Source organism: Ornithorhynchus anatinus, chromosome 2 (genome assembly GCF_004115215.2).
Source record: "Ornithorhynchus anatinus isolate Pmale09 chromosome 2, mOrnAna1.pri.v4, whole genome shotgun sequence".
Taxonomy (NCBI): domain Eukaryota; kingdom Metazoa; phylum Chordata; class Mammalia; order Monotremata; family Ornithorhynchidae; genus Ornithorhynchus; species Ornithorhynchus anatinus.
Genome location: NC_041729.1, coordinates 82,718,397 through 83,006,754, shown reverse-complemented (window position 1 = coordinate 83,006,754; position 288,358 = coordinate 82,718,397). Strand labels below are relative to the sequence as shown.

General features: G+C 42.4%; 1 protein-coding gene and 2 non-coding genes across 9 annotated transcripts; 1 reads left to right on the top strand and 2 right to left on the bottom strand.

Annotated features, from left to right (window-relative positions):
* The first annotated feature begins 74,757 nt into the window (after positions 1–74,757).
* Positions 74,758–286,777, top strand: PHACTR2 (phosphatase and actin regulator 2). 7 transcript variants are annotated; one of them, XM_039911158.1, is made up of 14 exons: positions 74,758–74,920; positions 197,441–197,608; positions 234,136–234,216; positions 241,737–241,895; positions 246,771–246,845; positions 247,868–248,104; positions 253,334–253,883; positions 260,191–260,390; positions 264,218–264,374; positions 265,882–265,937; positions 271,946–272,007; positions 273,592–273,729; positions 277,759–277,835; positions 283,569–286,777. In XM_039911158.1, the coding sequence occupies exons 1-14, from the start codon at positions 74,908–74,910 to the stop codon at positions 283,582–283,584; spliced, it is 1,989 nt and encodes a 662-aa protein (XP_039767092.1). In that variant the 5' UTR covers positions 74,758–74,907; the 3' UTR covers positions 283,585–286,777. The 7 variants fall into 7 exon arrangements, with proteins under 7 accessions (XP_039767092.1, XP_039767097.1, XP_039767091.1 ...); XM_039911163.1 differs by lacking the exon at positions 74,758–74,920 and adding an exon at positions 146,880–147,127; XM_039911157.1 differs by lacking the exon at positions 74,758–74,920 and adding an exon at positions 146,903–147,127 and having other exon boundaries at positions 260,200–260,390.
* LOC114809840 lies at positions 132,765–132,902 on the bottom strand. The gene has a single exon (XR_003757614.1). It is a non-coding gene; the product is annotated as a small nucleolar RNA SNORA7 (small nucleolar RNA).
* Positions 150,656–150,793, bottom strand: LOC114809698. Its single transcript, XR_003757475.1, has one exon. It is a non-coding gene; the product is annotated as a small nucleolar RNA SNORA7 (small nucleolar RNA).
* Positions 286,778–288,358: the final 1,581 nt, after the last annotated feature.

The following is a 288,358-nucleotide window of genomic DNA, read 5'->3' as shown; positions in this document are numbered from 1 at the left end:
ACTCAGAAGGAATAGGGAGATCAAGAAACAGCAAAATTAAACTCCAGGCAGAAGGTGGCTGGGCCAAAATGGTTGAAGAACGTTGTCTTATTCATTCAATCATATTTACTGAGGACTTACTTTGTGCAGAGCACTGTACTAAGCACCTGGGAGAGTACAATAAAACAATAGGAGACACATTCCATGTCCACAATGAGCTTGCAGTCTAGAGCTTATGGCAGGTGCCACCAATAGATTTCCCAGATCCTGGGGCTTCTCAGGGTTATTCATTCATTCAGTCGTTTTTATTGAGCACTTTCTGGGTGCAGGACACTGTACTAAGTGCTTGGGAAAGTACAATACAACATTAAACAGACATATTTCCTGTCTAGAATGAGCTTACAGTCTAGAAGGGGGAGACAATAATATAAAAAAATAAAGCACAAGTACTGTGGGGCTGGGATGGGGGAAGAACAGAGGGAGCAAGTCAGGACGACACAGAAGGGAGAAGGAGAAGAGGAAAAGCAGAGCTTAGTCACGAAAGGCCTCCTGGAGGAGATGTGCCTGTAATAAGACTTTGAAGTGGGGAAACTAACTGTCTGTCTGATTTAAGGAGGGTGTTCCAGGCCAGAGATGGGACATGGGTGAGGAGTCAGTGGGGAGATAGGCAAGATTGAGGCATAATGAGAAGGTTAGCATTATTCATTCATTCAGTCGAATTTGAGTGTTTATTGTGTGCAGAGCACTGTACTAAGTGCTTGGAAAGTACAATTCAGCAACAGAGACAATCCCTGCCCACAAAGGGTTCACAGTCTAGAAGGACTTGGAGGGGGGGAGGGCATTAGAACAGGTAAACAGGCATCAATAACATCAATATAAATAGAATTATATACATATATATATATATATATACATGCATCAGAATGAGTAAAACAAGGCATTAATATAAATAAATAGAATTATATATATGTATATATACACAAGTACTGTGGGGCGGGGAGCAGGGAAAGAGCAAAGGGAGCGAGTTGGGATGAGGTGGGGGGAGGGAGAGCTGAGGAAAAAGGGGGGCTTAGTCGGGGAAGGCCTCCTGGAGAAGGTGGGCCTTCAGCAGGGCTTTGTAGGGGGGGAAGTGTGATTGGCAGATATGAGGAGGGAGGACATTACATTAGAGCATTAGAGCATTCCATATCATTAGAGGAATGAAGGGTATGGGCTGGGTTCTAGTAGGAGAGTAGCGAAGTAGGAGGGGGCAAGGTGATGGAGTGCTTTAAAGTGAATGGTGAGGCATTTTTGTTTGATGTGGAGATGGATGGGCAACCACTGGAGGCTTTTGAGAAGTGGGGTGACATGTCCTGAACGTTTTTTTAGAAAAATGATCCAGGCAGCAAAGTGAAGTATGGACTGGAGTGGGAGAGGTCAGCAAAGATGCTGATGCAGTAATCCAGGTGGGATAGGATGAGTGATTATATTAACATGGTAGCAGTTTGGATGGAGCAGAAAGGGTGGATTTTAGCAATGTTGTGAAGGTGGGACCGACAGGGTTTTGTGATGGATTGAATATGTGGGTTGAATGAGAGAGAGGAGATAATGCCAAGATACATTAAGCAGAGGCTCACAGCAAGCTTAAAATAAATGCCATTAAAATTGATTGAATTCAGATTGTTTTTCATTCAGCAATTGAAGATTGCTGATAAAAAATTATTAAAAATAAAAAGATTAGCATTTATATCTTTTAGGTCCTTTTGTGTAGTCTCTAGATAAAGAGCAAAGGCAAGGAGTGTAGAATCTCTCAAATCTGCTTTTCTGATTTTCCTGGATTAAGTTCGGAAATTGAGAATTGACTTCTCAAATGAAATATTGTTTAAAAATGTAATACTAAGGCACTAAGGTACTTTTGTCATGCATATGAGGTAATGATTTGATTAGTGTCGTTGATTTGTCTTTTTAAAATAGTCATGCAAAAGCGCAAGTTTAGGAAGTAGTGCAGTACTACAGAAGACCTAGATGCCTAAAAGTCAGTATAGGTTATTTTCAGAACTGCGTTTGTCACTTGGTTCTTTTATTCTTCCGCCTTTTGAAAAAATATGAATTATACTGTAGTTAATTTAATCTTGAAACACAAAAATAGAGCCAATTGTTCCTTTCATTCTGTTTAATTTATTTGGATAAATGAGATTATGAGGCAGTGCCAAACCAAAATTCACATAATACCCAACCCCAAAACTTTGATGAAAAATTAATTCATTCGATTGTATTTATTATGCATTTTCTGTTTGCAAAGCACGGTACTAAGTGCTTGGGAGAGTACAGCAACAAACAGGCACATTCCTTGCCCACAATTAGCTCACAGTCTAGAGGGGGAGACAGACATTAATAGAAATGAATAAATTACAAATATATACATATGTGCTGTGGTGCTGGGAGGGAGGATGAGTGAAAGGAGCAAGTCAGCGCCACGCAGAAGAGAGTGGGAGAAGACGAGAAGAGGGTTTAGTCAGAGAAGAGTTTATAGAGGTGATGTGCCTTTAGTTTTGGTTAGAAGATTTCTCTAAAAGAAAATAATCATTTTTGTTAGGGCAAATTGGGCCCATGGGAAGCCTACCAGAAGTTTACCAGAGACATTCTTGTGTTTGTACAATTTTAGTTATTTCCATACTTAAACTTCCATACTTCCATACTTCCATGTGTTTAAACGAGGTGTTTTTATGTGTATTTCAAAGGCCTAATTTATGAAGAATGTACTCACAAACCTATTTCATGTCATATCACATCTCAAAATACCAGAACCAAAAAAAAAGAAACAGTTGTTTGCATTAGGCAGTAGTCATATGATCCATTATCTTAGACTGAATAGCTGAAGTTTGCACGAAGAAGTAGTTTGCACCAGCCCTTGCAGTACATTGCTGATATGTGCAATCGTGATGTGACCTACAAGCTAAGCCTGTTGACATTTACATCTTTCCTAGCAGTTCTTTTCTGCCCACACACAGCCTTGAAAAGTGTAGATGTGGCTTATTACTGATAACAGCGGGGACTCCATGATTCCAAAAACAAAACAAAACAACAAAAAAAAACCCTAAATATACAGGAGTGGTAGATCTGTATGGGTGTTTGCACAGTGAAGATGCAGGATGTTTATTTACAAATATAATTTCAAACACTGGGACTTGTTGGTTGTTGTCTGCTGTGTATTATTTCTCTCTTCTGGTAACTGGCATTTCTAACTCCTGCAAACTGTAGTTTCTACTACATAATCATTGAATGTATCTGATTTCTATGAAGTCATTACAGTTATTAAAAGAATCACTGTGGCAGAATTCTGTATCACATAACATTGCTGAGTTTCAGAGGATTACCAAATTTTACAATATATGTAAACTTTTCTTTAGTCATCATCAAATTGTGTGCCCTCATTCATCTGTACAGCAGAAAGCAAGTTAAATGAGATTCCCCCAAAAGAACCAGGCTAATGAATAAATAATTATGACATAATGAACAGAGTTGGGTATTTGTTGTTTCCGGAGGCTTTTGGCGTTTTTTTATGCCCAGAGATAAGGATCAATGCCTGCCTTCTATGGTTTATCAGGTAAGTGGAGAATAGAGGGGCCTACCTGGGTGGCTGGAGAGATCACCATCACATTTTTCTGCTTTCTGGACTACCTAATAGTGGCCACTGCTTTCACTGCCTCCACTCGTGCACGCTCAGATCCATCTCTGGCTCACTCTTTCAACTACCAGTTTCTCAACATTGAGGACTGTTGGAAAAGTGCAGTGTACACTAAAGGAGGGGAAAAAGCAGAGAAGATACCTAAAACAGAACTCCTCATTCCACCTCCCCTCCCTGCCACCTACACCCACTCCCAACTTTCCTATCTCTGCCAATAGGACTGCTAACCTTCCTGTCCCAGAAGCTCTCATCCTCAACTCCTTAAAGTTGAGTTGAGAAACTGGACTCCTCAGTTTCTTTTAACTTTCAACTCGATCTCTTGCCAATCCTACCAGTTCTTCCTTCTTAGCATCTCCAAGATTCACCCCTTCTTCTTCACCCATAGTATGCCCTGCTGCTACAAGCTTGGGTTATTTCATGTCTGAACTATTGCATCAGCCTCCTTGCTGGTCTCCAGCCTCTCTGCACTCCAGTCTATACTGAATGATGCTTCATCTTCTTGAAGCATCGCTTGACCCACATCTCTCCTCTCCTCAAAACTCTACTGGCTTCCTGTATCTCTCTGTATCAAACAAAAACTCCTCACCATTGGCTTCAAGGCTCTTCACCAACTAACCCCACTGAACATATCTACTCTTTTCACTAACAATTCCCCAACTTGCTCTCTATTTTCCTCCATGGTCAGCCTTGTAGCTGTATCTTGATCCTCGATTCTCATGCCTCCGTCTGTCACACATACTTCGTACTTCCCCCATTTACTAGATTTTACAGACGACTGATCTCCTTTCATTCATAGCCCAAGTGTTCCACCACCTCCAACAAGCCTTCTCCAATTAATTTCCAAGCATCTTAAGTTATATAAATCCATTATCCACCTCAATACCTACCTATTTTCCTTTCTGCTTAGACTAAGCCCCAGGTGAGACGGGGAGTCTGTCAGACCCAATTAACTTGTATCTACTCAGTGCTTGTAATACTCTGTCATCATTCTCAGCACTTTTGTATACATAAAGATATATGTGTAGATATATATATGTATATGTGTGTGTGTGTGTGTGTTTGTGTGTTTATTCACCTATACATTCAATTGTTTTATGTAAATTATTTTCACAAATACTTTTATACTGTACCCCATTAAAGTGTAAGTTCCTTGTTGGCAGAAGCATATCACTTCCTTATACTGTCTTTCTCAAGTTCCTAGTCTGTACAGTGTACTGCACCAAGTAGGAGCTCAATAAATGCTACTACTAAAGTGCTTACAGTTTAACTAGGAAGTCAAAACAAACTGAAGATACACACCTCAATCAATCAGTGGTATTTATTGAGCTCTTCCTAAACACCTGCGAGAGTACTCATTGAAGGCAGTGATCATATCTACAAGGAGTTTACAGTCTAGTGAGGGAGTCAGATAAAGTAAATTACTGGTGGCCTAAATAACAGGGTAAAGGTAAGTGCTGTTGGGGTGGGGAAAGGGGTGGGTACTTAAGTGCTTAGGGGTACTGACTCAAGGGCATTGGTGATGCAGTAAGGAGGGAGAATAGGGTGGGGAGATGGACTTTAGTTAGGGAAGGCTTTCTGGAGGAGATGGGATTTTACTATAGACAGGGATTTCCCTGACCCAAACCCTCAGAATTTATAGTAACCTCAAGGTTCTGTACCTTCCATATTCTTAGAGAAATGTTTCCTAGCTAGAGCATCATGAAATTACTGATGACTATTGCAGCCGCCATTCCATAGCTTACAAGTCAGAGCCCCTTCAAAAGTCATAGGAGTCATTCAGAATTCCTCTCTGGTTCTGTTCTGTTTTAGATCTAATAGCTGTGTATGGAGTAGTATGGTCCCGATTTAGATTTAGGTGCCCAGAATACAAAATTTTCTGGCTTTTTCCCACTAGAGAAAAGAGATAAATGATATTTTACTTAAATCATTGATAGTTAACAAAGTTGAATCCATACAAAATCAAAAAGTGAAAAGCCAACATTAGTCACAAATCTCATATCTCTCTCTGGGACTGAGGTGGCATCCAGGTTTCCATGCCTTTCTAAGATAGTAGTAGTAATAGTATCTAATAAACACTTACTCTGTGCAGAGCACTACATTATGTGCTGTGAAAGAGTACACAGATTGGAATGATTCATGCTCCCTGTCCCTAAGAAGACTCCCAATCTAAGGGGACAGGTGACAGATGCATAAGGAAAGATGAAGCAAAATACTAAGACTATATAAAGATATGGAGAAGCAGTGTGGGCTAGTGGATAGAGTGTGGGCCTGGGCATAAGAAGGCTCTAGGTTCTGGTACCGGCTCTGCCACTTGTCTGCTGTGTGACCTTGGGCAGTCACTTAACTTCCCTGGGCCTCAGTTACCTCATCTGTAAAATGGGGATTCGTGCTGTGAGCCCCATGTGGAACATGGACTGTGTCCAACCTGATTAGCATGTATCTCTCCCAGTTCTTGGAACAGTGCTTGACTCCTAGTAAGTGCTTAACAAATACTTTTGTTGTTATTATTATTATTTGGAAAATACACAAAATGAAAACAATGTTCAGTAGAATGCTGTGGTTCAAGGAGCAGATTTCAGGCTCCTCACAGCTCAGAGTTCATAGTCACAAAGGCAGACTCAGTGACCACTACAGTGGGAGCCACCACGGTCTTCCTGAAGTGTTGTAGGGGCGGCGTTATTCTATGGTTGTTTTTTCTCTCTCCTGCCGGGGTGTTGGAAGATAGGTTGGAAGACATGGAAGGAAGCTGGCCCAGGGAGGTAGTGTGGCAGTCCAGACGAGGAGGATGACGTTGAGAGACTTGGCTATCCTGATGGGGAGGTGGGGATTGCAATGGAAAGGCAGCATGTTCCAGCCGTCTGGCAGAGACCACAAGGTGGGCCACATCAGTTTAAATCCCCATGGCCTGGCATGCTCAGGGCATGTTGCGAGTAGGGGCCTTGGGAGACAAGGTGGACAGGTGGCAGGTTCCCGGTTATTTAACTGAGCCTATCTGTATATCCAAGATGGACATCTTTGGGAGTTCACTCTCTCAGCCCCCAGCCCAGGGGTAAGAAAAAAACAAAAAAACCTCTTCCCTCCAAAGTGGTGGTTTTATCCTTATCCTGTTTTTCTCTTTAGATCAGGCAGAGCTGAAATCCTGGAATATGCAAATGACCTCCCTCTGCCAGTCAGCCACCTGCTATCTTTACCAGATGATCCTGGGGTTCATAGGACAGTTGAGAAAGACAGTTCAGATCTTAGAGGTGAAACATAATATAGTAATCTTAGTGCACAGTCAGCAGCCTTTTTTTGCAGAACAGCAAAACAAAATGAGACTTTGGAGCAGTTGGTGCATGAAGAGCCAACCGCATAGTTTGTGTTACCCCATCCCTTTCCCCTCCCCATGGCATGTGATGTAGTCACGTTGTGTGATGCCAGGCACAAGTTGATGACACCATTGTGCCATGTGACTGCTTCATAGCAACAGCTGTTACTGCCAGCTGGGGTGGGAAAGGGAAAAGAAGGAGAAAAGGGGAAGGAAATAGGGGAAAAGCAGGTGACAAGAGAAAGAGCCAGGGAGAGAGCCAGGCTCTGTCAGGCCATCCGCGAAGGGTGCCAGCCTCTGGGAGATCCCAGACCCAGTCCCCTGCTGCAGGAGCCTGCAGAGAACCCCAGGGCCCAGAGTCGCACCTTTCTGACCAAAGAATCATTGCCATGATCTATCCAGGGAGGGATACTCTCCTCACATCAACTGGGAAGGTAGTCCCTACACCCCGGGGAAACTTCTGTGCTCTCAGCAGCTTTTCATCACCCCTTATCTGCTATGTGACCTTGGACAAGAGAGTTTACTTCTCTGGACCTCAGTTATCTCATATATTCCATATCTTATATGGAAAATAGGGGTTGAGACTGTGAAGCCCCCTATGAGACATGGACTCTGTCCAACATGATTTGCTTGTATCCATCCCAGCGCTTAGTACAGTGCCTAGCACATAAGAGCTTAACAAATTCCATAATAATAATTATTATTATTATCTGGCTCTTGCCCCTGCCCTGTGACACTTCCCTTTCCTCTGGCTCCATAAAGCAACTGAGCTGGAGGGAAGGAGACAGGCTGGAGAATGGGCTGGCGTATCATCTCTAGCATGTGTGCATGGGAGGGCCAATGCCAATTATGGATAATGACATCTGCAAATCTCTTATTCACAGCCACGATCCACAAAACTCTCATCAAAAAATATAGTTATACCTGTAAAAACTATGTAGATACTTCAGTTATCCATGAACTGTATAAACATGCACACATTAAAAATTGTTTATTTATATTAATATCTTCCACTACTTCTAGTCTGTGAGCTCATTGTGGACAAGAAAGGAGTCTACCAACTCTGTTGTGTGTAAGTTCATCATCTAGACTGCAAACTTGTCATCTAGACTGTAAGCTTGTTGTGGGCAGAGAATGTGTCTTTTTTGTTATATTGTACTCTCTTTAAGGGCTTAGTACAGTGGTCTGCGCACAGTAAGTGCTCAATACATATGATTGAATGAATACTCTCCCAAGTGCTTAGTAGAATGTTCTGCACACAGTAAAGGCTCAATAAATACCATGGATGATGACATAAACAGACACATTCACATACGTACACATATATCTTTGGAGTGTTAAGATGTTGACCATGACTACTACTTTTCAACGTGTCAGTTCTCTAAAACTATGTAAATTGCAACCTGTGGTGTCCTTGGCCTTAGCCATAGGGCAGTAGAGAAAAGGAAAGGGGTTCAGTTTTCCTCTTCAATCCAGGCAAAGGGAGGTTGAAGTGCAGAAGGAGGTGAGAGCAGTCAATATGGTAGAGATAGAAGGGAAAGGCAGGTATGGGCTGGTGCAAGACCCAAGGCACAGGATCTGACTTTTTTGCATGAGTAGAAAGACAATGGGGAGCCTCTGCAATTCTGAGGAGTGGTGTAATATGAGTAAAGCTTTGCTCAAAGAATGTAATTCTTTTGCTGTGACTAAGATAGATTGTGGAGGGGAAAGGCTGGATTCAGGGAGCTATTTTAGTAATCCAGGAGTAAGGAGAGCTTAGGACCTAGGTGAGGGAGGGCTGCAACATTCAGGAAATAAGGAAGATATTAAAGGATAGGTCGGTATTTGGGGTTGGGATAGTGAAGGAAGAAAACAACATTACCTTCAGGACTGGGAGAGAAGAGAGAATTGTAGAGGAATTTAAGTTGCTATAGGACACAGAGATGTGCTTTAATAAGGGCAAAATATGGCCTTGGAGAGCGTGGGGAAGAGACCACAATTAAGGAAAGATGTTTAAGTCATCTGGGAGCGGGCTGTGTTTGAAGCTTTACAAATGGACAAGTTTCACAGAAAGCAGACAAGTGAGAGAAGCAATATGGTCTTGTGGCTAAAGCATGGGCCTGGAAGTCAGAAGAACCCGGTTTCTCATACTGGCTCTGCCTCTTGTCTGCTGTGTGACCCTGGGCAAAACACTTTGCTTCTGTGTGCCTCAGTTCCCCTATCTGTAAAATGGCGATTAAGATTGTGAGCCCCGTGTGGGACATGAACTGAGTCCAATATCTACCTCAGTGCTTGGTACAGTACCTGGCACATAGTTTTTAACGAGTATCATTTTTTTTAAAGATGGGGGTGTGGAAGGGGGAAGAGCCCAAAAGGAGCATTTGGAAAGTAAGGTGAGAACAGAGACTTTGAAAAGGCAGTGAGACAGAATGGTCAGAACTGTGGAGCAGTCTGGAAAGATAAGAAAGAAGAGGTAGCCTGCAAATCTGCCAAGGAGAGAGCTAATGATCATATTATTAGTGCAATTTCAGTGGATTTGTGAAGCTGGAAGATCTCCATCTCAGAGTTGGTGAAGAAGAAATAAAGGTTATGGGTAGAGACAGAGTTTTCAAGAAATTTAATTGTGAATGGTAGAAAAGAGGTGGTAGCTTCTTTTAATTAAGATGTCATTACCAGCATTGCTTTACTTGATGAGACAAAAACTTTTGACCAAGCTGCTTTCAATAATCAGTATTTTAACATGGCATTTGGCAGGCTTAGTTGCAGGGATGCCAAATTGACAGAGGTAGGAGAGACCATAGCCCATGCAGAACTGATCCTGGGATGGGTGAAGCCAATAAATTTGCCCCTCCTCCTTGTTATGTAGAGCAGAGACCAGTTCTTTCCTAGCCCAACTCAGCCTTCCGTGGAATTGACAAGGTCTCCACTTGTTGGCTTTTTACAGGGTTTCTGGGGGCAAAATGGAGGACTTTCTCACTTCTGCTGGCCTGTGGAGCCAGGCAAGAGTCTGCCGCTGCTCCCACTTAAGTCCAAACCTGAACAAGAACTTCACGTCACCTCCACCTCCACAGTGGCTTTGCATACAGAGAAGCAGCATGGGCTCGTGGAAGGAGCACAGGGCTGGAAGTAAAAAGGATCTTGGTTCCTGTCCTGACTCTGCCAATTGCTTGCTATGTGACCTTGGGCAAGGTACTTAAGTCCTCTGTACTCCAGTTCTCCTGCCCTCCCTCCTATTTAGACTAGGATCCCCTACAGGACAGGGACTGTGTCCAACCAAATTAATTTGTATCTACCCTAGAGCTTATATATACTCCAGTGTTTGACACAGAGTAAAGGCTTAACAAATACCAGAAAAAAGTAAGCACTCAGTAGCTCGTTGTGGGTAGGGAATGTGTCTGTTTATTGTTTATTGTTATATTGTACTCTCCCGAGCACTTAATAGAGTGCTCTGCACAGAGTAAGCGCTCACTAAGTACTACTGACTGACTGATTGATTGATTGACTGATTACTTCACCGGGCTCCAGGACTAGGCTGGCCCTTTTTCTTGCCATGGCCCAACTCCAGAAGTTTTGGAAAGGTCACATCACAAAATGGGAGCCACAGAAATGGTATTAGACCCTGTGGTAGTATGTTGTTTCATGTCACTTGAAGAGGAGATTTGCCCCAGATTTGACAAAGGGGCTCATGCCGATGGCATATTGTCAAATCCAGGGAAAATCTCAGAATGCAAGGGATCAGTTTAGAGCAGAGGCGGGGCGGAGCAGGATACAATTGGGTGGCTTCACACTGACATTAGTAGGCTCAGGTACCAGTCCCAACCACTGAGCCAAATTTCAAATGTCTGCAGAGCCATCCTTCCCCAATCGGGACTGCCCTAGTCAAGAGGAAGACACCTGGATTTTTTCATCCTTGCTTTCTGGTCAGGAAATAGCTTTGGCTAATGCTTCCCAAAATGTCTTGGTAACCGGTGGCCAATATCCTAACCCTGAATGGATTTGTGCCCCCAAGAGGCATAGAAAGCTTTGGGAGGATTTACTGCTGACCTGCAGCCTGTTAGGAAAAAAAGTCAACTGCCTCAACTCCCTGCCCAGCACACTAGTGTGGACTCCCTGAGACAATGGACTCACAGACAGACTGCCAAAGAGAGATAGAATATTAAAGTCAGAAGCTTATGTCTCCCTCGGCTGATCGTAAATAATCTAATAGCAACAGTAAGTAAGCAGTAATGGTTTTAAACAAATCCTGGTTTAACTGAACAATAATCCTTGGCTGGAACCAATACTAGTATTAGTCCTTAATTTAATATGGCTTATCCCAAAGAAGCTAGCATCCACTTATCATTTCTCCTTCTAAATGCTTCATGGCATCTTTTGCAGCCCAGAGACCACGGCACTGAACTTCTGTTTAGGGCACTGGGAGCAAGAGAGGATCCTTCCCTCTGTATTTCTTTATTTTATCCCTTATTGGCCTCCTCTTTGTCCCAACCTCCCCTGAAATTGGTGGTCCATCTTCAGATGAAGTTACCAGGAGATCTGGCCCCTGAGAGAGTGATTGTCAGAATGTGTACATATTACCCTCCTAAAGCAGAGTGTGGAGACCATCATTTAATTCACTCATTCTCACATACCAAATGCAATAGAGCCATAAGGGGCAGTCTTTACATGCACACATTGGGGAAGATATTGTCAATCATGCCCAATGTGTTTATCAACCAAACACACACATTCTGATAAAAATCTCACCAGCTGTGGTTTCATCTTTGAACTCTGATGGCTAAGTATGTACATCTATTCTGGGGATGCTTATCTAGAGGGGACACACACACACACACACACTTTTGAAATATCTTACACTAAACTGCCTGAGAATTTTTTTTTGCCTTTACTAATGTAGGCATGCAATAAAAGATGCCTGGCAGCAAGGACAGCTGTCACCTATGGTCATGAAATAGACTGTTACCCTCTTAGCCATCGGCTTCTGTCACTCAGGAGGGCAATGGGCTGGAAATGGTGCCCTACTCTATTTTCATGGAAAAAACATGGTTGGAAAATTATCTTTCAGTTGTACTCCAACTTGCAGATACAATCTCGCCAGCAGTGGTGTAATCTGCAAATCTGGACAGTTCTAGTTGCACGAGAGGAGGGAAGATGGGGACGGGAGGGAATGGTAAACTTTGGTAATTAGGTTTCTTGAAGTTGTCTTCCTCTCCAGATTTATCTGGGGAAAATATTGGTTCCAGGGGCAGCACCACTTCAGGGAAGTCTAGGGTAAGGACATTTTAAGGAGCAGAATTACAGCAGTGGGTCATAATTTCATCCTTCAAGTCTTCTCCTAACTCAGCTCGAGACAGCAAATGCTAGCTTGCTTGGTGCCACCAATACCAGTCTGGTCAAAGTGAGGAAGAAAGAGGCAGGGAACTCTGCGGGTCATGGGGAGGCCTGAGGATGGGAAAAAGCAGACCCTTCTGATTGGTGGACCTTGAGTGACCTCCCGCTTTGCCCCCCCTGCAAAACTGATTTTGAAAGTAGCTGTGAACAACTGTCAAGATCTTGAATGGTGAGTTTGCAAAAGTAATGCTTCGCAACCCTGCCCTGCCCGAAGCAGTCTTTGTAACTCTAGTCCGTAAGCTCGTTGTAGTCAGGGACTGTGTCTGTTTATTATATTATTGTACTCTCCCAAGAGCTTAGTATAGTGCTCTGCACATAGTAAGTGCTCAATAAATATGAATGGATGATTGAATGAACTTCGTGGCCATGTAAATGCAGTTCCTTGAACTGAGCCAAAAAGTGTTAACAGCTTACACAAAGAGGGCATCTATTTCATTGCCCCACTCCTCCCAGATCGTGTGTCTTCTGCATCAGCATCACACTCATGTGGCCTATTGGACAGAGCAGGGACCTGGGACGCAGAAGAATCTGGGTTCTAATCCCAGCTGTACCACTTGTCTGCTGTGTGACCTTGGACAAGTCACTTAACTTCTCTGGGCTTCAGTTACCTTATTTGTAAAATGGAGATTAAAACTGTGAGCCCCATTTGGGACAGGGACTGTTTTCAACCTAATTAACTTGTATCTATTGCAGTACTTATAAGAGTGCTTGGCACATAGTAAATGCTCAAGTACCATAATTATTATTATTACTTATTATTATAGCCTCCAAAGCACCCTGGCTATTGCACACACCTCCATTATCAGCAGTCTTCTTCACATTTTGTATACTTTAGTGTTCATCATTAATTAGTGTTGCTTTTTTCTTTCTTTAGCATTCCCCAAACTCCAGAAATAGGCAATCGAAATTTATACTTCTTTCCCATTCTTCACAGAGATCAACCCTAAGGAGGACAGCTTATTACTGTTTGCCTGGGGTAATTTTTTTGTTGTTTTCATTTAGATAATGTCACCAAGGCAATAAAGAGCTGGAAGACTTGAGGAATTTGACATTTAGCAAAACTGTGTTTTCTTAAGCTATTTCATAGTTTGCAAATACAAGAAAATAAATAGTGATGGCTTCCACTCTGTTAGTAGTTCTTTTTGTACCATCTCCCAGAAAACCATACTGGAGGGATGGCAAAAGTTATGCTAAATATTGAACTTAAAAAATGTCAAGTCTCCTCCCAAGGGTAACTACATACTAAAGTCTATAGTTTGGGGTTTGTCTTAATCTTTTCTTTTGAAATTCTAACCTGTCGTGAGACCTATATACAGTACTGTCTCTAATACTATTTTCCTTTTTTTAAAACTTAGTTTTAAGAAACTTTACTTTTCATTATTAACCCATTATCATGGTTTTTACACTGGTTCAGCTCAAAATCTCCTTTAAAAAACTTTTTAATAGAAACAAATATTTTATTGATGCTCTTTGCTAATGAAACTCAGCTTTCTACCCTTATTTTTGGTAGATGACATGAGAAACTAATGTGCATTTTATAACAAGTCAATTCTGGCCCAGAGAGTTGAATCTGGGTAGTTGGATTTTGATTGTTTGAACACAAGGAAGAATGCTCTGTGACAGATTTGCACTTGAAAGTTAAGTGCTCTAATTATAGGCTTCCTCTGTGTTCAAACATAGGAGGTTATATTTAAACCTAGGTTGGTGAGGAGGAAAAAGGATTAGTAGTGATTATTTTCATCCTGACACGCTCAATTCCTTTTTAAAAGCATGTTCACAACAGATTGATCCTTATGGTCTAGTGAAATCTAATCAAAATTATTTATTTTGGTGAATATTTTCTGTGAAAGCTACATTTAACCTTGAAAGTAACAAAAAAATTACTGCATATTTTCTTTCAAGACTGGTGCCTAGGGACTAAATGAAATCAGACTTTTTTATTGATTACCTGAAATAAATTGCTATTTGCCTTGGGCTGTTGCAAGCTTTCACAGAGTTTATACCCAACTGGAATCAAAACATTAGAATTAACAGTGTCAGATTCCTGAGCACAACTAACTGACACCAAACCTAGAATTTACCACCCAGGGAGAAAAACAAAACCTTCAATATCACTTTCAAACATACGTCATTGGCAGTGTCGTCATCTAATAGAAAGAAAGCAATAAAGCAATACCGACTAAGAATGACCATATTTTATGAGTACAGTGTGAAGGGAGGCAGGACTTGAAAAGGTAAGAAAGAGGAAGATTGCCAGAAAGCAAAAAGCAGTCAGAGAGGCAGGCATGGAGCACAGAAGGAAAAAGGAGTAAAGATTAGGGCAGAGACCATTACCTTTCCACCTTCTCTTTCCATGCTAGATCTTCTATGCGATAGTCTCATTTGACATCTTAGGATAAATTCACCCACAAGTCATAATGAGAGTGGATGTGTTTGGTAGCAGGTTCATGATTGATGAACTTTTGAAATGTATTAAGTAAGGCTCAAAAGACAATAAAGTACTGATTTTGGACCAAGATGAAAACATGTCTTTTAATCATTCATACACTTTGTTAGAAAACCATAATTTAAAATGATTCAAAGGGCAACTCCTAATGTAATCACCTTCACCTATTGTTCTGGGTTTTGGATTTACTGAGTATTAGTATTGGGAAAGGTATATCCAATAGTGTGAGACCTTAAATGACTTGAAGAAATTCAAATTCCTTCCATTTGAAAACGGAAACAAGATAGGATGAGAACCCAAAAAGGATTGTGGTTTAAAAAACAGTTGGATCTCATCTGATTTGAAGTAAAAATGTTTTCACTATCTCTTAAAATTGTAAAATCAACAGCTTTTCTAAAGGTGGATTTTGAGCAAGCCAAATGATATTAGCCCTACATAGTACCAACTTTCCCTATTCAGGTGTGATGCTCTATTCGTTCATAGGCATGCTTTACCTTTGCCATGTTTTCTTAGGTGAATCACAAGAGAAAGTTATCACTGTCTACAGAAAGTTAAGCTAAGCTAAACCACACTCATATTAGCATATGGAATGTATTACCACAGGAAGTTGTGTAGGCAGGCAGAAAAGTTTATCAATAGGTTCAAAAAGGGTCTAGATCCATGAATAATAATTGACTTGTAGCGAATGTTTAAAAGGAGAAAAATTAGGATTTCAGAAGTAAATCCTTAGCTATCCTCCTTGACTTTCACTTTCCCCTTCTTTCTGAATACTTTTTCTCTCTTCCCTCAGCCTTTCATTCCAGCTTTGTGCTTTCCTCTTTCCTTTTCAGCTTTTTGGCCATGCACCTCTGCTGTTTTATTCCCCACCTCTTGTACTTTTGACTGCTCAGAGGACTCACCCAAGGAGAAACAAACATGGCTAGCGGGAAGTGAGTCACTGAATTTCCTGCTGGCTGATGAGTAACTGAGTCTTGCTCTTTCATTTGCATATTCTGGGTTTACTATAGTATCTTGGTGGTTACAGGATCTTCTTGATTGCTCAAATGGTTTTACTGAAAAATAGCAGGACATGTCAGCGACCATGATGGATAAAGCGCTTAGTACGGTGCTCTGCACACAGTAAGCACTCAGTAAATACGATAGAATGAATGAAATGAATGGGGCCACCTCCATCATCTCAGAGCTTCATGAGCGCCCCGGTAGAGACTGGTGAGTGGAAAGTTAACTTTCCCTTTTTTGGCCTTGTACTAGTTCTTCAGTATTTAGTTGACTCATCTGAGACATCTTCACTCTCATATATTCCTTCACCAACATCACAAAGTATTTTAGTAAGTGTGGCCTATCTGGCCCTCATTGATACCTCAGATATGGGTTGCTCTTTTAATGTAAGAGTTTAGTGAGTGTAACTAATGTTTGAAGTGATACAAAAATAATATACGGATAGCAGGTATCTGCAACAACTGAGTATTTCTTAGGAGCTAAAAGAAGCACACCAAATCTAATAATGATTTTACTGTCACCAAATCGGACTTTTCCTTGGTCAAATTGTCCGACTTCTGGTATGGTGCTCTAATCAAGAACCATAGCTCTAATCAAGAACCATACTTCCCTTTGAACCTGTATAAATGGGGCTAGTATGCAAATTAGGTGGTTCATTCAGTAAAATATCTGTCAATATTTGACCAGATTTTCTCCCTGCAGCAGTGGAGGTGCTGGGAGGATGAGGAAAAGCCAGGTATAGATTTTATTCAAGGGGATATGACTTTGTTTATACTAACAGGCATGACCAGTACACATTTATAAATGTCCTTCTTTCCCCTCCCCCCTAAAATGCAAACAGAGTGGCTTTGCTTCTTCAGGAAACCCAGCACCCAAGGCTCAGAAGGGCTGTGGATGTGGTGGGGATGTATGTATATCAGCAGTGAAGATAAAGATTGTGATCCTCGAATTCTCCAATCAATCAATTGTATTTATTGAGTGCTTACTGTGTGCAGGGCACACTGTACTAAGTGCCTGGAAGAGCACTTCAAAACGAGCTTACAGTCTAAGGACCCTGCAGAACAAAGGAAAGGGAAGGAGAGTAGAAAAGGCTCTTCTTACTACCATTACTGACAGCCATATTTCCCCCAGTGTCATGGGGGAAATCAAGTTAATTATTACTTACTCCTTACTTAGTAAATGTGCAAAATTTGGAAAATGTTCAAAATGATCCATTTGTATAAATACATTAAAATGATCTCTTATTTAAGATTGCAAACAGTTGACACTGTAAGCTCCCTTGAGACTGTAAGGTCTTATACCTGTTAAAGGTATGGTTTGAGTTCATTATATTGCATATGTAGTCTGTTCTATTCAGATCAAGACCTTGAAACTAGTGTCCCATACTCTGTACTCTGCCTATTGCCATCAGAATGAAGTTAGAATACTTTCTGCTCTTTGATTAGGTAAATGTAGCTAACGCAATAGACGGATATGTAATTATTGTGAAAGCACCCCATGAAGGTTCCAGATGTGGTTTTCAAGAAAACAAAACCTTTATTTTGAAGAAGGATTTCTGCTTTTTTAAACTTCTAAAAGTGATTCCGGTCAGAAATGTAGTAATTATGCTATTCACATAATGGCCAATTGGTGGCAGCTTGCATCTGAACTATATTCACAATGTAATACCATCTGAAGAGGCACCCTTTATTCCACTTTTTCTATATTATTTTATTCCTCTTTTCCACATTACTGTATTCCACATTTTAATTAACAGCAATATAAGCTTAAAATGGTTCTTCAAACAACGGCCTGGGTCAAATACCTTTTCCCTTTAAAAAATATGTACTGCTTCATTCATTCTTTCTGGTTTGTTTAGACAGTATTGGCAATGGACAGTTGTTTTATAAATTTTATGGATGGTATAAATATTGATCCACACATGTGAATTATGGTTGTGCTTAACTGGCGTGAACGTCTTAACTGAACTATAATTAGAAGACCAGATGGTTACTTTGCTTAAGGCTCACGAAGATGAAATTTCCATTAACGCCACCAGGCAACATTGTCATACTGGAAAAATTGGTGGAAGGAGCAATCTGGGAAATGTCCCTGGAAACTGCATAATTTTATGAACAGAAAATTGACATTGGGACTCACTCTCTAGGGCAGGGGTTCCAAAGGTGTAGCAAGACATCCTGGGGATTGTGGCAGGGAGAGCAATTTCCCTCTGTTTCCACCCTGCTTCTTTATTGAAACAGACACATGCCTGCCTCTGCTCCTTCTTCAGGCATGCAAGGGAATGGCATAATAACTCCCAGGATAGGATAAGGTATAACATCCTTGAACCCTGTACAAGAATGTAATTGTAAAATCTTTCCCCCTTCCCTTGAACCCTAACTGTGGGAGTCCCTCAGATTTCAGTTCTGGATCCCATTTTATTCTCCGTCTACTGCCATTCCCTTAGAGAACTCATTCACTCCCATGGCTTCAACTACCACCTCTATGCAAATGATTCCCAAATCTACATCTCCAGCCCTTATCTCTCTCCCTCTCTGCAGTCTTTCATCTCCTCCTGCCTTCAAGACATCTCTACTTGGATGTCCCACCAAAACCTCTAACTCAACATGTCCAAAACAGAACTCCTTATATTCTCACCCAAACTCTGTCCACCCCTTAACTTTCCCATCACTGTAGACACCACCACCATTCTCCCTGTCTCACAAGTCCATAACCTTGGAATAATCCTCAACTCATCTCTCTCATTCAACAAACGTATTCAATCTGTCTGTTCAACCTCCACATCAGTAAAATCTCCCCTTTCTTCTCCATTCAGACTGCTACCCCGTTAATCCAAGCACTTATCCTATCCCCCCTTGATTACTGTAACAGCCTCCTCCCTGACCTGCCTGCCTCCTGCCCCTCCCCACCCCAGTCCATACTTCATTCTGCTGCCTGGATCATTTTTCTGAAGAAAGCTTCAGGCCGTGTTTCCACATTCCTCAAGAACCTCCACTGGTTGCCCATCCACCTCCACATCAAACAAACTTTTTACTATTGGCTTTAAAGCACTCATTCATCTTGCCCCCTCCTTCCTCACCTCGCTACTCTCCTACTACAATCCAGCCCACACACTTCGGTCCTCTAATGCCAACCTTCTCACTGTACCTCCATCTTGTCTATCTTGCCGCTGACCTCTCACCTATATCCTGTCTCTGGCTTGGAATGCTCTCCCTCTTCATATCTGACAGACAATTGCACTCCCCAACTTCAAAGCCTTTTTGAAGGCATATCTCCTCCAAGAAGCCCTTCTGCATCACCCTGACTTGCTCCCCTATTCCTTTCCCTTCCCAGCCCCACAACACTTACACACCTGTCAATAATTTTATTTATTTATATTAATGTCTGTCTCCCTATCTAGACTATAAGCTCTTTGTGGGCTGGGAATGTGTCTGTTGTATTGTTATACTGTACTCTCCCAAGGGCTTAGTACAGTGCTTTGCACACAGTAAATGCTCAATAAATATGATTGACTGACTGACAGACCTGGATCTCATCTATCTCACTGTTGACCTCTTGCCCACATCCTGCCTCCAGCCTGGAATGCCCTCCCTCTTCATTAGCTGACAGATGATCACTTTTCTCATCTTCAAAGCCTTATTTAAAAATATACTTCCTCTAAGAGGTCTTTCCTGACTGACCCCTCATTTCTTCTTCCCTTACTCTCTTCCTTGCTGCCCTTATACTTGGATTTGCACCATTTATTCACCCCTCCCTCAGCCCCACAGCACTTACTTATATATGTATAATTTATTTACGTTAATGTCTGTCTATCCCTCCAGACTGTAAACCCATTTTGGGAAGGGGACCTGTCTTCCAACTCTGTTATATTGTACTTTCCCAAGCATTTAGTATAGTGTTCTGTACACAGTAGATGCTCAGTAAATACAATTGATTGATTCTTGCCAAATTACATATAGTTGTCTCCCACTAAGTACTAACTGATTGATCGAAGGATGTATATAGATGCCCAATGCCTGGGCATGCCCCAATTCCTGTATAAACCAATCATCTTTGCTTAAAATAACCTCACTGAACAAACTTTGGTTTGGTCTGCTTTAGGCAGTTAACTGCATAATGTAGGTTAAATAAACTTTGGCCTCAATTGCAAACCAAAAAAGTGTTTCATTATTTGTGTGTGTGGTTGTTTTTTTTTTAAGTTTTTCTGAATAGCTTGATAATACACTTGCCTTCTGCCCCCTTTTTCTTTCCCACAAAGCCCAACAGTTGCGTTCAATTGACGTTTCTTTTGAAACCATCCTTTATATTTCTTAGGCTTGAACAATTGAACAATGTTTACCAACATTTTTCTAAGAAAAAGGAAAGAGGAAGTGGTATTCAAAATTTTTTTAAAAAGATTTAGTTTATGGTTTCAGGAAATCAGAGACTTTCAGAAGCTATAATGAGTGATAAGGTTCTGACCTGGAAATTCTCAAGCTTACTAGAAATTTCCCAAAAGACAAGAAAGAAATTTAGAAATGGTGGGACAATTTTTCATTTTAGTCCCAATTCTTAAGAGCTTTGCAGTTCATTTGCCTTCTGCTCCTTATTCTCCTGACAGAAGTGTAAAACTTCCCAACTTTGGCAATGGCCAAAATTAACATTTTTGAGCCAGTGCTGCTGAAGATAGGAAGATTTTTCCCTTGGGCACTGTGAAAGTACTGGGAGATGACAGGCTGGATTTTCCAGGCTTCACCTACTTAATTGTAGTTAAGGGCCCATCTGAGCAAAGCTAAGTGCTGCGGTAGATAGAAGATAATCAGGATGCACACAGTATCTGTCCCACCTGGAGTTCACAGTCTTAATCCCCATTTTACAGACAAATGTGACTGAGGCACAGGGAAGGGAAGGGACTTGTCCAAGGTCCCACAGCAGACAAGTGGCAGAGCCAGGTTTAATACCAAGGACCATCTGACTCCCAGGCCTGAGCTCTGTTCACTAGGTCACACTGCTTCATTCCTTCATTGAATGTCTATTTCCTGCAGAACACTGTTCTAAGTGCTGGGGAAAGGTATAATAGAAAATAAACCAGGCACTTTCCCTGGGCCCAAGGAGCTCACAGTCTAAGAGTAAGAAAGACCACTGTTGATGAGGGATACATAGTAGTACGAGAAGACAAGGATAACAATAAGTGCAATAAGAACTGCAGAGCACTGAGGCTAATCACACTCAATAAATACAACTGATTGATTGATAGATTAACAAGTTTTAAAGACCTTATCTCTCAGGAAGGGCCATCCTGAATCCACCAGTTACGTCTCCTACAACCTTCCTAGCATTCCAAAAGTTTAGAATGCACCAGCTGCCCATCAGCTTCTCCCTAGCATGCTGGAGCGGGGAAGGACTATTTCTCCTGTCCGTATTATTGGATTTAACAGACCTGGAGAGGGGACCAAAGGTAAATGGGGCAAAAGAGACATAACATAGCCTAGAGGATAGAGCATGGGCCTGGAAATTGGAAAGATCTTGGTTGTAATCCCAGTTTTGCCACCTATCTACTCTAGCATTTAGAACAGTGCCTACACATAGTAAGAAGCAAGATAATCAGGTTGGACCTGGTCAGTGTCCCACAAGGGGCTCACAGTCTTAATTCCCATTTTAAAGATGAGGGAACTGAGGCCCTGAAAAGTGAAGTGTCTTGCCCAAGGTCACGCAGCAGACAAGTGGCAGAACCAAGATTGGAATCCAAGTCCTACTGACTTTCAGGCCTGTGCTACATCCACTAGGCCATGCTGCTTCTCTTCTATGTCCCATACAGCTCCATCACCATCTCTCCCTCTCTATCCTTGCATGATGGAATGTGCTGATAGTCTATCTGAGGGTCCCATCCATGAGTTAATTTGTGAGTATACACACAGTCAGAACTTTGTGTATCTTTGACACTTGTTTGTATATGTCTGAAGTTTGTGAGTACCTCAAAATTTGTGTGCATAAGGTGTATAGACATTTGGATCTAGTATAACTGCCCTTCTAATATCCCTGGCCAGTAAATTTGAGAATAAGTTCTGAATGTTTGAAGCCTGTTTAGAGGTAGCAGGAACTTTTCTCAGATTCCTCCTCCAGTAATCGTGATAGACCAGTTGTCACTAGATGGAATCATGATCTGACATTTTAAAGGAATCAGAAATCAATCAATCAATCTCTGGTACTTATTGAGTTTTTACTGTGTGCTAAGCACTTGGGAGAGTACAAGACAACAGAGTTGGTACTCATGCTCCCTGACCTCAAGGAACTTTCAGTATCAAGAGGGAGATGGACAGTAAAATAAATTATGGATATGTACAGAAGTGCTGCAGAGCTGAGGTCGGGGGGTGAATGTCAAGGGCTTAAAATCAGTCAATCAGTAATATTTCTTGAGCACTTACTGTGTGCAGAGCATTGTTAGTAAGTGCTTGGGAGAATACAACACAACAATATAACAGATATATTCCCTGTCCGCAATGAACGGGTACAAATCCAAGTGCAAAGGTGACACAGAAGGGAGAAGGAATAGGGCAGATGAGGGCTTAATCAGAGAAAGTCTCTTGGAGGAGATGTGATTTTAATAAGGCTTCGAAGGTGGGGAGAGTGATGTCCTGTCAGAAATGAAGGGGGAGGGAGTTCCAAGGCAGAGGGAGGACGTGAACAAGGGGCTGGTGATGAGACGGATAAGATGGAGGTACACTGAGTCAGGTTGGTGTTAGAGGAGTGAAGCGAGTGGGCTGGGTTGTAGTAGGAAATCAGTTAGGTAAGATAGGAGGCTCAAGGTGATTGATTGCTTTAAAGCCAATGGTAAGGAGTTTCTGTGTGATGCTGGGATAGATGGGCAACCACTCTGCCATAATGTGTGTTGTCACTATGTGTCGGGGCAAAAATGCTGTTAGAGAATTAGGGAGCTTTGTTCCAACAACATGAGCTTGGCATGGATGTAGCACAGTAGAAATGTCAGAAGACACAGTTGTGCTCATGAGAAGCAGCCTGTCTTAGTGGAAACAGCAGGGGCTTGGGAGTCAGAGGTCATGGGTTCTAATGCTGTCTCTGCCTCTTATCAGCTGTGTGACTTCTCTGTGCCTCAGTTCCCTCATCTGTAAAATGGGAATTAAGACTGTGAACCCCACGTGGGACAACCTGATTAACTTGTATCTACCCCAGTGCTTAGAACAGTGCTTGGCACATAGTAAGGGCTTAACAAATACCATTATCATTGTTATTATTATTATGTGCTGGTGTCTGATACCATTAGGAGTTGACCCTAATCCAGGGTTTTGCAAGAATTCCACTTTATTATTACAGGAGAACTGAGAGTGTTGAATGTGGCTAAAAGAAGTCTGGGAATAACAGTCAGTTTAGTTCCTTGGTTTTGAGTATCTCCTGATGCCTTGTTGACACCTCATGTTATCTGTATGAACAAATTAATTCAATTTCCAAACCATTGGTATGTAGTTTAAGGACACTGTGGTAATCCAGCACCCTTATCTCACACCAACCTCTTCCTCATTTCTCTATTTCTCCCAGTGAATAATGATCCAAACCTCTATGGAGAAGCAACACAGACTGTTGGAAAGAACACCAGTTTGGGAGTCAGGGCACCTGGGTTCTAGTCCCGGCTTTGCATCTTGCCTGCTGTGTGACCTAGATCAAGTCACTTAACTTCTCCGTGCCTCAGTTTCCTCATTTATAGTGTCTTAAACTGTAAGCCCTTTGATAGACAGGGACTGTGTCTGACCTGATTTTCATTTGAGAAGTAACGTGGCTTAGAGGATAGAGAACAGGCTTGGGAGTCAGATGGACCTTGGTTCTAATCCTGGCTCTGCCACGTCTGCTGTGACCTTGGGCAAGTCACTTCACTTCTCTGTGCTCAGTTACCTCATCTGTAAAATGGGGATAAGAGTGTGAGCCCCAGGTGGGACAGGGACTGTGTCCAACCTGATTAACCTCTATCTATCCCAGTGCTTAGTAAGGCACATAGTGCTTAACAAGTGCCATTATTATTATTAATATTATTATGTATCTACCTCAGAGCATAGTACAGTGCTCAACACATAGTAAGTACATAATGCTAACCAAGACCCCTCTTGACTCCCCCTCTAATCCCTTTCTCAAATAATGCAGGTGGAGGCAGCATGGTGTAGTGGATAGAGCCCGGGCTTGGGAGTCAGAAGGTCGTGGGTTCTAATTACCGGCTCTGCCACCTGTCTGCTGTGTGACCTTGGGCAAGTCACTTCACTTGTGCGTGCCTCAGTTATCTTATCTATAAAATGGGAATCGAGACTGGGAGCCCCATGTGGGACAGGGACTTTGTCCTCCCCTATTTGCTTGTATCCACCCCAGTGCTTAATACAGTTCCTGGCACACAGTAAGTGCTTAACAAATACCACAATTATTATTATTATTATTTGGTCATTGTCCCAGAGCAGCTCTAAGTTATCTGACAGCAAAAAACACCTATTATTATCATTATTATTATTTGAATCGAGTAGTTTACTGCCCGGGACCCTGAAAAGCACCTCTCTCTGCCCAAAAACCCGAGGTCCAAGAGGCCCAGGACCCCAATACCCAGTACCCAAATCTGGACACCAAAGAGCCCCCGTCACGTATTCACGTATTCGCACTTTCTCCTCGGCAGTTTGTGTGAGCACTGTCCAGAGGAGTGATAATAATAATTGCGTATTTGTTAAGTGCTTACTATGTTCCAGGTACTGTGCTAAGTTCTGGGTCGGATAAAAGCAAATCGGATTGGACACAGTCCCTGTCCCACATAAGGCTTACAGTCTCAATCTCCATTTTACGGATTAAGTACAGAACAGTGAAATGACTTGCCTAAGGTCACCCAGCAGACAAATGGAGGAGCCAGAACTAGAACCCAGGTCCTTCTGACTCTCACCATCCACTAGGTGATGTTGCTTTCCACATTTCTTTGCCCACCTATTCACTACTCTGGATTAGTATGCACTCTTCAATTGTATTTTTGAGTGCTTACTATGTGCAGAGCACTGTACTGAGCGCTTGCGAGAGTACAGTATAAAAGACACATTCCCTGTCCCCAACGAACTTGTGTTAGATGCCCTTGTCACATGTCTCTCAACACATGAAAATCTTCATCTTTGCCGTGTCTGATTGCCTTGGCCAGAGCACCTGTCAGCTCCCAATCAATCATATTTATTGAGCATTTACTGTGTGCAGAGCGCTATACTAAATGCTTGGGAGAGTACACTGTAAGCCCGTCGATTAGACTGTAAGCCAGTCAAAGGGCAGGGACTGTCTGTATCTGCTACCGATTTGTACATTCCAAGTGCTTAGTACAGTGGTCTGCACATAGTAAGCGCTCAATAAATACTATTGAATGAATGAATAAATAATTTGGTAGTGGTGTCCCCTGCCTACAAGGAGCTCCCAGTGGCTCAGCTCCACTTACCTCCCAGTGACATGCCTGGTCAATTTCTAATTTGTGTCTGCAAGTTTGTTTCTGTATTGTGTCAGCTATCCTCCCTCTGTGCACTCAATCCTGTGTTATCTGGCTGGGGGAGGGACCTGGTTCTCCTAGAAAATGCACCTCTTCCCTCCGCTCCCCATTGGGAACAGCTCAACATAATCTGACACTTAACAAAAACCACACGTGAAATATATATATCTGAATATTATAGGCCTATTTTATGCAAAATTTAAGTGTCATATAGTATTACAGTATGATACTGCCAATATAGTAATATTAATATATCAATTTTTTTCTTTTAAATTTAAAGAGAAGTACTTTCTCCCTGCCAGACTGGAGCATTGTATGACAAGGATTTTTTAAAAGAAAAACACTTTATGTAGTTATGGTGACTGTTGCTATCTGAATTTACCACACTAGATGGAGTAATGGTAATACTGATCTTCAAATGTATTCCTTATGTAGAAATCAGACGTCATTGCTGTCTTGAAAAGCCAGATGTCTTCATAATACACTTATTTGAATTTTTTTCATCATGCAAAAACTACAGTCCTTGTGAAGCTATATTAAACGAATTACAATTAGTTTTTCCTACTAAGGCTTTATTCCTCTTTCAGTGTAGCCATTACTGGACAGTTGTTAAACAAAAATTCTGTTTATCTGGAAATGCAAATTGTTTCAGACTGCAATTGATTTTTATATACATTAAGTCTTTGTAATGGACAATTGTTTTGAATTTTCAAAAGACAATTTTGCCTTCTGTATTCTGTGTTCCAATCTATAAACAAATGTTTTTAAACAAAAGTAATTATCCATCAGTGTTGCTCTTGTCAGCCAATGCAATATAATCAGAAGGATATTATCAGCATTGTTTGAAATCTCATGCTCTCTGGAGAATTGATTGTACTGTGTTTGGTTAGGACTTTGCCTTCTAAGTTGATTATTTCAAAGTAGATGGGTTCGAATTGCCTGCAGTTTTGGATTTTTCCCTATTCTAAGGCAAAACTGAGTTTTGATGTCCTTTAAGAGGAAAGGAGGCAGAATAATAATAATTATTATTATGGTACTTGTTAAGCACCTCCTATGTGCTAAGCACTGTTTTAAGCATTGGGGCAAATACAAGTTAATCAGGTTGGACAAAGTCCCTATCCCACATGGGGCTCACATTCTTATTCCCATTTTACAGTTAGGTAACTGAGGCACAGAGGAATAAAGTGACTTGAAATCTTGCAGAGCCAGGAGTAGAACCCAGGTCCCTCTGATTCCCAGCCCCATGCTCTATCCACTAAGCCACACAGAAGGGTAGAGTTGGAAGAATAGACAGGGCATCTTTTGCTGTGGCAGTTGTATTTATCGTCTCCCACTCTGTGCAATACACTGTACTGTACTGAGCTTGGGAGAGTCAAACAGAAGCAAAAGATATGTTCCCTCCGCATGAGAAACTTACAATGTGATGGGGGAAATCTACATGCAGAGTAATGACAAATAGCAGAAGCAGTAAGAATAGATAGTAGTAATAATAGTATTATTTATTGAATACCCATTTGGTACAATGCCTTGTCCTAGGCACTTGGAAAGAACAAAATAAGGAAGTGAAACATTCTGTGCCTTCGAGGAGCTTGCCCCCTTAACAGGAGAGACAGACATTAAAAAAATTACTACTAGAGTAGTCAAAATAATGCAATGTCCAATTGAATAAATCCATATATTTGAAAGGATGGGTTTGACTAAGTTCATAAGTGCTGGAGTTAACCTAGAGATTTATATGACTTGGGGTTCTGGGAAATTAAGCACTGTGGCTCAGTGGCAGGAGCATGGGCTTGGGAGTCAGACGTCATGGGTTCTAATCTCAGCTCTGCCACTTGTCTGCTGTGTGACCTTGGGCAAGTCACTTAACTCCTCTGTGCCTCAAATTACTTCATCTGTAAAACGGGGATTAAAAGTGTGAGCCCCACATGGGACAACATGATTACCCTGTATCTTCCTCAGTGCTTAGAAAAGTGCTTGGCACATAGTGAGTGCTTAACAAATACTATTATTATTATTGTCATTATTATTAATCAGGCAAGGCTGGTTGGAGGAGATGGTGAGGGTTTTAATGGGGTTTTAACTTCTCTGGGCCTCAGTTACCTCATCTGAAAAATGGGGATTGAGACTGTGAGCCCCACATAGGACAGGGACTGTGTCCAACCCAATTTGCTTGTTGGGTTTAGTACAATATTTAGTACAGTGTCTGGAACAGGGTTATTAATAATAATGATAAAGTAATATTATTGTTATTTTAGGAGAGTGTAGAGGTGAGGAGAGATGTGACTGAGTGATGTGTAAGGAAAATGATCTCTGTGGAGCACCATTCTATAGATTGAGGGGGAAAAAGCTGGAGGCTGAGAGACAGTGAGGAGGCTAATGCAAATCTAGCCACAGTGTGACCAGAGATTTTAGAGCTTGGTAGCAGTTTAGGTGGAGAGGATGGGGTGGACCCGGGAAGAACTGGCAGGATTTGGCAGCAGATTGAAAGTGAGAGTTGAAAGACGGCAAGGATCGAGGATTACACAGAGGTTGTGGGCTTCTGGGAAGTGTAGTGAGAGGAGTGGTGTTTAGGGGGAAGCACGAGTTCTGTTTTAGATATATTGAGTTGAGTTGCCAAGGGAACATCCAAGTGAAGACATTCCTCTAGACTGTAAGCTCTTTGGCAGGGAATGTGTCTGCTAAATTGTTCTATTCTACTCTCCCAAGCACTTACTACAAAGCTCTGCACACAGTAAGCGCTCAATAAATACAATTGATTGAGGCAGGAAGAGTTGCAGCAGTACAAGTCGGATAAAAAAATCAATGATTTGTGATTCATCCATGTAGAGATAGTAACTAAAGCCATGTGTGAAGGGATAGAAAGCTTAATAGAAAGTTCAGGAAGAGTTTGGATAGTCTGGTTCAGGTTGAATGGATTCAGGGTCTAGAGGTTAGAGTGGGATGTGAAGATAGATAAAAGGATGTGGATGAAATGGCAGGTTGTGGTAAGTTAATATCATCAATCAGTGGTATTTACTGAGCACTTACCATGTGCAGAGCACTGTAGTAAGTGCTTGGGAGAGTACAGTACAACAAAGTTGGCAGATACGTTCTCTGTCCACAATGAGCTCAGAGTCCAGAGGGGGAGACAGACATTTATGTAAACAATTTATAATATGGTTTATAGATATGAACGTAAGTGCTGTGAGCCTGAGGGTGGAGCGAATATCAAATGCCCAGAGGTCACAGTTAGTAGTAGGTCAGAATTAGTGGGGTAATAGATAGAACACACAGTAAGCACTCAATAAATATGATTGAATGAATGAATAAATGAATGAAAGGTTGATGATGAAGCGGTGTTTGCAAGAGTTCCTCAGGCCACAGTGTATTGGTTCTGGTGGAGGAACCTGGAGAATGGAATACTATCTCTATGGGTTCTGATATTTGAGAATCCAGCAGCAAACCTGTTGAGTGTAATTGAAAGTGAAGTTTTTTCCATGAATGGAAAAAAAGTCTCCTGTAATGTGGGCAGACCTTAATGAAATTGATTTGCCATTGAGATAAAGCCACTTGATCATCTCAGAATATTTACTTGGAGTCAGGGTTCGAAAGGTTTGTGTAGGTGGGAAATCTCTTGAGAGAGAGCTGATAGGGATGAGGAGAGTGGATGTTACAGTGAAAGACAACTGTGGAAGTGAGGGAATGATTTTGGGAAGCTCAAGTTGGATGGTTTCAATTTTGTTAATAAAGTAAATCTCAAAGTCATCAGGAGTGAGAAGAAAGTGGTGTGGGCACTGAGAGTTTCAGGAAGGAGTTAGAGCTCTGAAATAATTAGTTGATGGGGACAATGGGCATGGGAGTTGATGACAGAAGAGAAGTAGCATTGCTGAGCAGAAGAGAGAGCAAAGTTATAGCAAGTTAGGAAGTGAATTAGCCAAAATCTGCCGGGGGCCAGGATTTATGCCAAAAACCCTCTGTGGAATGAGTGCAGGAGCAGAGGAAGCATAGATGAGGAGGAAGTGATGCAGGAGATTTTGGTGTGGGTCTGATGAAGGGACAAGTGGGGCAAAGGAGTTGAGTTCAGTGGAAAGAGAAGATTTGAGGGCATAGATTTATGTATCAAGAAAAGAGAACTTGGATAAAGAGTTCAAATGGGGCATGATGGCCTGAGGTAAGCGGAGAGGGTCTTAAAATCAAAAGTCTGGCCCGGAGGGAGAAACTGTTTTGTGAGGAGATAGGGTGTGGGAGAAAAGGTGAGTTGGAAGGTTCTATTCAGAGAGTGGTAGAATTTCAGAATTAGTTAGATCAGAGATGGTCCATATTTTCGTTACCCTATTTATTTTGTTAATGAATTGTACATCGCCTTGATTCTATTTATTTGCCATTGTTTTTACGAGATGTTCTTCCCCTTGTCGCTGTTTAGTGCCATTGTTCTTGTCTGTCCGTCTCCCCCGATTAGACTGTAAGCCCGTCAAACGGCAGGGACTGTCTCTATCTGTTGCCGACTTGTTCATCCCAAGCGCTTAGTACAGTGCTCTGCACATAGTAAGCGCTCAATAAATACTATTGAATGAATGAATGAATGAATGATGATTAGTGATGATGAGCTCCAGTGTGCGTTGATGTCGGTGAGTTGGGATGCAGCAGTAGGTCGGTGGTTTTAAAGAGTGAGAAGAAGCAGGCAGTTGCAAGAAGGTCATTAGGAAATCCACATGGATGTTGAAGTCCCCAAGGATCAGTGCAAGGGAAAAGGAAAAAAGAAAAATGAAAAAGTCATCAAAATTGTTCAGGGAATTGGAGGTGAGCCTGGGTTGGGACATTAAATGGGAATGGGAAGTAGAGGTGGGCAACTTACATTTTCTGGGAAGAGAAATGAGGGACGGAAAGGGTAACATGGTACAAAAGCAGCATTTGAGATGCCAGGAGCAGGCTAACGCCTCTCCTTTTCCCTGTGAGTCATGGGAAGTGGAAGAAGATGAGCCCTGCTTTGAGAGAGTTCTCAGACAAAAGCTAGATCTCAGGGAGGAGGAAAAGGAAGAGGAGGAGGAGGGTGAGGAGAAGAAGAAGTGACTGAATCAGAAAGAAGTGAAGGATTAAGGGGAGTTGTAGATGGTATAGCAGGGGTGTTCATTCATTCATTCATTCATTCATTCAATAGTATTTATTGAGCGCTTACTATGTGCAGAGCACTGTACTAAGTGCTTGGAATGAACAAGTCGGCAACAGATAGAGACAGTCTCTGCCGTTTGACGGGCTTACAGTCTAATCGGGGGAGATGGACAGACGAGAACAATAGCAATAAATAGAGTCAAGGGGAAGAACATCTCGTAAAAACAATGGCAACTAAATAGAATCAAGGCGATGTACATTTCATTAACAAAATAAATAGGGTAATGAAAATATATACAGTTGAGCGGACGAGTACAGTGCTGAGGGGATGGGAAGGTAGAGGGGGAGGAGCAGAGGGAAATGGGGGGAAAAGAGGGTTAAGCTGCGGAGAGGTGAAGGGGGGATGGCAGAGGGAGTAGAGGGGGAAGAGGAGCTCAGTCTGGGAAGGCCTCTTGGAGGAGGTGAGTTTTAAGTAGGGTTTTGAAGAGGGGAAGAGAATTAGTTTGGCGGAGGTAAGGAGGGAGAGCATTCCAGGACCATGGGAGGATGTGGCCCAGGGGTCGACGGCGGGATAGGCGAGACTGAGGGATGGTGAGGAGGTGGGCAGCAGAGGAGTGGAGCGTGCGGGGTGGGCGGTAGAAAGAGAGAAGGGAGGAGAGGTAGGAAGGGGCAAGGTGATGGAGAGCTCGAAGCCTAGAGTGAGGAGTTTTTGTTTGGAGCGGAGGTTGATAGGCAACCACTGGAGGTGTTTAAGAAGAGGAGTGACATGCCCCGATTGTTTCTGCAGGAAGATGAGCCGGGCAGCGGAGTGAAGAATAGACTGGAGCGGGGCGAGAGAGGAGGAAGGGAGGTCAGAGAGAAGGCTGACACAGTAGTCTAGCCGGGATATAACGAGAGCCCGTAACAGTAAGGTAGCCGTTTGGGTGGAGAGGAAAGGGCGGATCTTGGCGATATTGTAAAGGTGAAACCGGCAGGTCTCGGTAACGGATAGGATGTGTGGGATGAATGAGAGAGACGAGTCAAGGATGACACCGAGATTGTGGATCTGAGAGACAGGAAGGATGGTCGTGCCATCCACGGTGATAGGGAAGTCTGGGAGAGGACCGGGCTTGGGAGGGAAGATGAGGAGCTCAGTCTTGCTCATGTTGAGTTTTAGGTGGCGGGCCGACATGCAGGTGGAGACATCCTGGAGGCAGGAGGAGATGCGAGCCTGAAGGGATGGGGAGAGGACAGGGGCAGAGATGTAGATCTGTGTGTCATCTGCGTAGAGATGGTAGTCAAAGCCATGAGAGCAAATGAGTTCACCAAGGGAGTGAGTGTAAATGGAGAACAGCAGAGGGCCAAGAACTGACCCTTGAGGAACTCCAACAGTTAAAGGATGGGAGGGGCTGCATTTAATACAGGGTTTTAGGGTATGGGAGGAGATGGTGCAAGATGTGGGGATGCGTTGGATGGGAGTGAGTTGACTTGTTGCTGGAGATGGGTGATGTGGTGTGCCAGTGAGGGAGGAGAACAGGGCTGTGGTCAACAGAAGGTGTGGGAGTCCCATACCCTCAAAGATGGCAGCGTCCCAGGCTCCGGTTCCGAGTGGCCGGGGCTCCCGGCCCCTGGTCCCAAGTGGCTGTGGCTTCATGATAGTCTGAAAGCCACAAAGGGAGACTCCAAGAAGGCGGTGAGTAGAGAGGCAAGGCACTTCTCAAAAGGCCCAGGAGGTCCTATGGAAGGAGGGGCTGTGTTCATTGGTGTGAGAGCAGACAGGGAGGTTTGGCCCAAGACAGCTGTGGTGGCATCTCATCACAGGGCTGGAGGCTGGGGAAGCCATGCCCACTGGCATGGAGGAAGGCAGTGAAGTTTGACCTGGGAGTAGTTGGAACACACTCCTTGCAGGGAAGGTCTTGATGTATCTAACCTAATGGTTATGGGGTTCCATCCAGTCCTTAACTTGTTCTTTCAATAATTTTAATCATCTTAAACCCTTTTGAGCTTTTTAATCTTCCAAATTTTTCCCTCTAAAATATATCTAATAATTAATTATAGTCCATGATTCGTCAAATTCCCCTTCAATGCACTGATATTTCCAGCTGGCACAGCTTCCCGTGCTAATGAACAGCTATGTTTACCATCCTCATGGAGGGAAAAAGCATTTTCCTCATACCCTTCAAGTTTCTCCTTCCTTCCGTTCCTAGAGGTGTGGTGCCTGGGATTTAAACTTGTTTCATTATTGTTTGTACTCCCCAGCTATATCTGCAGGGAGCAAAATTCCTGTTTATTTCCAGAAAGCCTAAGCCCTTATTTGTGCACACATGTCCTGTTCCTTTTTTGCTCCTGTCAATAAGTGCTAGTCAGTAAACAGCAGATTTTTGCTATAATAGTTCTGCAATTATTGGTCTGTGCAGTCATGGGCTTCTTGGCCCTGAAATCGCATCCTAGCAATTCTTTCTGGTTGGCTTGAGCAGCTGTGATCCGAGGCTGCTTTAAGACTCTGTGTTTTTTCCTTCTCCCTCCTGCTGGCTTATGTGGACTCTAGGGCTTTCCCAAGTGGCAGCATGATGGGAAAATGAGATTGGAGATAGGAAAAACCCAGGATTACAGTTTTCACCTCAAGGTTTCCCAGGTAGACTGTCAGACAGTTGGTATGGGGCTTCCAAAATGTCTTGTCTGTAGAATGCAAAACGTCTTATACTCATGCAAGTGGAGCAGAGCTGCCCCTTGTATATGCATATCACAAGAGGAATTTGTCTCTTGAAAAATTTTTAAATCAACAATTAATCAGCTCGACTTTTCCTCCTTTACCGTGTTGAACTCCAACTAAAACCCAACGCACACAGTTCGCTACTCCTAATGCCAACCTACTCTCTGTATCTCGATCTCATCAATCTCTGTGCCAACTCTTTGCTCCTGTCTTCCCTCCTGCCTGAAACTACCTCCCCCTCATATACGACAAATCATCATCTTCAAAGTCCTCAGAAAATTGCATCTTCTCCAAGAGGCCTTCCTCATGTACTCCATCTTATTTCTGTATTGCTTATGCAACCTTTAAATGTGTACCCTTTAAGCACTTGATATTTACCCCACTCTCAGCTCCATAGCACTTATGTATCTTAGGTACATATCCATAATTCATTTTAATGCCTTTCATTCCTTCTAGATTGTAAGCTCCAGCTCTGTTGCATTGTACTGTCCCAAGTGCTTAGTACAGTGCTTTGCCCACAGAGAGTGCTCAATAAGTACAATTCATTGATTTTCCCCAAACCCCCTCTGTCCTGTGAGATCATTTTAGGGACAAAAAGAGGCTTTCCCATCTTTACGCTCTCCCATCTCTAACTCTGTAAAAACCTGAAACTGTTTAGCTTCTTATTCCAAGTACAGCAGAAACCCATTCTGGACTCAGGCATCCCTTCATTTCCCTCCTTGAAATCTCTGCTCAAACACAAAGGAAAGCTTAGCAAAAACCATACACATACTTCAGTTCAGTGTATGGACATTTAAATCACTTCAAATATATTTGAAAATGGATCAGTACATCTATAGAAGCACATGGTAAAAAAAGGTTTTTCTACTTAAACCTTCAAAAATCAATAATTCAGTGAACAACCTGCCATTCCTAGAATCTCCATTTTCCATTTCTTAGATTGTCGTGCCTTCAGGATATCTCTACTTGGATAACAATTCTGTGCAGTTCATTCATTCATTCATTCGTTCAGTTGTATTTATTGAGTGCTTACTGTGTGCAGAGTGCTGTACTAAGCTCTTGGAAAGTAGAACTCAGCAGCAGAGATAATCCCTACCTAACAATGGGCTCACAGTCTAGAAGGAGAGAGACAGACTTCAAAACAATTCAAAATATAATTGCATTGTACTCTCCCAAGCATTTAGTACAGTGCTCTGCACACAGTAAGTGCTCAGTAAATGAAATGCCATTGATTGATTAATTCATTCATTCATCGTTTTTAATCTGATTGAATTGAACTGGATAACTGGTTTTATTGCTGTTTAATTTCAAATTAAATTAATCTGAGTCTCCAGATATCTCAGAAGTAAGCCATAAAAATGTAGATGTACAGAATGATTAATTCCCGGAAAGAGACATTCAGATCTATAGGGCCTTAAAAATGTGAGCATTTTAATAGTAGGGGTCACAATGTCCTGTTAAGTAGCTGCTCTGTTCTGTGCTAAAGGCTATTTCTTTGTATAGGAGGGTAAAATTAACCCTGTGGGTAATTCGTTCATATATTAATTTCCACTAGGTAGGGTGATACTCTGACCTCTAAGTGAACTGAAATTTCTTTCATTTTGAGAACTAAATGGATTAGGTTCTTACAGTTCCATTTCCTCTTTCAGAGTGACCAAATAAGAACTTTTTGAACCTACCTTATTTGTAGAGTATGATGATATGATTTTTGAGTTGCATAAAAGCTGCTGGTTTCAGTTTGCATGGGACTGTACACTTATGCCAATAAAGGTCTGGACCAGTTGAATCCTCTGCTTTAAAGTTTGCTTAATTTTACTTGTACTTTGGGAGAACTACTTAAACCCTTCTTTCCCAGAGCCAACTCTACTTTTCTACTTTCTGAAAAAATTTGAGTTCTTCTGTGATACCCTAAAACTGTGTAAGATGGTCTCGGGATTCATTACTGGATGCTCCAGAAAGTTCTGTTTATTTAGACACTTAGTGTCTTAGACAGGTCCAGGCTTGCAGTAGGGTTTGGTTTCAGATTAGGATCCCAAAGAAGCCCTTCCATCCCAAGGAATGATCCCGGCTTGGATAATCTGGTATCCTCAGCATGCAAGGGACCTTAAAGATGCCTCTGGATTGGAGCCAACGCCGAATGGCTTCCTGCTCCTGGGTGGCCAGCAATGACTCTCCAAAGAACCAGGTGCAGAACACACACACACACGCATAATCACACTTGCACTCTATCTCTATGCTATCACACAGCCTTGTTCAATTAATCAATCATGGCTGTCTATAGTAGAAGCCTGCTTGATTTGGCCAGAATAGAGTGCATTTCTTCAGGTTTCTGGGTTCCAAAGGCTTTATGTTCCTTTCCCAGAAATTTGGTGAGGCATCTGAGCCACGGAACTCAGCAGCAGGAATCATGGTGAAGGGGGACACCTTTCTTTTAATAGTATTTTGTTAAGTGTGTACTATGTGCAGGGTAATGTACCCAGCTCTGGGGTAGATACAAAATAAATGGGTTGGACACAGTTCCTGTCCCACATGGGGAACACAGTCTTAATCCCCATTTTATAGATGAGAGGTAATTGAGGCAAAGACAAGGGAAGTGATTTGCAAACAAGTGGCGAAGTCTGGGATTATAACCTAAAGTCTCCTGTACTCTTTCTACTAGGCCATGCTGCTCCTCTTGCCATTTAGTCCTTAAAAAAAAATTGGACTGAAAAGCATCTTTGGTACATATGGTACATATTGGAAATGGACAGGGAATTGGCCATCTGAAAACTGGACTGCTTGGTATAATCCTGGGTGACTGATCACCCTAAAACCAAGGCCATAGGCTGGTTAATGTGTCACTATCCCGCGCCACCTCCGACAGGGCCCATTGCCTGCATCTGACCAGTATAATGTCTCTTTGTGGATGCCTCATTAGCACTTTACCCTACAAAACTTTCCCATTCCTGCTTGCCTGATTTAGGTCTACCCAACCTGCTACTGTTAGATAGTTCCTTCCCTTCATCAAAACATTGTCCCATTTTGAGTTAATTACCCATACCAACCCTGTCTCGAATTAATTTAGTTGTAGTGCTAGAGATACAACATTTTGAATTATTTTAACTGTTCACATTAGAATTTAAAGTGCAACGTCACTCCTGTACTCTTAGCTTTGCATAATTCATTAATCCATCTAATGCAAGCAAAAAGAAGTCTTCCCCCTTCTCTTTTTAGTCTATTAAGCCTGTTGAGATTTTTCTACCAGGGACCAAACAGTGCTACTAGCCATAGGTAGTCCAGTCACATAGGTGGCAATTCTAGGCTTGGATACTCAGGGAAAGACTTAAATTTAGATCTGGTGAGACTTAAAATGCCACCAAGGGTGAAGTATATGTATGTAGGCAAGTGTGACTGAAATGGTCAATGCAGAGCTGACAGTCCCAAACCCATCATGTGAACCAAAGATTGGTGCTGACTGGTGCCCCCTCCATCTCCTAATCTTGTAGCTTCTGCTTGGAGAGCCATTCCTTTCTCAGTTGCAGCAAGAAAGAAATGAGGAAATGTGATTAAACAATAGCTCACTGGACCTAGGTGACAAATGAATCACTCACTCAATGGTATTCACTTCATCTGTCTGGGAAGGCCTTGATGTGTCTTTGCCTGAAGTCAGGAGGATGGTCCCTTCAAAGTTTGAGAATTCCAAGAGATCTCTTTGTTGTTGTTTCAGGTCTTGGGCACCTCGTTCAGGGAACATGACGCTGTTGGAAACACAAAAGGCAAATTCAACCTGATGATTTGTCAACTTTTGAACAGTTGTTCATGTTCAGTGTATTTTGACAATGCCGGATAGGATTAGAGAAGGAGCCGGGCCTAGGGAGGGATAAAGGCACTGGGTCCACCACTTGCCTGTTGTTTGACCATGGGCAAATAACTAAACTGCTCAGTGCCTCACTTTCATCATCTAAAAGATGGGGAAATTCATTCATTCATTCAATCTTATTTACTGAGCACTTACTGTGTGCAGAGCACTGTTCTGAACGCTTGGGAGAGTACAATACAACAATAAACAGAATGTTCCCTGCCCACTATGAGCTTACAGTCTGGAGGGAAATCGATACCTGAGCCCCTTGTGGGACAGGGGCTATGTCTGACCAGATTGTACATACCCCATTGCGTAGCGACACAAAATTTAGCAAATAGAGCTTAAAAATAACAAAATCATTATGATTATGTGAAAGTGAAAGGCAACCTAAGCCAATTAATCTCCTTGAAGAGAAGAGTCACTATGTAATAAAGTGATCAAAAAGATCAATTGAAATGCGATGGAGGAGGGTCTGAAGGGAGAAGAATAGAAGGGAAGAGGGGGAGGAACATAGTGAGAGGGAGAGAGAGAGAAAGAGAGAGAGAGAGAGAGAGATGGAAAAGAAGGGGAGAAGGAGAATGGGCAGGAGGGATGGAGCTAAGGTTGAAGTTAAGTTGTGGACTCCAGCCCATACTTCACTCTTCTGCCCGGACTGTTTTTCTAAAAAAATTCAGTCCATGTTTCCCCACTTCTCAAGAACCTCCAGTGGTTGCCCATCCACCTCTGCATCAAACAGAAACTCTTTACCATCCACTTTAAAGCACTGAATCACCTAGCCCCATCCTACCTCACGTCACTACTCTCCAACTACAACCCAGCCCACACACTTGGCTGCTCAGTCTTGTCTTTGTCACCACCAACCTCTTGCCCATGCATGTCATGCCTCTGGCCGGGAAAACCCTCCCTTTTCATATCCAACAGACAATTACTCTCTCCATCTTAAAAGCCTTATCCTCCAAGAGGCCTTTCTTGACTAAGCCCTCATTTCCTCTTTTCCCACTGTCTTCTGTGTCACCCTACCTTGTTTACTTTACTCACCTCTTCATTTATTCATTCACTCATTCAGTCGTATTTATTGAGCACTTACTCTGTGCAGAGCACTGTACTAAGCGCTTGGAATTTACAGTTTGGCAACAGAGACAATCCCTGCCCAACAATGGGCTCAAGGTCTAAAAGGGGGAGACAGACAACAAAACAAAACAAGTAATCAGGCAGCTCCACCCCCAGCCCCTCAGAATTTATGTATATATAATTTATTAATTTACATAAATGTCTGTCTTCCTCTCTAAACTATCAACTTGTTGTGAGCAGGGAATATGTCTGTAGTGCTTTTATATTGTGCTCTCCCAAGTACTTAGTACAGTGCTTTGCACAAAGTAAGTGCTCAATAAATATGACTGACTGTTTGATTGATTGATTGGATGAGCAAAGGAACCTGTCACTGCCTGATCCAAACCTTTCGGGCTGTGAGTAAGCCAGATTGCCGACATCACCATCGCCAATATCCAACTATCCTGCCCGAGCAGAATGAGAAGCAGCGTGACCTAGTGGAAAGAGGACAGGCCTGGGAATCAGAAGGACCTGGTTTCTAATCCCAGCTCCACCACTTGCCTGCCGTGTAATCTTGGGCAAGTCACTTCACTTCTCTGTGCCTCAGTTTTACCTCCTGTGTAAAATGGGGATTAAGACTGTGAGCCCCATGTGGGACATGGACTGTTTCCAACCTAATTAGCTTGTATCTACCCCGGTGCTTAGAACAGTGCCTGACACATAGTAAGTGCTTAACAAATACCATAAAAAAATTAAAATAAAGAGCTGTAGAGCTAAAGGGCCACAACATCACTGGACCCCAATAATGATGCCACTTCACCCAAAATTGGTCCATCTAGACCAAGAATAGTTGGCTATGAAACCAGATGACTTATTTCCAGCTCTGTTGGAAACGCATACTCTTGGCATGGAAAATTCCATTTGGCCTTGGCACAGTGGCGGTGACAGCAGCAACACTGATGGTGGCTGTGGTTTTCACCGCTTAAAAAGAGAAAGATTCCTTTTCTTCTTCTGAAGGAGCTACGACTCCCGAGTCAGCTGGGATTTCCACCCCTGCACCTAAGCAGGTGAAAAATAACCATGAAAACATGGTCACCGGCCTAGGATGGGCTGTCTGGTCATATTGAAGTGCTTAAGGGCCAATTTTTGCCCCTAGAGCTGGGGTTTTTTGTCCTTATAGATCTAAAGCAACACAGCTTTTAAATTGAATTGAAATTAAAGAATGAGTATCGGAACCCCATTTTTATCCATTCTGTAGATTTTAACAAAAGTGGGTCCGCTGTACTCCTTCTTCAATTCTGATCATTTTTTAAAAATGACACTAAACATGATTAAAAGTGACATTTTTAGAAGGATTAAAGAAGAAATCAGTCGCTTCTTTTTAAGTTTAGTATTTTTATTTTTAATTTGTGCTTGGGGGAATGTTGACTAATAGCAGTTTTTTTTAAAGTAGCCTCTTATTGGCCCCCTAGTTTTTGTCTGCAGAAATTATTCACTGCTTCATGGATTATTGAAGTGATAACTCATGTTGCTAAGTGCACCTTTATGTGTCTGATGGTGTGCCCAGTTAGAAATTGTGACTAATTATTTTTAAACATAGTTTTTAGGAAAAATTGGCACTGTTTAAGTAGTAAAAGCTCAAGAACTTAATTTTATCTTCATTAAAATTAATTGATTCATTTATTTCAATTAAGGCAGTTATTGGCTGCCTTTGAATTGTATCTATCTTATAAACACTGGGTTCATAATAGTCACTACTCTCAAACTCCATTTAAATTTTTAAATGAGCATTTTAGAGAATAGAATATTTGCAATTGTTATAGTGAAGTAGTAGGTTTTTGGTGTTCTGTGGGAAGGGGCAGATGCTCAGGTCAATCAATCAATCAGTCAATCAATTGTATTTATTGAGCACTTACTATGTGCAGAGCACTGTACTAAGTTTTTGGGAGAGTACAATACAACAGAATTAGCAGACAAGTTCCCTGCCCATAGCAAATTTACAGTTTAGAGAGTCTACAATCTCAGGTCTAATCATTTTGGGGAAAGTGAGTGATGTCATTACCATTACACAGTACACAATGTCATTGGGCTGCAGCAGCAACAGAGATAGAGAAAACTTCCCCAGAATTTGCAGGACCTCTGACCTCATCTTCTGAGAGATGGCATTGGGGCCCAGGAAGGGGAAGTATGTCCCTGAGAACATCCAGGCCCCGCTATAGCAGCACGCTTACTCTCTGGTGGTGTTCTCATCTGTGTATCTGGGCCAAGTGGCTGGGTCCTATGATGACAAGTCTGTTGGTGGGTGTTCATGGACTGCATGGCTGCCCAGAGAGCTTTAAGTAAGGCAGATTGTGGCTGGTTGGCTGGGGAGCTGAAGCTAAGGAGCTTTTTAGAAACTCTTTCTTTGAGCAAGTCGAAGTGATCCAGAGTCAGACTTTCACTAATCTTTCCAGTGGTCTTTTGGGTAGATAGAGGATAGTAAATAGCTTCATTTTATAAATGGGATATGAGGAGATTCCTTCAGTTCATTCTCTGGTGAGCAGGGACCTGACCATCATCTCTGGGCAGGGGGAACTCGAGGGAGAGGTGGGAATAACTTGTCTTTATTTTGGGGGCTTTTATAACTGTAAGTTAATTCTCTGGGGCCTGCCTAGAACAGTGCTCAAGTGCTTAGTACAGTGCTTTGCATGCAGTAATTGCTCCATAAATGTGATTGGATGAATGGATGAATGAATGCCACTCTAGGAAACATTTATGGAGAAAATTCCCAAGCAGCAAGTTTTACTATTTCAAAAACTAAAAGCAGAAAGCCACACCCCCTAGTTCCCCAGTTTGATATTGCCCTAGGAAAATGGAGGACAAATTGCTGCTCTCCAAGTGATGAATGGTCTCAGTCTCAAATGGAAACATAGCAGGGCAGTGCAGAAAGTAGTTCCTGATGGATTTAAAAAGGGGTTGAGATTTTCAGAATTCTTTCTAAAGCTAGTTGCCTTCTGGTAGGTCACAATACCTCCAGTGGATTCATCCTGATTTAATTTCTGTGAAGGTAGAGTTTAGGATTTAAACAACGGTATATGCTATTTCTTAGCCAAAAGCCTTGTGCTCTGAAATTTTCAGTGGCAGAATGGAAAATGAATCAGCTTAGCGAAAATGTCTTCGGTCAGATAAATGAACAGTTAAACCGGCAATTAAAAAGTAAATTTTATCTTTCAAAAATGTTAAGTATTAAGATTCTAAGATGTCATCTAGTGGAGCACAAATGCTTATAAAATTATTTTTACATTGACATTTTCTCCTTGTTACTATTTTCATCTTCACTGAAGGGCTTCATAGGAAGCAGATGAGTTTCAAGAACTTGCTAAGGTGAAGCAATGAAAGCACTAGCTTCATCTGAATACTCAACAATTTCTATAGTCAAAATGAGCTTTTTGTAGTATTTCTAAGGAAAGCAGCCATCTCTCTGGGTTGAAGTTATGTTGTTAGAGCAAATGTTGATCAGCATGTGACGGCTTGCATTTGTTATTTTTGGAAACTAAGGAAGAAGAGCTATCATTTTCCCTCGCCCATGTTATTGATGCTTTATTATAAAGTGGTATGTTTGAAAGCTAATTAAAGTATCCCAGATTGCACACCAAATAGGTCTTCACAACTGAAAGTGTGAAATCGTAAAAGAAAAAAATAAAACAACCTACCAGGCAAATTGCATTCTATTCACTTTTTATCCTTAATTATCCCTCCAGGAGAAGAGTGATGGCTTATTTTTCACTACAGGAATAATCTCTGCTGTCCTAAAAATGGATATCTATGTAAAGGGAATCCTAAAATAAAAAGATACATATTATCAATATTAACATATATGATGATTGCATTGATCCAGGCCATTACAAGGATTTCAGTAGTGCTTTATTTAGTTGCCACAAAATGTATCTTCAATATAACTTTAAATACTTAATTGGGATAGAAGCTTTCAGGAGAACAGAAAAAAAAAACCCAGCAGGAGCTTTGTCTTTAGTCTGAAAGCACAAAATATACATTCGAAATGTCAATGCATAACCACTTATGAATAATGAGGAAAATCGGTGATAAAACTACTTATGCTAAATCCCGATATTATTTACCATGTAAATTCAGAATATAAAGAGATCTCCAAATAGTTTAAAACTATAATTTTCCCAATATTATAGTCACAACTGTCCAGATGTAGTCTTGTTTTTTTTTCTGAGGGACCTTGAATTTTCCTCTTGGCAATAGCTGTCTTTCTAGAAGATCCATTTTTCTATTGTTCATTCATTCATTCATTCATTCATTCAATCGCAGTTATTGAGTGCTTACTGTGTGCAGAACATTGTACTAAGCACTTGGAAAGTACAATTTGGCAACAGAGGCAATCCTTACCCAACAACAGACTCACAGTCTAGAAAGGGGAGACAGACAACAAAACAAAGCAAGTAGACAGGCATCACTACCATCAAAATAGATAAATAGAACCATAGATAAATGCACATCATTAATAAAATAAATAGAGCAATAAATATGTACAAATATATACAAGTGCTGTGGTAAGGGGAAGGGGGAAGAGCAGAGGGAGGGAGGGAGATGGGGCAATGGGGAGGGGAGGAGGAGCAGATGGGCCAATGGGGAGGGGAAGAGGAGCAGAGGGAAAGGGAGGGCTCAGTCTGGGAAGGCCTCCTGGAGGAGGTGAGCTCTCAGTAGGGCTTTGAAGAGGGGAAGAGAGTTAGTTTGGTGGATGTGAAGAAGGAGGGCATTCCAGGTCAGAGGTAGGACGTGGGCCAGGGGACAACGGTGGGACAGGTGGAAACGAGGCAGTGAGGAGATTAGTGGCAGAGGAGTGAAGTGTATGGGGTGACCTGTATAACAAGACAAGGGAGGTGAGGTAGGAGGGGGCCAGGTGATGGAGAGCTTTGATGCCAAGAATGCAGAGTTTTTGCTTCATGCGAAGGTTGATAGGCAACCACTGGAGGTTTTTGAGAAGGGGAGTGACATGCCCAGAGCATTTCTGCAGAAAGATATTCCGGGCAGCAGAGTGAAGTACAGACTGAAGTGGAGAGAAGGGGAGAGACAGGAGGATGGAAGATCAGAAAGGAGGCTGATGTGGTAGTCCAGTCGGGATATTCGGGTGGAGAAGCAGCGTGGCTCAGTGGAAAGAGCATGGGCTTTGGAGTCAGGGCTCATGAGTTCGAATCCCAGCTCTGCCACTTGTCGGCTGTGTGACTGTGGGCAAGTCACTTAACTTCTCTGTGCCTCAGTTCCCTCATCTGTAAAATGGGGATTAAGACTGTGAGCCCCACGTGGGACAACCTGATTCCCCTATGTCTACCCCAGTGCTTAGAACAGTGCTCGGCACATAGTAAGCACTTAACAAATACCAACATTATTATTATTATTATTATTATTCTGAGAGATTGTACCAGCAAGGAAGCAATTTGGGTGAAGAGGAAAGGGCGGATCTTGGCGATGTTGTGTTGTGGTAAGGTTTATTAAATATAATTTGAAAGAGGCTATTCTATAAGGCAATAAAAAAAACATTGTATTTAGAATCAATTTAAGTATTTTCACAATCAGTAGCCCAGTTATTGAGTGAACAAATTACTGGCTTTGCCAAAAGGTTGGTGTGAATTTGACCTTTTACCTCTGCCTATGGGTGAGGAAAGTGGTGCCTCCATCCCTTACTGACTGAGGGAAATATAGCTGGGCTGGGTGGCCTCCATGAGTTAAGGTTAGTCCTTTGACAACCCTTTAGGCAGGACCTAAACCCACACATTTGTGCTAACTCTGCTGCAAGGTTCAGCTTTTGTTTGAGTGAGCTTATTGTTCACTCTGAGAGGGGAAGCTCTGAGAGGGAAAGCTCCTTCTCTTCCCTTTCTTCTTAAAGATGGTATTTATGGTGGTGTCTTTGGAGTGTTGCTCCATCTCTGCTTTGATCTATGTGTTGAGGAAAAGCTTTTGCATCTGTCTAATATTAATGACATGTATATATCTATAATTCTATTTATTCATTCTGATGGTAGTGATGCCTACTTGTTTTGTTTTGTTGTCTGTCCCCTTGTAGACTGTGAGCCCATTGTTGGGTAGGGATTGTCTCTATCTGTTGCTGAATTGTACTTTCCAAGCGCTTAGTACAGTGCTCTGCACACAGTAAGCGCTCAATAAATACTATTGAATGAATTGAATGAATACTATTCATTCATTCAATAGTATTTATTGAGCGCTTACTGTGTGCAGAGCACTGTACTAAGCGCTTGGAATGTACAAATCGGTGTACATTGAATGAATGAATGAACCCTTTACGAGTAGATTTCTGCAGGGGTGCCATCAGATCGATCCTCTGTTCCCTCTTTGTTTTACGGAACCAAGGTCCTGCCTTCACCTTTTCTTTCATTTTTCTGTTTCAAAGACCTTATTTTACTATTGGAAGGCTTGCTTAGGGATTCATTATGTTACCATCTAGCTAGGATTCCTTCTTTGTGTTGAGGGTTGTTCCATCTATAGCCTTTAGTGGGGCCAAAAGGTTGTACAGGGTAATATGAAATATGTACATGTAATATGTACTAAATCTTCTTTAGTTCCCAGTCCCTCTCCACCTTGGAACCTGTTCACTGTCATCCTCTAAAAGCACTTATGCCCACTCTTCTTCCCTTCCTGACTGCCATTTCAACTCCTCTCTCTCTCTGACAGCACCTTCTCCTCTGCCTTAAAACGTGCCCATAACTCCTGTAGCTCAGAAAAAAAAACCAACCTTCCCTGGACCCCATTCTACTCCAGCTATCATCTCTTTGCCCTCATTCCATTCTTTTTTTTCCTATTTTTTTATGGTATTAGTAAAGGGTTTACTATGTAACAGGCATTGTTCTAAAACACTGGGGTAGATGCAAGGTAATCAGATGGGACACAGTCCCTGCCCCATATGGGGCTCACAGTCTTAATCCTAATTTTACAGACGAGATAACTGAGGCACAGAGAAGCAAAGTGACTTACCAAAGATCACCCAGCAGACAAGTGGCAGAGTCAGGATTAGAACCCAGGTCCTTCTGACTCCCAGGCCTGTGCTCTAGCCATGCTGCTTCCAATAATACTTAAGCATTTACTGTACTTAACACAGTACTTAGCGTTTGGTTAGATATAAATAATCAGGTTGGACCTAGTCCCTGGTCATTCAATTCATTTAATAGTATTTATTGAGCGCTTACTATGTGCAGAACACTGTACTAAGCGCTTGGAATGAACAAGTCGGCAACAGATAGAGCCACATGGCAAAGGAGGGAGAACAGGTATTGCATTGCCATTTCAAACAAGAGGGAATTTAAGTAGCCCTGAACTCTCTCCTCTGCAATCTCAGATTTCCTGTAGCCCCCAAGACATATTGTTTCCTGGATGTCCCATCAGTTCATAAAGCTCAATATGTCCAAAATAGGATTCCTCATCTTCCCTCTAAATCTTAAAACTGTGAGCTCCCTCTATATGGTAAGATAGCTGTGGGCAGAGAATATGACTAACAACTCTGTTATGTTGTACTCTCCCAAGCCCTTAGTATTGTGCTCTGCACACAGTAAGCATTCAATAAATCTGATTGATTGATTATCCTCCACCTGATTTTCCCATCCCATTTGACAATGTCACCGTCCTTCCTGTCACTCAAGCTGGTAATCCTTTTCTGTTCCATCTTGCTCAACACCTGCATTAAGTCTGTTGCCAAGTCCTGTCAATTCTTCCTCCACAACCTTTCCAAGATCTTCCCTTTCCTCTCCATGCAGTGATTACCTTGCTGGTCTAGCCACTCTGTAGTATGTGTTTGGCTGACCTGAAAAATTCTCCATGTTCCTTAGGCTATTCCATGAATGAATGGTTGGTTCTGACCTTTTTAATTTTTTTTATATTTATGATATTTGTTAAGCACTTACTATGTGTCAAACACTGTTCTAAGTGCTGGGGTAGGTAGAAGACAGTAGGGCCAGATACAGTTCCTGTTCCAGATGGGGCTCATTTTCAAGTAGAAGGGTTACAGTTAGTAGGCCATAACTTTCCTGATCACCATCAGAATGAATAATAATTGTAGTGGTACTTGTTAAGCACTTACTATGTGCCAGACACTGTACTGTGGGGTGGATACAAGGAAATCGGGTTGGACACAGTCCTTGTCCTACATGGGGCTCACAGACTTAATCCCCATTTTACAGTTGAGGGAACTGAGGTATAGAGGAATGAAGTGACTTGATGAAGGTCACACAGCAGACCAGTGTCAGGGGTGGGATTAGAACCCAAATTATTCTGACTCCCAGGGCCATGCTGTGTCCACTAGGCCATGCTGCTTCTCATGCTGGGCTATGGGCCTGGCTCAATCCTGTTCCTGAGCCGCCAAGTTTGTGTACCAGCCTACACACAGACAGAGGTGAAAGTAAGCATCCAGAATGCTTTACGGGTAAAACATTAAATTGCCCTTTGGCTATTCTGGTGTAAATTAAAGTGGCTACTTTTTTTTTTCACTCCTCTACATCAAGACAGATGGGTGACCTGGAGTGCTGGCCCCTCTGACTGGGGGCTCTGGACCAAAACTGTAAGCTCACTGTAGGCAGGGATCTTATCTGTTTATTGTTCTATTGTACTCTCCTAAGCACTTAGTATAGTGCTCTGCACACAGTAAGCGCTCATTAAATACAACTCAATGGAATGGAATGGGATGCCTCTATGGGGTTGGGGTTTGAGGGCTTTCTTAAACTGTGTGTGGGAAGGAGTGGGCTTGGCTGTGATGTGTCCCCGGCCCCCAGCCAAAGTCTGTGGTGTGCGAGGCAGTTCCACCTGCGCCAGGCCTCTGGGCTTGGGATGGAGGCTGTGGGGCTGCTGGGCCGTGTTTCTTCCCCGTTTCTGCCCTTACAGCTCTTTTGGAGGCCAGAATGAGGTGTTTCCATGGTGGTGATGATGAGGATAGTATTTGTTAAGCGCTTACTATGGGCCAGACACTATACTAAGTGCTGGGGTAGATACAAGCAAATCGAGTTGAACACAGTTCCTGTCCCATGTGGGGCTCACAGTCTCAATCCTTGTTCCCAGACTGAGCCCCCGCCTTTCCCTCTGCTCCCTCTCCCCTGTTCTCCCCGCCCCATCAGATTTCCCTCTTCCCCTTTCCTCAGCACTGTGCTCATTTGATTATATTATTTATTACCCTATTTATTTTGTTAATGAGGTGTATATCTCCTCGATTCTATTTATCTTGATCATGTTGTCTTGTTCTTGTTTTGTTCTGTTTTACTTTGCTGTCTGTCTCCCCCATTTAGACTGTGAGCCCATCTTTGGGCAGGGATGGTCTCTATCTGTTGCCAAATTGTACATTCCAAGCGCTTAGTACAGTGCTCTGCACATAGTAAGCGCTCAATAAATACTACTGAATGAATGAACAGATGAGTAACTGAGGCCCAGAGACGAAAAGTGACTTGCCCAAAGTCACACAGCAGACAAGTGGGGGAGCCAGGAATAGACCCACGACCTTCTGACTCCCAGGTCGGTGCTCTATCCACTAGGCCATGCTGCTTCTCCCATCTTCATCACCCACAGGGCCATGTTAACACTTTCATTGCTTTAGGTTAATGGATTATGGATTTCGCAGAGAGAGGGGTGGAGGGGGGAATGCGGTGTCTACAGGAGAGGCCTGATGTCATTATATCAAGCTTTGTAGGCCAACTCTGGAGCCACCTCTTGGGTTGAACCGATTAAGACCTGCTCGGGGCCTTCCCCATCCCCACCCTACACTGCCCCCCCCCCCCCCCAACAACCCTCCCAGCCCAGCAGGGACCGATCCTTCCTAGATACATGCCCCAGGCTTTGCTCCCATTAACAACCACTAATCTCTTTGTTGGAGCTATTAACAATCGCTAATGGAGCTATTAGCATCTCAGCCTGAGTCAGCAGTGTTCTCCAGCTGCAGCTGGTGCTGCTCCACCTGGGTCAATTCCCTCGCAGCTCAGAGTCTTGTTTATTTTGTTACTATTATAATAATAATTATGGTATTTGTTAAGCGCTTAATATAATAATAATAATAATAATGGGATTTGCTAAGCGCTAACTATGTGCAAAGCACTGTTCTAAGTGCTGGGGAGATACCAGGTGATCAGGCGGGGCTCACACTCTTAATCCCCATTTTACAGATGAGGTAACTGAGGCACTGAGAAGTTAAGTGACTTGCCCAACGTCACACAGCTGACACGTGGCGGAGTCGGAATTAGAACCCACGACCTCTGACTCCCAAGCCCGTGCTCCTTCCACTAAACCATGCTAATATTTTTTTATTTATTAAGTGCTTTCAACGTGCTTTCAACAGCGCTACTGTACTAAATTCTGGGGAAGGTAATAGGGTTGGTCAAAATTGCTGTCCCACCTAGGGCTCTACAGTCTTAATCCCCATTTTACAGATGAGGTCACTGAGGCACAAAGAAGTGAAGCGCTTAGTACAGTGTTCTGCACACAGTAAGCACCCAATAAATATGATTGAATGAAGTGACTTGCCCAAGGTCACACGGCATTCATTCATTCAATAGTATTTATTGAGCGCTTACTATGTGCAGAGCACTGTACTAAGCGCTTGGAATGAACAAGTCGGCAGACAAGTGGCAGAGTGGGATTAGAGCCCAGGCCCTCCCAGGTCCTCCGACTCCCAGGTCCATGTCCTTTCCACTAGACCACCCTGCTTGTCAAACAAAGTGTTTCACTCCTCTAGTGAAAACCATCTCACTGTGCCTCCATCTCACCTGTCTGGTCTCCGATCGCTGGCCCACTTATTCCTGCCTCCTCAAATCCTACAATTAGACTCTCCCCCCTTAAAATCCTTACTGAAGGCCCATCTCCTCCTAGACACCTTCCCTGACTAAGCCCCACTTTTCCTCATTTCCTACTTCCTTCTGTGTTGCCCCGACTTGCTCTCTTTGCTCTCCCATCCCCTCTCAGACCCACAGCTCTTATTTGTATTGATGTCTGTCTCCCCTCCCCGCATCTGGACTGTGAGCTCATTGTGGGCAGGGAATGTCACTCTTCATTGTTGTATTATACTTTCCCACGCACTTAGTACAGTGCCCTGAAAACAAGAAGTGCTTAACAAGCCCACAAGGAGTTTACAGTCTAGAGGAGCTGCAGTCAGTGGAGCCTTATTTATATTAATGTCTGTCTCTCCCATCTAGTTTGTAAACTCATTGTGGGCAGGGAACGTGTTTACCACAGTACTCTGCACATAGTAAGTGCTCAATAAATATTATTGAATGAATGAATGAACTCTGTTATGTTGTAGAGAAGCAGCATGATTTAGTGGAAAGAGCCCGGGCTTGGGAGTCAGAGGTCGTGGATTCTAATACTGACTCTGCCACTTGTCAGCTGTGTATCTGGGCAAGTCACTTAACTTCTCTGTGCCGCAGTTATCTCATCTGTAAAATGGGGAGTAAGACTGTGAGCCCCGCATGGGACAATCTGATTACCTTGTATCTACCCTCGCTCTTAGAACAGTGCTTTGCACATAGTAAGGGCTTAACAAATACCATCATCATTATTATTACTCTCCCAAGTGCTTAGTACAGTGCTCACACCCAGTAAGTGCTCAGTAAATGCCATTGATTGATTAATCAAGGAGAGCAACTCTTCTCCTAACCGCTGCCAACGAGGCTGTCTGCTTTCCTCCCTGCAAACCTGGGTTCTCCCCTTCCTGATTCACGGAAGCTGAGCAGGATCTTCTGAGCTGAGCTGACCTGGACAGCGTCACCCAGCCCCCCTGCTGACCACTGGGAGCTACCCCTTGTCGGTACATCTCCCACTCCCCATCCCCAGTTCCCAGCCAGAACGATGGCGGGCAGTGGAGGGAGGGATTGGGGAGAAGTGTGCTCCTCTCAGCTGTGCTTTAAGGGGGCTTTGAGCAGTAGGGGCAGCTCACCCAGCTGGGGAACACACTCTGCAGTGTTTAGAGAGCTCCTTCTTAGACTAGGGCCCCTGACCTTCAGCCCTACAAACCCCTGCATCAATCCTTTCCTGCACAGCAGCTTTCATCTCCTTCCATCCTTCCTTAGAAAACCCACTCATCACTGCTGCCCCTGTCACCGGAATTGCCGGACATTTAGAAGTGAGCCCTGTTTACCAGAATAGCCAGAAGTTTATAACTGCTGCCACTGCCACCACGGTTTAAAACTCTTGGCCATTTCACTTTGAAATGATCTTTACTTCAACCTCTGTGTCTGGGTTACACACAACCAAGGATCATAGGCTTTACAAAGTTTAATGGTATTACAGAATTATACTTAATACATGAATAGACAAAGTAGAAAACAAAATGCTTAAGGCAAGCTTGGCTTTCGAAGGGTTGACAGGGAGTGATAACAGCAGGCCATCAAGCTCCATACCAAGTTGAAGGTTTCAACAGCTGTGTGTGGTGTTTAGCTTCCTATACAGCAAGAGACACAGGTTTACTGCAGAAAACTCACACAGCTTCTAACACAGTTTCACCAGACGAACCATATAAAAGTGGTCAAATGGCAAAACAAAATCACCAACACAAGGTCCTGGAAGACACTAGCCTACAAGCAGTTGTCCCAGCAACACTGCTGTTCAGGGTAGGGTTTGTGAGGAGAATGGATGATAACTGAGCAGCTGCCGTATCACCAAACTAAACTGGGAAACACGTGGTTGGGGTCAGAAAAGATGATTGAAAGAAAAAGTGCAACACTGTCAACCAATGTGACATAGCAGCTGCTGTCGAGAGACCACAGCAGCTGCCAGCCTCTTTGGCAGCAGTTAAAAGAGTTGCTCTCCTTGATTAATCAATCATTGGCATTTATTGAGCACTTACTGTATGCGAGCACTGTACTAAGCACTTGGGGAAGTACAAGGTAACAGAGTTGATAGACACGTTCCCTACCCAGAGTGAGTTTACAGTCTTTAATATAAATAAGGATCCACAGGCTGCAAGCTCCTCTAGATTGTAAATTCCTTGTGGGCAGGAATAAAGTCCTTTAACTGTTATACATTCCCACGTGCTTAATACAGTGCTGTGCGCACAGTAAGTGCTCAATAAATATGATTGATTGATTTACGGTTTCCAAGAGGTAGGCTCAAAAACAGAGCATACTCAATATTAGTTTTTAAATGGATAATACTGGAAATGGAAGTAATAAAACTGAATATGACAAGTAACCACCCCCAAAAGATATTACTTCTCCTTCTGCACTCACTCCCTTGCATAGCTCATTAGCTCCCATTTGTTCTACAATATTTTTAAAGCACTCACTATGTCAGTTACTGTATTAAGCGCTGGTATAGGTACAAACTAATCATGTTGGACACAGTCCATGTCCCACATAAGGCTCACCTTCTTAATCCCCAGTTTACAGATGAGGTATCCCAGACACAAAGAAGTTAAGTGACTTGCCCAGTGGTATACAGTAGATATGTGGTTCCCATGGCTTTGATGACTTCTGTGTGCATGTGAGTCTCAAGTTTGTCTCTTCTTCTCTCCAGTCTCACGTTTCCTCCTCCCTTCAGGACGTCACTACCTGGATGTCCTGCCAACACCTCAGGTGGGCCTTTCTGAAGCTCATCTTCCCACCCAGGCTCTGTCCTCCCTCTGTCTTTCCCATCTCTGTGGATGGTGCCACTGTCCTCTCTGGCACAGGGGTCTTGGCATTGTCCTCGATTTATCTTTCATGCAACCCCTATTCTGTCTGTTGCTAGATCCTGTGGTTTTTCTGCCTTTGAAATATCACTGGAGTCCTCTTTTTCCTTTCTATCCAGGCTGCTGTATCTGCCTTCTTGCTGACCTCCCTGCCTACTCTGTCTTTCTCTACTCTGGTCTATGCTTCTCTCTGCTGCCTGGATCATTTTTCCAGACAGCCATTTGCTAGGCATCTCCCCACTCCTTGGAAACATCTGGTGGTTGCCCATTCACCTCTGCATCAAGCATGGGCTCCTTGCCATCAGCTTGGACGAGCTCAGTCAATTTGCCCCCTTCTACCTCACTTCATTGATCTCCTACTACTGCCCAGCCTGCACACTTTGGTCTTCTAGAGCCAGTTTGCCCACTGTGCCTCAATCTCAACCGTCTTGCCCCAGTCTCCTTTCCTCACTTCCCTCTCATTTGGAGCTCTCCCCCACTCCATGAGCTCCAGGCCACTGCTCTCCCCACAATCAAAGCCTTGTTGGGGTTGCATCTCCTTCAGGAGGCCTTCCCTGATTGGGTATTCTTTTCCCTGGTTCTCTTTCCCTTCTGCATCATCCATATGCTTGGATCTATGCCCTTCAAACACTTGGTATTCGCCCCACCCTCGGCCCCACAGCATTTGTGTATACGTCTGTAGTTTATATTAATGTCTGTCTTCCCCTTCTTGACTGTGAGCTCTCTGTGGGTAGGGAACATGTCTACCAGATCTGTTGTATTGTACTCTCAGCGTGGCTCAGTGGAAAGAGCCCGAGCTTGGGAGTCAGAGGTCATGGGTTCGAATCCCAGCTCCGCCACTTCTCAGCTGTGTGACTGTGGGCAAGTCACTTAACTTCTCTGGGCCTAAATTTCCTCATCTGTAAAATGGGGATTAACTGTGAGCCTCACGTGGGACAACTTGATTACCCTGTATCTACCTCAGCACTTAGAACAGTGCTCTGTACATAGTAAGTGCTTAACAAATACCAGCATTATTATTACTCTCCCAAGCACTTAGTAGAGTGCTCTATTCACAATAAGTGATAAATAACACTGATTGATTTGAAATAGGTTCTAAAGCTGATGGACATTCACTCTGTTCAGAAAGCACCATTTTATTTTCAGAATGAAACAAAAATGGGGGATTTCCTTATAGATTCGAGTAAATCTCGGAGAATTTTTGTATGTCTGCCCAGGCCAAACGAAGAGCAGACTAAGAGATTAGGTCCACTGAAGTGAAGCAGGCAATGGACATAGAATAAGGCTGGTTGAATAACAATTGAAGGTGCCTTGGCAGCTCTTTCCCCAGCTCCGGCAGAATTAAGCAGGTCCAGTCTTGTCCAACCTATTCAAGCAGTTTTGCTTAGCGACACAACAAAGAACCTGGCAGGTGGTACTGCCGGTCCAACTCATCAGGCTATGAATCATATCAGAAATCTTGGAAACAATCATTAAGGAGCTGCAATAATGCTCTTTGATTATGCTCTGGAGCTATTTGTACAAGCAACAAATCAGTCAATCACTAGTATGGTATAGTAGATGGAGCACGAGCCTGGGAGTCAGAAGGTCATGGGTTCTAATCTCCACCACTTGTCTGCTGTGCGATCTTGGTCAAGTCACTTTACTTTTCTGTGTCACAGTTACCTCATCTGTAAAATGGGGACTGAGACTGTGAGCCCCACATGGGACGGGAACTATATCCAACCCAATTTACTTGTATCCGCCCCAGCACTTAGTATGGTGCCTGGCTCATAATAATAACGTTGGTATTTGTTAAGCGCTTACTATATGCAGAGCACTGTTCTAAGCGCTGGGGTAGATACAGGGGAATCAGGTTGTCCCACATGGGGCTCACAGTCTTAATCCCCATTTTACAGATGAAGGTAACTGAAGCCCAGAGAAGTTAAGTGACTTGCCCACAGTCACACAGCTGACAAGTGGCAGAGCTGGGATTCGAACTCATGACCTCTGACTCCCAAGCCCGTGCTCTTTCCACTGAGCCACGCTGCTTCTCTTAAGTGACTTGCCCACAGTCACACGGCTGACAAGTGGCAGGGCCGGGATTCGAACCCATGACCTCTGACTCCCAAGCCCAGGCTATTATTATTAATAGTAGTAGTATTTTTGACTTGTAAATGATTACATACACATAGAGTCCACATAGCACCGCAGATTAATGATAGTGTGAAAAAGTTAGATATCAGCCTCCATCAAGGGAATGTTATGCAAATATTCAAACAGCCAGTGTAAAGGCAGAAGATACTTCTAAAGATATAGTAAAGCACAGTTTCAATTATTGGGGTTTTTTGGGGGTTTTTTTATGGTATTTGTTAAGCACTTACTATGTACTAAGCTCTGGGATAGATGTAAACTAATCATTTTGGACACCGTCCATGTCCCATTTTACAAATGAGGTAACCAAGGCAGTGAGAATGAAGTGATTTGCCCAACATCACACAGCAGACAAGTGGCGGAGCCGGCATTTCTACCAGGTTTTTCTGATTCCCAGGCCGATGCTCCTTCTATTAGGCCATAGGCTGTTTGGAGACAAGAGGCAGAAACAGTAGCCTAGCATTTAGCAACCTGGAATAAAGTGTTTTTTTGAACAGGCTTTGGTCAGGCATTGATACTAAAATGAGATTAAAAACAACTGTGGGCCCCATTTAGTGCCAACTACCTAGCAAGTGATTGTCAGTTGCACGAGTGCACACAAGGTAAGATTCTATGTTATTGATGTTATCTTTAAATATAAAGTTGGATATGAGTGTGTGTATGTGCGCGTGTGTGTGTAAGTAAATAACTCTTTCGGCCTCCATGGAGGCTGCAGCTTCATTTGAAGGGTTCCAGGGTGTTTCATTTGATTTAGTCCACTGAAGACACACCTGCCAATGAATTACCGAATAGGCAAATCTTTTCCTAGTATTCTTTGGGTAAAGGAATCCAGCAGACCTGGCCAGATGCCTCATCCTTCTCCCTACTCATCACTCATCTGCTTCACAAAAATGATGGCCTCCCTGTAGTTCTCTGCTTTATCATTGATGAGACTCCGGACAGTCAGAGACAGTCAGTGGCCTGGTCGTATTTCTAGCCTGACTATAGTGCTTCTAATAGCATTAGAACCCACTACGAGCAGAAGAGACATATGGGAAATGGGGGCAGAGCCATATGGAGAGTGAATATGAAGCCATTTTCGGAAGCAAAACTTCAGTCTCATTCGGGGAACTGTCTGCTCTCCTGGCTGCCTTCCCTGTTCCTCATCCCTCTGATATTTTGGGGGTCATTTTCAATTTACGTAAAGTAGCAGAAGCTCACTTATCAGCTCTGTAATCCTGAAACAATTTTTAAGCTTCTGCCCGTTACACAATATCATTTCCTTGTGTTGGTTTGAGAAGCTGTATTTTGTGACATTAATAAAATGTTCGATAAGGCATTTCTCCTCACCTTCCTCCTCCTCCTTTCCTACTTACTCTGCTCCACTTCAATCAGTGTCCAGCTTCGCTAGGTAATCATTTCCTCCTAGCTGTTAGGTATGGAGTGGCACTTATTGGAACTCTTAGAGCTCTGGCAGGTAGGGTCAGAAATGCCTGCATTTTGTTCACCTTGGTCAGTCAGTCGATCGTATTTATTGAGTGCTTCCTGTGTGCAGAGCACTCACCTAAGCACTTGGAAGAATACAATATGACAATATAAGAGACATATCCCTTGTTCACAATGAGCTTACAGTCTAGAGCGGGTAGTGGAGGTTATGCGGTTGGTGGGGGACAAACTCCAGGGCTAGCAAATTCCAACCACTGAGTTCCTGGTTTAGCTCCCCAGAGTGATGAGTGAGAGTGATGAGAGAGAGTTTTTGCTCCCCAGAATGGGCCCACATATATGTTTTTCCAATTACAAGTCTTTGTAGGGTAAACCATTTCAAAATTGTCCCAGTATTTGCCGACAAGTAAGTGGCACCTGGGAGGGGGCTGCTCTACCAGCAGGTTTTGCAGCTGAATTCTGATGCAGCGTGGCATAGTAGAAAGAGCCTGGGAGTCAGAAGACCTGGGTTTTCATCCCAGCTCAGCCACTTGACTGCTGTGTGATCTTGGGTAAGTCCCTTAACTTCTCTATGCCTCTGTTACTCATCTTTAAAATGGGGATTAAGACTGTGAGCCTTAGGTGGGACAGGGACTGTGACCAACCCCATTATCTTGTATTTATTCCAGCACTTCGTGCAGGGCCTGGTACATAGAAAGGGCTTAAAAAATAGCATGTATAAAGAAAAATGTGATTGATTTGACTAACAGCATCCCAATCTCAGGTAAAAGTGCAATTTGTCATCTGCTATTGTTGGTCAGTTAAGCAAGCTGTATTTTTTACTTTCCTACTCTGCATATTAGACTCAGAACCTCTGTTGGAAATCCCAATGACAGCACATGGCTACATATTTTCTTTCCTCTTTAATGCAGCTAGAAGCCCGTTCTTGGCATTAAATATCTTCCAGGTATTTTATTCTGCCCTTTGCCACCTTGGGTACTGCTCTCCTCTGTCTCCTCTATCTCCCCAAGACCTGCTATGGAAAAAGGGCAGGGTGGGGCTGCACAGAAGCTACGAGGGTGCTATGCAAGCAGAAGAAGCAGCGTGACCTAGTGGATAGAGTACGGGCCTGGGAATCAGAAAGACCTGGACCTCTCCTCCGCCAGGCAAAACTTCTTCTCCTCCCTCATCGACACCCATGCCCGTCACCCCCGCCGATTGTTCCGGACCTTTAAATCTCTCCTTAGGCCCCCAGTTCCTCCCCCTCCCCCATCTCTCATCCCCAGTGATCTGGCCACCTATTTCCTCACGAAAATCAACACAATCAGGTCTGAGCTCCCCAAAGTCACCCCTCCGCCTCTCCCCTCCCCCCCACCAACCCTCTCCCCTACTTTCCCATCCTTCCCTGCAGTATCCTCAGAGGAGATCTCCTCCCTCCTCGCAAGTGCCACCCCCTCCACCTGCGCCTCGGACCCCATTCCCTCTCACCTTATTAAAACCATCGCCCCTGCCCTCCTACCTTCCTTAACTTCTATTTTTAACCACTCAATCTCCAATGGCTCCTTCCCCTCTGCCTTCAAACATGCCCACGTCTCCCCCATCCTAAAAAAAACCCGCTCTTGACCCCACTTCCCCCTCCAGTTATCGCCCTATCTCCCTACTACCCTTCCTTTCCAAAATCCTAGAACGAGTCGTCTACAATCGATGCTTAGAATTCCTTAACTCCCATTCTCTCCTAGACCCCCTCCAATCTGGCTTCCGTCCCCTCCACTCTACCGAGACCGCTCTCTCTAAGGTCACCCATGACCTCCTTCTTGCCAAATCCAATGGCTCCTACTCCATTCTGATCCTCGTTGACCTCTCTGCTGCCTTTGATACTGTCGACCATCCCCTCCTCCTCCATACCTTATCTCACCTTGGCTTCACGGACTCTGTCCTCTCCTGGTTCTCCTCTTACCTCTCTGGCCGGTCATTCTCGGTCTCCTTCGCTGGAGCCTCCTCCCCCTCCCATCCTTTAACTGTTGGAGTTCCTCAAGGGTCAGTTCTTGGCCCTCTTCTGTTCTCCATTTACACTCACTCCCTCGGTGAACTCATTCGCTCTCACGGCTTTGACTACCATCTCTACGCAGATGACACGCAGATCTACACCTCTGCCCCTGTCCTCTCCCCCTCCCTTCAGGCTCGCATCTCCTCCTGCCTCCGGGACGTCTCCACCTGGATGTCGGCCCGCCACCTAAAACTCAACATGAGCAAGACTGAACTCCTCATCTTCCCTCCCAAACCCGGTCCTCTCCCAGACTTCTCTATCACCGTGGATGGCACGACCATCCTTCCCGTCTCTCAGGCCCGCAATCTCGGTGTCATCCTTGACTCGTCTCTCTCGTTCATCCCACACATCCTATCCGTTACCAAGACCTGCCGGTTTCACCTCTACAATACCGCCAAGATCCGCCCTTTCCTCTCCACCCAAATGGCTACCTTACTGTTACAGGCTCTCATTATATCCCGGCTAGACTACTGTGTCAGCCTCCTCTCTGACCTCCCTTCCTCCTCTCTCGCCCCGCTCCAGTCTATTCTTCACTCCGCTGCCCGGCTCATCTTCCTGCAGAAACAATCTGGGCATGTCACTCCCCTTTTTAAACAACTCCAGTGGTTGCCTATCAACCTCCGCTCCAAACAAAAACTCCTCACTCTAGGCTTCAAGGCTCTCCATCACCTTGCCCCTTCCTACCTCTCCTCCCTTCTCTCTTTCCACTGCCCACCCCGCACGCTCCGCTCCTCTGCCGCCCACCTCCTCACCATCCCTCGGTCTCGCCTATCCCGCCGTCGACCCCCGGGCCACGTCCTCCCGCGGTCCTGGAACGCCCTCCCTCCTCACCTCCGCCAAACTGATTCTCTTTCCCTCTTCAAAACCCTACTTAAAACTCACCTCCTCCAAGAGGCCTTCCCAGACTGAGCTCCTCTTCTCCCTCTACTCCCTCTGCCATCCCCCCTTTACCTCTCCGCAGCTAAACCCTCTTTTTCCCCTTTTCCCTCTGCTCCTCCCCCTCTCCCTTCCCATCCCCACAGCACTGTACTCGTCCGCTCAACTGTATATATTTTCATTACCCTATTTATTTTGTTAATGAATTGTACATCGCCTTGATTCTATTTAGTTGCCATTGTTTTTACGAGATGTTCTTCCCCTTGACTCTATTTAATGCCATTGTTCTTGTCTGTCCATCTCCCCCGATTAGACTGTAAGCCCGTCAAACGGCAGGGACTGTCTCTATCTGTTGCCGACTTGTTCATCCCAAGCACTTAGTACAGTGCTCTGCACATAGTAAGCGCTCAATAAATACTATTGAATGAATGAATAATCCAGGCTCCGCCACTTGTCTGTTGTGTGACTTTGGACAGGTCACTTAATTTCTCTGTGCCTCAGTTACCTCACCTGTAAAATGGGGATTGAGATTGGAAGCCCTAAGTGGGAGAGGGACTGCATCCAACCCGATTATATTGTATCGACCCTAGTGCTTAGTGCAGTGCCTGGCACATAGTAAATGCTTAACAGATACCATAATTATTATTATTAGCAATAACTAGTAATAATAATAATAAATTGCCACGCCAGTCACTCCTGAGGGGCTGCAAAGTCAGTTTGGAGGTCCTGCACTGGAATACACAGTGAAGCCAGACTGGTTCAGGCATGATTTGGCTCCATGTGACTAGTTCTTTGGACCAGGAATTGCCACTGTCTAGAGTTTTCATGTCTTTTTTTCATCACAGTCTTCTCCTCTCCTTAGGACCCCACACTGGAGTCCTCTGTGGTCAGGCCATAGGCCAGGTTTAGACAGAACAGCAGATTGGCGGGCTGTATTGTGATGACCTACTTTTCCCAAACTGCCCTAAGAGGCCCCCTACTATTGGGTCCTGTGGCCCCTGCATGCACAATTCTGCAAAAACTGCAGATCTTAGTCCTCCTCAGAGGGCACCGTGGGCGTATAAGCCATTAAGTCCCCTCCCCAACCAGAAGTCACCTCATCCTGGCCTTGAGCAAAAGAAAAGTGAGGATCAGGTCGGATTCAGGGCTTACATTCATCTGAATGGTTCACATCCCAGAACTTCCACTCCCACCTCCCAACCTTTCATCAACCTTCAAAAACCTGCTACTCACATCTCCCAGCACTTTCCTTAAAGGCTTACTTTCACCCTCTTCTCACAGCTAGGATGTCACTGAGAGCTCTATAGAAAACCAGATACCTGGACACAACAGGCGTGTATTCTGCTATATACTGTATTTAAGTTAGGTAAAATAACATAATGGCAACAAAAGAGAAGCAGCGTGGCTTCGTGGAAAGAGCACGGACTTGGGAGTCAGAGGTCATGGGTTCTAATTCTGATCCACCGCTTGTCTGCTGTGTAACCTTGGACAATTCACTTAACTTCTCTGTTCCTCAGTTACCTCATCTGTAAAAATGGGGGGATTAAAAAATGTGAACCCCATATGGGACAGTCTGATTACCCTGTATCTACCCCAGTGCTTAGACAGTGCCCAGCACATAGTAAGCACTTAACAAATACCATAATTATTATTATTATTATTAACAAAAGGACACCCACAAAGGTTCTTTGTGGAAATTTGAAGAATTGCCATCATGTCACTAGAGCGGGTGGGCCCCTGAACTCCTCCATTGCCTCAGAGCCATTCATTTTCTTCCCGTGCCCATGTACATTTTGCTGCAGCTTCCAGCTCTGAGTATGTGACCAGAGCCAAGGGAAGGGAGGTTGTGTAATCAATTAATCGATTATATTTATTGAATGCTATGTGCAGACCACTGTACCAAGCACTAATGAGAATACAGTACAACAGAGTTGGCAGACATTCCCTGCCGACAATGAGTTTACAGTCTAGAGGGAGAGACAGACATGGAAATACAGAAATAATGTATTTTATATAATTTAAACATATATACATAAGTGCTGTGACATTGAGGGTGGGATGAATATCATTGCCTAAAGGTCACAGAACAAAGTGCAAAAATAAAAATTCTGGGCATAAAGGAGTGCAGTGGAAAGTGGACAGACAAACTGAAAGCTCTTTAATACCGATCACTCAATCAGTCCATTAATTAATGGAATTTTTAGGTGATTATTTTGTGCAGAGCATTATACTGAATGTTTGGGAAAGGACAATACATTGATGTGATTCCTGCTTACAAGGAGCTTACACTCTAGTAGGGGAGATGAACATTTAAACAAATTAGAGGTAATGGAAGCACCTGAACATAAGAAAATGTACATAGTTCTATGGGGATGGAGTGTTTAAGGGTGGTGGACTAAGTGCCTGGATTAGGCAGCAAAGGGGGAAAATAGAGAGAGAGATGAGAGCTTAGTCAGGTAGGCTGGAGGAAATGTGATTTTAGTTGGGCTTTGAAGATGGTCTGTTGGCTATCTTAGGGGAGGGAGTTCCAGGAGAGAGGGAAGATGTGAGCAAGGGATTGACAGTGGGTGAAAGAGAGTGTGGGACTGTGGGTAGGTTGACATTGTAGGAGTTAAGTGTATGGGCTGGATTGCAGTGAGAAAGGAGTGAGGATAAGCAGAGGGGAAAGAGCTGATTGCATTCCTTGAATCCAGTGGTGAGGAATTCCTTTTTGATGTGGAGTTGGATGGGCAACCACTGGATTTACAAGAGGAGTGTGGAGATGTGCACAAATTTTTTTTTAATGAAATGATCCAGGCAACAAAGTAAACTATGGATTGGAGAGGTGAAAGTCTGGAGGCAGAGAAGTCTGCAAGGAGGATAGCTATTAGTGGAGGCGAAAAATAAGTACTTGAACGATAGTGATAGCAATTTGGATGAGAATTAGGAACAAAGTCTGGAGATCTTCTGGAGATAGAATTGATAAGATTTTTCTGACTAACTGAATATGTGGGCTGACGGCGAGAGAGGAGTGAAGATTAATGCTAAGGTTGTGGACCTGTGGCACAGAGAAGGTGATATGAGTAGTGATAGGAAAGCCAGCAGAGGAGAAAGTTTGGGAGGGAGATGGCAAATTCAGCTGTAGACATGTTGACTTTGAAATGCCACAGGATATCCAAGTAGTGATGTCCAGAAGGCAAGAAGAAATGTGAAATTGCAGAGAAGGGGAGATTTTTGAACTGGATATGTAGATTTGGGAGTCACCTGATTAGAAATGAAGGGCTATTCAAATCATAGCCCTTCATTGATTCTCTGCCACTAAATGTTTTCCTGATATTCCCTCCATCTGCCTCCAGTGCCCTTTCTATCATTCCTACCTCTTACCCTCAATTAGTTGTATTTATTAAGCACCTAATAGCTTCAGGGCACTATAGTAAACTCTCAAGCATTTAGTTCAGTGTTCTGCATAGTGTGAGTGCTCAATAAATACCATTGATTGATTGACTGAGAGACAACAGAAGAACAAAGACATGATCCCTGACCTCAGTCTAATGGGGGAGAGAGGAAGACAGAAATTAATTTTAGGAGTAATAGTATTTATGATTTAGTTATAGTATTATTTAATAATAGTATTTATTAAGCAGCTACTTTGTACCAAGCACTGTCCTTAACTCTGAGAGAAAATGTATAGGTGAAAATTAGTCTCTGACCCCAAGGGACTTGAAATCTAAGAGTAAGAAGGAAAGAGGGACTGAGTGACAGACATATTAGAAACGGAAACCATAAAAACCATAGAAGCAGTATTACATTCTTTTTGGTTTTTTTGATTGCACTAATTTCATTGCTGCTCTGCCTTCCAGCACACACTTACTTGTAGATAATGCTGCATAATTTACTTCAGTTTGAACTTTGCCTTGATTACAGCATCAGCCTCTTTGCTGACTCCCTGCCTCCTGTCTCTCATTCATTCAGTTGTATTTATTGAGCAGAGCACTGTACTAAGCACTTGGAATGTACAATTTGGCAGCAGATAGAGACAATCCCTGCCCAAAGATGGGCTCACAGTCTAAACGAGTTGGATGCTCTTTGGCTCTTCCCACTTGGGTCCATATTTTACTCTGCTGCCGAGGTCATTTTTCTACAAAAAAGTTCAACCCTTGTTTCCTCACTCCTCGAAAATTTCCAGTAGTGCCCATCCACCTCTACATCTAACAGAAACTCCTTACCATTGGCTTTAAAGTAGTCGATCACCTTTCCCCCTCCTGCCTTACCTCTCTTGATTTCTTACTGCAACCCAGGCTGCACACTTCCCTAGTGCCAACCTACTCACTATACCTCGATCTCATCTCTCTCTCTGCTGATCCCTCTCACTCATTCTGCCTCTGGCCTGGAACTCTCTCCCCCTTCATATCCAACAGATGCTTACTCTCCCCACCTTCAAAGTCTTATTAAAATCACATTTTCCTCTTCTCCCACTACCTTCTGTCGTGCACCTGCACTTGTACCCTTTATTCACCCCCCCTCAGACCCACTGCAGTTAGGTGCATTTCTGTAATTTATTGTATCAGTGTCTATCTCCCCTACTAGACTGCAAGCTTTTCCTCATCTCCCACTCCTTTCTGCATTGCTCTGACTTGTTCTTTTTGCTCTTCTCAGCCCAAAGCACTTATGTACATACCTGTAATTTTATTTATTTGTACTGAGGTCTGTCTCCCCAACTATAGACTGTGAACTCATTGTGGACAGGGAATATCACTGATTATTGTTGTATTGTACTTTCCCAAAACTTAGTACAGTGCTCTGCACACAGTAAACTCTCAATAAATACAATTGAATGAATGAATGAATGAATGAATGAATGAAAGTAATATGTCTACCAACTCTGTTATATTGTACTCTCCCAAATGCTTAGTGCGCTGCTTCTCTTTCCGGTGAAGTATTTTGCCTCCTTTGAATAAAGTGATTAAGTCCCTTTTCAATTCAGCATTAGATGCAAGTTCCTTGCTAGATTGTAAGATCCTTAAGGGCAGGACCTGTGATTACCTGTGAAGCAGTGTGGTCTAGTGGATAGAGCTCAGGCTTGAAAGTTGGAAGGACCTGGGTTCTAAATCCCAGCTCTCTTGTTTGCTGTGTGACCTTGGGCAAATCACTTCACTTTTCCGTGCCTCAGTTCCCTCATCTCTAAAGAGAATTAAGACTGTGAGTTCCATGTGGAAGGGTGCTTGACACAGAGTAAGCACTTAACAAATACCATCATCATCATTGCCTACTCTCTCAAAGATTTAGTACAGTACTCTGTGCACCATAAGTGCTCAATAAATACAATTGATTGACTGATGATGACATACCTGTTCAGCAAAGGTAATGGAAGAGCTCTAATCTATTAGCATAAGGGCCTTTTTGCTGAGTAGAATGTGAAAGCTAATACTTTGAAAATTAAGTATTTATACATGCGTATAAGAAAAACAACTAATTCAAAGATTTCCATTATTGGTACTTATTTGCATTTCTATTTGATCATTTAACTCTAATGATTATGTTTTTAATTTTTTTAATTCATACTGTTTTAGTCAATTCTGGGATTTTCAGTAGGCATGCATATTCTTTATTATTTCCTGTGGGAAACTAATTAATTTAATGCTCTTTGACTAAAAATGATTTTACTAGAATCTGTTAAGAGGGTTAACTAGGGTCTAGCTGTATTTACAAATAGTTAGGAGCCGGAGGAAAAACAAGTATAAAATAGGTAATAGCAAGAGTTTGGAAAGATGAATAGTTGAATAAATAAGTGAATGAATAAATAATATATGCTGATCGATATGTTCAAAATGCTGAGGATGGTTGTATATTTATATATACTGCACTGGAGTTGACATAAAAGAAGTTTTCCGAGGGAGGTGGGATTTAAGGAGGGCTCTGAAGTTGGGGAGAGCTGTGGGCTGGAAAGGGGAAGGACTTTTAGTTTGGGTGAAAAATGTGAGCACAAAAGGTTGGATGTAGGACAGCCATGGGTGAGACCTGGGGAAGGAGAGTGACCTAATGGATAAACCACGGGCCCTGAGTCCGAGGCCTTGGATTCTAACCTTGGCTCTACCACTTGTCTGCTTTGTGACCTTGGGCAAGTCACAGTGGAAAGAGCGCGGGCTTGGGAGTCGAAGTTCATGGGTTCAAATCCCGGCTCCGCCACTTGCCAGCTGTGTGACTTCGGGCAAGTCACTTAACTTCTCTGTGCCTCAGTTACCTCATCTGTAAAATGGGGATTAAAACTGTGAGCCCCATGTGGGACAACCTGATTACCTTGAATCCCCCAGTGCTTAGAACAGTGCTTTGCACATAATAAGTGCTTAACAAATACCACCATTTATTTTTTATTCTCTATGCCTCAGGTGCATCATCATCCCATACCCTCAGCGCTGTACTCATCTGCTCAACTGTATATATTTACATTACCCTATTTATTTTGTTAATGAAATGTACATCGCCTTGATTCTATTTAGTTGCCATTGTTTTTACGAGATGTTCTTCCCCTTGACTCTATTCATTGCCATTGTTCTTGTCTGTCCGTCTCCCCCGATTAGACTGTAAGCCCGTCAAACGGCAGGGACTGTCTCTATCTGTTGCCGACTTGTTCATTCCAAGCGCTTAGTACAGTTCTTTGCACATAGTAAGCGCTCAATAAATACTATTGAATGAATGAATCATCTGTAAAATGGGGATTAAATTCTACTCACTCCTTCGTAGACTATGGCTCCCCTGTGGTATAGGGACTAACCAACCAGATTATTGTGCATGTACCTCAGTGCTTACTATAGTGCTTGGCACGAAGTAAGTGCTTAACAAGTACTAAAGAAAATTTAGAAGGCAAACTTGGGACAAATGAAGAATGTAAACTGGGGATTAGCAGGTGAAGAGAGCATATAGTCAATCCTCCTCCAATACAGGGTTTCTAAGAACCTCACAGGAAATCCTAACAGGAAAACCCCTGTTACTGTTGCTTATTCTTTGAGCAAAGTCATGAGGCAAGCACACAACCATTTCTTCTGACATTACCTCATAATCTCACCAGGCAGGTACTCATCAAGCAATCAGTGGTATTATTGAGTGCTTAGGAGAGTGCCATTCAACAGAGTTGGTAGACATGTTCCCTGCCCTCAATAATAATAATAATAGTAATTGTGGTATTTGTGAAGCACTTACTATGTGTCAGGGACTGTACAAAGTGCTGGTGTGGATACAAGCAAATCAGGTTGGACATAGCCTCTCCCTCATGGGTCTCACAGATTTAAACCCCATTTTACACATGAGGTAATTTGGGCCCAGAGAAGTGAAGTGATATACCCAAGACCACACAGCAGACAAGAAGGAGAGCCGGGATTAAAATCCATGGCCTTCTGACTTTAAGGCCCGTGCTTTATCCTCTGTACCATGCTGCTTCTATCTTACAATCTATAATCAGCCAATCTATAGTGTTTATTGAGGCCTTACTATGTGCAGGGTACTGTACTAAGTGCTTGGGAGAATACAGTGTAACAGAGTTGTAGACTCTCTGCCCACAGTGAGTTTATGGTATAGAGCTTTGTCTAATTCTGCAATAGTGTTTTATTCAAAGCATGTAGAGACAGAGTGACTTATATATGCAAAAAGTGTGAGCTGCTGCTGAGTCTTAAGCCAATGGTCAAGGGTTTCTGCTTGATGCCAAAGAAAATGTATAACTTTCAGTCAATCAGTCACTAATATTTATCGAGCTTTTACTCAGCATCATACCAAATGCTTGGAAGAGTACAACAGAAACAAAACACGTTCCCTGCCTTCAAATAAAAAAGACAGACCAAAATGATTTACAAATAATGGGAGAAAGAACAAGGATGAAAAAATGTGGTGATGTGGATGCCAAGATGAAATGTCATAATAGTTGAATATGTAACTGAATAAACCTTTACCAGTACTGAGGGTAAGAAACACAGAATGCTAAGGGTGGCTATTGGAGTGTTGTGAATTAATTGGGGAAGGCTTCCTGAAGGAGTTGAGATTGTAGGAGAGCTTTGAAAATGGGAAGGGTTTTGGTTTGGGGGATTTGCAGTGTGTTGAGGGGAGTGGTGGTATATGGGGGCAGTTCCAGGCCAAATGAATAATGAGAAGTGAAATGTTCTGAAGTAAAGTAGTTTAAGTAGAGTATACATTGGAAAGGTGATCTTGGGAGGGGCAAAGAGTTTGAGCTGCCTGTTTAGGGGGAGAGGAAGAGGTAGACCAGAAAAGATTGTGGAGGAAAAACCAGCAGGATTTGCCGACAGAATGAATTTGAGGGTTAAAAGATAAAAAGGAGTCAAAGATAGCAACACAGTTGTGGGCTTCTGGAACAGAAAGGCTGGCATGATGGGCAACTGAGATGGGAAAATTAAGAAGAGAAGGAGTCGGTTTGGGAGGATTGTGAAGTGTCAAAGGAGCATGTGCATATTACGTTATGAATTCTTCATTTGCATTAATGTATGTCTCCCCCTCTAAACTGTAAGCTCATTGTGAACAGCAAACATGTCTACCAACTCTGTTGTGTGCACCCTTCCATACACTTAGTACAGTGCCCTACACACAGTAAGCACTCAATAAATGTTATTGATGATCATGATGATAATAATAATAATAATGTTAGTATTTGTTAAGCACTTACTCTGTGCAGAGCACTGTTCTAAGCGCTGGGGGAGATCCAGGGTCATCAGGTGGTCCCACGGGAGGCTCTCAGTTAATCCCCATTTTACAGATGAGGGAACTGATGTACAGAGAAGTGAAGTGACTTGCCCACAGTCACACAGCTGCCAAGGGGCAGAGCCGGGATACGAACCCATGACCTCTGACTCCCAAGTCCGCGCTCTTTTCACTGAGCCATGCTGCTTCTCTATGATGGAAATCTATATGGAAATACCCTTGTTCTAAGGGGAAATGTGAGATTATATGAGTTGGATCAACTTAAGTCTCTTAAATTCCTCTTATCCTTTTCAGTTCCCAAAACATAGTATCCCATCTCTTTTAGCTCTACCTTCCAGGAGTTTTCTTCCTTCCCCCCATCCCCGATACAGCCCTGGTCTCCAGCAGACATGCAGTAAAAGCTGTGGCTACTGGTAATAACTGCCATACCAGGCACAGAAGGGAATGAACTGTTCTGGAATGGCACTTGGTTTACTGGAGAGGATAGCCTCCATAGTCTGGGGAAATACATCCTGTCAGGGTGGAGAGTTTAATCATCTCAGTTATCCGTAGGATCAGACTGTGCTTATCACCTTGTTAGAGAACTGGGTGCTGATTGGGCATCCAGGACAGAATGCCACAGCAACACAGCACATTAATTAACCTTTCTACACAATTCTAACAGCTGATGGCAAGCCTCCCCACAACATCATGTCTCCTATCTGTGGACAGGATGGTATACATAATTCTGTTCCTAATTTGTGGTTTCGCAATGCGTTCGATTATAATGTTGTTAGGCACTTGAGAACACTCTCCCGACACCACAGACTGTGAGCTCATTGTGGGCAAGGAATGTGTCTGTTTATTCTTATATTGTACTCTCCCAAGCGTTTAGTACAGTGCTTTGCACACAGTACACACTCAATAAAAACAATTGAATAAGTCTGTTTGAATGTGCCCTGTGGTGTCGGAAGAAATGGGCTATGCGCGTGCATTACAACATCAGACTCTGAGTGCTATAGCCCAAGTTTTCCTCAAGAGGGGTTTTGCAAAAATGCAAATCCCATGTTTTAGGAGAACTGGGTGTAACCAGAGCCTAAGGGAAAGAAAGTACTCTGTCTTTTGCCTTAAAATCTCCAGAGGAGGTGACACCAAATCTCCTTTTGTGATACATTTCAATGTTCAGAACGGTTAGAGTTTGGGCCATGAGGTTAAAAAGAAGGCCTTGGGATCAGCTCCATGAACCCAAGGATATTTTGTTGTTGTTGTGGTTCCTAATATTTTTTGTGTAAGTCTGATGTGGCAAACTGTAAAAGCATTTTTACCGCACACTCAAATCGTGTTTCAGTGACATGTTCGATATGCTGTGAATGCATATTAAGAATAGCTTAAATTGAATAGGATGGGTCATGTTCTCTCTGTGGACCACATGTAATTCACAAAACTTCACTGAAGAATATTAGGAGAAAATAAGCTCATAGCATAGTCTTTTTTAATAACAAGTTGGTTACCTAAATACAAGGGAGAGAGATCTTTATATTCATAAGGACATATCTTGGCTTTTGAGTCTGTTATTCAATATCTTTATTGATGACTGAAGAAGGAATTGAAAGCACGCTCATCAAATTTGCAGATGATACTAAATTGGGCAGGGTTAGCAACACTCTAGAGGACAGGAATAGAATTCAAAGTGACTTAGACAAATTGGAAAAACAGTCTAGCAAAAATAGGATAAAATTCAAGAGAGGCAAATCCACGGGAGTGCCATTAGGGATGAAAAATTGGCTAGGTAAAAGAATGCAGAAAAAGATCAGAAGTGGGCATAAATAACCAGAAGCTGAATTGAGTATGCAGTGTAGGAATGGTATTTTTAAAATAGCATGGTACAAAGATGGATGAAGAAGAGTAGTCATAGTAATAGTATGTATTAAATGCTCACTGAGTTCAGGACACTGTACTAAGTGCTGGGAGAAAATGAACAGATGGAAATTAGACATGGTCTGTGTCTCTTGGAGGGCTCTCAATCTAAATGTGTAAGTGGGGAGAAGGGAGTGGAGACAGATAGAAATTAAGAAACACTGAAACACAACATAAACAAATATACAAAATAAAAATGAAAAATCAGTAGAGCACAGTGGGTAGAGGAGCAGAATTTCAGGCGCCTTGGGATTCACACTGCGGTGCACACCACAGCCACACCACCACTGCAGCAGTCACCAGACTCTCCGGGTTTAGTATAAGGGTATAACACGTAAATGTTTTCCATTCCACTCTGGACTTACCAAACTTTTTATGCATCAGGGTTGCCCACTACTTTTAAAAAAAGTGGACAGAAACCAGAGAAGGAATAGAAAAGAGTGACAAAAATGATAAAAGGAATAGAAAATAGGTCCTATGAGGAAATACTGAAGGAACTGAGTTATTTAGCCTAGAGGCTAGAAAACTAACTTCAAGGCTACGAAGAACTTTTACAGGGAGGATGTTGACCACTTATTCTCTGTGTCCATTGAGGATCAAAGCAAAGATTAAGCAGGAGGCATTTTGTTTGGACATGAGGAAATACTTTGATTACTAAGGTGATAAAACACAGGACTAGGCTATGGAGGGGGATCATGGACATCCAGCTGTTCTGGAAGGTTTAGTTGTTCACCTGCCTGGAGGCAGGGGTCTGATCACTTCCAGCTTTGTAATTCTATGATTTTATGATTCTTTGAAGATTTGAGGGAAACTTAGAATCTAATGTATTCCATGGAGTAATATATAAAAAAGAAAATCATAAGAAGCAACATGGTCTAGAGCCAGACACTGGTGCTTAAAATAAAAATACTGGGCCATCCAGTGCCATATAAGTACTAGACAGGGCACAGACCCACTGAAAACTGCCCTGTCCAGTATAAAACCACCCTATCAAGAGAGGTTAATTCACCCATAATCCTCTTTGGCTGTTTTTTCCTCTCATCTCCTCACTTTTCCTAACAGCACATGACTAATCTCCCCTCATTCTGCACCCTCCATTTTTCCTTTAGTTTTTGTCTTTGTACCTTGTATCCTTGAAGAGGACTGGGAGTGAAACATTAGTAGATAGATGCTATTACTGTACTATAAGGGAAGCAAACGGTAGCAACTCCTGGTCTGTATTCCGTGGGACGCAAGCTGCACCAATATGCCTGGGAGGCTCCTTGGCTCAGTTGTCACCACCGTACTGCCACTGTCCCCTGTGTACTGCTCTTATAGTACTGCCACCTCTCCTGCCATCTGACTTTTTTTAATGTTATTTGTTAAGTGATTACTATGTGCCAGGCACTGTACTAACCACTGGGGTAGATACAAGTTAATCAGGTTGGACACAATCCATGTCCCATATGCGGGTCACAGTCTCAATTGCCATTTTACAGGTGAGTTAACTGAAGCACAGAGAAGTTAAGCAACTTGCCCAAGGCCACACACCATTAGTCCTGCCTAGCTCCCTCCCACCTCACCCCAGGCTCTCAGACTGCCATCATGAACAGAGATGGTAGCTGCAGTCTAGAAGAGAAAGCTGCTCCAGATCCAGCATGTACCCCACCAGCCTTTCCCTCGCTTGGGATTTTGTTAAGCGTCTTTTATATGCCAAGTACTGTACTCGGCCCAGGGCTAAGTACAGTGCAGTCAGACCAGACACAGTCTGCTTCTTCCTAATTGGGATCTTGCATTCCAACATAAAATGGTCCCTGATGTCTGATATATAGAGGACAGTAAAAGGCATAAACCTGAGGAAGCTAGCAAAGCCTCTTCCCACATCCCAACACCATCTACTCAAGCCCTACCTTCCTTCTATTTGCCTCTTTCCTTGCTATTTGGGCCCCAAATGCCTGGGCCATAATTCTTGGAGTGACTGCCCCCAAAGTGGAGAGCTAGATGAAGAATCAGAGTAAGGAGAGGTAAGGTCAACTGGAAAGACAGCACCTCCCATTGCAATCCAAAGGAAAATTCCTTTTTGGGCCTACCTCTTCAGTGGTACAGCACTTTACCTAAACATCCACATAGTTTCTACTATTGGAAAAGCCCCTAGATAGAAACAAGTAATTGGATGAAGTAGGTAGGGTATGTATGTTTGTAGTATAAGAACAAAAATTAAATCAAATCTTTTATTGACCAAGCCATATGTTTTATGGGCACTTGCTTAGGGTGTGTTCCTTTTTGTTATTGTTGTTTTTCAACTTGATATATACCTTTTTCAAGATCCACCCTTTCTGAGGGGCATGTTTTAGGAAATCCAGAGGGTTCATTCAATGCAGTTAACGCTCAAGAGCCTGGAAAACCTCCTGGAGAGTCTCATTTTAATGCTTTGAGTCTGGAAAACATGTCTGGAAAGCTCACCAGGACACCCTTTCTCCATACAGTTGATACACGTGTGCCTTTCAAGTTGAATTGAGAGAAAGAATGGAAAAGATTGAAATCATGCCCCTTAGCAGATTTTTGCCTTCTTTAAAGACCGATCTGGAATGAGGAAGTGAAAAAGCCACAACGTATGAAAACAATGAAATACAAAGAAGTGCCTAGCTATAATTATGCCAGAAGATATAGGAAATAAGTTTGTTGGCAGGGAAGTCATGAAGGTGTGTGATGTTGTTGTGAGTGCCCAGTGTCTGACACTGGGCTTAGAAGCCTGGCAGCTTCCCTTGGGCACTATGCACTTGACTTTTTCATTCTCAAGAAAGGCCTTTTGAGATTTGTGGGTGAGGAAACCCTTGTTATGAACTTCGAACTGAAAACCCGTTTTCCTACCAACTTCGGTCATTAGCTTTTTAGAGCAGGATGTATGACTCTCATTTTCTCACCAATTGCAGGTGACAGAAGCATGCCACCACTGATGGACGATCTGCCTGTCTTTATATACTCTGCTTTGCCATTATGTGTGTGTTCACTCAGCATTTTGGCAAAGTACGCCACTAGGCAATTCGAGACTGGCATTGACACTGCACGCCTGTGTAGTGGCAGTGTGGCTCGATGTTGGAAGAAACAGTTTGCGTGCATTCTTGTGGCATTAGAAACAGATGAGAATCACAATATGAGTTTTCCTTAACATAGAGCTTTACAAGAATGCAATCCCCATGTTATAGGTGAACGGGTTGTATTTGGAAAAAGCTATGTAAAGGCTTTAAAGGTTTTAGGAGTTGATAGAAAATTTGATATTAGTTGGATATTTTATATTAGCAAAGTTATTCATACAGTGAATAATTTTTTTCAGTGCTTTACTAATTCGTGAAATACAATGACAAAATGTGGTAAAATGTGAACTACTGTGATTCAGGATAGTATTTTACTTAGGCAAGGCGCTGTTTAGTTTTAGGCAATAATAGTTTAGCAGACATTCCATTTCTCCTGGCGAGATTGGAAGAAAAAACCCTTAGGGTACTAAGAAAATATCCTGAAACTAATAAAATTCATTTACGCAGTCATGAATGGGGTGAAGAGGAAGAGAATAGGTACTGCCCTTTTCCCAAACTGCGTTGTAACTAACTCCGGAGTATAGGACTCAGTATTTATTGAGTGCTTTCTGTGTGCAGAGCACTGCACTAAGCACTTGGGAGAGTGTCTGTTATACTGACACATTCCTGCCCACAACGAGCTTACAGTCTAAAGGAGGAGGATCTGGTCATGGCCAGGGAGCAACCTCAGATGGGTTTGCTCAAGCAGCTTGATGGCCCTGGCCAAGTCTGCTTGGGTATGGTGGATAAATGGGGCAGCTGCTTTAGGCCTAATTTCCTCGGGTGGGCTGGGGGAGGGGGACTCTGCAGGAAGCCCAGCTCCTTCTGCCCCCTACATCTCTCCCTCATTCTTACCTCCACCTCACTAGTAGTAGGCTAAAAAATTAGTCATGGCAGTTGTGGGAGGGGCATGCCCTTTCCACCCACCTTTCCCCTCGGAGGCTGGTGGGAGGGGATAAACTCAGACCCGTGGGGCCCTACTTTGGGAATTAATTGAGTTCTGCAAATTAGCATGCGTTCTCAGATGTGGGAGCTGCCAAAAAAAATAGGGTGGGCTTTAAAAAAATCAGGGAGCAAGTGAACAGGAATTTTAGAAAAATAGGAACTACACCCTTCCCTTCCCTTCCCCCTCCATTGATACTAATCTTCATTGATACTACTGATGTTTACACCAGCCAGTGGGTGTATCAGTGCTAGGCAAATGATATGTGTGGGAAGAGAGAGTGAAAAAATTGTGGGCTGGTAAAATTGTTCTGCAGCAATCCTTTTTTTTAAACCTGTGTGTAAGGCTGATTTATATGCATTCCGGATAGTCAGTGTGTAGTCAGCATTTGCCATCTTGTAATACATTTGTTTTTCAGCTATTTCCTGAGCAAAGCCTTTCTGTTTCTACACAGTTATGTTTTCCAAAGAAGCTGATTTCCCTTCCTGCTTTTCTGTAACCTAGTCAACTCTTCCTCTTTTCAGAATATATATAGTTTGTCCTAGATTTTCTCCATTCCTGCTGATGACATTCACTCTGGGCAGTCGGCAGGCTCACCCTGCTAATCAGGGCAAATGGATCAGGTGTGGAAATCTCACTGATTTGAGTCTTGCGGGGTTGAGACCTAAACAATTTTTGGAGGAGCAGGGGAAGGCTACCATGAGAGACAGCTAGAGACATGACATCATTCTCAGAGTAATAATCCCTTACCTCCTTACCTACGGCCTTTTTCCCTCAGGTCCCAAAGTCCCCTTCACATATATCATTTCATTTATCATTAGAGCATTTCCATGAGTTAAGTCTCTTCTTAAAGTTTCCTCCATTTTCCAGATGATGAAACTGAGGACTAGAGAGGTTAAGTGGCCTTCCAGTTAGTGTTTGATAGGCAGGAAACCAAGTCTTCTGATTCTCTTCCCAGCACTCTTTTTACCTGAAAGTGTGCCATTTAAAATAAAGGGGTTAAAAGTAAATATGCGTGTGTGTGCATGATACTAAAAAGTTCTAGCTTTGTATAAGGACATCTTTGCTCTAGTTTTGACAGCATAATATTTTTAAAAAATAGGTTTAAGCATAAGGAAGCCCCTATTATGTAAAAGGAACACCTGAAGAGACCAAGAGGAAAATCCTGTAAATCACTTGACACTAGATGTTTCAAAATCAGAAAGAGGCTAAGGGAACTGTTTCCTTTAATATGAATTCATTGGTTTTTACACTATCTGTTCTGAGTCACCCTTGACTTTTTAAATACGTGGGACAAACTCTCCTTCTGCTCCCCTTCTCTAAATACTAGTTATTGTAATTGAAATTTTTGTATTCTGGAGGTTCATTTTCCCTCAAAATGAAACTAGAAAGAACCATTTAAAAAATTTCCAGTCATTTTTTTTGCCAAATATTTTTCCTTTTTCTCATGGTATATTTGCAGGTTAGATGTAGGAGGTCATCAGTTTCCTCTGAAGTAAATTGCAACTTTTGTCATTAATAAAATGAATGTCTCTGGAAGATTATTTATTTTCTTCTGTGTTTGCATGTTAATTGGTGAAAACATTTTATCAAATGTGATCCATCTGGAAGATAACAATTTTTTCAAAGCACAGCCCCAACCAGCAGAAGCACTCCTGAAGTTTCTTCATGTACCTCCTTCATTTTAGGAGGTCAAACCCTTCAAAGAAAACTTTTTAAATTTTTAGCTTTCTCTGAATCAAAACGTTTTTCCTTTTAAATAGCAGCAAACCATTTCACAGAAAGGAATAGAGGGTAGCTTGAGAGGTCATTTAATCCATCCTCCTGCTTTCACGCAGGGTCATCATCACCAGCAACTCACTGTTCCAGACAGATAAAAGCTGTCCTATTTTAAAGACCTCCTCGCCGCTTAAGGTGCCTCCACTTGTGAATGTTTGCCCCGGCACTTTTTTTTGAAACACTTCTCAACTGTAAGTAGTATGCTTTCTACTTTTCAGAAATGTACAGCACAATCAACGTTGCAGTGAATTTTCTCCTTCACTTAGAACAGAGGTGAAAACCCTGGTGGATTCAAGTATCTACTTGATAGGTTCAGACTCTCTTAATCAGCCTATAATGGAGCTAATGGCTGTTTGTCATCCTTGGAGATATAAATTTCCTGGTGATGTCTACTGCAGACAGTGCATGAAGTGTGCTCTGTGTGCCAGCCAGGGCTGATAATCAGGGGGAGGGCAGTGAGCTTGGTTAGAGAGGAAGAGAAGAGCACCGGCTGGTTCTCTGTACAACTCTGCTTCTCGCCTATTGAGAAATGGATAATGCTGGTAAGGAAAACAAATGTTCATTCTCTATCGCTACCTTTTCATTTGCCTTCTGCATCACTTGCTGCAGATTTGCTGTTTTAGCCTGTCTCGCTTCTGCACTCGAGAATGGCCTTTTAAATGCGGAAATGATCAATGTAACGTGGTGTAGCACACTGCATAGCCAAAAAAAGCAATCGGTGTTTCCTTTAAAGTTTAGGAAATGTAAATGCAAATTGGAATTCGAAAATCCATCGTTTTGTCGACTTGGGCATTACTGTAGTGAGAGTGAGCAGTGTGGACTTTGATCCTTTTGTGCCAGAAGCAAAGGGGGAAAAATGCATACAGTGAATTAGAAAACTATCAGATGGTAAAAAGGTACTTGAGCAGACCAAATCAAAGTACAGCCATCTGAATGTACAATGCACCAAGATGCTTTTTAACTTTCTGGAGGATTTAGTTTAAAGAAGGGATGTAGTGAAGAAAATATTTGGAAGTCTTCCAGGTATATTTGCATTTTTAATTTGAGAGGAAACACTTTATGAAAAAGTGCAACTTTGAATTTTCCAGGATAAATTATCAAATGATTGTATTATACAGTCAGACAGTATGTGTCATATTTTAACTGCTGAATTATTTTATCAGTAAGTAAAAAAACTCTTCATGCGACGTACGCTGTCAATACTGCAACTTACATGATTTTTCACCTAGGCTACATGTTTCAGTGCTAGTGGCACTGAATTGAGGATGCAACCAATTTGCAATCCATTCAGTGCCTCTTGAAGCTTTTTTAGTTCAGTTTCTCTGCAGGGTCTCCGTTTTACAGTGATGACCTAAAACGTGTAGCGGCACCATTATTCCTTATAATAGTGCCCTGTGTTAAAAGATTATAAAAGACAGAGCCATAATTTTCAAAAGAGATGACCTTTGTTTATGAAATGGAGCTGTTTTTGCATGCGACACCAGCAGTAAAGCAGATGTCATGATTTCTGCTCTTAAATTCTCTATGAAATATATTCTTAATTTTTTTTCATGTTCTGATGCAATCGTGAACATTCTCTTTCCATCTTACACAGTAAATTACAATGGCATGTTATTGGAGATGACAGCATTAGAAATGAAATAGACAAAAGTGGCATGTGTGTGCACGCTCATGTGTGTCTGTGTGTAACCCATATATATTTTCCTAGCCCATTTTAGTTTTTCAAAATAATGCTGTTATGGGCATTAGTACTTAGACGCTTTAGAATGGTATTTTATGATGAAGCAGAATTTCAAAGTCATTGAAGGGCTTTCCCTCATTACAAGACACACAAGCTTTATTTCAAGAAAAAGAATACAATTGCAAATTCTGCTACGCTTTAACTCCTGCCAACCGCAGTAATTTTACTGAAGTTCTGGCATAACCATTACCTTAAACCAAGTAATTGCCTCCTCTTGAATGACTCATATATTTATTTTAAAGGCCATTTGAAAAGGGGAAGAGAGGTAATACATAAAACCATAGTAACAGCTTTTCCTCTATTGTTTTCTGCCTGAGTGAGGAATAATGTGAGCTACAGCTTCTGGTGTGCATTGCTACCTACAGATTTTGGAGAATTTCATTTCAACAGTATTGTAATTGAGTTTTTTGCACAACTTGATAATGTTAAAATAGAGTGCACAGGCTTCTTATATACTTAATAATACTTGTAGGATGCTGTCAAAGTTCTATTTCTACATCATTTCAAAGTTAAAAATACATCACAAGCAAGTACACTTTTGAACTGAGCAATTTATTAAAAAATAAGGTTCATCTTCTGGAACATAGCCAAATACATAAACTTATTTACTCTAGGCAAATGACTCATCTTTAGTGTTTTGAAAAACCCTGCATTATGATTCTTAAGGGGTTCTGTGTATAAGTAATTTCACATAATGCAAAATCCCATCATACATTAGAAAAAAATACAAAGAAAAATCTTGGGAAACTGTATTCTCTGGAAGGCATCTTGCAATCTGCTAAAAAGAGGAAGAATAAAATTTAAAACCTCTTTGATGGAAAATCTGGAGTGCTAATTAATTCATACTATTGCAGTTTCTCCAGTTCACTCCCCAGTTCAGTTTAAACAAGATGATGCCGACTACCTGCCTAAATGTGTCTAAGTAGGAGCTGCATTTCACGTGACTGAATTAGTGCACAGTACATACAGCTGCTACAGTTAACCATTGAGTGCCAGAACTAGCAATTTGGTTATAAGTATCAGTAAGCCAGGCCTTCTGCCAAGTACACATTTTGAGTTAGAGCATGCATAATTGTGAGGAAGAAGACCAAGAATTGCTACACCCATGCAAAAAGTCATCTCGGTAAATTATCCAAGACAGCTTTAAGCAAATTCCAGTGCCATTTTCTGGGCAAAACTGAGTTTCATATGGTAGTGTTTGGCAGTTAAGTAAGGTAAAATCAGCCGCATGTGGCTTTTGCTGTGTGAATGCTTTGGGTACATTTAAATGATTATACTGTTGTGAATGTGTCCAACTTCCAGTTAGATTAGGAAGAACTGACATTCCTACCATCTCTAAGCGTGAGACAGCTCTTCACAGTAATTGCAGGCTTATGTATGCCTTTAAAAGCTTTTCCTGGAATAACAATAAAATATTCATCAAATAATATGTGGTGAGCATCAAGGTAGTTGTAGAAATGTTCAAATCTTTTTTTTTTTTTTTTGGTTATTTGACAATTTCTGTGTAGAGAGTTGCAACAGTTTAATCCTTTCATAAAGAGAAACTACAGGTATGACTTTACAAAGCATTTTCAGCCCCAAACCCACCTAAAGACTTAGAACAGCAGTTACATTTCAAGTCAGTTCACTGTTTGACCGTCATGTGGTTACTAAACCAAATTGAGTCTTTTTTTTTCAATTCTGGTCATATCTATGAGAAACAATACTATGAATTGCCATTCTGTTACATATTCCTGGGATTGAGAATTCTGTAGAGTTTTTGAACACTTACTGGGATAATGCCAGTTGTGTTGGTAGGGGGATCGTTTATCTACAGCACTTTTGTACATATCTGTAATTCATTTATATTAACGTCTGTCTCCCCCCTCTAGACTGTAAGCTCATGTGGGCAGGGAAGGTGTGTGTTATATTGTTACATTGTACTCTCTCAAATGCTTACTACAGTGCTCTGCACCCAGTAAGCACTCAATAAATACGATTGACTACTGTGAGAGAGTTTCCCATTTCTCTAGGCATAGTGATATCATATGTTAATTATCAAAATCACTAGCACCTGGACAAATAGAGTCATTTCCTCTTCCAGTAGTAAAGTTCCAGAATTTTTAAATTTGGATTTACTGTGTATGGAATCTCTGGTTTTGCAATGGCATTTCAGTATACTCTTACCCCAAATATTGAAACCTTGGAAAAACAGAGTTTTTCCCAAAATTGAAAAATGTTTTTTTTTACATTTCCTTAAGTGTCTTACCTCATCAATATTATCATCATCATCATCATCCATAGATTTATTGAATATCTACAGTGGGCCTAGCAATAGCAGTTAGAGGAGCATCCAAAAATGTAGTAAAGTCCACGATCCCAACTTGAAGCATCACTTGGCCCACATCTCTTCTCTCCTCATAATTCTCCTGACTTCCTGGGCCTCTCTGTATCAAATAAAAATTCCTCCCAGTTGACTTCAAGGCTCTCAATTGACTTACCTCACCATAACTTTCCTCTCCCTTCTGTTGCTCTTCTCCAGCCCACTTTATCCATTCCGCCCAAGCTGATCTTGTAACTTTTCCTTGTTCCCAACCCTTGTGTCCTAGACTCTTCACCCCATTCCCCCAGCTTGGGGCCTCTTCTCTGCCCAAATCCAAATGACCACAGAACTCCCCACATTCAAGGCTGTCGTAAAGTCCCATTTCTTCCAGCAAGCCTTCCCTTATTTACTTCCAATTTTCCATGCCATAAAAGCCCATCAGGCATCTCTACCACTTATGAACTATTCCCATTCTCAGCACTTTTTCAAAATGTTTGCTCAAGCATATGTTCAAGTATGTATCTTTACGAATTTATTTGTAAATATATTTACGTCTCTCTAAATCAATGGTATTTATTGAGTGTTTACTATGTGCAGAGCATTATACTAAATGCGTAGGAGAGTACAGAATTAGCAGATATGTTCCCTGTCCATAACAAGCTTACAATGTCCTGTGGATGGGAAAAGTATCACTTTATTGTCTAATTACCAAGTGCTTAGTATCTTTTTAATGGTAATTGTTAAGCACTTACTATGATCCAAGCACTGTTCTAAGCACTGGGTTAGATACAAACTAATTGGGCTGGACACAGTCCATGTCCAGTTGGGGCTCACAGTCTTAATCACTATTTTACAGATGAGATAACTGAGCCACAGAGAAGTTAACTGACTTGTACAAGGTTACCCAGCAGACAAGTGTCAGAGCCGGGATTAGAACCCAGGTTCTTCTGACTCCAGGCTCATGCTCTATCAATCATGCTTCTCAGAACAGTGGCATTGTATTAATACGGTGCATTCCCCACGTATGCACTCAATAAATACTACTTCTGTTATATAGGGACAGTCTTTCAGTGGTGAATTATGGGCAAATGTTGTGAAAGTATGGATCCTTCTTCCCTCTCCCCCTTCACCTGCACCTTGCCCAGTGAAATTCCATTAAGGAAGATTCCTCATGTCAGACGCAGTTCCTATGCTACATAAGACTTGCTTGCCAAAGAAGGAAGGGAAACAAGTATCTTAGCCCAATTTTTATGTATTAGAAAAAAGTCCCAGAGATGAGAAGTGACTTTCCCAAAGTTACACAACAGTCAGGGGGCATTTCTGGGAATAGGCTTTGGTTCTCCAGACACCCAGTTCCATGTTCTTTCCACTAGGCCATGCTGCCTTCTCATACCATCACATTAAGTTCTGTGTTCAGCTGTGATTTTCAGTCACGTCTGATTGCGACCACGAGGAGATCTTTGTGCATGCACGAGCAGCCCTTTCCCTAGGGCAACTTTATTGGGAGGGCCAAACACTTTTGGAATGTTCATGTGATTTGAATAACTGAAAGTTGAAGAAAAAAAATCAGGTATGGAAACCATTGGACTTCGATTCAGGAACACTCACATCTGTTTCTGGGAACAGTCTTTCATCTCCTCCTCCCCTGCCTCTTGCCATATTGTAGCCTGCACCTCTGGATAACCAAAGCTCATCAATGATGCGGCAGCGATGGATTTCAGGAAGGCAGGAAGGGCAGAGCAAGTGTGAGTCTGTTAAATGGCTTGGCAGGCAGACATCTCAGCTCATGAGCTACGTGCTTGTTCTTGCACTCTGTTTTTTGGCATACTACAAAGACAGACCAAGCGGAGTGAAGAAAAAGATGTTCGGGTCCAAATAGCACAGTGTGTTTGGGGTATGCTTGCCTTATATAGATGTGGATCTCTGTATCATACCTAAGATACATGATATACATGCTTTGGTGTGTCTTATCTTCTAAATCCTTTGACACACTCAATGCATATGTGGATGAACCGAAAGAAGGAATTCATTTGGAAATATGGTGTGTTGCAGATTAGGTTGTGTATAGAAGGATGTCCTCTTTGACTCTTCCATCTCTGAATGCTAGGAATGGAAATAATATGAACATGCTCCGGCAGGGGTGAGGGAATTCGAACAGTGTTCTACAGAACACTAGCACTGTAATAATTTCCTTGCACACATTTGCAGTATTGAAGTCCTGGGATTAATGCTCATCTGTCCTTCAAATGTGCCATCTTTTTGTTTTGCGATCAAGGGCAAAAAGAAGGCAGTGATTTTAGCAAGGCTGAAGATTGGGATGGAGCAGGTTAAAAAAAGCTAATAGATCACGAGGCCATCATTCTGGGGTCTTTTCAGTCCGGTCAGTTGATCAATCAATAGTATTTATTGAGCACTGTCCCAACCTTTAAAGCCATCCTAAAATCACATCCCCTTCAAAAGGCCTTTCCCAATTAAGCCCTCATTTCTCCTATTCTCTCTCCTTTCTGTGTCATCTGTGCACTTGGATCTGTACCCTTAAGCACTTGATGTTCACTAGACACTCAGTCCTACAGCACTTATGGACATATCTTACCATTTTCCATGTCTGTAATTCATTTCATTGTCTGTCTCCCCATCTAGATTATGAACTCTTTATGGGCAGGAATGTGTCTACCCAGTCTATTATATTATACTCTCCCAATTACTGAGCGTAGTACTCTGTACACAGTAAGTGGTCAATGAATACTATTGATTCATTCATTCAATAGTATTTATTGAGCGCTTACTATGTGCAGAGCACTGTACTAAGCGCTTGGGATGAACAAGTCGGCAACAGATAGAGACAGTCCCTGCCGTTTGACGGGCTTACAGTCTAATCGGGGGAGACGGACAGACAAGAACAATGGCACTAAACAGCGTCAAGGGGAAGAACATCTCGTAAAAACAATGGCAACTAAATAGAATCAAGGCGATGTACAATTCATTAACAAAATAAATAGGGATTGATCAATTGACTGTGCCAGAGCATTGTACTAAGCTCTTGGGAGAATTCCAAAGTGTTTTGTAAACACAGTCCCTGTCCCTAAAAAAACTTATAGTTTAGCTGGGGAGACAGACAATAAAATAAGTTACAGGTAGGGAAGGTGACCTAGTGTAAGTTTTTGCTGTGCAGAAGAAGGCAATGGTAAACCACTTCTGCATTTTTTACCAAGTAAACTCCATGGAAAAGACCCATAGAGTCTCAATGAATTGGAAATGACTCAATGACATCTAAGAGAAGAACCCAAGATCATTCATTAGATCTGTAAACTCCCAAACCACTTCACTTCAGCGTTATTCCTAAAGGAGTGGCCTTCTTTCTTGAGAACTCCCCTGAAACTTCACGTCCCCTTAGACTGTCACAGGTCTCTGACATAAAATATCTGTCAGCATAAATAATGTAAGGTACAGTAGATTGGATTGGGTTTTATCCACATCCAGTGTTTGCTCTCTGTGCAGCAAGTTGAGGGCGAGCAGACAGTATCCAGTGCCTTCTCTCACTTGCAAATGTATACAGTTCTCCTACAGCATTAGTGTTGTGGTCTAGTGAATTTGCACTAAGGAAATCTCTCCCTGTAGTACTCAGCTGTTCTGGTGTTGTAAACATGTGCATATGCACATATTGCACGTGGTTTCTTCAGCACTGTAGCATTCTGAGCAGAAACAGGTGCATGTTATAGGAAGGTCAGTTTTATATTCCCTAATCATGTTCTATCCAGAGTGCAAATTGAAAACATGGGTCATTGCAGAACTAAGCCACGTGGCCTAGAGAATGGAGCACAAGCCAGGGATCCAGAAGGCCCTGGGTTCTAATCCCAGCTCAGCCACTTGTCTGCTCTGTGACCTTGAACAAGTCACTTCACTTCGCTGTGCATCAGTTATCTCATCTGTAAAATAGGGATCAAGATTGTGAGCCCACTGTGGAACATGGACTGTGTCCAACCTGATTAGCTTGTATCTTCAGCGAGGCTCAATGGAAAGAACACGGGCTGGGGAGTCAGAGATCATGGGTTCAAATCCCAGCTCCGCTGCTTGTCAGCTGTGTGACTTTGGGCAAGTCACTTAACTTCTGTGTGCCTCATTACCTCATCTGTAAAATGGGCATTAAGACTGTGAGCCCCACGTGGGACAACCTGATCACCTTGTATCCTCCCCAGTGCTTTAGAACAGTGCTTTGCACATAGTAAGTGCTTAACAAATGCCATCATTGTTATTATTATTGTTATTATTACCCTAGCATTTACTCCAGTGCCTAGGGCAAAGTAAGCAATTAACAAATGCCATTAATAACAAAAAAAAAAAAAGCTAAATGTGTGTTGGTCTTCTAATGGTCCTGGCCCTTTTGTCTCAGCTCCTCTACTCTCTAGCTTTCCGTCATGCCTCCTTCTTGCCCAAAAGTTGAGTGCACACGAATATGGATGTAAATATGTATTACACAGGGTATTTGTGGGTTGGGAGAGGCTGGAGAAGGAAGAAACATTTGGGTTAGGCTGGGCTGGGAAGGACCGCAGCAGAATGGTGTTGGCAGGGAGGGGATTAAACGTGCATCTCAGCCACTTTCCCCTTTTTCTGCTCTGTCACTCTAATCTCCTCACCCACCTGACAACTTTCCCTCAGCCTTTTGGGATTCTACTCCATTTCTCATTTCCCCTCCCTTTCCCCTCTTCTGTGAAGCCATTTATAAAAACATGCAAGCCAGACATCCCTAGTACTTCAGAATGCCCAGTTAATGCTCAATTCAGGGGTTGATTAGTTGTGCGTGAACTGCCCATTCTCTTTTTTTTTCCAAGCACTTTTTTCCTTTCTTTTGGTCATTTCACACCATCATTAAATACAGGAATGATTGATACTCAGATCAATCCATTTTAACTAGATAAGCTCACAGGGGAACAGGTGAAGGTGAAGTATAACTAGTGGCTAAAATGAGGTTTGGGGATTACTTTTCTTCCCCCACTGATAATTAACTTTATATTCATTCACAATTCAGGCTTTTTATTTGGTCAGCTAATTATTGTAAAATCTATAAATCAAGTACTGTCAATATATTTACCAAATTTTAAATATATTGGTACATGATTCAATTATTTTCAGTTTTAAAAATAAGAAAAGTAAGGAAGAAATTATCTGTCAGCTACAGTACTGTCATAAATCTCTTTTTAAATGGGCATGGATAACTAAGGAACAAAATGAAGGGAAAAAGCGAGGGCAACATTTTGCGAGAAAATAGATAAATTCTCCAGTAGATATGTGGGATTTGTTGGCATGATAGGTCACAGCAACAAATCATTCAGATGAGATAAAAATTGATTTGGCTAGTTTTAGGTCAATGAATATAAAGTTTGAACTGTGTGCCCCAAGCAAGTAGTGATGCAAGGACAATTCGTACTGATGCAGATCGCCTTTAGGGAACAGGAAGGAATCTTGCTCAGGCTCTACCTTTCTGCATTGCACAGATGTGTTACATGGATTCTAAGGTGCTTGTCTTTCTCTTGAGTGAAGGTATTAGAAATTGCCAGAGGGAAGATCCCACGCTAGCCAGGTATTATGACTGCTCCTATGTCTCTTTTGATCACACCTATCTACACAAGAGGCATTTTTCATCCTTTGGAGGGAAACTGCATTCCACTAGTCTTTATTAACTGAGTGTTATATTAACTCTTGCAAGATTCTTGGAAAATTATGCTGTAGAACAGGTATGTTGTTTGTTCAATTGTTAATGAGCAGGCTAGGGAAATTCACATTTGCAAGGAGAGCTGATTGGATTTTCTTACTATTTGGAATATTTAAAATATCTTTGCAGAACCATCCCAATTCTCACACATAGCTTTTTGCTATATTTAGGCCAGAAAGTTTTTACTCTTTCTTCACCTTAATTCCCCTAGGTTTTAATTTTTTTCCCCCCCAACATGTGCCTGAAGCTTTTGGTAAAAACGCTTTTGGTAGAAGTGAAATTTAACTCCTGAGGAGTCAGTTTCCTGAGTTCACTTTTTGTACTTTTCCTGCAGAGTTGACCACAGCATAAAATGTTTTTTGAAGTCTTGGGGAGCTTCAAGCTATAAAACATTGAAAGAAAAATACTTGGGGGAAGCACACAAGTAGAAAATGGAGCCAATAGGGAAATTGCAGCCCAGAAGTAGATTAATCAAACCTGAAGTCCTTTTTGTGCTTGGAACCCCTCTGATGGTGAGCTCCTTGAGAGCAGGGATCAAATCTTTTATTTTTATTTTTATTCTCCCATGCTCCTAGTTCAGTAATGTAGAGTACTCAATAGGACATTGGTGATGGTGGTGATGAAGAAATCTTAAATTTTTTTATGTATATATTAGTAGTAAGTGGTGAATTGGTTAACTTATTATTACTGCAATCAGATTATGGCAGTATGGCTGCCTACCTCGGCGGATTAAAAGTGTCACATTGTTGCGGGGAGGAGATGAGGACAGCCCTAACTTGTCCTGAAAGTCCTGGGCTCAAAGACCCAGCGATCTGGCAGCTTTGTTGCTCAGCAGCTCTGGAGCAGACACAGCCCAAAATGAAGTTGTCTGCCCAAGGCCAGCACTGCTGCAGTCCTTAGAAAAGCAGATTTCTGGTCCCAGGTGAACTGGCCTATTCTGGATTATGTCTCTGTCTGGGCAGCAGGGTGGAAGTGGTAGAGGAGGCTGTGATGGAGGAAGCAGGAGCGTGCCTCTCCTGTCCCCATTGTTCCTTGCCCCCCACCGCTGCCCCTCACCTCTCATACTCCCCTTTGCCCTGTCTCTTCTTCACCACTTTTCTTCATCCCTATTCCCAGTTTTGTAGTCTCCTTAAACTTTGAATGGCATCCCTTTGGAATGAAAGGCATCTTAAACATGTAATCCTGCTGGAGGGGCACAGAGGTAGTGGTTTGACAAAGGATTATCATGGTTTTGAACTACAACTCGTTTATCTGGTGCAGTCCTCTCAGGTGACTGGATGAGCAGCTGGCATATCTCTCTGCATCATTCATTGCCTGAGCGGTTGCATAATCACTGGCCTAGTGAAAATGGGGAGGAGCTGGGGAAGAGGGAGGTGGGACATTTGGTGAGCCCCGCTTCTATCTCTTCTGGAGTGTCCCTCTGCCTTCTCTCTGTTGTCCTCCACAGTGTCCCCAAGGAGACGGGGTGGCTGTAGGCATGGCAATGGCAGCCCCAGTTCCTACCCCTCCCACAGAGGGGGTAATGGGACTACAAATGGGGAAGATTTTGATTTTTCAAAAACATTCCATCTCTCAGCCTGTGTTCCACTGTGATCGATCTCACTATTACTATTACAGCTTCAGTGCCTCCCCACCTTTATCTACATCAGATTGAATCATATGATTGGCAGATGTTCCAAATGAATCAGAGCCCTTCTGCAGGAACCAGTTGGAGGACATGGCACATAATAGTGTCATAAATTACTCCATCCAGAAAGAGGGTAATCAGATACAGGCACCTGGACCGTAATCCAGTCAAACGTAATTTAGGCAATTCACACCTATATCATGTACCTGGACAGCATTTAGCAAAGAGGCAACTGATTGTTGCTAATGTGAGAACATAACGTAGTAGTCAGAAAGACCCAAATAAGCCAATATGTTTTAGATCACTGGGAGGAAAACATAGGTGTCAATGTAGAAGACTGTTCCCTACTAGCTATTTTTTTCATTATTTTATTATGACAGAAATATTTGGCTCCAAAAAATGGAGGATATTTCTTTGAATTAGCTGTAACAGAATTCCATCTGTATTATTGTGTCCTTTATTGTCCTTTTAATTCGCAGGATCCAATTTCTTACCATTTCTGTGTTGTTTGGTAAAGCCTTCTGTTTGCAGTCGATGGGCAGTGAGGCTTCAGTTTCATTTCATGAGGAGATGTTGGCAAGCACCAATTTTGTAGCTGGCAGTTTAATCGCTTTGGGTACTTTTTGAGAGAGAGAGAAACATGGAATTACAGGAAATGGATGATACTAATTTCAGGTAAATACCGACATGGTTTAGATAATTGTATTGCAGGGATCCATTGTGAAATTTTAGTATCTACAGTACCCATCCTGAATACCTACAGACTTTATGCAGTAAATCAGAGTGGAGGGAGCCATTCCATCTTGTCAAGATGCATTCCCTTACATTCTGTGAAAGTGTGGGCTTCATTTTAAATTAAAGAAGTAAAAAGAAAAATTGTTTGAATAACACAGTAGTCTTGTGATAACAACTGAAAAAAGCCAGGCAGTTGAAAATTAAAGCAGACATTGTCCTTAAATCCAGACTTTGTAGAATATCAGGAGCCATAAAGTCTTACATTAAAGACTAAGTGCCAACTTTTTCTTTTGGATCTCCTGGTTCATGTCAGTTTGAATCCCAGCTACAGTGTTTTATTAACAAAGACCTTTTTGGGGAAATGAAGAATATGTATTTTGTCTTGAGCAATGTCAAGACTTTTTACAGAGAGCCTCTGGTAATATAAAAACAATGAATTTCTGGGTGTCTTGGTGGCTAGAAAATGAAACAAAGATGCACAAAAGTATTTTTCATTCATTCGTTCATTCAGTCATATTTATTGAGCACTTACTGTATGCAGAGCACTGTATTAAGTACTTGGAAAGTACAGTTCAGCAGTAAAAAGAGACAATCCCTGCCCACAATGGGTTTACAGTCTAGAAAGGAGAGACAGACATCAAAATAAGTAAACAGGCATCAATAACATCAATATTAATAAATGGAATTATGGCTATATACACATCAAAACAAACAGGCATTAATATAAATAAAGAGAATTATAGATATGTAGATATACACACAAGTGCTGTGGGGCGGGGGGCGGGTAGAGCAAAGGGAGCAAGTCGGGGCAATGGGGAGGGGAGAAGGAGCTGAGAAAAGGGGAGGCTTAGTCTGGGAAGGCCTCTTGAAGGAGGTGAGCCCTCAGGGCTTTGAAGGGGGGATTTGAGGAGGGAGGACTTTCTAGGCCAGAGAAAGAATTTTGGCCAGCAGTCGACGGCTGGACAGGAGAAAACAAGGCACAGTGAGAAGGTTAATGGCAGACATGTGGAGTGTGCAGGCTGGGATATAGAAGGAGAGAAGGGAGGTGATGTAGGAGGGGGCAAAGTGATGGAGAGCTTTGAGGCCAATAGTGAGAAGATTTTTGCTTGATATGAAGGTTGATAGGCAATCACTGGAGATTTTTGAGGAAGGGGATAACATGCCCAGAACATTTCTGAAGAAGGATATTCCACGCAGCTTTTTGAATGGAATCTATAGAAGCAAATTTTCTGTTTTTCATGTCAGTACACTGGACACAACCTGACAAAGTAAAATTGAGGCATGAAAGGTGCCTTTTTTTAATAGAAGTGCTGCCACAAGTTTTCTGCTTGCAATTTAGTTGCCCTTAGAGACTATCTCATGAATATTTGAAAGGTAATTTTGTTGATTTGACGATTGGCTACTTGGTCAGCATTCAGGAGCAACTCAGCTCCAATGAAAGCCAAGCACAATTTCTGTAAAGTTAAATGTGTCACTTTTGAGGGCACTCTAGTTGCACTTGACTTTCTTCTGAGCATGTTAAGTATGAAAACTGCTTTATCTTTCTATCCACAACTGATTCTCTGGAAACATTTTTTTCCATGAGACCAGCAGCAGGACCAAGAAGCTTTAACCCCTTGTCACTGGGACTCAGTGCTAGAAGCCGCCAGGTCTAGCCCTGGAGATTGGCCCCGGAAGACGAGGAGTTGTGTATTTAGGACACAATGTCAGGCCCATTTGAGATTCCTGGTGACTGAGAGCCACAGTTGGAGCCGTCATTGTCAAACCAGGAGTTATTCTTAGATCTTCCAGGCTCTAAATCCTCGATTAGTGCCTTGAAACCCAACGTGGGGTATACCCAGGGGAGGAAGCAGAGGGGACACTAAGGAGGAGACATTAAAGATCCGATTTTGTGGGAATAAAGAAACTGCAGTAACAATGGTATTAGATGTGATAGTTCCCGAAGCATGACAATTTCCTCATTTACAGACAAAGAATCTCTAAGGACTTGATTTATGTCAAAGTAATTTAGCAAGTGAAAATGGTGAGTGGGAAGGATCAACTCATAAATTTTGAAAAGAGTAATTCAGAACCCAGGCTTAGCTCTATGGGACTGTTACCTATTTTTCTTGAGCATTTTGAATTACTTTTTATAAACCTTGGCATCTCAACTTTAAAAACTGCTGTAGTTCATCTGGAAGCTGAGCTTTTCTCTTACCCTACTGGTGGGGAAAGATCTGAATTGTATTACACTAGTGGGAGGTAACCATTTGGGCAACACAAGTGGCATAATTCTATACAGTGTTCTGTACCCAAAGCACTCTAGCTACTCCCCACCCACCCCGGCCCTTATCAGCATTAGAGGTAGAAATAGGTAAGCCCAGCCAATTCCACTGCCTGCTGATGGCTAGGGTGGGGGCCACTCTTTATAACTGTGTGGGGACAATCTCGTTCTGTCCTGCCAGCTTTAATGACTGTGTGATTCGCCGTGGGGATCCATTACCGCTCATGACTGAGAATAGGCCCTGCATTTGGTTGGCATTCATATGCAGTGTAACCTCAATGTGCCAATTTTAAAAAATACATTTCTTTTCCCAAGATATGTGGAAGAGCTCAGGAGGGATGAGGAAGGATGGTCAAACATGAATAAGGTAACTATTTGTAAATGCAGCTTCCCTCCTTCCTAATAGGGCAAAAAGGAAACCTCATCTGTGGCTGTATTGGTATTTCATTGAAGTGGTGTTCCGCGGCAGTGTTTTACAGTGGTACGCAGAAGTACGCAGTAGGCATTCGCTAAAGGCTGTTGGCAGTGATGATGATGGCGGAATCCCTGCTGAGGCAATTGGGAGTTTTGTCCCTCTAAAGGATGAAACTTATTGATTTGAGGTGTTCTGGTGTGTGCCTGCCCAGCAATGGCCACCCAGAGAAGGAAGTGGGCATTATCGGCAGTTATTATCTGAGACAGGGCCAAGCAGGTGGTGGGTGCTGAGCGGGAAGCAGGTACCTAGCCCTTGGCTCTATGATATAGTGAATCAATCAGTACTATGTATTCATTCAATCGTGATTATTGAGCACTTACTGTGTGCAGAGCACTGTGCTAAGAGTTTGGGCGTGTACTCTATAACAATAAACAGACACATTTCCTGCCCACAGTGAATATATATTGGGAAGCAGCATGGTCTAGTGAACAGAACACAGGCCTGGGAATCAGAGGACCTGAGTTCTAATCCCAGCTGCTCTACTTGCCTGCTGCGTGATCTTGGGCAAGTCACAATTTCCTTGAGTCTCAGTTTCATCCACTGCAAAATGGGGATTCAGTACCCATTCTCCCTCCTTAGACCGTGAACCCCATGTTGGGATTGGGACTGTATCCAACTTGATTAACTTGTATCTGCCTCAGCACTTAAAACAGTGCTTGACATAGTAAGTGCTTAATAAATACCATTTTTAGAAAGTGCCTACTGAATGCAGAGCTCTGGACTATTCACTCAGGAAGGTAGAACAAAATAAGAGACATTGTCCCTGACCTTGATGATCTTATGATCTAAGATCCAAAAGGGGTGGAGGCTGACAGAGATATGCATAGAACGAGAGAAAGAAGCACCACTGCAACCCTGATAGCAGGACATCATAGGATGACAGAAAAATAAATGCCAATCAATGTAACTCCAGAGAGATTTAGTCCTAGTAATTTGAGAGAGATTTATCACTCAACTGAAATTAGCATCTCCATGCCTTGGTGTGCTTCAAGAAAAGTGAATCACATCAATCAGGCTTGTAGGCAGAAGATTACCAATCCCTGCTGTAAAGCAGTGCTTCCCCCGCAATGTGCTCTGACACCCACTGGGTGATTTGGAAGCCATGTTATGTGCTACTTTGTGTGCACAGATGAAGCAGCGTGGCTTAGTGGAAATGATACGGGCTTGGGAATCAGAGGACATGGGTTCTAATCCCGGATCCACTACTTGTCTGCTGTGTGACTTTAGGCAAGTCACTTAACTTCTCTGTGCCGCAGTTGCCTCATCTGTAAAATGGAGATGAAGACTGTGAGCCCCACGTGGGACAACCTGATTACCTGTATCAACCCCAATGCTTAGAACAGTGCTTGGCACAGAGTAAGTGCTTACCAAATGCCATATCATTATCACAGATCAGTGCAAGCCCAGTTCCTTGTTTTGTTCATACACGTGCTGGAGACAGAAGCACTCTGTGAATGCTCCCCTTTTAGGGTTGTCACTCAAGTCCATGGGGAATACTAGAAAAGCAGACCTATGTAACATCATAAGTTATGCTGGATATGCAAACGTGATGATGTCATAGACACCCCTTTGTGACAGGACACAGATTTCACACCTTCAATCAGTGATATTTATTGAGTGCTTAATGTGTGCAGAGCACTGTATTGAGTACTTGGGAGAGTATAACAGAGGTAGTAGAAGTGTTCCTCTCCCACAACAAGCTTACAGTTCTAGAAAGTTTCTTAGAGAAGGATTTTTGAACACCCCATTTGCTCCCTGATGTGTATGAACTGTTGCTTTACTTCCAAGTCAAAGAACTTGGCAGCAGGAGCCTCAGTGAAGGGAGCACTGAAAATTTTAGAATAGGAATAAAACCACCATGTTCTGTATCAGTTCCTGATAGGGGACAGACCAGCTGACATCTGGTCAGATGGCTGCTGTGTCCCTTCTCCCATGGCATTATGAGCAGTCACTGCAGGGAAATAGTGTTTTTTCATTTAATTGCCTTGTGACTCACAACAAGTAGGTTGGGAATCATGTTTTAGGACAGGGATGGCAGTCCAATACCTGCATCCCACCTAAAAGTGATTCTCTCCCACAGTGTGTCCAGCAAATAAATATATATACACATATATGTACATATTTAACAAAATAATCACACATTAGAATTTAAAAATGTGTTTTTGTGTACACTATGTGCATGATTTGAAGGGTTTGCTCTACATTAAATGTGATAACAATATTCTTGCCAGTTATTGTGAGCATCAAATATTTAATGTGTGAGGCCATCAGCAGCTTACTAACCCTCATTAAATGGACTTCTGGCTGACATATTTTTGCCCACCCCTTTTCCAGAGAATATATAGCTGACCTACATTTTCAAAAGTGAAGTTACCAATCCATTGGGATTGCACCAAAACGATCTCTCATGAGAATTCATTTGAGTTCTAAAATCTCCAGAGAGGGAGATTCTCGATCATTCCTTAGAAATCTATTTCAGGGCCTCATACCTGAATCCTCAATCTTGGCATTAAGCACTTTGCTGACATCCCGAGATGACAAGTCTGTAGGTCCCAGCAGGTGACTCCATCATTCTTCTTGGCTGGGAAGATAAAGGAGCTTGGAGGTGGTAGCTCTTACTAATAGGGGAAGCTGGCAAACCGGGACCAGTGCCACATCCCCAGCCCATCTTATGACTCCCATGAAATTGCACCTGCTTTAAATAGCCACATGCTGTAGGCTACTGTGTGGGATGAGAGACCAGTTTGGCCTTTACCACCTCTCTCGGTAGATTTTGAAACCCTAAACAGCCTCAGAAACCAATGTCTTGCACCTAGCTATTTAAGGACCCACCACAAATGCACAAAGATTAAACAATTCAGAACATAAATGAGATGTATTTACATTAGATGCAAAAGTTAAGTGCACTTAGGAAGGTGCTAAGTGAGGAGTCAGTCATGGGAATTTCAAGTTCTTTTCCAAATAATTAGGATAGGCTCCCTGAAGAAGTGGAACTGGGGAATTGTTTAAGTGATGGGAGGTAGAGAGCCTGGTGCTAACTATTTTGGTGAGCTACTCAAAAGCCAGGAAGGGAGGAAAGACTTCTGAAGAAACTAGCCTTAGGAGCCCAAGGAATCTGCATTGATTTCATCCAGGTTCTAAGATAGAGAAAATGATTTTAGGGGGGACTGTCTCTGTGTCTACACCCACATATGTCTGTTACAGTTGGTGCGAAGTTAAACATCTTTTGAGTAGGATGAGTAGGCTTAGCCTTTGTCTCTCTGTTTTTATGGGGCTTGAATGGCTTCCACTGTGGATGAAACTTTGAACTGAAATGTTGGGTCTCCCCAGTCAGTATGGGAGAGTTGTTTACTTGTTGAGGGTACTGCCAAATGGAGGAAAACATTCTAAGGAGAAAGCAAATTGGGAGGCAGAAATAGCATAGTGTTCTCGTCCGTGATTAGAGTACCAAACCCAGAGGCCAGAAAATACAGATTCAAGAGAATAAAATCACTGCTCGAGGTACATCCAAAGTATCCTCCGTTCTTCAACTTTTTCACTAGAACAACACCCATTAGTTGCCATTTGACAATGTGAAGCATCCTAAACCTTATGCTGACTGACATATGGAGAAGAATCAGAACTGTTCAAGGCATATCTGAAGGTACACACTTCAGCTCTTCTGTTGGTATTTTTCCCGCTGTACAGATTTACGAGTCTTTGAACAGTAACCTTTGCAACAGTAAGGAGATAGAAAAGCTTGGTTTCAGGACTAAAATTTATTGGAAGAAGCCTTTCGTGCTTTACAGTGTGAGAAGCAGCGTGACCTAGGAGAAAGAGCCCAGGCCTGGGAGTCAGAGGACTTTGGTTCTAATCCTGGCTCTGTTACGTATCTGCTGTGTGAACTTGGGCAAGTCACTTCACTGTTCCATGCCTCAGTTACTTCATCCATAAAATGGGAATTATTCTCTCGTACTTAGACTGTGAGCCACGTGTGGGATAGGGACTATGTCCAACCAGATTAACTTGTATCTACCAGGTCAGAAGGACCTGGTTTTTAATGCCGGCTTTGCCTTCATCTGCTATGGGACCTTGGGGAAGTCACTTTACTTTTCTGTGCCTTAGTTACCTCATTTGTAAAATGGAGATTAAGACTGTGAGCCCCATATGGGAGAGGGACTGTTTTCAACCCAATTTGCTTGTCTGTACCGCAGTCCTTAGAACAGTGCCTGGCACATAGTAAGCACTTAACAAATACCACAAATATTATTATTATTATTATTGTATTCCTAAAGTGTTACATCTCTATGCAAACCCCCATTGTTTTCGATCTATCAATCACTTTTTCTGATTAGCTACATATGCTTTGTTGGCATTATCAAAGTAAGGGATCTTAAAAACCTCATTTTTAAGCATAGAGGTTTAAGAATGTTGCTCTGTTTATAGATTATGCCCCCTTCAGCCCGAAGATTTTCACCTCAGCCACTGACTCCCTTCAAGTGAGGAAGTGGGAGACATTCCCCTACCAAGGCTTGGGTTCCTCATGTCCCACAGCCTGCTGTTTAGGCGAGGGGAGAAGGGAAAATCAAGCAAGCCCCGCTAAGTCCCCCAACATCCCCTTTTCCAAAGCTGAAGATGTTCTGACCAACCTACAAAGGCCTTCTCAATTCAACAAATACCCCACCAACAGGACAGGCAAGCATAGCAGCCTTTACTATTGCCTCATGCTTGGGGGCTGTTAAAGGGCCCCCCCTCCCCTGCTGATGGGAAGAAGGAGGTGCCTGCATGCTTTAGGCAAAAGAGTGGGCTGCACCCCACCATCACTGTCCTCTTCCACTATTTCTCATGCCTCCTGAGAATAAGTACTTAGTACAGTGCTCTGCACACAGTAAAGACTCAATAAATATAGTTGAATGAATCAGTCAAAGCAGAATTTGAGGAAGAAGGCAGTGTAGAATCAAGGTTATGGCTGGAGGGTGAAGTGAGAGTATAAAAGGAAGTGGATTGACCTGAATGTGGTTTCAATTGTAGAAATAAGGAAGTGGGATCATGTTTTCAAAGGCCAACTTTTGCGTTCCATTCTACTAAGACTTGCAGGAAAATATCAAGCCTTCTTGAAAAGAACTGAAAAGGTATTCAACCTCACTAAAATGCTTTGGCAACCCCTGACTAGGATACTTCTCTCATTTTCATTCACACACTGTCTTTCACTTACTCAATCACTTACAAAAGCAAAGCATTTCTGAAAGTCCCAGGGTTGGTTTAAACTTTATCTGAGACTCATGATCTGCCTTTCCTTGGATCAGAAAGAGCTACTTCATTTCTCTCATCGCCTCAACTCTTTCCAAAAGAAGTTCTGTATTGTATTAGATATTTGTTTTGAAGGTTCTGAACGGCATTAAGGGGTTTGAAATGCCTAGAAGAATATATTCCATTCTTGACCTAATGGCCAAAATGATTCTAGTTGCCTAGAGCTTAGATGAATAGTGCTTTTGAGGCAATTACTGAAATAAAATTTAAATGAAGAAAATTAGATGCTTCTAATGGACATTTTATAGGGTTTCGGAAATACAAGAATACAGTTGTTCTCTCCTCTTAAGTCTGTCCTGAGGCTATTAAATCCATGCATAGGATTGTTGCCCAGTGATGACATCATTAGGGCCAAATGAAATGCAGCCCCATCCCAGTGCCCAAGCATTGCACCACTGCCCAAGGGCAGAGCAAAATAATTGGATGCTCTTCTTTTATGACTTCTAATGTATGTATCTCTGGACTGTAGCTCCCCCTCTAGATTGTGAGTTCCTTGTGGGCAGGGAATTGTCTTCCAACTCTATTGTATTGTTCTCTTCCAAACAGTATAGTGGGCTGTATACAGTAAGTGCTCAAATACCATTGATTGATTAATTTATTTATTGATGAAAGAAGAAGTTGGGGTAAGGAAACTGTAGACTGTAAAATATAGAAATCTAGCCTGTAAGCTTCCTCCAGACTGTAAGCTCCACCAACTCTATTGCACTGTACTCACCCAAACACTCAGTACAGTATAAACACACAATAAGAGCTTATAAATGCTAGTGATTTTTTTGGTGGTTATGGACATTTGCATGTCAAAGGTTTGATATTACACTTACTATCTACTTTCCTCAAGTTTGTTGTGCTTAACTGTAAAGTATTTTGTGTTTCTTTGTTATTTTTTCAACCTTAAAATATAAGTACAGTAAAATAACAATTACTGGGAGGGATGTAAAGCATTCTTCTAGTGCAGTGACAAAGCAATGATATAGAAAAAGCAAAGCAATGATATGGACAAAGCAATGATATAGAAGTTTGTATTATCAAATTGTATTGAATTATCAAATGTCAGTCATGGCATCTTGCAAGTATTTTCCCCATAAATCATTGATTCCCATCGATCAATCAATTAACTGTATTTATTGAGCTAAGTGCTTGGAAGAGTATGGTAGAATTTATAGGTGCAGTCCCTGCCCTCGAGGAGTTTACAATCCAGTGATGGGGAGATAGACACTAAAATAATTACACATAGGAGGAAGCAACGAAGTTAGTACGCCTCACTGCCCCTGGTGGTGAGGCCATAGGGGTTTACTGTAATTCAGTTTTCACATAAAAAAAAGGTTCTTTGGGAACACAAGTCCACATGATAGAATTTCCCTGAATATCTTTCAAAGTTAATGTGCCCTTATTGTTTTCCAATTGCATCTTTTTGAGTTATTGCCCTCTGTTTGCTAGTGTTGTAAAAACCGCACAGGAAAATCTATGATTGTCTCTACAATGAGAGAGCTTTTGTTGAGAAATGTGCTCAGCATGTTGCATTTGAAAGCGCCTCACTAATGGCTTCCTCACCTCCCTTCTCTCCTTCTACAGCCCAGCCAGCATACTCCGCTCCACTGGAGCTAACCTTCTCACTATGCCTCATCCTCACCTGCCCCGCCTCGATCCCTGCCCATGTCCTACCTCTGGACTGGAATGGCTTCCCTCCTCAATTCCACCAAACTACCACACTTCCCCCCGCCCCCCCCTTCAAAGCCCTACTGAAGAATCATGTCCTCCGGGAGGCTTTCCCAAACTAAGTCCCTCTTTTCCTCAGCTCCCCCTCCTCTCCCCATCACCCCAACTCACTCCCTTTGCTCTGCCACCTCACCCCACAGCACTTGTGTATTTATGTGCATATCTATAATTCTATTTATTTATATTGATGCTGTTGATGCCTGTTTACTTGTTTTGATGTCTCTCTCCACCTTTCTAGATTGTGAGCCCATTGTGGGTAGGGATTGTCTCTCTTTGTTGCTGAATTGTACTTTCCAAGCGCTTAATACAGTGCTCTGCACACAGTAAGCACTCAATAAATATGATTAAATTCATTCATTCGATCTTATTTATTGAGTGCTTACTGTGTGCAGAGTGCTGTACTAAGCTCTTGGAATGTACAATTCGGCAACAGATGGAGACAATCCCTACCCAACAATGGGCTCACAGTCTAAAAGGAGGAGACAGACAGCAAAAAGAGCAAGTAGTCAGGCATCAATACCATCAAAAGAGATACTCCCTCCCTCTGCTCTACCCCTTTTCCATCCCCACAGCACTTGTGCATATTTGTATATATTATTTATTACTCTATTAATGATGTGTGTATATCTATGATTATAAATGAATGAATGAAAATTATCTATATACACACTCACTTTATGAACTGAAAGATGGTTGAAGTTCTTTCATCGGTGAGCTCTCCGTTCTAGATGAGATTCATATTGCTGATCAGCTCGTGGTCATTATTTGGAGGTTCACAGCAAATACATCCAATAATAGTGAGACAGAGCCATTGGGGAGCAGCTGCTGACATCATGCCCAATAATATTTGAGTCAAAGAGCATCTACACTGTAGGCGTCAGCCTAATGACAGTACAACCGGACATTTTTGCAGGACTGTAATTGAGGCTGTGGGAAGAAGTCCCTTAAGTGATTTTTATTACACAAGAAATTGGTTCACTGCCCAACTGATGGATATAACCAAGGTAGTGGATCTCAAACCTAGCCCTGGCCAGTTTTGGTCTATCTTAAAATGAGACTATCCATTCATCTCCTATATATAATTGTTCTGTGAACTCAAAAAATTAGCCTGTGTATGTGACATTTAATAAGTGGTTGTGGGTATAACTGAAAAGACCAATGTGGGGCCCAGAGTCTGGCTGCCTTAGGTGCGTACTAAGGCTGCTCTTTGTTGTGCCACCATATTTGATATTTGCAATGCCAAGAGCTGTTTTCTCCTTTCTCCTAGTTTTTTTTTAAAAAAAAAACAGAGCTGCTCCGTTCTTAAATACATATGCCCTACTGATTTGGCTATGACAATCAACTCCCAACTTTTTTTTCAGGTTAAGTGCTTTTTTAAAAATGGTATTTGCTAAATGCTTACTATGTTCATTCATTCAATAGTATTTATTGAGCGCTTACTATGTGCAGAGCACTGTACTAAGCGCTTGGGATGAACAAGTCGGCAACAGATAGAGACAGTCCCTGCCGTTTGACGGGCTTACAGTCTAATCGGGGGAGACGGACAGACAAGAACAATGGCAATAAACAGCGTCAAGGGGAAGAACATCTCGTAAAAACAATGGCAACTAAATAGAATCAAGGCGATGTACAATTCATTAACAAAATAAATAGGGTAACGAAAATATATACAGTTGAGCGGACGGGTACAGTGCTGTGGGGATGGGAAGGGAGAGGTGGAGGAGCAGAGGGAAAAGGGGAAAATGAGGCTTTAGCTGCGGAGAGGTAAAGGGGGGATGGCAGAGGGAGTAGAGGGGGAAGAGGAGCTCAGTCTGGGAAGGCCTCTTGGAGGAGGTGATTTTTAAGTAAGGTTTTGAAGAGGGAAAGAGAATCAGTTTGGCGGAGGTGAGGAGGGAGGGCGTTCCAGGACCGCGGGAGGACGTGACCCAGGGGTCGACGGCGGGATAGGCGAGACCGAGGGACGGCGAGGAGGTGGGCGGCAGAGGAGCGGAGCGTGCGGGGTGGGCGGTAGAAAGAGAGAAGGGAGGAGAGGTAGGAAGGGGCAAGGTGATGGAGAGCCTTGAAGCCTAGAGTGAGGAGTTTTTGTTTGGAGCGGAGGTCGATAGGCAACCACTGGAGTTGTTTAAGAAGGGGAGTGACATGCCCAGATCGTTTCTGCAGGAAGATGAGCCGGGCAGCGGAGTGAAGAATAGACCGGAGCGGGGCGAGAGAGGAGGAAGGGAGGTCAGAGAGAAGGCTGACACAGGAGTCTAGCCGGGATATAACGAGAGCCCGTAATAGTAAGGTAGCCGTTTGGGTGGAGAGGAAAGGGCGGATCTTGGCGATATTGTAGAGGTGAAACCGGCAGGTCTTGGTAACGGATAGGATGTGTGGGGTGAACGAGAGGGACGAGTCAAGGATGACACCGAGATTGCGGGCCTGCGGGACGGGAAGGATGGTCGTGCCATCCACGGTGATGGAGAAGTCTGGGAGCGGACCGGGCTTGGGAGGGAAGATGAGGAGCTCAGTCTTGCTCATGTTGAGTTTTAGGTGGCGGGCAGACATCCAGGTGGAGACGTCCCGGAGGCAGGAGGAGATGCGAGCCTGAAGGGAGGGGGAGAGGACAGGGGCGGAGATGTAGATCTGCGTGTCATCTGCGTAGAGATGGTAGTCAAAGCCGTGAGAGCGAATGAGTTCACCGAGGGAGTGAGTGTAAATGGAGAACAGAAGAGGGCCAAGAACTGACCCTTGAGGAACTCCAACAGTTAAAGGATGGGAGGGGGAGGAGGCTCCAGCGTAGGAGACCGAGAATGATCGGCCAGAGAGGTAAGAGGAGAACCAGGAGAGGACAGAGTCCGTGAAGCCAAGGTGAGATAAGGTATGGAGGAGGAGGGGATGGTCGACAGTGTCAAAGGCAGCAGAGAGGTCAAGGAGGATTAGAATGGAGTAGGAGCCATTGGATTTGGCAAGAAGGAGGTCATGGGTGACCTTAGAGAGAGCAGTCTCGGTAGAGTGGAGGCCAAGCCGACCTCACACACTTCAAATTTATCCTTTCTTGCCTTAACTCTGCCCTCTCCTCCGCCAGGCAAAACCTCTTCTTCTCCCTCATCGACACCCATGCCCGTCACCCCCGCCGATTGTTCCGGACCTTTAACTCTCTCTTTAGGCCCCCTGTTCCTCCCCCTCCCCCATCTCTCACCCCCAATGATCTAGCCACCTATTTCCTCACGAAAATCAACACAATCAGGTCTGAGCTCCCCAAAGTCACCCCTCCGCCTCTCCCCTCCCCCGCACCAACCCTCTCCCCTACTTTCCCATCCTTCCCTGCAGTATCCTCAGAGGAGATCTCCTCCCTCCTCGCAAGTGCCACCCCCTCCACCTGCGCCTCGGACCCCATTCCCTCTCACCTTATTAAAACCATCGCCCCTGCCCTCCTCCCTTCCTTAACTTCTATTTTTAACCACTCAATCTCCAATGGCTCCTTCCCCGCTGCCTTCAAACATGCCCACGTCTCCCCCATCCTAAAAAAACCCGCTCTTGACCCCACTTCCCCCTCCAGTTATCGCCCTATCTCCCTACTACCCTTCCTTTCCAAAATCCTAGAACGAGTCGTCTACAATCGATGCTTAGAATTCCTTAACTCCCATTCTCTCAGGCCCATGCTCTAACCACTAGGCCATGCTGCTTCTCAGTGCTTGCTGTGTGTCAGGCACTATACTAAGGGTAGATATAAGCTAATCAATCAGGTTGGACACAGTTCATGCCCCATGTGGAGCTGAACTTTTAATCCTCATTTTACAAATGAGGTAGCTGAGGCGCAGGGAAATTAAGTGAATTGCTCAAGGTCACATACTTGCTGCTGTGATGTAGCATTGTCTATCCATGAAAAAGAAAAATCTTGAAGCATTTTTCCCAAATCTTTGTCTCAAATTTTGAAGTACAATAATCAGATTAACCAGTCTTGCAAATAGAAATATTATTTACCTATATAACAGTCTGGAAGGCCAAATGTTTCTTCTCACACTCTTACTAATACTAATACTAGAGAGCCCCAAGCACTTTCACAGATATTCTCATCACAGTATCTTTTTAGATAAAGAGGAGCAGAGGTAATCCTGCTAATCCTTCCCACACAACATCTCCTGGATCCACCCCTTCCTCTCCACCTAAACAGCAACCAGCCTGGAATAAGTTCTGGTCATGTTACGGTTTGACTATTGCAGCAGCTTCCTCACCACTGTCCCTTCTTCAAGCCTTTCCCCTTCTTGAACTGTTACTTGAGTCATGCAATTTCTTTCCTCATAACCTTCTTCTGGCTTTCTGTGTCCCTCCTCATCAAATAAAACACCTCACAGTTAGCTGTCAGGTTTTTCTCCAGCCTGTCCGACTTTACCTACCTTTGTCATTGTTCGTTAATATCTGTTGAGCGCTAACTGTGTGTCAAGCACTGACCTAAGTTCTAGGGTAGGTACAAAACAATCAGCTTGGACACAGTCTTTGTCCCGCATAGGACCCACAGGCCTAAAATCCCTATTTTACAGATGAGGTAACTGGGGCACAGAGAACTTAAGTGACTTGCATGAGGTCTCACAGCAGATAAGTAGCGGATATGGGATTAGAACCCGGGTCCTCTGACTCTTATGGCCATGCCCTATCCACTAGACTGTGCTGCTACTCTTCACCCATCTCCTGTCTTCACCCACTGTTCTCCTTCAATTTGCTCCCTTGAGTCCCCCCACACTAACCTTCTAGTTGTTCCTTGCTCTTCCATATCCATGCCTTCTATCACACTGTTGCTCCAGCCTGGAAGTTCCTCCCTCCTAAAATTGGCCCTCCTAAGAGTCAGCCTACCTCAATTCATTTCCCACCACCCTAAGCAGCGTAGCTCAGTGGAAAGAGCATGGGTTTGGGAGTCAGAAGTTGTGGGTTCTAATTAGCAATAAATGATGACAGTATCACAAAGATCCTAATCTGTAAAATGGGAATTATAATTGTGAGCCCCGTGCGGGACATGGACTGTGTCCAACCAGATTAGTTTGCATCTAACCCAGCACTTAATCCAGGGGCTGGCAAACAGTAAGCACTTAACAAATACCATAAAAAAAGAAGATCCGGAGATACAGCCAGTCTAACAGCATGAAGGAATGTTTGAGGAGCAGCATGGCCTAGGGCATGGGTCTGGGAGTCAGAGGACCTGAGTTCTAATCCTGACTTTGCCACATCTGCTATGTGATCTTGGGCAAGTCACTTAACTTCTCTGAGGCTCAGTTATCTCATCTTTAAAATGGGGGTTCAGACTGTGAGCCCCATGTGGGACATAGAGTGTCTAACCTGATTAGTTTGTATCTGCTCCAGGATATAGTACATATGCCTGGCACATGGTGAGCCCTATGGTGAGCCCTTTTAAAAAAGAAAGAAATATAAGTCTTTCTTGAGTGGGTTGCATAATAATAATAACTGTGGTATTTGTTAAGCTCTTACTGTGTGCCCGGCAGACACTGTACTAAGCACTTGGGTGAATACAAGCAAATCAGGTTGGACACAGACCCTGTCCCACATGGGGCTCACAGTCTCAATCCCCATTTTACAGATGAGATAACTGAGGCACAGAGAAGTGAAGTGATTTGCCCAAGATCATTCATTCATTCATTCAATAGTATTTATTGAGCACTTACTATGTGCAGAGCACTGTACTAAGGGCTTGGAATGTACAAATTGGCAACAGATAGAGACAGTCCCTGCCCTTTGACGGGCTTACAGTCTAACTGGGGGAGACAGACAGACAAGAACAATGGCAATAAATAGAGTCAAGGGGAAGAACATCTCATTAAAAAAATAGCAAATAAATAGAATCAGGGTGATGTTCATCTCATTAAACAAAATAAATAGGGTGATGAAGATATATACAGTTGAGCGGACGAGTACAGTGCTGAGGGGATGGGACGGGAGGGGGGAGAAGCAGAGGGAGAGCGGGGAGAAGAGAGTTTAGCTGCGGAGAGGTGAAGGGTGGGTAGAGGGAGCAGAGGGAAAAGGGGGGAGCTCAAATCACACAGCAGACAAGTGGTGGAGCCGGGATTAGAACCCTCGACCTTCTGACTCCCAGGCCTATGCTCTCTTCAGTGTGCCATGAGGTAGAAAATGGTTGTGCGGACAAGGTTATAAATGGAGGCCAGCAGAATAGCAGAACTAAAGCGAGGCTACTGTAAGCATGGTGGAAGAAGATAGATTTTAGAGATTGAAAGTGCAACCTCAAGCATTGCTGCAGTGCTGTGAAAGTCAGTGCCAGACACCAATCTGGCATGCATGAACACAGAATGAGATAAATTTTTTTTGAGCCAAGACTTGAGATATAACTTGAGTCAAAAGCAGCATGAGGGATTGCAAATAACAGCCAAAGGCTAATCACTAAACTTGATGAGTGTGTTTTGTTGATGCGTTAGCCTTTTTTCATCTTCCTCGTAGATAGAAATTAATGTTGTCATCTTTTACAGAGGACAGTATGTCAATGGTATTCATTCAATAGTATTTATTGAGCTTTTACTCTGTGCAGAGCATTGTACTAAGCTCTTGGAATGTACAATTCGGCAAATCCCTGCCCAGTGATGGGCTCACATCTAAATCGGGGAGATAGCGAAGCAGAACAGAGCAAAACAAAAACAAGACAACATCATCAAGATAAATAGAATCAAGGAGATATACACCTTATTACCAAAATAAATAGGGTAATAAATGATTTATACCAGTGGTATTGAACACTTACTGTGTGCAGAACACTGTACTAAGCACTGTGCAGAGTATAATCCAACCAGAGTTGGTAGAAACATTCCCTACCCACAACAAGCCCCCAGTCTATGGGGGAAGATATGCAGAAGGCACCAAAACTCTGCGTGTATTTATCAAAGAAGATGTTTAATGCCTATATGTAGTAGTAGCAGCAGCAGTTGTGGCTTTTTAAAAAAGTTATTAAATGCTAATGCTGTTCTAAGCGCTGGGGTAGATACAAGATAATCAGGTTGGGCAAAGTCCCTGTCTCACATAGGGCTCACAGTCTTAACTTCCATTTTACAAATGAGGTAACTGAGGCGTAAAGAATATAAGTGACTTGCCCAAGTCACACTGCAGACAAGCAGCAGAACTGGGATTAGAACTCCAGCTCTCTGACTTCAAGGCCCAAGCTCTTTCCACTAGGCCACGCTGCTTCTCCCAGCACTTAGTGCAGGACACTCCACCAGGCATTTGGGAAGTACCAAATAATAAAATGACAAACACCAAAATGTTTACAATAAAAATGACCAAAATAAATAGATTTAGCAGATTAATATACTCACGAGTGCTAAGAATTAGATTGAAATTGTCCTTTAATTTTATCACATCAATGTGTCACAACCTTTTTTAAATTAAGACCAGCAACTGAAAGGTAAAAGAATTTCATAGCACATTAAGGTTGCTTCAAGAATCCCCAAGTAAAGATGCGTCATCCCCTTTTATATGGTATAATTTAGTCTTCATATATTTTCATTCATCCTTCTAATGAAGATATCATTTTGAGGATTATCATCTGAGAATTACTCATGGATACTCTTATCTTTTTAGGACCGACAATTAAAATGCAAAATTTGAACCTGTAAATGGTTCTATGTGCTGGGATAGATAAGAGCTAATCAGGTTGAACACAGTCTTTGTCCCACATGGGGTTCAGAGTCTTAATCCCCATTTTACAAATGAGGTAATTGAGTCCCAGAGAAATGAAGTGGCTTGCCCAAGGTCACATAGCAGACAAGTCAAGGAGCCAGGATTAGAGCCCAGGTCCTTCTGACTCCCAGGCCCATGCTATATCCACTAGACCTCGCTACTTGTTATAGCGCATTCTATGTGATTCTGTTAAAATTCCAACAAGCGGTAAATTTGAGAAGCAGAAAAAGGATTCTGGATGGATATTTTTTGTCATATTCATGATATGTCAAAATTTCTAAGCAAAACCTATAACTAATGTGAAATATTCCAGAGAGGAACAGCGGTATGTGATAGTAAACATAATGGCTTGTTCTCGGGTTCAAATTCTAGAATCAATTAGTCAATGTCATTTTTAAAATCCTTATTAAAGGCCAAGCATTGTACCAAATTCTTAGAAGAGTACACCAATAGCAAAGCACAAGTTTCTCATCTTCAAGAAGTGAGAAACATTACATTCCATTGGTGGAGACAAACAAAACAGCTGATTCTGGTCTTACCCCATGCCAATATTTGAGGCAGCGTTGAGTAGTGGAAAGAGCAAGGTATTTGGAGACAGGAGACCTGGATACTAATCCTAACTCTGCCACTTGCCTTTTCTGTGATTTGGAGCAACTGCCACCTCCTTGCTCTATGATTTTAGACAAGTTACTAAGATCTTCCTGTGCCTCAGTTTCCTCATCTGTAAAATGAGGATAAAATACCTGTTCACACTCCCTTTAACAATGTGAGCCGTATGTGAGACAGGGACTGTGTCCGATCATATTACCTCATATTGGGCACATAGATTGGACGTGTGATTGGGCACATAAAAAGAACTCAATAAATACCATAATTATTCTGGTGAAAACCAAGGAAACATAAAGTAGGAAAAAGCACTTAGGAACAGAGTAGCTAGACAGGTAATTGAATATGGTGGTAAATATATAAAAATACTTTTAATATAATATTACAAATAAAAATATGGATGTATAATGATGTCTGGGGATAGGATTAAAGTATACAAGTGTTTAGGGTGGGTTTTGGTCTGTTACAACTGGGTTGTTGGAATCAATTAGAAAAGGCCTGTCTAGACTGTATATAAGCTCGCTGTGGGCAGGGAACAAGTCTACCAACTCAGTAGTATTGTACTCTCCCAAGCATTAGCAGTATTCTGCACATAGCGAGTGCTCAGTAAGTACCATTGGTGTTGGAAATGATTATGATGATGGAGAGGAAGACCACCTGGAATTTAAAGGAGAGAGCTTGTCTTCTCCTCTAGTCTATAAGCTCTCTGTGGGGAGGGATAGTGTCTAGTGCCTATTCTATTGTATCGTGTTCTCCCCAGCATTTAGTGCAGTGCTCTGCTCTCAGTAAGCTGTGTGATCTAGCAGATTTGGTCGGGAGGGGAGTTTCAGGCTGGAGGGCAGCATAAGGTGGGGGTCAGAGATGGGAGAAACGAGAAGTGAAATGAGGCTTTCTTTTAATAGCTATCAGCAATTTATTTGGGACCTAAAAAAGTTCATCAATTTTCTTACTGCTCACTCTAGAAGGTCAGATGTTACCCAAATTAATAGTCATTTAAAGCTCAAGTTATCCCAATTGTAGATACAATTTAGAATTGTAATTCATTTTTCCAGTTCCTTTTCCTAGACCACATTTTCTTCATCCCACACAACTTCTGTGAGTGTCACTACCTCCAAAATCATGACCTCTTCTGATCTTTCCCATAGGGCTAGAAATCAAGTTGGGTTATGAAATAGTAGATTGTAAGCTTGTTGTGGGCAGGGAACGTGTCTGTTTATTGTTGTACTGTACTCTTCTAAGAGCTTAGTACAGTGCTCTGCACACAGTAAGTGCTCAATAAATACGATTGAATGAATGAATGAATGAATAAAATAGGGAAAATTTGGGGGAAATCTGTGCAGTAGCTTTTGGAGGGCTCAGCAATGAGATGTAACAAGGTGAGAAGGCCTCTGTTCTGAGCTACTCTGCACTTCTTAACTACGTGGGAACGTGCATTTTCGTCTCGTCCCACTTCCCGTCCCTCGACCTCCACTCTAAACCTGCTTTGGCCCTGGCCTCAGTTCTTCTCAGGCCTAAAGGTAAGTAATTTCACCTTCCCCTGGATCCAACACCAAGGGGGAGAAGATGGCTTGTGCTTTTTTGCCTCCAGGAGAGCAGAAAAGTCTGTCAAACATGCAGTTTCTCCTCTGTGCAGTGTTCTCTGAGGACCGATAGGCCATCCCAGAGTTTGATTGCGTTTCTGTGCTGAGGTTGGAAGCTCTGTCAATCATTCAGTCAATCAGCGGTATTTATTGAGTGCTTACCGTGTGCAGAGCACTGTACTAAACCCTTGGGAGAGAACAATATAACAGGCACATTCCCTTCCCACATGAGCTCCCTCTCTCACCAGGCCACAAGGACTCTCCCTACCAGCATGACCACGGAAAATCATGGTCTTCTAATCCCGGCTCTGCCAATTGTCTGCTGTGTGGCCTTGGCCAAGTTACTTCATTTCTCTGGGCCTCAACTGCCTCATCTGTAAAATATGGATTAAGACTGTGAGCCCCATGTGGGACAGGGACTGCATCTAACCTGATTTGCTTGTATTCACCCCAGTGCTTATACAGTGCCTGGCACTTGGTAAGCACTTAACAAGCACCAGAATAGTAATAATAATTCTCAGGCTATGTAGCCTCAATTTACCCAGGTCATCGTCATTAGGGGATGCACCTCTGGCCTCCTCCCGCACCCTTTTGCTTAGCAGTTGGAGAATAAGTCTGAGTGGTTTTTATGAAAGGAAAGGACAGAGCTGAAACCCTTGAGATTCTGCCTGTAGATTGGAATCTTGTTGTGGATAGGGAACACATCTTCCAACTCTGTTGTGGTGTACTATCCCAAGTTCTTAGTACATAGTGCTGTTCACACAGTAAGCACTCAATACATACATTGATTGTGCTGGATTTAGTCCATATGAAACCACTTTAGTGTTTCATTTTTCATTTGCTGACTTTTCCCTGCCAACCAGTTTGGAAATTGAGAGGTATTTGAAAAAAAAAACCAGCAAGGGGGAAACATTCTAGGACACCCCAGACAGTCCTTTCTCATCATTACCACTCAGAGGACATTTCGTTCTTTTGACTTGTCCTTAAAAATTCAGAAGGAATACCAAGGTTTTGATGCATGTAACTATTTTAACAGTGGTTGACTCATAACCTACATATGTGTTTGTTTTTAGCCCAAAGTGTGTCTGAGCACCTAGATACTGTGTTGGTAGGCGCCACAGAAATACTTAGATAACAAATTATTCCATCATTTTTGGGGAAGTGGTTCTTTGATAGTGTCAGAATTTAAAGCAGCCTTGCTCCAAAGTCCTTTAAAAGCTTTGGATTAAGGTCTTGCCAACTCTCAATTATTCCTGTTAAATAGAGAAACATGATAGCATGAAAAAATGAAATCCACTGATAATTTTCATATTGACTAATTCACCCTTCCTTGCGACCAAAAGTTGAAAGTGAAGGAACTGGCTGATTTGATTCTTTTTCTTTATCCTGTTTAAGTAGGTGTTGAGAAACAGTGAAATGTCCCAGGGAATCCAGAAGCCTGGTTAACTTATGCAGATTGAGAAACTGGACTCCCTGCAGTTTCAAAGTTTTTGCATCTCTATCCTCCCAGCCTATTATTTCATTCCAGTCCACACAAGCACCCACCTCCCCTCACACAAATCATTCCTCCCATCCCTCTGTCCCCTCACCCTCAGCAAAGATGAGAACAATGACAGTTAGTGGAAAAGGAAGAGCAAATGACAAAAGCAAATCTCATTGTGGGCAGGGAATGTCACTGTTTATAGTTGTGTTGTATTTTCCTAAGCATTTGGTATAGTGCTGTGCACATAGTAAGTGCTTAATAAATACAATCAAATGAATGTAATGGTGGAGTTTCCCTTACAACCAGTTCTTCTATAATGCACAGGACAGTTAAGTGACTTCCCCAAGATCACACACAGTAGGCAAGTAGTTAGAACCAGGTTTACAGTTCAGATCAGGATTTCTAGGCCCGTGCTCTTTCCACTAGGCAGCATTTTCTCTAAGTACCTTTAATTTAACCTCAAATAGCAATGGGAGTGGTGTAATTTGAAATGCTCAGTTGGCGTACAAGTTAAAGTTTTGTATTCAAATCCCATGACGCTCTCCCTGATTGTGTTTTATTAAATGGAGCAATAGAAAGAAGTAATATGGCTCAGCTCCTTTTTCCTTTGTTCGAGATCCTGTGAGAAAATGTGCAAATGTGATTTAGAACACCCTGAAAATAACTTGATACGTACCTCATGTCATGCTGCTTGCTGGCTATCAAAAGGGATTGTAGGCAGCATGGGTTCATGATAAAAGAATAAGAAACTGCCAGCATAAGTTTTTCCCTTTTCTTTAATCCAAAAATAACTCAACAGAATTAAAACTACAAAATGGAAACTAGCAATTGATTGACATCATGCTATTAAATGTGCTCTTTCGGTACAATTCATTGTATATGTAAAAATAAATGCCAGCTTCCCTGTCAAAATGTTCCTTAAAATACATCCCTTATTTTACACACATGGACCAGTTTTTATCCTGAAGGGACTCCTTTTTGTTGGTCTCTAAATGCAAATATTTCCTTAATGTCTTTGCTCAGTGAGATTTATTTACGATTACTCTATCAGTCAGTCTTTCAGTGATTATTTTTTAAAAACTTATTGTATTATGAGTCTTAGAGAGTACAAAGGCTAAGTAGACATGATTCCTGTCCTCAACTGGTTGACAATCTAGTGGGGGAGACTCAAATTACAGATAACAGGGTAAGGTTATTAATATAAATGCTAAGGGTTAGGGAGAGTTACTCTGATTTAGGGTATATTTGCAAAGGGTAGTTCAGTTGGAACTCAAAACCCCACAGTATTTGGGGATAAATAAAAACTGTTTTTTGTATTTTACTGGTTGTTACAGCTTTATCTTGAATGATTGCATTGTATATGTGGATGCAAATTTTTTAATGGTATTTGTTAACCACTTACTATGTGCCAGGCACTATACTAAGCGCTGGACTATTAATCAGGTTGGACACAGTCTCTGTCCCACATAGTGTCATAGTCTTAATCCCCATTTTGCAGATGAGGTAACTGAGGCCCAGAGAAGTGAAATGACTTGCCCAAGGTCACACAGCAGACAAGTGGCGGAAATGAAAATAGAACCCTCTGACTCTCAAACCTGTGCTCTTTCCACTAGGCCATACTGCTTCTCAATTGTTATGCATTTGTAACAGGGTTAGAGAAGCAGCGTGGCTTAGTAGAAAGAGTACGGGTTTAGAAGTCAGAGGACATGAGTTCTAATCCCAGCTCCGCCACTTGTCTGCTGTGTGACCTTGGTCAAGCCACTTCTCTGTGCCACAGTTACCTCATCTGTAAAATGGGGATTAAGACTGTGAGCCCCACATGGGGCAAGCTAATTACCTGTGTCTACCTCAATGCTTGGCACATAGTAAGTGCTTAACAAATACCATAATTATGAATTATTATAATTACTATTAATAAAGGTAAATATACCTGATTTATGTTAAACTAAGTTGGCACCACAAGTGAAAATTAGTGAAATTTGCCTTATGAAAACATATGTTCTGCACTTATGCTTCAGGGCTAGATTGTGAATTGTAGATGTTTGTGAATATTTATGTTGATTTTGGATTCTTTAATCTCTATCGTGTCTTTTAAAGAGGCTCTATCATTGGCAATAGTGATGGAGTCTTACCCATTTCTGAGATTGCTTAGTATGTCCAGCAATCACTGCCATCAAAAGTGTATTGGAAAACACTTGGACATATTTGGGGGTAGTAACAATTGACTGTGGCAGGTGTGTTTCTAATAAAGAATAGAAAGCATTTGGTAGGCATACTTTTGGTTTACCTTTTCTACCCCTGCATGTGAGGGAGAACTTTTTTTTTAGGTAAGCTAACCCTGAAATCTTTTCTTCAACCCAAATGGAACCCTAATATATTTCATTCCTTCATTCAGTTGTATTTATTGAGTGCTTACTGTGTGCAGAGCACTGTGCTAAGCATTGGAAAGTACAATTCGGCAATAGAGAAAATCCCTACCCAACAATGGGCTCACAGTCTAGAAGGGGGAGACAGACAACAAAACAAAACAAGTAGACAGGCATCAATAGTATCAGAAATAGATAAATAGAATTGTAGATATATACATTTTATGGTCATTGTCATTGAGCAGCCTCAGGAGCATTGAAGAGGGAAACAGCCTCTCTCTGTCCCCTCCTTTATTCTTCATTTGAGGCAGATATGCTTCAAGGAATTATAATAATAATAATATGACACTTTGGTACAGACTGTAATCTTATTGTGGGCAGGGAACGTTTCTGCTAACCTGTTTTTATTGTACACTTCCAAGTCAATACAGTTCTCTGCACATAGTGAACACTCACTAAATACCATTGGTTGATTGATTGAACGCTGACTATGTGCCAAGTATTGTACTAAGCACTGAGGCAGATATAGTGCAATCAGGTTGGACACTGTCCTTTGTTCACATGGGGCTGACACATGAAAAAAGAAGAGGAATTTTTATGCCCCATTTTAAACTTAGACTGTAAAGCCCCATGTGGGACAGGGGCCATGTCAAACCTGATAAATTTGTATATATCGTAGTGCTTAAAACTGTGTTTGACACATAGTAAGCTTTTAACAATAACATAAAAAGAGGTAACTGAGGCATAGAGAAGTGAAGTGACATTTCCAGTCTTAAAATGGGGATTAACATTGTGAGGAATTTTCTCTATCTGTTGCCAAATTGTACATTCCAAGCACTTAGTACAGTGCTCTACACATAGTATGTGCTCAATAAATACTATTGAGTGAATGAGCCCCATGCAGAACATGGACTTTGTCCAACCTGATTAGCTTGTGTCTACCCCAGTGCTTACTACAGTGCTTGGCACATAGTAAACACTTAGCAAATACTAAAAAAAAACTAACCCCCAAATGGGGTACCATCCAGCACAATCCATCTGCTCCACCACTAATCTGCTGTGTGACGTAGGGCATGTCACTTAACTTCTCTGTGCCTCAGTTTCCTCCTTTGTAAAAGGAAGATTGATTACCCGTTCTCCCTCCTACTCAGACAGTGAGCCCCATGTGGGACACGGACTGTATACAATCTGATTAACCTATGTCTCCTGCAGTGCTTAGGACAGTGCTTGACATATAGTAAGTGATGAACAAAAACTGCAGTGATAATTATAATTATTAGCCCCGTTTGAAGGACTAGTGAAAGGGAATAGAGTGGGTAGCAGCACAGAGATGCTCCATTAAAGCCAGCAAATGTATGCTTCAAATGGAGAAAAGCAATAGGGACAAAGGACATTGATTTCTTTTAAGCACCTTCCAGGGGGACAAGGTTATACCAGCAATGCCTTCTGTGGGAGTGTCAGCTAAATGAAGTTAACTGTTTATAATGTGGAACTTGAAATTTTCATCTTTTCCAACATTGTGTTTCTGCCTTGAAAAAAACTACTGGTGATGATATCAGTGCTGAGGAGATACAGAACATATTTTCTGGATTATTTTCCTCACCTGGTACAAGGATCATTTTAGAGCAAGGTTTCCCACTGCTTACACCTTGTTCTTGACTATTCCTTTCTAAAATCAGGTGAATAGCTGATAAATATTAGTTTCTCAATCATTTGTTTTTATTGAGTGCTTAATGTGCACAGAGCACTGAATTAAGCACTTGGGTGAGTACAGACCTGGTAGAGTGGAAAGAGTGGAAAGAGCACAGGCTCAGGAGTCAGAGGTTGCAGGTTCAAATGCCAACTCTGCCACTTGTCAGCTGTATGACTTGTGTCAAGTCACTAAACTTCTCCGGGCCTCAGTTACCTCATCTGTAAAATGGGGACTAAGAATGTGAGCCCCACGAGGGACAACCTGATAACCTTGTATCTACCTTAGCGCTTAGAACAGTGCTTGACACCTAGTAAGCACTTTTAACAAATACCATCATTAGAGAAGCAGCGTGGCTTAGTGGCAAGATCACGGGCTTGGGAGTCAGAAGTTGTGAGTTCTAATCCAGGCTCTGCCACTTAGCTGTCTGACTTTGGGCAAGTCACAACTTCTCTGTGCCTCAGTTCCCTCATCTGTAAAATGGGGACTAAGACTGTGAGCCCTATGTGGGACAACCTGATTACTTTGTATCTACCCTAGCGCTTAGAACAGTGCTTGGCACATAGTAAGTGCTTAAGAAAATGCCATTGTTATTATTATTGTTATTGGACATGTTCTCTGCCCACAAGGAGCTTACAATCTAGAAAGTGTTTCAAGATAGTCTCTCAAATGCCAATAAGAGCTATTAAAATATATAGGAAAAGTCTCAGTGAGAGCACAATACTGTATTGGATTATTTCAGGTAATAATAGTAATAATAATAAAAAATAACAATTGTGATATTTGTTAAGCACTTATTATGTGCCATGTGCTGTTCTAAGTGCTGGGGTGGATGCAAGCAAATCAGGTTGGATACAGTCCCTGTCCCACAGGGACACAGCCACAGTCTGGCTCACAGTCTTAGTCACACAGCTGACAAGTGCATAGGCGGGATTAGAAACCATGACCTCTGACTCCCAAGCCCGGGCTCTTTCCACTGAGCCATGCTGCTTCTCAAATGAAAATGAAAATCTAAATTAAAATAGATGTATTTATGTATGTATTTAGGATAAAAATAAAATGCCAGTGAAGTAGGTTTCTTTATAATTTATGCATAAATTAAAATAATGAGAAGGGGACATTGGGGTATCCTGGTTCTCTGCAAGTGGGCATTTTGTTCAAGTAAGTGCTTGCCTGCTAGCTGAAATCTGCAGAGGCAAATGTCTTAGTTTTCTTTCCTTTCCCTACCCATTCTTTTTATCTCTCTTGGGCTTTTACCTTACTAACTATTGCTCCCTCTCTTCCCCATCCCTGCCCTCCAACTCCTCTGAGACACCTTCATTCATTCATTCATTCATTCATTCATTCATTCATTCATTCATTCAATCGTATTTACTGAGTACTTACAGTGTGCAAAGCACTGTACTAAGCACTTGGGGGTATACAATATAACAACAGGCAAATTCCCCACCCATACCGAGCTCATAGTCTAGAGGAGGAGACAGATATTAATATAATTAAATAAATAAATAAATTACAGGTATATAATGATATATATAGGTGCTGTGGGAATGGGAGGGAGGATGAATGAAGGAGCAAGTAAGAGCATCACAGAAGGGAGTGGAAGAGGAGAGGAGGGCCTAGTCAGGGAAGGCTTCGTGGAAGAGTCGTACCTTTGATAAGGCTTTGAAATGGGGGAGAGCAATTATCTGTCTGATATGAGGTGGGAGGGTATCCCAGACCAGAGGTAGGATGAGAGGTTGGCAGTGAGATAGATGAAATCGAAATACAGTGAGAAAGTATTAGCAGTAGAGGAACAAAGTGTGTGAGCTGGGTTGTAGTTGGAGAGTAGTGAGGTGAGGTAGGAGAGGGCAAGCTGATTAAATGCTTTAAAGTCAATTGTGAGGAGTTTTTGTTTGATGCGGTGGTGAATGGGAAAATACTGGAGTTTCTTGAGGGTGGGGAAATATGGTCTGATTGTTTTTGAAGGAAAATGATTCAGGCAGCGGAATGGAGTACGGACAGGAGTGGGGAGAGACAGGAGGCAGGAAGGTCAGCAAGGAGGCTGATACAGTAATCAAGGCAGGATACAATAAGTGCTTGCATTAATGTGGTGGTAGTTTGGACGGAGAGCAAGGGGCGAATTTTGGTGGTATTGTGAAGGTAGAACTGACAGGATTTAGTAATGCTTGAATGTATGGGTGGAACAAGAGAGAGGAGTCAAGGGTAATGCCAAAGTTACAGGTTAGAGAGATAGAAAGGAGTGTGGTGCGGTCAACAGTGTTGGGAAAGTAAGTGGGGGGTCATGTTTCGGGTGGGAAGATATGAAGTTCTGTTTTGGACATGTTAAGTTTCAGATGACAGGAGGATATACAATTAGAGATGTCTTGAAGGCCAGAGGAAATATGAGACTGCAGTGAGGAAGAGAGATCAGGGCTGGAGATGTAGATATGGGGGTCATCATTAGTTGAAGCCATGTGAATGAGTGAGTTTTCCAAGGGAGTGGGTTTAGACGGAGAAAAGAAGGGGACCCAGAAACTGAACCTTGAGGAACCCCCACAATTAGGGGATGGGAGGCAGAGGAGCTCGTTGTGGGCAGGGATTGTTACTCTTTATTGTTATATTGTACTTTCCCAAGTGCTCTGCACACAGTATGTGCTTAATAAATACAATTGAATGAATGAGAAGAGAAGCCAATGAAAGAGACTGAGAATGAGCAGCCAGAGAGAGAGAAGGAGAACCAGGAAAGCACAGTGTTAGTGAAGCCAAGGTTGGATCTTTGTTTCTAGGAGAAGGGAGTGGTTGACGATGTCAGAGGCAGCTGAGAGTAATAATGTAATAATGTTGGTATTTGTTAAGCGCTTACTATGTGCAGAGCACTGTTCTAAGTGCTGGGGTAAATACAGGGTAATCAGGTTGTCCCACGTGAGGCTTACAGTTAATCCCCATTTTACAGGTGAGGTAACTGAGGCACAGAGAAGTTAAGTGACTTGCCCACAGTCACACAGCTGACAAATGGCAGAGCTGGGATTCGAACCCATGACCCATGAGAGGACGAGGAGGATTAGGATGGAGTAGAGGCTGTAGGATCTGTCAAGGAGGAAATCATTGGTGTCCTTTGAGAGGGTGGTTTCTATGGAGTGGAGGGGACGGAACCCAGATTGGAGGAGATCAAGGAGAGAATTGGAGGAGAGGAATTTGAGGCAGTGGGTATAGAAAGCTCTCTCAAAGACTTTGGAGAGAAGTGGTAGAGGGATAAAGGGAGAAAATTGGAGGGAGCCATGGGGTCAAGGGAGGGTTTTTTTTAGGCTAGGAGAGATATGGAAATGTTTAAAAACAATGGGCAAAGTGAATAGTTGAAGACGGTATTTGAGAGGGAAGAATGGAGGGGGGTGAGTGTTTTGATGATGTGCAAAGGAATGGGGTCAGATGCACAGGTGGCTTTTGAGAGAAGGCAGGAGACCACCTATTGGCCACCTACTGCATTTCACTATCTCACCTTTTCCCCTCTCCCTCTGCCTGTGCCACTGCAATTTAGCTCATCACTGGGTAGCAGGACAGGAGTAGGTTCCTCTGGTTGTTTTCTGCCCGAACCACTTCCTGTTGGTAACAACTCTAAAATCATTATGGATCTTTAAGAATAGAATTACACATTAGTCTTGGATGATTTATTTCAATGCCTAAATCACTTCTGCAGTTAATGACCCACTCTCTAATTCTATGCTCTGAATAGGAGTCAGGTTTTAATAGTAGATGTCAGGATGTGTGTAGTGTCTGATGGAATCACCTGTGGGTTAGATGGCATATCTGTTCTCTCAAGATGTATATCTCTTTAAATATAGATTCTGAGCTCTTGATCAAACAGCACCTGCCTCTCATCGTAACCATCTCTCATAATGGGGAACTTTTGCTTGTCTGCTGTGTGACATGGGGCAAGTCACTTAACTTCTCTGTGCCCCAGTTCCCTCATCTGTAAAATGGGGATTAAATCCGTGAGCCCTTTGTGGGACAGACACTGTGTTCTGCCTGATTACCTTGCATCTACCCAGTGCTTAGAACAGTGCCTGACACATAGTAAGCGTCTCTAGACTGTAAACTTGTTATGGACAGGGAATGCGTCTGCTAATTCTGTTGTATTGTAATAATAATAATAATGTTGGTATTTATCAAGCGCTTACTATGTGCAGAGCACTGTTTTAAGCACTGGGGTAGATACAGGGTAATCAGGTTGTCCTACATGAGGCTCACAGTTAATCCCCATTTTACAGATGAGGTAACTGAGGCACAGAGAAGTTAAGTGACTTGCCCACAGTCACACAGCTGACAAGTGGCAGAGCCGGGAGTCGAACCCATGACCTCTGACTCCAAAGCCCAGGCCCTTTCCACTGAGCCACGCTGTACTCTCCCAGGCACTTAGTACAGTGGTCTGCACATAGTAAGCGCTCAATAAATACCATTGATTGTTTGTAAGCACTTAACAAAGATCATGAAAAAAGGAAAGAAGATGTTTTGTGCCAGGGTTCACTATGAAATTTACTTTTCCTATTTCTTGATTGGGTTTAATTTCATTTAATGAATGATTAAAAATACCTATGTGTGTTAGCTTTGTGAGAATTTAAAGGGCTTCCTGGTAGTAGTAGTAGTAGTAGTAGTAGTAATAAAAAAATTCTTTTGGTTTGAAGATGGCAGTGCTGATAGATAATATTCCTGAGTGTAAATATCTTCAGGGAGAACTGCTTGAGAGAAAATACAGTAGAGCCCTCCACTTTTCTGGCTCCTCGACCCTTGGATGTGCAGTGCTCTGACCCAGAGGTCAGAAGCTCTTAGTACAGTGGTTTGCACACAGTAAGTGCTCAATAAATATGATTTAATGGAATGAATGAAAGCGGGGAAATGTCTATCTTACTGCGAGAAGCACTAGCCCTTGAGTTGTTTTGGTAGTCATGGTGATAGTTTGCATGGATTCATTCATTCATTCAGTCGTATTTATTGAGTGCTTACTGTGTTCAGAGCACTGTATTAAGCACTTGGAAAGTACAATTCAGAAATAGAGACAGATCCTGCCCACAATGGGCTCACAGTCTAGAAGGGGGGAGACAGACATCAAAACAAGTAAACAGGCATCAATAGCATCCACAGTCTCTGGCCTGGTACCCCTGACCCCAGCGGCGTACTTTGCCAAATGGCTGGTGGGGGAGACCGGGAACATTCTATGGTCAGGGGCTGTGATTTCTAGATAGCACATTCACATCACTGGTTTAGAAGGAGCCCAGAACCTCCATTTGAGAAGCAGCGTGGCTCAGTGGAAAGAGCACGGGATTGGGAGTCAGAGGTCATGGGTTCGAATGCCGGCTCTGCCACTTGTCAGCTGTGTGACTGTGGGCAAGTCACTTAACTTCTCTGCGCCTCAGTTACCTCATCTGTAAAATGGGGATTAAGACTGGGAGCCCCACGTGGGACAACCTGATTCCCCTGTATCTACCCCAGCGCTTAGAACAGTGCTCTGCACATAGTAAGCGCTTAACAAATACCAACATTATTATCTGTGCCTTAGTTACCTCATCTGTAAAATGGGGATTAAGCCTGTGAGCCTCATGTGGGACAACCTAATTACCTTGTGTACCCCAGCGCTTAGAACAGTGTTCTGCACATAGTAAGTGCTTAATACATACCAACATTATTATTATTATTATTATTATTATTATTTAAACACACTTTTTCCCAAGTAAATTCAATAGACCAAACAGGAAGATTTGAAAATACTCTATTGTTCATCTAAGAATTAGACACCAAAATTTTACATGGAAAATTTGTTAGGTTTTCTTCAATGGTATTTATTAAGTGCTTACTATGTGCCAGGAACTGTATTAAGCACTAAGGTAGATATTAGTTAATCAAGTTGGACACTGTCCATGTCCCACATACGACTCACATTCTTAATCCCCATTTTACAGATGAGGTAAATGAGGCACAGAGAAGTGAAGTGACATGCCCAGGGTCACCCAGCAGACAGTTGGCAGAGCTGGGAGTAGAACCCAGGTCCTCCTGACTTCCAGGCCTATGCTCTATCCACTAGGCCATACTACTTCTCATGGCCATGCAGCTTCTCAGGCTAGGCTAGGTTTTCCTGAAATGTATTCACAGGAAATCATATAGTATGAAGAAGGTTGGTGACTTATATCCCCATTAGGAACTGTATGATATAAGGTTTTAGAGATGAACTCCTACTTGTGGACATCCAGGTTAACTAGTCACTCTGAGTACAAGGCTGGACTTTGAGAAGGAATGTGAGAAAAAGAGCCTGGGAATTGACAGGCAAGCTTCAAAGAGTCAACTGGTAAACAAGATCCTATTTTGGGTCACCTTGGAAAGTCTTCACTCTTTGCAGCCCAGCTTGGAAATGCGCAGATCTTGTCAATGACCTGAAATGAGTGAAGTTGTGAGGCCAGCTCAAAAAACTGTGAGAGTTAAAACAATGCTCTTTCCCCCAGTTGGAAACCTGTAAAAGAGCTACAGCAGCATGGCTTAGTGGAAAGAGCACGGGCTTGGAATCAGAGGACATGGGTTCTAATCCCGGCTCTGCCACTTGCCTGCTGTGTGACCTTGGGCAAGCCACGTAACTTCTCTGTGCCTCAGTTCCCTCATCTGCAAAATGGGGATTAAGACTGTGAGCCCCACATGGGACAACCTGATTACCTTGTATCTATCGCAGTGCTTAGAACAGTGCTTGGCACATAGTAAGAGCTTTACAAATACCATTATTATTATCTAGAATTGGCACCTATCCCTACCAAGTAGAGCGTATTTACTCATAATTATACCCACTGCACAATATCTTTATCCCAGTTTTGGAGGACGTAAAAGATTATTTCTGAGAAACAAAATTGTGAGCAGTGATAGTAAGCAACTCTGGGATGGGAAGAGGAGAAAGGTCACAATATGATAATGCAGCAAAGACAGGCTCACTTGAAGGATGGGGGGGTTTCTTCTTTGAAACGGGCACAGTCTGGGGAAGGAAGAGGAGAACCGAGGGTGGGGTGGAGATTAGTTTGTTGAGTGCCTATTTTAGGCAACACTCAGGAGACTGCAGTAGAAGTAAGAGATGCAGTCTCAAGTGCTCTTTTCCTTCTCACTTTTCCTCCTTCTCCTTTTTCTTTTCTCCTGCTCCCCTTATTGCTAGACTTAATTCTTATGTGATCATGCATTGACCTCACCACAATCTCACCACTGTTTTTGTCTTGAAAAATTATGTAAAAAAGTCTGAGCAGTTATGTGAGCTGATAGGGTAACTTGAAAAACAGCATTAAACATGGTATTGGTGAGAAAATAGCCTCTCATGTAGATTATGTGACTCATGGTTCATTACTGTCCATCTTTTATTATCTCTTTGGGTTTTCACCAGGATATTTATGTATGTTTGTGTGTGTGTGTGTGTGTGTGTGTACGCATTTTGTGCATTCCAATAATTGGGGTTCTAATTTGGGATATTCTATTTTGACTCTTCTGTCCAAGTGTTCACTTCATTCAGTTACACCTAACCACAGACTTTCCATAGTGACGTGGACATATTAAAAACTGAGTTTCTTTGGTCAATAACAAATTTTTCCAGGTGTGATTACACCACAGCTGCCCAGTCATCACTTACCCTGGCCCTCCTACAAATGAAACAGAATTTACTGGCAGCTAAAGTGCAGGAAAGAAATGGTTTCCCTTTGTGAATGTCAGAGAAAATTAAAGGCACCTGCTTCAGCTTCATTTTCACAAGTAAATAGGTTTAACAATAAGCGGAGGTAAGCATTCAAGCTTCAGTGTCAGGTGGCTTTGGGAAATTTAGGTCCACTATTCAAGGCAATAAGGATGATCACAGAAATTCCATTTCACATCTAAATGCATACATTTATGTTTTATGCCTCTTGCTGCAGCATTAATGCCAGCCAAGATATATATTTAGGTTTATAAAAACATGCCCATCATAAAAACCTCTTTACAGTTTAAACCATTAGCCAACATTAACATTATAGCATAAATCCCTAAGAATACTGGCTCTTTCTAATAAACCAAATTAAAGAGCTCCCTGGCATCTATTATAATGAGTGACAGGCCTTTAAGAGAAGACTGAACTGAATATATATGTCAGACATATCTCTTTTAGTAGTAAAGTACTATGACTTAATAGCGTAATGAAAACAGCTTAGTGTCTGAAGGAATCTACCTGCTTTTCCTTTCACCCCCATACTATGGCCTAGGGCCATCAGAGCGATAACAAGTAACACTAAAAGAGAAAGGATAACAAATAACAATAAAAGAGAGGCTCAGTCATATATGGTTTATTGAGAAACTCTAACCCCCTTTTCCTGGTCTCACTGGGCAGAGGGAGTAAAAGATACCCAGGTCCTCCCCTTCCCTACAGGGTTACAAAGTGTGAACTCATACCAGGGCTTTGCTTGGCCTTAATATATAATCAATATCAGCCTCATAAGCATTGAGTGCCTACTAACATAGCCTTGTATTAAGTGCTCCGAGAACATAAAAAAGAACAAAATATGTGATTCTTGCCCATAAGCTCACAATCTAATGAGCAAGATAGTAAGCATAAGTCGACCAATATGTAATCTTAAAAAAAGGTTGTTAAGTGCTTACTATGTTCCAGGCACTGCAATAGAGAAGCAGCATGGCTCAGTGGAAAGAGCACGGGCTTTGGAGTCAGAGATCATGGGTTTGAATCCCGGCTCTGCCACTTGTCAGCTGTGTGACTGTGGGCAAGTCACTTCACTTCTCTGTGCAATCCCTCATCTGTAAAATGGGGATTAAGACTGTGAGCCCCATGTGGGACAACCTGATTCCCTTGTGTCTACCCCAGCGCTTAGAACAGTGCTCTGCACATAGTAAGCGCTTAACAAATACCAACATTATTATAAGCACTGGGGTAGATATGAGTTAATCAGTTTATACACAGTCCATGTTCCACATGGGGCTCACAGTGTTAATCCCCATTTTGCAGATGAGATAACTGAGGTTCAGAGAAGTTAAGTGTTTGCCCAAGGTCACACAGGAGACAAATGGCAGAGCTGGAATTAGAACCCAGGTCCTATGACTCCCGGGCCCATTCTCTTTCCACTAGGTCACGCTGCTTCCTTAAGAGGGAAAATAAAAAATGATAGACATATATAAGAACAAATAAACTGCTGAGATAACTGATAGACAGCATGCCTTAACTTTTATTTCACCATCATTATCAGGAACATTTATTGAATGACCAAGGGTAAAGAGCTAGGTAGTTGGGGTCTGGGGGAGGTAGAGCAGAAGTAGAAGATACAATTCCTGACCTTGAAGAGAGTTCAACTTTGGGCCTTTCACAGACATCACAACTTATTCCTTGACCAGTTTCATCAACATCACCTTTGTGTCATAACCATCAAAAGGCAAATTAAGATCATCTGCAACAAAGTACTAGGCCATGGCCAATGACTTTTACCATGGTCTTATTTGTAATGCCTAGTCAAACCAAAAATATTCTTGAATTCCCTACCAAAACAATTTTCTCCAGACACTCTTTAAATAGCAGAGATCTCCCAAAGTTTTTATACTTAACCACAAACAGCACCGGAGAGGGCGCTTCTCTCTACCTGCTGGCAGAGCTAAGGGATCTCAACTATATGTTTCTGTGCTATTAGTGTGCTTTCACTGTTTGTGAGCCCTTCATTGGGCAGGGATTGTCTCTATCTGTTGCTGAATTGTACATTCCAAGCGCTTAGTACAGTGCTCTGCACATAGTAAGTGCTCAATAAATATTGTTGAATGAATGAATGAGCGGGTGGGTGGGTGGGGATAGAGGGCTTTTGTATTATCTCCCATGACCCAGTAGCTTAATTAAGGCAGAGGCAAGAAGTAGGAAGAACAGTGAAGAAAACATTATAGAATCTAAGAGGGAACGAAAGCCAAAGCATAAACTGCTGACTTCACAAGGAAAGAAAGTAGTATGGCCTGCTACATCGAGCATGGGCCCGGTAGTCAGAGGACCTGGGTTCTAGTCCAGGCTTTGCCACTTGACTGCTGTATGACCTTGAAAAAGTAACTTAACTTCTCTGGGCCTCAGTTCCCTCATCTGCAAAATGGGGATTAAGACTTTGAGCCCCATGTGGTACATGGCTTATGGCCAACCTGATTAGCTTGTATCTACCCCAGCCCTTTAGTACAGTGACTGTCACATAATAAGCACTTAACCAGTCTGAATTGTACTGTCCAAGCACTTAGTAAGTGCTCTGCACACAGTAGGCACTCAATAAGTACAAGTGAATGAATGAATGAATACCATAAAAGAAAACAAGGTTTGGAAACCACTGTAAAAGGAAGAGCAGAAGCCATTTAGATATGGGAAAGATGAAAAGGGTGAAAAGTCAGAGCTGAATATACTCTTATCTTCTGGGAGAGGGCATTGCTCTTTAAAAAGACCAAAAACATACAGGATGAGAGGGAATCCAGGTTTTGTTTTGAATGATATTTGTTAAGTGCTTACTCTGTGCTAGGTACTGTTCTAAGCACAGAAGTAGATTCTAGCTAATCAGGTTGGACTGAGTCCATGTCTCACATGGGCTCAGAGTCTTAATCCTCATTTTACAGATGAGATAACTGAGGCGCAGAGAAGAGAAGTGGCTTGCCCAAAATCACACAGGAGAGAAGTAGCATTATATCTAAGTTGCATCAGTGTTCCGCTTCATCACTGTGCTTGAGGAGCAATTGCTTTGTTTAAGGAGAGGCACTGCTTAAGTGGGAGAGAAGTCATAAGTAAAATGTGAGGCTTGATAGTTATCTCCAGAGAGCAGTCAGAGTTTAGCTACAATTATAGAACTCTGTAGTTATTTTTAAGAAGGCAGGTGGTGGCTCAATGTCTCCTCAGTTAAAAATGATTATTTTGATTTTACCGCTGATATTGACCCTTTAAAACTCCAACACTCTTTCCAAGCACATAAATCTTAGAAAGAAGTCATATAAACTGAGAAATGTTTGTTCCTTCACTAAAGAATCTCAAGATCCCAGTTCTAGTGGTCAAATAGAGACTTGCTGTTTCAGGTTTGGTGATAACACCCCAAAGGAAGAGGTTGGCCCTACTTGTGACAAAAGGCTTTGGATCTTCCCAGGTTTGCCAAAACATTCCTCCAGTCTCCTAGTTCAGTCCATACTTCACTCTGTTGCCCACATCATTTTTCTCAAAAAAAGTTCAGTTTTCCCATCTCCCCACTCCTCAAGGACTTCTAATGATCACCCATCCAGCTCCACATCAAACAGAAACTCCTTAAGACACTTAATCAGCTTCCCCTCACCTATATTACCTGTCTGATTTCCTCCTATAACCCACCCCACTCACTTTGCTGCTCTGACACCAATTTACTCACTGTACCTCATTCTCATCAATCTCGCCACTGACTCCTTGCCCATGCCCTCCCTCTGTCCTGTTACTTCACACTGTGTGTGACCGACTGCCACTCTCCCTATCTTCAAAGCCTTGTTAAAATCACATCTCCTCCAGGAGGTCTTCTCTGCTTAAGCCCCATTTCCCTCTACTGCCTTTCCTTTCTGTGTCACCTTTGTACTTGTATCTGTACCCTTTAAGCACTTGATATTCACCCCACTGTCAGCTCCACCCACAGCTCTTATGTACAGATCCATAATTAATTTATATTCGTGTCTCTTCCTCTCTTCTCCTCTAGACGATAAGCTCTTTGTGAAGAGGGAATGTGTCTACCACTTGTATTCCGTCAAAGTGCTTAGTACAATGTCTTGCACCCAGTAAATGCTCAATAAATACCACTGAATGATAAAGATAAGTCAATTTCTGTTTCATTTGTAATGGACTGTAATAAAAGAATTACAGTTTAAATTCTGGAAATATAATCATTGTGCCCAACTGGTAATATTCGTTTTTAGGTTCTAGAACTCTTAGGAAAAAAAAATTTTAATCCCTTGTAAGAAGAGAACTGGACTCAACCAACCACATTTAGGAAACTGGACCCATTTTTTTTTCTTTTCAATGTTCTTTAAATATATTAAAAACAATGAACTTGATTCACCTCTCTCCCCAACTCGATCCCACCCATTCTACCTATTTCCTTCAAAAGAAACTGAATAAATTAAGCTCTGCGATTGAATGGCCAGTGGTGTTGTAAACACATCCACAAATCACCTCTAAGTTCTGTTCAGGACTATTTTGGCCCCACCATGACACTATGTACCTGAATTTTTAACCCCTAAATAAGAGGGAAGAATCATACTCTACACAGTTGATGGCCATTTCTGGCATTTCTGAAGTGAAAACTTCTCTTACACTTTTATTTTTATGAGGTGGAGCTGTATCTGTCAATGTTTGTGTGGGGGTGTATGCATATGGGTATTTTCCATGCTTCCCACTCTATAGATTTAGATTGACCCAAGCCAGAGCCACCCTTCAGTTCTGGTTATAGAGCTTAAAGCTTCAAGAGTCCATCTGTGCTGCAGACTAGAGGGAAAGCTGGTTAGCTAGATCTACAGATTTCTTAAGGAATCTGTGAGGTTTAATCAATCTGGAAAAATGACATTAGTGCCCCAGGGCTGCTATGAGGCTCTGTGTTTAATAGACACATATTTTGGAGATGATAGAAAGAGGTCTCTGCTCTAACTGCCACTCTCCCAAAGTGAGAGCATATGCAAATTAGCAATGTGGTGTGTTGAATGAATAGTTTGGACACGGTACAAAAGCAAATTGTTATAAAGTGGGGTGAAGATAGGGGAAAGAGCATTTGATTTATTTCCTACCATATTTAGTCTGGGAGCCATTTGTCAAGGAAGAAAATCTTTAAGGTTTTTTAATTTTTTCTTATGGTATTTGTTAAGTGATTACTATGTAGCAAGCACTGTACTAAACTCTTTTTTTAAATGGTATTTATTAAGTGCTTACTATATGACAGCCACCGTTCTAAGTGCTGGGGTAGATACAAACTAATCAGGTTGGACACAGTCCCTTTCCCACAGTTTTAGTCCCCATTTTACAGATGATGTAACTGAGGCCCAAAGAAGTGAAATGACTTGCCCAAGTCACACAGCAGGCAAGTGATGGAGCTGGGATTATAACCCATGACCTTCTGACTCCCGGGCCCATGGTCTATCCCCTAGGCTGCACTGCTTTTCATCTTCATTGAGTGCTTACCATGTGCAGAGAACTGTACTAAGAACTTGGGAGGATCCACTACAACAGAGTTGGTAGTTTTCTCATCCTCCTCTGCAATATCACATTTCCTCATGCCTCCAGGGCATCTCCACATGGATGTGGAGCACCATGTTGTAGTGGATAGACAACGGGCCTGGGAGTCATGGGTTATAATCCCTACTTTTCTCAAAGTTCTCTATCACCTTATCCCCTCCTACCTCACCTCCCTTCTCTCTTTCTACTGCCCACTCCGTACACTCTGCTCCTCTAGTACTCACCTCCTCACTGTCCCCCATTCATTCCTAACCCACCGTCAACCCCTAGGCCACATCCTACTGCTGTCCTAGAATGCCCTCCCTCTTCACATCCGCCAAACTAACTTGCTTCCTCTTCAAAGCCCTACTGAGAGCTCACCTCCTCCAAGAGATGTTCCCAGACTTAGTCCCCCTTTCCCTCTGCTGCCCCCCTCCCCACCCTCTGCTCCTCCCCCATCCCCTTCCCTCAGCACTGTGCTCATTTGTATATATTATTTATTGCCCTATTTATTTTGTTAATGAGATATATATCCCCTTGATTCTATTTATCTTGATGATGTTGTCTTGTTTTTGTTTTGTTCTGTTTTGCTCTGCTGTCTGTCTCCCCTGATTAGACTTTGAGCCCATCACTGGGCAAGGATTGTCTCTAACGTTGCCAAACTGTACATTCCAAGCTCTTAGTACAGTGCTCTGCACTACTGAATGAATGAATTAACTTGTCTGCTGTGTGGCCTTGGACAAGTCACTTCATTTCTCTGTGCCTCAGTGCCTCATCTTTAAAACAGGAATTAAGATTGTGAGCTCTATGTGGGACAGAGACAGTATCCAACTTGATTTTCTTGTGTCAACCCCAGCACTTAGTACAGTGCCTGGCACAGAGGAAGGACTTACTATTATTATTACGCCCTTCTGGCCCCACAAAACTTCTCATCTTCCTGAAGAAATCTACTTCTCTCTCCCTTTAACTTTCCCATCATAGTTGACACACTGCCATCCCTCCAATCTCCAGAGCCCACAACCTTTAATAACCTTTGAATCTGTGCTCTTTCACTGCTTACATTCATTCTGTTTCTAGATTCTCTCGATTGCCAGCTGAAGGAAAATGTACATCTCACCTTTGCTGCCCTCACCATTTTAGGTTATGATATGGGGAGAAGAGAAAGGCATTTTCCAGGGTGGCATAATAAATGGCCCAGAAGCATTAATGCAGTTCCCCAAAGCCTAGATTATTCTTTGGAAGTAAGTGGTAAATCCGAATCAATGCATGCTGTTTAAAATTCTTCTACTGCCTACTTAAACATGGTAGCGAGCAGTGGTTTTTGAGTATCAGATACTGTGAGCAGTTTTGTAGGAGCTGCCTCATTCTTTTTGGTCTTCTCCCAGAGCTAGCAATAGATAGGAGGACTCTGGCTCCCAGATCCTATACTCTTCAGGCCCCATGGGTCCCTGGCCCTCCACCCCCACCAGGATTCAGGGGATCTGGTATCAAGGTACTGCTTCTTGGGAAGGTTATTAGACTGTAAGCTCTTTGTGAGCAGAGAACACGTCTTCTGACTCTGTTATATTGTATTCACCCAAGAGCTTTGTACAGTGTTCTGCACATAGTCTTCTTCAAATTCCTTCTAATCGTGTTCGAAACATACGACTCCATGGACACACTCTCTCCAGAATGTCCCATCTTCTGCCATAAAGTCATTCTGGTACGTGTATCCAAAAATTTTCTAGGTAAAGATAAGGAAGTGGTTTTCCATTGCCTTCTTCCACGCAGTAAAAAATGTGAGCCTCTGCCATTGTCTTTGAATAACATTTTGATGACTTGATCATCCGCCATTGACTTTCTCCCATGCTGCTGTTGCCCAGCACAGGTGAATTAACTTTGTCTCGTGCTTTGGCTTAGACCTTTCCATTATGGATAACTGTTTATGGCATAATTCTAAGCCTCATTAGTGGATGAAAACTCTCTTGCCACGATAAGGCATCGATTCATAGGAGAGCTGCACGTGGTAAGTGCTCAGTAAATACCATTGATTGATTGGTTGGTTGCTGAACTTGCATCCATGACCTTTGGGCATTTGTTATTCACCCCACCCTCAGCCGCAGAGCATTTATGTACATATATTTAAATTGTATATTATAAATCATTTATTTCTATTAATATCTGTCTTCCCCCTAGCCTATAAGCTCGACATGTCTCTGAACTCGGTTGTACTGTGCTTTACCAAACGCTTAGTAAAGTGCTCTATGCGTAGTAAATGCTCAATAAATGCCATTTATGATGATGGTGATGATGGAAGACAAGAGGTGGTCTGCGCTATGTACTCTGCTATTTTGCTAAAGCAAGACTTGCTGTATTTTTTTAGGTGGCTGCAACTGGAGTAGTTTAGAGCATAAGCAGATCCCTAGCCGGGAAAAGGTTTTATCCACAGCCTCAATTTGCTGTCCACTGTTATGTCAGTAATCTGTAGAGAAGCAGCGTGGCTCAGTGGAAAGAACACGGGCTTTGGAGTCAGAGGTCATGGGTTCAAATCCTGGCTCGGCCATTTGTCAGCTGTGTGACTTTGGGCAAGTCACTTAACTTCTCGGTGCCTCAGTTACCTCATCTGTAAAATGGGGATTAAGACTGTGAGCCCCACGTGGGACAACCTGATTCCCTTGTGTCTACCCCAGCGCTTAGAACAGTACTCGGCACATAGTAAGCGCTTAACAAATACCAACATTAGTATTATTATTATTATTATTAGTGGCGTGAACTGAAAAGGGTTAACCACCATGTTAATTAGTTGCCAAGACAGGACAAGATCTCTGAGACCCAGTAGGTCAGGAAGCAGCGTGGCGCAGTGGAAAGAGCACAGGCTTTGGAGTCAGGGCTCATGAGTTCGAATCCCAGCTCTGCCACTTGTCAGCTGTGTGACTGTGGGCAAGTCACTTAACTTCTCTGTGCCTCAGTTCCCTCATCTGTAAAATGGGGATTAAGACTGTGAGCCCCACGTGGGACAACCTGATTGCCCTGTGTTTACCCCAGTGCTTAGAACAGTGCTCTGCACATAGTAAGCGCTTAACAAATACCAACATTATTATTATTATTATTAGGAACCCAAACACTGAAGCTCAGCCAGACTATTGATAGACAGCAGGAGCTCTTGGACAGGACAAGACCATTGAGTCACCTGCAGGAATGGCAGTGGCCCTCCTTGAACCGAGCCCCCCAAAATAATGTTGGTATTTATTAAGCACTTACTACATGCAGAGCACTGTTCTAAGCACTGGGGTAGATACAGGGGAATGAGTTTGTCCCACATGAGGCTCACAGTCTTCATCCCCATTTTACATATGAGGGAACTGAGGCACAGAGAAGTGAAATGACTTGCCCACAGTCACACAGCTGACAAGGGGCAGAGTCGGGATTCGAACCCATGACCTCTGTCTCCCAAGCCCGGGCTCTATCCACTGAGCTACGCTGCTTCCCCAAGAGCTTGTAATACAAAGAGGAGAACACCAAAACACCACAAGGTGCTATAGATAATAAATGCCACCATGAGTTAAATGAAAACATTATTGATTCCCAGGGAGATGGGGGACTGCCAATCACACATCAATTCTTTCAGCCGTACCCATATACTTGTATAAAGTTCACAGCCAACTCTTCCAACACAGCAGACACATCTGAGAGGCTACAAATTGAATTTTGTAATCAGTAGTATTTACTGAGCCATTACTATTCCCAGAGCATTTATTCATTCATTCATTCAGTAGTATTTATTGAGCACTTACTGTGTGCAAAGCACTGTTCTGAGTGTTTGGGAGAGTACAACAACAAACGGACGCATTCCCTGCCCACAGTGAGCTCACAGTCTGGAGGGGGAGATGGGCATTAATATACATACATCCATAAATAAATGAATAAATAAATAAATTACAGATAGATATGTGCTGTGGGGCTGGGAGGGAAGGTGAATGAAGGAAGCAAGTGAGCACTGTACTAAGTGCTTGGGAGATTACAATACAATAGTTGGTAGATATCAATTAATGGTATATATTGAGCACTTACTGGTTGCAGAGCACTGTAATAATTGTTTGGGAGATTACAATACAACAATAGGCAAACCCATGCCAGGAAGGGAAGTGCTGAGTGGCACAACCATTTATCTCAGGCCCCCTTGTATACCAGCTATAGCAGCATTTAAACAGCAGTTCAAAGGATAAGGAGGAAGAGGAGAAGGAAGAAAACAATCAGATAATAATTGAGAAGTAGCATGGACTAGTGAAAAGAGCGCAGGTCTGGAAGTCAGAGGACCTGAGTTCTAATTCCACTCTGCCACTTGTCTATTGTTAATAATAATAATGTTGGTATTTGTTAAGCGCTTACTATGTGCAGAGCACTGTTCTAAGCGCTGGGTTAGATACAGGGTAATCAGGTGGTCCCACGTGAGGCTCACAGTTAATCCCCATTTTACAGATGAGGTAACTGAGGCACAGAGAAGTGAAGTGACTTGCCCACAGTCACACAGCTGACAAGAGGCAGAGCCGGGAGTTGAACTCGTGACCTCTGACTCCGAAGCCCAGGCTCTTTCCACTGAGCCACACTGCTTCCCAATTCATTCCCAATTGTTCATTCAGTCATATTTATTGAGCGTTTACTGTGTGCAGAACACTGTACCAAACACTTGGAAAGTACAAGACAGCAATAAAGAGAGGCAGTCCCTGCCCACAGCAAGCTCACAGTCTGGTGGGGAACAGGGGCAGACATCAATACAAGCAAACAGGTATCAATATCAATAAATAAAATTATAGATATATACATGTATACATAAGTGCTCTGGGTGAGGAGAGGAGGTAAGAACAAAGGGAGTGAATCAGGATGACATGGAAGGGAGTGGGAGATGAGGAAAAGTGGGGGTTTCATCTGGGAAGGTCTCTTGGAGAAGGTGTGCCTTCAACAGGGCTTTAAAACAGGGGAGAGTTATTGTGTAACCTTGGGCAAGACATCTAACTTCTCTGTGCCTCAGTTATCTCCATCTTTAAAATGGGGAGTAAGATTGTGAGCTCTATGCGAGACAGGGACAGTGTACAACCTTTTTATCTTGTATTTACCCCAGTGCACAGTGCACATAGGAAATTCTTAACAAGTATCGAAAAAACTGAGTTTTTCGACCTCTGTCTCTGTGTCTCCTACCCCCCTAACACTTCTCTCCCTTTCCTCATTCTCCTCCTCATTTGCAGGAAAGACAGACTCTTTTTACCAAACCCCCCTGCCCCTTCACAATTGGGCTTCTTCTATGTTAAGGCAGGAGGAGGGGCAAGAACCAACCTGCAGACTCCCACCTCTCTTCTTCACCCCCCTCCAATCCACAGCCTCCCCTCCCCCACTCCCTTCTCTACAGCTCTCCTTTCTCTTGCTCTCTCTCCCTTCTCCCCTCTCCTTCCTCTTCCTCTCTCCTCTTTCTTATCCTCTTCTCACCTCCTCTTTTTATCCACCCCTCTTCTTCCCTCCCCCCACTCCTTATTTATCCTCTTTACTTCTTGCTCTTTCTCTTCCTGTCCTCCTTTCCCTTCTGCTCTTCTCCTCCCTTCCCCCTCCTCTCCTCCTCTTTTCACATCTTCTAATCCTCCCTCTTCTTTTTTCATCCCCCTCCTATTTTCTCCTCTCCTCTCATCATTCACTTTCTTCTCCCCTCCCCTTCTATCTCCTCCCCTTTCCCATCCCTGATGGCAGCAACAGCTGTTGCTACACAGAAGTCAAGTGGTGCGATGGTCATCACATCCACTGTGTATGATGTCACATGCCACAAATTGTAAGGCTCTGGATCCTAACTGCTGAAAGGTTTCATTTGGTTTGGCAGTTCTACATAAAAGTTTCCTGACCCCAGGTTTAGGGAATATTTGTGTATATATGTGTGTGTTTGTGTGTATCTTCAGAGAGAACGGGAGAACAAGCCATCCTGCAGGGCTCAACGAAAACACTACTTAGAGTAAGATTTTATCAGTAAGCATGTATGGTGCAATCCTGTATGCACTGAATGAATGTAAACATGATCTCCATGCTGACTTCCATCATACGCAACCAAGGGTTCTTGGCACCATTTTCATACCTTCCTTTTGAAGCTTCCGCTCTTAAGACTGCTTCCTCATCACATTTATAATTACTCTGCATCAGGCTTCTCTTTCCTAACTGACCACAGCTGAGCTTCCTGAGTTGAGGTTTTTTTCATTTTGTTTAAAATATTTCTGCAGTTCTTCAGCTCACCATTTCGAAGTTGTTTGGAAGTGTGCTGCTATCCATTCTTGTCATTTTTCCTGAGTAACAAAGTGTGATACGACACAGACCTGGCAAAGATCTCGCCATTTGCTAGTAGAACATGTGGGTGGCATTAATAAAAATACTCTAGAATTCAGATGTGGTATCTATAAACCTTCATTTTGGTTTTTGGTTTGATGCCTCAAACTAAAGTTACATATCAATCTCCCAAAAGGATCTATTAGCTTTTTGTCTAGCCTCACTGCCAAGATAGCACAATTTAGTGGTACCAGTCAGTAGTTGAAGTCCTTGACTATGTTTTAGACTTGTCAGATGCAACCTTGTGCCAAACTGGACACAGTAATTGTCCGTCCTTATTGCTTTAATAATAATAATAATAATAATAATGTTGGTATTTGTTAAGCGCTTACTATGTGCAGAACACTGATCTAAGCGCTGGGGTAGATACAGGAGAATCAGGTTGTCCCACGTGAGGCTCACAGTTAATCCCCATTTTACAGATGAGGTAACTAAGGCCCAGAGAAGTGAAGCGACTTGCCCACAGTCACACAGCTGACAAGTGGCAGAGCCGGGAGTCGAACTCATGACCTCTGACTCCGAAGCCCAGGCCCTTTCCACTGAGCCATGCTGCTTCCCACACTGCTTTATATTTGTCACAGTATTTTATTGGAAGACAACACAGTTTCCCAAAGAGCCTAATTATTTTTAGGGCTTAACACGTGCCTACATAGTGGTAGTTGCAATTCTTAGCATATAAAGAAATGGACCTTTTATTAAAGAAAAATGCACTCCAGTATTCGCTGCATCAATATCTGTTTGAGAGTTGTTGGCTAGTGTCAGCTCACAATATTGTCTATTTGGGGCAATAGAAAATCTGTTTCCTTGGGTTGAAATTTTAGGGAATACAGTTTCCTTCACCATTGAAGCTGAAGCTGAATAATAGAGATCTTTACTCTGATTAATCGTCTTTTCTCACTCTGGTAAATATTCTGCCCCTAATATTATGTTGGCCACAGCTTCATCTGCAGGTGTCGGGGCTGGCCTTCTGAGCATTTCAGTCAGTCAGTCAGTCAATCATATTTATTGAGTGCTTACCGAGAGCAGAACACTGCTAAATCCTTGGGAGAGTACAATCTAACAATATAACAGACACATTCCCTGCCCACAACAAGTTGGGTCTCCTCTCCCAAATCTCCCAAGGCTGTTCAGATCACATATACAGATGAAAAGCACATATGTGTGGATCATCTACTGGTAGATTCTGAAATTAAATGCAGATTTTGAATGGGGGTGGAGTCTATCTACCTAGAAATTTAACTTTTACAGTCGATCCTTGTTTTCTCAACATCTTAAGAGCCAGGTGCTAAATAGTCAATTCTAATGGTTTAAAGTAAGAAGTTTGCCACTTCAGCAATCAAGAAACAAGAGAACATGGCTAAAATATTTGTTCTGGTATGTCTTGACTTATGCTGTCCTATCATTTCCGACCCATAGCGACTCCATGGACATATCTCTCCCACAATATCCCAACTCCATCTGCAATCGTTCTGGTAGTCTTTCCATAAAAGTTTCTTGGTAAAAATAAAGAAGTGGTTTACCATTGCCTTCTCCTGCACAGTAAACTTGAGTCTCTGCCTTCAACTCTCTCCCATTCTGCTGCTGCCCAGCATTGGTGAATTTTGACTTGTAGCAGATTGTCTTCCATTCGCTAGCCACTGCCCAAGCTAGGAAAGGAATGTGTATGCCTCTACTTAACTCTCCCTCCCGTAGCAGAGACTGGTAGAGTACTGGAAACACTCCAGGTGTGATCCTGAGAGGGGATTCTGGCATGTAGTCAAAAGTATTTATTGTTTTTATGGTATTCGTTAAGCACTTGCTATGTGCCAGGGTTAGGAACCAGCTAATTAGGTTGGATACAGTCTCTGTCCCAGAAAAGGCTCAGAGTCTTTATCTCCATTTTACAGATGAGGTAACTAAGGCACAGAGAAATTAATGACTTGACCCAAGTCACACAGCAGACAAATGGCAGAGCTGGGATTAGATTCCAGGTTCTCTGACTCCCTGGCCTGTAGTATGAAAGAGCACTGTTCTAAGCACCTGAGTATATACAAGGGATGAAAGACAGTGTCCCCAATCTCAAGTGCTTATAATCTAATTTGGGAGGAAGGCAGACGTAAATTATCTGAAAATAATGGGACAACACTACAGCTGTTGACAGCAGAAAAATGAAAGGATAAGGAGGTATGAAAATGAATATAAAGTAAATAAATGCTATGGAAAGGTGTAAAAACAGTAGTGCCAAAGGTAATAAAGCAAAGTAAGATTAAATTTGAAAATAGGTATTAATATTATCATGGTCTATTGAAATTACAAATTTGTATTTTACATTTACCTTAGCACTTATGTATATTTCTGTCATTTTATGTATTTATATATTGATGTCTATCTCCCCCATTCTAGACTGTGAGCTCTCTGTAGGCAGGGATTGTCACTGTTTGTTCTTGTATTGTTCTTTCCCAAGCATTTAGTACAGTGCTGTGCACACAATAAGCACTTAATAAATGATGATTGAATGAATGAATTTGTCCTTGAAAATTAATGTTGCATTCTTTGAATCATGAGGAAATGTGTGTTGAACATGTACATACACAGCTCTTCTTTGAATTCAGGGAATGCCTATGTCATCTATATTTCACATATGTTGCAAGTTGTATCAGTGGTATTTAGTGAATTCTTACTAACTGCACAGCACTGTACTAAGCCCTTGGAAAAGTACATGTTCCCTTCCCACAGCAAGCTTACAGTCCAGAGGAGAGACAGACATTAATATAAACAAATCATTTATAATATAAGTGGTGTGGGATTGGGGGTCACAGAGGGGAGAAGGAGCCAGGGAAAAGAGGGCTAAATTGAGGAAAGCTGCTTGGAGGAGATTTGGCCTTCATAATGCTTTGAAGGTGGGGACTTTGGTGGTCTGGCCTGGTCTGGTGTGAGGAGTGAAATGATATATGTGTCATCCATGTTTCAAAAATGTACCAAGTTTAATGAGAATTGAAAGGCTACATCCAGATTCACCCAGAGCCAGTAAGAGAATGTAGTCTTGTGCTTTCCTCAGACTGATTTTCCCAAAGATATATCTCAATATAAAATTTCGAGCAGTATCCTTTCTTCCTCATGCCTTTTCTAGATTAAGCATTCCATGAGTTAACACACCTCTTCTTCCTTTCAGGAATAAATAAACTGCTTCCTGAAGTGACTTCATTTTTTTGATTTGGATGCATCAAAAGTGAAACAATCCTATGACTTGTCAGGGTTTGACTTTTTTTTTTTCCTCCCTGGTGCACTCTGATACTTAAGAGCCTTTCGTTTAAGAAGTTAAAAAAATGGGAAGCATTAAATAAGGAAGTGTTGCTGCTTTGGATAAGTGGGAGGTTTTGGAGGGGCACAATTCCAAGATCATTTTGAATGCTGTTTTTAAAAATTATGTGATTATACCATTTCTTCCTGACTAAATCATGTTTTGATGAAAGATTAAAAGGGAACACCTGCAAACTGCCTTTCGTCCGCTCACCCGTTTGGAAAATTTGTCAGCCTATTTTTATCGAAATGTAATTTCGAGTTTCTAAAACCAATTTAAATTCCTAAAACTTCTCCATCATGAACAAGGCAGCTATTCCTGTAAGTTGTCTATTTAACAGTAGATTTGGGTTATAACTAAGTAGCTTATTTTACACTTTGATATTTGGCAAAAGGATTTAGAGGTTGAAAGAATATAGAATGATGACCCTGTGTTCAATTCTACCAAGAATGAACCATTTGTCTTGAAAGTACTCCATTAGCTCTCCCCCTGCTAACTTACCTCACTGATCTCCTCCTACAACTCAGCCCACATACTTAGCTCCTCTAACACCAACCTTCTCACTTTACCTTGATCTCGTCTTTCTTGTCGCCAGCCACCACTTGCCCACCTCATGTCCTCCCTTTGGCTTGGAAGCCTGACCCCCTTCATATCCGACAAACCACCTCTCTCCCTATCTTCAAAGCCCTTCTAAAATCACATCTCCTCCAAGAAGCCTTCTCCAACCAAGACCTCACATTCCTGCCTTAGCTCTCCCTTCTGTCATGCCCTTGGGCCTGTTCCCCATAAGCACTTTGATATTCACCCCTTGTCCAGCCCCACAGCACTTATGTACCTTTTCCTTATCTGCAGTTTATTTCAATGCCTTTCTCCCCCTCTCATCTGTGAGCTCCTTGTGGGCAAGGATCATCTCTTTCTACCGTTTCATATTGTATTCTTCCAAGCATATGCACGTAGTACAGTGATCTGTACATAGTAAGCACTCAGTGAATACCACTGATTGACTGATTGGTTTAGGGATTACATCTGTGGTTCCTTAACTCAGGTTTAAAACTTTAAAGGTAGATGTTTACCAGTCCACAAAAGGGAAACCAAAATAAAGGTTGAGTGCAGGTTTTATGATTGTTTAAAGTTGTTCCATGCAGTGGAGTTCAGTAATATTTAAAAGTATATGGGTGGAAAGGCAAATAGTTTTTTTTTTAAGTTTCACTATCCAATAGTAGTAATAATAGAGAAGTAACATGGCATAGTGGGTAGAACATGGGCCTGGGAGTCAAAGGTTCTAATCCCAGATATGCCACTAGTCTGCTGTGTGACCTGGGGCAAGTCACTTAACTTCCCTGTGCCTCAGTTACCTCATCTGTAAAATGGAGATTAAGACTGTAAGCCTCATGTGGGACATGGACTGTGTCTAACCTGATTATCTTGTATTTATCCCAGCACTTAGTACAGTACCTGGCACATAGAAAGTGCTTAACAAATGCCATTAAAAACAATAGTGTTTATTAAGCCATTACTGGGTACAGATCCCTGTACTAAGCACTGGAAGATAATACAAAGTTGGGAATTAATGCTTAGTTTATGCCATTTTTCCAGGCTCAATCTCAGCATGCTTAGAACCAGCAGTTCTTAGTTCTGGCACTGCTGGAATTGTCAAGTTTCACCCACAAATCTCCAACCTACATGCTGTGCTCCTCTCTAGAGAACTTTGCTATTGCATGTGACCTTCAACTCTCCTGTCTCAAATTCATTGCTCACACTTTTCAGCTGAGCAGTCAACGAAACTATTCAACTGATCCCAGCAGAATAAATCAAAGTATGATGTGAGATTTGGCTTAACCAAATTCATTGCATTTGGAACACAGCCACAGGTAAAAATCTGTGGTTGTGCCCCAAATGCAATGAGTTTGAACAGCACAAATAATCGGGTTACTTCTGGTTGGCCACTTGACTGCCTTTTAGACAGTAAGCAAGGTCAAATCATTCACAAAGGGAGCAAAGCCGGAGAAAGCAGCAAAGAGGCCACCCGGCTCCCCTCAGAGATGTGGAAGGAGGGTGAGCTGTCATTAGGACATAAATTGGAGTCTCAGGGGTGAGGTTCCTCTTGGTTGAGGGACAGCCGTGGGGGCAGGGCAGCAAAATGTTCTTCTGCAAAATGTCACATAGATATTATCTCATGTTGAGCGTGCACACAGCACAATATAACGGCACATTACTGCACACGAGTTGGCTTTTTTCCCCGTTTCATGGTGGCAGAGTGTCCCCGAGCTTTGTTGTGGATTGTAAAGCATTAGTTTTGACCAGTTTGAACTTAATGCAACAGGAATTAATCATTGTGGGTACTAGTCAACCCCTTGCTATGATTGCCTTGCTGTGTCCAGATTTGTCATCTGTAGTCCAAATCATCTTGCTAAGTGCTTGGGAGAGACACGTTTCCTGCCCACAATGAACTTACAGTCTAGAGGACGAGCTTACGTTTTTCGAGGGGACCTGCCTCTCCATGTGGGAGAATGGGGTCTACCAGCTGAGCCAGCCTAACTCAGAGAGAACAGGACAGAGCAGCAGAGCCTGCAGGCTCAAGTTCCCAACAGCGCTGGTCTGCTCTCTCTTTTAGTCATACTCTTGAAACATCTCTTCTCCTCCCCTGAAAGAGATGCTGCCCTGACTGGTGTGCCCCCACCTCCACTCTACCTGTAGAGTCAATCAATCAATCCATTGATGGTGTTTATTTAGCACTTACTTTGTGCAAAGTACTGTGCTAAGTACGTGGGAAAGTATAATAAAATAGAGTTGGTAGGCACAGTCCATGCCCTCAAGAAGCTCAGATCCTCACTCCCCTCTTTTCTTCCCTTTACTTTCACTTACCCCCTCTAGTTCTGAGCCCTGTGGTGCCCTCTAGACTGCAAGCTCATTGTGGACAGGGAATGTGTCTGCTAATTCAGTTGTATTCTCCCAAGTGCTTAGTACAGTCTGCTCATAATAAGTGCTCAATAAATATGATTGATTGATTTCCCTGCTTAGTAATGCTCTTTCCTCCAATTGCTGAGCCATCCAGGTCTTTCCTCTCCCTCAAGGTCTCCTGCAGGCAGCATTATTGGATTTAAGCTCCTTCCCAGTCTGGGGTTTTAAGCATATTACCAGCTACCATTCTCCTTGCATTTATCATTAAGCATATTTCTCTTATTTACACAGCCACTTTCTGTTTGTTTGGTCTTTTCCCTCTGTGTTCGCTTGTCTCCTTCATTCGGTTGTAAACTTCTTGAGGTCAGGGCTCACCTTATTTTTCTTTGATAACTCCCTTCTGATCCTAGTGCCATGCTTTTTTCAACAAACAATGTAGAAATATGGCATTTCCTTCCAATTCAAAATTTCATCTTCTCATTTGGTGCCCATAAGAGCAAAGTGTCAAACTTCTAGTTTCAGCCTCTGGCTCCATTCACTCCAGCTGTTCTGTAACTTTTTTTCTTTTTAAGCAGCAATTCTTATTGAGGAAGTCTTGAAGAAGTTGCCCCAATTTATATGCAACAGTGATTCCGAGGATTATTTTTTCCTATGAAATGAAGCTCAGTGGAAAATTACTCCTACAGATGATTACTCCTCAATGCATTGATTTTCCCTGAAAAGATTCTTGGATGAGGGCATTAGGATGCTACCTCTCAAGAGCCTTTTTTTAAATTAATCTTTAAATTCTAAGGTGAATCACTAAAGCCAGCACTAACACTACATCCCCCAGAATAAAACACTCAGGGAAAGAGTCAGTGAAGAATAAGGGATCCTTTCAGTCCTTTCAGCTGGAGCGAGCAGCAGGAAGAAAACTCGGTAAACAAAATTAAGAAAGCTACAAAACAAAGTAGGCTTCCATTCTGGGCACTTATACAAAACATTCTGAAACAAAGGGAACAAAAGCCAGCTTTACAGGTCTGCCTCCTCTGCTGTCTAATTCATGTGGAATGTGGTCTTTCTCTTCCTCAAAGGTCTAAAATAATCTGAACGTTAAGGATATCAAATTTTCCCCTTAGGCAGTGTTTTTCAGCGTCTGACTAGTTTATCATCATAGTTTATCAACTAGTTAGGGAGACTGATAAATAGCCCCATCTGCAGATATATATTTGGCCATCCTTCATTTCATTATCAAATGCAATGAAACGCTGTTTGGGAAAGGGGATGTTAGCTGGCTCTATATCCCCAAATTGCCCAATTCCCCCAAAAGAACATCAAGAACTAGTTCGACTACTGCATCTGCCTCTTCACTGATCAGAGAAGCAGCATGGCTCAGTGGAAAGAGACCGGGCTTTGGAGCCAGAGGTCACGGGTTCGAATCCTGGCTCCACCACTTGTCAGTTGTGTGACTGTGGGCAAGTCACTTCACTTCTCTGTGCCTCAGTTCCCTCATCTGTAAAATGGGGATGAAGACTGTGAGCCCCACGTGGGACAACCTGATTCCCTTGTGTCTACCCCAGTGGTTAGAACAGTGCTCTGCACATAGTAAGCGCTTAACAAATACCAACATTATTATTATTATCTCCCTGCCTCTTGTCTCTCCACACTCCAAGCCATACTTCACCCTGCTGCCTGGATCATTTTCCTGGAAAAAACATTCTGCAGACGTCTCCCCACTCTTCAAAAATTTCCACTGGTTGTCCATCCCTCTCCACATCAAGCAGAAACTCCTCACCATCTCTTTTAAGGTTCTTTTAAGATTGATCAATCAATCAAGCAATTAGTGTTATTTATTGAGGGCTTACTGTGTGCAGAACACTATACCAAGTTGGTGAGACATGATCCCTACCCCACAAGAAGCTTTCAGTCTAGGGGGACTTAGAGCTTAGAAGAGCTCGGTCAACCAATCAGTGATATTTATTGAGCACTTACTGCATGTGGAGCCTATACTAAGCTCTTGGGAGAGTATAACAGAGTTGGTAGACACATTGTGCAATGTGGCTCAGTGGAAAGAGTACAGGCTTAGGAGTCAGAGGTCGTGGGTTCTAATCCCCGCTCTGCCATCTTCTCGGTGCCTCAGTTACCTCACCTGTAAAATAGGGATTAAGACTATGAGCCTCACGTGGGACAACCTGATTACCCTGTATCTACCCCAGCGCTTAGAACAATGTTCAGCACATAGTAAGTGCTTAACAAATACCCAAATTATTCTTATTCTTATTCTTATTGTTGTTCTCTGCCCACAAGGAGCATGCAGTCCAGAGAGGAGCTTACAGCCTAACACCTGAAACTGCGGTGGGGCTTGGACTTCAGGAGCCTTGTATGTTGTCTAAGGTAGCAGTACATTAAGTGCTCAATAAATACCACCGATTGATTAACAGGGCTGTGGCCTCGCAGGGACTGCTCACTTGATCACTTGTTGGGAGCTTTTGGAGTCCCTCAGCAAGCACATAACCTACATCTCTCAGGCCAAGTCAGTTGACATGAAATTGAAAATTTCCCTCATCTTTTGTCTATAAATCAAGGATGTCAGCCCTCATAAAGTGAAACAAGGCAGTCCTCATTTTATCTGATGGTTTCCCCCCAGAATAAGTATAATTATTGTGCTATTTGTTAAGAGCTTAGTATATGCCAAACACTGTATTAAGCACTAATAGAGAAGCAGCGTGGCTCAGTGGAAAGAGCATGGGCTTTGGAGGCAGAGGTCATGAGTTCGAATCCCAGCTCTGCCATCTGTCAGCTGTGTGACCGTGGGCAAGTCACTTAACTTCTCTGTGCCTCAGTTACCTCATCTGTAAAATGGGGATTAAGACTGTGAGCCCCACGTGGGACATCCTGATTCCCCTGTGTCTACCCCAGCGCTTAGAACAGTGCTCGGCACATAGTAAGCGCTTAACAAATACCACTAAGGTAGAATCAAGATAATCAGGTCCAAACATGGGGCTCAGAGTCTAAGTAGGAGGGAGAGCAGGTATTGAATCCCCATTTGGCAGATGAAGGAACTGAAGCACAGAGAAGGTGTGAATTGCCCAAGGTCTCACAGCAGATATGTGGTGGAGTTCGGATTAGAACCCTGGGCTTCTGAACCCCAGAGCCGTTCTCTTTTAACTAGGCTGTGCTGCTTCTCAACTGAAACCTAAGTACGGTAGCACCAAACATTTGTTTCTACTGCAGCTTTTATCAGAGAGCCAGATTTCAGTTTCCTCTGAAGACAGTAGAGATGCTAATGTTCCTTCAAGCCAGTTCCTTTCATGGCTTGTTGGAATTGTTTACAAAGGAGTTCCCACGGAGGGGGCAATATCTACTTTTAAAAAACATTAGTTTGACCAAAAAAAATTCATAAATAGAAGGAACTGGCCCCTTAGATGTCTTGCACAACACAAAGTGTTTCTGTTTTCTTCAGACAGATTCTATTCAAGCAGCTCTTGATTTAGGAGCTGGTTCTTCTGTTTGAGGATTAGTAATGGCTCTTCCACTCCTTTCTTTTTTGTTTTTAGCTACTCCTTCCAGAAAAGAGGAAGGGGGAAAACGTGAAATTTAAAATCTGCCCTTTTCACTTCTTTCAGGCAGTGCTGCCAAGGTTTGCTGTGGGAGGACATTGAAATCTTTGCCCAGAATGAGGATTTGGAATTATTTGGGAATTTCATTTCACCATGTCCATCTTTATCCATTCTTCCATGGATTATTAAATGTTGGCATAGTCCCATCAGACATTCACCTACTCCTAGCTTTTTCATTCCTTACCATGATGAGGTATGGTTCAGACTTAGGGGAGTTCAGGGGACGGTATGAAAATAGGTTGCAAACATGGGTGGCAAAAACTGCAGTGGCTGCTCGTTCCTGGAGCTATGGGCACAGCATTGGCACATCATCGGCTGCAGTGATTTCAGCCCTAGCGGGGAGTTAGTCAATCGTATTTATTGAGCACTTACTTTCATTCATTCATCCATTCATTCAATCGTATTTATTGAGTGCTTACTGTGTGCAGAGCACTGTACTAAGCACATTCCCTACCCAATAATGGGCTCACATTCTAGAAGGGGGAAACAGACATCAAAACAAAACAAGAAGACAGGCATCAATAGCATCAAAATAAACAGAATTATAGATATATATACACATCATTAATAAATAGAATCATAAATATGTATAAAATACACAAGTGCAGTGGGGAGGGGAAGGGGGTAGAGCAGAGGGAGGAAGTAGGGGTAATGGGAAGGGGGGAGGAGCAGAAGAAAAGGGGGGCTCAGTCTGAGAAGGCCTCCTGGAGGAGGTGAACTCTCAGTAGGGCTTTGTAGGGGGGAAGAGAGCTAGTTTGGTGGATGTGAAGAGGGAGGGCATTCCAGGCCAGAGGTAGGACTTGGGCCAGGGGTCAATGGTGGGACAGGTGAGAAGGAGGCACAGTAAGGAAGTTAGTGGCAAAGGAGCGCAGTGTGTGGGCTGGGCTGTAGGAGGAGAGAAGGGAGGCGAGGTAAGAGGGGGCAAGGTGATGGAGAGCTTTGAAGCCAAGAGTGAGGAGGTTTTGCTTTATATGAAGGTTGATAGGCAACCACTGGAGATTTTTGAGGAGGGTCGTGTCATGCCCAGAGCATTTCTATAGAAAGAAATTCTGGGCAGCTGAGTGAAGTATAGACTGAAGCGAGGAGAAACAGAAGGTTGCAAGATCAGAAAGGATGCTGACGCAGTAATCCAGTTGGGATAAGAGAGATTGTACCAACAAGGTAGTGGTTTGGATGGAGAGGAAAGGGCAGATCTTGGCGATGTTGTGAAGGTGAGACTGGCAGGTTTTGGTGATGGATTGGATGTATGGGGTGAATGAGAGAGCAGAGTCAAGGATGACACCAAGGTTACGGGCTTGTGAGACGAGAAGGATGGTACTGCTGTCCACAGTGATGGGAAAGTCAGGGAGAGGACAGGGTTTGGTAGGGAAGATAAGGAGCTCAGTCTTGGACATGTTGAATTTTAGGTGGCGGGGGGACATCCAGGTGGAGATGTCCTGCAGGCAGGAGGAGATACGAGCATGGAGGGAGGGAGAGAGAACAGGGGAGGAGATGTAGATTTGGGTGTTGCCTGAGTAGAGATGACAGTTGAAGCGAAAAAGTTCACCAAGGGAGTGAATATAGATGGAGAACAGAAGGGACCAAGAACTGACCCTTGAGAAACCCCTATAGTTAGGAGGTGGGAGGGAGGAGGAGGAGCCCGTAAAGGAGACTGAGAATGAAGGGCCAGAGAGATAAGAGGAGAACCAGGAGAGGATGGAGTCCATGAAGCCACCTAGCAGTACAGTGATTCTCAGTCTTTTTCATCTGGCCATCCCATAGAGGCTCCTTATCTCTCTCATCACCTCTCCAACAAAATATAGAAGAGGTTTGAACAGTTGGCCAACATTCCTCAAGGAAGGGGTAGAGGAAGTGGAGATGGGTGAGAAATGGGTTGTGGAGAAATGGGGAATGTGGTCTGTGAAAATGGTAATTTCTCTAGGTTTTCTAGTGTTATGCTACCATACCAAAAATTGAATTTTGCACCTGTCCTTTTCCTCCAAATTCCAGTTATTTGCAATATGTAAGTATCAATGTATTTGCCCACAAGGGGAGGAGGTTAATCGGTAACAGATTGCAGATTGTGGTTAAATTCAGTAAGAAATTACTGCTCTGGCAGGTGTAATATTCCAATTGAATGTGCACTTGGCATGTTCCACCAGTGGTTGATGAGTCATTATTGAGCCTCATTTTTATCCTGCCATATTTGGTAGTTATTGCTCATTGTGTTCTCAAAAGTAGGAATCAGAAGGTGAATTTACAGCATGCAGGGGGTTTATTTCTTATATAGCATGTTGGGGTGGGAGGTGCTGGGCAGAGGGCTTGCCCAAATGAAGCTTGCGTAACTGGAGTGAGGTGGGGCTGGGTCAGCAGCAATGTCTTTGGGTTCTGTTCCATCTAAACCTTGGACCAGAAGTCATTCATTCATTCATTCAATTGCATTTATAGAGAGCTTACTGTGTGCAGAGCACTGTACTAAGCACTTGGGAGAGTACAGTATAACGATAAACAGACACATTCCCTGCCCCAAATGAGCTTACAGTCTAGAGGGGGAGACAAACATGAATTACAGATATGAACATATAGGCTGTGGGATTGGGTCAAGGGAATGAATAAAGGGAGCAAGTCAGGACAACGCAGAAGGGAGAGGAAGAAAAGAGGGCTTCATCAGGGAATAATAATAAATAATAATGTTGGTATTTGTTAAGCACTTACTATGTGCAGAGCACTGTTCTAAGCGCTGGGATAAATACAGGGTAATCAGGTTGTCCCACGTGAGGCTCACAGTCTTAATCCCCATTTTCCAGACGAGGTCACTGAGGCACAGAGAAGTTAAGTGACTTGCCTACAGTCACACAGCTGACAAGTGGCAGAGCGGGGATTCGAACCCTTGAACTCTGACTCCCAAGCCCAGGGTTTCTCAAGAGAGAAGACCTCTTGGAAGAGATGTGCCTTCAGTAAGACTTTGAAGGGAGGGAGAGTAATTGTCTGTTGGACACAAGGAGGGAGGACATTCCAGGCCAAGTTGTACTGGTCCATAAGAGGCTTGACAAAAGGGATATAAGGAGCTATGGTTGCACTTGAAGAGCAAAGCATATCTCTCCATCAATCAATCATCAGTCAATCAGTGGTATTTATCATGCACTTACTGTGTGCAAAGCACCATACTAATCACTTGGCAGATAATAAAGTTGGTAGAACTGTTCTCTGCCCTCAAGCAGCATACAGTCTGGAGGGGGACTTCCATGACCTCTACCATTGCTCCCACAACTCTGCTTTGGCCACCAGAGTCCAGATGGACAACACTTCCCCAGTTTTTTAAGGGGGACACTTTTAAATTGGTTGGGGAATAGGAGTGGAAATAATAATAATGTTGGTATTTGTTAAGCGCTTACTTAGTGCAGAGCACTGCTCTAAGCGCTGGGGTAGATACAGGGTAAACAGTTTGTCCCACATGAGGCTCACAGTCTTAATCCCCATTTTACAGATGAGGGCACTGAGGCACAGAGAGGTTAAGTGACTTGCCCACAGTCACAGCTGACAAGTGACAGAGCCAGGATTCGAACCCATGACCTCTGACTCCCAAGCCCGTGCTCTTTCCACTGAGCCATGCTGCTCCTCCGCACATTCCCCACAATTAGTCGATTGGAAATCGTATGTGTGACAAAGTAATTTTGGTTGTGGGTGATTTCCAGAGGCTTTTTAAAAGTATTAGTAATGGTAATAGTATTAACTGCTGTCTGTGTGCAGCTCGCTATATTTTCCTGAAGTTTTCTGCATTGAAGGATAAGACGAACCATGATGTGTTTGCCAGAGTGTGTGTATTGCCAGATGACTAATATATTCATTCATTCATTCAATCGTATTTATTGAGCGCTTACTGTATGCAGAGCACTGTACTAAGCATTTGGAAAGTACAGTTCGGGAACAAATAGAGACAATCCCTAACTAATGGACTTACAGTCTAGAAGGGGGAAGACAGACAACAAAACAAAGCAGGTGCACAGGCATCAATAGCATCAATGTAAATAAATAGAATTATAGATATATACACATCACTATTAAAATAAATGGAATAATAAATATGTATATAGATACACAAGTGCTGTGGGGCAGGGAGGGAGAGTAGGGGCAATGGGGAGGGAAGGAGGAGCAGAGAAAAAGTGGAGCTTAGTCTGGGAAGACCTCCTGGAGGAGGTGAGCTTTCAGTAGGGCTTAGAAGAGGGAAAGTGTGCTAGTTTGGCAGATGTGAGGGGGGAGGCCATTCCAGGCCACAGGTACTCAATGATGGTCCTAGGGTGAGAAAACTTCATTCTTGGAAGAGGAGAGCTGGGTGGGAAAGGCTGTAAAAAAAAAAAAAAAAAGACAGAAACCAAAAGGAAAACAAAACAAAACGTAAAAAAACCCCAAACCTCATGAAACAAAGCAGACCTTGCCAAAGTTAAGGGCTGTGCCAACATCCTTAAAGAGCAGGCTCATGTTCCCTCTTCAAAGCCTTACTGAGAACTCACCTCCTCCAGGAAGCCTTCCCAGACTTTCCCTCTGCCCCTCCCCATTGCCCCTACTCCCTCTGCTCTACCGTCTTTCCCTACCCCCAGCACTTGTGTATATTCGTATGGATCATTTATGACTGTTTTATTAGTGATATGTGCATATATCTATGATTCTATTTAATTTGATGGTGTCGATGCCTGTCTGTCTAGTTTTGCTGTCTCCCCGGTTTAGACTGTGAGCCCGTCGTGGACAGGGATGGTCCCTATCAGCTGCCGACTTGTCCTTTCCAGGGGCGTAGCGCTCCGCACAGAGTAAGCGCTCAGGAAATAAGATCGAATGAATGAATGAATGAAGCTCACCTCCTCCAGAAGGCCTTCCCGGACTGAGCCCTCCCCATCGCCCCTCCTCCCTCCCTCCTCTCTATCCCCTTCCCCTCCCCCCAGCCCTCGTGTATATTCGTATGGATTATTTATGACTGTTTTATTAGTGATGTGTGCATAGATCTCTAATTCTAGAGAAGCAGCGTGGCTCAGTGGAAAGATCACGGGTTTACGAGTCAGAAGTCATGGGTTCTAATCCCTGCTCCGCCGCTTGTCAGCTGTGTGACTGTGGGCAAGTCACTTCACTTCTCGGTGCCTCAGTTCCCTCATATGTAAAATGGGGATGAAGACTGTGAGCCTCACGTGGGACAACTTGGTTACCCTGTATCTACCCCAGCGCTTAGAACAGTGCTCGGCACATAGTAAGCGCTTAACCAATACCAACAGCATCATAATTCTATTTATTTTGATAACGTCGATGCCTGTCTGTCTAGTTTTGCTGTCTCCCCCGTTTAGAGTGTGAGCCCGTCGTGGGCGGGGATGGGCCCTATCAGCTGCCGACTTGTCCTTTCCAGGGGCGTAGCGCTCCGCACAGAGTAGGCGCTCAGGAAATACGATAAAATGAATGAATGAATGAAGCTCACCTCCTCCAGGAGGCCTTCCCGGACTGAGTCCTCCCTTTCCCTCTATCCCCTTCCCCTCCCCATCGCCCCTCCTGCCTCCCTCCTCTCTATCCCCTTCCCCTCCCCCCAGCCCTCGTGTATATTCGTATGGGTTATTTATGACTGTTTTATTGGTGATGTGTGCATAGATCTCTGATTCTATTTATTTTGATGGTGGCGATGCCTGTCTGTCTAGTTTCGCTGTCTGTCTCCCCCGTTTAGAGTGTGAGCCCGTCGTGGGCGGGGATGGTCCCTATCGGCTGCCGACTTGTCCTTTCCAGGGGCGTAGCGCTCCGCACAGAGTAGGCGCTCAGGAAATACGATCGAATGAATGAGTGTCCCAAGGGAGGCTGATGGTGTGGGTGGAGAGGGCCGGAGGACGGGGCGGTGCGGGGCGGTGCGGGGCTGCAGGAGTTAGGGACGCCCTCCCCGCGACCTCTGACCCCGGCCGATCTGCATAGAGGAATGACAGGCATTCGGCGGCCCGGCCGAGCGGCTGCACCCACAGCAGACCGGTCCTGCCCGCTCCCCCGGTGTCCGTCCGTCCCCTCCCCGGAGTCTCCGTCCCCCCCGGCGGGGAGATCTCTCCGAAATGGACCCCCGGAGGGCGGCGGAGGGCGGGCCGTCCGGGCGGGGGCCCCTCCGGCTCGCATGATCGCCCCATCGGCCCGCGGCGGCGCGAAGACATGGGCCAGACCTCGGTCTCCACGCTGGCCGAACAGCCTCCGGCCGGTGAGTCAGCCGGACGGCCGGACGGACCCCCCCCCCCCCCTCCCGCCCCCCAACCCCCTCCCCGGAAAGCCACTTGGGCTTTCTAGGACTTTCAGTCTCAAGTGGACACTTCTTCCCCCCCACCCCTTCTCTCCCTCTCCCCCTATCATTCCCTTCATCTCTCTTTACGCCCCCCTTCTCTCTCCCCCTCTCTTTCCCGCTTCCTTTCATTCTCTTTCCCTCTCACTCTCCTTCTTTCTTTCCCTCTCTCTCTCTTTCTCTCTCCCTCTCTTTCCCCCCTCACTCTCTTTCCCTCCCTCTCTCTTTTTTCTCCCCCTTTTTCTTTCCCTCTCTCTTTCCCTCTCCCTCTTTGCCTTTCCCTCTTTTCCTTTCCCTCTCTCTCCCTCTATTTTTCTTTCCCTCTCTCTTTCCCTCTCCCTCTCTTTTCCTTTCCCTCTCTCTCCCTCTCTTTCCCTCTCCCTCTCTTTTCCTTTCCCTCTCTCTCCCTCTCTTTTCCTCTCTCATTCCCTCTCCTTTCCCTCTCTCCCCTCCCTCTTTCTCTCCCTCTCTCCCTCTCCTTTCCCTCTCTCCCTCATTTTCCCTCTCCCTTTCCTCTCTTTCTCCCTCTCTCTCCTCCCTTCTTTCCGTCTCCCTCTTTTTCTCCCTCTCTCCCCTTTTGTCTCCCTCTTTCTCCCCTCCTTCTCCCTCTATTTCTCTCCCCCTTTCGCGCTCCCTCTCTTTCTCCCTCTTTCCCGCTCCCTCTCTCTCTTCCTCTCCCCTCACTTTCTCCCCTCTCCCTCAGTCTCTCGCTCCCTCTTTCTCTTCCTCTCTCCCTCTCTTCCCCTGTCTGTCTCTCCCCCGCGGGCTTTGGCGCGGATCCACCGATTCCCCTAGATAATGATTATTATTATTATTATAATGATTATGGACTCTCCCGGTCGGGCTGCGCTGAACGCCTCGGTAAAGAGCAGCACAAGATGAATGATTTTTGGGGCAACGGGCCTGGGTTTTAAAGTCACCCCCCGTCCCGGATCCCCAGGATGATCGGGGTGATGACCATCTGCTGGCCCTTCCAGCTTTGGGGCTTTCTCAGACTCTCTGTACTTTTTCTAAGCCCCGAACTGGAGAACAGGAAAGAGGTATCCGATTTTGATTTCTGCCTTTCCCAACTCTTGTCCCGGAGCAATGTGAAACAGAATTCCTCCTGTTCCAACCTTGCCAGCTGATGGTGGGGTTTCATTTAGGGTCGGAACAACGCTTATTGCCTTCTTCGATTTGGGGGTTGAAGTAGAAACGGTTGAGAATTTGGTACCTAAAAGACTGAAGAGTCTCAAATAATATATTTTGCTTACATGACAAGCTGTTAAAAAAAAAAAAAGTCGTGTCCCCCCACGATTGGGGGAACCTTAAGGTTAGTTCGGCCGAAAACTTGCACGGCAGTTTTGAATTATGGGGAAGGGTTTGTGGTTTCTTTTTCTTGACTTTTTTTCGGTAACAAAAAAGGGAAGGAAGGCACCTCTGGCATTTCCCCAGCAGCAGGGAAAAACATCTTTGCGATTGTTTTGCAGTGGTACGTTAGGAAACGATGAAAAAAGTGTACACTTACTATGCTAGAAACTTGTTCTTACTAAATGCTTAAGAGAGTTTGAGATTCCACTTACTAGTTAAACAGATTAGCCAGATTCTGTTGACAGTAACAGGACGGGACACAATCTCTTAATACCAATGAAACTGAAACAAACCTTCGAGATTCCTATACACAAAGTAAGGGTGTTTTTTTCTGCACATTCCTCTCCCCTTGCATTTGTTGGTCGTATTGCTGAGAAAAAGCTCAGTAACCTGGATCATTAAACTCTTCTAGTTTTTATTAGTACTACGAAGGGGTGAACCCTCTCTGAGAAAAGAAGCGGTATCAAAAAGAGTATCCATCTGTGCTGTTTGATTTGATATACAGAGTTTGGGAGACAGAAAAGAGGGGTTTTGTTTACTATTCCTTTGAATTTAGTAAAATTATCATTGCAAAGAAAACTTTCATTTCCTTCGTTTAAGTTAAATGCATTAGAGCTCTCTCATTGCTTCTTAATCCTGAAGCCTAAGAGAAAGTGGGTTATAGTTCTCTTTAATAATAATAATAATGATGGCATTTGTTAAGCGCTTACTATGTGCAAAGCACTGTTCTAAGTGCTGGGGGGATACAAAGTCATCAGGTTGTCCCACGTAGGGCTCACAGTTTTAATCCCCATTTTCCAGATGAGGTAACTGAGGCACAGAGAAGTTCAGTGACTTGCCCAAAGTCACACAGCGGACAAGCGGCGGAGCCGGCATTAGAACCCATGACCTCCGACTCCCAAGCCCCGGTTCTTTCCACAAAGCCACGCTGCTTTAATCTCACCTAACATCAAACAGACCATAAAATTAAATTAGTATTCAATAATAGCAGGTATACCAAGTGTTAATTTTTACCCAGGGAGAAACTTTCTAAGTAAAACTTCATTCCAAGATGTGGCTACAGTTCTAAGTACTGTACAGTACAGTTTGGTTTTTATTATTATTCTACAAAATTACATTATCTTGGGTGAGTACCCCTTAAGCTCTTGATACCTCATTCCCAGCTCCACAGTACTTTATGCACATATCAACCAATCAATCAATTGTATTTATTGAACTCTCACTGTGCAAAGTGTGAAGAGAGACATTGATATAAATAGAGAGAGGAGAGAGGGAGAGAGACATAAATCACAGACATGCACATAAATGCTGTGGGGTTGAGGGAGAAGTGGTAAAGAAGCAAATATAAGCTTAAGGGTGATACAGAAGGGAGTGGGAGAAGATTAGAGGAGGACTTCGTCAGGGAAGCCTTCTTGGTGGAGATGTGCCATCACTAAGACTTTGAAGGTGGGGAGAGTAATTGTCCGATATGAAGAGGGAAGGGTGTTCCAGGCAGAGACAGATGTGGGCAAGAGGTTGGTGGTGAGATAGGTGAGATTGAGCTATAGTGAGTAGATTGGCAAGGAAGCAGTGTGGCTTAGTGGAAGGAGTACAGGGTTGGGAGTCAGAGATCATGGGTTCTAATCCCAGCTCCCAGCTTAACTTCTCTGGGCCTCAGTTACTTCATCTTGTAAGGAGATTATGACTGTGAGCCCCATATGGGACAACCTGATGACATTGTATCTACTCTAGTGCTCAGAACAGTGCATGGCACGTAGGAAGCGCTTAACAAATACCAAGATTATTATTACTAGAGGAATGAATTGTGTATCAGGGTTGGGGTAGGAGAGCAGTGAGGTGAGGCCTTGTCTTGTCTTATGCCATCGAGTCGCCTTGTCTTGTCTTATGCCGTCGAGTCGTCTCCGACCTATAGCGACGCCATGGACACATCTTTCCCAGAACGCCCCACCTCCATCTGAAATTGTTCTGGTGGTGTATCCATAGAGTTTTCTTGGTAAAAGTACGGAAGTGGTTTACCATTGCCACCTTCCATGCAGTAAACTCGAGTCTCCACCCTCGACTCTCTCCCATACTGCTGCTACCCAGCACAGGTAAGTTTTGACTTGTAGCAGATTGCCTTCCACCCGCTAGCCACTGCCCAAGCCAGGAATGGAATGGACATGCCTCTACTTGACCCTCCCTCCCATAGTCAAGACTGGTAGAGTACTGGAAACTCTCCAGATGAGACCCTGAGAGGGAGTGAGGTGAGGTAGGAGCAGTCAGAGGGATTGAATGCTTTAAAGCCGATGGTGAGGAGTTTCTGTTTCCTTTTACTCTGCCTTTTCCCCCAACTGTAATTTATTTTATTGCCTGTCTCCCCCTCTAGACTCTAAACTCCTTGTGGGCAGGGATCATGTCTACCAACTCTATTATATTGTACTCCCCCAAGTACTTAGTGCAATGTAAGCGCACACATTAAGCACTCAGTCAGTGTTTTTCTGTGATTGATTGGAACCGTTTCAGCTTCTCTCTGTCCCTGTGATGGAGTGATTATTAAAATAAATCCCAAATAATGTGTTAGGCATATTTTTCTTCAATCACCTACAAGGTTGGATTCTGCTGGCCAAAACCGTAGGAAATATTCCATTCATCACTACAACTGAAAATATAACTGTTAACAAAAAATAAATTGAAAAGTGATGCATGCTTATTATGCAGATGAATGGCTTTCAAAACAGCTGAGTTCTCTCAATTGCAACTTTCCAAGTTCTCATCTCTCTTCTATGGAATACGTAGATCTTTTTTCATTTAATCATTTAATCAGATTCTCGAATATTCTCCAATAAATATTTTCACAGGGTCTACTTTTAGAATATGTTTGCAGCTTTCGGCACTTTTCTCTTTATGTTCAGGTGAAAATATACCCTATACTGTATTCCAATTGTTCCATTTCTTAGAAGCTCTGCCCACAAAGAGTTAAATTAAAATGTTCCTGGACCAAATGTGTGTGCACCTGTGCTTATAAAATATTCACATATAGTCTCTTTTTTTTGTTCTCATTATATTGTGGGACAATTTAATTTAAATGAGAATCTGTCTACCAATAACAAACTGCCAATCAACTACCCTATGTTTTAACCTTTATGGGCTGGTAGGGATTGTGGAGTTAATCTTTTAAGTTTAGTGGCAACAAAAAATAATTATTCTAAGGAATAAATAGTGCACTAAAATAGCAGTAGCTCTTGGAATCTAATGTTTGAATTAGGCATTTTAGAAGATATCAAAGGTGAAGAGTTAACTAACTTGAACTCAGTTTACTTGCTTTAAATTCTCTTGGGGTTTGGGGCTTTTTGTTTATTTACCCAGTAATTTTTCCTACAGGTGCTAGGGGAATAATGGGATTCAGATTTGATTGTGTTACCTGTGTACCAATAATTATTCTGACGATAGAATGGGCATCGTTCTGAGGTAAAGGTAAAACTGTTCTGCATTTAAAGAAAATGGAAAGACACAGACAATCAGTCACTCAAATATATTGATTGAGAACCACCTCTGCACAGAACACTCTACTAAGTGATTAATAATAAAAATTATAATAATGATACTTGTGATACTTGTTAAGAGCTTACTGTGTGCCAGGCACTGCTCTAAGCCCTGGGGTAGATACAGGCAAATCAAGTTGGACACAATCCTTGTCCCACGTGGGGCTCACCATCTCAATCCTCATTTTACAGGTGAGGTAACTGAGGCACAGAGAAGTAAAGTGACTTGGCCAAGGTCACACTGAAGATGTGGTGAAGCCAGAAATAGAACCCATGAACTTCTGACTCCCAGGCCCATATTCTATCCACTACACCATAGTAGTCATGAACCCTGGCCTCAAGAAGCAGGGGAAGCAGCGTAGCCTAAAGGATAAAATATGGGCCTTGGAACCAGAGGATATGGGTTCTAATCCCCCTTCTACTATTTACCTGCTGTGTGAATTTGGGCACATCACTTAGCTTCTGTGTGTCCCTGTTTCCTCAACTGTTAAATGGGTGTTCAATACTAGTTCTCCTTCCAATTTGACTGTGAGCCTAGTGTCGGACATAGACTGTATACAGGCTGATTAACCTATCCCAGGGCTTAGAACAGTGCTTGACACATGGCTCAGTGGAAAGAGCATGGGCTTTGGAGTCAGGGCTCATGAGTTCAAATCCCAGCTCTGCCACTTGTCGGCTGTGTGACTGTGGGCAAGTCACTTAACTTCTCTGTGCCTCAGTTCCCTCATCTGTAAAATGGGGATTAAGACTGTGAGCCCCACGTGGGACAACCTGATTCCCCTATGTCTACCCCAGCACTTAGAACAGTGCTCGGCACATAGTAAGTGCTTAACAAATACCAACATTATTATTATTATTATAAAGTGCTTAACAAGTACCAAAAGATAAAAGAAGCTTACAACCTAGCTGGAGTCAGACACTACAACACATTACTGGAAGAGGGGAAAATAGATTACCAAAATATGTACATAATTGCTAGTGGTGTGTGAGTATCCAAGTGCTTAAGTGTAATATGGAACTGAAGAGGGCAGAGCCTGGAGGCGACGGGGCCGATGTAGTAATTGAGTTGGGTTATGCTAAGTGCTTGGACCAATATGGTGGTAGTTTGGGTGAAGAGGAAGGAAAAGATTCCGGAAATGTTGTGAAAGAAGACCTGATGGGATTTGGTGATAGAATGTGTGGTTTGAAAGAGAGAGAGGAGTCATGGATAATTCCAGGATTGCAAGCTTAAGGGACTGGGATGGGATGATGTAATGGGAAAGCCAGAGGAATAAGTGTGTTTAGGAGAGAAGACAACAAGTTCACTTTTGGATATGTTGTTTGAGGTATCCGTGGGATGGCAATTCCCATTGAGATGCCCTGCAGGCAGGAGGAGATAGCCTAATGTAGTAGGTAGTTTTGGAAATTGTTTGCATAGAGTTGATAGTTGATGCCCTGGAGGAAACGACCTCCCCAAGGAAGTGGGTGTATAATGGAGAATAGAAGGGAATCCAGAACTAAGCCTTGAAGGACCCATACACCTATAAATTATGTATTATAAGTTATCTGTCTCCCCTTATTCTCTGCAAGCTACTTGAGAGCAGGAAAAGTGTCCACCAGCTCTGTTATATTTTACTCTCCCAACCGCTTAATACATCACTCTACCCATAAGAAGAGAAGCAGCATGGCTTAGTGGAAACAGCAAGGGCTTGGGAGTCAGAGGTAGTGGGTTCTAATCTTGCCTCCATCACTGGTCAGCCGTGTAACTTTGGGCAAGTCATTTAACTTCTCTATGCCTCAGTTACCTCATCTGTAGAATGGGGATTAAGGCTGTGAGCCCCACACGGGACAACCTGATACCTTGTATCTACCCTAGTGCTTAGAACAGCGCTTGGCACATAGTAAGTGCTTAACAAATACCATCATTTTCAAGGGACAGTCTTGATCCCCTTCTGTTCTCCATCTATACTCACTCCCTTCGTGAACTCATTTGCTCCCACGGCTTCAACTATCATCTCTATGCAGATGACACCCAAATCTACATCTCCTCCCCTGTTCTCTCTCCCTCCCTCCAGGCTCCTATCTCCTCCTGCCTTCAGGACATCTCCACCTGGATGTCCGCCCGCCACCTAAAACTCAACACATCCAAGACTTAGCTCCTTATCTTCCCTCCCAAATCCTGACCTCTCTCTGAGTTTCCCATCACTGTGGACAGCACTACCATTCTTCCCATCTCACAGGCTTGCAACCTCGGTGTCAACCTTGACTCTGCTCTATAATTCACCCCACACATCCAATCTGCCATCAGAACCTGCTGGTCTCACATTCACAACATCACCAAGATCCACCCTTTCCTCTCCATCCAAACTGCTACCTTGCTGGTACAATCTCTCATATATCCCAACTGGATTACTGCATCAGCCTCCTCTCTGATCTCCCATCCTCCTGTCTCTTCCCACTTCAGTCTATACTTCACTCCGCTGCCCGGATTATCTTTCTGTAGAAACACTCTGGGCATGTCACTCCCCTCCTCTAAAATCTCCAGTGGTTGCCTATCAACCTTCGCATGAAGCAAAAACTCCTCACTATTGGCTTCAAAGCTCTCCATCACCTTGCCCTCTCCTACCTCACCTCCCTCTGTCCTCCTACAGTCCACCCCATACCCTCTGCTCCTCTGCCACTAACCTCCTCACTCTGCCTCGCTCCCGCCTGTCCCGCCATCGACCCCTGGCCCATGTCCTACCTCTGACCTGGAATGCCCTCCCTTCTCACATCCACCAAACTAACTCTCTTCCCCTCTTCAAAGCTCTTCTAAGAGATCACCTCCTCCAGGAGGCCTTCCCAGACTGAGCCTTCCCTTTCCTATTGCTCCTCTTCCCCTCCCATTGCTCCTACTCCCTCTCTCTGCTCTACCCCCTTCCCCTCCTCACCGCATCTGTATATATTTGTACATATTTATTGCTCTATTTATTTTATTAATGATTTGTATACATCTATGGTCCTATTTATCTATTTTGATGATATTGATGCCTGTCTACTTGTTCTGTTTTGTTGTCTGTCTCCCCCTTCTAGACTGTGAGCCTGTTGTTGGGTAGGGATTGTCTATATCTGTTGCCGAATTGTACTTTCCAAGCACTTAGTACAGTGTTCTGCACACAGTAAGAGCTCAATAAATACGACTGAATGAATGAAAGTGCTCAATAAATATCATTGATTGATTGAACAATGGTGTAAAATATGCCAAGGGAAATACCAAGAATAGACAGTTCACCCACTGCTTCTACTTCCTCTTCTCCAACTCACTCCTTGCCCATCTTCAATCCAGCTTCCGTTCCTCTTATCCCACTGAAACTGCTCTCTCCAAAGTCACTGATTACCTCTTTCTCATCAAATCTAATGGATTCTGTCTGCTCTAATCTTCCCTGACCTCTCGACTGCTTTTGGCACTGAAGAAACAGCATAGCCTAATGGAAGGAGCCTGGGCCCTGTTTGCTGTGTGAACTTGGATAAAGCACTACTCGAGTGCTTAAAAGAATACTTGGAAAATAGTAAGTGCTTAACAAGTACCAATCAATCAATCAGTGGTATTAATTGAGTACTTACTAAGTGCAGAACACTGTACTAAGGGTTTGGTAGAGTATAACAGAATGAACAGACACATTCCCTCTTCCACGGTTCTTTCCTGGTTCTCCTCCTCGCTGGTACCTCTTCCACAGTCTGTTCCACTGGCTACTCCTCTAATAATAATAATAGTAATAATTCTGGTATTTGTTAAGCACTCACTGTGTGCCAGGCACTGTACTAAGTGTTGGGGTAGACAGAAGGTAATTGGATTGGACACAGTCTCTGTCCCACATCACTTAGAACAATGTTTAGCGTATAGTAAGCACTTAAATACCATCGTTAGTATTATTATTATTATCTCTACTTCCCATTCCTATATCCATCCTTGAATATTGTGTCAATCTCCTCACTGACTTCTCTGCCTCCTGTCTCTCCCAATTCCAATACTCCACTCTGCTGCATGGATCAATTTTTCTTAAAAAAAACCATTCAGTATGGTGTTGCAGCAGCTGCTCAGTTATCATCCATTCTCCTCACAAGTCCCAGCCTGAAAAGCAGTGTTGCTGGGACAACTGCTTCTAGGCTAGTGTCTTCCAGGACTTTGTGTTGGTGATCTTCAATCAATCAATTGTATTTATTGTGTGCTTACTATGTGCACAGCACTGTCCTAAGTTCTTGGGAGAGTACATTATAACTGAGTTGGTAGGTTTGTTCCTTGCCCATAATAAGCTTACAGTCTAGAGGGAGATGTTATATAAATAAAGAATGGGCTTCCCCTGTCACCTGACAGAGCAACTGGCTGGTGTATAGTCATCTGGCTGGTGTATAGTTTTTCTGAAATGGGTATACAATTACAAGTGCCCTTAGTCCTGTAAAGCCTATTCTCGGGATGGCAACAATAGCCTTGATATGTTTTAATGGTATTTATTAAGCATATGCTAGGTATTATTAAGTATTATTAAGTATTATTAAGTATTAGTATTAAGTATTAGGTATTTATTAAGTATATGCTAGGTACTGTACTAAGTGCTGGAGAAGCAGCATGGTCTAGGGGAAAGACCATGGGCCTGCTTAATAATAATAATCTCAGAATTTATTACGGTGCCTGGCACATAGTGCTTAACAAATACCACTATTATTATTATTATCATTATACAAGATAATCTGGTGTGAGACAGTCCATGTCCCACGTAGGGCTCACAGTCTTAATCCCCATTTTACCGATGAGGTAACAGAGGCACAGAGAAGCTATGTGGCTTGCCCAAGGTCACATAGCAGACAAGTGACGGAGCCAGGATTAAAACCCAACTCCTCTGACTCCCAGGCATGTACTCTTTCCACTAGACCAAGCTGCTTCGGTGGATGAGAAGTCATTTCTGGTGCAAGCCATGCCCTGCCCAATAATACTGTGCTGGGACCTGCCTTGTTCTGGTATGCAGTTGGTCTCACCACTGCCCCCCATTTTACTGAGAAGGGAAGCAGAAGTGAAGTGACTTGTTCAAGGTCACACCCAGCCTCGATCAGCCTGAGGTTAGAATTTAAGGTTCACAAATCTTGTGAGCTTTTGTTCTTATGGCTATTGTTATTCTTGAGTTTGTTTTGAGACAATTGCCCATCAATCACAAGAAAATTAAAATAACACCACTCCCTACAAAGACTAGAAAGACAATAACTGGTTTCCAACTCTTAATGCTATAGGATACTGGCTATTTGCCCATTAGTGGCTTTACAGGCCAACACTTTTGATAATATTAATAATTATGGCACTCATTAAGGTGGAGCTAAAGAGTTATGAGTTTGAATATCTCCCAGTTCCTCAGTGGGCTTTCACTCTATCTTATCCCCAGTGTGCAAATGAGGAGACTGAGGCCTAGAGAGGATAAGTGACTTGCCCAGGGCCACACAGTAAGCCACTTACAGAACTGAGATACGATCCCCAGGTCTCTTGTCTCATGGTCTTGCCCTCTTTCCACTAGGTTCCACTGCCTCCCCAGTAGGCAGGCAGGATGTCTGGCAGATAATTTACAAGTCACTTTCTGCTTCTTTACTAAGTAGATGGGCAGACACTAAGACTCAGGTGATTGGCTTTGCTAAGTCTACTTTAGAATTTTATCTTTTAAAAAAAAACTTGCAAAAGAAGCTAGAGGAATAAAGATAGTAGCTTGTTCCTTGCAAAAAACTGTGCACTGGAAAAATAGCATGCACTTACCAATGTTGAAAAAGTGGGTAATAAATAATAATAGTAATAATCATGGTATTTGTTAAGTGCTTACTATATGCCAAACACTATTCTAGTTTTGAGTAAATACAAGAGTAAATACCAGATAATCAGGTTGTCTCACTTGGGGCTCATAGTCTTAATCCCCATTTTATAGATGAGATAACTGAGGCACAGAAAAGTTAAGTGACTTTCCAAGGTCACACAGCAGTCAAGTGGCAGACCCAGGATTAGAACCCACTGTTCTCTGACTCCCAAGCCTGTGCTCTTTCCACTAAGCCATGCTGCTTCTCTAATAAATTCAGGTGGCTATTTTTTCATTTTGTTTTGCCAGTCTTTCAATCAGTGGCATTTATTCATTCAGTCAGTCATATTTATTGAGTGCTTACTGTGTCCAGAGCACTGTACTAAGCGCTTGGGAGACCTGAACAGAGATTCTCGATTTTCTAAAACAGCTGAGCCTCAATGTCTCCCCACGGATGGTGATTTACAAGATCTCTCCAGGCATATTACTGGACTACTGGGGAGACAGTGTGGCCTAGTGGAAAGAGCAAAGAGTGGGACCGTGAGATAGCAGACCTGGGATCTAGTCCCTGTTCTGCCAGTGGCCTCTACTGTGCGACCCTATCATGAGAGGCAGTGTCGCCCAAGTGGAAATAGCATGGGCCTGGGAGTCAGAGGACCTGCCCTAATCTCAGCTCTGCTACTTGTAAGCTGTGTGACTTTGGGCAAGTCACTTCACTTACTGGGCCTCACTTCCCTCATCTGCAAAATGGGGATTTAGTCAGTCAGTCATATTTATTGAGCGCTTACTGTGTGCAAAGCACTGTACTAACTGCTTGGGAAAATACACTATAACAATGTAACAGACCCATTCCCTGCCCACAACGAGTTTGTAGTCTAGAGGGGGAGCTAGACATTAATATAAATAAATAAATTACAGATATATACATAAGTGCTGTGGGGCTGAGAGAGGGGATGAAAAAAGGGAGCAGGTCAGAGTGGTGTAGAAGGGAGTTGAAGAAAAAGAAAGGAAGTCTTAGGGAAGGCATCTTGGAGGAGATGTGCTTTCGATAAGTCCTTGAAGGTGGAAAGAGTAATTGTCTGTCGGATTTGAGGAGGGAGGGTGTTCCATGCCAGAGGCAGGATGTGGGCAAGAGGTCAGCGGTGAGATAGACCAGATCGAGATACTATGAGAAGTTAAGATTAGAGGAGCGAAGTGTGTGGGCTGGGTTGTAATAGGAAAGTAGCAAGTTGAGGTATGAGGTGACTGAGTGTTTTAAACCCGATGGGGAGGAGTTTCTGTTTGATGCGGAGGTGGATGGGCAACCACTGAAGGTTCTTGAGGAGTGGGAATACATGGACTGAATGTTTTTGTGGAACAGTGATCCGGGTAGCAGAGTGAAGTATGGACTGGCCTGGGAAGAGACAGGAGGCAGGGAGGTCAATTAGGAGGCTGATACAGTAATCAAGGTGGGGTAGGATAAGTGACTGTATTAACATGGTAGCAATTTGGACATGGCTTAGTGGAAAGAGCATGGCTTGGGAGTCAGAAGTCATGAGTTCTAATCCCGGCTCCACCACTTGTCACCTGTGTGACTTTGAGCAAGTTGCTTAACTTCTCTGTGCATCGGTTACCTCATCTGTAAAATGGGGATTAAGACTGTAAGCCCCATGAGGGACAACCTGATTACCTTGTATCTACCCCAGCGCTTAGAAAAGTGCGTGGCACATAGTAAGTGCTTAACAAATACCATCATTATTATTATGATGGAGAGGAAAGGGTGGATTTTAGCAATGCTGTGAAGGTGGAACCAACAGGATTTAGTGATAGATTGAATATGTGGGTTGAATGAGAAAGAGGAGTCAAGGATAACAGTTTTGTGAGACTGGAAGGCTGGTGGTGCTGTCTACAGTGATGGGAAAGTCAGTGGGAGGACAGGGTTTGAGTGGGAAGATGAGGTGTTCTGTTTTTAGGCATGATAAGTTAGAAGTGACAAGAGGACATCCAAGTAGAGATGCCTTGAAGGCAGGAGGAAATGTGAGACTGCATAGAGAGCGAGCGATCAGGGCTGGAGATGTAGATTTGGGTGCCAGCCACACAGGGGTGGGAGATGAAGCCACTTGAGCGAATGAATTCTCCAAGGGAGTGGGTGTGGTTGGAGAGTAGAAGGGGATTCAATACCTTTTCTCCCTCTTACTTAGACTGTGAGCCCCACGTGAACCTGATTATCTTGTATCTATCCCAGTGCTTAGTACAATGCTTGGCACATAGTAAGTTCTTAACGAATATCACAGTGATTATTATTACCCCACGAGGATGTTTGGCAGTACGGTGAATTCTCCTATAACCCTGGAATTCTGTTTTAAAGAAACATATGAAATTCATGTTTTAGTAATTTGATTTAATGAGGATTAATGGACTGGGGGATGGATAGCTCAAAGATAGAACATTTTTGATATAAATTTCTATGTCCACAGATAACAGAATGCTTTACCCCCTTGCCCTTCCCTGCAGTTTTATTATATTAAATGCAGTAAAGTTGTTGAAACACAAAGTCCTTTACAAGAGATTAAGGCTCGGGCGGAAAGTGTCGCAGCATTTTGTCTTGAGCAACACCACGTGTGTGCATGCACAACCATTTCTTTCTAAATTGAGTCTATTTGCATCAACTTTTGGATTGTGTTATACTAGGACAGACTTGTATGGGGTAAGAAAAATCTCTATTTGTTATATCACATTTTATCTAAAGCAGGTAAATGGAAGCATGCTATAGCAGATGGACTGTAATAATAATAATTGTGGTATTTGCTGCGTGCTTGCTATTTTCCAATCACTGTACTAAGCCAATGAGGTAGAGGCAAGGTAATCAGATTGGACACAGTCCGTATCTCACATGGGACTCACGGACTTCATTCCCATTTTACAAATGAGGTGACTGAGGCACAGAGAAGTTAAGTGACTTACCCAAGGTCACATAGACAATTGGCAGAGCTGAGATTAAAACCCAAGTCCTTCTAACTCCTGGGACCATACTGTATCTACCTACTAGGCTACCCTGTATCTACCCATTAAGCTATGCTGCTGTATTCTGAAATTCTTCAATTGTGACATTTTACAAAATGAATACTGGTGAAGGTTCTGGGAACAGTAGAATTTGATCAACGTTTAGACTGTGAGCCCAGCTTTGGGCAGGGATTGCCTCTATCTGTTGCCAAATTGTACATTCCAAGCACTTAGTACAGTGCTCTGCATATAGTAAGCGCTCAATAAATACTATTGAATAATGAATGAATTGGCCATACCAAGAATGGCTTTATTTGGAATCATTGATAATCCATGTGTTTGAATGTCAGTTTCAGTTTGCTAAAGATATGATTGTTTGGAGACTTATTCCTGAATTTTAGGACCTTGGACCTAAATTTCAGAACTTGAAATTTCAGTTAAGGGTCACCATTGAAATCAAGGTGCAAAATTCAGGTTGTCTAAAGCAGGATGGACAGAGAAGGAAAGATTACAATTTGTTAACAGTGCCTTTTGGAATATGGAGCCCCATGTGGGTCAGAGACTGTTTTCAACCCGATTTGCTTGTATCCACCCAGGGCTTAGTACAGTGCCTGGCACATAGCAAATGCTTAACAAATACCATCATTATTGAGAAGCAGCAGCTTGGCATAGGAGGTAGAGCACGGTTCTGGGAGTCAGAAGGTCTTAGGTTCTTATCCCAGCTCTGCCTCTTGTCTGCTTTGTGACCTTGGGTAAGTCGCTTCATTTCTCTGGGCTCAGTTATCTCATCTGTAAAATGGGGACTGAGACTATGAGGCCCATGTGGGACAGGGACTATGCCCAACCCAATTTACTTCTCTCCACCTCAACACTTAGTACAATGTCTGGCACATAGTAAACACTTAACAAATACTAGTTATCATTATATGAAGAAAGTATGTGCTCGCCCCCTCCCTTTAATAATAGTAATAATAATGTTGGTATTTGTTAAGCGCTTACTAAGTGCAGAGCACTGTTCTAAGCGCTGGGGTAGATACAAGGTAATCAGGTTGTCCCACGTGAGGCTCACAGTTAATCCCCATTTTCCAGATGAGGTAACTGAGGCACAGAGAAGTTAAGTGACTTGCCCACAGTCACACAACTGACAAATGGCAGAGCCGGGATTCGAACCCATGACCTCTGACTCCCAAGCCCGGGCTCTTTCCACTGAGCCACGCTGCTTCTCATGAAGCAGACTTTGAGGAAAGCTTCTGATTTCATAAGGATTAGATGAATATAAGTAACTTTCAGGCATAAAAAACAGAGCTGGAAGGGACACTTAAACAAACAAAAGGAAATTAGTAGACACCTTTCTGCTTCCAATATGTTTGTTTGTTGAGTGGGGATGACCAAATTACTATGTGAAGAAAAGCATTTTTCAGTGCCCAGCCTTCCTGTTCATGTCTTTTCTCAAGCGTGTCTAAGCCCATCATGGAGTATTCATATTTCTTCTTTTTGCTGTGAGAAGATATGAGTGGGGACTGGACAGTAGCCATTTTACATAAGAAGCAGCATGGACTAGTGTTTAAGAGCATGGGATTGGGAGTCAGAGGACCTGGGTTCTAATATCGGCTATACTACTTGGTGCTGTGTCCTTGGGCAAGTCACTTAACTTCTCTGTACCTGTTACCTCTTCTGTTAAATGAGGACTAAAGCTGTGAGCTCCTATATGGGACATGGACTGTGTTCAACCTGATTAGCTTGTATCTACCCCAGCACTTAGTACAGCACCTGGGACACATAGTAAGTGATTAACAAATACCAGGAAACCCAGCTCTGCCACTTGTCTGCTGTGTGACCTTGTACAATTCATTTAACCTCTCTATGCCTTAAGGTTCCTTATCTGTAAAATCAATGAATGGTATTTATTGAGCCCTTAATATGTCCAGAGCACTGTACCAATCACTTGGGAACTTCAAAAGAGTAGGTATAGATCATCCCTGTCCACAAGGAGTTTACAGATTGGAGCTTAACAGATGTTAAAATAAATTACAGATGTATGTAAATACTGGGGAAGGGAGTGGAGAAGGGGTGAATATCAGGGAAACAGACCTAAGTGTATAGGTGACACAGAAGAGGAAAATGAGGGCTTGGTTGGCTAAGGCCTCTTAGAGGAGAATTTTTTAATGATACTCGTTAAGGGCTTACTGTGTGTCCAGCACTGTTCTATGCTCTGGGGTAGATACAAGATCACCAGGTCAGACACAATCCTTGTCCCACATAGGGCTCACAGTCTTTAAGTATTAAATCCCCATTTTACAGTTGAGGAAACTGTAAACCTTGAACCACAAAGAAGTTAAGTGATTGTCCCAAGGTCACATAACAGGCAAATGGCAGAGGCATATATGATTTTAGTAGGACTTTGAAGATGGGGAGAGTGGTGGTCTGTCAAATGCATTCATTCATTCAATAGTATTTATTGAGCGCTTACTATGTGCAGAGCATTGTACTAAGCGCTTGGAATGTGCAAATCGGTAACAGAGACAGTCCCTGCCCTTTGACGGGCTTACAGTCTAATCAGGGGAGACAGAAAGACAAGAACAATGGCAATAAATAGAATCAAGGAGAAGAACATTTCATTAAAACAATAGCAAATAAATAGAATCAGGGTGATGTACATCTCATTAACAAAATAAATAGGGTAATGAAGATATATACAGTTGAGCGGACCAATACAGTGCTGAGGGGATGGGACGGGAGAGGGGGAGGAGCAGAGGGAAAGGGGGGAGAAGAGGGTTTAGCTGCGGAGAGGTGAAGGGGGTGGGGTAGAGGGAGCAGAGGGAAAAGGGGAGCTCAGTCTGGGAAGGCCGCTTGGAGGAGGTGAGCTTTAAGTAGGGTTTTGAAGAGGGGAAGAGAATTGGTTTGGCGGAGGTGAGGAGGGAGGACATTCCAGGACCACGGGAGGACGTGGCCCGGGGTCGTTGGCAGGATAGGCGAGAACGGGGGACGGTGAGGAGGTGGGCGGCAGAGGAGCAGAGGGTGCGGGGTGGGCAGTGGAAAGAGAGAAGGGAGGAGAGGTAGGAAGGGGCAAGGTGATGGAGAGCCTTGAAGCCTAGAGTGAGAAGTTTTTGTTTGTGCGGAGGTTGATAGGCAACCACTGGAGGTTTTTAAGAAAGGGGAGTGACATGCCCAGAGTGACACAGAGTGTCATCTTCTGCAGGAAGATGAGCCGGGCAGTGGAGTGAAGAATAGACTGGAGCGGGGAGAGAGAGGAGGAAGGGAGATCAGAGAGAAGGCTGACACAGTAGTCTAGCTGGGATATTACGAGAGCAAATATGATTGGGGAGGGAATTCTAGTCCAGAGGGAGGATGTGGGAGAGGGTTCAGCAGCAGGATCAATGAGATTGAGGTACAGGGAGCAGGTTGGCGTTACAGGAGTGGTATGCCAGTTGGGTTGCAGTAGGAACTCAAAGAGATAAGAAAGGCCGAGCCAAGCTGATTAAGTGCTTTACAGCCAATGGTAAGGAGTTTCTGTTTGATGCAGAGATGGATGGGCAGTAGTTGGAGGTTTCCTGAAGAGAGGGAAGTCATGGATAGAGCGTTGGTTTTTTTTAAGAAAAATTGATCCATGCAGCAGAGTGGAGTATTGGAATTGGGAGAGACAGGAGGCAGAGAAGTCAGTGAGGAGATTGACACAATATTCAGGGATGGATATAAGTGCTTGAATCAGCAGGTTACAGTTTTGGTGGACAGGAAGGAGCAGATTTAAGATATATCGTGAGAGTAGACTGATAGGAGGACTAGGTGACAGACAGAATGTGAGGTTGAATGAGAGATATGAATCGAGATTACTGGCAAGGTTATGGGCTTGTGAGACAAGGCGGATAGTGATGTTGTCTATGGTAAGGGGAAAGTCTTGGGGAAGACAACTTTTAGGTGGGAAATTAAGAGTTTTAGATATATTTAGTTTGAGGCCACAATGATACAGGTGTCCTGAAGGCAGGAGGAAATGCGAGATTTTAGAGAAGGAGAGGTCAGGGCTGGAAATGTCGATTTGGGAACCGTACCCCAAAAGATGGTCTTTGAAGCCATAGGAACAAATAAGTTCTCCAAGGGAGTGAGTGCAAATGGGGAATAGATGAGGACCAAGAATTGAGTGTTGAGGGACTCTCACTGTTGAAGGGTGGAAGTCAGAAGAGGAGCCTGTGAAAGATGCTTAGAAGGAGCGGCCAGATAGAGTTAGTTGGAGAACCTGGAAAGGACAGTACCAATAAGCCAAAGTTAGATAGTGTAAAATGGAGATACAATTACCTCTTCTCCATTTTAGCATGTGAATCTTGAGTGGGATGGGGACTGCATCCATTCTGTTTATCCTAAATCTACCCCAGTACTTAACTGAGTGGTTGGCACATAATAAATCCCATGGATATTTTGAAAATAGCTAGTCTGTAGAGGGCTTTGACAAGACTACCTACATATTAACACACAGTGTCACTTACTGTAGGCTTCTGCATCCAGAGGCATATAAGAGAAGCTGCATGTTTTCCATGTGTAACAACAGTTGGTGTGTTTGTGTAAAGATTAAATACTTTCCTCTTTAAGTTCAATTTGGGATCATTTGAAGCATTGGATTAGGATTTCTTTGGATTTCTTCCCTTCCCCCCAACAAAAAATCTTATATTTTTTAAAAATTCCATTATTACATCATCTTCCTCTTACTCCAGTTTTTAGCTCTTGTACCTCTTTTAAATGCTTTTCTTGAGCAAAATATTTTCATCAGTTGTGATGCCAAATAGAATAAGACCCACCTTAAAGTTACCATGCAACAGCTAAGGATATTTTCATGCACAATTTTGATGGCAATAAGTCATAATTGGGATTTTTAAGAGTTATCTGGAATAATTGCAATATCAGTTCCTCAAAATTAACTGTATATTTCCTTCACTGGGTCAGCAGTTAGTGATTGAGACAGAAAATATACCCCAAAAGTATCTCAGGCACTTTTCCCCTTCTAACCAATGGTGTCCGAGCAATGATCTCCCCATTGGCAAGGGGCCAAAAGTGGTGCAGTCTTGTATTTTCATAGTGTGTTAGTGTAGAGAAGATCCTATTTTGAAGATACTTACACTCATTAATACAGTCTCACTGCCAGCAGTGTCATCTTCGAACCAAAAGTTGTTTCTGCTGCTACCTCTACCAAACATTTTATCTGAAAAATTTGTGCTTAATTTTATATATAACGAGTTTAAAATATGAGCTTTATAAATGGCAAAATACGACGTGTATAATGGAGAAATACCTTTACATCCTAAGCCAAGTTGGAAATTCTTCAAACTCTTGGTTTCTAAGCAGGATGTGCTATTTTCCTCCTGGATCCAGTAGAGAAATGTCTGACAAACTTTTTAAAGTTTTCTTTTGTAATAGGTTTTCAGGCAGATTTTCAGGAAAGGCGTCATGTATTGTAGTGTGAAAAATATCAAAATCCCTTATTAGACTGTAAACCCTTAATGGATAGGGACCATGTCATGTGTTTCTGATGCACTCTCATATCTATCAATCAATCAATGGTATTTATCAAGTGCTTACTGTAGGCAGAGCATTGTACAAAGCACATGGAAAAGTATAATACAATAGACTTGATTAGTGTTCCATCCACAGTACATGCTCATAAATATCTGATCATAAGTTGGTTAGGACCGTGGCGTTAAGTTCTTTAGGATCCTTTCTGTGTCACCTTTATTATCATCTGCCTAATCATCCAAGTATTTCATCCTTTCTCTGTGTATAGAAATCAAAATTATAGAGTGCGTAAACACTCCCCAACCCAATATTTTTACATCTTCTATCTCACTTTACTCCCCTAAAATCGTTGTAAGGTAGGGTGAAACAGGAATGATTCCTATTTTGCAGATAAAGGAAACTGAAGCAAAAAGAAACCAACTGACATGTTGCCCAAAGCCTCCCAGCAGCTCAGGGAATGAGCTGGTTGGGACCAGAACCCAAGTTTTTGGATTTTCCAGACAAGCACTTAGTACAGTGCCTGGCACATAGTAAGCACTTAACAAATACCATCATCATCATGTTTGTCTCACTTTCCTTGTGACTGTCTTCATTTAAGGCCCTGGAAAGACTCCCTGGGGCATTGAAATGTACCGATCCTGAATGCTTTTTGATTTTACCTCCCCAAAGTTGGTCAGTCTAGGTTCCTGAAACCTTAATCCTCTTACTGATTTCTATACCCTCCTGACTTGAATGAGAATTAGCATGAGCAAAATCACCTTTAGCACACTTCCCAGGGTTCTACCTATCTGGGGATTTTGCTAGGTTAGGTCATTAACATTTTTTGATGTTGAAATATTCTGAGTTAAGAGTACCAGTTTTGGCAGGATGAAGTGCAGTGATATTTAAATCGTTTGTCCTCACATCTAGAAGGCATCATTTTGTTATGGTGTCAGAAGATAAAATGCCATAACAATGTCATTTTTATGCTTTTTCTTTAAAGTGCTGAAGTGTGTCAAATCATAGTTGAGTTTGAGGGGAAGAGGTTTTCGATAGAATGGTGGTGTTCTATTGGAAGAAGAGTTATACCTAATTCCCAGGAGCTCCTTATGAATTTGAGCTCAGGCACTGCATGTATAAAGGCTTAACCGGAAAGCAAAGCCAACAAGAAGCGTACAAACCGAATGTGTTTTTGTGTGTCTTACAATGCCAGTGGGAAGAAAGTTAAAAGAATTACAGAAATTTAGTAAAGTACAAATGAAAAGGAGTCAAACCCTTTCCATTTTAGAAATATCACCAGCAGCAACTGAGAGCCTTGGAAGGGAGAAATTGTTTGTTTAAAAATGTTCTTCAAATGTTCCCTTTCAGAAAATGAACAGCCTTTCATTTTCTTCCAAACCTGAACAGTTCATGCGAGCTTTGTTCACAATGAGCAACATATTCCACAGTGTGAAATGGATTGTATTTAGCTTTAATTAGGGATCCATAAACAGCACTTTCTACAAAAAGTTTCTTTATGTCAGTCCTGGAGCACCTGCAGTTTATTACCTGAAGTTCTTTTCTCCAACAGTAGCGCAGGGTGGAAGACCTACTCTCCTTCTAGTATTAAAAAAAAAAAAAAAGAAGATACATTTAAGGCCATACCCAGGGAGAGTACTGTATTAAAATGGCTCGGGGTTGGTATTCCCAATTTGCTCTATTTATGGAAACTGTCTGATTTCTTAAAAATCTCTTTTGCATCTGTGCAGTTAACTTGTGATGACCTGGGAGGCTGTTGACACAGAGTATGGGGGTGAGGGTGGAAACTCAGGGTTGGCCAAAATGAGCTAACAAGAGCTTGTGGTCTCTCCCTATGGGCCTGTCTGAGCTGCAGCTCATTTTCCCAGGGCCCTTGGAAATGGCATTACACACGTCATCACATAGTGTTCCCTCTCTTGGAAAACATTTGATAACCATTTTGAGGGGGGAAAAAACAATGAAATAAAGCGTTAAGCATGATGTTTTTGAAAATTCAGTGTCGGCTTCCGTGTTTTGCTATATCCTTCCCAGTAGGTGAAAGTAAATCAAAACTTCTGTCTCCAAGTGGCTGTCTCGGTTTGCCCCCTTTCCTTACCCTTCCCTCCCTTCCAATTTTAGTGGAAAGTGATGTGTTCATTTTCCCACTAGCATCAGATAATGGAAAATTCTCCCAGGCATTAACTAGTTTATGTCCCAGTTCCACAGTTCTAGGCTAATTTTATTTTAAACAGTGGTTTGAAACTGTTGCCCTGAACTGTACTGCTCACTGGAGTCTTTAAGGTATCAAAATATGCTCTGCATCAATAGCAGACAGGTAGACTCCAGGTTACCCATAGCCCACCCTTGCGATGCCATCTGTATTGTGAGATACATTACCCCATGCAGAGACCCAACTCTGAGAAGCAGCGTAGCCTAGTAGATAACATGGACCTGGGTGTCAGAAGGACCTGGGTTCTAATCCTGGCTCTGCCACTTGTCTGCTATGTGACCTTGGGCAAGTCAGTTAACTTCTCTGTGCTTCAGTCACCTCATCTGTAATGTGGGGATTAAGACTGTGGGACATGGACTGTTTCCAAGTTGATTATGTTGTATCTTCCCCAGTGTGTAGAACAGACTGTGATCCCCATGGGGGACAGGAGTTATGTCCAACTTAATTGACTTGTTCCTACCAAAACATGTTTGACATTGACACATAGTAATCACTTAAGTACCATAAAACAAATAGTGCATGGCACATAGTAAGTGCTTAACAAATACCATAAAAATAAACAAACAAAAAAACTGGCCCTGACATTCTAGCGGAGCACAATATGTAATCAAGCCATCAGTGGTATTTATAGAGTGCTTATTGTGTGCAAACACTGTATTAAGCACTTGGGAGAGTACAGTAGGAGGAGACAGCTTGTGTGGGCAGGGAATGTGTTCCAGGTGCTTAGTACAAGGCTCTGCACATAGTAAGGACTCAATAAATACAATTAAATGAATGAATGAATATTAACAGAGTTGTTGCATACTAGAGGGGAAGATAGACTGTTTATTTTAGAAAGGGAATGTGTCTGATTATTATTATACTGTATTCTTCCAAGAATTTAGTACAGTGCTTTGCACACAATAAATGCTCAATAAATACAATTGAATGCATGGACATTAATATAAATATTCAATAGTATTTATTCAATAGTATTTATTGAGCGCTTGCTATGTGCCGAGCACTGAACTAAACTCTTGGAATGTACAATTCGGCAACAGATAGAGACAATCCCTGCCCAGTGATGATATTACAGATTACATAAATGCTGTGAGGGTGAGGGTCACATGAACAGAAAGTACTCAAAGGGTACAGATCGAAATGCACAGACGATGCAGAAAGGAGAAGTTGGCTAAAGAAAGCCTAATTGAGGAAGGCCTTTTGGAGGAGATGTGACCTTATTTAGTTATATTAATGTCTGTCTCCCCTTCTAGATTGAAAGCTTGTTGTTAGTAGGGATGGTGTCTACCAATTCTGTTGTACTGTACTTGGCCAAGCACTTAGTATAATGCTCTGCACACAGTAAACACTCAATAAATACCATCACTTGATTGATTAATAAGATTTTGAAGGGTGTAGAGTGGTGGTCTGGTGTATATGGAAGGAAAGGGAATTCCAGACCAGAGGGAGGACATGGGAAAAGGGTCGGCACAGAGATAATAATAATAATTATGGCATTTGTTAAGCGCTATGTGCCAAGCACTATACTAAGCCTGGGGTGGATACAAACAAATCGGGCTGGACACAATCCTGAATCACAGTTTCAATCCCCATTTTACAGATGAGGTAACTGAGGCCCAGAAAAGTGAAGTGACTTGCCCAGGGTCACGCAGAAGGCAAGTGGCAGAGCCGGGATTAGAGCTCATGACCTTCTGACTCCCAGGCTCGTGCTCTATCCATTATGCCATGCTAGATGAGATTAGGGCACAGTCAATAATCTGGTATTAGGGGAGCGAATTGTGCTGGCTGGGCTGTAATAGATCAGCGAGGTAAATTAGAAGGGGGCGGGCTGATTGAGCTGATCTTAAGGAGTTTCTTTTTAATACATAGGTGGATGGGCAACTACTGGAGCTTCTTGAGGCGTGGGGTGATGTGGACGGAATTTTTTTTGTTTTTAGAGAAACGATTTGGAAAAAAGAGTGAATAATAATAATAATGTTGGTATTTGTTAAGCGCTACTATGTGCAGAGCACTGTTCGAAGCGCTGGGGGAGACACAGGGGAATCAGGTTGTCCCACGTGGGGCTCACAGTCTTCATCCCCATTTTACAGATAAGGGAACTGAGGCACAGAGAAGTTAAGTGACTTGCCCACAGTCACACAGCTGACAAGTGGCAGAGCTGGGATTCGAACTCATGACCTCTGACTCCAAAGCCCACGCTCTTTCCACTGAGCCACGCTGCTTCTCTAGTATGTGCTGGGGTAGGGAGAGAGAGGAGGCAGGGAGATCAGCAAGGAGAATGAAGAAGTAGTCAAAGTGGGATATGATAAGTGCTTGGATCAGTAGTAACTGTTTGAATGGAGAGTAAAGTAAGAGGGTAAGTAAATCCTTCTCCTCCATCCCCCTCCTGAGTTGAAGTTAAGCAGTCAACAATGAAAGAAGAAAAGATCAGAAGGAAGCCCTTTCTGGTGTGTCAGATTTTCAAGACTTTGAAGAGATCCCTGAACAAGTAACCAAAAAAGTTGTTGAACTGGGGAGTCAGCTAAAAATTGGAGGTTGAGGTGTCACAAAGTTAATTTTTTCACATTCAGAGGACTTGCTGTCTGTGGACCCCATCGAACTTCAGCAATCCAGTGCAGCATTTCAAGAAGCAAAGCAGATGCAGAAGATGTTATGATTTCCCAACCACCTGCCAAATCTTGGGTTGAAAATGTCTTGGCTACATTTTCAAGAAAGTGGACGATTTTGTAAATGTGATTGACGAAGACCATAATGGAGAGAGGAGTTCAAAAGTGTGCAGAAATTCTCAGAGGAGTTAACCTACTGCAAGGAGCTCTAAGAAGGGAAGAAGCAAACAGTTGTTGAAACTTAGACCATTTTTTTTTCACAAAGTCAGAAAACACTACCACACTCAGTAGAATAAACTTTGGTTGCTGCAGCCTCCAGCAAACTCATAACCCTATCACAACTCATTCATTCATTCAGTTATATTTATTGAGTGCTTACTGTGTGCAAAGCACTGTACTAAGTGCTTGCGAGTTTACAGTATAACAACAGATACACTCTGACCCACCGTGAGATCACAGTCTAGAGGGGAGCTCACATTTAATTGTATGTTCTATCAAGAATTACTTTAATAGTTTAGTGACATAATAATAATAATTATGGTATTTAAGTGCTTACTATATGCCAGGCACTGTACTAAGCACTGGGGTCGATACAAGCAAATTGGGTTACACATAGACCCTGTCCCACATAGGGCTCACAGTCTTAATCCACATTTTGCAGTTGAGGTAGCTGAGGCCCAGAGAAGTGAAGTGACTTGCTCAAGGTCGAACAGCAGACAAGTGGTGGAGCCAGGTTTAGAACCTATGACCTTCTGACTCCCAGGCCTGTGCTCTATCCACTACACCATGCTGCTTCTCTGCAGTATACTACATGTAAAGACTTTCAGTTTCTAGAGTATCTGGAGTAGATCCTAGTCTCCTTAAGTCTTTGGGGAAACATACCCAATGATATAACATACATCCATTCATGAAACAGTCACAATTTCAAGGAACTTATCCCAGTTGTATCATGGAGTATGCCTGTGTTGGTCATTTTATGGATCTCACTCATTGTCTGAAAAGAGTTATGTTAATAACCATCCAGCTCAGGAGGTACATTCAGTCAAAATGATTTATTTTTTGAATCCAGTGTTTCATCTATGCACTTGACCCGTACCCTTGGGGCATTTGGTATTGACCCTGCCTTCAGCCCCACATCACATATTCATAGATGTAGATTAATTCTTTATATTAATGTCTGTCTCCACTTCTAGACTGCAAGTTTGTTGTGGGCAGGGAACCGTATTGGATTGTCTCTCCCAACTACTTAAAAACAATGACTTACAGATAGTAAGTGTTCAATAAATTCCATTGATTGATTTATTGATCACCCACTGCTTGTTGTTTACTATATTGGGTACTGTAGAGAAGGGTCACAGGGTAACAGAAGACCTTCTACCACTCTACACTTCTGGTAAATTTTAAGCTTCTTGAGGGCAGGGACCATGTTTCCTAATTGTGTTGTACTCTCCCAAGTGCTTAGTACAGTGCTTATTGTGCAGTAAGTGCTCAATCAATATTTACTGATTGACTGGAATTTGTAATCTAATGGAGGATGATTCTTTGGGGCAAACACATACATTCAGGGAGAGAAAAATAACTGGTGAAAGAAGTACAGAACCCAAAAGAGATACAGACAGTCCAACCAGGTTAGAGGCACACCCATATGCTGTAAGTGTGTCCTTGGATTAATGCATCTCTTAGGTTTTGTTATTTAGGTAAACAAAGGCAGAGGACAGGAGTGTTTAATTAATCGTTCAGTGCCAGGTGGAGTTTATCTGGGAAGACGTTCTTGGGAAAGTCAGGCTTTTGTGGCAGATTTTAAAAGAACTTTAAAGAGAATTCCAGGCAGGGGGAATGGCATGGCCATGGAATAGTGTGGAAAAGTTGGTGTATGAGGTGTCAAATGTGTGGGATGAAGAACAGATTAGCTTGGCAGCAGAGGAAACCACAGGCAGATGTGTCAGGGGAAAGACCACGGGCCTGGGAGTCAGAAGGAACTGGGTTCTAATCCTGACTCTGCTACTTGTCTACTGTGTGACCTTGGCCAAGTCCCTTAACTTCTTTGTGCCTCAGTTACCTCATCTATAGAATGGGGAAGAAGATTGTGAATCCTACCCATGTGGGACATAGACTGTCCAACCTAATTAGCCTGTATCTACGTATCTACCCCAGTGCTAGTACAGTGCCTGGCACATGGTAAGTGCTTAACAAATACCATAAAAAGGTAGGGTGAGGATCAGAAGAGGATCAGTTAAGCATACTGTGGGCAGGGAATGTGTCTTTTATATTGTTATACTCTCCTAAGTGCTTAGTATAGTGATCTGCACACAGTAAGCACTCAGTAATGCAGTTGACCGACTGACAGTTAGTGGAGAGTCTTGAAGCTTGGGGATAATACAAAACAGATTTTAGAGGATTGAGTTAAATTTGAAATGTCACTATCATTCCAACTTTTTGATAGTATTTAAAATGGCCTAAGCAGAGTATATGGAGTATCACAATGTTTGGTCAAAGAATTTCTGGATTTTTAATAATAATAATGTTGGTATTTGTTAAGCGCTTACTATGTGCAGAGCACTGTTCTAAGCACTGGGGTAAACACAGGGGAATCAGGTTGTCCCACGTGGGGCTCACAGTCTTAATCCCCATTTTACAGATGAGGGAACTGAGGCACAGAGAAGTTAAGTGACTTGCCCACAGTCACACAGCTGACAAGTGGCAGAGCTGGGATTCGAACTCATGAGCCCTGACTCCAAAGCCCGTGCTCTTTCCACTGCGCCACACAGTGAACAAGAAATAATGAACATATGACTGGGATATTAAATTGGTTGGGTTTGTGTAAGAGACTATAGAAATACTAAGCTGAGGTCAGAAATCCTGGATTCTATTTCCAACTCTACCACCAACTATTATAACTGTGGGGGTTCTAATAGTAATTGCCATCTAACAGCGTTTCTGAAAGTCTTTGAAATCCTAGGTCGGAAAGCACTATATCTTGAAGACATGTTTTTGTTTCTAAATGTCACTTCCTACACATTTCTTCCCTTTATGTGATTTGTTTCTTTTCCTCTCATGCTTTCATTGTCTTCAATTTGTTGAATGTCAAGCAGAGTGATATATTCCCACACAGAGTGCTGCTAAAATAAGAATGAAGTGAATAGCAATATGCTAATGAAAGTGGTCTTGTTAGGGCACCTGTCAAAGTAAAATCATAGGGGACTGGGTTGTCTTTCTGAATGCTGTTGGTGACTTAGAAATGATTCAAATAAGATAAAACATTGAAGCTTTCTTTGTGTTGTGCGCATTACCAATCCCACCTTACAAAGTTTTATTGGTCAAATCTTGTCCATTATTCAACATAACTAGAAAGCAGATTTTTTTAATATCAAGTATTGATTTCACACACACTTCTCAAACCAAGTGCCATCCACTGCCTATAGTTCTCTTTCTGTTTAAAAAATAGTTTGGGTTTTTTCCCATCCAAAACCTCCTTGTAGTCAAATCCAATGGTGTCTACTCTGTCATATTCCTCCTCAGCCCCTTGACTGCCTTTGCCCCTGTGGACAACTTCATCCTCCCAAAAACACTTTTAGGTCCTCAGTTTTGCTTACAGTAGTATTGAAAATTGTGGCCCTTATTAAGCACTTACTATGTACCAAGGATTGAAGTAAGTGCTGGTGTAGATACGCTACATGAAGATCAGACACAGCCCCAGTCCCACAAGGAGTTCACAGTCTAAGAAGGAGGGAGGGAAAATAGGTGCTTAATCCGCATTTTACAGATGAGGAAAGTGAGGCACAGAAAAGTCAAGTAACTTGCCCAGGGTCACCCAGCAAGCAAGAGTTTGAGTCAGGATTAGAACCCAGGTTCTCTGACTCTCAGACCCATGCTCTTTCCATTAGGCCAGGCAGCTCCTTCTGCTCCTCTGGCTCCTTCTTCTCATCCACTGGCTTTTCTAACCTCGGCTTCACTGGCATCGTCCTCTTCCGGCTTTCCTCCTATCTCTTCTGCTGCTCCTCTCATCCTCTTTCACCAGCTCCTCCTCTGCCTCCCACCCTCTAACAGTGGGGGTACTTCAAAGGCTTAGTTCTGGGTCCCCTTCTATTTTCCACTTACAACCCACTCTTTTGGAATTCATCCGCTCTCAAGACTTCAACTACCATCTCTTTTCTTCTGATTCTTAAATCCTACTTCTCCAGCCTAGACCTCTATTTTTCTCTGCAGTCTCACATTTCCTCCTGCAGTCAGGGCATCTCTTCTCAGACGATCCAGGGAAATATCAAATTTAACATATCCAAAATGGAATTCCGAATTCCTCATCTTTCTGCCCAAACGCTGGCCTTCTCTTGACTTTCCCATCACTTTAGACAACACCAGTATCCCCTCGGTCTCATAAACCCATAAACCTTGTCATTATCCTCGACTCAGCTTTCTCATTCAACCCCCATGTTCATTCAGTCTCACTAAATCCTAACAGATCTTCCTTCATACTATCTCATCCGTGTAGTTTGTTGTTTAAGAGACTTAGGGCTCAAGTTTAATTGAAGGTTTGGGCCTGTTGTAGGGTAGATCTTGGGAGTGGAGAGGTTGTTTTGTTTCAAAATTTCATTATCCTCCCCAAGTCCACCCTAGAATGGTCTTGCTTCCCAGGGTGCCTTCAGCTGACAACACAGCCTGTTTTAGGGACCCTCCACTGAAGAGTGGTCTAGAGGAGTCCTTCATGGACCATGCCTGGCTTGGTGATCCAGAGTCTGGTTATTCTGAGTCAGGTGGGCCTCCTCCAAATCCAGTATAAATTGGGATGGGCCGGGCTGGCCCCAGTGTGTCCCTTCCCCCATGTTGCTCCCTTTGTAGGGCCAATTTTCAGTGGGAGGCTTGAGTGTGGAAACTGCTGCCATGCGTATGTCGTGAGCTTAACATTTGTGGGCCATGGATAGAATTGTGACCTTGCCTAGCCCAGATCTGAACCCAGACGCCAGGGTTCTAGTCCTCCACTCGGGCTGGATTGGGGAGGGCTTGGATATTGCAGCCTGTACAGAGTTTGATCCATCGATCATTGAGTGGTGTTCCTTACTCTGGTTGGGGAACTTGGGAGAGTACAAAGAGTAGATATGATCCCTGTCCTCAAGGAGTTTATAATTTACTGGGTTAGATCCACTCAAATAATTTACAGAAAGGAGAAAGAAGCAAGAATGGAGATGTAAAGGAGTGAGTGCATATGCAAGAGGGTGAAAGCTAACGTGCATCCAAGTGCTATAAGAGGTATCAGTCAGTCAGTGGTGTTTATTGAGTGCTTACTCTGTGCAGAGCACCATACCAAGTGCTCAGAAGAGCTCAATATTATAGAGTTGGAGCTCACATTGTAGTTGGGAATATATGCAGGAAGCACCTTGGCCTAGTGGGTTCTGATCCTGACTCCACCACTTGTCTGCAGTGTGATCTTGGGCAAGTCACTTCACTTCTCTATGCCTCAGTTATATCATCTGTAAAATGAGGATTAAGACTGTGAGCCCCATTTGGGACAGGACTGTGTCCAATCTGATTAGCTTGTACCTACCACAGCACTTAGAACAGTGCTTGACACATAGTAAGCACTTAACAAGTACCACCATTTCTATTATTATTATTATATATAAATGACCTGGAGTCCTAAAGCCCCTCCGGAAAGGCCTCTCTCCTCCCCTTCTCCCTTACTCCATCCTCATTAAACCAGGCCTGCTCCTTTGGGCGTGGAATGGCAGCAGGCAGCTATTGCCATTTATTGCTTCCAAGTTTATCTCGAAGTCAGATTTCCCTGCATCTGACAAGTGGAAAGGATCTAAAAGAGGCAACCAACTGTCATCTTATTTATTCAAAGAACTCGTCTGTTTGCGATTAAGTGAGCTCCTTTTTTCCCTAATGTTGATTTGCAAGAAAACTAGGAACCAGTGGCCAGGTTAAGCTGCTCAGAGGCACTGACTCATGAAATCAGAGGGATGAGCATTATGGGACAACATAATAACACGCAATAAGGGAGGTAGAAAGTCATGAGGCATGATGCTGGTCCAAACCAATACTGAATTTCTTGGCATTCGGGTGAGGGGACTTTAATTCAAGACCCTGACATGAAGCGCCGAAGAACTTATATAGATTCCAAAATCGCATATTATGAAGACCTGCTTGGCCCAATGCAGAATATAGATAAAAGGTTAATCATTACTTACTTTGGAGGGTGCACTCAAGCCTCATTTTTATTACTGTTTACCTAAGCACAGAGGTCAAGCAGAAAGGGCACAAAATTTTTGAGTGAGTTAAAAAAAATATATATAAAATAAACAGAGGTCCTTTTTTAATCATTGCAGAGCCACTGGCCTGGATAAACTATTTATAATAAACGAGAACTCTGTGGAGCATTTTACCTCAGTGCTCTTTACCAAAGGTGCCCTTGGGCTCTTCAGTAATGGGCCTAGGGTGATCAGAGCCAGGAAAAGTAACTTTTTTTCTTCTTCTGGTTTTGACATAACGTATGTTTAGAAACAGCAGTGAAATGCAACTTCCTCTGCTTGACAGATTTATCTGTAGCAATGCAGCAAGTGTACCCCAAGGTTAAAAAAAGTTAGAAAACTTCACACCCAACAAAAACCAAACCAGTGGCCTGACCATCCGTTGACAGTTTTGTAACCGGTGGTCAAATTGCAAGCATTTTGTAATATGTCTCCTATCTGCTCAAGGCTCACCATCACTGTAGCCTTCAAGCTTTGTAGATGTTTTAGAACACTGGGCGCATGTCTATCTGCTCTAGTAGAGTGAAAATTTGGAGAGCAGCTTGGCCTAGTGGAAAGAGCATGGACCTAGAATTCAGAGGACTTGGATTCAGAGGACTTGGATTCTAATCCTGACTTTGCCATTTACCCACTCTTTGACCTGGGGCAAGTCACTTCACTTCTCTGTGCCTCAGTTCCCTCATTTGCAAAATGGGGATTCAGTCAATACCTGTTCTCCCTCCTACTTATTTTATGAGGATTGTGTGGGACCTGATTGACCTGATTATCCTGTAACTACCCCAGAACTTAGTACACTGCTTGGCATATAGTAAGCACTTAACAAATACCACAATTACTATTTATCATCATCATTATTATTATTATTGAGGGTGAGAAACTGGAAGTCAAGACTGGCCACTCAATTCTTGCTTGTGATTCTTTTATTCATAAAGTGTTGAGTTTTTCCCTATGTTTAATGACCCTTTAGTCGATCATATTAAATTCATTACTTGCTTTTCTTTTCCTCCAATGCCTTGTACAGGGCTTTGCACAAAGTTGGAGCTTAATAAATATATTGACAATAAAACTGATTATTTAGGCTGTTTACATTTTGTTAGGGAAGGAACGCCCAATTGCTATGCCATGAGTTATTGTCCATAGGTATCTTCCAAATTCTTTATTCCTCCATTATGTGTTGGTTTGCTCTTGCAGTTGAGATCTCAAAAATTGTTGCCTATACTTGGGAAATAGAACTGTGCCATCTTTTCTCTTGGCAGCTTCATCCTATCATAAAGAAGAGCCACATCTTTCCTACTCTAACCCCTTCTTTCTTGACTTAATTTTTTTAATGGTATTTATTAAGTGCTTATTATGTGTTTATCAGGTTGTACACAGTCCCTGTCCCACAAAGCGCTCACAATCTATGTGGGAGTGAGAACAGATATTTAGTCCCCATTTTACAGTTGAGGAAATGGAGGTAAAGAGAAGTTAAGTGACTTGCCCAAGGTTAAGCAGCAAGCAATTGGCAGAGAGTGTTCATCTGCAGGGTGCCAGTTGTTTGCTTAGCATGGCAACGATCTCAGTGTGTGGCCCCAAGCCCAGTAACGCTGGGTGTTCAGGAGACTCTAAAAAGAGTCCTCCCTCCCTCGCCTTCCTCAACCCGTTTCTCGTTCATAACTGCTGCTGGGAGTTGAGAGTGGGCAGCTATCAGAGAACAGGAAAGCAGAAAAATGCTTGCCTCAAGAGCTGTTGTCGTCATATCTTGTCCTCCCATACCCCCGTCCCCCAAGGTGACCCGCTCTGTGTGACTTGTACCTCTTTTTCTTTTTCGTTTTTTGCTTTTTGCTGCATCCTGCATGCAGATATTGATTGACTGGCTTTTTTCACATTTGAGTACTCACATTGTGCTCCCGCATAGTACAAAGCAAGCAAAAAAAAAATTGCTTCTGTACTTGGGTATCATTGTTAGTCTCAATCCCAAGCATCCATCTATTCTTATTGTAGGATAACACTAGATCAGAGAAAACTTTAACGGGTCAGTTGAAAGGTTCTCACTAGTGCTAATTAGTTATTCATCAGGTCACTGATTTGAATAAGAAGAGAAGCTGCATTTTGTTTAGATCTGAGTACTTACTTCTTGCTGCTCCAGTCTTCTATAGTGCATGCTAGAAAATAAACAGGGTACATTAGGGAAGCAGCGTGGTCTAGTGGATAGAGCACGGGCCTGGGAGTCAGAAGGACTGGGGTTCTAATCCCGTTCTGCCGCTTGTCTGCTGTGTGACCTTGGGTAAGTCACTTAACTTCTCTGTACCTCAGTTTCCTCATTTGCAAAATGGGGAGTAAGACTGTGAGTCTCACATGGAACAGGGCTTAACAAATACAATCATCATTATTATTTGACCTGTTCTCTCAGGATGTAAACTAAACCACCTTCAGCCAACAGAGAAGACTCAGTAATATGGTTCACTAATATAGTGAGCAATGCGAGCAAGATCAGTCTTTGATGAAGGATATATAGTAATGTTGAACAGTGGAAAAGATCTACCCCATGGTAAAAAATATGTTTACCGTGTTCTTTAAATCAGTATGGTTTTTCTTGAATGACTTTTTATGAATGGGATTGGAAACCAGATACTGGAAAATAAGGTTACATAAACAGTAGGTGCAAAGGTGGAAATGTTGTTAGTTTGACTGACTGAACAGGACGTGGTTTAAATGGTTTTGAAAGGCTTCACATTTAGCCTTCTCCTGTTTCCGGTTTGTGTAGTAAGACTACCGCCTCAAGATTCCTTGTTGGGGGCGGGAGAAATTTAGGGACTAGAATTTCAGGAAGTGCTGAGAGGGTTTGGCACTGAGTGCCCAAGGTGGACTCCTACCATGAGCAGAGCCCTACCATGGTTGCCACCTTCTGGGAGGTTAAAAATGGGGTATGCTGGGGGAGCATTTGAGAATCAGTGAAACATCTGTTCAGTAGAGTATTTCACTGGCCCTCACCCATTAAGTGGGAGAAGTCCTCTTAAAAGCAGGGAAGCAGCATGGCCTAGTGGAAGGAGCATGGACCTGGGAGTCAGAGGACCTGGGTTCTAATCCCCGCTCTGCTACTTGGTATGACCTTGGACAAATCACTTAACTTCTCTGTCGCTCAGTTACCTCATCTGTAAAATGGCGATTAAGTCCTATGCCCTCCTACTTAGGACTGTAAACCATATGGGACAGGGACTGTTTCCAACCTGATTGTCTTGTGTCTGCCCCAGCACTTAGTACAGTGTTTGACATATAGTAAGCACCTAACAAGTACAATTTAAAACAAAAAGTTCAATATAGAGCCAAAGATATTTTGACTTGTGCTTGAGGGATTGGTTTCATTTTATTTCACTAATCAATAGCAAAGACTAACAGTTTATCTTAGTCTAGTGAGTTAGTGATATGGAGAAGTTATCCAAGACATTTCTGTCACTCTTCCAAGAGGAGACATCCTTTTAGCTGGCTTGGGTAATTTACTGTTTTCAGATTTAAGATTTTATTCTGTTTTATATTTTAAAGAAAAACTCCCACTGGAATCAATTTCCACAGTTTAAAATATCATTCTTTTCCAAATAATGTACTAGCTCCTTATGACAGCCTTGCAATTAATAACTTTTGGCTCTCAAAGAGAACACCCATCGCATTGCCCTACAAAGGTCAGACAGAATACTAAGCTGAATTAACTATTGGTCCAATCCATGCCAGCTCTGCCACTTGTCAGCTGTGTGACTGTGGGCAAGTCACTTAACTTCTCTGTGCCTCGGTTACCTCATCTTTAAAATGGAGATTAACTGTGAGCCTCATGTGGGACAACCTGATTACCCTGTATCTACCCCAACGCTTAGAACAGTGCTCTGCATATAGTAAACGCTTAACAAATACCAACATTATTATTATTAGCATTTTATTAGGGTATATAAAACATTTTTACCCAGTGCCTTAAGTCCTGGAAATACCCGAATTAGATAGGCTATTGCTGGAGACTAGGGAGCATGTATGTCCAATAACAGGAGTTGCTTGGATAATACAAGCCATGCCATTTCCATGCTCTCTCCACAGGCTACCATTTCAAAAGTACCCAGCATCTCCACCTTAGTTTGAAGATGGTGACGGTACAGTTCGGTAGACCAGGATGGGTGGACCAGGCCTGGAGGATCATTTGTAGTTATAGGGAAGGGCAGAGACAGAAGGAATATGGGAACTGGAAACTGTCCAAGAGTTGCACTTTGACTAGAAAGAGTCTGCGGTAACTCAAAGGCTAGTTTGGTCCACTTTGTTATATATAGTGATGACAGTTACAGAGAACAAGAAAGATGAATGATATCGGTGAAAGGCAGAGACTGTCATGGAAATGGTAGGGCAGAACTTAACTTTGCTTTGGGGTAGCCATTCACCTACTTGCACAGGGTGAATCACAGCTTGAGCTGGAAAAGAGTAAAGACGTGTAGAAGTGCACTTCTACAATGCAAAGTTTGTGTTCATGCTCCCTTCTGCATCTCCTGGGTAAAATTCAGGTAAAATGATATTAGTACTTCACTTTCTGAGCATAAACCTGACCATTGTGTGTTCTAATTTAACACCTGTTTCAAGTAAAAAGATAGCTGAATATTTGCATAGTTTGGGTATGGATTGTTCACAGGATCTTAAGAATCTGCATTTTCAGTAATTAAATTAAGATTGAGGAACAGTCAGAAATCTACTTCCTCATGTAGTTTCTGTGAACTGCCTAATTGTGGATTAAAGTCTTGGGACTTGCAACAGCATCTAAACTGTTTAATATTCACCCCATCCTCAGCCCCAAAACACTTATGTACCTCACCTTACACCCTGCCATTTCCCCTATCTGTAACTTATTTTAATGCCTTTCTCCCACTGTAGACTGAAAGCTCTTTGTGGGCAGAGACTATGTCTACCAGCTCTTGTTTAGTGCTCTCCCAAGCACTTGGCAGTGTTCTGCACACTGTAAGGACTCAACAAATGCCATTGATTGATTGATTGATAAAGAGTAACCAGTAGTGAAGTGTAGCACCTTCCTCCCCTAGTCTTTTGTATCTTGGGCTTTTGGACTTCAGATGATGATCTTGATAGTCTTAAAACTCGGCAGGTTTGCATGCCCCTTTTCTTCATCCATGCATTGCTGTTGAAAGATGTTCAAATCACAAGGTGAGGGAAGGGAATGTAGAGATTTTCCAGGTGTTATATGTAACCAAGTTATTAAAAAGCATACCAGTACTGCTTGTTCTCTGGTATATGTGCCTGACCAGATGCCATTTTATAGGAGGAAGCCAAAATAGAACATCTGTCATACAGCACATCCTTAGCCTTAAATACTGTCCAGGGAAGTAAAATGACCAGTGCAAACAGACCCCCGGAATAGTAAAGCCAAAAACCATAGAATTGGTCCATAGGTTTTTGAAACTTTATTTTGTACTCCAGAAACCAGACATAAAGTCTAGTCTTATAGGTGTTTTGGTTAAGATTGTTGGAATGGATCCATTCTTCTTGTGACCCTTGTGAATGACTCCAAGGAGTTTCACATTGACAGAAAGCTTTTCATCAGTGACATGTGTGAGTGTCTAACATCAGTCATTGAGTGTGCATGATTGAACTCAGTTTCTTCTCCAAACTGTGCTAAATATCTCCCCACTTGGACAGGTTCCATAATGGCAAAATTGAAACTGAGAGTCAGGAGTTCATTTCTTGGCCCCCTTTCTTCCCTGAGCCACCAAGTCAAATTCAACTAAATTTCTAAACACAAGGAAGAAAATGCAGAGCCAAAGGATAAACCTAATTGAGATGAGTAATGGAAGATTGAAATGTATGTTTGTTATCCTGATTGCATAAAATCAAGTCTCCACTTGTCAAGTGAGGGTGGAGGATTAAGGACCCTAAGCCTTAATGATTTCAGGTAAAATTATATTAGTACTTCACTTTCTGAGCATAACCTGACCATTGTGTGTTCTAATTTAGCACCTGTTTCAAGTAAAAAGATAGCTGAATATTGGCATAGTTTGGGTATGGATTGTTCACAGGATCTTAAGAATTTGCATTTTCAGTAATTAAATTAAGGTTGAGGAACAGTCAGAAATCTACTTCCTCATGTAGTTTCTGTGAACTGCCTGATTGTGAATTAAAGTCTTGAAACTTGCAACAGCATCTAAACTCTCTCTCTCTCCATATATATATGTATATATATAATAATGATGGTATATAAGTGCTTACTATGTGCCAAGTATTGTTCTAAATGCTGAATATATATATTTATACTCTAATATTCAAAGAAAACACCACTGATAATAAAATTCAAGTATGAGTATATGTGACTGAAAAGGACCCCCAGGCCTGGCTACATTATACACACAGAAAGGCTCTCCCTTGTGCTATTGTTTGCAGCAACCTGCCTTCTTTTCTCTTTGGCCTCCTGGACTTTCATTCGAAAAAGCCTCACTTTTCTTAATAAGAGTGCACTACGCTGGTCTACCCTCAGTAACTAACTGTTTTCAGCTGGGAGGCTACATTGTCTGAGGCTTTGTTGTACTGTGTCCTTAAAATATGTTCTTGTTCTACCACCCTGCCTTTAGTTTTCCGATTTCAAATTCCTTCTCCTGTTGCAAATCTGGAATCTTAATGCCCATTCACTTGAAGGGAAGTCTTGGGTGGAAAACAGTATTGAGTCACCTCCTTAAAAATGTGACTCTTCATTTGGTCTCAGTTAAAAGTGTAAAACATCCATGGCAATTCAAAGAAATGGGCCAGTTAATTCATTTTATTTTTAACGTGGCTAGAATACGGATCTAATTTGACAGTGTTCCACCATTTGAATATCTTCATTCTTCTCTCTCCTCTCATCTCAAATCTCAGCTAGGAAGATAGGAGAGAGGAAGGGGAAAGGAGACACATAGAAAGACTACATCCTGTCTCGTGGTTGTTTCTTACCTTTCCTGGCAAACTTTTTGCACACCATTTAACGGACCCAAAACACACCTTTGTCCTTCACTTAGTGTTATAGCAAAATGATATTGGGACCCCAGGATACTTTTACTGATGTTAAAATTGACCCTGTGTTGGCAAAATGCCTTTTTTGGACCCAGACAGTCCAAATTCCATTAACCTCCAGAAATTAGCAACTTCATTTAGTCTGGTAAATGTCCTGTAACAAGTTCATTGGTTATTGTTCTTGTCTGTGAGTCAGGATAACGTGCAGCTGCACAAACATGTTGATCCAGCTTACTTGAAGGCCTGGAGTTTAAACTCTGGAATCCAGAGGCAATCACACAGGAGGGTTGAAGGCTTCACACACCAGAATGTTTTGATAACATTTTCATTTTGGGGTGTAATTGATAGGAAAAAGATGTAGGGGTATAGCCATAAAACTGATTTGTTAAGTGATATTAAACATAATTGTTTCTGTGTATGCACCAGAGAGAAAAACAGAGCTTGTGAGATTCATTCATTCATTCAATAGTATTTATTGAGCGCTTACTATGTGCAGAGCACTGTACTAAGTGCTTGGAATGTACAAATATCGGTAACAGAGACAGTCCCAGCCCTTTGACGGGCTTACAGTCTAATCGGGGGGAGACGGACAGAGAAGAACAATAGCAATAAATAGAATCAAGGGGATAATTAATAGAATCAAGGGGATAATAAATAGAATCAAGGAGATCTGGGAGGGGGGAAGGGGAGGGGCAGGGGGGAGTGTGTGTGTGTGTGTGTGTGTGTGTGTGTGTTACTACCTCTGTAAACAAAATGGACTTAAGTAGTTTTGTTGGGGGAGAGAGGGAGGCACAAATTGCAAACATACAATAGTTAAGAGTGTTAAGAGCATAGATATAAATGATAAAAGTTGAAATAGATATATGCATATGTGCTAAAGTGGCTGAAGGGATGATATTGACTAGGAAAAGGTCCTACTGGAGAATGCTTTGAAAGAGGAGCTTTTAGGAGAACTTTGAAGGAGAGAAGGAATGTAGTTTGAAAAATCCCAAGTTTGATAGAGTTGTATGCAGGGGAACAGCACGAGCAAATGGTCAGATGTGAGTCACTCTCTGTGCCTCAGTTTCCTCAATTGTAAAATGGGGATTAAGACTGTGAGCCCTATGTAGTACATGAACTGTATCCAAACTGATTAGCCTGTACCTACTCCAGTGCTTAGTACAGTGCTCTGCACACAGTAAGTGCTCAATAAATACGATTGAATGAATGAATGAGAGATACAGCTAGGAAGTTGTTTCTGGAAGACAGAAGAGGGTAAATAATTATGAGATTTATTTATTTTCCCTTTTTAAGGGTATTGGCTAAATAAGTGTTTTCTATGTGCCAGGCACTGTACTAAGCACTGGAGTAGGTTCAAGCTAATCGGTTGGATGCAGTTCATGTCCTATATAGGACTCACCGTCTTAATCCCCATTCTACAATTGAGGAAACTGAGGCACAGAAGAGATAAGTAACTTACCCTGTATCACCCAGAAGACAGATGGCAGAGACGTGATTAGAACCCGGGTCCCCTAACTCCCAGGCCCGTGCTCTTTCCACTGCTTACTTTGGGCTGAGCCTTGGGGCGCATGCAAGGTTATGAGATTGAGCACAGTTCTTGTCCTCTATGGGATTTTCAATCTATATTTGAGAAAAGGCATGGCATAAAGGAAAGAGCATGAGCCTGGGAGACCAGAGACTTGAGTTCTAATCCTGGCTCTACCACTTGCCTGCTGTGTTACCATAGGCAAGTCAGCTAACTTCTCTGTGCCTCAGTTTTCTCATCTGTAAAGTAAGGACTTAATTGCCTGTTATTCCTTCCCTCTTAGACTTTGAGTCCCTTGTGGCACGTGGAGTGTCCCCTGTCTGCTTATATTTTATCTACTCCTGGCACTTAATACTTAAATGCTTAATAAATTCTACAATTATTTTATTATTTTACAAATGAGGTAATCGAGTCCCAGAGAGGTTAAGCGACTTGCCCAAGGTCACAGAGCAGACTAGTGGCAGAGCAGGGAGTTGGACCAGGGTCTTCTGACGATCAATCCCGGGCATTTTCCACTAGGCCAACATGCAAACTGGGGCGCAGAAAGGAGAAGAGAGCAGATTGATGGGAGAATTAGCTGATGAAGAGTCTTGAATCCTATGGTTAGGAGTTGTTAGGAGTTGTCAATTTTCAGCTGTAATCAAGTACTTGCTGCTAATTTGGCCCTGTAGTAGTTTGCTTGCTATGGGATGCACTGATCTCATCCTAGGATAACTTCAAAGTTCTAATTCAAATGAGTGAAAAATAGAAGTTGTCAAGTGTGGAGGAAATTTTGAATAGAGATATTGTATGAGCAAGATCTATTTTTCAGTAGTAGAAAAAAATCTTCCTCGATTCACTTCATTACAACCAGATTATTAGTCATCTTTATCTATTGTGCTCTCTGCTTTCAGAGAGCAAATATTACAGGTGACAAATATATATTTTTCTTTATTCAATAGGTACTTACTACAGTTCTGTTTAAGCTCTGTGTCTTTGGCAAGTGTGGAGGAAATTAAGAGTAAGACATTTTTCAGTAATAGAAAAAAAATTCCTCTTTTGCACTTCATTACAGCCAGATTGTTAGTCATCGTTATTTGTGTGCTCTCTGCTTTCAGAGAGCAAATATTACAGGTGACAAACATGCATTTTTTTTTCTTTTTTCAATAGGTAGTTACTACATTTCTGTTTAAGCTCAGTGTCTAATTAAAACTAGAGAGGTTATTGACCAGAAGTCAGGGAATTGACTAGAAGTAAGCTTGTCATTGCTAAGAAGATGGGTAGTACTTGTGTTCCAGTTTAAATTTAGTTGTAAAAAGTGACTGTCTCATGCTATGCAATAAGACACTATTTGACAGAAACCAGACTTTTTTTTGTCTGTATGTGTCCTGGAAATTTCAGCCCTCTCTTATGCAATGAAATATAACATACTAAATCACAGAATTAGGGAAAAATCACTGAAGTAACACAAAGTAAATGACATTAAACACTCATAACTCCCACTGGGTCTCCCAAGTAGAGATTAGAGGTTGAATCCTTCACATGTATTTTGTTCCCCAAGGACAAATCAACAATTCTGCAGTAGTGAATGAATGAAATATAGGGTAATAAGAGTTAAGATTTCACAGCATCTCATATCTAAGGTGTATTTTTTCTTTTGAAATAGAGTACAGGAAGAAGCTGAAAAGTGTATCTTTAACACTGAAACCCATAGTCTTCATTTTTACAGTTTTGAGACACATATCATGAGCTGTATCACAAACTTCAGTGGTTCAAACAGAAATGTTAGACCTCTCTTTTGCCTCATCCCAGTGAAGATGCATTTCTTAGCCCCCTTACCCTGTTTTTTAATGGTATTTGTTAGGCATTTAATAAGTGCCAGGTAATGTACTAAGCCCTGGGGTAGATACAAATTAACCAAGTTGGACACAATTTTTTTCCCCCTGGGGGCAAGGGAGAGGGACAGAAGGGGGTTGTTGGGTTCACAGTCTTAATCCCCATTTTACAGATGAGGTAACAGCAGATAAGTGGTGGGGCTGGGATTAGAATACAGGTGTGAAATGGAGACAATCCTGTTTTCCTAATTGTCTAAAGGGAGACATGAAGAGGCATCTTGAGCTCTCTGGAGGAAAGGTGCTTTATTAAACCGATAAAATGACTGGCAGTACCATTTTGGGCACCCTGGGGAAAAATGCTTCCCTGGTGCAAATGAATATTCTTATTGATGGCTTTGTAACACTTCTTTTCACACTAAGAATTTTAGTATTTAAAAATACCACAGTACATCATCATCATCACCAGTATGGAAAGGAAGATTCTGATAAGGAGAAGTTAAATATCAATTACTTTTGAGTGACTCATGAAGGAAAAACATTTAGAAGAGTAAAGAAACACAAGTGAATTTATGCCCCTATCTGGGTAGGCTTGGGAATCTATTTTGTCTTCTGTTCATGGGTGAGGAATGATCAAGCTTGTTTTTGAAATGCTTAGAGAAGCCAAACTCTGAGATGATTTTCTTGGGAAATTTTGCCACTGAACGGCACCGAATGCAGGCCAAATGCTCAAGGGTTGATGATCAGATCTTTCTGAAGAAGCTGAATTTGAAACCACACCCTTTCTTTAACTTTAAGATCAGACCGTTTAACAAATTTTCCTTAAATGTGTTTGCTTCCTGACTGCAATCCTGTTTACCTCAAAAATGGTAAAAGGCTGGTAGCTGCTCTTGTGTTAGGGCATTGATATCTGAGCCAGGAGGTTTCTAGAAGGGGACAAAATGGCAAGATTCTCAAGCTCACACTCAACGAGTATAGCAGCAGATCATTTCCAGGGGGACAAATCATTTCTTTCAGATTTGGGTTCAAATATGTTGAAGGCTTATTTTTCCTCTACTGCCTGTTCTTCATCTAGTGACAGTTACTTTGTGACCCTGATACAGGATATGGATTTGCTGTTATACTAACATTTTCCCCTTCGGTGGTTCAATAATTTCATGTGAAAGGAGGATGTGTGTAGTGTTACTATTTGCTTTTGATCTTTTTTTACCTTAAATGATTTCTCTGGCTAAGTCTGACGTTAAAGGTGTTTGTAACCAGCAATAGTTTAAGATTGGAATTGTCTCTGTAGCTGATTGTAACACATTCTACTCAATCCCTTTCTATCAATCAGTTAGTGGTATTTATTGAGCACTTGCTCTATGCAGAGCACTAAGTGCTTGGGAGAGGATAATACAACAGAGTTGCCAGGCACATTCTCTTCCCACAAGGAGCTTCACAGACTAGAGGTGGAGAAAGATGTTAAATTATGGGTAAGTACTATGGACTGAGGGTGGGGTGAATAACAAGTTCTTAAAATGTTCATACAGATGTGTATGTGCAAGGAGCGGGAGAAGGGGAAAAGAGGAAAAATTGGGGAAGTCCTTTTTGGAGGAGATATGATTTTTAATAGATCTTTGAAGATGGAGCAATGATCTGTTGTATATGAAGAAGGGAGTTCCAGGCCTGAGGGAGAACAAGGGCAAGGACTCAGCAGTGAGATAGCAAGATCAAAGCACGAGTAAGTTGGCATTAGAGGAACGAAGTATTCACACTGGGTTGTAGTAAGAAATCAGTGGGGTAAAGGGGAGGGCATGCCATATGATGCCATTTGGATTGGCAACCACTGGAGTTCTTGAGGAAGGGGAAGACAGGCTGAACGTTTGGCAGAAAAACCATCTGAGATTGAAGTAAGTAAGGTAATTGGGGAAAGTTTCTATTGACTCTGATATATTGTACTCTCCCAAGTGCATAGTACAGTGATCTGCACACAGTAAGTGCTCAACAATACTATTGATGATTAAGGATTGGAGTGGGGAGAGACAGGCAGCAGAGAGGTCAGCAAGGAAGTTAGTGTTTTAGATAAATGCTTAATTTGTCTGAGGTTAACACTTGAATATGCGTGAAAAGTTTTCACTACGAAGACTAAAATACAAGGTCTCATTTTGGTTGGGGCTTTGGTTTCTGCCTAAGCCAAAAACCCTGAGTTAAAGGACAGAAGTGAGTAGAGTTAAAAGAAAGAGGTGAGTGGAATCCGTGGTTCAGGCTCCACTCTTACTAGAGCGAATTCATTATTCTAAATTAGACTGAATTGATTGTAGAACCTCTCCTCACACCCTCCTGATCTCGGCTACAATTCCTGGAATTTATGCTATATATCTAACCTGCACCTTCTCTCAGTGAGCATAGTCTTCTATCTACCTGTCAATCAGTGGTATTTATTGGGGATCTACTGAGTGCAAAGCACTGTGGTAAGGGCTTGAAGGGTATAACAGGACCTTGATATGTGATCGTTGCCCTTAGGGAGCTTACACAGGGACAAAGACAAAAAGGAGTTGCACGTAGTGGGAGTAGGAGCCAGACAGAGCAGGACAGATAGCACAATTATACCAGGGTGAAATGGCTGCACTGCCAGTTGCCAATCAGCTACATGAATGCAAGAGCAGAGGAAGCAGACTCTGGGGGAGAACCAGTCCTGCAGAGTTGTGATGCAGGAGCAACAGAGAGAAAAGGGAGTAAGGGAGTTGACTTTTCCTTCCCCCATCCTCATGAGACAAGGGGAGTGGGAGAACGTGAGTCCTTGAGAAAGAGTAGTGGCCAGAAGCAATTTGATGATCAAATGTAGTGTGCCCACGACAGAGGGGGGATTCCACCGGCTACCGTGGAATGGCGATCCACAGGACAGGGACAACGAGTTGCTGAGCAATGTTTTGGGAGGAGTGAGGGGAGGAAGAAACTGAGATGTGTAAGAGGGTGGGCAAGGCCGTGGGAGTGCAGTGTGCAGTTTGGCCACCAACTGCCAAACCTTCCCAACATTCTAGAAATTCAGAAGGTGTTTCCTCCTGCTCATTCACCTAGGGGAAGGAACGCCTGGGTGGGGTAGGTGGTGCTGAAGCTGGATGGTCTGGGCTTCTGACTGCAAGGCCTTTGAAGGTTCATCTCCCCCATCTCTGCTCTTGATAAGTCTCATCTTTAGTGGTGAGAGAAAAGTGTTTTACTGTTTTCCATTTGGAGAAAGCTTCTTGGCCTCCAGAGAGTGTAGGGCAGAGAAATATGATATGGAAAAATGCCTCCTAAGCTAACACTCTTCTTTCTGCCCGTTTGTAATTAGGTTTGTTTGTGTAATTGTCCATAATAAATGATAGAATATTGAGTCATTACAAAAACAATCATTTTAAAGCACAGTTTAATGTTTTTCTCTAAAATAAGGTTATCTTGAAATTAGATACTAACAAGAGCTCCCTGAAATTAGCTGCTCCTTCTCAGGAATTAAGGGAAGTCAGAGCATTTCTTAAAATTGTATTAAAGGCAGCACTGAAATACAAGAAGATTCCTGTTACTACTAACCTCTAGACTGTAAGCTCCTTGTGGGCAGAGAATGTGTCTGTTTATTGTTGTATTGCACTTTTCCAAGCACTTAGTATAGTGTTCTGCACAAAATAAGCACTCAGTAAATATGATTGATTGATTGATTGATTGAATTGAATGAATGAATGACCTGCTCAGCTAAAGGGACTATCCTGCTAGGAACAATTATCAAGAGGACCACACACTGGGATCATGGCGTTCCACAGATCCTCTATATTGGAGTGGCCCATTGATTCTTCTCATGCCAGAGTGCACACTGTCTCAGCATATTCCGGAAGACAGGCCCCTGATAGTGAAGAGTTGTGCCTCTTGCAGCCAAAGAAATTCAAACTCCTAGATGCTTTCCGGACTCCTTCTCATAATTCCCAGTCCATCAAAGAATCCTGCATGCTCAGCAAGTACCTCCTTTCTTTTGCCAATAGTATGTGGGAACATGTGGCATTCTCTTCTCAGGAAATCACTTCTCGAAAGAAATTCTTTTCCTGATAATGTTAACAGTACTGATTCCTCCCTTTTGTCGATAGATTGATTGATTCATTCATATTTATTCAGTGCTTACTGTGTGTAGATCGCTGTACTAAGCACTTGGGAGCTTACTTGGGAGTACACTTGGGAGTGTACTAAGCACTTGCTAAGCACTTGGCAAAATCTTTGCCAATAGTATGTGGGAACTATACTACAGAGAAGCAGCGTGGCTTAGTGGAAAGAGCCCGGGCTTGGGAGTCAGGGGTCGTGGGTTCTAATCCCAGCTCTGCCATTTGTCAGCTGTGTGACTGTGGGCAAGTCACTTAACTTCTCTATGCCTCAGTTACCTCATCTGTAAAATGGGGATGAAGACTGTGAGCCTCACTTGGGACAACCTGATTACCCTTTACCCCAGCGCTTAGAACAGTGCTCTGCACATAGTAAGCGCTTAACAAATACCAACATTATTATTATTATTATGAACATGTGGCATTCTCTTCTCAGGAAATCACTTCTCGAAATAAATTATTTTCCTGATGATGTTAACAGTACCGATTCCTCTCTTTTGTCAATAGATTGATTAATTGATTCATTCATTCATATTTATTCAGTGCTTAGTGTGTGTAGATCACTGTACTAAGCACTTGGGAAAGTGCAACCCAGCAATAAACAATGACATTCCCTGCCCACAACGAGCAACACACATAAATAAAATTACACAGATATGTGTAATATCTATGTGTGTATATCTGTATATATGCAGATATCAACACACATAAATAAAATTACAGATATGTACATAAGTGCCATGTGAGGAGGAGAGAGCAAAAGGGAGCAAATCGGCAAAGCAGAAGGGAGTGGCGATGAGGAAAAATGGGTCTTAGTCTGGAAAGTCCTCTTCGAGAAGATGTGCCTTCAATAGGCTTTGAAGGAGGGGAGAGTATTTGTCAGATTTGAGAAGAGTGGGGATTCCAGGCCAGAGGCAGGATGTGGGCTAGGGGTCAGCAGCAGGACAGGCAAGATCGAGGCACAGTGAGAAGATTAGCACTAGAGGATCAAAGCATGCGGGCTGAGTTGTAGAAGGTTGATAGTCTATAGGAACTCATTTCTTGAGAGATCTTTGTTTTGATGCTAATGTGTGTGAACCTTCTCTCTGAGTAATTCCAGAGATGACCACAGTGTCTCCCCTGGACTGATGCGGGTATGTTGCTGCTGCTATTCTGCAGCTGGCATGCCATGTGCCAAGTGGTCCCCCTGGAACCACGGGTAACAACTTCCACATCTGGTCACTACATATCCAGATTTCTCAGGTTTCTGGACTTGAGGATCCTTCAATGGAATAAAAGGTGGGCTGAGTTTACTGTGTTTGCAGTCCCAATATCTGGCCTCCTGGGCTGAAATGTGGCCCTTAATGATAGTGCAGATGTGTGTCCTCAGGTCCCTGTCAGCCTTAATATAGCTCAACTGCTACTCCAGTATCAAGGCTGCCCAGATCTTGAGTCAGTCCTCTTGTCGTATACAGAGCTTCCTGTGGCTTTTCTAAAATCTTTTCTCCCTGCCTCATGAGCTGGTATCTGACCCTGAATACCTCTGAGATTCATAAGGCCCTGGCATCGGAACTGCAGTTGGGATAAATTTAATTTAAATGCAGAAACTGGGGGATCTAGACTGACTTTGGTTCCAGGCATTTTGGAAAATTTTGAATAGCCTGGGATTCTGAGAAAGTGCTCTCTTATTAGGACCCCCAAAGCCAAGGAATCCCTTCTCTAAAGGATGCCTTTGATGGTTCTCTTTTACTAATGGATCCCTGTATTTTCAGGTTTATCTCAATCAAAGAGATTAGCACAGTCAATCAATCATATGTATTGAGTGTTTAGTGTGTGCAGAGCACTGTACTAAGCGCTTGTGAGTACAATATAACAGATACATTCCCCTCCTACAACAAGCTTACAGTCTAGAGGACAAGCTTATAGTCTAGAAGATAAATTGTCATCAATGTCATCTCGTAGTGTTTATTAAGGACTTATTTGCATGTGATGCCATACAAGGCCACTGTACAAAGAAAACAAATATCATTTCTCTTTTCTGATGTTACTTCACTGTTTTAGTGAGAAATTCATTATGTACACTCAGTAAACCTCTGTGGGGGTTACATTCTAAACAAACTCCCCTATAAGGAAACATAGGCACATCATGACCACCACCATATGAGTTTGTACAGCCATTTCTTATGACATTGTGTCATGCTCTATACAGAATGTTGTTTATGTTTCCTGTGTAATTCTCAGAAGAATCAATCAACAGTATTTATAGAGAAGCAGTGTAGCGTAGTGGATAGAACAAGGGCTTGGGAATGAGAAAGACCTGGGTTCTAATCCTTGTTTTCACACTTATCTGCTGTGTGACCTTGGGCAAGATATTTCAGTTCTCTGTGCCTCAGTTACCTCTTCTGTAAAATGGGGATTAAAACTGTGAGCCCCACGTGGATGTAGACTGTGGCCAACTGGATTTGCTTGTATCTATCCCAGTCCTTAATACAATGCTTGGCACAGAGTAAGCACTTCACAAATGCTGTTGAAAAAAAATATTGACCCACTGTGTGCAGAGCACTATACTAAGCTCATAGTGCACTTAAAAAATTTGAATATATGATCCCTGTCCTTAAGGGGCTGACAGTCTAGCAAAGGATACAGGCACTTAAATAAATTACAGTTAAGGGGAGTAATAAACAAAATATGTACATAAGTGGTATGGGGGCTTTGTTAACTTAAGTGCTTAGATGGCATGGAATGGCCGAAATGGCCACTGGGGGATATAAGGTGAAATGACTAAAGATTTCTGGGGAAAGCCTCCTGAAGAAGGTGTGATCTTGCAGTGTCTTTGAAAATAAGGAGGACTATGGTCTGTAGAGAGTTGCCAGCCATGTAGAAGAGCAAGAGGTCACTGGTGGGAGAGACAGTGAGGCACAATGAATAGTGGAACTTGAGAGGAACGAAGAGTGTGAGCTGAAGTGTGGTGGGAAAAGATAGTAAATAAATATAAAAAAGATTGCTGACAGGGTTTAAAAATCGATGGGAAGAAGTGGGGAGACATACAAAACAATATTTTAGAAAAATAATCTGAGTAACATAATGAGGTATGGAAAAGAAGGGGGAAGTGCTGGAGGCAGAGCGATCAATGAGGAGTCTGTTGCAATGTATTGCTGGGATGTGGCAACTGCTTGATCCATCATATTGGCCTCATTGATGGAGAGAAAGGGATGGATTCTGGAAAAGGTAGAGGGTAAACCAATAGCTGGAAGCCAGAATGTAGTGGTTGAAACACAGGGAGAAGTCAGAGGCAATGCCAAAGTTACAGACTTGACAGACAGGGAGGATGGTAGTGGTGTTAACTGTTATGGGAAAAGGGGGTTAGGAGACAATTCAAGGAAAAATTGAGAGGTCTAGCTGTAGCTGTAATGAGCTGGAAGTACCAGTAGGACATTATATATTGGTGGTATTTGTTAAGCGCTTACTATGTGCAAAGCTCTGTTCTAAGTGCTGGGGGGTTACAAGGTGATCAGGTTGTCCCACATGGGGCTCACAGTTTTTAATTCCCATTTTACAGATGAGGTAACTGAGGCACAGATAAGTTAAGTGACTTGCCCAAAGTCACACAGCTGGCAAGCGGCGGAGCCAGGATTAGAACCCATGACCTCTGACTCCCAAGCCTGGGCTCTTTCCACTGAGTCATGCTGCTTCTTCACGTAGAGTTGTTCTGGAGGCAAAGCGAAATGTGATTTTGCAGAAAAGCAAAAAAAAAGTCACTTAACTTCTCTGTGCCTCAGTTACATCATCTGTAAAGTGGGGATTGAGGCTAATGAGCCCCACTTGGGACAACCTGATAACCTTGTGTCTATCCCAGTGCTTAGAACAGTGCTCCGCACATAGTAAGCGCTTAACAAATATAATTATTATTATTGTTGTCACTAAAGCGGTGTGGGCGGGGAGGGAAAGCACCCCAAGGGAGTGAGTGTAAATTGAGAAGAAAAGGATACCCTGAATACAGCCTTGAAGGGCCCCCACTGATAGGGTTTGGGGCCAGCCGGGGTGAGGTTTGGAATAGCAAGACAGTGGCATGAAGAACCAGGAAGGAACTGTGTGGGCAAAACCAAGGTTAGATGGTGTTTCTAGCAGAATGAAGTAGTCCACAATGTCCAGTGCAGCCAAGAGGGAGAGGAGGATTAGAATGCAGTAAGTTCCATTAGATTGGTTCAGAAAGCAGTCATTGGTGATGTTGGAGAGAATGGTTTCAGTAGAGTGAAGGGGAAAAAACAGATTGCAGAGAGCGAAGGAGGGAGCTGGAGCTTCAAAGCTCTCCTTGACTTCAAAGCTTTCCATCACCTTGCCCCCTCCTACCTCACCTTCCTTCTCTCTTTCTACCGCCCACCCCGTACACTCTGCTCCTCTGCCGCTCACCTCCTCACTGTCCCCCATTCACGCCTATCCTGCCGTCGACCCTGGCCCACATCCTACCGTTGTCCTGGAATGCCCTCCCTCCTCATGTCTGCCAAACTCTCTTCCCCTCTTCAAAGCCCTACTGAGAACTCATCTCCTCCAAGAGGCCTTCCCAGACTGAGCCCCACCTTTGCCTCTCTTCCCCCTCCCATCCCATTCCCCCTCCCCACCCTCAGCTCTTCCCCCTTCCCCTCTCCTCAGCACTGTGCTCATTTGTATGTATTATTTATTACCCTATTGATTTTGTTAATGAGGTGTACATCCCCTTGATTCTATTTATCTTGATGATGTCATGTTTTTGTTTTGTTCTGTTTTGCTTTGCTGTCTTCCCCGTTTAGACTGTGAGCCCATCATTGGGCAGGGATTGTCTCTAACTGTTGCCGAATTGTACATTCCAAGTGCTTAGTATAGTGATCTGCACATAGTAAGTGTTCAATAAATACTATTGAATGAATGAATGAATGAATAAATGAATGAATGAATGAGAAAAGGAAGTGGAGGCAGCAAGGTATATTCTATACCTATTCAAGGAGTTTGGACAGGATTTGGAGAAGGGAGATAGTAATAGCTTGATAATCCAATGGGGTCGAGAGAAGATTATTCTTTTTTAGAGTAGGGGAGACTTGAGTGTATTTGAAAGCAGAGGAGGAAGAGCCATTAGAGAATCAGCAGTTGAAGATAGGAGTCTGGGAGAAAAGGGGGGCCCAAGTGTTTTTTAGAGGAAAAGAAAGGATGGGGTTTAGAGGCCCAGATGGAGGGCAGGTGGAAGAACATTTTCTAATGACCTAGCTATGTTCTATCCAAAATATGTAGTGAACGCATAGCTTTAGGAAGAACCAAAAATATTTAGGCTTTGAAAATTCACTTGGAATACCCAGATTTCTCATATGCTGTCCATTCGAGTGAATCAGTGAATTGAATCATCTGTGGAAAATGGAAGACAGTGCTTCAACTGTATAAATTTGCAGCTAAGCTTCTTGCATCTGTATTTTTGTATCTGTGGAGGAGAAATCATTTCAACTATTACATCTTCGATAAAGATGATGCCTAACTGGACAGCATTTGAAACTCCAGGAAGACAGATGCTGAGCTAATCAGCTATGGGAAGTGAGTAAAAATACATGCATCTTTTATCTGTTTTATTTCAATCATGATCTGGTCTTCTTTCTTTCTATAGTTGATGGACTAGACAAGGCTTCAATCGCAAATTCAGACGGACCCACAACAGGTTCTCAAACACCTCCCTTCAAGAGAAAGGGGAAACTGTCCACCATAGGCAAAATCTTTAAGCCTTGGAAATGGAGAAAAAAGAAGACCAGTGACAAGTTTAGAGAAACCTCAGCAGGTATGTGTGTGTGTGAAAGAAAGAGAGAGCCCAAACCTGTCATCATTTTTATCTCCCCCACAAAATTAACTCTTTTAATATGAGGATAATTTAAGATCTCAGAGTCAAGTAGATTATTTTGAAAATTTTATCCATCACCCTGAAAATTATTCTTTTGCAGGCAGTTTCCAAATTTGTTATTCATTATTGTCTATAAATTGTTAACAAAAGAGGGGAGTGCATATACATATATACATATTTATGTATGTATGCATATTATGTATATGTGTGTACATATTTTTTTAAACCTCATATCTGAGCATCAGATATCCTGAATATTTTAAGCTATGCAGTCAGTCATCCATGGTTTTATCTCCTTTGTCTAGACCTTGGGATTCTGATTCGGGGCAAGCTCAAAAGTATTCCATCTAGAGTTGCAGGGGAAAGCGAGATATCTGGGTTGTGCTTGGGATACCAGAGGACCCTAGAGTGTCACCTCTGGATAAGAAAGCATCCCAGGCACTGTATTGCTTTCCATATTTTGCTGGAGTCTTGTGCAGGTGAAATGAAATAATTGATGTGAAAATACTGTAGAAAAACAATTTCTATACAAATTCAAGATATCGCATTTGTTGCGGTCCCAGCCTCAGAGTTAGCGGGAGAGGACAGCTGTGTCTCATTTCTGATCTGGGGTGATGCCCAGGAAACCTCCCCAGTTTGAAAATAGGGAGAGGTCAAAAAAATCACAGTTCTCTAAAATAGGCTTGATCTGTAATCTGTGACTGATGTGGGAAGGGGGTGGTAAGGCGACCAATAGAAGGGAAGGGAGTTCGTTTTCCCTGACTGCTACAGAACCCAATCCTAGGCCTCCAGAATTTGCTTTCTCAACTGTGGTAGCATTATAGAACAATAAAGTTGAAAAAGTGTTGTTTTGTCCTTTCGTGACATTCAAAACACATACAGTGTAAGAGTGTGGAAAAATTGCTTGTGTCATTTAATTTTAACACCCTACAGTGTGCTAGGTATTACATAAAACGTAGGTTTCAACACAGTAGCTAGTGGAATCATCATCCAAAGCTTGGGGTAAATTTTAGGTTGTACAGCTCCAGAAAGGCCTAGCGTTCTGCTCTACTGTGCCTCATTCATTAAAATGGTGGTCCTCACACTATCTTGACATGCCTTTAACGTGTCTTTGTCTTTAAACCCCAGCATAGTGATAAAAGATAAAATTTATGTAGTGAAAAGTCCCTTTTGGAGGACCATCTAAACATACCAAATAATGAAGTGCCCAACAAATGACTGGGTATTAGTTTGTTCGCAATTTACTCTACCCAATCCTACCACCTTAAATAACGCTCACTCTCGCACAGCCTAACCTAATGCTTTTTATGCCTTCCAAGGTTACGGAGCATCCCTGGGCTGTCTTCAGACAGAGCTGTCCTTTGCTCTGCAGCTGTGGAATAAAAATATACTCTGTCCCAGTTAAGGTGAAAGAAATATCTAGCAGAGAAGAGAACACCCTGATTGAACCTTCAGGCACTGCTGCATCTGCAGCTGCATAAATAAACTACATAGAGTAATACTATTTAAGGAGAAAGACTTAGATAGTCTTAGCCCGGGAAGCCTTAAAAAACAACAGAGCTATTGGGTTAGTCTGCCCATTGCTGAATTCCCCACTGTGAGCAAGCTAGGGTACTTGGGGAGGTGTATTAACTCTAGGGCTGAAAACCTTAGGGACCTGAAAGAGTTCAGACACTTCCCTAAGTACCCACCTCACTCCTAGGATTCACTTTAACATAGGAGAGAAGCTGTCTGGTTATTTGGAGCTTGTGAAATTCAGCGGAAGCAGCCCTGCCTGAAATGTGGGTAGGAACAGTAAAATAGCACTGCTCTGAATCTGAATCTCTGCTGTTATCATCGTTATGCCCTCTGGTAGTCATCTTCATCCACTCTCTCCTCTTGGTTACTTTGCTCCTTCTAGATAAACCATATTTAGGCTGTAATACATTTAAACTCCTTCTCCCCCTCCCCCCTTTTTTTCAGAGTCAAGATAAACTCACTTGGAGTGCTCTGCACACAGAAGCACTCAATAAATACCACTGGTTGATTGATTACTACTAGAGATGGGACTTCATTATATAATTCAGCAAAGGAATCAATCAAAAGTCCCTGATCCCTTTTCTCATTCTTAATTTGTTCAAGATATCTTTGACTTGGGGCCCAAAATTGTGTTTGTCTTTATGACACTCAGATAAGTTCTGCCATCTAGACTGCAGAAAACAGCAAAATCAAAGAGTCCTTGGAATTTCGCCTCAATAAGACAGTCATGGGTGGGTTTTTTTTTTGTTTTTTGGGGGTTGTTTTGCAAAACCATGTAGTATATGTGTATGTGTGTGTATTTATGTATTACATTTGTCTGTATGGTCTCTAAACTGTAAAGACAATTGCTAATATTTTGTACTTGTTGCTTTATTTCAAAAACAAGTTGTTCTCAACTGTCCTCATGTCAGCTGTTCCATTTTTAGCAGCTCTGAATATTTATTTTAAGGCTTAGATTTCTATCGTGCTTTGGAATAAACCAAGAAGATGTAAAACACAAATACATTAATAGGCTTAGTGGAGTAGCATAACTTAATCATCCTCACTTTGAGAAGAGCAGATGTTAGCTCTTTAGTGAAAAGACACAGGTAGGCAAACCCCAGAGTCAGACCTTGCAGCTGGAGCTGACAGATTTCTCTGTAGAAGTGGGCCACCTAGATCCTCTCAAGTGTACTAATTCACACTTCTCCCCTGACCCAAGAGTGGAATCAGTGCATAAGAGGTAGAGGATGCATTCTGTTCAAGATGCCTCTACTTAAGATTCTCTTCAGGGCTTTCAGGAAGCATGCACCTAGAAGAACTGCTTTCTAAGCCCTGCTGCCCAGGACACAAGTCACAAGGGAGATATGTCCATGGGTTTTCTGGAAGAGGGGAAGTTACAAAGCCAACCATGTAAAATTGGGGTATCAGTTGGGAAATGGCTCACTTGTAGTTTGGGAATTCCAGAGTGGAATGTTTTATCTGATGGTGGTAGATTCGTTGATATCTTCATGACTTCCCAAGCAGATCCAGAAGCCAGTTTGGAAGCATGGGATACCAACCCTTTCCTTCCATTGACATCATTTCAAAATTCATATTGAGCTTGTAAGAGAAATGAGTTTTTATGAGAATCCTTATGGCTAGTTTTAAAATATGAGATTTTGTAAAGTTGTATGCTGCTCTAACAGTCTTATGGAAGTGGGATTTTGAATTGACATTGAGTATCATTGCCCTTGTGCTCGGAAACCTGTACCAAGCTTGTCAGGTTGATATAATCTTCATGAAGCACACAGAAAGTTCTGAATGGAATTGAACTTTTCTTTTTCCTTATACACCCAGAAGCATTGGTTCAAGGCTTTTGAAGGGATTAAAAAAGTTTTGTAAATGTATGTTTCAGTATATATATATCTTTCAATATATATCAATGTATATATCTTTCTAGGTGTATATGAACGTATAAGTACTCATGACGGACTGACTCCATCTGCATTTAAACTGTTGTAATGAAAATTACTATGGTGATCAGATATCAGAGATTTGTGCCCAGAGCCCAATAAACAGTGCATTTTTGCCATTAATTAATCATATTTGTGGATCATGCATCCCCGCTCTGAGGGGAAACTTCATTGAACAGGACAATGCACATAATAATAATAATTAATAATTATGGTACTTATTAAGTGTTTACTGTAATGCCAAGCGCTGTTCTAAGCACTGGGGTAGATACAAGTTAATCTGGTTGGACACAGTCCCTGTCCCACATGGGTTCACAGTTTTAATCCCCCATTTTACAGATGAGGTAACAGAGGCCCAGAGAGGTTAAGTGACTTGTCCAAGGTCACACAGCAGACATGTGGCAGAGACAATATTAGAACCCAGGTCCTTCTGATTCTCAGGCAAGTGGTCTATGCATCCACTAAGCCACGCTCCTCCATAGTGAAAATAATAGTCACTGCTGCCTTTCATAATTAAAGAGGATACTCCTTCAGTGTTGCTACCTGTTTCAGATTTCTTACTGTGAAGGAGCAGGAAAGGATATGCAGAATCATCTCAGTGGTGTGAAATGTGCTGTCATAATTCTCTTGATCCCCTGAATTTTAACAGCAGTGTTCCTATAGTGTAAAGGCTGTCGAGATTGGGGTGTAGTCTATTTTTGCTAAGGGTTTGAAGGTGAAAGCAGCTGGATGTCATTTCAAGCTGGGTTCGCTCCTCAAATTTGCTGTCTCTTCCTTTTTCTTTCCCAGCTAGTGAGTTGGGAATAGTTATTGGAGCAAAAAAATAAAACTTCAGTGAAGGGCTGGGAAATGGAAGAGCAGTGGAAAATAGAAGGTTGAGGGAGGGAGGAGAGATGTGACGAAGGATGTTCAAAACTGGCAGAGGGTCTTTCCTCCAATCTGCTGCCTAGTATGTGCATAAGTAGAAGGGGAGTTCAATTTGTTTTATTCCCAAGTGCTTGGAAGAGTCTGAGAAAGCAAACTCCTATTGTTTAATTTCCAAGCTAATGTGGTTGTGTGTTTTCATACTAGAATGCAGGTCAGGGTCAGCATGGTAACGAACCATATCCTCAGCCCCGTCCCATGATGCTCAATGTCCCGTCCTCATGTGAACTGGTTCCCAGAGGAATGGTGTGGAAGTTTTACAGTCTGCTCTGGGGAATGTTTAACTTATCAGAGCTTGGCAGTTGAATATCATTTGCTTAAACCAGCCTTAGAAAAACTACAGTTTGTTGTTGATGCCCAAGATAGATGGTCATAGAGTACTGTTCCAGAATTGAGAATATTTCAGCAATGGGTTTTCAAAAAAAGAACCCAAGACTGTTGATATTTATAAATAAGGAACAATTAGAGTTTCTTTGCTTCAGTACTGGATCGGGCTCTTTTCTTTTTTTTTGCAGTGGAATAGAGGGGAGTATTAAGTGCTTACTATGCACTGGGCTCCCTTCTTAATTCTGGGTTAGATACAAGATAATCAGGTTGGACACAGCTCCAATGCCACATAGGGCTCACATCTTAGTCCCCATTTTACAGATGAGGAAACTAAGGCACAGAGAAGTTATGTGATTTGCCCAAGGTCACATAGCAGACAAATGGCAGAGCAGAAATTAGAACTCAGGTCCTCTGACTCCCATGCCGGGCCCATGCTATTCCTCTCCAGTGATGATGAACTGATCATTAAGATCTATTGATCAAACATATTTATTGAGTGCTTATTGTGTGAAGAGCATTGTACTAAGCGCTTGGGGGAGTACAATATAACAGGATTGGGGGAGACATTCCTTGCCCACAAGGAACAGTCCAAAGGGAGAGACAGACATTAGTATAAATAAATAAATTATGAAAATGCCATGGGGCTGAGGGTGGGATAATTAAAGGATACAAATGCAAGTGCAAGGGTGATGCAGAAGGGAATAGAAGAGGAAATGAGCTTATTCAAAGAAGGCTTCTTGGAGGAAATGTGCTTATAATGTTTTGAAAGCAGGGAGAGTGATTGTTGGATTTGAAGAGCGAGGGGATTCCAGGCCAGTGGTAGAAAGTGGGTGAGAGATCAGCGATGAGATAGATGAGATTGAGGTACATTGAGGAGGTTGGCATTAGAAGAGGGAAGTGTGTGGACTGGGTTGTAGTATGAAATCAGAGAGGTAAGATAGGAGGAGGCAAGGTAATCGAGTGCTTAAATGATGATGGTAAGAAGTTTCTGCTTGATGCAGAAGGTGGTGAGCAACCCCTGGAGGTTCTTGAGTGGGGAAACAAGGACTGAGTGGTTTTGTAGAAAAATTGATCCTGGTGACAGAGTGAAATCTGGACTGGAGTGGGGAGAGACAGGAAGCTGGGAGGTCAGCAAGGCTGATGTAATAATCAAAATGGGATAGGATAAGTGCTTGGATCAGTTTAAATGGAGAGGAAAGGGCGGATTTAAGTAATGTTGCGAAGGTAGAACTGACACGATTTGGTGGCAGACTGAATATGTAGCTTGAATGAGAGATTAGATGATAAAATAAAGGTTGACTGGATTAGAAAACATATAAATCATTAATTTGTTTCTCCCTTGGGCAACAGGAGCCCAGTTTTCCCTCAAAATAGATGAGAAAAATGTTTCCCCTCCCTTTAGATTGTGAGCCTCTTGAAGACCAGGGATCTTGTCTATTTTTTAATTCGTGTACTTTTTTCCCAGCATTTAGTATAGTACTTTGCATGTAGTAAGCGCTTAATACATAGTATTACTGCTACTACTCCTCCAAGTCCAGATTTTTACTTTTGCTGAGGCCATGAACAGACTGGCTTTCCAATCCCTGGTGCTCCCTTTGATTGCTCAGAGAGCTGGAGTGCTCACCCCAGGTAATCCTGGGTAAGCAGTGTTTTTACTCATCTCTCAGAATAACCCTGTGAGATAGAGAAGGGCAGGCCCTTTGACTCCTGCTTTTACAGAAATCTGAAGAAAACGAAGGACATAGCAAGTCAAGGGCAGAACTAAAGCTAGAACTTCCATGTCCTTACTCCTAGCCTGGTGCACTGTGGCAGAGAAGATGAAAATATATCTCATATGAGTTGCAAGCTTCTTTGGCCCCTTTAGAGTGGCTAGTGATGCTCAGGGTAAACCCCTTCAAAATGAGGCTTGGGCAATACATTACAGTTCATTTAGCCCACATCTCTAAGAGTTTTTAAGGCAGAGGAAGAGGGCCTTTAACATAGAACACTTCAAACCACTCCCAGGCATGAGGTACCCGTCATGGGGTTCGGGAGTTGGAGGGCGTGAGACTTGGGTGGTTGCTGGAAGGGGAGGGAGTAGCCAGGGGTCACTGCTGGAAAGATGAGGACCAGACTCAGCCTTTGGACTTCAAAAAGTTCAGTGGTTGGCATCTGGAACTGGTAGATCAGGACAACCTGGCATTCAAGTATTTGTTTAGTTGGCTTTTCCATTTTGTTTTGTTTCGTGGGTTTTCTTATGGTATTTGTTAAGCACTTACTGTGTGCCAGGAACTGATCTAAGCTAATCAGGTTGATCACAGTCCCTGTCTTACTGGAGCTCACAGTCTTAATCCCCATTGTATAGGTGAGGTAAGTGAAGCACAGAGAACATGAATTAGTGCTTAAGTAATAATAATTGTGATATTTGTTAAGTGCCTACTACGTGCCAGGCACTGTACTAAGTGCTGAGGTAGTTACAAGCAAATTGCTTTGGACTCAGTCCCTATCCTACATAGGGCCCTGTGATGCTTTGCATGCATGCTTTGCCCACTGCTTATGTAAGAAGATTCAGAGATTCTTTCACTATGCAAGTGAATAAGAAAGGATGTATTTTTATTTATACTAATTAAACTGCATTAGTATCAGTGACTTCATTGCCTATGAGAAATATAAACATCTCCATTAAAAATAACCCAAAGTCTTTGATTTTTTGTTATAAAATTGCTAATCTCCAAATCAGGGTCCAACAACTCTCATTATTCTACCACCATTATTCTTCAGCAAAGGAGCAGGAAATCCAGGAAGGAATTTAGTGATGCAGCCCAAACATTTAGTTATGACTTCCTTTCCTAACTCTAAATTAAAATGCCATATTCAGTGAAACAAATAAACAACAAAGCCAGATAGATCCTCATCTGAAATACCCACTCATTTTAGATTCAAATCATGACAAGGTCCTAGGGTCTTTTGTGTTTTGAAATGAACTAAATGTCTGTGCCTCATGGAACAAATAAAATACACCAAGTTCTGCCAGAACGCTACGTGCTTTGGCTAGGACCTGTGGGTGAATAAGGAAACATTCTTCTGACAACACAAGCCTGTTTGGGTATAGCGTGGTGTAGGATCAGAAGACATGATTGTGTGCATACACACGCTATCAGACATGGGTGAATCCTACAACACAAGTTTTCCTGAACATGGAATTTTTGCAGAACTCAACAGTATTGGCAATTATGTATTTTGGTCATCCACTTTTCAATCTGTTCTTGAGCAATTCACCAATGCCTTGGGTACATCTCCAAAGGGCCATGATACCTAGAGTTGAATAGAGCTCTTTATCATGGTCTCCTCCAGAATAGTAATAATCCAGCCCCAGCATGCCCTTCTTGGAAGCTCCCACCCATCATACGAGAAAAGTTTTTAAACTAAAATGCTTGCTATGAGAGTTCAGATTGGGCTCTTGGCAACCTCCAGGGACTCCTCCAGTTCCCAGATGCTCCCCCTGCTGCAACCATTCCAGATGGGGAATTGGGGGGCGGAGGTCTGCCCTGTATTGGCAGCACTCCCCTTCCCAGTCTGTGAATCCCAAGAGAGAATGGAGCAATTCTGAGGCTTCTCAGGAAGAGGGAGGGTTCAGATGGATCTGAAACTGGAATTCCTACTTAGTGTGAGTCCTGTGTGGGACAGGGATTGTGTCCAACTGGATAAAACTTGTATCTACCTCAGCTCTTAGAACGTGCTTAACACAGAGTAAGCACATAACAAATACCATTAAAAAAAGATGAAACTGATTCATCTCTGGTTCTCCCCTTCCCCAAGACCTTTCCTAGTGCAGCTTTCCATCACCCCACCAACATACTCTTCTCACCCTGCCAGCCCCCAGTTTATACAGTAGCCAGAGCCCTACCTCCTCCTACCTCTTTCGCCTCTGAGGGAAGGGGTTCAGTGGCTGTAGCAGCCCCATAATGCAGACTGTTCCTTAACCCCCCACCTCCCCAGGGACAGGGCCTGTTCTTCCCTTGAATCAAGGGGCAGAAGGATAGTGGGAGGCAAAGTAGGTTGGTGAGGCAAGCCTTGAGAGAAAGGTGAGGTGAGTGGGGAGGTGAGTGGGGAATGATTTTTGTGACAGTAAAGGTGTGACTCTGAAGGCCCAAATTAACGAAGTGTGTCCTACCTCCTAAAGGGTCCATGAGTGAGATGTGACCTCAGCCAGGATGGGAAGTCTTTTAGACCCTGAAAAATCAATCTGGAATCAATCAATCAATTAATGGTGTTTTTTGAGTATTTATTGAAAAGCAGCCTGGCATAGTGAAAAGAACATGGGTCTGAAAGACAGAGGACCTGGTTTCTAATCCTGGCCATGACAATTAGCAGGCTGTAGGCAAGTCACTTAACTTCTCTGTGCCTCAGTTTTTTCATCTGTAAAATAGGGGCTCAGTATCTGTGCTTCCTCCTATTTAGACTGTGAGCCGCACATGAGTCAGGGACCATGTCCAACCCATAAGCTTGTGTCTACCCCAGTGCTTAGAACAGTGCTTGACATATAGTAAGTGCTTAACAAATACTATAATAATTACAATTTAATGACTGTGTTAAGAGCACTGTACTAAATGCATGGGAAAATACTCTGCATACATGCATGTGCTCTGGGGGGACGTAAATGCTTATCAGTCAGTTGTATTTATTGAGTGCTTACTGACTGTATGCAGAGCCCTGTATAGTGTAGTGGGTAGAGCATGAGCCTAGGAGTCAGTAGGTCATGGATTCTAATTCTGACTCCAGCACTTGTCTGCTGTGTGATCTAGGGCAAGTCTGTCTCACTTCTGTCTCAGCTACCTCATCTCTATGATGGGGATTGAGACCGTGAGCCCCATAATAATAAGAATAATAATGATGGCATTTGTTAAGCCCTTACTATGTGCCAAGCACCGTTCTAAGTGCTGGGATAGATACAAGGTTATCAGGTTGTCCCACTTGGAGCTCACAGTCTTGATCCCCATTTTACAGATGAGGTAACTGAGGCACAGAGAAGTTAGGTAACTTGCCCAAAGTCACACAGCTGATAAGTGGCAGAGTTGGGATTAGAACCCATGACCTCTGACTCCCAAGACCGGGCTCTTTCCACTAAGCCACACTACTTCTCTGTAGGACATGGACTGTGTCCAACTTAATTACCTTGTATCTACCCCATTGCATAGTACAGTGCCTGGCACATAGTTAGTTCTTAACAAATACCACCGTTATTATCTCTGTACAAAGCGCTTGGGAGAGTACAATATAACAGATTTGGTAGACATGTTCTCTGCCTACATTGTGCTTTTAGTCTAGAGGGGGAGACAGATGTTAATGTAATTATATGAACTACAGATATGTATGTAAGTGCTGTGGGATTGAGGAAGGGGCGAGTAAAGGGGGCAAATCCAAGTGCAAGGGTGATGCAGAAGGAAGTGGGAGAAGAGGAAATGAGGGCCTAGTTGGGAAAGGCCTCTTGGAGTAGATGTGCCTTCACTAAGGCTTTGAAGGTAGGGAGAGTGACCTTCTATCGGATATGAAGAGGGAGAGTGTTCCCAGTCAGAGATAGAGCGTGGGCAAGAGGTCGGTGGCCAAATAGATAAGAAAGAGGTACATTGAGTAGGTTGGCATTAGAGCAGCAAAGTGGACAAACTGGATTGTCGTTGGAGACCAACGAGGTGAGGTAGGAGAGGACAAGATGATTGAGTGCTTTAGAGTCAATAGTAAGGAGTTTCTTCTTGATGCAGAAGTGGGTGGACAACCACTGGAGGTTGTTGAAGGCTGGGGAAACGTGGACTGAATGAACATTTTTGTAGAAAAATGATCCAGGCAGCAGAGCAAAGTAAGGACGAGGTGGGAAAGACAGGAGGCAAGACGGTCAGCAAGGAGGCTGATGCAGGAGTTAAAACGGGACAGGATTAATACTGTGGTAGCAGTTGGATGGAGAGGAAACGGTAGATTTTAATGATGTAATGAAATGTTTAAGTGGCCCAGAAGTGGTAACATAGCAGGCGTTAGGGTGTGCTTACGGCGTTGCTGCCCATTATTGTTTTACTACATTAAATACAACAAAATTCTACTGTATGACTGAGGCAGAGTGCAAAGCTTCCCTTTGACCGAAGCCAAGAGCAAATGTTCCTCCCTACAACAAATCTGTTTGCATCAGCTTGTAGGTAGTGTTCTACCAAAATACACTCGTGCTGTGGAAAGAACATTCCTTAATGTTTCTATCCTTTATATCCAGCATAGCATGTTTGGAAAGCACTTATTGCAGAAATTATTGCACTTAATAAACATTTCTGCCATCCGGTTTCATCACTGGAAAAGGAGGTTAATAATAATAATGATGATGGCATTTGTTAAGCGCTTACTATATGCCAAGCACTGTTCAAAGCACTGGGATAGAGACAAGGTTATCAGGTTGTCCCACGTGGGGCTCACAAATTCCCCATTTTACAGATGAGGTAACTGAGGCTCAGAGAAGTTAAATGACTTGCCCAAAGAGGCAGAGCCAGGATTAGTAACCTTAATCTCTGACTCCAAAGCCCGGGCTCTTTCCACTAAGCCACGCTGCTTCTATATAGGTTATGTTCCCTTCCATAGAGGTTGTATTCCCTATAAATTGTTTTCCCCCCACCAGTATATTTTACTCCCAAATACCCTGTGGTTATTGACATGGGGGAGGATGTTCTATTGTACTCTCCCAAGTGATTAGTACAGTGCTTTGCATACAGTAAAGTGTTCAATAAATATGATTGCTTGATTGATGCAAGCTAGCCATGCACATCTTTTTTCATTTACAGAACCTTTTTATCATCTCCCCTAATAAAGCCCCTCCCACACACACCCTTTTTTTTGTAGGAGACCCACTTAGGGGAAGGAGTAATCTAACAGATGTTGTAATGTTTTTTCTGTATATTTGTCATAATTGCAATTATTGGTTCCCGTAAATATTTGTACTCAGAAAATAAACCTTCACCCAAAGAATTAAAGTGCTCCCTAGCAATCATAGGAAATATAACAGTATCTGAATTGAACCACCTAAGTCCAGGATTCCCTAAGGAATGGGATTCACAATGTCCGGGCTCTAATTAGAATTGGGGAGAATTTTCTGCTTGTGTCTTTTTCTGCCTGATTCCTGAGCAGAAGAGGCTTCTTTTGAACTCCATCTAGGGGCATCAGAGAGTTGTGTATCCTAGGAACATGAACACAGATGAGCAAACAAAGTATTTGCTTTGATGAGGGGAGGGGTTCTGATTAGAATATTTTTGAATGTAAATGACTAGTGGAAAAATATTATGCTTCTGAACACCAGCATAAAATCTGTAGTGAAATATGATGACGTGTCTCTACTCTGAAATTTGGCATCAAAAATGGATTTGAAAAGGAAGTGTGGTGTTCTATCTGTAAAAATTTTAGCATCAGGAGAAACAAGTTAGATTTTTGAACTTTAGGGGAGAATCTGAGCGTTTGAGTAGACACGGACATTCTGATTTCATTTTCATTTGGAAATTTGCCACCTTTATAGGTACTGCAGATCTCCTGGCTTGGGTCAGGGGATTCATGTCAGGAAAATCCATTATTTTATTTCCTTTGTATATTATTTCCTTTTTCTTTTTTTTTTCCTTCATCCTGTGGTGAGAATCCGGTCTTTATCACAGAGGTCTAAGACCTAGAAAATGATTGCAGTTGGCTTACGTAGCTTCCTGGTTCGTTTCCCCCTTGGAACATGAAATGTTCTTTCAGTTTGTTGACTTCTTTTGAATTCAGAAAGAGAAACTTTTAGAATTGTGCATTCCTTTTTCTCCTCTACCATTTCCTACACCAAAGTTGCCTAATAATTTAATTTGATATTAATGAAAGTTTCTGGTATGCAAAATCATTGGATGTCCTTGTTCTATGACTATTAGTTTTTGGTATTGTGGTCTCCATGTGGTCAGGGAATGGATGGTCCAATTCTATAGTATTGTTCTCTCCCAAGGGCTTACTACAGTGGTCTGGACACAATAAGCACTCAGTAAATCCCATAGATTGATGTTCCTTTGTTTTAAGTCTCTGATTTAGCATCTGCCATGGCTGTACTAGTGTGGCTATAGTATGGGGATGGTGGATGTTGAAAACTGCCTTAGCATTTTACGTGACACGGTGGCAGTCATTCTGATTCATTGGCAAGCCTGAGACTCCCTTTCAAGTTTAGATGGGCACAAAGAGCCATCTAACTAATAATAATAATAATAATAATGTGGTATTTGTTAAGCGCCTACTATGTGCCGAGCACTGTTCTAAGCACTGGGGTAGATACAGGGTAATCAGGTGGTCCCACGTGAGGCTCAAAGTTAATCCCCATTTTACAGATGAGGTAACTGAGGCCCAGAGAAGTTAAGTGACTTGCCCACAGTCACACAGCTGACAAGTGGCAGAGCCAGGATTCGAACTCATGACCTCTGACTCCCAAGCCCATGCTCTTTCCACTGAGCCACGTTGCTTCTCTATTGAACACACAAATATTTTCCTTCCTTTAATTTTCCTGTAAGCTTATTGTGGGCAGGAAAGATGTTATATTATTATATTGTACTCTCCCAAGCACTTAGTACAGTGCTCTGCACACAGTAAGTGCTAAATAAATAAGATGGATGGATTTTTCCATCTTCTCGGATTCCTTCATTGAGCCAGTGGCCTTTGCAACTGCTTGGAACAATGTAGCTTTCCTAAGCATTTTCACAGAGTACTGTGCCAGTCTTGACACAGGGCCAAAATCATACTCCCATGGGCCTCATGACTAACTGATTTTTGCAGGGCCTGCACATGACATATGATGTCATTACTTCACACTGCATGTGATGGCATTGGAGCTGCCTCCATGGCTCCACTCTGATCGTACTCCCATCCCAAAGGCATTCCTCCTTCTTGCCAAATCCAATGGCTCCTACTCTATCCTAATCTTCCTTGACCTCTCAGCTGCCTTTGACACTGTAGACCATTCCCTTCTCCTCCACACCCTCTCTCACCTTGGCTTCACAGACTCCATCCTCTCCTGGTTCTCCTCTTTTATCTTTCTGGCCGTTCATTCTCAGTCTCCTTCGCAGGCTTCTCCCCCTCCCATCCTGTAGCTGTTGGGGTTCCTCAAGGATCAGTTCTTAGCCCTCTACTGTTCTCCATTTACACTCACTCACTCCCTTGGTGAACTCATTTGCTCCCACGGCTTCAACTATCATCTCTATGTAGATGACACACAAATCCACATCTCCGCCCCTGTTCTCTCCCCCTTCCCTCCAGGCTCCGTATCTCCTCCTGCCTGCAGGACGTCTCCACCTGGATGCCACCAGAAACTCAACATGTCCAAAACTGAGCTCCTTATCTTCCCTCCCAAGCCCTGTCCTCTTCCTGACTTCCCTATCACCGTGGATGGAACGGCCATCCTTCCTTTCCCTCAAACCCACAACCTTGGTGTCATCCTTGACTCAGCTCTCTCATTCACCCCACACATCCAATCCGTCATCAAGGCCTGCCGGTCTCACCTTTATAATATCACCAAGATCCACCCTTTCCTCTCCATCCAAATGGCTATCTTACTGGTACAGGCTGTCATAATATCCCCGCTGGATTATTGTGTCAGCCTTCTCTCTGATCTCCCTTCCTCCTGTTTCTCCCCGCTCCAGTCTATTCTTCATTTCGCTGCCTGGATCATCTTCCTCCAGAAATGCTCTGGGCATGTCACTCCCCTCCTTAAAAATCTCCAGTGGTTGCCTATCAACCTCCGCACGAGACAAAAACTTCTCACTCTAGGCTTCAAGGCTCTCCATCACCTTGCCCCCTCCTACCTCTCCTCCCTTCTCTCTTTCCATTGACCACCCCACACGCTCCACTCCTCTGCCGCTCACCTTCTCACCGTCCCTATCCCTATCCTGCCATCGACCCCAGCCCCCGTCCTCCTGCTGTCCTGGATTGCCCTCCCTTCTCACCTCCACCAAACTAACTCTCTTCCCCTCTTCAAAGCCCTACTGAAAGCTCACCTCCTCCAAGAGGCCTTCCCAGACTGAGCTTCCCCTTTTCCCTCTGCTCCCTCTGCTGCCTTTCTGCCCCCCCTTCACCTCCCCTCAGCTAAGCGCCCTTTCCCCCCCTTTCCCTCTGCTCCTCCCCTTCTCCCTCCCCCTCCCCACTGTGCTCATTTGCTCATTTGAATATGTTTTTATTACCCTATTGATTTTGTTATCGAGGTGTACATCTCCTTGATTCTATTTATTGCTAATGTTTTTGTCTGTCAGTCTCCCCCATTAGACTGTAAGCCCGTCACTGGACAGGAATTGTCTCTATCTGTTGCCGAATTGTACATTCCAAGCACTTAGTACAGTGCTCTGCACATAGTAAGTGCTCAACAAATAGTATTGAATGAATGAATTCTAGTCTGAGCTCCTCCCAAACCTGTCAATGTAGATGTACTAGCTTTAGGATTCCCTGTAGTTCATTGGGAGAGAGAGCTAGAGAGAGAGAGAGAGCCCTTGTGAAACCCCTCAAGGGACAAACGTGTTTGGGTCCAATTCCTACCTATACACTCTTTACTTAGTACAATCAATCAGTGGTATTTATTATGTGCTTACTATGTGCAGAACACTGTACTAAGTGCTTGGGAGAGTACAATTCAAGAAAGACAGCAGACACAGTCCCTACCCACAGTGAGCTTATAGTTCAGAGGGGGAGAAAAACATTAATAGAAATAAGGAAACAGATATTAATAGAAATAAGTAATTTATAATATAAAAATTAAAGATGTGAACATAGGTGCTGAGGGGCTGAGAATGGGGCAGATATCAAATACCCAAACGTCACAGATCCAAGTGCATAAGACGCAGAAGGGAGGCGGAGGAGGGCTTAATCGGGAAAGGCCTCTTAGAGGAGTTGTGACCTTAATAATGCTTTGAAAGTGAGGTGAATGGGGGCGTGGAAAGCATACAGTCCTCTGCACCCAATGTGCACTTAATAAGTACTATTAGTGCAACACAGGAACTGTTCTGGAGGCTGCAGGGCTCTGGGAATTGCAGCCAGTAAGGAGGCTCCCTCATCCCCACATTGGCTACCTCATGCCACTTTCCCAGCCCAGCGGGAACTGTGCTTGTGCCCCCGGTCACGTTGCTCTTATTGTTAGCTTCCTTAATCCCTCGTTAGCATTAACTAATTACTGCTATGCCCTAGAGCTACCACTAAATGCTAATGGTGGAGCCCTTCACCTGCTTCTTGGTTGCTGAGGATGGGCTTTCTTGGGGCTGTAGGAGGCACCCTTCTATGTGTTTTGGAGCAGAAGGGACAGACGACAGGGTGCTGGGGGTGATTCTCCAAGCAGATCTTGGGGTTTTCCCCTCCTCCTGATCTACCAAAACCGATTGTGGGTAAGGATTGTCTCCGTTGCCGAATTGTACTTTCCAAGCGCTTAGTACAGTGCTCTGCACACAGTAAGTGCTCAATAAATACGATTGAACGAATGATGAGCCCCAGGTCTCCTTAGGTTGGTTGTCAGGGCTCTGCTCTCCTCTTCCCTCCCCTCTCCCCCCAACCCCAGCTCCTGGACACTGAGGGGCTGCACCTTCCATTTGGGTCATGTATTCTCCAGCAGCAGGCCCCAGCTGCAGAAATTAGTCCGGGGAGCTGCCGCCAAGGAAGAGAGGTGAATTATTGGGAGGGAAAGCTTGTTCCATCTGGCCATGCTTCAGGGGCACTTTTGGCAGGAGCAGGAGATGTACGAGATGCAAGAGCTCCTGTAACTGAGGGTTGCATTGTGGGGTATTGGGGGAAAACACCCCTTAGCTTGGGGCCCATGGCTTCAGCAGTGTGAGCTCCTGCATGAATCTGGCCCTGCTGGTTGGCAATGAGAGAGCACCTAATAATAATAAGAATAATTCAGTCTTAGCACTTCCATGGGCTTATTTTAGCTTTGTAGGGGTTGCTCTTTCAACATACAAGGTATGTCAGGCCTCAGAATACAGCAACAAATACTTACAGTTGACTTGGGCTATATTCAATAGTATTTATTGAGTGCTTACTATGTGCAGAGCACTGTATTAAGCGCTTATGGCTCTAGTCATATGGATATGTGGCTTTGGGGAATGAAACTTTGGCATCTCCACCCTTCAGAAAACACACAATTCATTCCAGAGTGACAGTGATCTAACTGACATTGTACTGGCCTTGAACTGATCCCTAATGGATATGACCAGACCAAAAGGCCAAAGACTCCATATTCGGGGTTCATCCCAGGCCCCAGGTTTCTATCCCCATTGTTTCCAGTTATCAGTTATCAGTTTGATTTAATCTTTCAAAACATTGTGAAGGATGAAATGCCCACAACAAAGGAATTGTAACTAACTTTTTAAATCTTGCCCATTGTGAAAAACGATATTGGGCATATAAAAGCCAGTCACTACAATTGGAAGAAGATAAGACTTGGCCCAAATGATGAGCTATCCCACTTACATACTGCTCCTTTCACCCACACTGTCTTTCTGGTAACTCTAGCTCCTCTCACATCCTCCCTCAATTGCTCCTCCATCTTTAAGGTCAAGGAGGCAGCCCATCTTGCTTACCAACAAAACAACTGGGGCCAACCTGCAGCAGGAAGCATGCCCATTTCCTTACCTATTCTCTTTGGCTCTCTGTGGATCTATGGCCATTTTTTGTGCCCTGGATTATTCTAACTCAATCATCCAATCAGTGGCATTTATTAAGCGTTTGGGAGGGTACAATGCAGGAGTTTGTAGACATGTTCTTTGCCCACAAGGAGCTTACATTTCAGAGAGGAAAACACATATTAAGATAAGTTACGGATAGGTACGAAAGTGTTGTGGGGCTGAGGGGGGTGGGGGAAATAGAGTGCTTAAAGGGTACAGATCCAAATGCGAGGGGGATCAAAAAAGGGAAAGGGAATAGGGGAAATGTGGGCTTGGTTTGGGAAGGCCTCTTGGAGATATCCTTTTAATAAGGCTTTGAAAGTGAGGAGAATGATTGTTTGTTGGATATTAAGAGGGAGGGCATTCCAGGTCACAGACAACATATGGGCAAGGAGTCAGAGGTGAGATAGATGAGACTGAGGTATAGTGAGTAGGTTGGCATTACGGGAGAAAATGTGTGGTTTGGGTTAGAATAGGAAGTCAGGGAAGTAAGGTGTTGGGAGTTGTAGAGGGGCAAGGTGTTTGAGTGCTTTAAGAAGTTTTTGTTTAGCGTGGAGACACAGAGCAAGCACTTAAATACTATAAATAAAAAGACTCTCTTTCTCTCTCTGCACATCCGTACACCCTAATTTTCCACTTCCTCTGGTCCGAGGACCAGCAAGAGGGCACTTAGAGTTTTTACTGTCATTATTAAGGTAATTAACTGGTCCAGAACAAAATATTTTTTCCAGTTCTGATGCAGCTTATTTTTTCCCATCTCCAGCAGATGCGAAAGAGGGTCATGGGGTTAGTTCAGCAGGGAACTGAAACTAAGTCAAAGCTTATTTGCACACTTTCAGGGACCATCATCCCTGATCTCACTTAAAAAAATTAAAATAATTCACTGCCACCCTAAGGCCATTCATTTCTTATTATTCTGCTCCTTTCAGAAAGGGGTTCCAGTTAAAAGCACTTTAAACAGGGACAAGAATTGGCACATGAAAATAGCATGAGGAGCAGCTGGGCTAATGGCTGACATCAGCAGCCCAGCAATTACTATTGAGGTTTCAGCTTTAAAAACCCCTCTCCCCTGACTCCAGTAGGGTCCTGCCACCTAGTCCCATTTCACAGTCATGAACTAAAAAGTAGAGAAGACCATGATTTGAAAAGTGCTTTATGAAAAGATGAAAAGCACTGGCCAGACATAGAGAAAGGACCACAGCGTTGGGACAAACACCGACCTCTACCTGACAACTCTTCTTAGTAGAAAGAGCACGGCCTTGGGAGTCAGAGGTCATGGGTTCTAATTCCGCTCCGCCGCTTGTCAGTTGTGTGACCTTGGGCAAGTCTCTTAACTTCTCTGTGCCTCGGTTATGTCATCTGTAAAATGGGAATGAAGACTCTGAGCCCTAAGTGGGACAACCTGATTACCTTTTATCTACTCCAGCGCTTAAAACAGTGCTTAGCACATGGTAAGTGCTTAAATAGCAACATTATTATTATTGTTATTATTGACATTATGCTCTTAAAAACCCAAATAAACCTAATGGTCTACAGCAAATGAGAGAGAGGAAAAGGGGATAGACAGGGAGGAATTGGGTTTACAGAAGGAGAGGGGAGGTTTATGTGGGTACATCTGATTGATCCATGAGCATGCCAATGACTTGCTGGTGCCAGAGCCAGTTGTCTGGTGATTATACCTTGTACGTTGAAAGAGCAATTCTCACAAAGCTAAAATAAGCCCATGGAAGTGCTAAGACTGTTTTTGTTCTCAGGTTGAGCTAGAAGAGAATGTATATGTTATTTCAATTAGACTATCTCAAGTACTTAGTAGAGTGCTCTACACACAAAAGGTGCTCAATAAATGCCATTGATTGATTGCCTGGAGGAGAATGATTATTTGGGCTAATTGTTTGGGATGCCCTTTCCTCCTAACCTCTCTCCCAAGCCCTAGACCTACAGGAAACTGAATTAGAAAAAGTTTCCTTGAATGGCAGAGCTAGAGAGTGCTCACTGTGGGCAGGAAACTTGTCTAGTCAGTCAGTCAATCAGTCCTATTTATTGAGCTCTTATTGTGTGCAGAGCACTGTACTAAGCACTTGGGAAAATACAATTTAACAAGAGAAGCAGCATGAAATAGTGGATAGAGCATGGGCGAGGGAGTCAGAAGGTCATGGGTTCTAATCCTGGGTTTGCCACTTGTTTGCTGTGTGATCTTGGGCAAGTCGTTTCACATCTTTGTGCCCCATTTACCTCATGGGACAGGGACTGCATTTAATGTGGGACAGGAGCTGTGTTTAACTTGATTTGCTCGTAACCACTGTAGTGCTTAGAACAGTGCCTGGCACAAAGTAAGCACTTAATAAATACCATTATTATAGTTATTGCAATATAATAGACAAATTCCCTGCCCACAACAAGCTTACAGTCCAAAGGGGGAGACAGGCATTAATATGAATAAATTACAGATATGTACATAGTACTGTGGGGCTGGGATGGGGGGATGCAGGGGGAAGGGAGTAAGTTAGGGCAACACAGAAACGAGTGGGAGAAGAGGAAAGGAGGGCTTAGTCAGGGAAGGCTAATCAATAATAAGGATAATTATGGTATTTAAGTACTTCCTATATTCCAGCCACTGTACTAAGCCCTCGGGTGGATGTAAGCAAATTGGGTTGGACACAGTCCCAGGCCCACGTGTGGCTCCCAGTCTCGATCCCCATTTTACAGATTAGGTAACTGAGGCACAGAGAAGTTAACTGACTTGCCCAAGGTCACACAGCGGACAAGTAGCAGAGCTGGGATTAGAACCCATGATCTTCTGACTCCCAGATCCATGCTCTATCCACTATGTCACGCCAGGCTTTGAAGGCTTTGAAGTGGGGGAGAGTAATTGCCTGTTGGATTTGTGGAGGGAGGGAGTTCCAGGCCAATCTTGATGTGGGCCAGAGGTCAGTGATGAGATAGACGAACTCAAGGTACATTGAGAAGGTTGGCATTAGAGAAGCAAAGCATGAAAGTTGAGTTGTAGTAGGAGAGCAGTGAAGAGAGATAGGAGGGGGCAAGATGAACGAGTGCTTTAAAGTCTGCCAACTCTGTTGTACTCTCCCAAGCAGTTAGAACCGTTCTCTGTGCACAGCAAGTGCTCAATAAATACAATTGATTGTTTGATTGATTGAGAGGCCATATTTCATGCTTGTTGGCTATCTTGTTGGTGTGTGAGATTGAACCAGAGGATGGGAGGTGCTCCCATAACTTGAGCCACAGACGATTGCCTTCATGCTTTCTTTATGGTTTTTTTATGACCACAAATCCCAGTGGCTGACAAGAAAACTGAAAATCGTTTTAAAAGGGAGCTTCCTTATCTTGTTGACCTTCAAGGACAGTTAGGTGCTGGACCTCCCCTAATGAGTTGGTTTCCAATGTTCAAGGGTTCCAGGTTCTATTTTTTCCCCACACAGACACGTGAGCAGTTTTGTTTTTGTTTCAAATTCTAATTCCAGTAGTTTTGGAAACAATATTATTGTTCTGCATAGCAGGGTGAATAAGGAAGGACTGAGAGTCGATTCTGCTCAATCAAGCAAAATGGTATTTCCTGAGCACTTACTGAATACAGAGCACCGTTTTGAGCACTTGTGGGAGTACAGTACAGTAGAGTTGGTAGACATGATCCCTACCCAAAAAGAGCTTGCAATCTAGAGGGTGAGACAGATATTATAATTTCTAAATTTGTAAGTGCTGTGGGGCTGAGGGTAGGGTGACTATCAAGTGCTTGAGAGGTTCAGAGTCAAGGGCATAGGTGACACAGAACAGAGGGTGAATAGAGAAAATGAAGGGTTTAGCAGGGAAGGCCCCTTGGAGGAGATGTGATTTTTAGTAGGGCTTTAAAATTGAGGAGAGGAGTGGACTGTCATGTATGAAGGGGAAGGGAACTCCAGGCCAGATATGAGAAAGGGACCAGTGGTGAGATCAAGGTCCAGTAAGTAGGTTGGAGTTAGAGGATTGAAGTATGCAGGCTGGGTTGTAAGGGTTATCAGCAAGAAAAGATGATTTGATTGGGTACTTTAAAGCTGATGGTAAAGAGTTTGTTTGCAAAGATGGATTATCATCATCAATACTATCACCAGTATTATTATTATTATTGTTGTTGTGGTACTTGTTAAGCACTTACTATATGCCAAACACTATACCACACTAGGATAGATACAAGAGAATCGAGTTGGACAAATTCCCTGTCATTCACTCATTCATTCATTCAATCAATCGTATTTATTGAGGGCATACTGTGTGCAGAGCACTGTACTAAGCTCTTGGAAAGTACAATTCAGCAATAAAGAGAGACAATCCCTGCCCACATCGGGTTTTCAGTCTAGACCCATATGCAACTCATAGTCTAGGTAGCCATTGGAGGCTTTTAAGGAGTGGGGAAATATGGACTGAATGTTTTAATAGAAAAATGAACCAGGCAATTAGAATGAAGTATAGTCTGGAAAGGGGAAAGATAGGAGTCAGGGAAATCAGTGTAGAGGCTGATGCAGGAGTCAAGGCCAGATGTGATGAGTGCTGAGATCAACATAGTAGTGGTTTGGATTGAGAGGAAATGTCTGAGAAAGCCGGTTTAAGATGAGATCCTGAAATGCCAGTATCAATTTAGGATGACGGAGATGGTTCAGACAGGGATGAACACAGTTTCCCAAAGGGATTATAACTCTTTTTTAACAAACCTGACCAAGTCCTACAGTATTAAATTCCTGCAGCCTCCTAAGGGGAAAGAAAATCTAATAATCACTTCACACCTCCTAAGCCCTTATCCTGGAAACTCAGATTATTTTTACTTCTCATGACTTCCAGCAGAGAAAAACATGAAAATAATGGTAAAATAAGTAAATTAAAACCTCAATGTGAGGACACTTTGGAGATAGTGGTTTGTTTTGAGAGGTGTTATTTTGCATAAGTAGTGTGGGTTGCAGGTTCATTTTTGTAGGACTTGATTTTTGTGGGGTTTATTTTTGTTTCTTTAAGTGAAAAGATAACCTTTGTACTCAAGGGATTTTCAAAAAAACACAACCCTTTGGACTTTGGTTTTGGCAGCTCACTGTGCTCGAGACAGTGGAGGAGAGCATAGTGGGGAAAACTGGACCACTCCCTTGGAAAACTTTTAAGATGAAACTTTTGTTTATTTCAGCCTCAGATTCACAGCATGGTCTTTTAAGCCTCAGAGCATTTAAAGAACATAGTTTACCACTTGGATTTTCTTTAATCTGTAGGCCATTTAACCAGTGAATTTCAGGTTAGGAGCAAAGGATTAGGCACTACTTTTTCCAATCAATTAATCAATGGTATTTATTGAGCATTTATTGTATGCAGAGCACTGTGCTAAGTGTATGCAAGAGTACAATACAAGAGAGTTGGTAGACACATTCCCTGCTCACAAGGAGGTTACAGTATAGTTGGGGAGACAGACATTAATAGAAATAAATTTCGGATAAATACGAAAGTGCTCTGGGGCCGAGTGTGGGGTCAAAATCAAGTGCTTTGAGGGTACGGAGCCAAGTGCATGGTGAAGGGAGAGGGAGTAGGGGAAAAGAGGGCTTAATCAAGAAAGGCTTCTGGAAGGCGGTGTAATTTTAAAAGGGCTTTGAAGGTGGGGAGAATGGTGGTCTGTCGTAAATGGAGGGGAAGGGATTTCTGGGCTAGAGGGAGGATATAGGCAAAGGGTCAGTGGCAAGATTGATGAGATCGAGGTACAGTGAGCATGTTAGCATTAGAGAAATGAAGTTTGCAGACTGGGTGGTAACAGGAAAGCAGCAAGGTAAGGTAGGAGTGAGTGGTGAGTTGATTTACTGCTTTAAAGCTAATGGTAGGGAGTTTCTGATTGATCTGGGGGTGGGTAGGCAACCACTGGAGATTCTTGCTGACTGAGGAGATGTGGGCTGAACTTTTTTTTTTAGAAAAATGATCCAGACAGCCAAGTGCAGTATGGGCTAGAGTGGGGAGAGACAGGAGACAGGGAGGTCAGCAATGAGGCTAATGTAGGCAGGACATGCTAAGTGGTTGGATCAGTGTAGTAATGGCTTGGATGGCAGGGAAAGGACTGATTAGTGGTGTTGTGAAGATAGAATTGACAGGATTTGGTGACAGGTTGAATATGTGGGTTTGAGAGAGATGAGTCAAGATTAGTGCCAAGGTTATGGACTTGTCAGATAGGGAGGATAATGGTGTTTTTTACAGTGAAGGGAAAGCATAGGGAGATTGGAGTTTGAGTGGAAAGATGAGGAGTTGTGTTTTGGACATGTTAAGTCAGAGAAGCAATTGTATTTATTGAGTGCTTACTATGTGTAAAGCACTGTATTAAGTACTTGGGAGAGTACAATATAACAGTATAAGAGGCAAATTCCCTACCCACAGGGAGCTTGCTTTAGGTGTTGTCAGGACATCCAAAAAGAGACATCCTGAAGGCAAGAGGAAATGCAAGGCTATAGAGGAGACAGGTCAGGGCTGGAGAGGTCAATTTGGAAATTATCCACTTAGAGATGTTGGTGAAGCCATGGAGCAATTGAATTCTCCAAGTACTTGGCTATAGATGGAGGATAGAAGGAAACACAGAACTGAACTTTGAGAGGCAGAGGAGGAGCCCATGAAAGAGACTGAGAAGGAGAAGCAAGCAAGATAGCAGGAGAACCAGAAGAGGACAGTGTCAGCGAAGCCAAGGTTTGATAATGTTTCTAGGAGAAGGGGGTGGTTCATCGTTTTGAAGGCAGCTAAGAGATTGAGGAGGATTAGGATGGAGTAGAAGCTATCAGATTTGTCAAGAAAAAGTTTATTAATGAACTTAGGACAGTTTCTGTGGAGGGAAGGGAATGGAAGCCAGATTGGAGTTAATTGAGAAGAGAATTGGAGAAGAAGTGTAGACAGTGGGCGTAGAAAACTCAGTCAAGGTGTTTGGAGAGGAATGGTAGAAGGGAGATGGGGCGATAACTGGAGGGAGCTATGGGGTCAAAGGAGGATTATTTTTTAGGACAGGAAATTCATGAGTGTGTTCAAAATCAGTGGGAAAGATGCCATTGAAAAGGGAATTGTTGAAAATGGCAGTCAGGGAGGGAAGAAGGGAGAGAGCAAGTATTTTGATAAGATGCGAAGAGGTGGGGGCAGAAGCACAGGTGGAAGGGGTAAATTTTTGAGATACTGCTTAGAAAGATGGGAAAGTTGAAGAGGACGCAGGAGGTGGGAGGGACTAGAGAGGAGAAGGGGAGATTTTAGGAAGATAATGCCTGATGGCTTCAGTTTTATCACTAAAGTGTATGTCCAGGTCATTTGAAGAAAAGGATGGGGTTTTGAGGAGGGAGTTAAACCTACAGAACAGATGTCGTGGGCACTAGGCATGTGAATCAGTAAAGATGGAGAAGTATAGAAGCAGCATGGCCTAGTCTAAAGAACATGGGCCTGGAAGTCAGAGGACCAGGGTTCTAATCATGGCTCCCCCACTTGTCTGCTGTGTAACCTTGGGCAAGTCACTTAACCCCTCTGTTACTTCAAATGTAAAGTGATGAGTAAGACTGTGAACCAATTCTGTCTCTTTCAATTTGCTTGTATCCACCCCAGAGTTTAGTACAGTGCCTGGAACATAGTAACCACTTAAGAAATACCAGTTATTGTTATTGTTGTTGTTATTTATTGAAGGGCAGAGAAGGCAGAATTAAAGCAAGTGAAGCGGGACTTGAGGTGGAGAGATGAGGCAGGTGTTTGGATTTCCACCAGCAGCTTTCCACAGCTCAAGCACAGACAAATTTTCCAGACAAAATATCTAAAATTGATTTAGAGATTAGGCCATTTAGCCTCCTCAGGCCCTTCAAGATCGAACCACATTGTTGATGTTTTTTTCTTCAACCGTTAGTAGCTTTCCAATTTTAATGTGAGACTTTTTTACTGTATCTAGAAATTTGGAGAGGATTCAGGCAATATTTCACCCTGGATTATTAATACTCGTAACATTACATTGCTGATTAACTTATGGTGCAAAACAGTGAGCATGTGCTGACCCATAAATAAAACATCTTCCCAGAAACAGCCCACAGGAAGGCATGCAAATGCTTCTTCACTTGCTGTGCGGCTTGTGGTGAAAACTGGGTAATGTATGGTTTGTGGCATGCTTTGTCCAGGGACTGCAGGCTGCAGGGCCTCACACTCCCATCCTTGAAGCGGCCTGGGCACCTCTACCTCTGAAGAGGAAGGTGAGTGGAGGGTTACAATCGGGAGTGTGGCAGAGGCCTTTAAGGAGGGAATGTGGGCTCAGAGGGGATGAATAAACACCGGCCACTCCCTCCCCCAACTTCTTTCCTCTAATTTGATGAGGCTGGCACGGTGGGAAGCCTCCGCAACCTCCACAACGAGGTAGAGGCAGGTGGAACCCCAGGGAAATCTTTAACACCACAGCCAACAGAGGCTGTCCAACCTGCTGGCCTTCCAAAACTTGAGGAAGGAGTGACTGGGGTTTATTTGTAGTCGCTGCTATCATGCCATCATCTCCTCATTTACAGCCATATCTTTGTCAGACAGCACCACACTTTGTTCCAACTGAGTTTCTCCTCTTCCCTGAGGGGGAACAGGTCCCCTCAGGCCTGTGTTTCCCCTGAGTCTCCCTACTCAGCCTCCTGAGTCCTGGAAGGTGGCAGCGGCTGGCCTTCTGAACCAAAGAGGAGGAGTGGCCCTAGTGAGGAGTGACAGTGACATCTCACCTCTACCCAAACCAGGCCTTCTGGCCCAGAAACAGCACTGCCAGTGGTTGCCTGGATATGGTGTTTGTCATGAATCCAGTTGGTTGCTCCCATGTAAACAGCTGTCCCCTCACTGTCCCTCATAACCCCATCCCTCACTTTTTTGATCTGTGGCTCTCAACCAGATTATATTATTTCGTTTGCAGCTTTTTGGTGCATGAGGCCTGGCCACCCCTGGATTAGCAGTTCACTTCTAGCCTGCCCCAGAATATGGTCAGTGGGGTAGGAGGTTTATGGTTGTGTGGATATGGAGAAGCCGTCTTCAGAAGCAGACCCGTAGGCTGGAGAGCATCCATGTACTGGCACAGATCTGCTAGTTCTTGGCAGCACAAAACAGTATGGAACAATGGATTCCCCATAACTTTCCAGGCAGTCGTCACCTTTGGCCTCAGAGAGAAACTTCTGTTGGAGTAATCAAGCATTAAGAACCAAGAATCCACTGCCATTGCTTTCTCCCAAAGTGGCACCAAGAAGGTCTTCTATCCCATACCGATAGGGTGACCCCTTCCATGTCTCACATCCTCTCTGTCAAAGTAGAAGCCACCTAAGTTTCTGGTGGGTCAGTCGGCCACTCAGTCAATTATATTTATTGAGAGCTTACTGTGTACAGAGCACTGTACTAAGGGCTTAGGAGAGTATAATGTAACAGACACATTCCATGCCTACAATGAACTTGCTTTAGGTTTAGGTTGGACATCCAAGTAGTGATGTCTTGAAGGCAGGAGGAAATGCAAGACTGCGGAGGCAAGAGGTCAGGGCAGGAGAGGTCAATTTGGAAATGATCCACACAGATGTTAGTTGAAGCCATGGAGTGAGTAAGCTCAAGGAAGTGGTTGTAGGTGGAGAAGAGAAGGGGACCCAGAACTGAGCCCTAAGGGACTCACACAGTTTAGGGGGTGGGAGGCAGAGGAGGAGCCCACAAAGGAGACTGAGGAGTGACCAGAGAGAGTACACCTAAGGCTTTTAATGATAATGTTGGTATTTGTTAAACACTTACTATGTAACGAGCACTGTTCTAAGTGCTGGGGTAGATACAGGGTAATCAGGTTGTCCCACATGAGACTCACAGTCTTAATCCCCATTTTACAGATGAGGTAACTGAGGCACAGAGAAGTTAAATAACTTGCCCAAGGTCACACAGCTGACAAGCTGTGGAGCCGGGATTCGAACCCATGACCTCTGACTCCCAAGCCCATGCTCTTTCCACTGAGCCACACTGCTTTTCCAAGCTTTGTCCTGCCCCTCCACCATCTTCCTTCCAGGGAAGTACCTAATAGGCTCTAGCATCCAGGCACACTAGCAGCAAGGTTAGAGAAGCAGCCTAGCCCATGCAGGTTTGTGGCCCTTGTGCAGTTCTAGGTCTCTGAGTAAATTTGCATAAAGCACTTAAGTTGGTTCTGTCTTTTGGACAATGAAAATTTGCTTTGAAGTCCCAGTGTAGGCATTCTCACTGTGTTCATCCTACCTGAACATTATAAGAACATTGCAGTGCCTTTAATTTTGGCCTCTTTACTTTTATTTTTTGCATTTGTTTAATATTTTACAGTGGAGAATTTGTGTGTAAGAGCCCTGCTGTGCATTAAGAATGTGATCTCGAGCATCCAAATTATTTGGCCTGGAGCTTGGTGACAAGAAGTGTGGCTTTATGGAAGGAGTATGGGCTGTAAGCTAGACTGTAAGCTTGTTGTGAACAGTGAATGTGTCTGTTCATTGTTATATTGTACTCTCTCAAGTGCTTAGTACAGTGCTCTGCACACAGTAAGCACTCAATAAATATGATTGACTAAATGACTGATAAGAGCATGGGCCTGGGAGTCAGGGTTCTAATTCCAACTGTGCCACATGTCTGTTGTGTGACCTTAACTTAAGTCACTTAACTTCTTTGTGCTTCACATTCCTCACCTGTGAAATGGGAATTAAGACTGAGAGCCCCACGTGGGACATGGACTGTCTAACCTGATTAGCTTGTATCTACCCTAGCACTTAGAATGGTGCCTGACACTTAGTAAGCACTTAGCAAATACAATTTTAAAGAAGGTGTAAAGTTACCTGGAGTTTGGTGAAATGCTCAGGAATGAGTTACCTCAATCTGGTGTTGTATCAAAAACTAACTGAGATTCATCTGGCCTGATAGTAGTTGTAGGAATAATAATAATATTTATCAAGAGACTGTAGTTGGAGCAGTATACAAGCACTGGAAAAGAGTACATAGGTGGGAAATAGACATCGAGCCTGTCCCTCAAGGGGCTCTCGGTCTATGATTATAAATTGGGATGAGGACTGGAGACAGACCCCTCGGTAGCAATGAAACAAAACTAAAACTGCATAAGAGGAAAGGACAAATACATAATTGCAAAACAGAAACAAAAATAGGAAGGGAGCTGTGGCTGAGGAGCAGAATTTCAGGTTCCTCATAAAATAGCCATAGCCCACAGCAATGGCTATTGCAACCACTAGCCTTCCTGAGGTCTTATGGAGGCCATCTATTGCAGCTGCTGTTCTCTTTCCTGCCAGGATGGGAAAAAACAGGGCAGGCTGGGGTCTCCTTGATGGTGCCGAGGGAGCACTGCTGCCAGTTCCTGTGGAGGCAGAATGGCCGGCGCACGAATCGTGCCTGGTGCAGAGGTCCTTGGGAGCATAGGGGGAAGGTAGTAGGCTTGGCCATGGTGTAGATGGGCCAAGAGCACGCAGGGAGGCAAGGCTCCAGTTACCCAGGTTTGGCTCAGCCACGGCAGAGATGGTCTGATGGTCTGAGGTGCCTCAGCAGCAGCAGCTCTTTACACCTAGCCCAGCATACACAGAGTGTGCACAGATATTGTGCTCAGCGTGCCGGGATGCACAGAGCATCAGACAGAGCATGCTGGGTGCAGGGGCCCCTGGAGGGGTGGAGAGAGAAGGGAGTTTGTCAGTGGCAATGGATGGAGGCTGAGAACATGCAGGGAGGTGAGGCTACACTTACCGGATTTGTCATTTGGCCGCAGTGGAAAGGGCCGAGAAGGCACAGCAGTGGCTTTGCCTGATCTCTCCCACAAGTTTCCAATATATTCATTGTACACACAACAGGAAAATCTGTTTAACGCAGAGCAAATATTTTAAAAGATGAGGAACTAGATACTGAAATATTTGTACTTATGTAAGATTCATGGCTGGAATTTCTCCCCATAGCAACGTATTTTCCATGCTGCATCTCCCAAGGCATAGTCTCCGGGCCCCTGAACAGGCAGTCATCCACACTTTTTTACACCAAAAAGCTCTAGTAGAAAGTCCAGACAACTAACAAATGGCATTTTCTGATCAGTGCCTGTTTGCAGTAGTTTAGCTTAGGAATGAAGGTTCTAGTTTTGTTTCTTGGCACAAAGCGGATGCCACTTCAAAGTATTGCAGTGAGAGGGCAGAGAGAATAGAAGAGAGGGGGAGCAGTTTTTAGGTCCGATTAAGTTAGGATTAAAGAGACAGAAAATATGAAACTAAATAAGAATCCTCTGGGGCCCATCTTGAAAAGACTAAAACAAAAACTGGAAGTTTTCCAGTATCTGAGCTTACTCTTTTAAATAAAAGAATGGAGCATTTTTAAAAGGGCCTAAGGCGGAAAAACTACTGGATGGCCCAGACTCGTGATATCAAAAGATGTTTTTAAAGGAGAAGGAAATAAATTACAAATTACATTTCAAAAGGGGAAAGGAAAGGAAATGCAGTTTTGGGGGGGAGGGTTAACGTACTTTTTTTGTTTCAACTAGAGAACTTAGGGGAGCATCAGGAGAAGTACTGATTGGTGGGACTGTTTGCGACCCCACTAACCATCTCATGGGCTCTTGAGCTCATTCATTCATTCAGTCAGTCAGTCTTATTTACTGAGTGCTTACTGAATGCAGAGCACTGTACTAAGCACTTGGGAAAGTACAATATGACAGTAAGCACCGACATTCCCTGGCCACAGTGAGTTTACAGTCTCAAGTGAGGGGGAGACAGACAACAATGCAAATAAAGTTACAGATATGTGCATAAGTGCTGTGGGGCTGGGAGGACGGAAGAACAAAGGGAGCAAGTCAGGCTGATGCAGAAGGGAGTGGGGGATGAGGAAAAGTGGGGTTTAGTCTGGGAAGGCCTCTTGGAGGAGATGAGCCTTCAATGAGGCTTTGAAGGGAAGGAGAGTAATTGTCGGATTTGAGGAGGTAGGATTGAGGAGGGAAAGCCTTTCCAGGCTAGAGGCAGGACATGGTCTAGGGTTTTTGAAGACAGAAGAGATTGAGACACAGTGAGAAGGTTAGCACTAGAGGAGTGTGCTGGCTGTGCCGTAGGAGAGAAGTGAGGTGAGGTAGGAGGGGGAAAGGTAATGGAGTGTTCTAAAGCCAATGGTGGAAGAGTTTTTGTTTGATATGGAGGTAGATAGGCAACCACTGGAGATTTTGTCTCCCCCGATTAGACTTTAAGCCCATCAAAGGTCAAGGACTGTCTCTATCTGTTGCCAATTTGTACATTCCAAGCACTTAGTACAGTGCTCTGCACATAGTAAGCACTCAATAAATACTATTGAATGAATGAATGAATTTTTGAGGAGGGGAGTGACATGTCCTGAATCTTTCTGTAGAAAAATGATCCAGGCAGTGGAATAAAGGAAATAAAGAGTAGGGAGAGACAGGAGACTGTGAGGTCAGCAAGGAGGCTGATGTAGTAATCCAGGCAGGATAGGATGAGTGATTGTATTAATATGGTAGCAGTTTGGATGGAGAGGAAAGGGTGGATTTTAGCAATATTGTGAAGGTGAGATCTACAGGATTTGGTGATGTATTGAATATTTGGATTGAATGACAGAGAAGAGTCAAGCATAACACCTGGGTCATAGGCTTGTGAGACAGAAAGGATGGTGGTGCCATGTACAATGATGGGAAAGCCAAAGGGAGAGTAGGGTTTGGGTGAGAAGATAAGAAGCTCTGTTTTTGATGTGTTAAGTTTGAGGTGATCGTAGGACATCCAAGTAGAGATGTCTTGAAGGCAGGAGAAGACGCGAGCCTGGAGAGAGGGTTGGAGATGTAGATTTGGGTATCACCTACATAGAGGTGGTAGTTGAAGCCATGAGAGTGAATGAGTTCTCCAAGGGAGTAGGTATAGATGAAGAATAGAAGGAGACCCAGAGCTGAAACTTGAGGGACCCCCACATTTAGGGGGTGGGAGGCAGAGAAGTCCATGAAGGAGACTGAAAATAAACTGCTAGAGAGGCAAGAGGAGAAACAGGAGAGGACAGAGCCAGTGAAGCTAAGGTTGGATAATGTTTCCAGGAGGAGGGCATGGTCCACAGTGTTGAAGGTAGCCGAGAGATCGAGGAGTATGGCAAGAAGGAGATTGTTGGTGACCTTTGAGGGCATTTTCTGTGGAGTGAAGGGGACAAAAGCCACATTGGAGGGAGTCAAGGAGAGAATTGGAGGAGAGGAATTTGAGACAGTGGGTATAGTCAACTCAAGCAGTTTGAAGAGAAATGCTAAAAGGGAGATGGGGTGATAACTGGAGGGAGCTGTGGGGTTAAGGGAGGGGGGTTTTTTAGGGTAGGGGAGACATGGGCATGTTTGAAAGCTGTGGAGAAGAAACCATTGGAGAGTGAACAGTTGAAGATAGCTGTTAGGGAGGAAAGAAGGGAGAGGGCGAGAGTTTTGAAAAGATGCGAAGGAATGAGATCTGATGTGCATGTGGAGAGGGTGGATTTTGAGAAGAGGCAGATATCTCCACTGGAGATACTGATGGAAAGGATGGAAGAGTTGAAGAAGGGGCTGAAAGGGGGAGGGACTGAGAAGGGGCAGAGGTGATTTTAGCAAGTTCACACCTGATGATGTCAATATTCTTAATGAAGTAGGTGGCCAGGTAACTGGGGGAAAGGGATGGGGGAGCCGGGAGGTCAGGTGGCCTGAGGAGGGAGTAAAATGTCCGCAACAACTAGCGAGGGTGATGGGCATGGGTGTCAGTAAAGATAGAGAAATAGTTTTGCTGGTCAGAGGAGAGGGCAGAATTAAAGCATGCAAGGATAAACTTGAAGCCAGCAGCACTCTGCAGCTCGAGCATAAGAGCGAAGGAGGTGGGCTGTGCAGGAGATTCAAGGCTGAGGGGTAGTGGTACAAGATCAACAAAGAGATAGGGGAGCGAGTGAGTTGAGTTCAGTAGAGAAAGTGGCATTGAGGACCCCTATTTGGTCATCAAGGGTGGGTAGTTTGGGGAATGGAGGCTAATTAGGGCATGGTGAATTGAGAAGATTGGATGGGGTCCAGGGATTGGAGATCTCTGTGGGGGAAGAGTAAAGATATATGGGGAGAAGGTGTGGAGGAAAGGCTGAACACCTGCAGTCCCCTTTTTCTTTAGCCCAGACACCTCCCCGGTAAGGTAGGGCAAAGTTTCAAGGATAAAAGCTGTCCCAGAATCATGAGGGAGTCCTGTGAATTCCCAGACAGGGTCTGACCCTGCATTAATTGGCCTTAAGAGACATTGCTGTTTTTAAGCCTTGAAGTATCCCAGGACTGACCCCTTCATATTTATAGCAGAGCATCTGAACTCTTGGTACCTGAAGGGTTTGGCTGTTTGTTTCCATTTTGCTTCAAGGGTCATACCAAAATCAGGGCCAAGCTGGAAATGCTCCAGGAATGCTAGGAATCTCTGCGAAACCAATTCTGGATAGTAAATGGACACAGCCATGTGGCCCTTGGTGTCTGCTGCTGAGGGCCAGTCTATCTGGAGGCATGTAGATTGTAAATCGGTAGAAGGCTCAGGATTCAGGCAGCGATGTGGCTCCAGAGAAGCTCGGGTTGAGCTCACTTCTTTTTCACAGTTCTAGGTGGAGTACATTTCAGAAGAATATATGTGTGGATCTGAATACATATCAAATTTTGCCATGAATTCAGAACATTTGGGAAGGTTTGGCTCCAGTTTTCCAAAAACCTTTGCATTCGTGTTGAAATAATTCAGTAAAAATTGCAGGCCTGACTTGGAAATTTCCTGCGGATATAAAAGGAGTGAAAGATTTGTCTCTCCAGTGCAATTTTGTATTTTATTTGTATGTGATCCACTGGATAAAATGTAGGAGGGTGGGTCAACCTGGAAAATAAAGTAATTAAGATCACCCTCCTTCTGAAGCATGAGAGGAAGCAGAATTAGAGAGGGCCCCAGGGGTAGAGTCAGTTCCACAGATGGTTGGTGCATTTTGCATCTTGAAATGTTGAGGAGTTGAAATCCTTCAAGATGACATGATAAACGAATGATTTTTAATGGCTACTGATTGTTCGTCTCTTAGTTTAAATTACAAGATCTCCCGATCTTCTGAGCAGCCACTGTTGACAATCAGTGGTATTTATTGAATGCCTACTATGTGCAGAGCACTGTATAACAGAGTTGGTAGACATGTTCCCTGCCCACAAGGAGCTTACAGTCTAGAGGGAAAGAAAGGCCATAATAAAGATAAATTATGGGCGTGTACATAAGTGCTGTGAGGCTGAGGGTGGCGTGAATATCAAGTGCTTAAAGGGACAGATCCAAGTACCTAAGCAATTCAGAAGGGAGGAGAGCACCAGGGGACCCCAGTCTCAGCAGCCAGGGCCTTCTGAGCTCCTGGGAGGGTCCATGCTACCTGAGGTGTGTCATTCCACTCACCAACCCGGAACCCTCTGCCCAGGCCCCAGAGATGGCAAAGGAGATGAAATGGGAAGCCTCAAGTATATTTTCTTTTTACTTTTAAAAAAAAGGACCAAAAATCAACCCCCCAGGGCCAGTAGCAGTCTGAGGCAGAGGCCACCCTGGGACCAACAAGCAGTGAGATCACTGCCCAGGCCAGGGGGGCTACTACTGAAGGGGGCAGGTACTGGGCCGGCAGCAGTTTGCATCGTTTGACCAATGGGGCAGCCTGCGTCATGTTGCTATAGTTCAACCCCTTCTTGGATGCTCAGGCAAATTCGTTCACCAACCAAATGCCACCTATGCAAATTGCACCCCTCACAAACCCCAGATCCTTAGCATGCAGACATGAAGTGAGAGCCATAAAAGCTTCCTCTTTGCTGTCTACCCATCGCCCCATCCTTTCCTTTATACAGTCCTTTCAGTTGCAACAGTAATAATAATAATAATAACAATAATGTTGGTATTTGTTAAGCGCTTACTATGTGCCGAGCACTGTTCTAAGCACTGAAGTAGACACAGGGGAATCAGGATGTCCCACGTGGGGCTCACAGTCTTAATCCCCATTTTACAGATGCGGTTACTGAAGCACAGAGAAGTTAAGTGACTTGCCCACTTAATGTTGGGTCTTGGGAGAAAAGAGGAAAGTGGTGAAAAGTGGTGACAGAGGAGGAGAGACCAGAGCATCCTCACCTTTTGAAGCTGATGTCAAACATTCCCCCTCCGCCGCAAGCCGGGCCCTAGGCCTCTCATAGGAACTGGAGGGAATGAGAAGCAGTATGGCCTAGAGGAAAGAGCACAAGCCCAGGAGTCAGAGAACCTGAGTTCTAATTCCACTGCTCTGTGTGACCTTGGATGAGTCATTTAAGTTTTCTGTGAGTCAGTTACCTCATCTGTAAAATGGGGATTAAGACTGTGAGCCCTATGTGGGACAGAGACTGTGTCCAAACTTATTATCTTGTATCTATCCCAGTGCTTAATACAGTGCCTGTCTAGCACATAGTAAGTGCTTAACAAGTACCTGTCACCCATCGCCGGGGATGGAAAATCTGAGTTTACATAAAATTTATTCCGCGGGGTGAATTGAATTAGTTATTTAGTTATTTAGACATGACAAATCGGCCTTCCCTTTTTGGGAGAAATATGGTGTTAAAGCTTCCCTAACGGAAGGAATTTACTGGTATGTTACATGTGGCCGGACACCTGAGCCCACTTATCATGTACTCACAAGGTGGTGAGGCGGCTGGATTCCACCTTGTGCGCGCCCCACCCAGGAGGAATTCGCCTTTGCATTAAATACACTTAGGCGTTAAATACTAATGAGTTACATACACTTACGAATTACATACACTTATGAGTTACATACACTTATGCGTTAAACCCAGTGTTTAACCTATGTGTTACTCACACTTGGTGAGGCAGCTAGCTCCCACCCTGTTCACGTCCCTCTCGGGAGGCACCCACTTAAACATCAAATCCACTTACGTGCTACTCGCACTTGGCGAGGCGGTGAGGCGGCTAGCTCTCACCATATTCACTTCCCACTGGGGAGGCACTCACTTAGACATCAAATCCACTTATGTGCTACTTGCACTTGATGAGGCAGCTAGCTCCCACCATGTTCACATCCCACTGGGGAGGCACCCACTTAGACATCAAATCCATTTAAACGTTACATTCCCATGTGAAGCGTCTGACTTCCAACCCCACGAGCGCTCAGCAGGACGGGACACTCACCCATCCCTCGGCTTCTCACTTGGTGCAGGCAGATCGGCCTTCTCACGCTCTGGACAGAGGTGACCTGCAGGGAGCTGCTGCAAGTCCCGTTCCTCTGTACAGAAGGTTAGAGGCGGCAGGTATTTATCACCTGTGCCCTTAGGCCATTCCAGCTTTCGGCCTCAGTTTATCCAATCTCTGCCCTCCCCCCTCCTCCATTCCTAATTTGATTGGCACGGGGGCGAGGGACACCTTCTGCATTCCCAGCTTGGGCTGTCCATCTGGCAGTTTTGGTTGTGGGGGTGGTATTCCACCCTCACTTCCTAGTTCCACCTGCTGGCTCAGGAGGTCACGAGATAGCATTTGACCTTGAGATGGTCGGTACCCCAGGTCATCTTGGGACAGTACCCCCCCCCCCAAAAATTGCAGGGGGTGGATGGTGCTCCTTCATTCCCCACTAAGCATAACAATTGAAAGAGGTGGTACTTGGATTTGTGCTCCTGTTTGTTCAGGTGAGTGATATTTGCTTGAATGTGTGACTGTTTCTAAATTGACATTTTAGGGTGCTAGAATACATTTTATACATACTACTTCATATAGCCTTTATAGTATCTAGAATCTATGCAGCCATGCTTGTCTGTTTTGTGTTATGTTGCAAGGCACACCTTGATCCAGGGAAGATGTTTTCAATGGAGAATTGGGCCGTTTCACCCCTGTGAGCTCTAGTGAGGTGGCAGTATGTTGGCACTCCTGTGTCCGTTTCCTTTTCTGGAAATGAGAGTCTGGTGAAGATCTCAGTTATGTCAAGGAAATGTGGAGCTGGAACAACACCCTTTTTCTAGCTTTATTAATAAAATTTATTTTATACGAATATTTCCCCCTGAGCTCCAAGAAGATGAGTAGGTTAGACACCCCAAGAGAATTGAGGTATTCCTAGATATTTATGCTTTTGTATTATAAGTAATGACTTGATTCTTAACTGTGCTTATTCTTTTTATAAGTGTTAGAAAGGAAGATTTCTACAAGACAAAGTAGAGAGGAGCTGATAAGAAGGGGAGTGCTTAAGGAATTGCCTGATCAAGGTGAGGAAAATAATCATAATAAGTAAAAACAATAGTTCAAAACTTAATTTGTGGGTGCTTAATCCCATTTTCTACCAATACATACTTTCTGTTAATTAGGGGTGCATAAGGAAGTGAATGATTCATGTAGAGAACCTTTTTCACTCTATTTTGTCCGAGTGATCTGGAAGAACATCTGAAATGATGGTGGAAGAAACTCAAAACTTATTACATCTCCAAGCCAGTCATCCTGTGTCATTGTAAATCAAAGATCTACAAAGGTATTTTTAGTGGGGAGGGAGAGAGAGAGAAACCCAAATCACCTCAGTACCCTTTCTTCCTCCCATAGCAGCTCCAAGCACCTTTGTAGGAAATAGATTCCATTTCTTAAGTAAATTTAAATGTTTCTCTGGTGTGTCTTCCTTAATTCTCATAGCTGCAAAAAATGGGATCTACCCAAGAGAAGCTTAGGAAAGAGCATGGGCCTGGGAATCAGAGGACCTGTGGTCTAATTCCTACTCTGCCAGTTGCTTGCTGTGTGATCTTGACCAAGTCACTTAACTTCTCTGTGCCTCAGTTTCCTCAACTGTAAAATAGGGATTAAATACCTGTTCTCCTTTCTACTTAGACTGTGAGCCCCATCTTGGACAGTAACTGTGTCCAACCTAATTAACTTGTACCTACCCCAGCACTTAGAACAGTGTTTGACAGGTAATAAACATTTAACAAATACCATTAAAAAATACCAAATAGGGGAGAAAATTCCACATATTTGCCATGTCCTGAACAGGTATAGGATTGATATTTTCTTTCTAAAGGTAGTTAAAGCATGGAGAAGAAATGCAAATTGAGCCACGCAGCTTCCTTTACTTCTTTTTGGGTTTCTTAGCTCATTTTTTTGAAGAATGTTCCTTCGCATTCTTTTGCTTGCTTGAGAAGCTGCTTCCTCATACTCATCACTGCCATTGGCTCCTTCCGTGTACTTTTTTCTCTTCTAACTGCCGCACTGTCACCTATCTACTATGTTCCTCTGTTCCCCAAGGCAGCAAGAGGTCCTGTTCTTAAGAGCAAGAGTTAGAAGTTGAGGCACACATAGAGAAGTTCTGACAGAAAAAAATATTGACTTAGGTGGAGTTTATGAAGAGAACTAATGATTCCTTTTTCCTCTCCCATGTAACTAACTGATGAGCAGTTGGCATTTCTCTAGTGCCTCCTCCCTCTTAGCGCTTTGTCCTCCTGTTTCCTTATTATTGTTTAGCAGAATTGTTATTGAAAGGGATGAATTGCTATTCATCTTGAGTTTACTGTATTATAAACAGACTTCTTTACCCAGCTGAGCATATTGCATCTAAGAATCTTATAGCGTTTTCCAAACCAGCTCTGTATGCATCTGTGCCAGTGAAGAGCCTGATACAGTGACCTTTCCCATGGCCACAGTGTGTAAATAGGAAATCAGGGAAATCCTGTTCAGTCCTGTCCTCAGTGCTTGGTCTTAGGACAAAAGATCATCTCACACAGTGTAAGAATACTGAATGAGCCAATCATTTGCTTTCTTTGAATTCTCACAACTTTCAGTTCAGTATTATTTGAACTTGATCTCCCCACAATAATGGACTGATACCTGAATTGAACTTCAATTACTTAAAACATATTTTCCACCCTTTTTCTTTCTTGTATCCTGCATCAGGATGTAGGAAAGGAAAAATGAAAGGCTATCCTGAAACCATAGAGAAGGGAAGCAGCATTACAATTTCTAAAATAATCTCCAAGCATATTGCAGGCAGGGTGCCTCTTTTGAGGCACTGGGGAGGGAGAACTTTTCAGAGGGTATATCATGTTATACTCTGAACTATTTTTTCCTCTGGGATATAATTCTACCAGGAACTTCAGAAACATGAAGAAAATGGAAAATTTTTCCCTTTACAATTATTTGGGGTTTATTACTTGAGTACAAATCAGAATTTAAGACATTTTCTCAATCCAAATAAAAGGTTGTGGGTAGAGGGGTATAAAGCTTTATATGTTGAAACCCAAATATGAAATAGCCAACTTCAGAAGAAATGATTTTCAGTCTACATAATCTATGGAAAAGTCTTAGATCAACTCTTCCATTTTAGTGAGAAGGCTTTATTTGCTTTGTCTTTCCCTTAGGCTTTGGCAGCAAAGCTTTAAAAATACATAGCAAATTAAAACAGGTTTTGCCTAAGAATTATGTAAAAACCTACCCCACTGATCAAAGATCCAATACTGCTGAATTTATTTTCTGTTCCTTTGCACCGCACATATCTACTGTACTTATAGTCCATATAATTACCTAATGCTTGAAAGCTTCCTCAAATGCTTGTAGTAAGCACTGACCTTTCCCATTTTCCGCCAAGTGCTTGAGAAAGTAGTTTTCTGTCATCTCTCCAACAACAATAATCTTGACAGTTTCAATCTGTTTTTAGCTGTAGCCAGAACTTGGAAGCCGCTCTTCACTACTTAGTTAAAGCCTCTTCTTTTCTGCTGATGAAGGCTCATTCTCTCTCCTGGTGTTCTTGACCTTTGCAATACCTCTTAACATGGCATGGCTGTCTGTTGGTCTACACAACTTGCAGTATAGGCACTTCTTATTCCATCTTTTCACTCGTTTCCCTACCTTGCTACTTATTAACCACCTTTCCTTTGCCTCGGGGATTGCTTCCTTCTCCCTTGTCAGGAGTGCAGAAGGGAAGCCTACATGATTCCATTCTCAGCCATCAAGCCACTTCACAAACACAACTTTCTCCCACACCTCCTTACCTTTAACCCCTTGCTTCCTTCTTCACCTTTTCTCTGACACTGATAACTCCTCCAGCAGCTGCCCTCTGGCCGTCTCCTCTTGACCAAATATATTTTCCTGCTCTGCATTCTTCAGCTGTCTACAGAAGGTAAAGAGATTTGCAAAATGTACTGACCGTCTTCAACCAATGACTGCTTCTCTAGATGACTTACATGTCCAGAAGTTGTAGTAGTTTCCTGGCCATTTTGAGCTTTTAATTTATCATGTTTCCAAATCTTGCTGAAACCATCTAGGCTTCACCAGTAGGTGCCAACTCCATGGAAATGGTGGTGTGCAATTGCCCCTACAGCTGTTCAAGCTTTGCACATGCACCGTCTTTGATGAGACCTGATCGTTTCCAGTCAGGCCAAAATTGTAGCTTTCTGGCCAGTTAGCCCTCTGACCCCTATCCTCTCCCAGGCCTTGTCTCCCATCTCCATCACTTAAAATAAAAGGTTGTTTCCTTTGGCTCCTCTCTTACTGAGATCCTCAGTTCTACTTCCACCTTCTCTTTCCTGCCAGTACTTCTCTGTATTCTCTCCCCCTCTTCCTATTGCAGAATAGCTCCCACTTTTCAGTGTGATATTTCATGACTAAACTTATACTCTTTCACTGTTTGTGTTGCTGTTTAAAGTTCCCTAATTGTCTTCTGATCGCTTTAATAAATGGTGTTTGTGCTTCTAATCCATATTGCAACTCTTCTCTCTCCCAGCCTCCTGCTATGTTTTTTTTCCATTTCAGCATGTCACCATAGTCATTCCTTCCTTGATAGTTGGAGCCATCTGCAATAGCTTTATTTATTTTACAGGTCAAAGTAAATACATCTTTTCACCTCACTGACTCTTTTCTCATGTCTCATGTGAAAATACACTTTTTCTTCTTTACCAGAACCACTTATATTTTTGCTCAAAATTTCAGCCTATTTAACCACCACAAAGAAATTTGGGGTTTCAATTTTTTTCTTACATAATTTGTCTGAAAAAGACAATTTGTTCAATTCATAAAAGCTGCACTGAAGACTAATACTGTTGTTTCTGGATTTAGTTAAACCTGTTTCCGCACAGTTCAGTTCACAAGTTAGGGCAGATAGATCCAGTTCATTTTCATACTGGGGACATTTTAAAAATAATTTTTACCAGAGTAAATTTTATTGAACATTATTTTCCCCTTTCCCTATGCCAAAATATGTTTCTTACCCCGTTTTCATTACTCCTAAATCAGTTTTCTTTCATCTTAGTTTTGAGATATTTTGACCCAGAGCCATCATGATGCACCTAAATCACAGCAGCCATTTAGTGTAGTGTGAATTTACAGAATCGCTAGGGCGAAATGATGACGTGAGAGTGAGAAACTTTTAATTTCCATTTATCTTTAACTAAAGGAGATTACTGTTTTGCTTCCCTTTGAATCTGAAGACCAACTCCTAGTTTCTTCCACATTTATGACATCAGCTTATTTATATATAAGATATTCTTTAAATTTATTCAGCACCCAAAATAGCATGAGATATTCACTTGTGAATTATGTAACCCCCTTTTCATATCTGTTTACATCAGAAAGCCAATTATTCCAACCTCAGACCTCCCAAATTCCCCACAGTGGGAACTGAGGACAGTTCAGATAATAGGAAAAGGTTTGGATAATTGGACAACTGTCTGATATAGCCAGATCCACTTATGTTTGTCTATCCAAACTTTTGATTTTCTAAACTAACCTCCATCCCAATTAGTTCAGATAATTACTTTTTATTGTTTCCAGATGTGATGAGAGAGGAAAGTTATTTTTTATCAATATAGTAGTTGCTTTAAAACTCTTTTTTTACGATTTTAAATTAATTTCTGCTTCAGTCCTGTTAAGACAAGTAGTTTTAATTATTGGACCAGGATATATTGCATTTTCCCAGAATTAAATGTACTTGGATGTTCAGGAGATTGTCTGTAATGATTATTTTTAAACTGAAGCTACCAAAAAGCTTGAAAATTAAAATCCATTTATATCTTCAAATTCACCAATCCCAAGCAACAAATAAGTAATCTCTTTAAGTAGCAACTCCTTTTCTTTAGTAATGACGGTTACCATCATTAAACCAGGGACTTTTGTGGCTTTTTTTTTAGTTTTCTTCCAACATTTCTGGACTGTCATTTGCAAAAGCCATATCAAGCTCTAGGTGCCTCATTTTATGAGCCGAAGTTCTTACGTCAGTGAATTATTACATAAGATTTGGATGAACGTTTCTGGATACTGCTTTTATGCAGTATTATAGTCTATCGATCCCTAAAATGGATACAGTAAATTCTTAATTTAACAAACCACGAGGGACCTTAGATTTGTGTTTATTGACTTGAAAAATTCTTATACTGAATTTACCGTAGGAACCCATTTGGATAGATTCTAAAATTTTCTCTAAAATGAAATATTTGCAAATGTAGTGTTTGTAAAATGAAAATGGACCACACTTTGGAAATGGAGTGCTTTTGGCATTTTACTGATTGTCTTCCCAAACTTATAAGTACCATATTTCTTACCCCAAAGTATTATCTGCCAAGTGAGTTTTTCTCCCTTTAGCCCCTTCTCCACACTTTTAAAGTAATCCTCATAACGTCACCTGCAAGGAGCTAACAGTGCTGTAATAGACCCTGACTGGTAGTTTCTTAGTCCATCCCTAGGAAGTCCCTGGGAATAGATAATATCAATCCCACTTTTCAGATGAGGCAGAGAGCTGAGAGGGGTTAGGACAAATAGGAAGTCAGTAATGTAGCCACTTCCTCTAATTTCCAGGCTAGTTATCTGTCAATGAGAGAAACTGTTTTGATTCATCCTTGAATGTCCACTTCCATCTGAAGGGAAATGCCCTCTGTATACCTATTGATGTTTTCCAATGATTATTGGGGCATTCTGGGAGTTTGTTGACCCCTGAATACCAGCAGGAAGGTGAATAAATGAAGATGTGAGGAGGCCCCCCGAACCTGAGGATTCGGCAAGAGTCACATAGTAGCATATGTGTTTGACCCCTCAACACAGAACCTTCTGACTTGTACAAGTATAAGATAGTAAAAGAAAGATAAGGGTTTAGGGAAAGGAGACCTTTGAAATGTTTTTCTCAAGTCACTGTTGGGGACATAAGATGAAGGTCAACTCTCTTATCTCCCTTTCCTCTACCGCTTGGTAAAGTTTTTATTATTATTATTATTTCTTACATTTGAGAGCTTATTTTTTACAAATCACTGTTCTAGTGTTTTGTAGGAAATACTCTCAACAAGCATTAGTGTTTCAGATTGAAGACAGTGAATAAGGACATTCTGGATTCCAGATTTCCATGGCATCTGTCATAATTTCCTTCAGGTTTCCTTGGATATGGATCATCCACATGGGATCTGTGGGCAAGATGTTAGAAATAGTGCAACAGTCAGATTTCAGATTTCTATCTCCTCTCTAATGCAATAATAATTATAATAGTAGTAGTAGTAATTACAACCTTGATCATTGCAAAGGACTTCACTAAGTTCAGGGGTATATGTAAGATAATCAGGTCTTGCCAATGTCTTTCCCACATGGAGCTCACAGTCAGGCTAAGGAGGGGCTGGAGAACAAGTAGTAAATCCCCATTTTACAGATGAAGAAAATGAGACACAGTGAAGTTAAGTGACTTGATCAAGGTCACAGAGCCTGGACTAGAACCCAGGTCCCCTGGCTACCAGGCCCCTTCCACTAGGCCAGCATGTAAGCATCTTTTTTTCCCTACCTGCAATATCACTATTTCACATGGTCATCTGAAACGAGGGGAAAAAAATGAAGATTGAAAATGTTCCACATTTTCCCAATATCTTGACACTTGATGAAGACCAAAAATATAATCTATCACAGAAAATAATAATAATAAAATGAACCAAATAATTCCCAGAGTACTGTGATAACAGAAGTTTAGACCATGACAGAATGATAGAGCATGGGCCTGGGAATCAGAAGAACCTGGGTTCTAATCCCAACTCCACCATTTGTCTGCTGTGTGACCTTGGGCAAAACACTTAGCTTCTCTGTGCCTCAGTTATCTCATCTGTAAAATGGGGATTAAAACTGAGCCCCAGGTGGACATGGACTGCATCCAACCTGATTAGCTTGTATCTACCATAGCTCTTAGTACAGTACTATACTAGTACTTAGTACATAGTAAGTGCTTAACTAATACCCTTCAGAAAGAAAAAAGCCATTATACACAACAGCAGTTTATATTTTGGGGAATATGCTACTAGGAAATGTTCACATTCTCCCACTGTTGTATGTCTGTCTAATTACATCCTCATGCTTTGTATTTGCATTTCAGTCTGTGTTTCGGTGCCTGTTATGATGTGTTTACTGCATTTTCCAGGTTATTCCTTTCCCCCATCCATATCTGAGTGAAAGAAAGAGTCTCGTTAATGTTGGACTTCAAAAATACCTAAATAGCGGAATCAGTACCCAAGAGAGTTTGTGGAATCTTCTTCCCTGAAAATCTTTATAAACACAATAGCTGGATACAGTCTTTCTGGCCACCCTTAACGGCATTACAATTCTATGGATCTCTATCTTTTGCCAAAATTCTTTATGCACTTAGTAAAGTCTCTTTACCATACTTTAAGTACCATACTTTTGATTGATAGGGACTTTAAAAAATCTTAAAATACCATATTGCCAATAAATGGAACATTCAGTTCTTGAGAAAGCTGTGAAGTTAGACAACTAGGTGTTTCTTTCCCCATTTTAGATGGAGATGTAACGGTAAACTTTGAAAATTCAAATGGGCATATGATATCGATCGGCGAGGAAACCATACAGGAGGAAAATGTAGTAAAGTCTGAAGAAGGTAATGACTCTGTGTCTGCGAAAGCTACATCTCTGGAAGAAAAAGCAGAAGATAAGAAAGGTAAACTAAAAGAAAACCCCATGATTAATTTTTTAAGTATAGACCAATGCTCAGAGCCAGATTCCAGGTTTTGGTGTATTCAATCCAATCAATCAATCAATCAATGGTATTTATTGAGTGCTTTCTGTATGCACAGCATTGTATTAAGCGCTTGGGAGAGTACATTACAACAGAGTTAACAGACTTGTTCCCTGCCCACAGTGAGCTTACTATCTAGAGGGAGAGATGGACATTAATAGAAATAAATAATTTATAATACACAGTGTTGTGGGACTGAGGTGGGGCAATTAGCAAATGCCCAAAGGTCACAGATCCATCCATCACTGGAATTTGTTGAGCATTTCCTTTGTGCACAGCACTGTTCTAAGTATTTGGGTGAATATAATAGAGCAAGTAGTGACAATCCTTGCCCTCAAGGAACTTACAGTCTAGAAGGGGAGACAAAGGTTAAAATATATTACAGGTAGGAAAAGCAACCGAGTGTAAAGATATGCACAGAAGGGGTGAAAGGAGGGGTGAGTACCTAAGTGCTTAGGGAGAACAGGTTCGAGTGCAGGGAAAACAGGATGGGGAGATGACCGATTGCATTATCCTTATTGGTTCTGTGGTCAACACCACTTATGAAAGTAGGATGGACTAAAAGAACAGAAGTTGTAACCAAAGCGTCCAAGTAAAGAATGCCCAACCTAACACATGGAGATTTTCGCTCTCTTCTCCATGTATTATAAAGGTAGAGATGACTTAAAAACACCCACATAAAGAGGTCTAAATGAGGCAGTAAAGCAGAATGGGCAGTGGAAGCTGAGAATGTTACCCTTGAATCCATCCTTGACAAACCTGAACTTACGTGCAGCGGTGAGAGGAAGAGAAAGGGCACGAGAAGCAAGAGATTTAAATCAAGTTCTCTCGAGGCCCTGTCTTCCTAGGGCCATATTCTGGAGACTGTCAGAGGCCAGGCACACTTTTGACTTTCAGTTCAACTGAAGTTTGGTTTTGGCTAGAAACAGCTCGCAGACATTGACAGAGGGCAAAGAGACTGTGGAGGCAGCTTCTTAGAGGGTGAGTGAGTGTTGCCTCTGCTGATGCTGAAGTTTCCTGATAATGCTTAGACAGAAGACAGAGAGACAACTATGCCATTACATTCCAAATATTAACGGGGATCCCCCTAAACAGTGACCTTGACAATTTGTTTGCCCAGATGATTCTCAAAAGGATGGCAATTTTTCTCTCTATGTGCCTTAGCACCCTCTCTGTATAACCTATGGAAGATTGGGTTATCCTGTGATTTGCTATTTAGTGAGAAGTCACGATTGCAGGTGCTGTTCAGCACGTAAGCAAAACAGGGCCCCCACCCACTTGAAATCTCAAGTTTCAGAAGTCTGCATCTTAATCATGAAATTCCCACAAAGTAAAGTCTGACTACAGACCAAGTGGGTTCTACTTCTGGCCAGTAAAGATGAACCTCAGGAATAGCAGCTTATTTCAAGTCCTGGTATGCCTGTTTTCCCACTCCCTGCCTTTCCCTAGACCTTTCTCCCACTTTCTGGGGATTGGGTGGCTCCAAATGTGTATTCAAGTGTGCCTTCGGAACAATTGGCCTGTGAGAGGCCAAGCACTATTTGGGAAATGAAACCGCAGGCATTCTTTGTAAAATAGTAGTGTGGGCCTAAGTGAGGATGTAAAGAGATGGAAGCTGACCATTCGGGAATGCTGTTAGAAATGAAGTTGAAAAGCTTTTTGAGGTCTTCAGGTTACCCTCAGAAGCCCAAAGCCATCAGGAAAATCAGAAAATATACATAGAATGAAGTTACGAGAAGTGGGAGATGAAGGTATCCTAACTCCCTAAAATGGTTTCTGTTCATCAACCATCCCCCAGTAGACTTTACAACTGAAAAATAATCATTTGGAAAAGTTTTTAGTCATTCCTTTACCTGGTTACTTCCTAGCCCTTATGGCGTTTGGAAGGCCCCCTTCAAATCCTAGGATATTTTCGCTTCGTGCACTTATATAATAATGACAGTGTGAGAGCAAGAATGAATCCCTTTAAATTAGCATCTGGCTCTGCCGTAGTAATGGAATATGGATTTGTTAAAAAAAAAAATTCAAATAGCATAGAACAGCTCACTGAGATATACAGGGTTATGAAAGAAGTGGAGTTAAACTATAGATTGACATTAACCAATGGAAATTGTTAACGAAAGGTGGGTTTTTTTTAAAGTCCAACTGTCTGATGCTAGCAGATGCTATACTTCAGATCCATCTGCTGTTTGTTTCCTGATAGATGCTTTTCATATCCTTGAAGCATTCCTGTCAGTACATAACGGTGGCATCGCGGATGCTTCCTTGGTTGTTATATGGTGTCAGTCATCCACCTGGCAAATCTTCAAAGGAAATTCCACCCTGACCTCAAAGTAATGAAAAGTTGCTGACAGTTACTATGTAAATTAGAACATAGTTCTGAAAGGAAAAATGGGAGTCCAGCACTCTTCTTAGATGAACATTTATTTTCTCATTCTTTACTTTGGACAGAACTAGGTATTTTTTGTCATCCAAGTAAAATTCTTTGTAAAATAGTACAGTGTGGGCCTAAGTGAGGATGTAAAGAGATGGAAGTTGACCGTACCAGAATGCTGTTAGAAGTGAAGTTGAAAACCTTTTTTTTCCTTTTTTTTTCATTATTGAGATCATACATTAGCCTATTATCTCAGGTTGGTAATGGTCATGAATAAGCACACTGTTTATAATTTCATACCCAGAGAACTCAAAAAATGGGCACAGAAATCTTTATGCCTCCCACATAGGAATCATTTGTTTCCAAAAATTATTCTTTCCTCTGTCTCTTTGTCCTCATCCAGTGGATCCTAGCACCTGAAGCTGCTATTTAGTATTTATCATGTGAGTAATAACAGTAGAAAATAAAAACAAGGCTACTTCTATTGTAAACAAAATAGGATGAGGTATTTTAATAATAATGATAATTATTTTGGTTAGGTACTTACCATGTGCCAAGCACTGTACTAAATGCTGGAGTAGATACAAGATAATCAGATCGGATACAATCCCTATCCCACAAGGAGCTCACAGACTAAGTCAGAGAGAGAACAAATTTATTTCTTTATTTTGATGGTATTTGTTAAGCCTCACCATGTGCCAGGCATTGTACTAAGCACTGGGTTAGATACAATCTAATCAGGTTGGACACAGTCCCTGTCTCACTTGGGGCTCATCTTAATCCCCATTTTACAGATGGAGTAACTGAGGCACAGAGAAGTTAAGTGACTTGCCCAAGGTCCCAACCAATCAAACAATCAGTCAATTGGATTTATTGAGCATTAACTGTGTGCAGAATACTTTACCAAGAACTTGGGAAAGTACAGTGCAAGAGAAATAGCAGACATGTTCCCTGCTCATAACAAGTTTACAAACAAGTAACGGAGTCAGACTTAGAACCCAGGGCCTTCTGACTCCCAGGTTCGTGCTCCATCCACTAGGCCACTATGCTTCTGTACTGAATCCTCATTTTACACATGAGGAAACTGAGGCACAGAGAAGCTAAGTGACTTGTTCCAGGTCACACGGCAGGCAAGGAGTGATTAGAACCTAAATCCTCTGACTCTCCAGACCCATGCTCTTCCCATGCTTGTCTATCTTGAACTCCATCTACTATTTTGAATGCACCTGTCACAAATAGAGCATCCTGATCCCATTCCCTTAAGTTTATCCCTTTTTCTGCAGAACATTAAATTTTGAAAAAACATGAAATACAAATTTAAATTTGGTACTAAGTTCTAGGTATCTGAAATAATTTTTTAATAGAGCTTTCAAGTTTTTCATTTTGGGGACCTTTTGCAACCACTTTGCACCAGGAGAGGAAGGAGCACATTTTCCATACTGTCACCAGGTCTGGCCATGGAAATATCATCCAGCCATGATTCACAGAAAGTTCTTTCCTTCTTTCCCCCCACAGTTAAAGAATAATTCCGTATTTATTTGATTCCATAATTGTGCCCCAAACCAGCCAGAATTTAGAGGATGTGGGCTTGCATGACAACGAAACAAAAGGATAGGTCTTTGTTTTCTGAAAGAACTGAGGGAAGAAGCCTGATTTCTATCCTTTGAAGGTCTCTGAGGATCTCTTGGAGAATTTCACTGTAGCAGCCTCTGCGTTGAAATCTCTCCTGTAGCAGGTTTATCTTTGGCTCAGGGAGAATGTGTTCTCAAGCAGCATGGCCTATTAGAGCATGGACCTGAGAGCCAGAAGGTCCTGGAGTCTAATCCCAGCTCTACCACTTACCTGCTGGGTGACCTGGGGCTAGTCACTTCTCTGTGCCTCAGTTCCCTCATCTAAAAATTGGGAATTGAGACTGTGAGCCCTCTGGGGAACAGGGACGGTGTCCAACTTGATTAGCTTATATCTACCCCAGTGTTTAGTACAGTGCCTGGCATATAATAAGCACTTAACAAATACCAGAAAAAACAAAACGTGTGCAGAATAGCAGACACTGCCATACTGGATATCAGGAAGTCTGGTTCACCTAGTGGATTATGTCAGAATACTACTTCAAGAGAATAGAGGAGGAACCCTGGGGGCATCTACAAGGAGTCTGAAGATCAAGGCACATACATGGGCTTTCTGATAGGAGAAAAAACTCACAGTTTGCAATGCTGCCTTTAAACCTGTGCGGAATAACTTCAGTTCATGAAGGCATGAAGTTAATTCCTGGAAATGGGTTTTCGTTAAAATCCATTTTTGTTCTTTCCCAGTGAAAAGGCAGAGGCCAAATAGTCTTGTCTTTAACACATTTGTCTTTTGTCTTTTATCACCCTTCATTTTTAATCAAATGTGGCTTTAACTCTATGGAATTGTAATTGCAGGTGAGCCAATGCTGGGAAGTTCCCCCCGTGGTTACCTGGAAGTGATTGGCAGATCATACCTCTGGACCCTGAGAGGTTTTTTTACCTTTTCTTTGAGTGAATTAATCCATCACTAAGAAGCTATCTTTTACAGATGCATTTTATGTATCTACAGCTCTCTTTTCCAAGCGTTGGTTTTCCCTTTACCCAACGGCAACTTAATGCATTTTTGGATACTGACTGCATTGTTAGCATAACGTAAACACTTTTAAAAAGGGTCAGAGGGAATTACCATGAGGCTGAAAAAGTTCTGGATGCAAGAAGGGTGTGTGGCCATCCCACAGCAGAGACATTACTTGGTATTGCATAGTGCAGACTTTAATGTACTCTACAATGTCTGCCTTGCTCAGAGAGCTATTGATTTTTAACACTGCTGTTTGGGCTGGAGACCACAGGGAGACTGAGTGCAAATCACTTTCAGATACGATTGACTTGAGTTCTCCCCAGAGAAGGAAAATGCCTTAGTGGATATATATGAGTTAATTCCTTAGCAAGCATGGTATGGTTAGAAGAAAATAGCTTTGAGCAGGAACCTACCATTCTGTGCTTCTTGTTCCTGGAGTCAAGTGCTTACTCCAAATATTTGCAGCATATTGATCTTTGATTAAGATCGATTCAAATTTTCCTGAGACCAGACTGTCTTGTTTAAGTTAAAAATACTCATTTTGAAAGCACCTTGAAGTTCTCTGGATATAAGGGGCACACAAATGCTACCTTTCAAAAAAGAATCGAATATTTAGTGCCTTGTAGAGTATTGGGCACCACACTACATCTTACACCCTCCAACAGATACGGTTTTTGACATCCAAGAGTCAGCAAGATGGAAGGTGAAATCGATTACTGGATGTAATCACCCCATTTTGGGGCAAAAGGGACTGAGGCTCAGGAAGCATGGAGGATCTCAAGAAGTCTTGGAATTCCAGATCCCAGCCACCATTCCTTGCCCATTGCTCCTTTCAGAGTTAAGCAGCATCTCTGGTCGTCACCTTGTCTTGTGCATTGCATTTATGTGTCGTGTGTCTGTGTCAGTTGGCTTCTGTTCACTTTCTCATTTATAGAGAACCCTGAAAACTGTTCTGAAACATCGACAGTCCCCGTTCCTGCTCCACCTCCTCCTAAACCTAAGCCTAAACCCAAACCCAAAAAAACAACGGCCCCACCAAAAGGCGCTACTGCCGTGGGCAGCCACAAGGGTGACGAAGCACCTGCTGTTAAAAAAAATGCCAAGACTCCCAGTAAGCAGCCCCCCGTCCCTCCACCCAAGCCGACAAGTCGCAATGTGAACCGGGAGGCTGGTGAGTACCGCAGCCGGCTTGGTGTGCTTGGTGCACGTGCATGTCTTGGGCTCGGGTCTTGCAAGGGGCTTCACTGGGCCCCATTTCTTCCCTCATGAAGAACAGTATACTTGTCTCTTTTATGAAAATCTCCATTCTGCTAATTGGGTTGGGTTGCATAAGCCAGAAAAATGTATAAATGCCTTTGTTTTCTCTTTCTACCAAAGAGAGTTCATTTGATGTCGTTCCATGCGTACAATTAAGAGCAAAAGATCATAGATAATGATAACAAGTTTGGGGTCATACTTGAATTTATGTACTCCATCCCAGCCCCTTTTATTCTGCCCAATAAAGGCACTGGTTTTTAACACCTCCTTTCTCCCTCCCTGTTTACTAAATCACCTTTCTTCAGAAACCCTAGTATGTTCTGATTGCTTGCAAGGTTCTCGTGTTCATTATTGTCTGATGTGTTTCATGGAAGGTAGAGTCGTGATCATTTTGTCCTTTCCTCCTTCCCTCCACTGATTCTTTCCCCTCTTCACATAATGCATCATCAGGCAGATCCCAGAGGGATATAAAGGCATGAATTCTCATTTTTTCCCCCAGCATTCCATTTAAGGGATTTTCATGTTACTTGATGTTCTTCACCATAAAATATTTGGGGAAACCATAATGCATTTTGTATAGCCCACGTTAACCTTCTCTGTAAAAGCAAAGAAGGTTTAGTGTCAAGTGAAGCCCCCAACCATCTTCCTGAATTTCTGAATTTCAGATGTCTCTCTGAATAGAATAAATAGAATGATTGAATAGATTGAATAGATTGTTCATGTCTCTGAACACTTGAAACAAATTTACTTAAGCAAGAAAAAGGTACTTTATTCCAGTGACATTATATGCATACAAAGATACAGCTCTCCTTTGTAGCAAATATGACACTCTGACCGGAACTCCTACACAAGGTTGAATGGTACTCAAAGACCGTCTGTGGTTCAGGCTCTGCCCAAAAAAAATATAGCAGATCCCATCTTTAGCCTATAGCACCATGTGGTCAACAGTGCATTCCAGTAGGGTTGCTCAGACACCAATGGCTTGGTGACTGATCATGCCACTTTCATAAGACTAGATTATAAAAGAAGAGAGAAGAATGGCCTCTTGCCAACCTTACTTTTACTTGAATTGTTTTTGCAGTAGTGGCAGTGGGTTGCACTGAAACATCCACACTCTTGTCAGCAGACATTGAGACAGCAGGCTGGGTTGGTAGCTGGAACAGTCTGGTATTGCAAAACATAATATTTTTCTGCAACCTATTTCAGCTTCCCTCACTCAGACACTGCTGGGCCCTTACAATATTCATAAGCTGTTATTGACTTGTGGCAGTTGTGTTGGCTGTCCTTATGAGTGGAAGTCATTTGTTCACTTGTTGAAAAAAAATGCAGTAGAAGTGAGCAATTTAAAAAATTGTTCCAACAAAAGGGAAAAAAAAAGTCCCCCAAAATCTACCAAAAAGAAAATTGGAATGTTTTGTCGTGACAAAGAAGTTTCATGGTAAAAAGGTACCATCTAGATATTTTTTCCCTGGCCCCTCCCCAACCAAATCTCAGTTCTCCCACCCCACCCCCAGCTCTTCCTAGCATCCCATTAGGACACGGAGCTGCCCACTCACACATTTGGCAAGCTGAGGAATTGCAGTCCTTGCGGACCTCCTGAAGTCACAATCAATTAATTAATGGCTCAAAGGAACACCACTCCCAGGGCTCAGGTGGGATTTCCTAGAGGCTTTGGTTCCCAGAGTTTGGCTGGGGTAGATGAGTGGGAAGGGCCTTCCTGCCTCCTAGTGTGGGCGAGGTATGGGCTGGTTAGCTGAGCCTGCTAGAAAGGTGTTTTTTTTTTATTTGTTGAGTGTTTTTTTTCCTCATATGGGAATAGAGTACTCTCTAATTGCTAGTTGTCTGTGAAAATAGAAGCAAGAGAGGATCTGCAGTTCATCAGGGTGCAAAATAGATGAGTGGTCCTATCTCAATGTCTTAATTGGTTGCTATGCACCCCTGGAAAAGCTGGAGGCTTTGGAGGGGCCAAGATGTCTAAGAGAGGAGACTGGAAACCCGTCAAACGGCAGGGACTGTCTCTACCTGTTGCCGACTTGTTCATTCCAAGCGCTTAGTACAGTGCTCTGCACATAGTAAGCGCTCAATAAATACTATTGAATGAATGAATTGAATGAAAATTTGTGGGTGGGGTCTTTAGCCTTTTTGAGTAGCAATGCATAAAAGGCACTTTCCATGTTATCCCATCCAACATCTTCCTTAACAGTACTAGAAATTTAACTTCTTCACAGTACCGTTTTGCTTTTCAGTTTTATCCTTGAAATACTTCCTTTTACCCCATCTCAATAACAAAATATGCAGATACATACAGTGGTTTATCTTCTGGTATTGCAGATCCAGGTTCTAAAGATGGTTAGCTAATTTTCTTTATTTTGCTCCTAAGAGCAAACATTTTGCTGGCTCAGTCTCCTCAGATAAACTCAGAAGTGAAATCACCAGGATTTTGATATCTAAAGAGAAGTCCAGCAGTGGGCTAGTGAGTGAGCATAGATTTCTCGGTAAAGGGCGCGCCCACACTAGGAAAAACTCCCCTCAAATGAATGGCAGTGTCCAGTGAAGGATTGGAAAACTATTAGGGAATCACTGGTGACTAATCCAGGGGATGGGGACATTTATTCTCAGGAGATTTTCAAATGATTTAACAAAGGAGAGATTTCCTGCTGTTTGAATGCTAATTTATTGACTCTGATGATGCTTCCAGTAAGTAGTCTAGTCATTTGTACTTCCCAGATTGATAGAGGGCCAAGAGGCCTGGATCTGGGGGACATTTGAATTTACGGAAGACACCGCACTTCTCTCCGCAGCGGCTCCGCTGTGGCCACAGCTACAGTTGGCCACCCCTGCACTCCACGGTTCCCAGGTGGGATGAAGAGAAGTTGCTCGCTGCATTTTGGCAATTCCAGGATCGCTCTTTAAAAAAAAAGTATTTATTAAGTGCTGACCATGTGCCGGGTACTGTACTAAGTACTGGGATAGATACAGGTTAATTAGGTTGGACACAGTCCATGTCTCACATGGGGCTCACAATCTTAATACCCATTTTACAGGTGAGGTAACTGAGGCACAAGGTTCAGACCAAATAAGAGCCCTTCATTCATTTCATTCAAGTCATTCAAATGTATTTATTGAGCACTTACGGTGTACAGAGCACTGTACTAAACAGTTGGAAAGTACAATTTGGCAACAGAGACAATCCCTGCCCAACAGCGGGCTCACAGCAGGAGACAGACAACAAAACAAAACAAGAAGACAGACATCAATACCATCAAAATAGATAAATAGAATCATAGATGTATACACATTATTAATAAAATAGAGAAATAAGTATGTACAAATATACACAAGGGCTTGACCTCTCTTCACCCTGACAGCTAAAAGAAGTCCATGTGTGGCCCTCCACACACTAAGATATATGCCATGTAACATTTTGGCCAAAATTAGTTCCCACCACCCCACCCCCGACACACTCTAGCCCTGCTACAGAGAAATTGGGTATATGGATCTTCTCAGAATAAGTGTATCAGTTTTTAAATGAAATGAGCCAATTTTACCAATCCACTGACTCATTGTGGCTCTCCCTCACCCTCCATATTTTTGCTTGACTCATTAAACATTATTGCACTCGTCAGATGCCTTTAAACTGTGAAGGGGTTAGAAAAAGGAAAACTGTCCCCCAGTTATTGTTTTTCATCACTGTTATGGTTTTTTGAGTGTAACATTTGACAGGGAAAATGAGACCTTTTTCTATCACTGCCTTATTTCAAGGAGGAGAACCAGATCAATTTGAGTCATTTTTAGAAAGGCATTTACAGTACAGTATTTAATAACTCCCTAGAAAGACTCAAACTCTGTTCAGTGGCATTTCTGAAGTGCCTACTCTGTGCAGAGGACTATATAATCCCTGGGGAAAAGTACAATGGAGGATAAATAAGAAATGGCCCAGGCCTCCTCAAGGGAGACAGAACCTAAAATTGGGGAGGAAGTTGCCAATAAGCAATTGATTGATTGCAAAACATGAGAGGACAAGAAGAACAATAAAAACAAAAGGGCTACCAGGCAGTGCAAATGTTGTCAAGCTCCTTGCCAATTAGGTGGGGGCTATTAAACAGTCGCTCTCATTCATTCATTCATTCAATAGTATTTATTTTATTCTTAATTTGGAGAAGTCAACACTGCTTCCACTTTATCCTGTCTGTACTCTTGCTCTAGCAAGTTAGGATCAGACCTCTTCCCTCTTTGCTCCTCTTCTCTCCGTCCCCACCCCAACCGTCTCGGGGTGGTGGAGGGAGGTAGACGGTGAGGGGTTCTGGGTGGCGTACTTCCGGGCTCCAGTGGCACAGGGGCATCCAAAAACCACATTCAGTTCTGGTACTTCATAGGAATGTTTTCATTGTTTTCCAGAGGAAATCGTCACCTGAGGAGATAAGATGCTAGCACATTAAACAGGAGAAACTCTCTATAGAAGAAAACATATAAATTCGAAGTTAGGAAGAAATTTGCCAATTTACACTTTTTGCCCTTCAATTTTAAGAAGAGTCCTGACTCCGTGGTGGTATAAGCGCAGTCCTTTGCAAAGCCAGGAGGATGTCCTGGCTTGCCTCTTGAGTCCTCCTCCTCCCAGCACTTGGGACTTCATGGCTCAGTTAAGTGCTGTGGTGAGAAAATAACTTTAGGTGCAAGGTTTTATTAGTATCATGGACTGAACAGAAACAATAAAGGAAAGATGTGAGGAAGAGGGAGCTAGAAGTCACTGGGATAAAGGGATGGTTTTAGTTTCTTTAGGAATCAGAATGGAACTCAGCTGGATCCTGGGAGACTGACTGGGAGAATAATTCAGTTCAATCAGGCTGTAGTCCTCCATCTTCTGAACGGGGAACCCAGGTAATGTTGTTTACTCCCAGAAAGGGCCCCTATCCAAAGAATGATAAGGGCTCAAGATGGATCTCCTTAGTAAGGCAAATATAGTGACAGCTGGCTGCAGCAAATCTATTGGCAGTGTAATGAGTGTTTGCTTTTCAAGCAATCTGATATTTGAAATGAAGATTTTTAAAAGGCTAATGGAAACCACAGTTCAGCCGCTTTAATGGTAAACTATGCGAAATGGAGGTTTTTTGTTTTTTAATGCCAAATTTCTTTCTCATTTTAGCAAGCTCTTCTCATTTGAAAAAAACAACTGTCTCCAAGTCAGCATCTTCACCATCAACTTCATCCTCCTCCTCATCTCGTCCCAAAGCTGCTAAGGAGCCAGCGTCTAGCAAAACAGGGATCGTGGGAACTACAAGAGGCAAGAAAAAAACCGGGAAGCAGTCAGCGACCCGAACACCAACAGATGGAGCTGCTTCTGGCATAGCCAACACCTCAGGAGATCATTTAGACATCAAGGAGGAAAAACTTAAGCTAGAGCAAACTCTCCCCACTGCTGAAGAGCAGAATTCCGATGACCAACAGAGCCAGCCTGTGGTTCCACCCCCACCTATCGCTCCTCCTCCTCCTCCTCCTCCCCCCACCCTTCCTCTCTCTCGCACGAATCAGTGCTCTCTTTCCTTGGACACTCCAGTTGTAACAATTAACAGTGGGGGCGGCCCGCCTTCCTCTGGCTTAGACTCCACTCATCCTCTCTGGACTGAAGAGCCGGCCAACATAACCACTGTCCCATCAGATTCTGGCCTTGATGTTAGCCGAGAAAGAGTGAAATGGTGAGTTTGGGAACAAAACCCTTCTAAAATTATAGACCTAGCTAACGGATTTAGATTTAATTAATGATCCAGTTAATCCGTGGCATCTGTTGAATGCCTACTGAGTGCTAGGCAGTTCCACAGGAGCAAGACATATGTTTCCTGCCCTCATGACACAGTGTAGTGAAGGAGATAGACAGAAGCAGCCTGGACTATTGGAGAAAGCACCAACCTCAGATTCAGAGAACCTGGGTTGTAATCTCAGTTCTGCCAATTGCTTGCTGCATAACCTTGTACAAGTTACTTAACTTCTCTGTACCTCAGTTTCTTCAACTGTAAAATGGGGATTAAATGCATGTACTCCCTCCTACTTAAACTGTGAGCCCCATGCTGGTCAATCAATCGATCACATTTAATGAGCATTTACTGTGTGCAGAACACTGTACTAACCCCTTGGGAGAGTACAGTGTAACAGATTTGGTAGACAGGTTTCCTGCCCACACTGAGCTCACAGTCTAGACAGGACCTGGAACCTGATTAATTTATATCTCCCCCAGCACTTAAAACAGTGTTTGGCACATACTAACTGCTTAATAAATTCCATAAAAATTTACCATTATTATTTGTCAAGTGTTTACTGTGTATCAAGCACTGTTCTAAACGCTGGGGTAGATGCAAGTTAATCAGGGTCCAGTTACAGTCCCTGACCCACATGGGGCCCCCAGTCTGAAAAAGAGAACAAGTATTGAATCCCCATGTTATAGGCAGTGAAAGTAAGAGCTAGAATAAGGATAAAGCAAAGAACATTGCCAGCATATTAGGACAAAACAAACAAATAAGTAAAAGCACAGGTAAATATAAGTTACAGTAAATATATGTATGTAAATTCTGAGGCTGGGAATACACACCCAAATACTGTGGATGTGTAGTGTGTGATTTTATCAGGGAAGCCTTCTTGGGGAAACTGAGACCACAGCTGATGAGTGAGTCACACTCAGAATAGTTATGGGCACTGAGACATTGAGAAGAAACCGCTTTATTCCACAGCTCCCTTGCTGAGTGAGGAAATCGTCATAGGGCCTTTGACATCAGGCAGAGATGCTCATTCTGTAGTTCCCCAATGTTCCCACCCTCTCTCTCTTTCTCTCTCTCTCTCTCTGATCTCTTTGGGAACAGAAGGAGAAGATGGAGACTGATGGCTATCTCAGAGTGTACCTGTTGCCCAGTCCTGACTCACTCAGACACTCTTGAAACATGCATGGTCTTGGCTCTGTATGGTTGCTTCACTGGAGATGTTGAGCTCTTTCACAAGGATATCTGTTCCTACTTTGAAATGGGAAGAATTCTCCCTCTTTGCTACAAATGGGCATAGAGAAGCCTCTGAGGGCTTAGATCATTAGATCAAGGCTCATTCTTCACTGGAGGAGATAGAGTAGATTCAGGGACCGTATCATTTTGGGGGCTGAAATGAAGGGGGTCGCACAGGGTCTGTCTAGGCCCAGTACTTTTTAATGTCATCATTAAGACTGGGATGATTGAATAAAGATAACATTCACTTAAATAGTCCCTAATACGAAATAGGCAGCACGTTGGAGAATAGGATTAAAACTCTGAATGACTTCAGATGGGAGAAGTGATCAGGAATAGAGTGGCTAAATCTCAGAAGAGCAAGTGTGAAAACACTGAAGGAGGTAAATGTGGTACACAAAATCGGAATGGCTTGTAATAGGTAATTATATCAGAAAAAGATCCAAAGTCATAGTTGATTTAAATCAACCTGTGGCCTATAGTGGAGGCATCCATATTTTTTCAGTAGTGGACACATGACCAGAAATCTATATACATATAGGCCACATCATTTTTTTAATTGATGATAATGATGGAGTAGAGTTTGTTAGCTATTCAAAAATAGGGATTTTTAAAAATTTTTTAGCAGCAATTAAACACTTTTCTGAACTTTTTAAAATAAACTTTATTTAGTACAAACATGGGCAGTTACAAGCCTGCTACTAGCCATTGATCCATCTTGATCAAGTTAGTGAAAATACTGATATTTGACAGACTGTACTATTCTCGAGAACTGGGCAGGGCATTCAGTTCATGCAGGTGTTAGCTAGTTAGGTTAAAGAGGTTTGCTAAAAATCTCAGACAGACCACAGTCAATCAATTAAGAGCATTTGTTGAGCGCTTCCTGTGTGTAGAGCACTGTACTAAGCGCTGGGGAAAATACGACAGAGTTGGTAGACCTGTTTCCTGCTCATGAGATGCTGCTGGTCCTCAATTAATTGGGGGCTGCATTTGGTCTGTAGGCTACAGTTTGGGTGCCCCAGTCTACAAGATAATTTTGCTCCTAAAAAGAGGAGAATGTGGTGTTGGGATACAAATATATACAGAAATGTCACACGTACATTTTTCCCCCACTGCATTATTCCAAGTTTCGGCTTGGGATTTGTAGTTTGACCTCAGTTCCCCAACTCCATTTTTCAGATTGCTGATTACCCAGTTTATTGTTGCTTGGCTAGTCATCTCAAAAATGACACATTACCGATATGGTCATCACTGTTTGACGATGTGTTTGATGTGTTTGATCTGATTATCTCCTATCTCCTATCTCATCCAAGAGCTTATAGGGTATTGTACAGGGCACACAGTAAATAATTAATACATGTACTTATTATTTCTTAAAGTTCAAAGGCTATTCTGAAGAAGGGAAGACATATTGTGGATTTAATAACTTAAAATATATGATGAGAATGAATTCTATAGAGACAGGTGTTCTCTGTTTGGTACAACAATGAATGGGCATAAATTATAGGAAAACTTTAAGAAATGTCTGCCCGCATAGGATAATTTCTTTTAAAACAGGAAAAATACATATCTCTCTGGAATCACTTAGTTGAAACCTGCCTCAGAGACAGGGTTTTCCAGCATTTATTGGGTAACCATGATGCTATAAACCAACCCTGAAGTTTCATATTTTGTGATTATGGAATTGAATCTATAAGACTTCTTCATTGTTCTGCTTCATTATTACTAAACTTACACTGTTATTGCGCTATGCAATTTCCTCTATAAATGGTGTTAAAGGGAAGTAAAAGTTTCCACCCTTGCCGTACGATCTAATGGGGGAGACTGTAGACGTAAATTGATACCATGGTTAGGATAGCTGTAAATTATAGGCACAAGTTTAAAAAAGTCAATAAACATATAAATACACACATTTGGGAATGACTGATGGGTTGGCATGACTGGGATGAAGAGGGATTAATCACAGATTACCTCCTGGCAGAGATGGTGCATGTTCCATCTTGCACTCCTGGGAGGATCTCCCCACTGCCATCTTCTTCATGCCTATATCTGCCTCATGTCCAACCCTCCTTCCTGAAACTACTATGGAAAATCCCTGGGAACAGATCCCTGGGCCGCTGTTTTACCATGGACCTCCAATTTATACAGGTTTTGGATTTTTTTTTATAGGTATTTGTTGAGTGCTTACTATGTGGCAGGAGCTATTCTAAGTGCTGGGGTAGACACGAGCTAATCAGGTTGGACACAGACCATGTCGCTCATGGGGTTCACAGTCCTAATCCCCATTTAACAGGTGAGGTAACTGAGGCCCAGCGAAGTTAAGTGACTTGCCCAAGGTCACACAGCAGATAGGTAACAGAGGCAGGATTAGAACCCAGGTCCTTCTGATTCTCAGATCCATGCACTATTCATAGGCCATGCTGCTGCTGTGTCTTTCCTCTCCTATGTGTCCATTCCCCTGTTCCCTCCCCGACTTCCTCTGCCACTATGAGGTCCTGGATTTTCTGCGGCCCCCTGAGCAGTCAGAAGGTTCTGCACAGAGCTTGAGGGCAGAGCTGTGCCAGCTCTGGTATCTCACAGAGCTTTCCTCAAATCTAGACTGTAATCTTGTTGTGGGCAGGGAACATGTTTGTTTATTATTGTATTGTATTCTCCCAACTGCTTAGTATAGTGCTTTGCACACAGCAAGTGCTCAATAAATTCCTTTGAATGACTGAGTAGGGGGCAAGTCATGGATTCAGAAGCTGCCTGCCCCCTTCCCCTCCAGTTGCTCCCTCCCCCTGGCTCTCCAACCCTCCGGCCCCACAGCCCCATCCATGAGACTGTTAGGGAGGTCATCATAGGTTGGAAACTGGGCAGAATTGGGCCGGCCTTTGCTTCCCTCTGGTCCAGAGGAGTGCTCTTGGGCAGATCAGAAAGATGTGAAAATCACCACTTTTTTCCTAGGAGTGAAAGTGGAGTAGACCCATCCCTGCCAGTGAGGAAACATTAAAGGAATTAGAGCATAGAAGGCTGATGGGGATTTAATGGTGTATCTGGCATTTATACAGTGTTATATTTTATGGTGGCTGGTGTCAGGTATACTATATCACCACTGACTAAGAAACAAGGGGAAATGGGATTTATTTTAGATATAAGGAAGGCTTTCCTGTGAGTAAATGTTGTCAAATCCCAGAATGAATTACAAAGAGAGGCTGTGGAATCTTCTCTGGAGGACTTTATAACTAGGTCATCATTTCACCAGAATGGTTTAGTTGTGGTTGTGCCTGAAGTCGAGCAATCTTTCTTGCTCCCTTTCAGTTTTGTGATTCCAAGAAATAGATAAAATCTAGGAAAAGATTTAGGGCTTTGATTCTCAATCTCTAGTTCTAATCAATAGTTCAACTAGTTATTGTATATAATTAATACATGATCATCTATATTTAATGGGCCTTCAGGGGCTTAAAGGTGGACAAAAGGGTTTGCACAAAAAATGATACAACTGCCAGTTGCTGCATTCCTCACTTCCCATAACCCATTCACCTTTAGATGGGAACTATTTTTCTTGTTTGTTTTTTTTTACATCGAAGCAGTGGATCACTCAACCGGTGGCATTTATTGAGGACTTACTGTTAGCAGAGCACTGCACTCAGGATATGAGAGACTATAGTAAAGTTGGTAAACATGATACCTGTCATCAAGGAGCTTACAGTTATGTGGAACTGAACTGCTCCAGTGTGGCTGCTTCAGGTTAGGGGACAAAATAATTAAACAGCTTTTACATCTTTGTTCAAACTGGAGTCCAAGGATAAGAATGAGGAGCTAACATGGAAGAAGCAGCATGACCTTATGCAAAGAACACAGGTCTCAGAGCCCGAGGACCTGGGTCCTATTCCCAGCGCCACCATTTGCCTGCTGGTTGAACTTGGACAAGTCACTTAAATTCTCTGCACCCCAGTTTCCACTGTAAAATGGGAATTCAGCACCTGTTCTCCTTCCTACCTAGATAATGAGCCCCATGTGGGACAGGAACGAGTCCTAGTGCTTAGTAGGGTGCTTGGCACATAGTAAGCCCTTAACAAATGCCACCATTATTACTAATTTTTATATGTTAGAACTACTTAATTCTAGGAAGAGCTTTTGTGGTGACCAGATAAATAAGACCATAAAAGAATGAATACCTCGCCTAGATAAAATAAGCACATTCCCTTCAAGAGCTCAGAACATTCATGCTTATAACTGTTTCATTTGCTGTCTGTATACGCTGTCAGGAAATTAAGGTAATTATTGATACCCTTATTTTCAAATCAATCAATCAGTGGTATTTATTGAGCACTTACTATGTTCAGAGCACTCTACTGAGCACTTGGGAGAATGCAGTACAACAGAGTTAGCACATTACCTACCCACAACAAGCTTACAGTGTAGAAGGCGAGACAGACATTGCTATAAACAAGTAATTTATAATATAATAATAATATAATATAATTTTCAGATGGGAAGTCTGAGCCTGAGAGGTTGAAAAGTGACTTACTTAAACTCACAGATAGTGGTATACCCAAAGGAAGGATGAAGGTCTCCTGACTTCCAGTCCAGTGCTCTTCTCACAAAGACAAGTTGCCCTGGAAAATGATTGTTCAGTGTGACTTTATCCTAATCCTGCATTGGAGTAACTTTTCATTTTAGGAATATTGAATTTGTTCCTATACTAATGCCTGTCTCCCCCTCTAGACTACAAGCTCATTGTGGGAAAGGAATGTGTCTGTTTATTGTTATGTTATACTCTCCCAAGCGCTTAGTACAGTGCTTTGCACACTGTAAATGCTCAATAAATATGATTGAGTGAATGAATGAATGAATGAATGAATGAATGAATGAATGAATAAGCCTCTTCCAGAGTGGTTGTAGGAAGCGTCATGTCTAAATAATGTCAATATGGGATAGTCTGATAGTGTAAACACCCTAAGGATCTACTAGAGGAGGAAAGGAATCATGGGCCCCTTGCCAGGATAGCACTGATATCATGGAACTATTTTTGGAGTCTCAACAGTTTGACCACCAAAGAGGAGCTGGTGAAGGAAACCCCTTGCCTCGTGATTCCTGTGTTGATGGGAGAGACCTTCAGTACTTCCAGGGCTGAAGGTCACCGAGAGAGCCAGACGAATGATTCCGATTCTGATGGGCCCATTCTCTACACCGACGATGAGGACGATGATGATGAGGATGACACCAGCGGTGAAAGTAAGACTTTTTCAGGGGCTGTGAGGTGCGTGCAGGCTGCAGCCTTTCACAGAGACCCAAAAGAAATGTAGCAGGAAGAAATACAGCTTGATCTGACTTTCCTCCTGCATTTTTCCCAAATTGGAGTTGTTTAGTTTCTATCACGTCAGGTCATCGGATCATAGAAAATGACCTTTAGGAGATGAATGGAGTGCCTACGGCCTTATCCGGGGTCAAGTCTGTAAGTTTGATTCTTTCACATGAAAGTATCAAAGCTTCTTGAGTCTTTTTCAGGATGCTCAGAGGCAACAGCCCGAGTGTCTGTTAAATGGGCAGGATTACATGTAGAATTATCTAGTTTATGTTTTTGGATGGTTTAAATTGTCAATCAACTGTTGTATGTATTGAGTGCTTACTGTGTGCAGAGCACTATACTAAGTGCCTGGGAGAGTACAATATGACAGTTGGTAGACATCTTCCCTGCCCACAAGGAGCTTACAGTCAGTCTAGAGGGAGGAATCAAACCTTAAAATAAATAAAATAGCCATAAATGCTGTGGGGCTGAGGATGGGGTGAATGGAGGTTGCAAATCCAAGGGCAAGAGTGATGCAGAAGGGAGAGGGGAGTAGGGAAATGAGGTCTTAGTTGGAGAAAGCCTTTGGGAGGAGATGTGATTTTAATAAGTCTTTGAAGGTGGGGAGAATGGTAGTCGGTCAGATATGAAGGGGGAGGGAGTGCCAGGATGTGGGTGAGATAGACAAGATTGAGGAACGGTGAATAGGTAGGTTGGTGTTAGAGGAACATTGGAGGGGAGTATTGTAGCAGAAAATCAGCGTGGTAATAAGGAAGAGGCAAGGTGATTGAGTGTTTAAAGCCAATGGTAAGGAGTTTCTCCTTGATGCAGAGGTGCTGAGCAACCACTGGAGATTCTTGAGGCGAGAGAAGACATGGACTGAATGTCTTTTTTAGAAATATGGTTCTGGGCAGCAGGGCGAAGTATGGACTGGAGTGGGGAGAGAGGAAGCAGGGAGGTCAGCAAGGAGGTTGATTTAGTAGTCTAAGTGGGATAGGCTAAATGTTTTGGATGATTGTAATAGCAGTTTGATTGGAGATGATAGGGAAGATTTTAGCGATGTGAAGGTGGAACCAATAGGATTTGGTCATAGTTCAGTGGGTGAATGAGAGAGAGGAATGGAAGATAACACTTGTGAGCTAGGAAGGATGGTGGTGCTGCCTACAGTGATGGGAAAGTCAAGGGAAGGACAGGTTTTCGGTGGGAAAATGAGGAGTTCTTTTTTGGACATGTTAAGTTTGAGTTGTTGGAGGTACATCAGCATGGCTCAGTGGAAAGAGCACGGGATTTGGAGTCAGAGGTGATGGGTTCGAATCCCAGCTCGGCCACTTGTCAGCTGTGTGACTTTGGGCAAGTCACTTAACTTCTTGGTGCCTCAGTTACCTCATCTGTAAAATGGGGATTAAGACTGTGAGCCTCACGTGGGACAACCTGATTACCCTGTGTCTACCCCAGTGCTTAGAACAGTGCTCGGCACATAGTAAGCACTTAACAAATACCAACATTATTATTACATCGAAGGAGAGATGTCCTGAATGCAGGAGGGAATGAATAAAGTCTTATGACTGCAGAGAAGGAGAAAGATCAAGGCTGGAGATGTAAATTTAGGAATCTTCTGCGAAAAGATGGTAATTGAAGCCATAGGTGTAGGTAGAGAATAGAAGGGGACCTTGAACTAAGCTTTGAGGGGCTCCCGCAGCCAGGAGATGGGAGTCAGAGGAGGATTTTGTGAAACAGATTGAGAATGAGTGGCCAAAGAGATGAGGACAACCAAGAAAGGACAGTGTCAGTGAAGCCAAGGTTAGATAATGTTCCCCCAGAAAAAGGGGGTGGTCAAAAGCAGCTAAGTGGTCAGAGAGGATTAAAATGGAGCAGAGGTCTTGGATTTGGCAAGAAGCAGATCATTGGTGACCTTTCAGAGGGCAGTTTCTGTGGAATGGAGGGGCAGAAGCCAGATGGGAGCGGTTTAAGAAAAGAATTGGAGAAGAGGAAGGGGAGGCAATAGGTGAAGACAACTTGCTCAAGAATTTTGGAATGGAATGATAGGAGGAAGATGGGATGATAGCTGGAGAGATCTTTTTGGTCAAGGGAGGGTTTTTTTGGGATAGTGGAGACATGAGCATATTTGAAAGCAGTGGGGAAGAAGCTATTGGAAAGTGGACAATTGAAGATGTCAGTCAGGGAGGGAAGAAGGGAGAGGGCAAGTGTTTTGATAAGATGCAAAAGAATGAGGTCTGAAGCACTGATGGAGGAGTTAGATTTTTGAGAGGAAGCATGAGACCTCTTCTTGAGATACTGCTGGGAAAATTGGGAGAGTCAAAGAGGAGGCAGGAGAAGGAAAGGACTAGAGAAACAAGGAAACTGGAGACAAGTCCTTTCCATGAGTCAGGGATCTCAGAATGTTCAGATGGAGGGAAATGGGTTAAGGGTGAGACTGAGGAAATTATTAACAGACTTTGGCCTGGAAAATAGCCAGTTGGCCAGGGCGACTAGCCGTTTATGCCAGAAAAGTAGTAATGTGTGCTTGTTACATTGACTTTCAAACTTGGGCATCTTATCGGGAGACAACAAGCTGGTCAAACATTTTGGGAGACTGAGAAACTGTCTTTCATAATGTCTGCACCAAGGAACCTTTCACTTCGATATGGGGGTAAAACAAGGTTCACTTTGTAGCTTGTAAAAGTCATCTTTCAATCAGCTAATCAGTGGTATTTACTGAACATCTACTGTTGTGCAGAGCACTGTACTAAGTATGTGAGAGAGTTCAATACAACAGAGTTGATAGTCACATTCCCTGCCCAAAAGGAAATTACAGTTTTTCATTGCCCATGAAGCCCATATTGGGTCTCTTATATCTATGGACTATTGACCTCCCTCCTATCTGGAATCGAAAATATCAATGTAACATCACTGTCGTCAGAGTGGGTATTTTTTAAGGTGTTTTTTAAACACTTACTATGTGCCAAGCACTGTTCTAATCACTAGAGTAGTTACAAGCTAATCAGATCGGACACAATACTTGTCCCACTTGGGGCTCACAATCCTAATCCCCATTTTACAGATAAGGTACTTGAGGCACAGAGAAGTGAAGTGACTTGCCCAAGGTCACTCAGCAGACAAGAGGCAGAGCCGGGATTAGAACTCAGGCCCTTCTACCCCCCAGGCCTGTGCTCTATCCATTAGGCCACACTGCTTCTCATTATTGCACTTTTTTGAAATAAGATGAATTCAGCTGCCAAGGATTTTGGGGTCTTTTGAGGGTTAAAGCACAGATAGAAATAAAGCTTGCTTTCGTGCCTGGAAACTTTGCTGGCAGAAAATATGCTGTAACTTGCTTATGAAAGAGGAAGGAGGTAGAATAGGAAGAGAGGTTCTGAGTGTAGCAGGTGGGTGAGTCAGAATACACTGCTTTCAGACTTGGAAGAAAGGAAAAAGTCTTTGTATCTGCACCCTTGTAGATCGCAGTGATATTCCAACATAACATGATAATTTTACATCATCACGTTTCTAATAATGAAGTGATGCTTAATTTTTTTTTTTTAACTGGGTGCCCAACACAATTTAGCCAGTTTTTTTTCTATGTTCTTCAGGCTCCGTCAATGTGAGGTAGGTTGGATTTGAAACTATTTTTCTTCTGCCGTTAATTAAAATTCCAGTTTTGCATAAGGGGAACCGATTCCATTAAAAGCCCTTGAAAAGTTTGCATCTGTAACCTGAGCACAGACAGTCAAAAATATTTTTCCTTTGTTTTATGTGTTTCTTTCCCCATCCTTAGGCACTTTGGCAAGTAAAATACGTCGAAGGGATACACTTGCTATCAAACTTGGCAACAGACCATCTAAGAAAGAATTGGAAGACAAGAACATCTTGCAGCGAACATCTGAAGAGGAAAGACAGGAGATCAGACAACAGATAGGAACAAAGCTAGTGAGGTATCATGTGTAATCTGAGTGGAATGATTCACACAATACAAATAGGTCTGTAGGAATCACATTTAATTCTCAGTATTTGGGGACCACCTAAAAGACCTAATGATTTGAAATTATTCTGTTTCCCTTGAGATTCCTTCAAGGAGCTGTGACTGACTGATTCACTGTCTTTAATGTTTCTGAATCTTGGGCATCTGATGCAAGGAAATCCCACATTTATGAGTGCTGCCTGCTCTACAAAGGGAGCGATGTAATATCATGGCTCAAGTCCAAGTCAAGGAATCAATCGATTTATAGGGTGCTTACTGTGTGCAGAGCAGTGAATTAAGCTCTAGAGAGAGAGTACAATACACCAGAGTTGGTTGACATGTTCCCTGCCCACAGGGAGCTTATAGTCTAGAGGGTGATGCTGTTGCTATTGTCTGTAATTTTTTTTTAAATCCCATTTAAACAATGCAGGATGTAACGGTAGAGTTGGCTCCTATTTACAACACCAAATATTACTACAAATGCCGGGCATGACTATGTATTACTGTAGTTCCTGGTACCAAGCGTATGTACTTATGCCAGAGCCCCAATTACAAACACCCTCTTTTTAGTGCCGTGATGGGCTGGAATAAATCAGGTCCTTCCTTCCAAACACAGTTCCCCCCTCCCACCAAGTCCTTAATTGTAGTCCTGCTGGCCCAACTGGTTGATAGGGGATTTAGCTGATGGGAGCTGATGGAGAAGTCCTAACCCTTCCATTCCCTGCACCTCCAGCCACCCTCCACACCCGGTGGGCAAGGGAAGGGTACACTTTTGCATCCCCAGCCTCAGCTGTGTGGAATCTGATTCATCATTTTTCAGATTCTCCAGGCCTATTGCTTCTCTTTTTGAATTTAGCTGCTCTCTGCCTTTAGTCCATTGTTCTGCTCAGTAGCATCTCTACCATGAGGTGGAAAGGGACAGGAAAGAATATAATGTCAAATCAGTCAGATTTGCTATTTGATAGCAACATTTTTTTAAGATTTGCTGTGGGAGAGTGTGAAAACTGTTGGGCTAAAATTAAGCTTTGAGGTTACCTGTGGGTTTCATATACCCAGAGCTATTCCTACCCTATGTTACCAGGAGTAATTAGGAATTGAGTATACTAGGACTATCAGTCCTTTTCTCCGCCCATTCCTTCCCCACCCACCCACACATCAGATTTCCATTTTCCATGTCAAATATTAAATCCCTATTGTTCTTAAGTCTTTTACTTTCATATTAATAGCCTCTCTTGCTTACTCATGTAGTCTGTTTTCTTTAGAATCCAATGCTTTGCATTCCCCAAATGACTTTCTAAATGTAGATTTTCTAAATGTTAAAAAGATAATTTCTTGTTTATGGTTGAAAAGTGCATTTCCAAATGTTCCCTGTGATCTTTAAAAAGTGTTTTTCTGTTAAAGTGCTTTTCTGTTTTATTTACTTTTCCCCTTAAGGGGTACCATTTTTATAATCTATGGTATATTCAATTTTGCAACCTTAGGAGACTTAGCCAGAGGCCTACAACAGAAGAACTAGAGCAAAGAAACATTCTTAAACGTAAGTACCTTGTATTATAGACCAAGCACATTATTTGATCACTTTATAATCTTCCTTCAGGACTCCTAGTTGTTCACTGAACGTTGGATTATTTATTGCTATTGTTTCATTCTCTACATTCATACTGAATGATTTGCTAAGAAGATCATTTTTATCTCTTACCCTTCCAGTTGTGAAAACAGTGAGCTGGGCTTCAAAATGAATTTCTCAAACTGTGTCATGATGCCTGATTAAGTTTTACAATTAGGACAAGAAGTGTTCTGTGTCTTAGCCAATTAAGAATAGAAGAATACGCAAAGCCTACTTGAGTATCAGCTTCATAGAAAAGACAAAAGAATCCCCTGAAACAGATACAACTTTCACATAGTATAGTTGAGGTTATAGTCTATCACAGTTTGCAATAAATAATAGGCCTATCCTTTGTATAAGTTTAATTATAGGATATTCTAATAAATCTGTCTTTAGTATAGAGTAGGTTGCTTATTACTATTCTGAACTGAGGAGCGGTTAGTCAACATAGACGGTTGAGCCCTGAGTGGAATAGAGATGGTGTCTTCTCTAATTATCCTGTATCGTTACTAGCACTTAGCATGGTGCTTGGCACTTAATACATACTCAGCAAATACCCACAATTATTGGAGTTCTCTGACCTCTATTTTCACTGTACCATGCGCTAGTAGAGGAATATATTATACTGTTTGTTCATCCATAAGCACTGTTCAAAGGGAAGGTATTAAGTTTAAAATTGTGTAGTTTTGTTTTGGATGCACAATTCACTGGGCCATTTTGTATCAAGGTGACTGCCAGTCACCAGCCAGAATTATTAATGGGAATTACAAAAATGGACATCTCTTTTCTTGATAAATTTTGCTGTATTTCAAAGCAGAGCTCCTGACCATGCAAAATTTTAGAGAGCTACTGTGGGCAAAATGCCAGATTGTCACTTAAATGATAATGAATCACTGACGGTCTGGGGGAAATCCCAGGAGTTAAATTGGCCTGTCTTACCCTGCTGTCCAATATGAGATGCCTTCTTTCCAGTTTTGTTTTGTTTTTTAAATAATGGATTGTTTAAATTCAGCATCTAGGATGGGTGTGAACACCCCAAAACCAAGTCTGAACTGTGAAACTATGGCATTTATTCATTTCTTTGATGTTTTTTTCTTTCTAACTTTTTTCTGATACTCATTATGAAATAAACAAAATGCAAAGGTATGAAAAAACAAAAAAAAAAGTCCATCGAGGTATAATGGCCCAGCTTTGAAAGAGAAAAAAGTTACTTTCTAAACTCTTCCTCCTAAATAACACTAATTCAGTTTTGGGAGTTTTTGACTTTTTGTCAAGGATCAAAGCAGCATCTAAAATTGTCTAGCATTTCCAACCAGTGTAAAAGGAGAGCCTAAGCTCAGGAACAGAATACAGTTAATTCCTATGCAGTACCATCTATAACGGTGCATTTCACAAATAATTTCTGAAGAGAAGGAAGATTTTGGAAATTTTTGTGCCTCTAAAGATACACAAAATTATTGCTACAGTATTTATATCATTATTAGTTATAGAATACAGTATCAAATCTCTTTTACTGCCATTAAATTATTTGAAATGCCCTCTTTTCTGACTTTACAACTTCAAATTTAAATGATTACCAGGGAATAGGTGTGGCTTCTTATTTAAGGTTTGGATTTTCCACCAAATTCCTCTTTTTCTCCTTTCTCCCTCCCCTTTAAATTTAGGAAAGTATGTGAAGTATGTGGGTGTTTTTTTTTTGAATGAGGGACTTCTTTTAAGGTGTAGACTAAGGAGCAGGTTAATATTACAGCTTCCATAAATAACACTAAGGAAATGAAAATCACATATCATTTCTGTCCTGTTTCACAATTTCAGTCAGGAAAAGCACCATGCCAAAACCTTCATTATGTATTGAGGCTAGGTTATCAGTTGGTTGATGCACCACTTGTCCTTTCTCCTTGGCCAATGCCTGCTCCTTCTCGGTTGATGGATATCTTACTTTTCTTGCTGGTCATTGATAAGATACAGTGTTGTCCTCTTAACATGGTCTGCATTTGAAAATAACTCTTGTGTCATACCTGAATTCCTTTTTGCCAATCCTCCCCACAGTCCTGTTCCATCCATCTTCCTGTAAAACTGTGTCAGTTGGAAGTGAACATTAATGGACTTAGAAGCCTACTGACTTAGGGAATGTTTTTACTTTTTATTGAAGTTCCCATAATTGACTACCTAATTTTGTACCTGTTTTTTCTGAGTTCCCACCTCCCCCTCAATTGCAAAGTGGATATATTGTATGTGGATGAGCTGTTTTTATACCACAGTTATTGTAATGAATCACCGTCTCTTTCATAAAACTTCCTTCCTTTTTAAGTGGTGTGGTATATTTCTGGACTCTTTAGAAGAAATGTAAACTAGTGTTGCCTATAGGCAGAAACATTAGATTTCGATAGCAACTTCATTATGTGACCACAAACTGGGGAAACAAAGGCCCAGCCAAAATTAAATAGTTTTTTCTTCCCAAAATGAAAGGACCAAATCTGGCATTAGAAACCAGAACCCCTTTCATATTAGCTACTCTAGTAGAATCCATGCTACTTTATTTTGGGGAGGGGAAAGAGAAGACCTTTTCTCAAAACCTGGGCTGTCTTTCTTGAAAAGGAGCTAGGAGGACACAAGCTTTATGCACCAAAATTTCCCTTAGACACAGCAGCCCAGGCCAGGCCCATTTTCCCTCTCAGACCCACTAATTATCTTCAGCCATGTTTGTCAGCGTTCACCTCTTTTCCCCAAAATTCATAATTTATCTGCCAGGTGATCTGATGATGAGTTTCAGTGTTGTGGGGTATTTAGGGGTAGTAGTGTTCTGGGCCCCTCCCAGGGGGTTAGACTACTAGGGTCATGATTAGAGAAGCAGTGTGGCTCACTGGAAAGAGCCTGGGCTTGGGAGTCGGAAGCCATGGGTTCAAATCCCAGCGCTGCCACTTGTCAGCTGTGTGACTGTGGACAAGTCACCTCACTTCTCTGTGCCTCAGTTACCGCATCTGTAAAATGGGGATTAACTGTGAGCCTCACGTGGGACAACCTGATTACCCTGTATCTCCCCCAGCACTTAGAACGGTGCTCTGCACATAGTAAGCGCTTAACAAATACCAACATCATCATTATTATTATTATTATTATTAGAGCCAAGGATAAACAGAGGATAGACTGATAAATAGATGATAGATAGAGCTCTCTTAGCTCTGAGAAGCCATCAGGTGATTTACCAGTCTTTTCTCCATCTAAAGTAATGACTAAGATTGGACCAATCTCCTCCTCTTCCCCATCTCTCCTCCCTCTCCTCATCTCTTATGTTCATTATCTTTGCAAGTCCCTCTGCTGCTCTTCCTGTTCCTCCTCCTCCCTGTCAAAATGCTATAAACAAAACCTGCTTGTCGGGCAAGTTTCTTTAAGTGTGCACAGCTGTTACACAAAATGCATTGTTTATGGATCGACTGAGCACTTCCTGTGGGACCTTTCTAAAATATTTACATCTCCTTTAGTGCTAAGAGTTACCGTGTGCAGGATTTGTCAATGAGTCACCATCTCTTTCATAAAACTTCCTTCCGGGTTGTTTTTAAGTGGTGTGGAATATTTCTGGACTTTAGAAGAAATGTCAACTAGTTCTGCCCACAAGCAGAAACATTTGATACATTAATTAAATGTAAGTATTTTAAGTGTACTGTATTAGAAATAAAAATCAATTCCAATTCTTTTGCCCAAAGCTTTCACCTAGACAAAGTAACTAATAAGATTCAAATAGATGCCATTGAATTTTTTTCCATACACTGTTTTCTTACAAGTGGAATTCAGGAAGTGTAGTGACAAAGGCTGCTCTTGATTCAAATGGCTCAGAATTCCTTGGAGATGCAAATGTTTCAGCCAGATTTGACTCACACTGCTAAATGGGTCAAGGTGTTTAATTTAGCAGACTTCTCTGAGATTTTTTGATCAGTAGCAGACAAGTTGGGTCTTTGTAACTGAACCTAAAAGGGCTATATAACTGAAATGCCACTCTGGTTGTTTTTTATAAACAATCAGTGGTTAATGTTTGTCACTTTATTGAGCACTTACTTCATACAGAGAACTCTGATGTGTTCCTTCTGATGTGTACCATCACTCCTTTCACTCCTAGATTGAAGGACCAGAAAACTTGTTTTCCTTACTACTAATAAGTGGGAGAATTGTATTAATCATCCACATCAGCAGTTTGGGGAGAATTTGTTAATGCTGATACAATGTCTGAAAATGGAAAAAATACCAGATTTGTGGCTCATGACCACAATCTAAATTATTTACATCAATTGAAGGAAATAATGAGGACTTTGTTCAGTGATTCTGTTCTCTGAAATCTGGACTTTTAACCTGCCTTCATACCACGATTGCATAGTGATTGTCTCCTCCTTTAGACTGTGAGCTCTTAGTGGGCAGAACATATCTACATGTTCATAGTACATGGGCTTAGTACATGGGCATAATACAGTGCTCTGCACACAGTAAGTGCTTAATAAATCCCATTGATTGATTACAAGCATAAAGAAACACTGAGCTGTAGGTAAAGAATTGGAGTGGAGAGCTTGATCAGCATGGAGAATTATCTAGTGTTTTTTTCTTTCTTTTGCATTTCCTCAGTGAGTCAATATCATTGTAAATGCCCATAGTACCCATGGAGCATAATGGGAATATTTAGTTTACAATTTTAGATAATTTTAACATTGAAAATCAAAGTATGTTTTTCATTTTGCATTTTGATAGAAAAATAAAATCTCTTCCAATACTTTGTTGAATTGTTTTTCACATCAACTGATCAGTCAATCAGTAGTATTTATTAATCACATGCTGGGTGCAGAGCACTGTACTAAGCACTTGGGAGAGTATAATACAGGAGAGTTGGTAGACAAGTTCCCTGCACACAAGGAGCTTACATTCTAGAGGGAGAGGCAAAAAGCATTATAGACAAATAAATTATGGACATGTACATAAGTGCTTATTTGCTGAGGTGGGGTGAATATCAAGTGCTTAAAGGGTACAGAGCCAACTACTTAGAAGAATATTCAAGTATTTTTAATGTTAATGTTTTATCCATCTAAAAATTAATGTCTGAAGGCAAAAGTCCAGATTTCCACCAAAGTGAGAAATTCAGAACAGTGGCACAGTGTTTTTTCATTTGTGAGGATTCTGGGAAAATCCAAGACATATCTTCCAAGAGACTACAGTTTTGAAGCAGTCAGGATCTGTGGAAACTAGGCATAGACAAATGAAAACTTGGTAGCAGAGTGAGTAGTGTGTATGCACACCTTGCAATTAAACATTCATTCATTCAATAGTATTTACTGAGCGCTTACTATGTGCAGAGCACCGTACTAAGTGCTTGGAATGTCTCTCCAGATCCTTTTATCTGGTTGTCCTAGCACTTGCAAATAGTCTTTTAGACTGTGAGCCCATTGTTGGGCAGGGATTGACTCTATCTGTTGCCAAATTGTACATTCCAAGCACTTAGTACAGTGCTCTGCACACAGTAAGTGCGCAATAAATATGATTGAGTGAATGAATGAAATAGCCTTCACACTCACGGCTCTCTCAGATACATGGAAAGAGAGTACCTTTTTCCCCTGCATTGGCTCGGCTCCCTCTGGTTTGGGCCAGGGCAGAAAATAAGGAATTGTGGAATAGGAAAAGTAGTGAGAGAATAATTTAGAAAAATGCTACAGTTTGGATTGGGATCAGTTCAGGAAATGACAGTGTCCCCAGTCAGCTATTGTTTCCAACGAATCCACCTCAGAGGACACCTAACAAACCAAAGAGAAACAGCAGTGGGTTTTTCATCAAAAGTTTATGCTCGTGGTTTTAAGTCTTTTCCTATTTATCCTGCTTTGGCCAGAATGGCGGGTAAGCTAATGAATGAGGTTGTAAGGCCAGATACTCATCCTTAAATATTTTTTTTTCTCACCAATATGCAGAAAAGAATGAGGAAGAAGAACAAGAAGCAAAAATGGAACTAAAACGCAGGCTCAGCAGAAAGGTGACTAAAATCACTGCAGTGTGTTTTTGTGTTTGATTATGGGGAGATTAGGTGCACTGCTTGATTATGAAAACTAGTTGGTGTGTTATTCTCTGATCCTAATTTAGGAGAAAATACTTAATTGATTCTACCAAGAAGTCTATTTTTAGACTATAGTCAGATTAAGATTTTCCGTTCTCAAGATCTTGATTATACATGCCAGGCATTTTCCTACCGACCTGTATAATTAGGCTAAAGAAAATGGTCTGTGCTTTTCATAATGGCAAAGCAAATTTTTAAGAATACACATAGATGGAAATAAAAGGCAGCTGTGGAGCTATTCCTATCAGATCTCTGGCAGTAATTTAGGAATTTAAAGCAAAGTCTCTCCTGAAGGATTTAGGCTCTTGATAATCACTTTTGCCTAATAATGTTTTAGAAAACTGTCGTGAAAGCATCATTCAATCAGTAATATATATTAAATGATTACTATGTGCAGAGCACTGTATTAAGTGCTTGAGAGAGTACAACAAAATTAGTGGGCATGTTCCCTGATTATTACAAGCTTACAGTCTGGAGGGGGAGACAGACATTAAAATGAATAAATAACATATGTAATTTGAAGTTATATACGTGACATCATGAAATGTGCATTTTTATGACCTTCATCATTGTTGTGCCTGTTTGTGAAAATGTAATTTATAATTTAACATTCTCCTCTTTATAATGCAAACACTCAATATAAGTGGCCTCAATAAAGCAAAGCAATAACTTGCTGCAGTAATACTTCCCTCCTACCCTCCTCCACACCCACTGCATTAGAGAGAAATTGATTGATTGTCTTCATCATAATTACGGTAATGATTTTATCATCACTAATTTAACAGAGAATAAATCCATATCCCCAACTCCAGACCGTGCACATTAAGTGTGAAATTTGTCAGCTGGTGAATAGTTAAAAAAAAAAAAAAGCAGCTGTCTACCCCAAGAAAAGAAATATCACCACTTATTTAAAAGATTTTCAATGGTTGCAGCAGTCTTACACATTACCCTAATTATTGCCTGCTTTGGGTATATAAATTGGAGACGTTAACCCCAGTTTTGGGGCACTGATGATTTCACAATGATGAATGTTTAGATTTTTAGAATGCACAGTGTTATAAGACATTGAGCTCTCCAACTACATTCAATACAATAGAAATTGAATTTTTTCTTCCTCATTTCCAAAGAATAGGTGCCTTTGAGAAATATCCACACTTCTATTCACATAATCCTGTATTTTAATTGCCCTAGGTGACTAAACTTTTGAGAGGCCACCTACACATAGCCAAAACCAAACACAGAGCCCAGCAAACGGTACAGAAAATAATTTGCCAGTGATCTATCAGAAAGCTTTGTGACCTTGCTAACAATGATGAATTTTATAATCTCAAAAACTAGGTTGGACTGCTTTCCAGTTCTTGTTAGATGTTCCCAAGATACTGCCTTTTTTTAGATACCTGAATGTGACCTGAAACTCTCAAGTTCTCGATAGAAGACGTAATGTACTGTAGGATTGCGCATATTGCCTTGCTAACCTCCCCCCTTTTTCTCCTCTTTCTGCAGCTCAGTCTGAGACCTACAGTGGCAGAACTGCAGGCCAGGAGAATACTACGGTTCAACGAGTACGTGGAGGTCTCGGACTCCCCAGACTATGACCGGCGGGCAGACAAGCCCTGGGCCAGGCTAACTCCTGCGGATAAGGCAAGGACCCGAGCTGCTCTATCTCATATTAGCGTTCATTCTCTCTAAAGGAACCTTAACTTTCCCCACTTAACTACGGTATTTATGAAGTGTTTACTAGATCTGGAGTACTGTGTTCAGCTGCTGAGAGCTAGTAATAATTATGGTATTTGCTAAGTGCTTACTATGCTCCAAGCTCTGTGCTAAGCAGTAGGGTCCCTGCCCCAACATGGGGCTCACAATCTTGGTAGAGGCAGATGGATAAAGACAACAGAAACAAACTGCCAACAACAAGAAGCCACAGGTTCAATAAGCCGAGGGGACAGAGGGAAAGCATAGACTTTGGAGGTGAGAATCGTCCCTCTACCCACTGCTCCAAATAACCAACCAGTCCTTTCTGTCTGTCTCAGCCTTCCCAGATTGTAATGGTTGTAAATAGTAATATGGTAATAATTATGGTACTTTTTAAGCACTTAATATGTGCCAACCACTATTCTAAGTGGTGGGGTAGATCCAAGTTAATCAGGTTGGACACAGTCCCCGTCCCACATGGGGCTCTACACTCTTAATCCCCATTATACAGATGAGGTGACTGAGGCACAGAAAAATTAAATGACTTGCTCAAAGTCACACAGCAGATACATGGTGGAGCTGGGATTAGAACCCAAGTTCTTCTAATTCCCAGGCCTGTACTCTATCCATTAGGTCATGATGGTTGTCTTTCTGGCCCATTGAAGGAGGCTCATGTCGATCTGGGGCTAAGGCTTCCAGCATGTGATTTTTGGCCCCGCTGAGGGAAGCTATAACCACAGCTCCAGGCTTTCCAACCCTCTAAATGTTGCAAAGGCCTCATGCTGCCTCTTCATCCTTTCTCAGCCTCACTAGAGAAAGGACTGGATGGTCTGACTCTGAGGCTGATCCTGGGGGCTACAGTGTTGAGCAATCCAGCTCCACACTACAAGAGAAGCAGCGTGGCTTAGTGGGTTAGTGGAAAGAGCACAAGCTTGGGAGTCAGAGGTCATGGGTTCTAATCCTGGCTCTGCCGCTTGTCAGTTGTGTGACTTTGGGCAAGTCACTTAGCTTCTCTGTGCCTCAGTTACCTCATCTGTAAAATGAGGATGAAGACTGTGAGCCCTACATGGGACAACCTGCTTACCTTGTATCTACCCCAGTGCTTAGAACAGTGCTTGGCACATAGTAAACGCTTAACAAATACCAACATGGTTACTACTGCTTCTTCCTCTGGTCTCCTCTGATGCACTGCAGCTACTGTTGAGAGTAGAGCCCAGGCTGAGGAATCAAAAGGAAGTGGGTTATAACCCCAGCTCTGCCACTTATCTGCTGGGCAAGTCACTTGCAAGTGCCTCAGTTAACTCATCTATAAAAATTGGGATTAAGACTCTGAGCCCCATGTGGTTCATGGGCTGTATCCAACTTGACTGACTTGTATCGGCCCTAGCACTTAGTACAATACCTGGCACTTATGGAATAAGAAAAACAGACTAGTGAGGGTCAGTTGGGTTGTTACTAACACGAAATCACTACTAGGGAGTGATGACCTCCTAGAGGTGTGATTTGGGATAATGAACCCACCCTCTGGCCAGAAAGAGGTCTTAGGGTCCTGGCCATCACCTTCAGAGTCCTGGACCTTTGTTCTGAGAACAAAACACAACAGCGTTATGGCTGGCACTTTTCAGAATGGCTTGGGGTAAGTCCCACTTAAAAAGCAACAACATTGTGATCATCCTCTCTCAGAAAAGTCAGACTTAAGAGAAAAAAACTGTTCAGTTACTACATACCTAGTTGGGTTTAGTTGGCAAGGGTGAAAGGAAAAACTTGCTCTCCAATGGTACAACCTGCCTTCACTTGAGAAAAAAATTAGTTCCTGGGTAAAACTGCTGATCACGTCTTCTTTTTCCAAGCTGAACAGATTTCTGCTTCAAAACAACTTTATAATTTTCCACTGCAGTGTGGAACAATATAGATACCTTATAAGCACTGTGTCTCCAAGCAGGGTGGTTCATCTCAGTTGTTTATTTTCAGTCTCTCCGCTCCAAGATTTTTCAAAAGATCAAAACAAAAGACTCCCTATTCCCAGGTCTGAATAGAGTTTAGTAATGAATGTGTAAGCCCATATGTTCCTCACTGTTCTAATGTTATAATAAATTCTGGGCTAGGGCAGACTGCTAAGACGTGCTTAGTGTTAGCTTCTTGTAATGTGAAATCTTATTTGAAAATTTGGTCATGAGGATGGTGAACATCTAATTAAGCTTCTGAAGAAAGAACAATTAAGTCAAGGGACTGGCATCTTTAGAGTTGGAAAGTTTCTTCACGTGAGCCTCCAAAATAAAAAATTAGCTCCTGATTTCTTTCTCATTTTCTCTCTCTGTCTCTCTTTCAATAAAGCCATTCTCTCTTACAAACATACCCTCTATTGGATATCACTTCCCATTCTTCTGACCAGATAAAGGCAGACTGAACGTCCTTTATCATTTACTTCCATCCTAAATCAAACCTCTTTGAAGATCATATGTGGCCAACTTGTAACTCTTGATGTTGCTTTCATGGAGTATTACTCCTGAGCTTTGATCCTGCTACTCTCTAACTAGAGGAGAGAAAAGGAGAAACTGAGAGAAAAGAAGAAGGGAAAAGAGATCGAGAGGGAAGCTTTGAGGCTACTGGACACAGAGGATCAGGTGTAGCCAGGGTTGGGCTTGTCCAGGTACCTCACATTTTTCCACAGGGGTGAGGTGGCAGAGGTTGGCGGCCACCAAGCTCCACCTCACCCAGCTCTACTTCTGATCCCCAGCAACAATACCAGCCCATAGAAACCGTAACCACAGAAGCTCTGCCCCATGGCCTGACTACAACAGAATCTGTCCTACTTCTGTGAAACCTGGTTGGGGCTTAGCCCAGGCCTTAGAAGATTGGTCTGGACTGAATTTAGCTAAGAGGGGAGATTACCTCTGTCCTCTCATTTCAGATCTCCTGAGATTCCACCTAGAATGCATGATATTTTGTGCATCCAACAGATTCCTTGTGCCTGCTGAATTAGAGTATGTCAGGTTGGACTTGTCTGCTCTGTGACCTTGGGAAAATCACTTCACTTCTCAGCGCCTCAGTTTCCTCATTTATAAAGTGGGGATTGAGACTGAGTGTCCCACCTGAGACAGGGACTGTATCCAACCCGATTTGCTTGTATCCACCCTACCACTTAATACGGTGTCTTACACTTAGTAAGAGCTTAACAAATACCATAATTATTATTATCACTATATTATTATTGTTATTCTTAAAAAGCTACTTTCCTGGAATAATCCTGTTTGCCATTGTCCAAGTAGGGTAGCATCATCATTAGCTATAAAAATATGAAATTTAGGCCAATCTTCAGAGGTGATTTCACTCTGCCAATATGCAGAGTTAAACCATTGGGAAAGAAGTGTGTTAGGAGTAGAAACCATTCTGTCTGTCAGAAGAAACAAGAAGGTAGTCAGGAACATGGAACAACAATTCCATGTTGCCTTTTATACGAAAGAAAATCTTTGCTAAGAAATTTGGTCATTTAGTCACACAATTTGAAGGGTGGTGAAAGCCATGCCAGGTATCTGGGTATCCCCCACAACACCCTGGAGGAGCCTTGACACTTGTGAGATGGACATCAGGGTGGAGATTGAATTTAGCCCCTGCCTTTGGCATTAAAAATCTACACGTCAAAAAAAAATTCCCATGGATTGGGTGGTGAATGCTTTAATTGAGTTTCTGTTTGTATGTGTTTATTTATGAGAGACAGAGTGAGACAGAAATAATCAGGTGTACTTACCTACTTAGATTATGAAGGATGGGTGTGATTTAATTATCTTGTTTATCTTGATTAACAAAGCTTAACATTCTGTTGAACACATAATACTCAATAAATGCCATTAACTACTATTTCAGCCTTTGCTATTCATCCACCCTAAAGAAACCTTCACGAACAAATCTCTATATAGGTGAGTTTTATACTATCAATGAAAAAATAACCCAAACTGTGTATGTGTTTCCCCTCACTAGGCAGCAATAAGGAAAGAACTAAATGAATTTAAAAGCACAGAAATGGAAGTACATGAAGAGAGTCGACAGTTTACAAGGTGAGTAAACAAAATGTCTTTTGACCTAAAGCTATTTCAAAGTAGCAAGGAAATCACTTCTACCTTTCCTAAAACTTATATATCAGTAGTGTTGTCTCTACTAGAGTCTTTAACTTTCAGGAGTTCTACTGACACCAAATTAAAGGTATAAAATTTTTGGAGGTGAAACTAGAGAAAACTAAGTTGCTAATTTTGCATTGGAAGCTTGGCTTTCTTTAGAGAACCATTGAAGAGAAAGGGAAGATAAAATGCAAGCATCTCTATTTCCTTTTTATAAGAGCAGAATTATTTAAAATGGTAAGTTCCAGGTTTTGTCTCCTGGTGACACATATCAGACCATTTCTTAGTTTCACTTGGATTTTTCTGGGGCAGGAAGGTAAAGATCAAGAGGAAGCTATTTTCTTTGCTGCTGCAGCTTGGCCTCAGCTGCTTTGCTGCATAATGGCACCCAAAGCCTAGCAAATGTGTGAATACTTTGAAGTTTCCTAATCCTCCTCGACCTGTCAGCTGCCTTTGACACTGTCAACCATCCCCTTCTCCTCCACATTTTATCTCACCGTGGCTTCATGGATTCCATCCTCTCCTGGTTCTCCTCTTATCTTTCTTGCCGTTCATTCTCGGTCTCCTTTGCGGACTCCTCCTCCCCCACCCATCCACTAACTGTAGGGGGTCCTCAAGGGTCTGTTCTTGGCCCTCTTCTGTTCTCCATTTATACTCACTCCCTCAGTGAACTCATTCACTCCCACAGCTTCAACTATCATCGCTACACAGATGATACCCAGGTCTACATCTCCCCGTTCTCTCCCCCTCCTTCCAGACTCGTATCTCCTCCTGCCTCCAGAAAGTCTCCACCTGGATGTCTGCCCAACACCTAAAACTCAACATGTCTAAAACTGAACTCCTTATCTTCCCTCCCAAACCCTGTCCTCTCCCTGACTTCCCTGTCACTGTGGACGGCATGACCATCCTTCCTGTCTCACAGGCCCGCAACCTTGGTGTCGTCCTTGACTCTGCTCTCTCATTCACCCCACACATCCAATCTGTCACCAAAGCCTGCTGGTTTCATCTTCACAATATCGCCAAGATCTGCCCTTTCCTCTCCATCCAAACTGCTAACTTAATGGTACAAGCTCTCGTAATATCCCGACTGGATTATTGTGTCAGCCTCCTCTCTGATTTCCCTTCCTCCTGTCTCTCTCCACTCCAGTCTATTCTTCATTCCGCTGCCCAGATCATCTTCCTTCAGAAACACTCTGGGCATATCATTCCCCTCTTCAAAAACCTCCCATGGTTGCCTATCAACCTTTGCACGAAACAAAAACTCCTCACTCTTGGCTTCAGAGCTCTCCATCACATTGCCCCCTCCAACCTCTCCTCCCTTCTCTCTCTCTACTGCCCACCTCATGCACTCTGCTTCTCTGCCGCTCACCTCCTTACATTCCCCCATTCGTGCCAGCCCGCCTTCGACCCCGGCCCACGTCCTCCCACTGTCCTGGAATGCCCTCCCTCCTCACATCCACCAAACAAACTCTCTTCCCCTCTTCAAAGCCCTACTGAGAGCTCACCTCCTCCATGAGGCCTTCCCAGACTGACCCCCCCTTTCCTCTGCTCCTCCTCCCCTCTCCCCCACTCTCTACCCTTCCCCTCCCCTCAGCACTGTACTTGTTTGTATATATTATTTATTATCCTATTTATTTTGTTAATGAGATGTATATCTTCATTATTCTATTTATCTTGAAGATGTTGTTTTGTTTTGTTCTGTTCTGCTTTGCTGTCTGTCTCCCCCCATTTAGACTGTGAGCCAGTTATTGGGCAGGGATTGTCTCTATCTGTTTCCATTGTACATTCCAAGCACTTAGTAAAGTGCTCTGCACATAGTAAGCGCTCAGTAAATACTATTAAATGAATGAATGAAAGTTTAAGGGAAGAGACAGTGGATGCCAGGATGTAATAGAAAGGGAAATGTGGTCTCCTCCAATAAATTACTCTAATATATTGGTTATCAAACTTTTTCAAATTAGGGCACCAAAATTCATATTGTTGTGTTTAACCTCCCTGATCTAGACATATTCAGCTCTGTTAAACCTCTTTTTCCATGTGGCAGATTTCTAGTAAATATTCTTGCTTAGGATTCAGGCTTCATTCCATTTCAACAAGAAAAACAAGTTGGATATATCTGGTTGTTGCCACATATTTTCAAAACCAAATGTTTGAGGTAATGTATCATATCAAAAATGCAATAATTTTCAAAATTGGAGTTCACAAGAAAACCACTATAGAGATATCAGTAAAAGCTACCCTGAGCTGTTCTTTATTTCTATTTCTCAGATACCTTGGTATTGAGGAAATGTGTAGTTGTCCTTTGCCCAACCTGCTTACCTTCTTCCACTCTCTTTTGTCTTTCCTTGTGAGTAATGACATCCGATAAAAACGTCTAATAGATAAACAGAACAAGTATCTCAGAAGATTTGACAGTTCTGATGTAGGGAATAAAGGTCTGTATTCATTATCAAGCTGCAGAACTTGGAAATGAAGCCTTGTTTTAGAACACAGAGGTTGTATTCTTGAAAAGTCTCACCTGTTGCTATGTCAGACACACAAATTATTTCTTTTGAGACTATGACATCTGGTATTCAAACAGGCTCATGCTACCGGACAAACTTTCCCTAATTCTCCAAGAGTATTCTAGCCAGAACACTGGTTTTTCCTTCTCCTTCTCCTCCTTGTCCTCTTGTTCCTTCTCCTCCTCTTCTTTCTCTTCTTCCTTTTTCTCAGCCTTCTCTCTACAAAATTTTTAGTTTTGATAGTCAGGCCCTATTTATTATCTATCAAAGGACAAGTCAATCCACACTAAGGTTATAAAAAAAATTCACCTCTTTCTTTAAACCTCACTCAAAAGAAAACAAAACCAAGTAACAGGATTGATGGGTCTTTTATGTGACCCGTTTTCCTATGTTGCCCAACCTGCTCTCAGCCAGCAAAAACAATCACTGGCTAGCAAAAAGGAATTGAAGATCAGTGTGAGAATATGATAAACATCACATTTTTTAAGAGTAGAAAACAAACAAAAGTGTGGAGAGAGTTTTTCATAAAATATTGCAATAATGATTTGACTCTAAAAGTCAAAGCATTATTGAAATATTTTTAGAGATTTATCAGTGAAGTTAAATTAATAATGTTGGTATTTGTTAAGTGCTTACTATGTGCAAAGCACTGTTCTAAGCGCTGGGGGGATACAAGGTGATCAGTTTGTCCCTCAAGGGGCTCACAGGCTTAATCCCCATTTTACAGATGAGGTAATAATAATAATGTTGGTATTTGTTAAGCGCTTACTATGTGCCGAGCACTGTTCTAAGCGCTGGGGTAGACACAGGGGAATCAGATTGTCCCACGTGGGACTCACAGTCTTAATCCCCATTTTACAGATGAGGTAACTGAGGCACCGAGAAGTTAAGTGACTTGCCCAAAGTCACACAGCTGACAAGTGGTAGAGCCGGGGTTCGAACCCATGATCTCTGATTCCAAAGCCCGTGCTCTTTCCAGTGAGCCACGCTGCTGAGGCCCAGAGAAGTTAAGTGACTTGCCCAAAGTCACACAGCTGACAAGGGGCAGAGCCGGGATTAGAACCCATGACCTCTGTCTTCCAAGCCCAGGTTCTTTCCACTGAGCCATGCTGCTTCTCTATTTTGAGTATTGTACTTCCAGTGTACTTTTCCAAGCATTGAGTGCAGGGCGTTGCACCCAGTAGGCACTCAGTAAATGCCTGCTACTTGTCTTATTTTAAAAAGACTAATAAATGCTGTCACAAGGTTTGGAGAGGTTACTGCACTCTCTGTTGTAATCACAGGTGGTACCTCTCTGCTTATGTCTCTTTGTTGCATTGGACCAAGTGTTGTAGAATGATACTTTGTAAGTGTCTAATAAAGAAGAATAATTATTTAGCATTTAGTTCTAATTCCAGTTAGGGAAAGAAGAAAAGAAATAGGATCATAAACTGGTACGTAGGTTTAGGGGATTTCAAAAGACTGTCAAAAGACTTTATGTGAGGGACAAAATCTGATGGAATAGAGGAGAGTCAATCTGTCAGTGGTATTTGTTGAGCATTTTTGGTGGGCAGAACACTGTATTAAGTACGTGGGACACTGGGCAGAACACTGTACTTAGCACATAGGGCATTGTGGGCAGGGAACATGTTTGCCAACTCCCTTGTACTGTACTCTCCCAAGTGCTTGTCTGTCTGTCTCCCCCGATTAAACTGTAAGCCCGTCAAAGGGCAGGGATTGTCTCTATCTGTTGCCGATTTGTTCATTCCAAGCGCTTAGTACACTGCTCTGCACATAGCGCTCAATAAATACTGTTGAATGAATGAATGAAAGTGCTTAGTACTGTGCTCTGCATATAGTAAGCACTCTATAAATACAATTGATGATGATGAGGGTACAATATGCTCCCACAAGGAGCATACAGTGTAGCAGAACCTTTTTGGAGACCCAGCTGTAAATTTATTTCTCTCTTTACATGAGACTAAAAATCAAAACTTTCATTCTTTCTGATAAACAAGCTTCTGAGGAAGACTGTTTATATTAAACCTGCTTTTCAGATGAGTATGGACCACGCAGTAGATGCGGGTTTAAGAGTGCTTTACAGTTGTAAACCTCTGGCCATTAAATTTTGGTGCAGCGCAAGATGGTTGCTAAGGGAGCTGATTCACTTCCCCATAGCCATTTAAGTAACGCAGGAGAACGGAACTGATTCTAATTCTAGATAAACAGTTACAAAAGAGATTCAACTCCTCCAAGTAATTTGTTATGGATTGTCTTTGTTGCATTTGGATCCTGATCATTTAGTTTGGCACATCAGGCAGTTGGTGCCAGGTGGAGTGTGCCTCTTTTACGCTTCTGCTGTCATCCAGAGATCTATATTACATGAGGGTAATAGAATTTGTGGAATGTCCTCGAGTCCAGTGATGCCTCAATCTATTGCCATTCAGGACAATGGCATCTCTAGTTTGGACTTGGGAGTCTTTATTTTTCCATTTGATTCCAGTCTCTGTGATTGCTGGTTTCCCCAAAACTTCTGTATGACTCAGGAAATTCAGCTCCTCCACTTGGCTGCTGTGTGACCTTGGGCAAGTGACTTCACTTCTCTGTGCCTTCGTTACCTCATCTGTAAAATGGGGGTGGAAGGTGTGAGCCCCATGTGGAACAGGGACTGTGTCCAACTCGACTTGCTTGTATCCACCCCAGTGCTTAGTACAGTGCCTGGCACATAGTTAGCACTTAACAAATACAATCTTTATTACTATTTAACTTATGTATTGGAGATGGTAATTATAATAATAATTAAGGTATTTGTTAAGCACTTAATATGTGCCAGGCACTGTAGTAAGAACTGGACACCTCAAGAGTTTACAATCTCCTTACTACCTTCAGGTAAGTATTTACCCCGGGTTTTCAAATGGAGAAAATGAGGTTCACACATTCGCTGCTCAAATTAGAAATTGAATTCAAGACAATTGAAATATGTACCTTTGTATTTGCCATTATGTTAAGCCATTGTTTTCTGAAAATGCTCAAGTAAATGGTATCTTTTGAACAGCCCCAAATATATAAGCTTTCTGGAACTATCACTGATTTTAAAATACATATTTTTATAATTTAATCTGTGTAAGAATCAGATAATAAGGTCTCTTTATAGAGCAGACTCTTAGAATTGTGTTTGATTTATTTTCAGGTTTCATCGTCCATAATGTAATGGAAGACTATTGTGAAACAAATAATGATAACCTTTGGGGAAAGTGATGCTTCCTGAAGACCTGATATTGCACTGGAATTTGAGAGAGAGAGAGAGAGAGAGAGAGTGTGTGTTTGTGTGTGGGTATGGGTGTGCATGCTGCAGCTTAACCTGTGGTTAAAGAAGAGAGTGGCCCTCAACTTTATTAAAGAAGGTATACTCCCCTTTATTAGAGAGCTCAGATGCTGGAGGAAAGGAAAGGGCACAGTGATCCTTTCTTCCTAGCAACTGTGTTGATAATAAGAAGTATTAGGGTTTCCATCACCAGTTCATGTGGTTTTGTTAATTTTTCTTCATCAGAATTTTTGACCGAGGAAGATTAGCAGAAGACAATCATTGGGCTTCCTGATGCCAGGAACTCAAACCTTACAGCATGATATTCAAGGAAAGCTGGGAGCGGGACTGTGGGGAGTGAGGCAGGGAGGGGAGGGAAAATAAGAAAGAGCACTTCACTTGTTAAGTTAGCAAAGAATTGAGGAAAGAATGATAGTGACAGTTACAAAATAGGAACTCATGGACTTATCCTGTGGGGATGACCTCCTATCCCAGGAATATTGTTCTCATTTCATGAGTACTAAAATACCGTTCAGTAGTTTCAGTTTGTGGTGCCAGTGAACCCAGTTGCCAGAAATAAGTTTCTGAATGTATTCATGCATATTTTCCTTAAATACAAGAAGCTTAATACAGACTCTAACAAGCATGCTTAAAAAAATATGTTGCATGTTCAAGTAGCATAGCTATACATGCTTTACATTTTTTATACTCTTACCCAGTGTACCTTCAAGGGCAATTGTTGGAATTTCAGGAGCAGGAATTAAAGGGCAGAAATGACAGAATCCTGTGTTTCCGGATGAGAAATGAGACTCTTTTGATCTGTCCCACAAGTTTTGGTTTCTCATTGTCACCAGCATCCCCTGATTGGAGTTAGAGGGTATTGACTAGCATGACATCCTTCTATTCTGAATCCAAACAAAATAATTATAGATACAAATGTACTGTTTTGACTAGGCCTGGATAGTGATGAACAAGCCTGCATTTTTTTTTTAGCTTAAGTACTGCATTAAGTGGATCCTTTGAATCGCTGCTACCAAAAAAAAAAAAAGAAATGTGAATCAATACTCATCGAGGGCCTTTAGAAAATCGCCTGTTAAATTGTATGTGAAGAATGCCTAGTTGCTTCTTTAAAAGTCTGTAAATTGCATTTGGTAATTCATGAGTACCTTTTAGCAAAGTATAATTGTCAGTAACATTAGAGTTTGGAAAGTAACATGTGGCTTCAATTTGAAGTTGAATCTACATAGGTCTTTCACCATCCTAGAGCATTGTTTACACTAAGAAATTTTTTAATGTCTTACATGCTAACACCTTTCCTTTGAGTAATGTTCACAGAATGACATTTCTGTTCCCAATGCCCATCGCCATATTTATTCTCTTTATCCTTTTTCGAAAGGAAAACAATTGGAATTTTTTTAAAAACAGTTAAAATTGGAATGGTAATGCAATATGGATAATAGCTTTGCTTTTTCCCCCCAGAGTTTGGGATGAATTCTCTGGCATTTTGCAGTTCATAATACTGAGATTGTAATTTTAGATTTCAGACTAGAAGCAAGCATGCAATCTAGTAGCTAAATTTAGATATTTTCAATAACTAAATGTGGAGCTATTGGATCAATTTTTATAAAAGACTTTAAAAAATCATCTGGGTCCTCTTTATTGGAAGTAGGCTAACCCAGTGACTTTATTGGGTTTATATGTTGGTGTGACATTGGAACATTTTCAGATTCTGTTGAACACTGTGCAGAATAATTATGGGGAAAATTGGTAATTAGAATAGCCAGTAATTAGAATAGGATAGAATTAGAATTGAATCAATTGGGAACATTGAAAGCACAGAAAAAGTTAACAAATTCTGTTCCTTTCTGTAAATAGAGAGGGTAGTTTTGTTGCAACAAGTAAACGGTGCAAAAGAAGGATCTTCATTTTCATTTAGAATCTGATGACTTTCATTTCAGATAATGGGATTCCATTCCATGCCATTATTCTCTAAGTAACAAATAAGCCCACTTCTAGCTTTTGGTGTTACCATCATGAAAAACCTGACTGAGACGAAGACTTAATGTTACACTGTGTGGTTTGCGCTGTCTTGTTTTTCACTGTTACGTGCAAATGCTCACAGCCAGTTTCCCAAACAGCACATCATGTTCTATCCAGATAGATGTGCGTTGACATTAGAATGCTCCCTAATGGTGCTCTCTCCAAAACACATACTAAAACACATTTGGAAGACCTGAGCATAGCCGATCTTCTTCATAACTATACCCTATCACCACATATATTTATAAGCCTTCCTGCCACCCCAGGAGAGTTGCCCTGCTGAAAAACCTCATATTATCAAAAGCTTGATACCATGTTATCAATGGTAACGTAGGCATTGGGAAAAATGGTTGGAAATTAATGGAAAAATTCAAGAGGGTTTATGGATGATGAAAAAAACCTACTAAGGTTTGTTTTAAGCAATCTGCTTTGCCTGATCCTTTCTCTAACACTTATCAATAGGTTTTTAGCATCTCAGTTTTCAACCGCTAAAGTCAGTAACCGGTAAACAGTTGTAAACTGGGTCCTTTTGTTAATGTTTATGAAGTACAGATAAATGTTACCTTTTGATTCATGCTTTTAGAAAGCATTCCCCGCAGAATCATATCTAATGAATTCACAGATGTATTATAATGGCTGTGTTCCCCTGTTTTTCCATTGCACCCTATCCAAACTGTGCTCTAAAATATAGTGTTCTTGCAAGAATGCTTGTTTTGATAAAAGGAGAAATTCTGGTTAGTCAAAAATGAAAGGCTTAAGTAATTCAATTCTCCTCTTCCTAAAGTGGGAATGCCCACAGGCAGGAAGAGGAAAATCTGTTTGTTCTCAGTATGGGACTGATCTCACACGAGTATATACTATCATCCACTGCATATTCCAATTTGTGCATTGTTAAAGCCTGACTTAAAGGAAAGTAACATAAAGCAGGAAAGGCAGAATATGTTTACCAAAATAGCCATTCTGATCCCTTTATATAGTAGGAAACTCAATTTATTATTTTGCAAGCAAGGGGACAGTAAATAAATTCATGACTATGAGCCAATTTGTATTCTGAACAGCAAGGCTTTAGCAATTATTTATTATTATTATTATTTTAAGTGCCAGACCTCCTCACCATCAGCCCAGTTCCCAGGGACAGTGAATGCAGAAATGTGTAGTTGGTGCTTTCCAAACAATCCTGACTCACCTTTTGCCATCATTCTATAACCACTGACCTCCTTTTTGCCTGCTCTCTTAATATGGGGGAACCTGTGAAAGCTGCCTCATCCATGTGCATGTACAGAGGACAGAGCCCTTTCAGGAGGACCTTTGTTTGCACAGTTGTACTACTCTGGGAGGTAACTGCCATCTTTGAAAGGTCAGAGCAGTTACCAGAGAAGATTAGGTTTATCTGAATCTCTGCAGCTCCAGAACTAGTCAGCTTAAATCATCTCTTCAGAAACCCAGAGAGAGATGAAATATGTAACTATTTCCCCTAACAGTGAAGAGGGAAAAGAATAGAGTTAGAAGTTTCACACTCTTCCAGTCAAAGATGAGGCTGAACGGTTTTAATAGCCTCAGTACAACATCATCCGAAGTAATGAATTAGTAGTTTATATCATAGAAACCTTTTGAACAAATCTCAAATTTTGGGTGACTTTCAGATGTAACAGATTAAAAAAAATCAAGGGAAAAGACATTTAGAGTAAATCCATTTCCCTGTTCATAAAATGAAAAGGTTCCCAAGGAGTAATTCTAGTCCTTTCAAATGAGGCCATTTTATGATGGAAAACTAAAGTTTAATTAATAGTTGTTTTGTTTTTAAAAAAAAATCCATTAAAAACTCTGATTACCAGCAGAAAAGTTGTATATACATTAAGAAGGTATTTAGTTACAAGGAAAAGCAATCAAATGATTTTCTTTTCCGTAACAGGATGGGCTCTTAGGTTTCATTCTCCCTTTCCCTCTGGCAGCAGAAAGAAACATGATTCACTACTGCTTCTATAAATCTTAGTAATGTAATATGGTAGTAGAAGGAAAACATAGAATCTCAGGGATTCAGGTTTCAGAAGGTGGTAAACATTTCAATTCACTGCTTAGAAAACAAAACAAAACTATTTTAAGAATAAATCCAAAGTACTGAATGAACAAAAAAGGACTCCAAAATTATGTGAAGGTTGTTAAGTGAAAGAAAAATATTTTTCATTTCAGGATTTATGGCCTGCCCTTCTCTCCTGGTTCAGCTCATTTGAAAACAGGGGCACCCATTTAATCAATCAGTTGTATTTAATGAACACGCACTGTGTGCAGAGCACTGTGTTAAGTGCTTGGGAGTACAGAGCTGGTAGACAAGGTTCCTGCCAACAACAAATGTACAGTCTAGAAAATAACAGTGTTAACATTGAATTTCCTATTGTGTCACAGTTTTATCAAATAGGAGTTTTATGTCTTTTAGAGTTGGTGTACAACTTCCATAAATTATCATTTTGTCATGTTTTTCTCAAGATGGAAAAAAAAGTAATCTCACAACAAGTAAGATTTGCCTCTAGATGTACATAACCCAGTGAAGATGTTTTTTGTGCCTGCTGTACTCCTAGTAAACCACTTCATCTTGCACACTCTTCCAGAGATGGTGGCACAGCATATTTTGCACGTCA

What these genes read in the sequence shown, in the direction of transcription:
- PHACTR2 (XM_039911163.1), top strand. Translation starts at nt 147,082, where the DNA reads ATGGGCCAGACCTCGGTCTCCACGCTGGCCGAACAGCCTCCGGCCG. An exon ending in TAAGGAATTGCCTGATCAAG is followed by an intron (nt 234,217 to 241,736) that starts GTGAGGAAAATA and finishes TCCCCATTTTAG; the next exon opens with ATGGAGATGTAACGGTAAAC. An exon ending in AGCCGAGAAAGAGTGAAATG is followed by an intron (nt 253,884 to 260,190) that starts GTGAGTTTGGGA and finishes CTATTTTTGGAG; the next exon opens with TCTCAACAGTTTGACCACCA.